Here is a 288,358-nt window from a genome sequence, read left to right as displayed (position 1 = left end):
TGCGTAGATGGTTGCCCTTACTTAGTGACTAGCCAAGATGAGGGAGGCCCAGGATATAAAGGCACAAGTGGACGCTACGTGTTAGAAATAAGCAGTGCTTAAAGAACGCATCCAGCCTTGGCTTGAGGAAGAATTCACGGTCACCGCCCAGATCGAGGGAAATCCAACACAGATGCAGGGCGTATATGCAATCAGGCAAGGAATTGAACCTAACAACGAAGCATCGGATATACATGCACAATGGGTACATCAGACAGTGGAGGAATGTGTGGCAGACATCCGCGAAGCACAAAAGTTGCTGGATGGACTCCGAGCAAAGATCACCACACCAGCCAAGTGACTCAGGATGAGTCATGATGATTGTGTTGGGGGCCTATTGGGCAGCGAATCACCCCATAGTGGATTTTTTGGGGCATGTAGCCCGAATTTTGGTGAAAATTAATGTAATACCCCGCGAAATGTGGGCGCGAAGTGCGAGAGTCTAGGGTTGTCCACCCTAAAATATTGTAATCTAATATAGAATGTGTTGGCCTACTCATGGTCTGCGGACCATGGGAATGTAAAAATAGAGCGAGGCTCTAAGTGTAAAGGTCAGTTTAGAGTTGATCTTAAGTGATATGGGTTTTTGAAAGTGATATTCGCTTTGAGCCTGTAAGTCTGAGTCTTGGGTTATAGGAATAGGAAGAGGTTCTGTAGCTGTGTGCGCAGAGGCCTAGTAGAGTCTGCAGCTGTATGCGCGGACCCCTGCAGCTGAGTGCACAGAGCAGAGTTTGGATTGTAAAGGAACAGAAGTTTAATAAAAGCTAAGTTGATTCTAAAATATTGTGCAACTATTCATAGATCTGTATGTTTATGTTTATGTTATATGTTTATGCATCTCCTTACAGTTTATGATTGCGCACACTTGTTATGAATTTTGAATGATTTATAAGAATATTGGGCCCACAAAATTAAGTTAATATCTACAATAATAATGCAGTAAGGATAAAGGATCTAGACTGCACCTCTTCGCACTCTTTACAGAGCTACACAAAGGTTAGACAACTATGCGGAGTAGGATCTATTCACAAACTTCCCAGACTTCATCAAGACATCCCTAGGGTGTGGAAACCTGGTTCCAATACCCTCCCATACTACCTCGGGTGAAACCTCAATCTGCGCACCACGGACTATTTCCAAAAGGGTCGGTAGTTTCAGGATTTGTTTTACTAAATCACTTCTGAACCTGGGTCAGGCCCCAACAAGCCAACACCTTGCTCACAAATCCTTTCCCTCAACAAGGATTTGTTGCTGCTCAAGCTCAGTAAAGTCAAGTAGCCCACCCTCCCCAGCATTTTGGTCATGGTGACTACCAGATCCTCATGATGAATTCTGACAAGGTCAATACCTCTGAGATCAACTTGCAAACTCAGTCGTGTTAATATGACAAGCCATGTTGGCTTGTGGGGGCCTGACCCAGGTTCAGAGGTGATTTAGCCAAACAAATCCCTGTACTACTAGCCCTTTCGGCAACAGTCCGCGGAGCGCAGACTGAGGTCTCACTTGAAGTAGTATGGGAGGGTGCTAGAACCAGGTTTCCACACCCTAGAGATGTCTGATGATTTTCGATGGTCCACAGTTTGACCCTACGTGCACCTTTCAGTACCTCGCAGCCGACGATGCTGCCTTCGCGCAACCCTACTCGGGGCCTGATCCGCATTATTACCCAATTCCTTACTATTAACCCAATATTTTTCAATCACTTAGCTTATCTGTATGTTTTTATTTATATTTAACAGTGCTCAACATTCATATAAGTGCGCGTGATACAGAAAACAATATAATTAAACAGGAAATAGCACAAGAACAGATACAAAAGATTTGGAATCAAACTTCTCTTTGCTATTCTTCTTCCTTGGTTACAGACTCGACTCCACCCTACGTACTCAATCGCAGGGGTCCGTGAACTCAGCTGCAAACTCTACTAGGCCTCTATGCACTCAACTGCAGAGCCTCTTCCTGCTACTATGACCCAAAGCACTTAGACCTTTACTCTATGTTTTCTATCTTCTAGACTCCATTCCTTGGCTACTTGTTTCTCTGCTACTTTACAACTTAGAGCCTCGCTCTATTTACAAAATCCCATGATTCAAGGACCATGGGTAGGCCGACACTACATTCAAAACTTAGGGCAGACAACCCTATGACTCTATCGTATAATTTGTGCTCCGCGCCCACAACTCGTGGAGTCTTTACAACAATAGTACTCAAAACTTGGTCTCTTAGCCCCAAAACATGTTGTGGGGGGATTCCATGCCCAATAGGCCCCCAACACAAACATCGTGACTCGTCCTCGAGTCACTCTGCCAGCACAGTGATCTTGGTGCCAAGTCCCTCCAGCTAGTCCCAAATGGCTTGAATGTCGGCAGTGCACTGAGCTGCTACCTGCTGAACCTACTGCATTCTTGCTTCTGAACCCTCTATTTTCGGCATGATGTGCTACAATCCATGGCTAGACGCATGCTTTTAGAACTACTTCCTTGTGGTGCGCCGCATCCACCTGCTCTTTTAAAGCCTTGGCTTGCTGCATCCTTGCAAGCCGCTGAGTAAGGACTACTGTCTGTGCCGTCCCTCTAATGTTGTCATATTGTAGCTGGAGTTCACGCTCCTCAGTCTCTAGCCGCTGGATGATGGGGTTCTCCTACAACGTAGTGAGGACCTCAATCGCCTGCTCCAACATGTTGGTATAGTCGTGGATTTCACCTAGAATCTCTTCCATCCCTACTGCAATAGCGCTGGCACACTGTTCTCTGACCTTCGGGGGAGTGGAAGGTTGCGCCTTCAGCCACAGCTCGACAATATGGAGATTCAGCTCCAGCTGCACTCTTGTTGTTTCCTCGTGTGCGTTACAGACTCCACTTGCCAAACAGTGGATCCGCACTTCTATTGGTAGGTCCACTGCAATAGAAAACTCTGGGATGCACAGAAAAGAATCATCAACTGTTTGCACCAACTGTCGATTCTGTGACACCAACTCGTCGCGCTGCAAGCTAAGATGTTCTATATTAATCTTCTGCTCATTCAGAACCTGGATCACACGGCTCTCTCTTGCGCGAAGTTCTACTGTTATCCCATCTTGTAGTTAATAAAGTGTGTCGCAGGGAAGGGAAACCAAGTTAAGGCCAATGCCTTTCATTGTATTAAGCGTCACCCGATCCATTTTTCTCTTTGAGACTGGCGCTCCCTCTGGAAAGGTTATCATCTTAGCCATCTTCGCGCGAGCATCTGTTCTACTGTTGACGTGCCTGCTGCGATGTGGGTAGACAAGGTACCCTTCTACGGGGGCCGCACTTGTAACTCCTGCAGCTGCGTCCTTAGGGCCCCCAACACAGTCTGCTGCTCCGTCATAAAGTCTTAGAGCGCTTCACTAGTGACATCGCGAAACATCTCGCCGATGTCATGGAGATCACCTTCAATTAAGGTGATTGGGTCAATGGCCAGCTTTGAGGCCTTGACCTTCTTTCTTGGAACGGATCTTTCTACGACGCGTGGCCATTTGAGCTATGTAGAGGCAGTCCCTGGGTCCACGCTCTCTTCTACAAGTTCTGTGTCCTCTACCTCCTGTCCTGCAGACACTACTTGGCCCTCCTCTACCTGCACTATTGTGGCCTCTGCTGTCTACGTTGCTGCTACTGCTTCGGAGGCCTTCTTCTGCTCTGTAGCTGCCTGTGCTGCTTCACGGGCTGCCCTTACCTCGCTTACCACTTTTTCGTTCCACCTTCTCTCGGCCAGGTTGGTGATGCGCAACTTGGCATCATCCTTCCTTTTCTGTGCTGCTGTCTTCTCCAACTCTGCCAAATCTAGGGCGTGCCACTCGGGAGGCCATGTATCTAACACCATAAAGATTGTGTCATCAATGGCTATGGATGGGAGCTTTGTCCACTGCTGTGGCAGATCCTTTCGCACCCTGATGTAGATATTTTCCATGTCCGCCTTGAAGTATGCAAAACTCTACAGACTATTGGGCACCGTGGGGGACAGGCATGGCCTCCTATTAATCCACATCCAGATGCTCACCTCCATGAGCACCCAGAAAATATTGGTACCACGAATTTGTTTCGCGTCCTTGGTGGCCTAGAGCGAAGCATACTTTGTGGTCTCTGGTAAGTCTCAGTCAATGCTTGGGAACTGGCTATCCTCCAATAGTTCTCCTGCTACCAGCAAGATGGATAAGAGCAACCACACGTAGTGGAAGGTCTTACCCTAGTCCTGGGCCTCCTGAAAGTTTAGCAAAAACTCTTCACAGAGGAACTCAGCCGAGTTGAACTGGACCCCCTCCGTACATATTTCGGCCAGCGCAGCCACCGATGCAACATTTTCTCATTACTTTACCAGCCAGGAGTTGGGTGGCTACGCACACCCCTTTATCCTTGATACTGGTGATAGCGTAACCCCTCTTTTTCTTCTCGAGCTTATATTTTGTCTTCATGGCCTCTGCAAGAGCCAAATCGCTACTTTTTCTTGCTATCGTCACGAGGTGCTTTCCCTTACAAGGAAGCTGAGAAATTCGGTGGATGAGATCTACCGTGATGGGAATAGGCTCCTCTAGTCATGAGTACCCGTCATGCACCAGGTAGAGCAACTGCCTCATGACAAAAATGGTGATGGGCATGTGGTGGAAATGTGTTATCCATAGCAGATGAAGCAACCCAGCCTTTTCCACACCGCACAACCATTTTCGCAACTCTAACGTTATCACCGGCCCCTGCATATTTTGTTTCATCAGGTTCGCCATTTCTAAGTGCGGGAACTTCTCGCTGTCCACGAGGTCCCAGTCTTAAAATTTTAGGGTGGGCACATGTCTTAGGAGCGAACCTTCAAAGGTAATTCCATCGGGGAGGAGCGGGGTCTGGAGTGCACTCTTTTTTGCATCCAAATCATTTGGTATTTTGGTTTTCCCTTTTCGCAGAGGGACATACTCGGGAAATTTTGCTATAGAGCACAATAGTTGGATGTCTTCCTCCATGTATTCTTCTTACCCTATGATGGCAACCAGAGCCTGCAAGTCCTCTTCCTCTTCGTCTATTTCAATGGTGACTTCCTTGCCATCTTATTCCATTGATAACTTACTGTGTCACAGATTCCTCAAGGACATGCGTACTAGTCCCATTGCCTGCTTATCTTTCTTCGGTCTCAGTGTCTAGGGTGATTTAGGGATTTTTGTCACAACCCCAGTGCCTTCGAGAACATCGTGGACCATGGGGGTCTGCGTGGCCTTGCCGATAGTTCCTTCTTCAATGCCCAACCCATCCTTAGTGGCCGTCATCATTTCTGCACTGTATGTGGTCTTTCACAAACTTAAGGGCTCTATTATCGCTCGGCTCTCAACACTCTGTGCTCTGTTCAACCACTCAAATCTCAATTGACCAAGTGTTGTCTGCTGGCTAGCCCTTGGAGTTTTATAGCACCTTTTGAATTCAAATTCGACCATTCCCCCCAATTTTGGGCCATCAATGCTTTCTTGGCGGCAGATTTTCCGAAATCTTGCCCATAACTCTTGTCTTAAATGCCCACCACCCACTCCATTTTGCCTCAAATCGGACATCCCGTCATGAACAGTGACACCAATGGTCACTTCCTAGCCCACCCGCGCAGTAGTGAATCCCTCCATGTGCAGGCATGAACCTTGTGACAGGCTGTTTCTGCGCACACTTGTTAGAGCACGCAGCTCCCAGGTAGAATAATTTATAGTCCCGTGCTCCATTTAGATGCCTAGAGTGCTAAGACTGTTCTTCCTACGGCTAGTCTGGTGGTCGCACCACCTGTGCGAGGCTCCATCTCATCCTCCAATATAGTCTGAGGAAAATCCTCATATGTTCTCGTGGCAATCGGTGCCGCCCGCTCTACTGTTTGTAGTGCGCTCCCCTGGTTACGATATGTTTTCCTAGCCATGGCATCAGACTAATTAATTCTTGGCGATAGTCTTCTACTTCATTACTATGATCATCTGCACCTTGCCTTTCCATCATTGGTTTATCGACAAGACATGCTACCTTGATCTAATTTTCCAGCCTCTTGACCTCTGCGTCCATCAAAATTATTTTCTTCCTTAGCCGTACTCGTTCCTTTACAAGTTCGTGAAGTCTAAGGTTCCCTTTCCAAATGCTTCCTGAAGTCTTATGTGTTCTACTTCACATAACTGTGTGATTGCTTCGTCCTGGACTTCGCGCACTGTCGCACCTACGAGTGCTATTATGTGTGGATTCATCTTTGCATGCTCCTCAGAGATTATAGTCCCTACTTCATTCCACTACTGTGGAATTTTTTTCGCGGTCAGGGTTTTACACATGGTCCTATAGGCCCATCGAACCACTGGTACGTGCAGGTCTGAGTCAATGAATCTCACATGGTGAACCCTGTTCAGCACTTCGCACACCCTGTTGAATGCTTCTCCATGGATAATCTTTGGTGCACTTTGCCTTTCCTGCCACTGCGTTTTGTTCCGATTCTCTATCTTGGGAGTGGTGTGCGCTTGGGCGGGTTGCATGTCATATGTCTGTACCCATCGGGAAAGGTGGGCACACAAGTTGTTTTGCTCCTCATAACCAGCTCTCATCCGTAGCTGGGGTTTTCCAAATCATAGGCACATCATCCTTCTGCATTCGTGCCAATCCTTGAAACTCTGTCGGTGCATACCCCACCATCTTGCGAGCATGGCGCGTAGTGCCCATTTCAGAGAATCAAAATGCTACTTTTCTGGTACTTCGTTCTCAAATTTATTTAGAAATTCATCCACTGCTATCAACTCATCATACCTAGGCAGATCCCTTATCTCCATTGTCACATAGCGTAGTGATCTTATCATCATGTTGCAATTGAGCATTGTTACTTAGTGCAACCGATTCTGCTATCGTTCTACTTCTTTGTTCGAATCCAAAATGCAGGAGCTTTCGCGCTCACACGAAATCCTACCATTTGTAGTCGAATCCACACAATCTTGTTCTCGCATGATTATCTTGTAGATGAAATCGAGATTTTCATCACTATCATCATTGCGCACCGGTTCAGTGTATCGTGCTCCTTCGGCCGGATCTAGCGGTACTACTATGCATAGTGACTTTTTCTCAAAAATTATTTTGCGCTTCTTCATATTTATAACTCCGTTCATATGAGTGGCCCAATCTATGCCTAGTAGCATGGGATATGGATTGCTATCATCGACAATCTCTATCACTTTGAAATCTGCCAGCGCGCTCACACCTTCAATATCCACCATTACCCCTTGCAATCTCCCCATGGGTAGGATCTTCTGCTGGTTCGCCATTTGCAATTGAATAGGAGACCATTGTAGTGTGGGTCTGCCCATGCATTCCCATGTTTGTTTCGGCAGTACATTCGCATCCAATCTGAGATCCAGAATTACCTGATCCATTTCATACTCTCTGATTTGTGCAGTCAATCTCATTTCCCTTCCTGTGTGCAATGCATGCTTTCCAAGTTTCCAGACCACGTGCGGTTCTCCTGACCCTGTGCACCTAGTGATAAGTTCCTGTAGTCCTTTTACAACCTTGCTGTCACGCAACAGTTTCATGCATGTCTCTAGAAAGGTAGTGAGCATTGAAGGATCCATCCCTGGTTCTAGTTGATCCTTACTACCTGAAGTGGAGGCCTCCATGAAGCTCTTCTTAGCTTCCATGAATGTCTCCTTCACTCGCTCCAAATCAAATTCAGGTTCCTTTGTAGGAGCCTTGCGAACCCACACACTTTCTTCTGACTGCTTACCTTTATCATCGCCAGTGGTGATACTGCTTCTGAGCACTATGTTTACATTCGGGTCTTCTTCGCGCGGCTCAGACCTCATCATTTGAAAATTCTGAGTTGGGGGAGGCTAGAGTACCCCTTTTTCGTGTAGCCTTGCTATCAAGGTAAGGCAGTATTCTCCCTCATTGTCCAACTGAGTAGAGTACAAACATGATGTTCTTGTTAGATTCATACAATCACGGGCATAGTGTCTAGGCCCTCCGCAATTGTAGCAAATTAGTTGTCCACGACCCCTTCCTGGTCCCATTCCACCTCGACCATCTCTGCGCCCCTGAAATCCAGCGTGTGCCATTCCTACATTTGGGTTGAGGGCTCGTGTTTTGGTTTGTACCATGTACGTAGGAGTCCGATTCATCATTAGTTCGTAGCTTCTGCAGGTATGTTCATCATGGCCTACCGACTTATAGAAATTACAAAACAATTTCTAGGACGTTTGCGTATACTTCTGCAGGTATGTTCATCATGGCCTACCGACTTATAGAAATTACAAAACAATTTCTAGGACGTTTGCGTATACTTCTGCAATAGATGACAATTATCCGTAGTGTGTTTTCCTCCTATCTAACAAATCGCACACCATAGTGTAGGCGTCGCGCTTGGTCCTACTTGTGCCTCAGGTCTTAATAGCATTGGCCCTCCTCCCGCCAAGTAATTCATGAATACTGGATAGTAGTCCTTGTCATGCCCCTAGCCTTTGCATTTTATGCACCATACCTCCTCACGCGCCTTTGGCCAACATGTCTTGTCCTGTTTCAAACTCTACATTTCCAGACACAAATTTTGCAGTTGCGCATGGATTTGTTGGACTCCCAGACCAGGATCTTGTATAGGGGTCTCATGTAATCTCATTTCCATCTCCAAAGATTCGGCCTGGGTGGAAAGTTTTTGTTGTGACAACGTCGTCCTTAAACGCGGTGTTAATGACGCTACAAACCATGCGCGGTGTTGTCCATCCGTCAAAGTCCTATTGGATTCGCGAATCATACTCTTTAGTCTCTGGTCCAGATCCCAGGGGGTCGCGCCCAGGAGCATCGCAATATCCTTAAACCCGATAATTGATTATGTCTCCGACTTTGGCCTACTAAATTCCCTATTCAGTGTGGCCTGGATTTCTGTGATTCCTACGTTTGGATGGTCATTAGAATGCTTAATGTACCATGTTAATGTGCGATCCTGCAACGCACTTACCAGCGTAGCCTTATTTATATTGTCATCCATGACTCCTTATGCTTCCCATACCACCCTTACCACAAACCAGAATTGGTCCGGATCTTCATTCCCTACTCCTCTGAATACCGGCAGTTTGATCACACTCACCATACTGAACTATGGTGGTGGTGGAGGTGGGGTGGGTGGAGATGGAGGTGAAGATGGTGAGATGGGTGGCGGTGTAGGTGGAGGTGGTAAGCGCGGAATTCGCTGCCTTATCAGACTGACCGCGCTTCTCAGAGAAACTTTTACGAGCTCTTCCTCGCTTTCCCGTGAGGGTGAAATTAAGGGACTAGTTTCTAATTCTTCACTACTTCCATTTTTGTAGATCTTCCCACTTCACATAGTCCCAAACATTAATTTATTCGCATAACCCGCTTTTCACACAATATCATCTTAATCCAAGTGTTCAAAGATTTAATATACTTACCTCATGGTCCTTTGAGGAAGCGTCGTTCCGCCTCACTGTAGTTGATGGTCATATCTACTGCGAACTCAGTGACAAATCCTCCTATAATTCGATCGAGCCAATGGTCCACAGCTCGCATGATCTTATCTTTTGATGCTTCTAATCTGCACACTAATTCTGGAGTCCACACGATCGGTTTATCGAGCTTGCACCTTCCCTGACTGTCTGCCAGCTTTGTGATCCACTCATATAACTTAGAAGGAAAGGATGCAAAGAAAATTTCATGGATTTCCGTATATAAGTAGTGCTCCAACCACTATTCCTTAGATATTCATGGATTCTTGTTTTTCTGTGCCGCGAGCTTGTGAATCTTCTTGTCCAACCACCCTTCAATTTCTTTCTTTTTTCGATTCCAGTGACACGACATCAGACATCCCTTATGCAGATCCCGGTCCCAGCAACGGAAACATTTGTTGGCTTGTGGGGGCCTGGCCCAGGTTCAGATGTGATTTAGCCAAACAAATCCTGGTACTACTGACCCTTTCGGCAACAGTCCACGGAGCGCAGACTGAGGTCTCACCTGAAGTAGTATGGGAGGGTGCTAGAACCAAGTTTCCGCACCCTAGAGATGTCTGATGATTTTCAGTGGTCTGCGGTTTGACCCTACGTGCACATCACTACGCGCACCTATCAGTACCTCACAACCTGCGATGCTGCCTTCGCACAACCCTACTCAGGGCTCGATCCGTGTTATTACCCAATTCCTTAATATTAACCCAATATTAGTCAATCACTTAGCTTATCTATATGTGTCTAGTCATATTTAACAGTGTTCAACATTCATATAAGTGCGCGCGATACAAAAAACAATATAATTAAACAAGAAATAGCATAAGAACAGATACACAAGATTTGGAATCAAAATTTTCTTTATTATTCTTCTTCCTTGGTTACAGACTCGACTCTGCCCTGTGCATTCAGCTAAAGGGGTCCGCGCACTCAGCTGCGGACTCTACTAGGCCTCTGCGCACTCAGCTACAGACTCTATTAGGCCTCTGCGCACTCAGCTGCTGAGCCTCTTCCTACTACTATGACCCAAAGCGCTTAGAGCTTTACTCTATGCTCGCTATCTTCTAGACTCCATTCCTTAGCTACATACATCTTCACTACTTTACAACTTAGATCCTAACTCTATTTATACAAACCTGTGGTCCGCGGACCATGGGTAGGCCAACACTACATTCAAAACTTAGGGTGGACAACCCTATGACTCTATCGTACAATTTGCACTCCGCGTCCGCAATTCATGGAGTCTTTACAACAATAGTACTCAAAAATTGGGCTTCGAGCCCCAAAACATGTTGTCGGGGGATTCCATGCCCAACAAGCCATCATCTTCGTCCACAACTAAGACCAAAACCAAAGAATCTACTGAGCCTCTTACGACACCAAATGGCCTGTTATAGATCCCTCAACCTACATTTGAGTCAATTCCCAAGATCCCCAAGGGACCATTACGTCGTAATGTGACTTCTAACCGAGTTGCCCATACATACAGTATAGTAAACTACTTGGCACAATCCCCTACTGCCAGGTTGACACTAGAAGCCCTCCGGTCATGCCCATATGAAAAGAAAGCTCTACTAACTACTTTGGGTATAGTAGATCCTTCAGATTATTGTTTGATTGTCTTTCCTATTGATAAGTCCGAACTTCCTCCATTACGTCCATCCCTTGCTTTCTAGATACTAGTCCAAGTCCATAATGCCATCATCTCTTGAAGCAATATTGATGAATGTGCATCCACCTGTGTGATGTCCGATGTCATTTGGAAGTAACTGAAGTCACTTGAATTATTCCATCCACCATCACTTTGCGTGCTTGGGACGTCACTCCTCCTAGCCTTTCAACATGTATCAGAATTGTCCAGCAACTCTTGTGGGCAAGACTGTTCATGTATACATTGAGGTTATTGATGACCCTCTAGATTACAACATTCTATTAGGTCGTAGTTACACATATGTCATTCAGCTGTTGCATCTGTAGTTTTATGCAAGATGTGCTCCCCCCATGAATGGAAGATCGTCATTATTGATCATTTGACATATTATGAGCTGTCATCCTTAACCTCCCCTGAGTCTATTATCTCATCGATGTTCGACAAGCAGTCTTCCACCTGTCTCACTGGTGTTTCACATGGAGTCTACAAAGATTCCACCATTTTGGGTGCTTTCCATGGTCCTCCCCCTCCCATCTCTGAGCCTAGCTCTTTGAGTGTTTTCATGTTACACGCATCATAGGCTACTCAAAAGAATTCTGGTACATCTGATCAACAACCAACTCCTCAGAACCCTGCGGTTACCATCTTAGGTGAGCCATCCGGATCCACCCCCCCAGGGCCTCCTCCTTTTGTGGGTGCCGCCCTTTGTTCTCACCAGTAACTATTCGTCCCGGTCTCAACCATCTCGGAGTTGTTCCACTGGGACATTACCCTGCAGGATAGATATCGTTCTTGTTTCCTCCTCTTGGAATCTTTTTTGTCCTTGTCATGACTTCATTGACTCTCCCTAATATCACTTTGGGGATCCCAATATGGTACATTGATCCCCTAGCGAGCACTCCACCTAGTCAGCTCAAACCATATTATGATTTGACCCCATTTCAACTGGTCCCTACGACCCTTGTCACTGCTCTAATTCCACCACAACCTCAACAAGAACCCACTCCTGTTGCAAAAGAATCTGGACAAGGGGTAAAATTCAAGAAGAAGGAACCTAAGGAGAAGGCTCCCCAAGCACCTCCAACCCTCAAAGCTCCAAATCTGAAACCTCCATGTGCTTTTTGTAATGTTGTTGGGTATGCCACCAATAACTATCCTAAACTTCCTCATCTCAAACCTTTAGTTCATGAAACGTTCCGTGAGTCTAATATACCTGAGGTCCAAGTTACCTTACAGGGACCAACCAAAAGACTTAAAAAATTGTGCACAAATCACCCTTGTGCCTTGTGTGATAATTATGGTCACTATTCCCAATTTTTCCCTTGCCTTGACGAATTTCATGATTTCCTTTAAGTGCTTTGCGAATACGAGGCCACTCGTAGAGAATCACTTACTCCTATACCTGTGGATTTTGGTACCATTAGTACAATAGAACAAGGGGATTTTGGTCCCACCATCATGATCCCTCCCCTCGATGTTGAAATGATAGATTCCACTGTCCATATCATTTACCTATTGTCACGTTTGAGTTCCTCACAAGAAAAAATTTCTGAGGTTTCTGCACATGCTTCTATCGAACCTCCTTCATCGGAAACTTGGGTCTCAACATTGGTATCTTTTCCATCTACTAGCTCATCGTCTACCATTTTAGATGATGCGTATGTGAGCCTTCTTTCTCAGGATGATGCACCAAGTACCTCCGCTGCAGCATGTAGTCAGTATTCCTTCTGTCCGCCCATCTCCCATTCCGATGAGATATCATGGAAGCTAGGTATACCCATGATTACCATTACACATAGGCAAGGGGGCATCTCTTCTCAAGGATTTTGATGGCCACCTCCTTCCTAATCCTCCCAATGCACTCTACCTCAAGAAATTTCAATCATAGCACATCCCATTGATTTGCGTGTCTTTATTTATATCATACAGTTAGGTAGGTTGCATCATCTCATCTGTTGTCTTTTGCACATTTCAGATGGATCCATCATCCACACTGTATATTGGTTATGCCGAGGGTGTGAGTCGCTTCTCCAGGAATCTATCCTCGACGGCCTGGGCCATTTTCACCCACTTGCATACGTTAGTCCATTCTAACATTGTGAGCAATGGATTTGCCACCAATAACCAGGCCGAATATGATGCAGTGATAGGTTTGTTAATCGATGCCCTTTCTCATCTCATCCTTTACCTTCATGTTAGTTTAGATTCCTTGCTACTTGTCATGCAATTGAATGGCGTGTATCATGTGCATAACCAAGTCCTATTTAGAAAATATATATGAGTTAAGTTGTTGGTACATGAGTTTGAAACCATTAGTTTCAGCCATGTTCTTAGAGCCCAAAATAACTTTGTAGATACCATTGCAAATAACATTCTACATTGGCATTTATATCATGTATACCACAGAACACAACCATAAACACAACACATGGCGAACCATCATTGTCATATAAAAGATGCATAATCCTATTATTTATCTCATAAAAAATAAATGTCTTTGGGGTCCACCACTCTAAATACATCTAGTACATCCATAGAATATTGGGTGCCACATAGTCCCCATGTTTGACTTAGTGGGTGAGGATGATTCTAGACGTTCTCTAGTAAGTTCATTCTTGTTTTCCTCTTCCCTTAATTCTTCACCAGGAACCATCGTTCCAAGAAGCATTAAGACCATCTTTAGACAAGTAAGGCCACTTTCCTAAAAGTCACAGATCTTGATTTCGATGGTCATTTTTTCCGCTATGATCTCCACAAGATTTAGGGCCTTCTCCTCCTCTCAAATTGGAAGGAAAAAACCCTTTTATAGGATAACCCACAATTTTTATGTTGCCCATTATGAACAAACTGTAGCTTAGTTTGACAAACCGTCAACACTGTTGGAAAGCTCTCATCGAGCACTCTAATGGGTATTTTGAGCTTTTGATGATTTAACACTTCACCGAAAGCGATTTTTCCAAGAAGGGTCACTTCGTCGCCTCTTAAAAACGAATTTCTTCATATGTGATGCTTGTACTTTGGGGACCACCTTCCCTTGGTGCTTTTCATCTCACGTGTCGATTTTCATCATGGGAAACCATCATTTTCTTATGTTTTCATGGTCCCCACTGGGCCAATTCTATGTGGTAGCATCATCGAGTCACCCTTGTTTAGAGCATCTGCAATGAGTAACCTTTCCATCCATGGAGTCTGTTTCATGTCCCATTGTATCATGTCACATTATTCCATCCATCTTTGCATACCATTCATCCCGTGTTGACCATTTTGGCCTTCAGTCATACTGTCCACCATCCCCTCCGGATTCGAGTCAGTCACTACCAGGTCAACCATGCACTTTATGCTCTGACAAGGGAAGTCTTCTGTTTGTCCCTCAATCCCATTTTCACCATTTTCCTTGATGTCAGTCCATAAGCCAGATTACTATTTTCCCTCGTGCCTTAGTTGAGGATCATCATTGCCTCACCTATGGCAGGTCCCATTCTATCGACATCAACACATCTATTCTAGAAGAACAGCCTAGAGGGAGGTGTATCTTGGTTCCAACATCCACTCTTGTTCGATGCCTCAAATCAAGCAAAGGGAATCATCATTGCCCTTTAACTTGGTTGTTTCATGCTCATGATTCATACACATGATGGTCCAGTGATGCAGTAGATTGTGCCAGTGATTCCCGGGTGTGTGTGAGATGTCCCAAACCTCATAAGGGGGTGGCCCTTTAGGTAGCCCCCCACATGCCCGAATGGCTTCCCTTTGTGCTACAGCCAGCCTCAAATGTAGTTCCATAGATTTGATGGGTCCGGTTCCTACCACTTGCAACACTCATGACATGGATATCTCCTTCAGATGATCCATTCAACTTGTAGAGCCCTTTCGTGTTTAGTAGGGCTTCTTTGGTTGTTCTACCCTCTCTCCCACCCACTTTTTTAGGGAAGGGCCATTATATCTCATGTACTCAGATGTTATTGTATTCAGTCCTAGCTCATGTTTTTTCCAGGCGCATTATGTATATGGGACACATTGTATTATTTTTTGGCTCATTTATGCCAACATGTCATGTACCATTCAACATGTATTTTATTGCTCAGTTTCATGTTTCTGGGCGCATCATTATTTTTGTACTAAGTTATCTTGGCGGGTATAGGTATGCCTCACCCACCTCACTGAGATTCGGTAACACCACATAAAAGGAGACTTACATTGGTCTCCCCCCCTCTTTCACTATCCTCTTTTTCTTCATCTCTATTGGTATCTCTTGCTCTCTCTGACTTCACTTCATTGTCTATTGATTGTGTCCTTTCAATGTACTACGGTCACACGTTTTGCTCCTAACACTCGCACATTGAGGGGGAATCTATTATCACAAAAAATTGATCATCTAGCCTTAATTTACTAGATCACACCATGTAGGGCCAATTTTACCATAGTAAAACTGCTTTCACTATGAGAAATTACTTCATATACCATATTTGTTAAGTCATTTATGATTAAACTCATGAAGAATAATTAAATAAATCATTATTTATTTAATTATCTTCTAGGAATAATTAATAAAACCATTGTTTAATTAATATTCCTTGTCACATTTGGCCCAATTGTGAGAAATAAAGAGATAAATCATTAATTATATTATGAATAATTAATTATTATTCCTTGTCACGTTTGACTGAATCCCTTAGGAATAATTAAATAAATCAATATTTGTTTATTATTTCTTAACCATATTTCGTGAGATGATAAATAAATCATTTATTTATTTATTATTTCTAAATAAAAGTTTAAATACATTTTCCCTCCGTACCAAATATAATAAAATATTCCAAATGGTTATTCCTAGAATGAGGTTAATCATATTTTATTATTGCTCATTATTCAAGGATAACCCAATATTTTGTTATAAATAGAAGAGTTTTCCATTCATTCTTCACTTTTGATTATTTCAATTCTGGCACTCACTATTGTAGCTCTAATTATTATCATTGTCGCACACTATCTTCTTTTTCATTTGAGTTCTCATTGAGCTCAAACACTCTGTTCGTTGGGTTTCACATATTATAGAGGAGAAAGACTCTACAAAAGCTGAAGACATTGAGGATAACCAAGAACCCATCCCATAGAGGGGGACTTGTAACATTATTTGTTCCGTTCATAGGTGTTGTTTAATAAAATATATTCTTTATATATCTCGTTTCCATTGGATTATTGGAGTTATTTGCACTTATTTTAGTATCCCATTATGTCGTTTAACTGTTTCTGTTGCATAGATGAGGGCTTTGACAGGTTTTGTTTCTATTGTTCGCTGCAAATCTACACTGTTTAACAATCATTTTTATCGTTAGAGTTGTTTATCATCGACAACCTAAAAGTAGTTTCTTTTTGTACACATTCAAGAAGAATTCTACATAACATAGACAACTTAAAGACATGATTTGAGGTGGTGTGGTAGGCATAGACAACTTAGTGACATGATTTTAGGTGTAATTTCTTCGGTTACTAAGTCTTGGAACTAGGGTATGAAGGGCTGCTGCCAGCTCCAATGGTAGAATCGTTTCAATTCTACAACAATAAGGTAGAGAGGAATGCACTTTTCAATCATTTGCATTCAAAATTTCCTATTTGATTTTGTTGCAGTAGACATAAGAGGTTTTAAATTCTTGGAAAGGGTGTTGCTTCTTTCTATTGATTCATCATTCGGGGGAGGAGTCAGTTTGAGGCCATGATTTTAAAAGTGCACTTTAACCTTTTGGCAATCTGCAATAGAAAATCATAATTTCTTGGCAAGTACATGACAATGTCTAGAGGTGGTTAAATGGTATGTGTTTGGGTGTTTTCAATAATTCCATGAAGAATTTTGATAAATAAAGAAGTATGGGAGAATGAGGACCCACTATGGGTTTTGTCATGTCTTTGTCGCTAAGCATAAGTGACGATGGTATCTTCACTCTTTTACATGGAGAAATCGAATATAGATATACGTCCTCGACTGTGGATACATGAATGGATAAAGTAGTGTGCTCGATTGCAAGTACCCAAAAAAAGAAAAGTGGCAAAGTTTATGTGGCATATGTTCATATATGTGTTTTGCATTTTGATCCAAAGGCTATTCTAATTTTTATCCCAAGTGTTTATCAATATAATGTTGTCAAAATTATTTTCATAGGTAGTAGGTACTATATATAGGTATTTTGCTATGTTAGAGATGTTGTTAAAGATACCATTTTCTAGTGTATCTTCCAATATTCTGATACACAACCCCTTTAACATTTCAAAGTGAAGCATTAGAATTTAGTATTATGTCTTTATCCAAAACAAGAAGCATTAGAATTTAGTATTATGTCTTTATCCAGAATAAGTCCCACATATAAAGAAGAATACAAGGTCCTCGTTCTTATGAATTCCAACCTAGTACCTAAATCTTGATGCCATATTTGATTGAAACAATTGCTCAGATAATTTTATTAAAAACCCAACAAATTAACCAATAAAAAAGGTCAATGGTTGAGAACAACCAGTTATCTATAGTTCTGGAATGAGTAAAATCAGTTATCTATAACTATTGCTAAATTTTCTTTGATAAGATATTTTTATTAAAAACTCAACAAATGAACCAATAAAAAAGGTCAACGGAACAAGTACAACTAGTCATCTACAACTTTTGGGAGTGTTTTGACAAGAAAACACTTCACAAGAAGAATATCTCTGCCTTTAATTTCAGATGAAAAATAGTTCCCTTCGCGTTAGCAATGCAAAGTTTCGAAATCCGGAGGAAATCGTAAGTTCGATCTGCGGTAACCTTCTGATGTCTATGCTATTCCGTGTGGATTTAAAAGTAGAGAAAATATGAATGCTATGTCGTCTATTTTGTGCGTTCGAGAGAAAATATCATGGACTTTCGTCTACGTTTGTCTCTTATGGTCATTTGGCTTTTATGAGAAGTAGAGAAAATATTAAAGGAGTGAGTAAATAACACGGACTTGGTCTACGTTTAGTATATTTGGGATTTATTAATAATAAAATGTCACCATAAAATTAATGCTTTAATGCTTCAATTTAAATGTCTGATATCAAACAAATGTTTTTTTAATACATTGAATTTTGGGATATCAAACAAAAGAAATGCTTTAATGCTTCATTTTAAATGTCGATATCAACCAAATCTATTATTTTTTGCAGCGGCATGAAGATCGACATGGATTACCCATTAGTATATATTAAAGGATATTTAAAATTTTGGAACCCACAAATCATACAAATTTCATAATTTTTATCATACACGAATCATACAAATTTTTCATAATTTTTATCTTTTTAATTTACTATAACCGACATTCTGACTGTCAATAAAAATATTTTGTAATTTTTCTTTTTAATTTATGAACCGCCGTTTGGTCACCATGACTTCATTTGGCCATGGCACATGTATTAATTGGAATGACAACTAGATTATATTCCAAAAAATCTGTCTACATTTGTTTCAGGTTTTGGAGCCCTAATGTGGTGGAGCAGCAAATATCAATGGTCTTAGACAACCCAAAACTAAGGTTGACTTTGTAAATGGGAAAATTTGATTTGTACTAGTTAAATAATCTTAAAAATAGATCATATATGCCAATACATAAGGCAGTGATATAATAGAGGAGATGTGAGATCATATCAAATTAAAATATAATATATATTATTGTTTTTTAATATATGGTATTGATAATTTATGGTATTAGTTCTTAGTATTATAACATAATTTATTTAGACTTTCAAAATCATTTATGGTAAAAAGTGTGTATGACAAAAAAGTAAGTTGATGTGTGCATTTTCATTTGTTAATTAACTTAGCATAGCTATATAAATTAAATAGCTGGTAAATACAAATAAACATCAATTCATTACAAGTATTGCATGGCTTTGTAGTCCATGACCTATAAATTTCGAAAAAAAATATATAATAATATTAATTATTTTTAAATATTATATATACGTTTATTACTAATACTAAATTTATTAAGATAGTAGATTAACATATAATCAATTGTTAATGCAGGCACAAGTTATAATTTATAAGAAATGTTATAATTTATGACTACTACACAAGTTATAATTTATAAGAAACATTATAAATCATCTAAAACGTCTAAATATTGAGCAATTCCCATGGATTGAATTCATGACATGCGATCAAGATGGACATGTAGCATAGGAATAGGAAAAATCCCATGCTCAACTACCACCCATTGCTAGTGTCAAACCTCTAAAAAGCCAACAGGCCACCATGATTTCCACTCCTCAACTACCACATTCCTCCCACATTGAATGTATGGAAACCAAGCAGTCGATGTAGTTGTGGTAGTTAGTTAAATTGACAAATGCATACTTATGTGTTGATCATTGCTGCACACGTGCAGATGAAGGTAAAAGTAAGTGTGGTAATTTACAAAAGGCTATTAGCACAGTGTCATGGGGGATGTTGTTAGCATAACATATTCGTTAATACCGCCAACATTTCATAGTTATGGAAGAGGTTATCATGAGACTCAGACAGTTGCCATTAAGGCTAAAATAATAAATCAAATTTTTTGTCCAATCAAGTGTTTTGGAAATTAATTTTTTTAATTATAATAAAAACTCTCTTATTTATTTCTAAAGTTTAATATTAGGTTTTGCATAAGTCAAAGCTATACTAATAGCAGTCAAACTGCTAATTGATTAGTAGAATCTTGCTTGGGCATTAACTAATATCAAAACACTTACTCCATGATACATCTCACATTGCCCAAATTTAAAATAATCATAAAAATTAACGAGATTATAACTTTATCATATATATAATATATATATATATATATATATATATATATATATATATATATATATATATATATATATATATATATATATATATTGTTAGGTCCTTATACTACTAGTGTAACCCCTTATTGTTATTAGTGCAACCCCCTTATTATATTGTTGTGCCCATGTAGTCCCTATATTATTATTATTGTGCCCCATAGAAGCCCACTATTGTTATTGTTGTTCCCTTACATTATTATTGTTATGCTGGCTCTTATTATATTATGATCCCTTACACTCCTATATATAAAAAAGAGGTCTTGTCATTTGTATCATCCAAGAATTATTCATTTGTGTAATGTAAAGAAGGTTTCCCCCTCAGAGGCTGATTTTCAAGTTGTTGATCTATCTTTTCTTGTATTTTGTGAGCTGGTTACATAACATTTGGTATGAGAGCTTTGGATTCTAGGGTTTCGCTACTCCAAATAGGTCATCGTGGAATTTTTACTATAACGTTTCCTCTACGAAATTTCATAAGCTAAAACAAAACCCATTTGAGCCGAAATCGTGACGAAGCTCGGGCCCGAATTTCAGATCTTGTTTCTCTATATTTTTGGAGATATGATCCAAGACATTTAGGGTTTTAGCACACTCCCAAATTACATTCCAAAGAAGTGACCTTGGGAAAATCGTCATAACTTTCTCTCTCAACATCAGATTGAAATTTCGTAAGAAGTTATAGAAAGAGGACAAACTTTACCTTTCTGTGTATTTTTTTTAGGTTTGAAGGTCGAAATAGTGACACGTGGCAGATCGTACAAGTTCGCTCTATTGAACAAGTCTATAATCAGGTCATCATAGGAGATTTGACATAAATATTTATTGAAGAATCTAATATTGATCAGACTAGTGGGGTTAGAAAGACGATTCAAAGGGCTACAACATGACAAAAATTTAGAACTTGAGGATATGAAATTACACGGTTACAATCATTTAAATATCGAACTCCTAAAAGCAAGAAAAATAATGACTCGAATCAAGAAAATAGAAACACCTAGTAAGCAAAATTGGATGGATGATTTGAAGAATGTGATCGAAGCTAAGATAAATAGTTTTATATGTTCCATGGAAGCTAATATCAGTGGTATGGAAGTAGATTTGAAGAAAGACATGGAAGATTTGAAGAAAGTCATGGAAGGTTTGAAGGAAGGTGGGAAAAAGCTTCTACAAGAAAGGTCTCCTAATGACGAAAAGGTAGTAGAGGAAACTCATGACGAGAAAAAAAAAATGTTAATCATGATTTCAAAGAATATAACATTGGATTGAAGACCCACCATATTCCAAAGTTCGATATGAGGAAGTTTGATGGCAAGGATCCCGTATCATGAATACTACAGATGGACAAATATTTTGATCTACATGATGTGCAACTGTTACAAAAGGTACATATTGCATCTTTATATTTAGAACCGAATCAATTTTTATGGTATAAAGGGCTTTGTTCTCGTAAACCACTTGTCACTTGGTCAATTTGCATGGAGGAAATGATAGCACATTATGAGGATACAAAGAGACACCTTCTTTAGCCAATTGATAAATCTCAAACAAAAGGGTTCAATGGAAGATCACATTGAGGAATTTCAAAAATTGAATATAAGGGTAAATGATATTCCAGAGAAGCAGAGGATTGATATATTCATAGGGACTTTAAAGGATAACATTCAACATGAGGTTTATCTTTGGGAACCTGATTCATTGGAGCAGACATTCACACTGGAAAGAAAAATTGAAAGAAAAATTATGGCAACAAGAAATCCTACCAATCACAATTATAAAGATGGAAGTGTTGTTGCTTCTAGCCTTCCACAACCTACAAGGCTGACACCACAACAATTTGAAGAGAAAGGAGAAAACGACCTTTATTACAATTTTGATCGAAAATAACACTAAAAGTCATAAGTGTTGTGAGAATAAATTATTTTACATTGATTGTGAAGAGGATGAAGAAAATGATCAAGAAAAGTCAAAAGAATAGGATATACACCAGGAACCAACTTGAGAGAAAGAAGAAATGTATATGAGAATATCTTGTAATGCATTGGTAGGAATTACCACTCATGTTGGTGTGGAGCTTGATTATCTTATGTATTCAAAGGTATCACCGCATTGGACCATAGTTTGTAATGGGGAGGCAACGCTCCCCGTAAAATGTATGCTGTGGGGGGTCCAGGGGGTGGGGGGAGGGGGGGTGCAGGGGGGAGGGGGCAACTGCGACCTTTGGGAGACCCGCCCCTGGCGAGGGGATCAGGGAAGCGCCCCCAAATCTAAAATAGATGTAAAATTGCCTTGTAAAATGTTGTAATTTCATAGTTAATCTGGGCCGTTCTTTAGGCGGAGATCTTACGGTAGAAGTTATGTTTAATTTAGGGTTTTTTGCCCTAGAACGCAACCCCTCGCTATATATGAGGGAATTGTATTGTTTCTATGTAGGTCCGTATTCTGAGGGAGAAAGAGAGAGGAGATTGAGTGAGAGAGAATAGGGAATTACAACGGATCTGCTGTAGGTTGTATCTCTTCGGTTTGCTGGATAATATAAAAGGGAAGACTCGTTGTTTCTCCGTGGACGTAGCCCAAATTGGGTGAACCATGTATATCTGGGTCTCTCTTGTTTTATGTGTTTTATGTTGATATTTCTACAATATATTTTATGTGTTCCATTTCTTTGTAATATATAATTTTCTAACAACTAGTATCAGAGCCGAAGGTCTATTTGGCTGATAAATTCGTAGGAGAAAAGGGTTCCTTGTTCCAGTGGGGGTAATGGTGAAAGATGGTAGGTTTAGGTTTGAAAAATTTAACGGCCAAAACTACCAAGTATGGAAGATGCAGATGGAAGATTATTTGTAATAGAGAGATCTGTACCAACCATTGAGCAAAAAGGAAAAGAAGCCGATGAGTATGACAGACACAAAATGGGATATTCTCGACAAAAAAGCACTTGGAACAATACTGTTGTGCCTAGCGGCATCGGTAGCATTTAATATTTTAAAGGAAACAACAAGAGAGGGTTTATTGTCGACATTGGCCAAACTATATGAAAAACCCTCAGCCTCAAATAAGGTATTTCTTATGAAGCATTTATTTAATATGAAGATGTCAGAAGGTGGATTTGTTGTTGATCATTTAAATGAATTTAATACAGTTACCAGTTAGTTAAGTTCTGTAGGAGTAACTTTTGATGATGAAGTTAGGGCTCTGTTATTTCTATGCTCATTGCCATAAAGTTGGAATGGTTTAGTTATGGCCATTAGTAATTCTGTCTCTGGATCTAGTACTTTAAATTTTGATGATGTTGTCGGTGCAATCCTTAGCGAGGAAATGCGACGGAAAAACTATGATGAGACATCGGGTAATGCTTTGACTGCAAAGACTAGGGGAAGAAAAATGGAAAGAGAAAAGAGCCCAGGATATCGCAGTAAGTCAAGGAAAGGCAGATCAAAGTCCAGATCGAGGATAGTGTGTTGGAAATGTGGGAAGAAAGGACACCTGAAGTAAGACTGCAAGTCTGAGAAGGGAAAAGAAGGAGACACGCAACAATAAAATAATCATGAAGTGAATGTAACAGGTGATGTGTTGCAAGATGATTTGATTCTTTCATTAGAAAATATTATTGATGCCTGGGTGGTAGATTCAGGGGCCTCATTCCATGTCACACTTGATAGGAAACATTTTCATGGTTATATTCAAGGAGATTTTGGAAAGGTTCAATTGGGTGATGATAAACTCTGTAAAATCATTGGAATGGGTACAGTTTTCATAAAACAATAGAATGGAAATCAATAGCTATTGAAGGAGGTAAGGCCTATTCTAGATCTGAAGAAAAATCTGATTTCAACAGGGCAGTTGGGAGGTGAACGTTGTGTAACAACTTGTATAGATAAAACCTGGAAGGTCATTAAAGGAGCCCTAGTAATAGCAAAAGGAGAAAAGGTTGGTACATTGTATTTATGCAATGGTATTTCTAATTCTGTTAATGTTTTAACCTCTACATGAGTAGATGCGACATTGTGGCATCATAGGCTTAGGCACATGAGTGAGAAGGTGATGCATATCCTTCACTCAAGAAATTTGTTGCTAGGTTTGAAGCATGTTGATTTAAAATTTTGTGAGAATTGTGTTTGTGGAAAACAGAAGAGAGTTAGATTCCTCAGAGTTTGGAAAGAAAAGAAGAGCAAAATATTAGAGCTTGTGCATACAGATGTATGGGGACCTATTCAGGTATCATCTCTCGGTGGCTCTCATTATTATGTTACTTTTATTTATGATGCAAAAAGAAAAACTTGGATTTATTGTATTTGAAACAAATCTAATGTATTTGATACTTTCAAGAAATGGAAAGCTTTGGTTGAAAATGAGACAGAAAAAAGGTTGAAGTGTCTCAGATCAAATAATGGAGGTGAATATTGTAGCAAAGAGTTTGATAGGTACTGTTCAGAGAATGGAATTCGCAGAGAGAAGACAGTTCCCTGAACACCACAAGAAAATGGTGTTTGAGAAAGGATGAACAGGACAATCATGGAGCATGTAAGGTGCATGAGGTTTCATGCAGTATTGCCTTTACAGTTTTGGGCAAATGCTGTAGATACTGTTGTTTATGTAATAAACAGAGGGCGTTCAAGTTCCTTGGATGGTGGTATTCCAGAGGAGGCATGGACAGGTAAAAAGGTAGACTACTCATTTTTAAAAACTTTTAGTTGTGAAGCCTTTGTCCACTAAAGAAAATAAAACAAAGCTTGAGGAAAAATCAAAGAAATGTACCTTTATTGGATATGGTGTTAATGATTTTGGTTATCGCTTTTATGATTATGAAAAAACAAAATCATTAGAAGTAGAGATGCCATATTCAATGAAAATGTTTTGTATAAGGATTAGCTACAGGAAAAGAAACAGGAAAAAGAAAACAGAGAATACATAGTGCTTGAAGTGATCACAGAAAAAGAGATGGTGCCTGAAAATCATAATGATCAACAGCTAGAACAACAACCACAACAACAATAAGCACCTCAAACACCTGAAAGTGGTGTTAGAAGATCCACTAGGATAAGTAGACCCCTTGAACGATACTCTCCTTCATTATATTATGTATTGGTCATTGATTCTGGTGAACCAGAATGTTATGAAGAAGAAGTGTAGGTAGAAACCAGGAAGAAGTGGGAGCAAGCCATGAAAGAAGAGATGGACTCCTTAGCACATAACTAGACTTGGGACTTAGTTAGGTTTCCTACAGGTAAAACAACATTGCAAAATAAATGGGTTTACAGGTTGAAGGAAGAAGATGGAGGTAGAAACCAGGAAGAAGTGGGAGCAAGCCATGAAAGAAGAGATGGACTCCTTAGCACATAACCAGACTTGGGACTTAGTCGGGTTGCCTGTAGGTAAAAAAACATTGCAGAATAAATGGGTTTACAGGTTGAAGGAAGAAGATGGAGTTAGAAAAAGGTATAAAGCTAGACTTGTGGTGAAAGGGTTTGTACAGAAAAGGGGTATAGAATTTGATGAGATATTTTATCCTGTTGTTAAAATGACTTCAATCAGAACTATTTTAAGTCTAGTAGCCGTTGAAGATTTGCATCTTGAGCAGTTAGATGTAAAGACAACCTTTCTCCATGGTGATTTGGAGGAAGAGATATATATGCAGTAGCCACAAGGATATGAGGTAAAAGGGAAGGAGAAACTAGTGTGTAGGTTGAAGAAGAGCTTGTATGGCTTAAAACAGGCTCCAAGGCAGTGGTATATAAAATTTGACAAGTTTATGTCTAAACAAGGTTATACTGGATGTCACTCTGATCATTATATTTATCTCAAAAGGAAAAATGATGGAAGCTATATTATATTGTTATTGTATGTAGATGACATGCTTGTTATAGGTTCTAACATGCATGAAATAAATGTGCTCAAAAGAAAATTGGCAAACTCATTTGCAATGAAGGATTTGGGTGCTGCAAAACAAATCCTTGGTATGAGAATAACTAGAGAGAGGAAGAATCACAAATTAACATTGTCTCAGAGTGAGTACATACAAAAGGTGTTGAAAAGGTTTAATATGCAGAATACAAAATGAGTTAGTATACCTTTGGCCAGCCATTTCAAACTAAGTAAGGAAATGTGTCCCAAGAGTCATGAGGAAATGGCTGATATGTCTAAAGTTCCATATGCATCAGTAGTTGGAAGATTAATGTATGCAATGGTCTACATAAGGCATGATATTGCACATGCAGTGGGAGTTGTAAGTAGGTACATGAACAATCCAGGAAGAGAACATTGGATGGCAGTGAAGTCGATTCGCGGATATTTGAGAGGTACCAAAAATCAGAATTATGCTTTGGTGGTTCAAACATTGCTCTACAGGGATATGTCGATGCAGATATGGCAGGTGATAGAGATAACAAGAGGAGAACCACAGGGTATGTGTTTACTGTAGGTGGAATAACTGTCAGTTGGGTCTCAAAACTGCAAAATGTTGCTACACTCTCAACAACAAAAGTAGAGTATTTTGCTGCTACAGAGGCTAATAAAGAAATGATTTGGTTACAAAGGTTTCTAGATGAATTGGGTAAGAAGCAGGAGTTGGGCAGCTTATACAGTGACAGCTAGAGTGCCATAGATCTTGCAAAGAACTCTACATTTCATTCCAAGACTAAACATATACAGCTCAAGTACCATTTCATACGGTCAACATTGGAAGATGGACAGTTGAAGTTGGAAAAGATACACACTAGCCAGAATCCTGCAGATATGTTAAAAAAAGTTATAACCAGGGAGAAACTAAGAGTCTGCTCAGTTTCAATTGGTCTTCAAGTATGATGAAGAAGATGAGAAACAACCAGGCTTAAAGTGTAGTCATTTTCCAACAAATGAAGCAGTGATGGAGTTGCTATAATCAGTCTCCAAGTGGGAGATTGTTGGATGTGGAGGCTGATTATCTTCTGTACTCAAAGGTATCACTGCATTGGACCCCAGTTTGTAATAGGGCGGCAATTCCTCCCGTAAAATGTACACTGTGGGTGGGTGGCTACGACCTTTGGGAGCCCCCCCAGGCGAGGGGATCGGGGGCAGTGCCCTCGAAGCTAAAAATATATGTAAAATTGCCTTGTAAAATGTTGTAATTTTGTAGTTAATCTGGTCCATTCATTAGGCAGAGATCTGACTATAGAAGTTATGTTTAATTTAGGGTTTTTTTCCCTATAAGGCAACCCATCGCTATATATGAGTGAATTGTATTGTGTCTATGTAGATTTGTATTCTGAGCGAGAAAGAGAGAGGAGATTGAGTGAGAGAGAAGAGAGAATTACAACAGATCTGTTGTAGGTTGTATCTCTTCGGTTTGCTAGATAACATAAAAGGGAGGACTTTTTGTTTTTTTGTGGACGTAGCCCAAATTGGGTGAACCATGTATATCCGTGTCTCTCTTGTTTTATGTGTTTATATTTCTACAATATATTTTATGTGTTCCATTACTTTGTAATATATAATTTTCTAACACCTCGAACTCTCAAGATAAAAGTACATATCAAGAATAAAAAGGATAACCTCACTTTCGCGCAGAATCAAATGATACAATATGCAGATCATCATCACAGTGAAAGAAGTTTTAATATAAATGACGATATTTTTACGAATATAACCATACAAACAAATGTCCCTCAAGAAAGATAAGAAGGATAATAAATTATCACCAAAGTACTATGGTCCTTACAAGGTGCTACAAAAGATTCGTATTATGGCATACAAATTGGAGCTTCCTGTATCTTCCTGAGTGCCCCTAGTTTTCCATGTTTCATGCTTAAAGAAGGTTATAGGTGATAATCTCCCAGTTCAAACAATATTGTCGGAGCTTGATGAGAAAGGAAAAATCATATTGGAACCTAAAGCAATCATGGAAATAAGAACCCGACAGCTACGAAATCGATCAATTTCAGAGTATGTCATCAAGTGGAAGAAATTAACCACTGAAGATTCCACATGGGAGGATGTGAATTTTATACAAAAGCATCCAGAACTACTCAAGCATTTAGGAAAACACTTTTTGAAGGAGATGGGCATGTTAGGTCCCTATACTACTAGTGTAACCCCTTATTGTTATTAGTGCAACCCCCTTATTATATTCTTGTGCCCATGTAGTCCACATATTGTTATTATTGTGCCCCATAGAAGCCCACTATTGTTATTGTTGTGCCCTTACATTATTACTGTTATGTAGGCTCTGATTATATTATGACCCCTTAGACTCCTATATATAGAAATTAGGTATTGTCATTTGTATCATCCAAGAATTATTCATTTGTGTAATGTAAAGGAGGTTGCCCCCTCGAAGAGGTTGATTTTCAAGTCGTTGATTTATCTTTTTTTCTATTTTTTGAGCTGGCCATATAACACACACGCACGCACACACACACACACACACACACACACACACACACACACACACATATTCTTACCATGAAGATTCACCCCACTTGTAAATAGATTTTGCTACAATATCATGGGCCAATACCATAGATTATCAATACCACATGTCCAATATATTGTGTTGATATGACATTTTATTTAATTAACTAACTAATTTGAGATAAAATAAATTAATTAAAAAGAACATAACTAACTTTGAGGTGAATCTTAACCCTTAAATTGCCAATACTACTATGAATATTTTGGCACATCCCATGGAGGTTAAGTCTCTACCATCCACGTAATAATTACTGATAATTAAACTAAAATTTTGGAAGGAAATCAAACTAATTAAAAAAATCATAAAAACCACCTAAAATATATATTTATTTCAAATTATTATTATTATTATTATTATTATAAATTAATTAGCAAGTTAAGCATATGCGCATTTAAAAAAATATGGAACAAGATTCTTAACTATGGAGATTTACCCCTACTTTATCATAGATATTCTTAATATGTAAGTATAATTCAATACAATACCATGACTTATCAATACCACATTCCCAAAAAAACATAACTCACTTCATATGGCACTTGTTCATATGACACACACTTTTTTTAATTAGCCAATCTAATTAAATTGAAAAAAAGGCATAACTACTTTGGAGATAAATAATACCTTTCATTTCTGTATACTAGTAAGAATATTCTAGAATATTTTGTGGAGGTAAAATGATTACCATCCACCTAATAATTATTTATAGTTAAAATAAAATTTTGAAATCCCTATTCCAAAACAGATATCTTATCGGCATAATAAAACTACTATTCCTTTCCCAATGATTTTTTCCATTGTGGTTTTCCAATTAAAACTAGTGCGTTGTGGTAATTTTATCTTTACTCTTTTTTTAATGTTAAGTTTATTTTGTACTTTGTTGTTTTTTTGTTTTTAACAATTGAATCAAAGCCAATGGATTATGACCTCTACGAGGGGGTGATGGTTGCAAACATTTACACATTGTATGTTGAGGTTGAAGGTGGCATAGAGAGGTGAGAGTGGGATTTGACTAGTGAATATTGCTTAAGATGAAATAAAGGTCTAGCACAGTGAGACGCAATCACAAAAAAAATATTTGGTGAATAAAGCACTGGTGTGAGTAGTTGTGCATATGTGAGAGAATTGAAACATAAGTGGAAGATAGTAATAACCAAATAAATAAATAATTTGAGATGAAATTTGTAAATTCCATGTATATGGGCATACAAATGTATGAATTGGTTATAAAAGTATTGGAATAAACCTAGATGATATGGGATAAGAGCATGAGGGATTTTCTGGTCAATTTTAAAGAAAGAAATGTTAAAGTCAACTTGACTTGGTGAAAGATTTAAAGTGGTTAGGTCCATAGTGGTGGTTTTGAAAACATGGTTTTGATGCCCTGTGGTATTAGAGCCCATAGATTACATATGATGAAGCCTTGGCTTGTTGTACTTGAGTTGATGGATTATATATGATGAAGTCTTTAAAATGCCTCGGAGTTCTTGTTAGGCCCCTATACTACTAGTCTAACCCCTTATTGTTATTAGTACAACCCCCTTATTATATTGTTGTACCCATGTAGTCCCGATATTGTTACTATTGTGCCCAATAGAAGCCCACTATTGTTATTATTGTGCCCTTAAATTATTATTGTTATGTCGGCTCTGATTATATTATGACCCCTTAGACTCCTATATATAGAAAGGAGGTATTGTCATTTGTATCATCGAAGAATTGTTCATTTGTGTAATGTAAAGGAGGTTGCCCCCTCGAAGAGGCTGAATTCTAAGGTGTTGATCTACCTTTTCTATCCTTTTGTGAGCTGGTTTCATAACATTTGGTATCAGAGCTGTGGATTCTAGGGTTTCGCTGCTCCAAATAGCTCATCGTGGAATTTTCGCTATAACGTTTTTTTCTGTGACGTTTCAGAAGCGAAAAAAGAAACTCATTTAAGACAAAATCACACTAAACCTTGGGTCTGAATTTCAGAACTTTTTGTGCAATATTTGTGGAGATATGATTTGAGGAAGTTAGCCTTTTTGCAGACTCCTGAATTACATTCCAAATAGGTGACCTTGGTAAAATAGTCATAACTTTTGTTTTGAGAATCAGATTGAAATTTCGTAAGAAGTTACAGAATGAGGACGGACTGTAGTTTCTTGTGTACATTTTTTAGATCCAAAGGTTGAAATAGTGACACGTGGCATGTCGTACAAGTTTGCTCTACTGAACTAGTCTATAATCAGGTCACCGTGGGAGATTTGGCATAACTCTTCCTTGGAGAATCCAATTTGGATCAGACTGGTGGCATTGGAAAGAGGACACAGAGGGCTACTGTAGGTCATGATTTTAGAACTAGAAGATCCGAAATTATAGAGTTACAATTTTTTCAATATTGAGCTCCTAAAATCAAGAAAAAGCGAGATGAGGAAGTTTGATGGCAAGGATCCGGTAAATTGGATACTACGGATGGAGAAATATTTTGATCTACATGGTGTACCACTGTTACAAAAGGTATGTATTGCATCTAATTATTTTGAACTGAATCAAGTTTTATGGTATAAAGGGCTTTGTTCTCGTAAACCACTTTTCACGTGGTCAATTTTCATGGAGGAAATTGTAGCACATTATGAGGATACAAAGAGAAACTCCTTCTTTAGCCAATTGAGAAATCTCAAACAAAAGGGTTCAATGGAAGAGCACATTGAAGACTTCCAAAAATTGAATAGAAGGGTAAATTATATTCCAAAAAAGCAAAGGATTGATGTCTTCATAGGGACTTTAAAGGATAACGTTCAACATGAGGTTCGTTTTTGGGAACCTGATTCATTGGAGGAGGCATTCGAGTTGGCAAGAAAAATTGAAAGCGAAATTATGAAAACAAGGAATCCTACCACTCATGACTATAATTATGGAAGTGTTTCTTCTCCTAGCCTTCCACAACTTACAAGGATTACACCACAACAATTGGAAGAAAAAAGAGATAAAGGGCTTTGTTACAATTGTGATAGAAAATCCACTAAAGGTCATAAGTGTGCTGAGAAGAAATTATTTTACATAGAGTATGAAGAGGAGGAAGAAAAGGATCAAGAAACATCAAAAGAAGAGGATATACTCCAGGACCCAGCCCCAGAGAAAGAAGAAATGAATCTGACCATATCTTGTAAAGCATTGGCAAGAATTACCACTCCTCAAACTCTCAAGATAGAAGGAAATATCAAGAAGAAAAAGGTTCAAGAAGTGAAATATCACATCAAGAAAGAAGAAATGAATCCAACCATATCTTGTAAAGCATTGGCCAGAATTACCACTCCTCAAACTATCCAGATAGAAGGACATATCAAGAAAAAAATGTTCAAGAAGAGAAAGATCACATCAAGCATCAAGAAATGAATCCGACCATATCTTGTAAAGCATTGGAAGAAATTACCACTCCTCAAACTCTCAAGATAGAAGGACATATCAAGAAGAAAAGGGTTCAAGCAGTGAAAGATCACATCAAGCATCAACAACAAGTTCTCCAACTTTTAAAGGATAACGCCACTTTGGTGAAAAATCGAATGAAACAACAGGTCATAGTGAAAAATGTTTTGATGTAGGTGATTGGGTATTTTTACTGCTACATCTCAAACAAGCTATTTATGAGAAGAAAATGTTGGCAATACTACATGCACTTAGGAAATGGTGACCTTACCGAATGGGAAGACACTTCAAGGTAAAAATGGATCATGATAGTCTTAAATACTTTTTAGAACAACTATTATCTTTGGAAGAACAGAAAAAATGGGTCACAAATATGCTGGGTTATGACTTTGACATCATCTATAGAAAAGGGAAGCAAAATTTTGTTGCAGATGCACTCTCAAGAAAGTATGAGGATGTTGAAGCATTGTTTTGTGCTATTTCTATTATCCAACCAGATTGGATAAACAAAGTAAGGGATGAATGGAAGAAGGACGAAGAAGTGTGGCCACTCATTCAAAATTTGCAAAAGGTCCCAATTCAATCAATATTGACAAAACTTGAAGAGGAAGGAAAAATCATATTGGAACCTGGAGCAGTCACAGAAACAAGAACCCGACAACTACGAAATCAATCAATTTCAGAGTATCTCATCAAGTGCAAGAACTTACTTGCTGAAGATTCCACATGGGAGGACAAGAATTTTATACAAAAGCATCAAGAACTACTCAAGTGTTGAGGACAACACTTTTTGAAGGAGAGGGGCATGTTAGGCCCCTATACTACTAGTCTAACCCCTTATTGTTATTAGTACAACCCCCTTATTATATTGTTGTACCCATGTAGTCCCGATATTGTTACTATTGTGCCCAATAGAAGCCCACTATTGTTATTATTGTGCCCTTACATTATTATTGTTATGTTGGCTTTGGTTATATTATGACCCCTTAGACTTCTATATATAGAAAGGAGGTATTGTCATTTGTATCATTGAAGAATTGTTCAATTGTGTAATGTAAAGGAGGTTGCCCCCTTAAAGAGGCTGAATTCTAAGGCGTTGATCTACCTTTTCTATCCTTTTGTGAGCTGGTTTCATAACAGTTCTCCATTGTAATGAGACTAGGATGAGGGAGAGCTCACTTTTCTAGACCAGTCTGGCTCTTGAGGATGGCTCACTTCGTTGGGCCAGGATGTCGGTCAATTTTTGTTTAAGTCAAGGCATGGTTATTTTTATGCCATAAGAAAATAATAGATCTATTTCTTGTTGGTTTTCACCAATTGGTGTCTTCCATAGTAAACCGTGGTGCACATGGTTTCTGTGCATTATTGTTGTGTATGAATTTTTATCATTATTTCTCTTGTATTAATGAAGGTTTATTTTCCACTTCCTCAATCCACAAACATAGATAGTGTTATCACTTTGTTTAGTCTGAAATTTTTTAGAAGCATTGACAACAGAGTATCATCGTGAGTTTGTAATAAACATAGTTAAAGAAATGACAATGGCAGTGTTAGCGTTATTGTAGTTTTGAAAATTTAAAATTGTGCTGACAACCAAAGTAGCAACACGAATTTCTAAAGATAATCAATTAAAATATGACAGCTAGAAATTTAGCGTGAAATGCAAAATTTGAAACTTTTTCATGACCAAATAAATTCCTTGATGGAATAGCATGTTTAAGATCAAGTGTTTCCTGATGGTGGAAGTACTTATATTACCATGAGTTAAAATTTGTGCATATTTAATCATTTGTATTGTTTTATTTGCCAAAGTAAAACAATTGTTATCCCTCATTATTGTAATAAAATCCCACTTCCATATCCATTGCCTGTGTTTCTGGGTAGTGGAAGTTATAACACAAGCTCATTAGTCAAAGGGAAAATGTGTCAAAGAATATTTGTTTTTACTTGACAAAAGCTTTGTTTTTTAGACTATTTTTCCTATACAACATAGTAATTTCGGGCACAATTTCCGAACAAATGAGAACTAATTTTTCAAAACCGAAAGAATTTTTTTCCTGGAACATATCCATTTAAAAAAAACCTCTCTCGGTTTTCTAATATATATCATTGTTTTGGAGTTTTGAAGGGATCCCTTGACCCCATTTTTCAGGAATTTGTGAGAGAAAATCTCATGGACAGTTGTTGACTTGGATGCCACCTCATCCAATTGGACTTGGTGGTCCTTATATCCAGCCATGACTACAACAAAAACATTATATTTAGATGTATATAGGATTAGGAAGTTTTGTATATGCATGTATTTGATAAAGTATGCTATTATTTTTAGATATTAGTAAGCCCGCGTATGTACGCGATTGTGACGAAGATAAGTAGTGTATATCTAGTTCACTAACTTTTTTAGTTAATTCATCATTAATTGAAATTGAACTAGTATATCAGTACTTGATTAAACATTAATTAAATAGTAACCACATGAAGCAAGAAAATAATAAGCCATTACAGACAAGTAATAAATGAATACTAAGATTTTTAGGTCGAAACCTAATATGGGAAAAAACCACCACTGTTGTCATCTTTGTCTTCTTCTTTTATTATAAAGATAAATTTCTTATGAACTTGTACTAGAGAAAACTCATACCAGTACACAAGCACCCACCTGTAGAAGGCTACAACCTTCTCTCTTTTTCCAGATTGTATTGGAAGGGAGCTACAACCCCCTTATCCTCTATTCTTTGTGGATCACTTTTCAGAATGTTTCAAACTGGAACCATTCCAAATATCAGACAACAATACTAAAACCAACATTGTACCAAGTCACTTAATCAATGAACCAACTATATCACCAAGTCAAACATAGAAATAAATTGTTCAAAAAAACTAGATCAATTTATATCATTGTATGCCTATTCATTAGAATACTAGACAACATATTGCTCATCACTGAAACTAGATTTTGTCACTAAAAACCATGTCAAAACACATGTCATATTATATACGCTACTGTTCTTACTCATACCTATGTATGTACGCGTTTCCCCTAAAGCATACTCACATACAAATCTCAAAATATTGATAGCTCAATCTATATCATTGTACCATTGAATCAATCACCCAAATAGATATTGAAGCCAACATAAATCACTGAACCAAATATAGATTATCACCTAGCAGCATCATCACAAGTCAATAATTTACTTCATAATCAATTCAGCCCAAACAATACTCTCAAACACAGATAATTATAAGAAACTTCATCAATAAACAAAAATAAACATAATAGAATATATCAACCATTATCATCAACTCATACTACAAAACTCTAGCAGATGTACGTGACCCTTATAAAACACCTATGCATATGCATGCGCCTTTCATACTTGACACCCACATATTGATTTTTCCATATTTCAAAATTTATATACGATTACCCAGAAGTAGATCTGCATATGTACACAATATTTCTAAAGAAAACCTGCGTACATATCTGTAATTACTGAGTCATACCTTTGCTGCACAACAAAACTTCAGTCAAACCGAAATCTCGGCATACACAGTAACAAACACACGTCATAACATTATCATCATAGATCAAACCATAAGAGGATTATATATTCATTTTAGATCTAATAGACCTGATCCCTCATCATACTCCTTATGCACACTTATTACAAATCAAAATAATTCATTAATAACCCATTACAATCCACTTAGCACTTTGATCTCCATTTCCTTATATAACTTAGGCCTTAGTTAATACCTTAGGCAAATTCCATAGTTATGTTAATGGTATTCTTTGATGGGATCAAATATTCATTGTTGCACTCATCACTATGGGCCAATACCATGGTAAAGATCCCAAGTATTTAGAATACTATGGTGTGGAAACTTTACGCGACTTTGCTTCACCATACCTGCGTATGTAAGTGCCCTTTTGTTCAAAGGGACCTGCATATAATTCTTAAAACATCACCTTTATCCTTCCTCTATCTCTGAACTAATATTTCTTTTTCTGATCTCTCTATCACATTTGTATTCGACACGTTGACGTCTTTACCAAGTAGGATCCAATCAAAGAAAACACATTAGTCACAATGCCAACAATCTCCCCCTTTGGAATTGATGGCAACCATTTTGGTTTTTTGTTACCACCACCTGTAGATGCATCTATAGACATACCAAGCTTCTCTCCCAAGTCACCAAGGATTCTCTAAACACCAAGTTCTCTCCTCCTTTCACATCAAGGAAAATGGCTTACCAATGTTGAAAGAAGGATTATCTCCCCCTTGTTGACATGAGCGGTGTAGATCTGATCCGTTGAGTATGAACGTTGAACGTTGACCATGCTTCCTCTGAGCATATACTAAAATTTATGAAGATAATAAAAGCAGTACATGACTCTATGATTCAACCATATATGACTTTTCATATCACCAATGACTCAAGATTACATCAATCACCCAACACAGTGGGGTTACATATTTGACTCAATATCAAATGCTTAAAATGGGATTACAATAGTCCAAACATGACTAAGTATTACAATGATTACATCATGGATATCTATGTGACTTTTACATCAAGAGACATTTATGACCAAAACAAATGACCTCAATAAGACCATGATAGTCATCAACAACTATCATACACCATATAGGATCTACACCATAAGAATTAGATGTGACAACAAAGACTTCAATAGCATATGTGTCTTTAGCAGCATCAGCCATGATATATACCTATCACGAACATCGTCATACCAGAATGCTAAATACATCATAATGCCAATGATTCACTATTAGAAGCCTAGCAAATGCTCCCCCTGAACTTGTGCCAATTGTGGATTGCTAGATCTTATAATGTTAACTCATCCATCAGTTAGGCCATTAAAGCATCTTTATCAATTAGTAATTTCATCAAAGAATTAATTTCATAGTGCAACAAATCATAAACCATAATAATACAATACCACTTCTAAGTATCATCTGAGCAATAATAGACTTTAACCGATCAACATCAGGACCAAAATTCCAAATAATAATTGTCTACAGCATATCAAAACCTTTCCCTGAATATGTCCTACTGTTTCTTCATCATAGAGAAACATACGTGACTGTCTAGATCAGAACTCACATACATACATGGTTTTCCTTCATAATATCTAGATACATAAAGTAAAATGTTGAATTTTTCATAACCACAGCTCCCCTGAGCCTGTACTATCTATACCTATTCACTGTTACTACATGAGATGTATTGTTAGTAATATAAGCAACATGAATATCAAAAAAATTCGGGGTCATAATCAAAACAACATATGTATTTCTCCCCCTGAATATGAAAGATCTGTCAGAATAATTAATGAAGTGATGAAGCAGAGACCACTCCTAGTTTGTGTCTAAGATATTCGAAAGAATCACATGGAAGAGACTTTGTAAATATATATGAAACTTATTCCTTTGAGGGAACATCCTCTTATTTGACCTTTTTTTCATGTACCTGTGCTCTCAAGAAGTAATATTTGATTGGAGTATGCTTGGTTTTTTAGTGCATGACAAGATTTTTAGAAATACTTGTGGCACTGGTATTATCGCATATAATGGGTATAGGTTGAGGAAAATTCATTTAAATATCCTACAATGTTTGCATCATACAAAGAGGTTGTGTACAACAATATTTAGCAACAACATATTTTTTCTCAATAGTAGATAAAGCAATAGAGATTTGTTTTTTCTGAACCATGATACCAAGCAGGGTCCCAAATAGAATTCTCCTCCACTAGTACTTTTTGGATCATCAATATTATCTGTGTTAGCATGAAGAGAAAAATATTCATTTTTGGGATACCATAGACCCTAATATTAGTTCCTTGCATGTACTAGAACATTCTCTTGACTACATGGAGATGAGATTCTTTAGGATTTGCTTGAAACCATCCAACAATTCCAACTATATACATTATGTCTAGTCTTGTGCCTGTAAGGTAGAGTAAGCTCGTGATCATAGATCTATATTCTGGTTGGTTTATTGAGGGAGCATCATCATGGGAGATTAGAGTACATCCTTTTACCATTTGTGTGCATACAACCTTGTAGTCTTCCATTCCATATTTCTTCAAAATCTACTTGAGGTACTTAGTTTGTGAGAGAAATATGACATTCTTTGCTTGATGTACTTGAAGACCAAGAAAGTATGTTAGTTCACCAAGTAAGGACATTTTAAATTCTTTCTACATGATTGAAGCGAATCTTTGACTCATATATTCTTCATTTATTCCAAATATGATGTCATCAACATAAACAACAACTATCAAAAGTTTACCATAATCCATATTTATATATAGATTGTTATCTACAGACCCCTTAGTGAAACCTTGTTATTGAAGATAGCTGTCAAGAACATAATACCATGCTCGAGGAGCGTGTTTTATCCCATATAATTCTTTCTTGATTTTGCAAACAAATTTTGTATCATTTCCTAAGATTAACCCTTTAGGTTGTTCAATATAAACTTCGTCTTCTAGGTCCCCATATTGAAATGTAGATTTAACATGCATATAATTTAAAATTATGAAAGCTTGAAAATACAAGGAACATTCTTATGGCTTCAAGTCTGGCTATGGGAGCGAAAGTTTCTTCAAATTCAATTCCTTATTGTTGAGCATAACATTTGCATACGAGTCTTTCTTTGTTTCTAATTAGTTCTCCATTTTCATTTAGTTTTTCTTTTTAATACCCATTTTGTCCCAATAACATTTTTATCATGAGGTCTTGGTACTAGTTCCCATGTATGGTTATTTTCTATTTGATCAAGTTCTTCATCCATTGCCTTAACCAAATTGTGGTCTTTTCTAGCTTGATTCACATTTTTAGGTTTAAATGTGGATAGTGAGGCTAGATAACTGGAAGTCCCAATAAGAGTTCTTCTAGTTTGTACTCTTACTTCCTTTGAACCTAGAATTTGAGATTTCGGATGATTTTTCTAAACGTACCTTGAAGGAATATTTTCTAATACTTTTGTTCTTTCGGATCCTTCTTCTAAAGCTTCATTGGTTCCCTCTCCTACATCCTTTTGGCTTGTCATAGGAATATATTCAACAATCTTTTGAAGTCTTTTATTGTAGCATTTATATCCTTTGCCTCTAAAGGAGTATCCAAGGAGAATTCCTTCATCATCTCTAACTTCAAACTTTCCAAGGTTATCATCATTATTATTTATGTAACATTTTCTTCCAAAGACTCTAAAGTGCTTGACAATTGGAGGCTTACCAAACCATAGTTCATGAGGTGTTTTATCACTGTTTAATCGAATATGAGATTTGTTGAGGAAATTCATGGTTGTATGTGCTACTTCCGCCCAGAAGGTATGAGGTGTTCTAGAATCATCAAGCAGGGCACATGCCATTTGTTTAATTTTTTTGTTCATTCTTTCGGTCACTTTGTTTTCTTTCGGAGTTTTACCTATAGAAAACTTCCTCTTGATGACATGTTGTTCACAAAAGTTGAAGAACTCATTTGATATGAATTTTCCTCCTCTATCAAATATAGGACATTGATTTTCAAATCTAACTCATTCTCTACTAGAGATTTGAAGACTTTAAATTTATCAAATGCTTCATCTTTATGTTTTAATAAGCCAATCCAACACATTCAAGTAAAATCATCAATCAATAATATGAAGTATTGTTCACCCCGAGGAGACTTCTTTCTCATAGGACCACGCAAGTCAGTATGAATAATTTCAAGTGGCTTACTTGAAGTACCTTATTTGGCATTAAAATTCACCCTTTTTTTTCTTACTGAATTGACATGATTTGCATATGGTACTTTCTGATATAGAGATGTTAGGCAAGTCACAAAATGCTCCCATTTTTCTTGACTTATGTAATTGATTGAAGCTTAAGTGTCCCAATATTTTGTGCCAGAGCCAACTTTCTTCTAATTTTTTTATGTAACAATGTTCTAGAACACCTTCCAAGACATAGACATTACCTCGAGTTCTTGTTCCCTTTATTACAACCTTACTTGTATCGGTATTTCATACTACACAATTCTTTAATATGAAAACAAGTTCATTCCCTTGGTCACACATATAACTAACAGTAAACAAATTATGTTTTAATCCATCAACAAACAAAACATTTCCATCGTTAACCTTTTCTTTGAGCGAAAAAGTTCCTTTTCCTTTGATAGCAGCAAGTGAATTGTTTCCAAATGTTACATTATTTTCTTTCATTATTTCATTAAAGGACATAAACTTATCTTTATCATCTACCATATACTTGGAGAATCCATTATTAATGTACCACCGATTTTCTTGATCTCCTACATACAAATCCAAACCACAACTTTCAAACTCTATGGTTTTCTTTTTTCCATACCATATATGTTGTTTCCTTTTGTTCATTCTGCAGAATTGGTCTCATTTTGTCTACATTCAGTCTCTATATGCCCAAAGGTATTGTAAAAGGAACACTATGTTTCATATTGAAGAGCTAAGAAGGTATTATAGGAGTATTTCTTTGATCCAATCTCATTATTTTGTTTTCTTGCTTCTCTAGTCATGATAGTTCTATAAGCAATGCACTGAGAAACCTTATGACCAAAATTGTGACAAGTGAAACATTATCGAGAAGAAATTTTCGGTGAACATCACATCATAATTCATTTGTCAACGCGTTTTGAACGAACAAGTATGGTTCATCGTCAGGACAAGTTGAAGAACCATACCATGGCAGCAGTTTAAATATAGAGAGCAGATCATCCAACGGCTATATTTGACCACGAAATGACTATATTTGACCACGAAATGACTATATTTGACCACGAAATGACTATATTTGACCAAGAAACGACTATATTTGACTAGGAAACTGAACTAGACCGAGGGACAGGGATAGGGAGAATCCATTAATTCAAAGGTTAGTTTTATTCAATTTATTACTATATTTGATTAATTTAATTGTTTATGAGAATAAAATAAATGCCGTCCAGCGTTTGAGACAGTGCTGGAACAACACAGAGTCAGACTGGCAGCATTGTTTCGAAAGGGGCAAGTGTTGTTGGACTGGATGGGAGCAGAGGGGTCCAGTGGGACCCCAACTTTTAAGCAGGCTTTCATGCAGAAGCAGCAACAGAAAATGAAAGAGGGAGTCCGAATAGATGGAATGAACAGCAAGATGCAGAACAACAAAAAAAACAAGGAAAAGACACCAATGATGCCTGACAAGACAGACATTCCCTCAGAAGTCAGGAACACAGAGAAGCAGAACCGAGTCAACACAAAAGACAAAACGGCCGCAAAGTCTCAACCCTCAGGAAACGAGGAGGAACAACCAGAAGAAGACAAAGAGCCAAAAAACAACAACGAGGATCAACCGGAGAAGGAAGGGGGAACTAGCGCGGACCCCAACAAGACCTCCGTGACTAGTAATGCCTGTAAGCCTAAGAAAAAAGACAACCTAAGGGTAATAATCACGGACCCTGAAATCCAGGCTTACAGGGAGCACATGGCTGAACATGTAATCATTTGTAAATTTATGGGAGTTTGGCCGTCTGAAAGGACTCTGTGCCAATGGATAAGATAGCAGTGGAAGCCGAAAAGGGATGTGCAGTTGCACCTGGGGGCTAAAGGATTTTTTACAGTAGTCTTCACAAATCTAGAAGATAAAGACAGAGTATTCGAAGGTGGCCCTTACTTCCTAGCAGCAGCAGGCTTGTATATGAGACCCTGGAAGCCAAACTTTGTCCCGGAAAAGGAGTCTTTCACTCAAGTCCCGGTCTGGATCAGATTATTCTCTCTCCCAATAGACTATTGGGGATTGAATGCCTTAAAGCAGATAGGTGATAAGCTGGGCACCTTTGTTAAGGCATCGGAGGCCACCATGCAGAAAAGATACACTTCATACGCTAGAATCTGCGTGGAACTGGATGTGTCCGGCGCATTACATGAAGGTTTATGGCTCGAGTACAGGGATGAGGAATACTTTCAAGCCTTAGACTATGAGCAAATACCGTTCAGGTGTCGTAAATGCCACGAGCATGGGCATCTGATAAGGGATTGTCCACTGAATAGAAAGGAGGTAGAAGATGAGAAAATACAAAACAACAAAGACAAGAACAACTTCACCAAACCAAAGAACATGCAGCGAGCCAATAGAAGAAGATCTAATAAAGGTAGTACAGAAAGAAACTACTTCAGTAACCCCTTTGAGATCCTAGATCTTGAGACTGATTCGGAGGACAAGCAAAACATACCTAATGTGGAGGCAGGGCAAGAAGAACAGGAAGAACCAGCAAGAAAAGGAACTGCGGAAGGAGAATTTAATAATGAGATCCACATGCAGGAAAGAACAGCCGACACGGAAGAAGAAACAGAAATGTTAACCAGTGAGGCGGGGAGTGAGGACCTGGAGCTGGAAGAAATCCTAGCTATGGAAGGAATGGACCTAACAGCGATTGTAGAAAGCTGGAGAGCAACAGGGATTGAAGCAGTACCGGAGGAAGAAATAAAAAAGGTCAATGATCTCTTCTTAGCACGGCAGAATGCAGAAATAGAAAAACAGAAGAGAAAGTTAGGCATATTCAAAGGAAGCAGCCCACATTATAAAGCACTCCTGGGAAAAACCTCCGGTTCAAGGCATAAACGCCGTAGAGGCCGCAAGTCAAGCGGAGAACAATTGCAGGAGATTGGTGAGATGCTGCTTAACGCAGGTAAAATAAAGCAGCTAAGTGATTTTCCGTCCTTCCAACCAATCGTTTAACTATGAAGATTGTATCATGGAACGCTAGGGGGATCAACAGCCAGACTAAACAAAGAATTCTGAAGCGGCAGATGCAGAAATACAACCCGGATATGTTGTTTCTACAAGAAACCAAATGTAACAGTGTCATCATAGACAGCCTACGAAACAAGGTGGGAAGGAGTTTTGAAGTCCTAGAGATCGATAGCCAGGGGCGAGAAGGAGGTTTAGCTACATTTTGGGACACAAGGAAGTACCAGATTCTAACAGCTGAGGCAAGCAAAAACTACATAGCACTGGAATTTCAACCAACAGGTAACTCTCAATCTTTCCTTTGCATCAATGTATATAGCCCTCAGAAATTAGAAGATAAGATAAGTTTCCTAGATTCGTTATCCAAACTTATAGAAAGGCACCCTGATGCTAATTACATTTTGGGGGGAGATTTCAATATGATCACATCCCTCCTGGAGAAAAAAGGAGGCCTCAGAAAACTAAACAGGGATGCGGAGGCATTCATTAGTTTCATTGACAATGCCAGAATGGTAGATGTATTCCCCAAAAGTTGCAAATTTACCTGGAACAACAGAAGGGGGGGTGAAAGACTAATAGCATCCAGACTGGATCGTTTCTTAGTATCGGAAAGCATAATTTTAGATGGTACAGCAGTTGAATCGGACATCCTCCCGAGTGGAGGGTCGGACCATTGGCCGATCTCACTAACTGTCGAGCTTCAGGGCACTCCCAGGAACAAACCCTTCAGGTTCAAAAAGTTCTGGATAGAACACCCCAGCTTTCTCTCCATGGTGGAAAAATGGTGGTCAGAACCTTTAGATGAAACAGGATCCAAAATGTTCAATCTTCAAAAGAAACTAAAAAACATCAAAATGAGGTTAAAAGATTGGAACAAAACAGTATTTGGAAATATCTTTCAGGAGAAGATCACCATCGAAAATAAGCTGGAACAAATTCAAAAAGATGGTGCGGCAGGTTGCAGAAATGAAGAGACCGTTGAACAAGAAAAAGAGCTCACCCAGCAATGGCACAACAGATGTAAGCAGGAAGAGTCCTTATGGAGGCATAAATCAAGAATTCTATGGTTGAAGGAAGGGGAGCAAAATACTAAGTTCTTCCATAGATCAGCCATGGATTACAGAAGTGCCAACAAAATCTTAGAATTAAAAAACAGTGAGGGAGAACTCCTTAGAAATCACAACGAGATATCTGCTTCACTATCGGATCACTTCAGCTTCATAGCGCAAGAACCAGGGATCAACAGAGAGGAAGCTATCAAAGAAATTACTAATGTCATACCTAAATCCATCACAGAGGATCAGAACTGGGCCCTAAGAAGAGCAATCACCATGGAAGAAGTGGAGGAGGCAGTAAGAAGTATGCCCAATGACAAAGCTCCAGGACCGGATGGTTTTACTATCAATTTCTATAAAGCATGCTGGCACATTGTAAAGCAAGACATATGGGAAATCGTGGAAGACTCAAGACGCTCCAAAACTATCCTAAAGTCTCTAAACTCCACCTTCATTGCTCTTATACCCAAAGTGGAGGAAGCTAACAAACCAGAGAAATTCAGGCCCATAGCCCTTTGTAATGTCATCTACAAGATCATCTCGAAGGTCATAGCCAATAGGCTAAAGTCGGTCCTCCCTGGCATAATTTCGCAGGAGCAATCGGGCTACGTTGAAGGAAGGCAAATTCTAGACAACATTCTGCTGGCACAGGAGATGATTCATTCACTTCACTCGCGAAAGGAGGCCGGAATGCTTATGCAATTAGATCTATCTAAAGCTTATGATAAAGTAAGTTGGAGGTACCTGGAAGCTGTTCTAGAGGCTTTTGGATTCAGTAGGCAATGGATCAAATGGGTTTTAGCCCTCATAAAATCACCTAGATATTCTATCCTTGTGAATGGTGCCCCATTTTCCCCCTTCAGCCCCTCAAGAGGCATCAGACAGGGTGATCCCCTGTCCCCTTTCTTGTTTGTTATTCTAATGGAAGGCCTAAGCAGAGTAATAGCCAAGAAAAAAGCAAAGGGTCAAATTAGAGGTCTGCAACCCATCAGATCCATTCCAGCCACAACTCATCAACAATTTGTGGATGACACCATGCTACATGGTATTCCTACAGTTAAAGAAGCTTTAGCTTACAGGGATATTCTCAATCTATTCAGCAGAGCTTCAGGAATGGAGATCAATTTCTCCAAGTCAACAATTTTTTTCTTCAATACTCATCAGGCTATCCAATCTCATCTGTCTCGGCTTCTGGGGTTTAAAATTAGATCCTTACCTTCGAGATATCTTGGTGCCCCTCTTACTCTCAAACCTTGGCAAAAGGCTCATTGGGAAAAAGTTTTGGCCAGCATGGAAAGGAAGTGCAAACATTGGACAAACATGACTCTAGATTTCGCAGGCAGACTTATACTTACCAAAGCTGTCCTGCAGGCCATCCCTCATTATCTGTTATCTATTCTTCCTGCTCCAAAAGGAATCTTAAATCAAATGAGAATCATCCAACGATCATTTCTGTGGAGTGGAAACAGTGAAAAGAAAAAATGGTCTTTGGTTGCTTGGCAGAAACTGTGTAAACCTAAGGACAGGGGGGGACTAAATTTGGTTGATCCCTCAGTGGTAAATAGAATCTGTGGAGCCAAAATATGGTGGAAATGGGTCACCGATACAAGCCTTCCTTGGGCCAATCATTGGAAGGAAAAGTATATGCCGAATGGAACCAATCTAGACCTCATAAGAATGCACGACGCTCCCAACGGTTTGCCAATATGGAACCATGCCAAAACAACAGAGGCATTGTTCAGGAACATAGTTTCTAGGAAATACGAAATGGTACTCAAGCACTTTTCTGGGAGAATGCTTGGCAGCAATCCCCCAAATTGGATACCCCACATCTATCACTCCTGAAGCAATATTATCAAAATGAGGGCAAATTCAGAGTCAATCAATACTAGAACCCAATCAGTGAAGACCTGGATTGGAGGGAATGGACGGTTTTTAACTCAAGCAACAACGAAAACATTCAGAACATCATTCAAGCTTTAAATCAGCAACTCCACAAAAGGAAAATTCGAATTGCTGAAGAGGATGACAAGCTTAGATGGGGCCCGACAGGCAACGGGGATTTCTCCCTGAAAGAAGCCAGGAGTATAATAGAGAGGGAAGAGCAGCCTGACATAGTACCCTGGTCCGATAAAGTATGGGACAGCCTTCAATGGCCGAAGATCAGAACCTTCTTATGGCTTCTTATGCAAAAGAAAACTCTAACATGGGAAAACCTCCTAAAAAAAGGGTTCAGGGGACCCTCAAGATGCCCTATGTGCATGGTTGCAGTGGAAACAATGAATCACCTTTTTAATTCTTGTGAGTGGGCTAACCAGCTTTGGCACTGGATGGAAGGAATTCTAGGTGCTTCTGATCGGGACAGAGACTCCATTCAGGGAACCATCATCAACTGGAGGAAAAACTTCTCTCGCATTCGAAGAGTTGAAAGCATATGGAAATGTGTCCCTGGTTTTATCGCTTGGACGATCTGGAAAGAGCGTAATCGAAGGATTTTTCAGGAGGAAATTAGAAACATAGAGTTTGCCAAAGACTCAATCACAATTAACATCAAACAGCTCATACAAACAAAATGCAAAGAAGTACCGAATGAAAAACCAACGGCTCAGGACTTACGCATCCTGAAGAGCTTTCACTTGGAGTCATCCAGCAATCCACCGATTGGGGGAAACAGGTCACAACCTTCATCGCAAATCCTTAGATGGCAATGCCCGCCGGAGGGAGGCCTAAAATTGAATTTCGACGGGGCTTCGAGGGGCAACCCAGGCACAGCAGGTATCAGAGGCGTAATTCACAATCAGGATGGGGAAATTGTTCACATTTACTGCAGGGCGCTGGGTGAAAGCACAAACAATGAAGCAGAGTTTGCTGCGCTCGAACACGGTTTGAAAATTCTAAGGACAATTCGACAAGGCAATGTTATCGTTGAAGGGGATTCATCCCTAGCTATCACGGCGACCAAACGATTACAAGCAGGAACAAAAGCCACCAAAGCCACCAAACATTGGAGGCTGGCTAAGGCGACTGAGAATATAGCGGAGTTGATTGCAGAAATGAGAGGCTTGGTATTCCAAACAGTTAGAAGAAAAGCGAACGGGTTGGCAGACCATTTGGCAAACCATGGTGCAGACAACCAGGACAAAATTTTGGACAGCTGTTGGCAGGAGGTGGACTGCCCAATCCTCAAAGGGACATGTGCACAGCTGGCAGAGAAGGATTTATTCCAAGCCGATCAAACCTAGCCGGCGACGGTTTTGGGTTAAGTAACCGGAATTTTGAAATCACCGGTTATGGCAGCAATTATAACCACGGTAATGGGATGATAGGACATTTTTGGCGGTGGATTTCCTGGCGGCGGCAGGCCAGCCAGAGGAATGATCATAACAGATCGCGCCACAAAGCACTCAGCATCAGCAGTATCAAAAATGAGACACCTGGGATGGTTCCGTATGGGGAAGCATCAACTACATTTATGGTGATCTCAAGTGGAGCGGGTTGGATCGAGGATTCGCACAAGGAGGCCAGACCTGCAGGCAATCGGGATAAATCAACCACCACTACGCACCATAGCAACATACCAAACGTACAGGACACTTGGCATAATTCCACATGGATCATCAGCAGCCACATTCGAACTAATTCGACCTGGAGCGGCTCGGCCTATGCGAACATCAACCAAATTTATTACAACAGTACTCCCTCCACCACCCGGATTAAGACAGGCCTCAGGAGGATTTACAAGCGAAAACATTATAAATCAGAGGGAAGACACCCTGCTTTCTCCACAGTGTGTCTTTCTATTGCTAAGCTCGCATCCTCTTTTGGCAATTGCATCAGTTGGGAGGAGTTCAGAAAGTTAGTTATGGACGCGGGGAGTTGCCGGTGCGCTGCTGCGAACCAAGACCTTCAAGATGCGAAAAGAGGGTATGAGACCCGAGCGGCAAGTAAGAATAAATGCAAGGTAGCCGAGCTGGAAGCCCAGGCTAGACAGGCGGAAGTTGGGCACACGGAGGAGGAGATCGCAGAAGAAGTGGACTGGATGAGGGATCCGGGCACTCCATCGAAGAGAGCCACGCAGTTTGTAGGAACAAAAGCTGAGAGCTGGCGCACCAAAACTCTTATTGCTAAAGCTCTGGAATCCATCGAGAAAGAGAAGCCACAAATCGTGAATGAAGTGAACCTAATGGAAGCACAAATGGCCAAAATAATCGACTACAATAGTTCACTGGACCGCCGAATCACTACTGTGCATGAAGCCGTTCAAACAGTCAACAGAAAGCTAACTCTGCTCATCAGGATCCTGAGGGACACGGTGAACCCAGCACCCTCGACTTCGCAGCAAGCCACAACTGAGGTGCAGGAGAACGAACCAATCGAGACCCTGCAAGCCAGAGTGGACAATCACGTTCGGGAGATTGGTCTGGACACCATCAGCCGTATGGGCAAGTTCATCTAGGGTCGTCCCTCTCACTGTTTCCTGTGTCTCTCTCCATGTTTCGGCCTCTGTCTATTACTGTTAATGTCATATACTGTAATGTTTCGATAGTGTCGAGTAATTAGGCGTCAGTTTTGTTCAAGCCACCCTGCGCGGTGTGCACTTAGCAGTTTATTTTTGAACTCTCTGAGCAGGTGATGTGTTTTGTTATCTAGTCTGTCACTGCGTCTCGATCTGCTTTCGCAGATTTTTTGTACTATATTTTGTGCTATAATATAAACATCTGATTTACACAAAAAAAAAGAGAATAAACTAATAATGGATTTATTATTAAAGCTATATATAAGAATACAAACTAATATTTATTAAATAAATTAAAATTGCTAATTAAAGGCTCACCTACTTAGTTAGAGTAAAATTATTCTAAAGTTATTAGTTCTTATTCATTCCTATTAAAGTTATAAAGGAAACAACATTCTTTAAATTCCGGAAGAAGATTCTACACACAGTACAAATCGCAGAAGCCTCAAAACAATAATCAAATATAGAAATAAATTTAATAAAAATAACCTTTGAATTAAATAATTTTCCCTATCCCTGTCCCTCGCTCCAGTTCAGTTTCCTGGTTAAATATAGTCGTTTCCTAGTCAAATATAGTCATTTCCTGGTCAAATATAGCCGTTGGATGATTTTCTCTCTCTATTTAAACTACTGCCATGGTCTGGTTCTTCAACTTGTCTTGACGATGAACCACACTTATTGGTTCAAAATGCGTGGACAAATGAATTATGATGTGATGTTCACTAAAACTTTCTTCTCAATACTCATATGGATCATAGAAGCCTCAACTCTACAAGTGAAACATTGACCATTCAAGTAAAAAATTATGGGAGTATAGTAAATTTTTGGGTAGTTTCTATTTTTATTATGGTACGAAGGATTTACCTAAGAGACATTTGATCCTTTATTCCTTTGTTAAGAGTTGAAACTTTGTTGACTGCTTTCATTTACTGCATTGAGATAACTTCTTGTACCTATTTCAGAAGATTTTGATGATTCTCCATTATATGAAAGAACTGTTTTTATTAGAGGAGAGTGTTGTACTCTGATGATTTCTTCTAGGGTCCCAAAACCTTTAGGAAATCTAAGATTTAGACCTTTTGTTTCTCAAGTTCCTTTCTTAGACTTCCTATTTCTAATTCTAATTTTCATTATGTCTCTCCATTTCTAGAATTTATTTCTTTAGAGCTTCCTCTGCTAATTTACCTTCTTCTAGACAAATTTTAATCTAAGTTATTTCTTCAATGAGATTATCCTTTTCTTCTAGGGCATCTAAAAACACATCATCAGACTCATCAATACAATTATTTTTAAATGCCATAAGTAATTGATATTCTTGATCAGACTCACCTTCTTTAGCATTTGAAAGATCATCACTATCTTCGTGTGTGTAGAAACTTTTCTTCTTTTCAAAACTTCTTCTAACATTCATTTTTGTAACATATTTCCTTTCTCATGGTTTTATCTTCAAGGGAATTTAGCAACACAATGACCAACTCTTGCACAAGAAAAACATTTGAAAGGAACCTTACCTCTAAATTTTCCAGTACCTAATTGGAGTTTCTTTACGAAATTTGTCTCTTCTTCATCTCATACATAACTTGATTCCTTGAGCTCCTCCTTTTCCTTTCCATTAGAAGTAGCTTTGAATGTAGCTTCTTTGATATCTCAGGGACCCCCTTTTCTCATTTCATAGGCTCATAAATCCCATGAAATTGTTCAATAGTAAGGTTCTCCAAATCCTGCATTTATGCAATGGAAGAAACTTTCAAATTGAATTTTTGGGTTATGGATCTTAATATTTTCTCAATCAATGATGATTATTTTATTTCGCCACCAAGATTTCTCATAGAATTCATGGTCTCATCTAACCTAAGAAATAAACTTTTAATGCTTTCATCATTATGCATTTTCAGAGTTTCATATTGAATTCTAAGTGTTTGATGTTTGCCATTTTTTACCTTGGCGTCACCTTCATAACTTTGGATGATCTTGTCCCATATAGCCTTTGTTGTATTCAGCAGCATGACTTTGAGAAATTCTTATTCTTCCAAGCTTTCTAACATAGTACTGACAACCTTTGTATTGGTCTTATATATTTTTTTTTTACTTCATCTGTGGGAATGGAGGATGGGTACGGATAGCCTCCTTCAACAATTCACCAAACATCTGCTCCAAGTGACTGTATGTAAGCTCGTGTTCTAACTTTCTAGAAAACCAGATTGGATCCATTGAACAAAGGTGGCTTGATAGATGATGATCCCTCTTGGTTGCTCATCTTGATGAATCTTCCTTCAAGCAATCAAGCTTCTTCTAAAGTACCTTCTCTCATACTAATTGTTAGGAAAAATATTGAGGGGGGGGTCCCAGGCGCTACTGAATTAGTGTTTTAAACTACTTAAACTTTTATTTTCTTATTCATATTTTTGCACGCAGTTTTTATGAAGTAAACTTGTGTATGTATGTGACTGCGATGAAGATAAGTAGCGTATATCCAGTTCACTAACCTTTTCAGTTAATTCATCATCAATTTAAATTGAACCTGTTAGATTCGGTCTTTACATCCCTCCATCAGAGATCATTTCTTTTATTGCATTTCATTTTTAGGTGTCTCATACAGTTCATTCATCCGCATTCTGTTAGGGGCATGCCACAATCTGACGGAAGGGCTTTGTCACTCATTCCCCTCATGTCTTGTGCCTGCTGGCTCAGGTCTTTCATCAAGGTCCATCAAAATCATTTTCCAATCAATAACAGTCAATGTTTGGTCTTTTGGGCAAAGAGTCATTTCAGTCATTAGGTCTAGGGTTTAGTGAATTCAGTCTTCAAAGTGTCCAATAATGCCAACAGGCCAGAGGGAGGTTCTAAACAAGTTTTTATTTCAAAAATTTCATCGTCATATTGCTGGACTATGACTTTTCTTCAAAACTCTGTTTTGAAGAAAATTCGACATTTCGTCTTTTGTAATATATTGCCATGTAAATTTCAAAATTTTCAGTTCTTGGATATTTCAGATGCAGCCCTGGTCATCCTTTGCCGACATCCAGGCCATCATCCCTGCAAAAAATTGACAAAAGTTTCATCATTCCAGCCAAAAATCAAAGAGGAAACAAAAAGAATAGAGTTGTATTAAAATGAAAAAGTGCCAAAACTAAAACATAAGAAAGTGGGTTTTTGAGAAACAAAAAATCAAACCCATCACTATATAAGATATTTTCATTGTTTGAAACACCCATTGGAATGCCAAGAGATCAATTGAAGTCGACTTGAGTTGGGAAAGAGAGAATTTTGTGTTTGAAAGCCAAGACTGTGTGTTGGAGTGCGCGCAGCGCATTGGAGGAAGGCGCGGCGCACATAGGCCGCGCGACGCATTGGGCCAATTTTTGCTGTGTAAAATTGCACTGTCACGGCGCATCCAGGAGGTGCGGCGCACTGGGTTTGTGCGCGGCGCACAGAGCCGACAGGCCAATTTTATATCACTGCTGTCATCAAAAATCAAACAACTCCATTTCTTCTGCTCCAAGTAAGTTTGAGAGTTCTTGCCATTGAAATTAGCTTGTGTTGGGTATTGTTTGGAGGGAAGATTTGAAAATTTAAAGTTTGAAAATATAAACCCTATATTTATATCAAAATCTGCTCCTTTGGGTTTTGGAATTGGTGTTTTGAAATTGTGATTTTGGTGCCAAGTCTCCTTTCCCACCTGTGATCCCTTCCCTTTCATAATTCTATCATTATAGTTAATCCCTTATGCCCTAACCTCCCAAACCACTCATATCCCTACTTCCCATTTTCCCTATCCTAAAATCCTATCATTCCCTATCATTTTCCCTCTCCCATATCATTTGCAAATTCCCAAACCCCACATCCCTAAACACAGTCAAGTGACTGTTTGCACATTTCAAATTTCACTTGACAAACTCCACCATCCACTTTTCCCACTGTCCCATATTCCTCACAGTCCCTCATTTCCCTGTGGCACATTTGGCATTGAAAACAAAACACCTATTTCTCATTTTCAAATCAAACACATACTTGACATACACCTTTGCAACACCATGACAGACACTGATTCATCATATGAGCAAGACAGTGATTCTACCACAGAGCTTCATGCACCGAGGAGGCCTCGTAAGGGTGGCAGACATGTCAGAGAAGAGCCCACCTCTTTGACTGAATTGCAAGCCTGCCCACTTGCCATGGCATGTTTCCAACAACAGTCATGTTTTTAGTATTGCGAAATGATTGCTCAGATTCAGCATCATCAGGAGTTGGCTCGGTTATTTGTTTTTCATTTGCATGATGGTCAGGTAACTCTTGCTGGTGTAAATTTCACCTTGACACCAGAGACCATTTCTCAAGAAACAGGAATACCGAATGTAGGTGAGGTGTGGAACAAAAGAATGCACGTGGACAGAGCATATTATGAACCATATATCAGGCCCAGCTATGTGAGTCAGCTCAGCAGGGTGTTCCCATTTCAGTTTTTGAAATAATCCTATGCGCCGTTGATGAGACTCATTATCAGATACTTCAGTTGTGAAGGCCGCTTCTCACGCCTCTATGCATACCATATCAGGTTATTGATGCATTTCACAAGAGTGAAGATGATGAACATTCCATATTTCATGTGCCGAAACATCGAGAGGATGACTACTCTTGTGCAGAAGAAGACTCCTGAACAATAGTACAATAGCATTTATCACTATGCGCTCATCAAGATCATTGTTGTGCATCAGCTTGGTTTGCAGGGTATCACATGGGAAGACTTCATTTCCCGTGAGTTCTTCACAGCTTCAGCAGCTCATCAGGAGGTTTTCCATCATACAGGTGAACCTTCATATCAACATGGAGGTCGGGAGGCAGAGACTACTAGTGTGCTGACATATGTCACCTATTAGAGAGGCACGAGGGGATTGTTTGCAGCAGCCCGACGAGTACTATCTCCACCTGGGGTGGAAGGGGTCTCGTTGCCGTCATCAGCAGCACAGGTACAGGTACAGGATAGAGGCAAGAAGCCTATGCAGGATGAGGGCCCTTCAGGAGGCCAAGACACTGATTTCATACTCATTGATGATGATGTGAGCTCTCCTAGCTCAAAGCTGAGGGAGATTATTCAGGAGCAGAAAGCTGAGATAGATGTATTGACTGACAAGTTGCAGAGAGCTCAATGGGTTATAAACTATTTGGAGCAGTGAAACAAACAACTGGAGGATCAGCATATAGCCATGGAGTTGCAAAACATTCGGCAAAATCGCCAAGCTGCCCGAAGGAGGAGGATAGAGTTCACTTCATTGGAGCAGGAGATAGCGGCTGATCGAGAGACTTGGCTCGAGAGGTCCAATATTCATCTTGAGAAGCTATTGGCGAGAGACAAGGACATGCTCAGTCACATGAAAAATCATTATTGGGCACGAAATCATGTTTGCAACGCAAGGATCAAAGTCCTGAAGGCACGACTAAGGAGAGCAATAAAACAACGCAAAAGGAATGATAGGATCTGAATCTTTGCCTAGGATTATTTGGTGGAGCATGATACTCAATGATGGACCTTCAGTCCAAATTTCAACAAATTTGGAGAAAAGTTTGTCAATTTTGAATTTTTTGGCTTCAAAACAGGTTTTTCCGCCCAACACGTAGTGCCACTTGGCGCGCGCTTATAATTGGGAGATCATCTGGAGGAAATCTTTGCATTTTTGGATTTTTCATCAAAATTTATGCATGCTCATGGATTAGCTAAGGATTTCATCAAGTTCTGGGTTGCCTAAAGGGTCAAAAACACCTAAAAATGACCTCTCTGCCACCTTTTGCACCCATAGGAAGCAGTCTTGGGAGATTGAAGTTTTGGAGGGGCAAATGACATCCAAATCCAGAAATTCCACTTGGGTTGGAAAGTAGACAGACAGGGATTTCCAACGAGCTATCTTGGGCTCAATTTGGACTTGGGAAGTGCCTCAAAATCAGCTCCAAAGTCGTGCTACGCATACAGATTTTGGGCGCGGCACATAGAGAATTTTGGCCTATTTTTCACTCAGCAGCTCAGAATTTCAGCCAGTTTTGACTAGTTTTACTTTTTGATGTTACTCTTGATCTACCTTGATGTAATTTCATGAACATGATGTAATTTTGGCACATATTTACTTGTTTTAGTATATTCATTCACTAAAAAGTGAAAAACAACTGAATGAATCAGTTTCCTAACATATAGAGGCAAGTTGTTTCATTGCCTATTTTTCAGTTCCTTGTTTACATATGGTTGAAACAGCTCCTAGAATGATGAGTACGACCCCTAGAGGCATGGGAAGGAGTTAAGCTTGTCTATATCATGTAATTTCTCAGTCATTTTCAGGGTTGGACACTTGGGATTGCTTGGCACTTCATTGTACATCTCATTTCTGCATTTTTGGCAAAGGAAAGACCAGGGTTTTGCAGCACTTGTTGGGATCCTTGTGGCTCTGTGTTTTGATGGTGTTTTTCTTCATGTAATTTTAAGTTCATTGATGTTTTATGTATGCCATTTCCCTTCTCTTTACTTCTGAAATTAAACAAATTGAGTGACAAAGGTAGAATTCATGAGCTTGTTGTGCTCTGCCTTAAACTTTGTTTAGTTTTACATGTTTTCATCTGTTTGGAGAGGATTCTTGTAGCCTCTTGCCCTCTTCAACTCCTCAGCGGTCTTTTCTATCCATTCATTTAATCTAAAGCATCAAAACTACTGCCTACCTTGCCCCAACCGGAACTCTGCAAAAATTTGGCCTCATCCCCGGACCCAAATTTGCCTTTCCCTTTTTTCCAACAAAACTCCCAAAAAATCAAATCAAAACCTTGCACTTCATACCTAGCCTAAAATTAGTTTGTATTTCAGTCATCTCAAGCCCCATCGATTATCTTTTGCTGAGATTGACCCGGAGAGAGCCCTCTCTTGTCCTCGTAGGGCTAGCTACGAGGCTGAGCGTGGTTTGATGTGGACCTAGAATCTTACCTTTTCAGCCTGAGGTAAATCTAGGCTCTAATAGAACTAATATATCAGTACTTCATTAAACATTAATTAAACAATAACCATGTGCAGTAAGAATAGAATAAGCCATCACACGCAAGTAACACATGAACACTAGGAAGTTTAGGTGGAAACCCAATGTGCGAAAAAACCATCACTACAACCTTCTCTCATTTTCCAGCTTCTACAGGAAGGGAGCTACAACCCCCTTACCCTCTATTCTTTGTGGATCACTTTTTAGAATGTTTCAAATTGGATCCATTCCAAATATTAGACAACAATACTGAAACTAGCATTGTACCAAGTCACTTAATCACTGAAACAACTGTATGATCAAGTCAAACATAGAAATAACTTGTTCAAACAACCAAACCAACTTATATCACTATATACCCATTCATCAGAATACCAGACCACATATTGTTCATCACTAAAACCAGATTTTGTCACTACAAACCCTGTCTAAACACATGTCAGAATATATGTGTTATTGTTATTAATCATACCTATTTATGTACATGTTTTCCCTCAAGCATACCCGCATACAAATCTCAAAATATTGATAGCTGAATCTGTATCATTGTACCACTAAATCAATCACCCAAACATATACTAAAGCCGACATAAATCACTGAACCAAATACAGATTATCACCTAGCAGCATCATCACAAGTCAATACTTTACTTCATAATCAATTCAACCCAAATAGTACTGTCAAACACAGATAATTATAAGAGACTTCATCGATAAAAGATAACAAACATAACCAAATAGATAAACCATTATCATCATATCATACTGCAAAACCCTAACAGATGTATGTGACCCTTAGAAAGAACTTCAACATATGTATAGGCCTTTCATACTTGACACCCGAGTACCGATCTGTCCATATTGCATAATTTATATACGATTACCCAGAAGTAGATCCGCGTATGTACGTGATCTTTCTAAAGAAAACCTGTGTACAAATCTTTAAGTACTAAGTCATACCTTCACTGCACAACATAACTTTAGTCAAACCCAAATCTTGGCATACATAGTAACAAACACACATCATACATTATCATCACAAATCAAACCATAAGTAGATTATGTAGTCATTTTAGATCTAATAGATCTGATCCCTCATCATACTCCTTGTGCACACTTATTCCAAATCAAATTAATTTATTAATAAACCATTACAACACACTTATCACTTTGATCTCCATCTCCTTATATAGCTTAGGCCTTAGCCAATAACTTAGGCCAATTTCGTAGTTAGGTCAATGGTATTCTTTGACGAGATCAAATATATGTTGTCGTGCTCATTACTATGGGCCAATACCATGATAAAGACCCATGGTATTAAGAATACTATGGTGTGGAAACTGTATGTGACTTTGCTTCACCCTACCCACATATGTACACGCCCTTTGTTCATAGGACCCGTGTATACTTCTTAAAACATCACCTTTATCCTTCCTCTGTCTCTAAACTGATATTTCTTTGTCTGATCTCTCCGTCACATATGTACTCATCATATTGAAATCTTTACCAAGTAGGTTTCCATCAAGGACAACATATTAGTCATAATTCCAACATTCACAACTGAAGCAAAAGGAACATTTATCATACAAGATGTGGTTTTTACAATTTTAGAGATCCTATAGTTGTTTATATGGAGGAATTTTTCAGACTAGGTTCACAATCATATTTTCACTGTGAAAACTAGTTCCACTATCATTTTTCATTGTTGTTATATTTTTCTAGTTTTTGTTTTGTTCAAACATAGTCAAGGAGATACATTATTCAAGCATGTACTTGATTGGCTATATTGCCATTTTTATGTCACTTGGTTTGACAATTATTTAGGAGGTTAAAGTAGGATTGTGCGCAATAAGCTTTTTGGGGGAAGCATTAATTTCAGTTTGGTTTTTCAGCAATGAGTTTTTCAATTTCAGTTTTCAGTTTTCAGTTTGCAGTAAGAAGCGTGTGGTTTTCAGTTACAAAATAAGTGCAAGTTGAAAGTTGTAGTTGTTGAGTTGGGATCAGCCTAATGGATCAGGCCAATAGTCTATGGGGTTCTTGTTGCCATCCTTGATAAACCATATCCCCATGAAGACAGTTGTTATCACATTGTTTAGTTTGAAAATTTTTAAAAGTGCTGACAATGAGAGTGTAAGCATGAATTTGTAATAAAAAAGGTTAAAGCGCTGACAAAGACCGTGTCAGCGTTATTGCAATTTTGAAAATTTAAAAGTTTGTTGACAACTAGAGTAGTAGCGTGAAATTTTGAAGATAATCAATTGAACTCCAACAACTAGAAAATTAACGGCAAATGAAAAATTCAAAACTTTTTAATGACCAAATAAATGTGTCAATGGAATAGCATGTTTAATCTCAAGGGTTTTTGTATGGTGGAAGTACTTATATTACCATGAGTTAAAATTTGTGCAGATTTATTCAGTTGTATTATTTCATCTGCCGAAGTAATTGTTATCCCACATTCTTGTAATCAAATCCCACTCCCATCTCTGTTGCTTGTTTTTCTGGACGGTTGAATTTATGACACAAGCTCAGTAGTGAAAGGGAAGATGTGTCAAATCATATTTTTTTTTTACTTAACAAAAACTCTATTTTTTAGATTATTTTTCCTCTACAACACAATACTTTTGGACACAATTTTCAAACAAATTAGAACTAATTTTCCAAAACTGGAAGAGGGTTTTGTCCACAACCGACCCATTTAAAAAGAACTCTCTCATTTTTCTAACATCTATCATGGTTTTGGAATTTCGAAGCAATCACTGGAACCTATTTTTCAGGATTTCTTTAGGGAAAAGCTCATGGACAATTGTTGACTTGGATGCCACCTCATCAAATTTGACTTGGTGATCCTTATCTCCAACCATGACTCCAACAATAGCATGATCTTTAGATTCATATAGGATTAGGAAGGTTTCTATATGTATGTATTTGAAGTACGTTACTATTTTTATATTTTGTAATTAAGTTTTGCTAGAAAAATGTTGTAAGTTATGGTGCATTTTATAAATATAGTTTCTGAAAAATGAAAGAGGGTTGGAACTTATTTTAAAGATAGTCTTTTTTATGTACTACGTGATCAAATTATAATAAAGCAGCCTGTGTGAGCAGTTTGTAGAAATTCTTGTGTTGGAATTCCAAATATGTTCGTTGGTTGAATATTTTCTTCAATGTTTGAATACTAAGTGGTTTGAAATTGGAATTCATATTGTTGTGCTCCATTTTCTTTATGTTTCAGATATTTAAATACTTGCTTTTCACATGTATATATCACACTGATTTCCTTTACTACCCTCTGACTTCCTAAAATTGTCAAAGTAATTGTCACTATCTCGCTTTTGTCATGTTTTCTCATTGAAATTGTCATTATATAAAGCTAATTGGGTCAAATTCCATGTCTGATGGTGAAATTTTCCTACAGTCCGACCAACCTTAGTTTTTCTTAAATAAATCTAGCCATAGGACTTACTGCAAACATTCTACCACTATGACCTTGGGTAGCTGAGTTTTAGGGAGAGATCCCTCTCGAGGTTGAAGGGCCAACTTTCAACCTCAAAGTGGTTTGAGGTTACCTTAGAGTTTTTTTCGTAGCCATGGTTTTCTCTAAGAGATAAAAAATCCTTTAAAATTAGTATATCCTCAATATGTGGTTTCTATAGGGTGAAATTGGCCCATTCAACTTATCCATGTCACTCATTGCAGTTGTCTCCACTAGCTCACACCAATAGAAACAAGAACATATGGCTCTAGATTGAAGGACATGATGGAAAATGAGTGGAAAAGGATGGACAACACGAAGAAGAAATGTTGCAATATTCATTACAAAAGATGTGACCACAAAACGAATTGATTATATTTTGTTAGCTAATGAAGGTGAACCTAAATGTTTTTAGGAGGCTTGTAATGTGAATATTAGCAAAACATGGAAGAAATAATACAGAAAGAAATGGAATCCCTATTTGAAAACAAAACTTGGGAGTTAGAAAAGTTTCCAAAAGGAAGAAATACCCTTCAAAATAAATGGGTATATTGGATTAAAAATGAGAGTAAAGAGAAGAAGGAAAGATACAAAGCAAGGTTGGTGGTGAAGGGATTTGTCTAGAAAGAAGGTATTAACTTTGCGTATTTTTTTTTAAGTTTTTAAGATGCCATCCATAAGAGTTGTTATTGGTATTTTTATTGCTTTAAATTTGAAATGTGAACAATAATATGTAAGGATATATTTCCTTCATTGATAATTTATGGAGGATATTTATATGAACCAACTGGAAGGATTCAAGGAAGGTAACGAGAGCCTATATTGTAGGTTAAAGAAGAGCCTCTATGAACAAACGCCCCACCAATGGTACAAGAAATTTGATTCATTTATGTTGGATCATGTTCTTACTGGACTAGAGGATAGTGATTGTGTCTACATCAGGAGCTATGACCAAGAAAAGTATAGTACAATATTGTTATATATGGATGATATCTTAATTGATAGATACGATAAGAACATGATCAATAGGTTGAAAAAGGATTTGGACAGTCAATTTGCAATGAAGGATTTGGTTTCATCACAACAAATATTGGGCATGAAGATCATATGTGGCAAAAGGAACAAAAGTTATGGTTGTCACAAGAGAACAATATTGAGAAGATGTTAAAAAAGTTCAACATAAAGGATGTCAAACTAGTTAGTATACTTTTAACATCTCCATTCAAACTCAATGTTGATTTGTGCCCTTGTGATGACAAGAAAAAATACTTATGCTTCAACAATTTCACAACTTTATGTATGCATGGTATGTACCCAACCAAATACTAAAGATTTTGTGGGATTAGTAAGAATATTCCTTACAAATCTAGACAAGAAACATTGGGAAGCAGTAAAGTCTATTTTAAGCAATCAAGGGTACTAGTAATTATTTTTTATATTTTGGTATTAATAATATTGATATATTTGAAGGTTACATAGATGCGAATATAGCTAGAGATGTGGACACAGGAAAATTTACCACTGGTTATTCATATACTTTTTTAGGTGCAACAATGTCTCATGTTTCTAGACTATAAAAAGTAGTATCCCTCTCCATAACAAAGGCATCATACATATCTTCCATAAAAGCCTCCAAACATATGTTGTGGATGCAATAATTCTTATGGGAGTTGGAAATAAAATAATATAAATATGTGTTTCATTTTGGTTGTTAGAGCATCATTCATTTAGCAACCCATCATATCTTCCTAATACAAATCACATCGATGTGAGATATCATTGGATTAGTCAAGTGATAAATGATAGGCTGCTATAGTTGGAGAAAATACATAGTGATATGTTAACAAAGTTTTTTCCAAGAGATAAGTAAAAGTTTTGTAGAACCTTTGTTGCGCTAATGCAAACATGATGAAAGACATCCTTGAAAAGGATTAGTAGCAAGAAGATATAAACAATAAAAAAAATATTCATTCAAATTTCTATTTGGTTTCAAGTAGAAGATTGTTAGTTTGAGACCAAGTCAAATTAAAATAAAATACATATATTATTTTGACTTCTTCATGCTTTTGGAATGCTACAAAAGAATTCAAATGAGTTGTTGTTGTTTGGGGTGCAGGGTACTCATAATCGATGGTATCGGACCATGATATCAGCCCATAGTATTATAACAAAGCCTATTTATAGGCTAGGAATCATCTATGGTAAAAAGGGTTTGTCAGAAAAATATGAGTGGATGTATGTACTTTCTTTAGTTGATTCAATAAAGCTACTAATAATTTCCCCATGGTTTTTTCCATTGCTGGGTTTTCCACGTAAAAGTGGTGTATTGCTATAATTTTATCTTTACTCCTTTTTATTTTTAAGTTTAAATTGTCCTCTACTATTTTATTTTTTAGTAAAAACAATTTTCTTCAGTGTTGAGATCTCATATTTCATAGTTTCCTTAAATTTCCACCATCACATCTTTCAAACAACACCTCTAACGTAACAACGTCAAGGGCATGCTTGAGGGTAAGCCTACGGAACCTAGAGCATGGTTACGATAAGTCGAGAAAACCTGTGATGATGGTGTTGTAAGGGAAGTAAGGTACAAGTACAAGGATGGAAATAGAATCGTTGAATAAACCATATATATGAAGGACATCCTAATAGACCAAGGGTTGCAATTGCAAGTTACCCCTGCATTCAAGTGAATGACTCCTCTTTTATATGGACTTAAACCAATTTTTATACAATCCAAGATTAAGAAAAAGCACGACAAAGGAAAAGATGGAGAAGGGACCAAATTAATGAAGAATTATCATTAAAGAGGGGATATAAAGAAGAAAATCCTATTTGTAACTTTTAATGAATAATATGGTGAAACATATAATAATGTAGACTAATTTCACGCATCTACATAGGAATGAGATATGGGGGCATATGAGTGAAACTAGGGATGCATATTTGTTGAGAGAATCATGGAAATATTGTGGAGAGACCATAGGATTTAGTTTGAGAGATATTAGTGGAGATACTTGAGGAAATAGTAAGAACTATATAATTGATTATGATATATTTGTTATGGTAACCAATAGTTATAAAAACTAACCATTTAATATGGGAGTGAATTAATTAATATAATTTTCCCTTAGGGAGGATTGGAGTATGCTCTGAGATCCCTCACTTAGTGTTAAGATTACATCATTCCGAGTTTGAAGGGTTAAATCGACTTCAACTAACCATTAATTGATGTTTTGATCAAAGCTAATACAATGAGAGATAGTATCCTTTCAAAATTTTGGTTACAATCGTACAATGTGTATTTCCTAAAATATTGTAAAAAGTAGTGAGGTTAGATATTTCATAGCTAGCTTAAATTTTGAACAACACATATTTCATAATAACAACAACCTGTTGCTTAGTTTAAATAAAAAATAAAGCAATGAGTGTTATATTATTCTAGTTATTAAATGTCAAATACTTTTATTTTGTTATTTTTGTTCCGTAGTTAATGCAAATTTGACTTCATCAAGCTACCATTGGTTTTTGAACTTTATACTTGTGATAACTTGTAGTATTGAGATAAATCAAGACAAATCTTTTTGAAATTAAATTTAATTTCTAAATATAATTTAAACATATTTTTATTTATATTTATTTAAAAATTTTAAATTAAAATTATCACTATCAATTATTGGAACTATATAATTTAAATATAACAACTATTTTGAGAACAATTTTATCCACTTTGATTAGATAAATTATTGAAAAATAAATTAAGGACTTTTGTTCACCCACTTCAAGGAGGATTACATTATCCGGAGCATGTTTGGGGTTTATCAATGGGACAACAAATGTTTTAAGCATATGTTCATCCAACAATATTATCTATTTCGAGATCTGAAACGTACACCATATCTATGACAAGACGAGGGCATATTTCAATTGTTTTTAGTTGGTTAAAGACTTCAATTAATGGAAAACAAAACCACAGGTTGTTTTTTAGTCAGTCTGTTTCCAAAGGCATAGATGCAAGTGACACAAACAGTTGACCCGAAGGTTTAATGATTTATGTTCTATGTCTATTGAGCTCGGCTCATTCCCATTTACAATTCATTCGTGCTATGTGGCTTCAGTTTTGGCGTGTTTTTCAAAGAAAATTTAAGAAGGGATTGAAGCATTCAAGAGGAATACAGACTCTGGTAAGTATGCCATTATATAACAAGAAGGCTAGTAAAATATTAAACTTAACTCTGGTCAGTATGCCATTATATAACAACAAGACTAGTAAAAACTTAAACTTAATTCATATGGCTTAAATGTCATAAACATTTCGCTTGTAATCAGTGCGAGTACTGCTATGACAGGTATCATAGCAAGGTATATTGCATTAATAAAATGAAATGATTATAAAATAAAATTATAATCAATTAAATAGAAGAGAAATAAAAAATAATAATAATAATAATAATAATAATAATTATTATTATTATTATTTTTGATAATGTTAACTTTAAATGATACTTTTTAATTTTAAGTCAAAAATAACTAATAGATATTCAAAAGACTTACACAATGCATAATACGCGCCTACACCAGATAATAACAAGTGCCACAGAATTGGTTGATGTCAAGGGATGTGCAGGGAAATGGGATGGTGTTTAATGCTACGCTTTGACAAAGCAAGACTAAACAATTTCTCTAACATTCACAAAATTGAAAACAAGATAATGTATATTGTTGAATTGAGGTTTCTCTGATCCATATTAAGTTTATGAGAGATTTTTCGGCATAAATCACAAGATATTTTATTTGTCCAAATGATACATTTCGAACCAACCAGTGTGGTTCATCAGGACAAGTTGAAAGAACAGATCATGCTTTGCATGTTAAATAGATAGAGCAGAACCTCCAATGACTATATTCCTTGACCAGGGAATGGCTATATTGACAAAGGCTAGATTTCACTGATTAGTTAGGACAAGATTAAAGATATATTAATTAAATAAGTTACCCTGATTAGTTAAATTCTTATTAAAGTAAATGTACCCTTTCTAGTAAAGATAATGCATAATTAATATAATCACGATAAATAATACAAAAAAGTGTTTGTCGTATTCATGATATGTCCGTTAGGTTACATGGAAAATAATTGTAAAGTACTGGCATGACAAATGCAATAATTTTTATCATTATTAATTTTTTTTAACCGTTAATTATTTTCTTTTGTTATTTTATTATTTTATTTTATTTCACCAAGTAATTAATTTATTTTTATTTGTTAATATCAGTTAATGAGATTTTTTTAGGTTTCTTGACGAAGCACAGTGGTTTCATTGACACAATGTCAGTTGATGGAACCTAATATCCCGAATTATAGACTGTTAGTTCATGGAAATTTTTCTGCCTGTTGATGAAGCGCAATAGTCAAATTGAAGAACCGTTAGTTAACGGAAATGTTTATGTCACTTGATGGGACCTCATACCCCGATTAAGACAATGTCAATCAACAGAATTTTTCAATGTTAGTTAACAGATATTGGGATTTCATGACTTCCTCCTACTCTTTTGTTGTTTCCTATATCGTGAATGCCATTTGGGAAAACTAGTTATCTAGTGGTGGATGTTGCACATCATTATTTTGTCCTTTAAACTTTTAAACTTTTACATTAGATATGGAATTAGGAATCTAACAGTGAATGAGACACATTAGTTTGATCGCAATGGTTTAACAATCAAAATATCAAACTGAACGATGTGAACAAATTTTGTGGCACCATTGATCCAAAATGTAACAAATAAGCAATAAATATAAAATATATTTGTTATCCATCAAAGATCAAATTGAACCATCTGCCTTGACATCTAAATTATTCCCTTCATGCTCAACTTCATCGAACTAAGAAAGTAATGTTAACAAAAAGCCACATATTTAAAAATGTGTCATATATCAGTAAATCTGCATGACACTTCATGGTATGCAACCAAAGGTTGTTATCGTTTGACATACGGTGGGAACCATTTTACATGGTTAAGTTTTTATTAAAATATTGGAGTTCTTTACGATTGGTCTAAGATGTCTTTCTGGATTAGTCTAAGATGCCTCTCTTCACACAATCATGGAACACATTTATTAAATTCTTTCCCACGGATTATTTTACTCAATATTCATCTTTGCAGTTGGGTGTTTCTTCATAAATTGGTTGATTTTAACATGTTTTATGAGTCTTCACATTGAGGACATGAACTTTATTGCAATTGTAATTTTTTCTTGGAAGGATGTTTTACAAACAATTGAGCTTATGCTTGTGATGGTATGGTATTTGTTTACAAGCTCATCCGACTTTTTAGGAGATTAAACATTCGAAGCTTGCAACTTATCTTTTAGATGTTACTATTCCATTTTTTCAATAATGGAATAGCCAAACTTGTAGGGCATAGATATAATAATGTTATAAATATATGGTTTTTGAATACCAGAGATTATGACTATTAATAATTTTTTATAATTGTAAACTTATTTGACTTACAAATATTTTCAAATTGACTTACCATGTAGCATTATTGCAACAAAATAGTAAATGATAAGTATATAATATGTAGAACTATAATTCCATTTAGATGTTATTGCAACTTCCTTTTTCCTTTTGTGCGCAAGCCTTTCCACTTCTACCTAAACATTCTATGAAAAATCAAATATGAACCTCTACACTTTATCAACGATACAATTTACCATAAATATAAAAAACTACTACATGACTAGAATGAGCGTCATTTCCTACAACAATGACTATTTCATTACAAGAATGAGTTGAATCCTATCAAAATATTTTGACCAAACCACCATTTTTTGCAACAATGAATCTTCAATTAGAAAGATTAGAGGAATCCTATCAGAATATTTTTTTCCAAACCACCCAATGCATTCATCTAAATTACTTAGAGGTTGTGAATATATACCCAAATTTCCAATTACTCTGGAAGACGTTATACATGGTGAGAGTTATTCCATAACTTGTGGTGAATTCGAATGATAGAATTTGTGTGTTGAGATGCAAATTGCTTTCCCAATTCACTCTGCAATTTCTATGCATCTACTACCACCCAATATTGGACCTTTTATCCATGACATGTTCACATCTTCTCTCCCACCAACATTGAATTAGTTGTGTCCTATTATTGTGAACCATATTCCTCCATTTTTCTGAGAACATGTACAAATTTTCATCAACAGGGACCTGCTAAAATATGCATGATTGAATAATCTAAAAGGAAATATTCTTAATTAAAACTCTGTATTGAGTGGTTACTCTATTATTGTTGAGGTAGTGTACTCTTTGTAGGTAATCTCAGTCAATGGAATTTTAGTTAATTGATGGTCTCATTGGGAAAAATAGACTAGGAACAATAAGTTAATGGTTAAGTCAATGGGTCAATTATTGTGTCAAAGAGTACTTACCTCAGTTAAGGTAAATAGACAATCAAGCAACGAAAAAACTCCAACAATCAATTAGAGTAGTTGAAGGTATCATAGTTGTGTGCATGCGCGTAGTCGACTTAGAATGCTGGTCAACTCGACCTTCATTAGTGGTCAAAAGGGAATTTACTATAGTTGGTAAATGTTTATGAATCCCAAAATTCTTGAGGCCATCGATATTTAGCCACCTATTTGATTCAAGATGCTTCAAATTAGGGTGATGTAAGGCTAAAGAGGGATGATGATGAAATGATATTCATGATCAATAAATATTGGGTGCAATATGAATGCATTAGTATTAGGTGTGAATAAATTCAACATTGAGTGTAATTGATTGTAATATTCAATTAAGAATATATGAGCAGTGGAGCTCAAAGGTTAGTTATTTTTCTTAGTTATATTTTTCCAAGATAAAAAAAAAAATTGTTGTGTAATTCTTTATGGTGTACCATTGTTTATTTTTTAATATTTAAGTGATTTCATAATCTTAGGTTTATGTTAATTGAGCTTCTATTCCTCTTTATATGTCTAGTTAACTTTGTATTTGGACTTTCTATATCTAGACTTTAAATCAAGTGTCTTAAGCCTAACGTTTGTAGCAACGCTTATTCTGTTATATGAAAGCTCATTTTGGTTGTAGAGGAGCCTCTATACTATTAATGGTTGAGGATATTTAACCTATATTTGTTAAAGAACATCATTCTTAATCAAGACCAAAGATAAGCCTATTTGAGTGGAAGTCTTATGATAGAAACATAGTTAAAGAAGGATGCCTAAAAGTATAATAATTGAGATTGAAATGTTTAATAACCAACATTTTAAGCTTTCAAAGCTTAAAATGGAGGATATCCTCATAGATCAATAATAGTGGATCATTGTGCATCTTGGAAAAAATCCAACTAGAATATTGATGAAGGATTGAGAGAAACTCGAAAGAAAAGAGAGAAGCACAATTTAACTTTATCTTGCAGATCTGGTGTCTTTAAATATCTTGAGGCAAGACACTACTAAGAAGTTGTGGGAGGGAAACTTATATCGATCAAAATAATTTGTTAATGAGTTGTTTCTTCAAAATAAAATTTACCTTTTGAGGAAAAGAGAGGATGATTTGGTCACAAAACACCTTCATATAGTTAATACTATGATAAATTAGTTATTAAGTATGTATAGCTCCATTACAGAGGAAGGAAAATGTATCATTTTATTGTGTTCTTTGCCAAACTCTTGGGATAGTGTAGTTCTCGCTATCGAGAGAAATATGACCACATTGACTCTTTATGATGTGGCGGAATCTCTATTATCATAGTGTTGTTGGGAAAAGTATCCAATACGGAATGACCCTATCCCACTCTAAGGAGTGATAGTACCTTAGCAACAAACAAGACAAAGCTATCTAAGTGTTCTTCTTTATGAGATGTAAAGAGAGGAGAAGGAGTTAACTAACCGATGTCTTCCGCTAGTTTGTTGATCCAATCTCACTCCTTGCTGCTTGCTCCCAGCTCCTTGCTCTTTCACTGGCCCAGCTACACCAAGTTCCTGCAAAATGGCAAGAGAGGGAAACTACAAGAAGCATACATTCATAACTAGTTTAAGGATTAGAATAAACTAAATATGCAAATACAACAAAACATCATTGAGATACATGCATATAGAAGAAACTCAAATGGCTTTATTGATGGAAGAAGTAAAGTTCAGGAAGTGATACAACCATAAGAGGCCCAATCCAGCATCACCTTCCCAGCAGAAAGGAATCTCCTCTTCACCTCCTTCAAAGCAAATCACCCAATAGCTCTAAACTCAAACCAACAACAATTCTTTGCATTCACAAAATTCCAGCCTCCAGATCTCATGGGGGAGAGATCCATATATAGATGTTTGGAGAGAGGATGAGTCAGCCTGAGATGTGACTAGTGTCCTCTCCCTCTTTCAGTTCTTGATTCCACTTGGAGGTTCTTGCTTCCACTTGGAGATTTGGAACCTCTTACTCATCACCAGTCGAATTCCCTGAGGCAAGTGTCATTTTGGAAGCTTCCTGGACTCTGACACCTTGAGAAATGAACTTGCCACTTGTCCCTTCTCGCTCAGCGCAGGTAGCCAGTGTTGCAGTTGACATTCAGCGCAGGTAGCCAGTGTTGGCTTTGACATTCAGCGCAGACAGCTAGTGTAGCCACTGAAATGATCCTGAATTGACTTGGTTTTGATCAGTTTTTGGTGGAGAACTTCTCTGAATTGCTGTGGTTTATTGGCGTTGTTCCTCTAGGGGTAGGAACAACATGTTTAGGGACTTTGGATCCCTTAGATTATGGACATTTTATGCTCAATGCTGTAAGGCACAAAAATGTCTATAACAGTTGCCCCCTAAAGTATGAGGCCGTTTATCGGGTGAAATGCTTTATCAGGAGGATCCGAAGTTCTTCCAATGCTGGGAGGTGACCTGTAATAAGATACATTACAATACATTATTTTTCATACTGCTTTCATGATCTAGCTGAGGCGGGCATTCCCATGCTCAACTTTATAAATTCATTCTTCTGTACATAGAACAGACAATCGTCTGATGGTAGACTGATAATTTTTGATGAAATTATCATCCTTTGAGTAGGATGATCATCTGCTGTACATGTCAATGTCTTTATTTCCTGAATATATATCGCAGCTCGGATGGATGAAACTAGATCCAGGGTCTTCAATCTCGTCCGATCTTCACTCTAAGTACAAGTCGATCCATGTGAGAATTTTTTGAAGTCGAACATGGAAAGACATCGCTTGATTACCAGTTAATGATGTAAACTGTTAACAAGCGCGAGAGGAATCACCGATAATGATGATGACCCTCAAGGTACTGCAGTACAATTCACGTGGTGTGAATAAAGGACTTGGCGTCGAACACCACGCAAAATCTTTCGGTCGAAGGTCATTGATGTATACCTGTCGCCGGAAGTGAGAAACTTGCCATTGAGGCATGCAAGCTTCAAAGTACCGAGGGGGGTGTCCCTAGATCAACTTCTTGGATAATGAGTTGATGTCGACAAGAAGCGATCTGTCAAAGGAGGGCCTTAATGAATCCCACATCAGTGACACGGAACGGAGCTAATGACTGTGATGGAGGTGAAAACGATCTGTGACATATGATTCAGGGTGGCGGTCATGAAAGGATGAAGGATAATGTATGGCAGTGGATGGGACACGGTTGACTCTTTCTGAACAACATCTCTTGAACATATGGCAACACTGATACGATGGATCGGTAGCATTACCCCAACTATGGATGGTATGGCGAGACCATGGTGATGTGACCGGTGAATGAAACAACCCAACCCGATGTGGTACGGAGGAAAAGTGTCATGTTCAAGAGCGACTTGCTACCATCAAAGCTTCTTTTGAGTTTCTCCCAATTTTTCCCCAGTCATTGCTGACCAGTACCTCTTTATTTTTGTCAAGCTTGAGGAGGATAACATATGCTTGTTCTATAACCTGCCCTTCGGGCAAGCCCATCGCTATGTTTTAACGAGCCTAGCGATAGGGAAACTCGTTCTCATCTAAAGACAAGTTTGTCGCTATTTAATGCATTTAACGAGTCTAGCGACAAAGACAACTCGGTCCTTTTCATTTTTAGAGAGTCTGAAAAGGTACATAAAGTTAACTCCAAAGGTCCTTTTTCGTCATCTAATCCCTTAAGTCCGAAAAAGTATAAAACAATACAGAAGGGATGAATGTTCGATAGTTTTAACGAGCCGAACTAAACAAGCGCTCGATCTTTTTGTGAAATAATCCCTCAGGTCCAAAAAGATTAAAATCTAGAGGAGGGATAGCTCTTCCGGTCGCTTTAACGAGCTGGAAGGCCAAAACTTGGCAAACTTTTCATATTTTACGAGTCAGATGAAAAGAGCTCAAAGAAGACTCGTATTTTGAGGAACGAGTGATAAACAGGGATAGCAGCAGATTCTAGGTACAGGTTGGAATTTTCCAATCACGACAGTGTCTCAAGGATGGCTAGGTGAAATCACTCTTCGCAGCTGTTCCTCAAAAAAGGTAAACAATCAAATGGAGGTGAACGATCGGCCAAATGAAAAGTGGAGGTGATGGTGCAAACACGACCAAGGCTTTTATGGCTGATGAATTTACGATCACAATGGTTATTTACCGGTTCATTTTTTCTGGATGAGCTTGAACTCTAGGGGGAAGCTTGCTCACAATTGCATTTATTTTTTTAACGAGCATGAACTCTGCTAAAACTGCTCGATGTGGGTTTATTTTTTAACGAGCTTGAACCCTGCGGTAACATTGCTCATGGCGGGTTTATTTTTTAACGAGCTTGAACCCTGCAGTAACACTACTCGTGATAAGTTTGCATGCCCCCAGCATAATAACGCAAATCAAGGTGCATGCCCCCCAAGCTTCATTGCATTCAACTTAGTGGTTGGAATGAAGGTTTACCTTTGAGAAAGGGGATTTGTTTCATTTTTTAATGAGGCCGACACAGTAAAAGAACTATCCTCATGACTCCTTGTTTCATTTTTTAACGAGGTCGACACGAGATAAGAACCGTCCTCCGTGCCCACTGTATTTACAGTATTTCTATTAGGGCGATGATCCATGCTGACAAAATGTTTAGGAATCTTCCGAATCCATTAGATATAGAAGATTTCATATTGTAGGTTTCCACTGTGGCTACTTCCGCCAGATTACTCGTAGGCGGTAGGGCAAAAGTACCCATTAAGGCAGGGTCTTTTAGGAGACCTACTCCAATATTTTGAAGCGAATGATTGCTTCCATGGATCGCTGGGGTGCTTCCCGTAACTTGTGAACTGTCGGGGAGGAAAGTTTGTTGGTCGACGACTGTAATTCCTCCTTGAAAGGGAAATGCAATCTTCCTGAAGTAGGTCGACACAACTGCGGCCATGGCATATATCCAGGGCCTTCCCAGTAGGATGTTGTAATCGAGGTTTCCATCGATTACTTCAACATCAACTTCTACTGTTTTGCCCCCCAGTTCAACTTGCAAGTTACTTTAAATCCCGTATGGAGTGTATGATCGTCCATCAAATGCTTTTAATGTCGTTGACGATCTAGACAAGGGTGGTGAGCCTAAATTTTTCCAGCAACTCATCGACATAATACATGTAGATGCCCCCTCATCAATAATTGTTCGATGAACAGTTTTGTTGAGGGCTTTCACTTGAATAAGGAAAGCTAGTTGAGCTGGTAATTGAGGGTCATATCCTTTATGATCAAAGGCCACAAGATTGGAATCCATTGGGCCAATCCCACCTATTGCTGATAATAAAGCTTGCTCTTGGGAGGGGCAATTTTGCGGTACCTCAAGTGTCGACATAGCGGACGACGACTGAGCCAGGTCCTCTATTATATTATAATTCCGTGCTATTTTTGCACGAGGATTAAATGTCGATTTGTGTACTACTCCCTTTGGCGACTTTATCATTGGCTCAGGAATGATGGGTGGCACAACTTTGGTCAAAGTTGTCGTTGAACTACTACGTTGTTCATTAGCCTTGTTATTCGACAGCTGTGGATTCCCGTAATCTTTATTCCTTGTCAAAGCATCATTCTGCTGCTTTGAGGTAGACAACATAAGCACTTGGGATCGAGAAGCATTTTGATTAGCAACCAGTTTGGTTTTCGGGTTTGGAAATGGATCAGTCAATACTGCTGAGGTTTTTGAACTCTTAAAGAGTTTCTTAACTTCAGGTATATGTGGACAATCTCTCGTCCAATGATCCTCATCGCATATATGACACCCCGCAGGGGGTTTCCTTTTTCTCCCTTTCTTTTTCTTCTTGCCCCCTGGTTGCTTCAGTTGTTCGCCCTTGTCGATCGACATGGCATCTACTTCTGAGGCAAGAAGTTTCTCATTTGCATTTTGACTAGAAATCTTACAGGCCTTGTTAGACGTAGCCTTTGTCGATTTCGCGTTTGTCGTGCCAATCATGCCATCGCCGGCGTGAGAGTCATTGTTTGATTTAGGAGGAGGAGGATTTGAGAATTCCGGTCTAGGGGCGTCAGGTATTTTATCGTAGAGCGTGTCCGACTGAGTATAGACCAAGTCCAGATATTGCGCACGAGCGATAACTTGCTCTTCCGTTACGACTCCCCCCTTTGCCACATCTTCCGTGATGGCTGGAAGTAATGACTTGATAAACCATTCAGCTAATAGCTGGTCAGGAACGTATGTTTTTACCATCCTACGACGACGTCGCCACTCATGTATATGATCAGATATGTGGGTGGCGGTCGTCTGTTTGAAGTTGGTAAGGAGTTCTGTTCCCGTTTCATACCTTATCGGTAATTGAAAATGGGTTAAAAAGGTTGTGGCTAAGGTACTGAAGTTGTCGAACGAAGCTCTAGGCAATTCAATGTACCATTTTGTCGCTGGGCCCATTAACGTCCTCTGAAAGAGGCAAAGTCTTATCGAATCATCATTCAGGGTGTTTGACGAACACCATAGATGGAATGTCATCACATGATTCGACGGATCTTCACCCGGATTTCCATTAAATTTAGGAATATCTGACGGAAGTTTATGCGGAATCGCTGGCCACCAAGGGGCATAAGCAATTGGATCATTCGTCAACTGGTTTAGATCTGGTAATTCTAGAGTTGCTACAAAGGGCAACCGTTGATTCAGGTTAGGCGAAGCATACCCAGGATAAGATGGGATCGCCTGAGCAATGGGTCTTTGCAAACCAGCATAATGCTGGCAACTTTGACAAGGTTGATGGGCATAACCATTATAGTATGGTTGCCCATTACTTACAAAGACTTGTTGCTCAGGTCCTTGATATGATTGCTGGAATGGCGCTTGTTGAGATTGAACCAGCTTTGGTTGTTGGACCATTTGCTGTTGACCAATACTGGATGATTGACCAAGATGAGCAGTCACAGTACTTGTTTGAGCCTGAGTCGCTCCAGATAAGGAGGTACTACCCTGAGATTGTGATTGAGTCGTTGAGACAAGAGGCTGTTGTATTGCAACCTGAGAAACTTGGGGTTGACATACAACAGGTGGGGCTTGTACTTGCGACGCATTCACTATAGCAGGTATGGTGGGAATATTCGACACAGGGTGTACTGGTTGCATTGAATATACAACCCCTGGTCGCTGAGGCATTATTGGTACCCAACCGCTGGATGTAATTCCAGTTTGACCTGAACTTTGTTGTAAACTCCCATATGGTTGTTCTCCGGGAGGGAACAATGAAAAGGCATACTGCCCTCCATATGGTGGAAATCCAGTACTTAAAGGGTAGATTGGCCTTTGAAGACACATTGGATCAATTTGTTGAGTTTCAACATAAGAAATACCAGATGATAATCCGGATGAAGAAATAGGAACTAACCATGTCGTCGTCCCTGATTGGACTCCGGCTTGTTGTTGATAACTTGCCGGGACAGATGGTATACCGGCGTACATTGTTGGAGTAGCAGCAAGAGGTTCTGCTGCTGCTGTGTCGGATGACACAGTCCTAGATATCGACGGTTGTTCAGACATATCTAGTCTATCCAAAAGATTTCTTAGTGATTCCACAAGAACTTGTGATGAAGGGAGACTAACTTTGAAGATCAATGAGGGAAAGGTGATGATTATTTCGTTTAAAATAAATTTTAACGATGCTTAGACACAACTTTCTTTTTCAATTTTAAAGAGTCGAGAAAAAGCTAAAGATGACTCTAGTCTCCTTCGATGTTTTAACGAGCCCGAAGTGACAAATGCTCGGATGGACTTTTTCTGTTATAGAGTCTGAAAAAGGCCAAAAGGAACTGCTCTGGAGTTCTAGGTAGAGGGTGTGCCAAACTTTTCGCAAAACTGCAGAATACTTTTTAGGGTACGGGCGGTCGATCTTCCTGAATGCTGTGTTCAGTGCATTGCGATCAGTAGGGCGGCCGACACGGCTTCCTATGGATAAAGGCTTTATTCCTATAGGGGTCTCCCAATATATACGCGACGGTACGTGGGAGCACAATCCGTACTGATACTTATCGCTTCACCGTGGAGGAATCACCCAACCACTCAACGGTAAGATATCAGGCTTAACGACGCCGGAACACGTCTCTAGCCTAGACCTCTATGTTGTGCGTTATGTTTCAATGCGTTGTTATGTTCATTCAATTTATTTTAGGTTGATCTTGTTTAGAAGTTTTCCTTTATGGATCACCACGAGATGTATGGTACAACTCCTAAATGCAGTCTAAAGATGATAAGCAAGCTTTTTCTATCTTTTCAACATATGAAAATCCTAACTACTGAGGGAAAAGAAAGACATCATCTTTTCTCACAGAGCATAGAGCACACAGTAATGCACTTTTTCCTAAATCAACATGCAAGCTGTCAAAATGCAAATGCACAATGCAGGTATTTCTTTTCTCTTTCTTAATATTGATGTTTATATAAAGAAGGCTGTTGTATAACTTTGAATTCGATTTCAAGTGAAAACACAAACAAGTTTTTTGTCCAAAATCAAAAGACACCTTAAGATTTACTTGTTTCGACACTAGAAATGCATAAATTCAAACCATATGACGAAAGTAAAAGCTCAATCAACTGTGAACAGTAAACAAACTTACTCCTAAGATCAAAACGACACTTATGACAGGTCTAGATCTAAGAGGCCACAGTAAGACTAGTTCACTTTCGTAATGGGAAACTGCAAATGATGTAAGAAATACACAAAGAACAAATACAGTTTCTTTACACAACCGAGGCGGAATAGAGGCAAAGAAAGGTGGTTTCAGATAGGTACATTGACTGATAACAAGCTGCAAAAACAGGGATGAAAACTGAGCAAAAGACACAGGGAACCACAACTGCACAAGGCAAAGACTGTTTCAGTGCAGGTCTAACACAGAGGTTTTGACATTCAGCATAGGTATCCTTCACGGGACCTGCGTTGAAATGCAGAACCTCTTCACTGGGTCTGCGCTGAAGCCAGAACGAGAATTGTTCCTGGGTTTTGAGCTACGGTTTGCAGTTAAAATCACAGTTTTTGGCCAAATCAAAGCTAGCAATCAAGTACAAACTAAGGGATGATTCAAAGGAGGATGAAGATCTATCACTAAGAGCTGTTAGAGCACTTGTGGATCAGCTCTTCAGATCATAAACATGCCCAGTGACTAGACTAGAGTAGCTGCTCTCTACTTTGCATTTAAAAAATCCAAATGCAGTTCGATTTGGTGCTCCCTGAGTTTATGAATTGAATAGCAAAAACACAAACAAACCAACAAGATACGATCCCCAGCGGAGTCGCCAATTTGTTGTTGGGAAAAGTATCCAATACGGAATGACCCTATCCCACTCTAAGGAGTGATAGTACCTCAGCAACAAACAAGACAAAGCTATCTAAGTGTTCTTCTTTATGAGATGTAAAGAGAGGAGAAGGAGTTAACTAACCGATGTCTTCCGCTAGTTTGTTGATCCAATCTCACTCCTTGCTGCTTGCTCCCAGCTCCTTGCTCTTTCACTGGCCCAGCTACACCAAGTTCCTGCAAAATGGCAAGAGAGGGAAACTACAAGAAGCATACATTCATAACTAGTTTAAGGATTAGAATAAACTAAATATGCAAATAAAACAAAACATCATTGAGATACATGCATATAGAAGAAACTCAAATGGATTTATTGATGGAAGAAGTAAAGTTCAGGAAGTGATACAACCATAAGAGGCCCAATCCAGCATCACCTTCCCAGCAGAAAGGAATCTCCTCTTCACCTTCTTCAAAGCAAATCACCCAATAGCTCTAAACTCAAACCAACAACAATTCTTTGCATTCACAAAATTCCAGCCTCCAGATCTCATGGGGGAGAGATCCATATATAGATGTTTGGAGAGAGGATGAGTCAGCCTGAGATGTGACTAGTGTCCTCTCCCTCTTTCAGTTCTTGATTCCACTTGGAGGTTCTTGCTTCCACTTGGAGATTTGGAACCTCTTACTCATCACCAGTCGAATTCCCTGAGGCAAGTGTCATTTTGGAAGCTTCCTAGACTCTGACACCTTGAGAAATGAACTTGCCACTTGTCCCTTCTCGCTCAACGCAGGTAGCCAGTGTTGCAGTTGACATTCAGCGCAGGTAGCCAGTGTTGGCTTTGACATTCAGCGCAGACAGCTAGTGTAGCCACTGAAATGATCCTGAATTGACTTGGTTTTGATCAGTTTTTGGTGGAGAACTTCTCTGAATTGCTGTGGTTTATTGGCCTTGTTCCTCTAGGGGTAGGAACAACATGTTTAGGGACTTTGGATCCCTTAGATTATGGACATTTTATGCTCAATGCTGTAAGGCACAAAAATGTCTATAACACATAGGATATGAGGTGAATAAACATGGAAGGATCAACCAAAGATGCTTTGTGAGTGAGAGGTTGATTAGTGGAAAGAGGTAAAGGTAAATTATCCAAAGGAAGATCTAGATCAAAATGAATATCTAAATATCTTGATGAATTGACAAAAATATATTGGAAATTCCATAACACATAACATTATGAAAGATATTGCAAGTCGAAGCTTAAAAAAAAGTTAGGTATCCGATGAGAAAACAATTTAAGGGATAATTTAAGGGAGAACAGATTTGGAAGAAGGAAGAGATGTGTACTTAGCTTCAATTTGTACACATTTAGATCACACGGCATGTTCAATCAATGAAGGAACATATTATCATATGACACACCATAGGGAGTGGCTCTACAAGTATGAGGAGTACGATAAAGGAGGTGTCTACCCAAGAGATGATTTTACAACCATGATAGTTGGTTGACGTTGAATTTAACTAGTGTGGAAGGATGGTTGGAGTAGAACATTGTTAGGAGTCTAAATTTTCCATGTTTGGATAGAAACATTATAGTTGTTATTAAAGGTGTGATGTATGTGTGAATATCGTATTCCAAAAGAATAATGGAAAATGGTTTATGGAGTGATAGTTGTTATAGACATTTTTGTGCCTTACAGCTCTAAGCATGAAATGTCCATAAACCAAGGGATCCAAAGTCCCTAAAAGTGTTGTTCCTGCCCCTAAAGGAACAAGGTCAGCAAACTACAGCTTCTCCCAAAAGTTCTCCACCAGAAACTGCTCAGAATCAGTCAAATCCGGATCATTTCAGTGGCTCCACTAGCCACCTGCGTTGCTTAGCACCCCAGTACACTAGCTAGGTGCATTGCAATGCACCTAAATGCACTACTAGGGTGTGCTGAGCGGGAAATGACAAATGGCAGTGCCATTCCGCGAGGTGTAAAGACAATGGAAGCTTCCAGAATCTTCCTCCATGACACTTGCCTCACTGAGTTCGACCAAGGTTGAGTAAGAGGCTCTCAGCCTCCAAGTGGAAACAAGAACCGACAGAGAAAGGACACTAGTCAGATGACAAGCTGACTCATCCTCTTTGCATACATCTATATATGGATCCCTCATCCCAGAGATCCAGAGGCTGGAATTTTGTACATTGTAGAGAATTGCTGCTGGTTTGAGATTGAGATCAGTGCATTGGGTGATTTATGCTTTGTTGGAGGTGAGGAAGGGATTCCTTTGCTAGGAGGTTGATGCTGGATCGGGACTCATTTGGTTGTATCTCCTCCTGGATCTTCTTGTTATATCAATAAAACTATTTGAGTTTCTCCTACATGCTTGTGTATCATTGATGTTTGTTGCATTAGTATGTTTAGCTTAAATCTGATCCTAAGCTATTTATGAATATGAATCCATGTCTTTGTGTAGTTTTCCTCTTCTGTGATCTTGCAGGAACTTGGTTAAGCTAGGCAAGTAAGAGAGCGGGTAGCTGAAAGCTGTCAAAGAGGAGAGAAACCGGATCAAAGGACTAGCGCAAGGCACAGGTTGGTTCATCTCATTTCTCTTCATTCATAATTCATAAAGAAGAATACAAAAGTAGTTTTCTCTGTTTGTTGCTAAGGCACTGTCACACCTTAGGTGGATAGGGTCGTCCTGAATTGGCACTTTTCCCCACAAAAAAATGGCGACTCCGTTGGGGAAATTGTCTAATTAGTTTATTTGTGCTTCTCTTACTGTTTGTTTCATAGACTTAGAAGTAGCAATTGAACTGCATTTGCCATTTTCAAATGCAAAGTAGACAACTGCTACTTCAATCCACTCACTGGATTTGTTTATGATTTGAACAATGGATTCACAAATGATCTGATTGCCCTTTGTGATAGCTCTTAGTCCTCCTTTAAATCATCCCTCTGATTGTACCTTACTGATTGCTTTTACTCGGCCAAAAACCATAGATTAAACTGCAAACCGTGACCCAGAACCCGGATAGAAGTCTCGTTTCTGCCCCAGCGCAGGCTCTGTGAAGAGATTCTGCATTTCAACGCAGGTCCCGAGTGGGCTACCTGCGCTGCAATTCAGTTTCTCTATGCAACAGGTGCGCTGATCAGCCCTTGCCTTGTGTAGCTGAGGTTCTTTGCTTCATTTTGTCTAGTTTTGTCTCTGTTTTTTGCAGCCTATGATCAGTGTGTGTACCTATCTGAAAGCTCCTTTTCTCTGCCTTAATTCCGCCTCCTTTGTACAAAAAGACTGTAGGTGTTTTTGTGTGTTTGTGGCATCATTTACAATTTTCCATTGCAAAAGTGAAATAGTCACACTGTCGTCCTTTGATTTAGATCTGTCGTAACTATCGATTTTGGTCTTAGGAGAAAGTTTATTTGCTGTTGACAGTCGATTATACTTTTACTTTTGCCTTTGGTTTGAATTTGTGTCTTTCTAGTGTCGAAACGAGTGTTTATTTCGAAAATCGTAAAGTGTCGTAATCTTCTCTACCTTTTGATTTCGAAAAGAAGCTTGTTTGTCTTTGTCATTTGAAAGCGAATTCAAATTTGTACATCAACTTTCTTTTTAGGCATCAATATTAAGAAAGTGAAAAACAAATACATGCACTTGTGCATTTGCATATTGATAGTTTTTATGGTTTGATTTAGGAAAAAGTGCATTTACAGTGTGCTCTTTGCTCTTTGAGAAAAGATTGTGTCTTTCTTTTCCCCTTGTAGCTAGGATTTTCATTGTCGAAAAGAGATAAAAGATTTGCTTATCATCTTTAGATTGCATTTAGGAATTACATCTACATCTCGTGGTGAACCCAAAAGGAAAAATTATAAGAAATATCAACATAAAATAAATTGAATGAATCTAACAACGCTTTGGAACTTAACGCACAACATAGAGGTCTAGGCTAGAGACGTGTTCCGGCGTCGTAAAACCTGGTAACTGTTGGCCTCACTGATGGTTGGGTGATTCCTCCACTGTGAGACGATAAGTGCCAGTACGGATTTGTGCTCCCACGTACCGTCGAGTATATATTGGGAGACCCCTATAGGCTTAAAACCTTTTATCCATAGGAAGCCGTGTCGGCCGCCCTACTGATCGCAATGCACCGAACACAGCATTCGGGAAGATTGACTGCCGTACCGTAAAACGTATTCTGCAGTTTTGTAATTAGTTTGGCACACCCTCTACCTAGATCTCCAGAGCAGTCCCTTTCGTTCCTTTTCAGACTCCTTAATGGAAAAGGTCCATTTGAGCACTTGTCACTTCAGGCTCATTAAAAATCGAAGGAGACTAGAGTCATATTTTGTTTTTTCTCGACTCTTTAAAATTGAAAAAACAAGTTGTGTCTAAAGCGTCTAAAAATTTATTTTAAACGAAATATTCATCACCCTTTTCCTACGTTGATCTTTAGGTTGAGAAAATGGAGTCTACCAACCAAGGAATTCCCCTTGGTGGAAATCCTAGTCCCTTCTCCTCTTGGGGAGATGTTGGTGCACCCCATATGGGCACATTGTCGCTTCCAGGACTGACAATCGGCTTGCCTGTCTGGCTCTTCTCAACCAATGTCGTTCAGAACACCACTATTCCTGAACAATCGAATCGGCAATTAGACGAATCCAGAGTTACCCACCAACCTTCTACTTCCTCTAATTCTTCTTCTCCTCCTTCCTCTTCGCTTGATGGGGCTGGCAAAGCCAAAAGCCAAGTTCCTAAGGAGAAGAAGGAAAAGAAGAAGAAAGAGAAGAAGAAGAAGGAGCCAAAAGCGAATGGGGGCAAACGAGTGTCGTCTAACGAAAATCCACACACTGCACCGACCAGGCCTAAATCGCCATGTGTCATATGCAAGGGAGACCACTTTCACAGAGATTGTCCTTGCATCCCCCGGATACTAAGGGACTGGTCTCCCCGTTTGCACAATCCGGTGTCGTCAACCTCTGATGATCATGTTGAATGCACACCGTCAACTAGCGAAAGTGAAGCCCCAGGACAAAAAGGGAGAGCTAGATCTCCCTGTAGACTATGCGAAGGCGATCACGCCATCCACCATTGTCCCTTCTTAGACGAAGCTAAAAGAGTTTTGGATGATCGTCCGGTTTCACCGTTACGACTTCCTCCTGGATATAAAAAACTCTTGCCGAGTCCTTCGTTAGTTGAGAATCCAGCTGGCCCGCTCAAGTGGTCGGCTGAAGCGCCTGTCATTGAAGATGAACCAGCTGAATCCATACCAGATGAAAGCCAAAAGGTCGAGGCGACAGTTGACCCGGTCTTGCCTTAAGAGGTTCTATCTTCGAATGATACCGTCACTGAAGAAAACAAGGATGACACCATCCAAATTCTCTTCATCAACACAGACTCCGACGAACAAGGGGGCAATCTACCCATTCCTTTACCGCAGGAAGGAAGTTCGTCAGAGCTATACCTGGCCGTCTATTCGGTCCCACCTCCAAGCAACCTAGTTGTCTCCTTCGACTGGAATCAACTAGGCAGACCCCGCTTACCACCAAGCATACCATTCAGAATTATCGTCCAAATATATAGAATGGTCATGGCTAGTACCATCATAGATGAGGGGGCTTCTGTGAGTATCCTTTCCTCTACTGCTTGGAAAGCGCTTGGTTCGCCATCACTTTTGCCTGAAATGAGAAATCTGACAGGATTTGATAAAGGAACCAGTCGACCTTTAGGGATCCTTCCCAATGTGCCCATAACATTGAGAGGGAAGACAGTTCAAATGAACGTAATGGTCGTTCAAGGACCCTTGGATTATAACCTACTCCTTGGACGAGACTATATTTATTGCATGGGAGCCATCATCTCCTCACTCTTTAGAGTAATGTGTTTTCCGCACGAGGGAAGAGTGGTCAAGCTCGTGGACCAGCTTTCATTTCCGGGATCACGCATAGCAAATAGTCATATACCATCCTTAAATGGTCTCTTCACGCAAGAAGTGTCTCAACCCACGGTCCATCCTCCCGATGAGCGCGAGTAATTCAGAGGGATATGACTGGAACCCAGGGGGCATGCGTCCTGGTCTGCTTCGGCAGGAAAACTTCGGGTATAGGGTAGGTTTCCGCGGGAGAATATGACTAGTCTGTACCCTGTCCATGATTGGAAGAGGGTTATTCTAGAATAAGATTCTCTTGTCAAAGTTATGTGAGTCGGCGGGCATCGTCACTCACCTTTGTTTATCTCGGTAGACATTGCCGAAGAAATGTTTTGTTTGCAACACGAATAGAACAATCTTTGGGTAACCTGTAAGAGGTAGGCATCTCTCGGTAAGACAAATGTTTTGGCGGAAGTGAAGTAGGGGTAACATTGAAATCGTATTTTATACCTGGGGGCATGCAAACCTTTTAGAGTGCAAGCAAGGGGCGGCTATTTATTTTTAAAATTTTTAGGTCCTCCCTTTAAACCTGTAGGCTAACCCTTTAAACTCGTAGGATTAGTCGTTTCCTAACTTGCATAAAGAAAGGATGTGGGGAAAAAATCTAAATGTTTCCGTTTTATATGAGACATTCTTATCATATGACTGGATAATCGAGCAGTTTTAGCACATAGTTCAAACTCGTTAAAAAATAAACATAAGATCGAGCAGTTTTAGCACATAGTTCAAGCTCGTTAAAAAATAAACATAAGACCGAGCAAGTGTTTCAATCCACATTTATGCTCATTAAAAAATGAACTATCCTCCGGTAAATAACCATAGTGAATGTACCATTATCAGCCATTAAAGCCTTGGTCGTGTTTGCACCATCACCTCCACTTTTCCATTGGCTGATCATTCACCTCCATTTGATTGTTTACCCATTTTGAGGAACAGCTGCGAAGAGTGATTTCACTAGCCATCCTTGTGACACTGCCGTGATTGGAAAATTCCAAACCTTACCTGGAATCAGCTGCTACCCATTTTATCACTCGTTCCTCAAAAGACGAGTCTTCTTTAAGCTCTTTTCATCTGACTCGTAAAATATGAAAAGATTGCCGAGTTTTGGCCTTCCAGCTCGTTAAAGCGACTGGAAGTGCTATCCCTCCTCTAGATTTTAATCTTTTTGGACCTAAGGGATTATTGCACAAAAAGATCGAGCGCTTGTTTTGTTTGGCTCGTTAAAACTATCGAAAATTCATCCCTTCTGTATTGTTTTATACCTTTTCGGGCTTAAGGGATTAGATGATGAAAAAGGAATTCCGGAGTTAACTTTACGTACCTTTTCAGACTCTCTAAAATTTAAAAGGACCGAGTTATCGTTGTCGTTAGACTCGTTAAAAACATTAATAGCGACAAACTTGTCTTTAGACAAGAACGAGTTTCACTATCGCTAGGCTCGTTAAAACATAGCGATGGGTTTGCCCGAAGGGCAAATTATAGAACAAGCATATGTTATCCTCCTCAAGATTGACAAAAATAAAGAGGTACTGGTCAGCAATGACTGGGGAAAAATTGGGAAAAACTCAAAGAATCTTTATTGGTAGCAAGTCTCTCTTGAACATGACACTTCCACTCCATAGCAGAATTGGGTTGGGTTGTTTCATTCACCGGTCACATCACCATGGTCACGCCATACCATCCACATTTGGGGTAAATGCTACCAATCCATAACATAAGTGTCGCCGATATGTTCAAGAGAAGTCATTTAGAGAAGTCACCTGTGTCCCATCCACTACCATACATTATACTTCATTCTTTCATGACCGCCACCCTAAACCGTATATCATTAGATCGTTTTCACCTCCATCAAAATCATTTGCTCCGTTCCGTGTCATTGATGTGGGATTAATTAAGGCCCTCCTTTGATGGATCACTTCTTGTCGACATCAGCTCATTATCCAAGAAGTTGATCTAGGAACACCCCTTCAGTACTTTGAAGCTTGCATGCCTCAATGGCAAGTTTCTCACTTCCGGCGACAGGTATACATCAATGACCTTCGACCGAAAGATTTTGCGTGGTGTTCGACGCCAAGTCCTTTATTCACACCACGTGAATTGTACTGTAGTACCTTGAGGGTCATCATCATTATCGGTGATTCCTCTCACGCTTGTTAACAGTTTACATCATTGACTGGTAATCAAGCGATGTCTTTCCATGTTCGACTTCAAAGCATTTCTCACATGGATCGACTTGTACTTCGAGTGAAGATCGGACGAGATTGAAGACCCCAGATCTAGTTTCATCCATCCGAGCTGCGATATATATTCAGGAATATAAAGACATTGAAATGTACAACATTGCAGCACAGATAATCATCCTACCAGAAAGGATGATGGCTCTATCAGAATCATCAGTCTACCATCAGACGATTGTCTGTCCTATGTACATGAAAATGAATTTATAAAGCTGAGCATGGGAATGCCCGCCTCAGCTAGATCATGAAAATAGTATGAAAATAATGTATTGTATTGTATCTTATTACAGGTCTCCTCCCAGCATTGAAAGAACTTCGGATCCTCCTAATAAAGCATTTCACCCGATAAACGGCCTCATACTTTAGGGGGCAACTGTTATAGACATTTTTGTGCCTTACAGCTCTAAGCATGAAATGTCCATAAACCAAGGGATCCAAAGTCCCTAAAAGTGTTGTTCCTGCCCCTAAAGGAACAAGGTCAGCAAACTACAGCTTCTCCCAAAAGTTCTCCACCAGAAACTGCTCAGAATCAGTCAAATCCGGATCATTTCAGTGGCTCCACTAGCCACCTGCGTTGCTTAGCACCCCAGTACACTAGCTAGGTGCATTGCAATGCACCTAAATGCACTACTAGGGTGTGCTGAGCGGGAAATGACAAATGGCAGTGCCATTCCGTGAGGTGTAAAGACAATGGAAGCTTCCAGAATCTTCCTCCATGACACTTGCCTCACTGAGTTCGACCAAGGTTGAGTAAGAGGCTCTCAGCCTCCAAGTGGAAACAAGAACCGACAGAGAAAGGACACTAGTCAGATGACAAGCTGACTCATCCTCTTTGCATACATCTATATATGGATCCCTCATCCCAGAGATCCAGAGGCTGGAATTTTGTACATTGTAGAGAATTGCTGCTGGTTTGAGATTGAGATCAGTGCATTGGGTGATTTATGCTTTGTTGGAGGTGAGGAAGGGATTCCTTTGCTAGGAGGTTGATGCTGGATCGGGACTCATTTGGTTGTATCTCCTCCTGGATCTTCTTGTTATATCAATAAAACTATTTGAGTTTCTCCTACATGCTTGTGTATCATTGATGTTTGTTGCATTAGTATGTTTAGCTTAAATCTGATCCTAAGCTATTTATGAATATGAATCCATGTCTTTGTGTAGTTTTCCTCTTCTGTGATCTTGCAGGAACTTGGTTAAGCTAGGCAAGTAAGAGAGCGGGTAGCTGAAAGCTGTCAAAGAGGAGAGAAACCGGATCAAAGGACTAGCGCAAGGCACAGGTTGGTTCATCTCATTTCTCTTCATTCATAATTCATAAAGAAGAATACAAAAGTAGTTTTCTCTGTTTGTTGCTAAGGCACTGTCACACCTTAGGTGGATAGGGTCGTCCTGAATAGGCACTTTTCCCCACAACAATAGTGTTGATGAGATGTGTTTATATTAGGACATTATACAATTTAACAGGTCGTACGAACCTAAGTGGATGAAATAGTGTATTTGTGTTGAAGGGAAAAGTTCCCAAGGACTAGGGTTGAGAGATCCAACCAAGTGAAATAAAAATACAACAAAGAGAACTCATACAATCATTCCAAGCACTTGAGTTCACAAAATTAGGGATTAGAAATGTACTTGGAGGTCCTATGTTTGACGTGGATCCCATATGGTCCAAACCCTCTATCTTCTTCCAAGATGTACACGCCTGCAAATAAATTATAGAGACACAAGTAGATCATTGAATTCAAAGTATATCTATATATATATATATATATATATATGAAAAATCATGATAAATATCATCACAAATAAAAATTCATAAAACAACAATGCAATTTGGAAGTACGACATAAGTCTCTTTGTTAACTGAAAGCAACAATAATAGGTGAAGCTACAACTTGATCCTAGCCAAAGGTACTGACTAAACCTTCCTCTGGATACATCTATCCTAAGCCATCAAATACTTCCTCTCTAATATATGAAATAAGATTATAGATAAGGAGGTTGAGCATCTTTTCAAGGAAGCAAGGGTTTCCTCAAGACTATAGTGCAAGAGGCATGGGAAAATTGTAGACCTTATCTAGGGAAATTTGGGCATCACTGTTATGAAACCAGCTCACAAAAAGATAGAAAAGATAGATCAATGACTTCAAAATTAGCCTCTTTGAGGGGGAAACCTCCTTTACTTTACACAAATGAAAAATTATTCCTTGATACAAATGACAAGACCTCTTTTCCATATATAGGAGTCTAAGGGGTCCCAATACAATCAGACCCTACATAGCAATAATATTGTAGGGGCACAACAATAACAATAGTGGGCTTCTATGGGGAATAATAATAACAACATGGGGATTATATAGGCACAATAATACAATACAGGGGTTGCACTAATAATAATAATGGGTTACACTAGTAGTATAAGGACCTAACATGCCCCTCTCCTTCCAAAAGTGTTGTCCTCAATGCTTGAGTAGTTTTGGATGCTTCTGTATAAAATTCTTATCCTCCCATGTCGAATCTTTAGCGAGTAAGTTGTTCCACTTGATTAGATACTCTAAAATTGATCGATTTCGTAGCTGTCAATTTCTTGTTTTTGTGATTGCCTTTGATTCCAATGTGATTTTTCCTTCCTCTTCAAGTTCTGGAAATATTGTTTGAACTGGGATCTTCTCACATATAACATTGTTTAAGCATGAAACCTGGAAAACTATGTGCACTCGGGAAGATGCATGAAGCTCCAATTTGTATGCCACAGTAAGAATCTTTTGTAACACCTTGTATGGACCATAATACTTTGGTGATAATTTTTTATCCTTCTTAGCTTGCTTGAGGGACATTTGTTTGTATGGTTGTAGTCATAGAAATACTGAGTCACCTACATCAAAAATTCTTTCGTTGCAATGTTGATTTTCCTATTGTTTCATTCTATTTTGCACCAAAGTGAGGTTATCCTTTAAGCGTTTGAAAACTTGTTGTTGATGCTTGATGTGATATTCCACTACTTCAACCTTGGAATTTTCTTTTAAAGATGATGTGATGGATGGTGGATGATATCCATAAAGTGCCATAAATTGGGTCATTTTTGCTGTAGTATGGAAGGAAGTGTTATACCACCATTCAGCTAGAGGCAACCACTTGACCCGTTGTGTTTGTTTATCAGATACAAAGCAATGAAGATATCCTTCCAAACATTTTTTCACTATCTCAGTTTTCCCATTAGTTTGAGGATGATAATATGAGCTATGAGGTAACTAAGGACCCAAATATTCCACCTCTTTTACTCCAAAGAGACATTTAAATATTTTTGCATATAATTGTTTCTCCTCCAATAGTTTGAGCACCCTGTGAACATGTTAGACATGATCCTTCCAAGAATTATTGTAGATTAGTATATCATCAAAAAATACTAACACAAATTTTCTAAGGTTGGGTTTGAAATTGGAATTCTTCAAATCTTGAAATGTAGAAGGTGCATTGGTAAGGCCAAAAAGGCATGACCAAAAATTCATAATTACCCTCATGAGTTCTAAATGTTGTTTTTGGAATGAATTCAGTCTTCATTCTAATTTGATGATATCCTGAATGAAGATCCAAATTGGTAAAGTAAAATTCTCCATGTAACTCATCCAATAATTCATTAATGACAGGAATGGAAAATTTATCTTCGATAGCATTCTTGTTGAGCTCCCTATAATCTAGACACATGCACCACGATCCATCCTTCTTGTGTACCAATACCACTGGAGTAGAGAAAGAACTTTGACTAGGTTGAATTATACCAACCTCTAGAATTTATATAACCATCTTTTCAATTTCACTCTTTTGGACATATGCATATCTATAAGGCTTGATGTTTGGGGGAACACTTCTTGGAATCAAATGAGTAGCATGATCATGATCACGAATAGGTGGGAGGCCTTTCTTGTAGTAGCTTTGTCACACCTTCCTTCAAACCTTCCATGTCTTTCTTCAAATATTCCATGCCTTTCTTCAAATATGCTTCCATACTATTATCAATCAGGCTTTCCCAGAAGTTGTAAGAAGGGGAAAGGAGGTGAGGTAACCACAAACCAATCTTTTAGATACAAATTCTAGCCAATCTGTATCCAGAGAGGGCTCTCTCTTTAAGTTTTAGCTTTGTTTTTTAAAGATATTAGGTTAGTTATGAAGTTTAGGAGTTTTGTTTGAGTTTGGGTGGTGAGATTCAATAGCAGAGGGGTAGGACTAGTTAGTTTAGACCATTGGGCTAATGGAGTTAAGGAATATGGCTTAACTGGATTCAGTTTCTTAACAAAGGATGGTTTTACAGAGTAAGATGGTCAAACAGAGAACCAATGAAGATTTGAAATAAGTGTAATGGTTTCAAAATGGGTGAAGAGCAGTTAAGAATCCTTCAACCTATTTGAAAAGGGAACTTGAATTGATTACTAATAAAGAGCAGTTAAGTATTATTTAAGTAATAATCAGAGTGAAAGAAATAGCAAACAGGAGCAATCAAGGTTTCACTATTTATTCTAAATCAGAAGAAAACATAGAGAATAATAACTTTTGAAGATAAAGTGCAATCAAGCATATTCCGAATTATTCATTTTTGTTTATTATTCAGATATGAAAATAGATGATATAAGAAACAAGGAAAAACTTTAAAACATAAGGAATAGATGACTTATTAATTCAGTGTTTGATTCTAGAAATCTATGGAAAGTCCTTTGCTTCAATTCTTTACCCAGCAAGCCATACGAAAATTTGATCCAATCAGCACTTTTATTCCAAAAAACCAATATTATAGCAATGTATATGAATCCACCCCCAATACTCCAATTGAGGGGGTATTTATACAAAATATTTTACAAAAAATATCTCCTAACAGAGTGAGATATATTCTAGTGATGAATAATCATATTTTACAAGAAAATAGAGACAAATAGTATTGAAGATAGGAGAAAAGTAAACTGATGTTATGCTGTTCCTTTTCTTGTTGAGTGTGCTGGAGGCAGGCCCTAGAATTTGGCTTGCTGCTATCTTTTATGGTAACTTCGTGCTGGCTATCCTGTTTTGACTGATACTCTTTATCTACTCTAATACACTTTGACCTGTTTGACCCCCATTCATCTTTTTTTATCTCACTATGCTAAATAGCCCCAAAATTTACATTTTACCAAAGATAAATTCACAAAATTTCTAACATGTCTTCCCACCATTTTTTCTCTGGCAATTTTTGCTTCTAAAGTTTCCTTAGAGTTTCATCAGTCTCTGTATATCTGAAAAAATTAGGCTGGATGGTGAATAGGTGCTTTACCTCATGCTCAATATAGAATAAGTTCTCCAAGCTGTCATAGAGAACTCGGCCTGTGGGGAGTGCTTTCACTCCTGATGCACTTGATGATGAGCTAGCTTGATTGCTAACATACTTATTAAGTTTGTCTACATAATCAATATGCTTCATTAATCTGTCATTAATGACCAAAGGACTTGGTAGCCCTTTACTCTGCAAAACTGTGAACTTCTCCATAAAAGAATTGATTTCCACTTGCATATCTTGGCATCTTCTCTCTAAGTTCTGCATCAAAGTTCTCTTGGTTAGAACCCTTTTGATTTCCAAAATGGTGTGTATCATGTCTGAGATGCCTAGTTCTTCCAGCTGTTCTTTATTTATGTTATTCAAAAAATGTATAAGCCAATTGGCTTTGTCTGGCATTTTTCCTAACAATGCTCTTGTTTGCTGAATTTCTCCCTGTGATGCTTTCACTAAATCAATCTGTTCATAGATTACTTGGATAGATGGCCACAGATCATTTACAGACTGAATGATGTTAGCCCAAAGGATTTTCTTGATCTCTGCTAGGGGCTTGTCAAAAGTGAGCTCTTGTTCTAATGTTTTTACTTTATTTTCTAAGGCTTTAATCTCCCTAGTTTTTTCCACAACACTTATTTTGGAGATGTCATAATTTCTCTCTGCCTTAGCCAATTGCTCTTTTACCTATTTCAATTCTGTAACTTGTAATCTCATATCTTCCATGGCTTTTATTAATTCTTCTGTGCTTAAATTAGCACTCCTGCTTGGTGTTGTTCCTACTGTTGATGTACCTACTGCAACTGTACCTATTACCACCTCTGCTGTAGCTGCTAAGATGTTTGGAGCTAAGGCTATCCCAAGTGTAGAAGGGACTGCTGTTGAGACTATGGGGATTACCTAAGGAGGCTGAGAGGTCGACTCTCCCTGCTTTTCCTTTAGAGTTTTTTCTAATGCCTGCTCTATATCATTCAATCTTTCATTAAGTTTCAAGAGCAGGTCCATCATCTCTTCTTCAGATTTCTGTTGTATAACTTTTGTAGTTTGTGGGTGCCTTGAAGGAGGTAGCTTTAGCTATTTCCTCAGGGCAGCAATGTCTTCTTCCTTCTTCTTGATTAATGCTTCAACTCCCTTCACATCTTTTGGATTATGTCCCAAACCAATGATGATTTCTTCTAATGATTTGATTCTATTATCCTTGGCCAGAGAAGATGATTTCTCCAAATGTAATTGAGCAGTTGTATTTTCCAAGGAATTTTGTAGTTTGTGGGCCAGCATTACTTTGTCAGCCAGTGTGGAATAGACCATTTCCCCAGTTTGTTTGTGAAGTTCAATCTGGTAAATAGGATGAATATCCTTGGCTAAGACCTCCAAATTTGTGCTCATGTAATCTACTGCTGATTGGGGTTATGTTGTGGCCACCAAAAACCCCCCTCCTTATTTAGTATTAGCAATAACACTAGGTAAGTGGGGACCCTTAGTAAAAAATTCAAAAAATCAATTAAGGCTCATGTATTTTACTCCTTAAGAAACATTGCATCGTGCAATGAATGATAGGACATTTCCTTATGAGTAAAAATGATAAACTGCGAGAATACGACGTGAACTCCATCGCATTGCATGCATTAATAAAAACTCACATTGGAAAACCTTAAAGAATCGCCGATATGCGATATCGCATATCGCACCTCACAAAATTACATGAAAGATACATAACAATTTAACGATTACAGTGATGAGCGATTTTGTGATTCTGCGATAGTGCAATCAAGCAACCTTGCGATAACACAACACAATGAAATTGCGATAATGCGATACTACGAAATGCGATGCTGCGATGCAGATCGCAGAAACATTCCATCACAAATTTTCCTGGATCAATATTCAAGAAAAGTTTTCCATAAACCAAGAACTGGATATGTGCTTTAATGATAATTAATGAATTATATGCCAGTTGTTAATGAAAGATGATTTTGTGTTGTTCGAAAAACCAATTTACGTCAAGTGGCATGTTTTTGCATATCCATAGCATTTAAAGCTTTCCTGTTGATTTTTATTATCATTACTCTCTCCTCACTTGTGAACTGCAAGAACGAAAAACAAAAGTTACACAAAGCAATGTGCAGGAAGCTATGAGGAAAAAGGGTAAAATTCCAATGTCTAAAGACAAAGAAAAGAGGCTCGCATGCAACAGAGCCACAGATTCACAGAACGTTGCTGAGCCATCCATTGCAGATCTTTCATTTATAACCATGGTCGAATAAGTATTGAATGATGCTGATATCGATAGGCAGTTTTATGCCCAAGGTCAAGAGCTCACGAAAGCATTATTTTCACAAAATTTTGAAGCTTTGTACCCAGTAAAGAAAAAGGCGCCAAAGGAAAAAAATGCATCAGAGAGGCCCAGATCAAAGAACGGAGGCAGTTTCCGATGCGCGATTAGCGTAATCGCGCATCACTGAGAAAATTGTTCAAAAAGAAAAGCCTCTAACTGCTCAGTCACTTGTAAACCTGGAAAATGCAAGAAAGAAATGGTAAAGAACAAACTGGAAACATAAATCTAAAGAAAAGGCAAAAGCAATTCAAGGGTTAACCAAGTTGAACTGAGGCTATTACTGGGCATACGCAGTAAATCCACATCGTCAGAGGATGACTCTCGAGTATATCATCGATTTTGCTAAAAAGATGGTGCCAGATCTTACCATTTCTGTTTGCTTAGCTCAACCAAAAGCGGAAGACAGTCAACCGACTCTCCCAGGCAAATACTGAATGCTTACAACATTAAGGAGCAAATGCAGAAATAGTTAGATATTAGATTTAAATTTTAGAAATAGTTTTTCTTGAAAAAAGGGCGGTCATTTAAGTCGTATCCTAAATCTGTGTAATTAAGTTATTTAATTAAATCTAATAAAATAAAACAACTCAAACTAGCCCAGTCCAAACAGATGAAACAAATCCATCTAAAACATTGATCATGTTAGATGAAATGGAGTACAATATTATAGAAGACATGAAAAAGACTAGGGCTAACATCACCCTTTACGAACTGAGCAATTTGAAGCATCAACAGAAGATAATGATGAAAGAATTACATGATGTGCCAGTTGCACCTTTGCCTGCTGCTGTACTTTCTCAAGCCTCCCATAACATGGGAAGACCTCCAACTAATGCGATCAATAAGATTGATCCAAATGACATCGCTCTAATTGGAGGAAGATCAAGATCTCACACTTCCCCGTTTCTCCTTATGAAATCTTCAATAAAGATGTGCACAATTGTTTGGTAGATTCTCGTGCTTCATTGAATATTTTACCCAAATCCATATGTGCCAAGTTAAATGTTCAATCACAGAAATCCGTTGTGCGCATAGTTCAGTTAGATCGATCTCAAGTCGAAGTGATTAGTGAACTAAATCAAGTAACCATAAGGTTGTCATCCAACCCAAAGGTATGTCAAGTTATTGACATTCTAGTTGCTGACATTCCTGAATTCTATGGATTAATTCTTAGCAGGGATTGGTCAGAAAAACTTCATGGATATTTCGCAACCGACTGGTCACACATGTGGCTACCCTACAACGGTAAACCAAATCAAATAAAAGTTGAACGAGAGTTACACTAGAAATACATAGTAACAGAGCTAGAGGGGGAAAATGAACCAGTAGCATATAACAACAGAATTATTGGAAATTACTCGGTAGATTCTTTCCTCAAAAATTTCAATGCTCATGCGTCACCCTATTTAGAACACTCTGTTTTGTCCCAAGTCGAAAATTTTTCTCGAACTGATAGTTCGAAATGTATCAATTTTTTAGATAAACCTGTAAATAAATCTTTGTTTTGGAAATTATTTTTTGATGGTTCTAAATCTAACGAAGGAGCAGGAGCAGGATGCATTCTGATTAGTCCAGAAGGAGATGAAATCATGCTTACATGTAGACTTGAATTTGATTGCACCAACAATACAACAGAATATGAGGCTTTGGTCCAAGGCTTGTACAAAGCAATTGGGTTAGACGTCAAGTATCTTCAAGTTTTTGGAGACTCTGAGATTGTGATTAGACAGGTACGTAACACTATACATTGCTTATTAGGTCATTTAAAACATTATCAATCCTTAGTTCAAGATCTGATTGAGCATTTCATAGCATTTAATATCTCTCAATCCCCAAACTCCAAAACGCAAGTGCAGACCTTTTGGCTAACGTAGCTTCTAAGCTTATTCCTTCAGAAGATTTTAGTCCAGATAGATTCTCAATAGAATTAATATTTAGACCATCCATTCCTGATAACATCACAAATTGGAGAGTATTCTATGATGATCGTGATATTGTAAATTTCCTCACATCTGAAGGATCCTACTCCAATTAAATAATCGATGAAGACCAACATGATCAACAATTGCAACAAGATAGCACTAACAATGCTATACCTAAGTCAGTGGTCAAGTTAGAAGACTTGTACGATTTGAAAGATTGGTTTAAGAGGTCTACCAATTCAAAACTCCAAATTCAACCTTGAACTACAAATTAGTAAACCTAGGAACCGATGCCAAACCACAAAACATTAATCTAGGCCTCGGCCTAACCCTTGAAGAAAAGCTAGTGTATATTCGTCCTTTGAGACAATATAAAAATGTTTTTGCCTAGAATTATGATGAGCTGAAAACATACGACACTTCCATTATCCAACATACTATTCCAATGATCGATAATGAAAAACCTGTCCAAAAAAAGTTGAGAAAGATCCACCCCAATTTAGAAAATCATATAAAAACTGAGCTCAATAAGTTATTGAAAGCCAGAATAATCTTTCCCATCAGACATTCCAAATGGGTCTCCAATATGGTACCTGTTAGAAAGAAAAACAGAGATATTAGGGTTTTCATTGACTTTCGAAACCTTAACAAAGCCTGTGAAAAAGATAATTTTCCTTTACCACCTATGGAACAGGTATTGCAGGAGTGGCAGGCTCATAATTAATGTCTTTCTTGGATGGATTTTTAGGATACAATCAAGTGTTGGTACATCCTGATGACCAATTGAAAACCACATTCAGAACTAAATGGGGCACATACGCATATCGAAAGATGCCATTTGGTTTGATTAATGCTGGTGCCACATTTCAGAGAGCCATGGACATCACATTCAAAGGTTTAGTCAATAAATCCGTAGTAATTTATTTGGATGATATAACAGTGTATTCAAAAAAGCGAAGTGACCATCTCAAAGACTTGAAACAAATATTTCAACGGTGTTTAAGGTATGAAATTTCACTTAACCCAAAGAAATCTTTTTTCGCACTAAGTGAAGGGAAACTTCTAGGATTCATAGTGTCAAAATCTGGTATTCACATCGATCCCAACAGAATCTAAGAAATTTCTGAAATATCCCTACCTCACAACAAAAAAGCCATGCAATCTTTCCTTGGTCAGATCAACTTTGTAAAGAGATTCGTTCCAGATTTTTCACGAATCGTGTCTCCTTTGCAAACCATGATTAAAAAAAAACTCAAATTTTAAATGGGGCCAAGATGAACATGAAGCATTCAACCTGATCGAACAAGCTATTATTAATGGTCCATCTTTAGCAACTCCGAATTTTTCAGAGCCTTTTATTTTATACACATTTGCCTCAGATAGATCTATGTTGCGATACTAACTCAAGAAAATCAAGAAAAAGCGGAAGCCCAAATTGCGTTTTTTAGTTCAAATTTACAGGGTGTGTAAAGGACTATGGACACCACATATCTCCACAATGGTATGATATTGTCCACTTTGGGCCTAAGCCCTCATGGATTTGTTTTTGGGCTTTACCCCAAAAGGCCTCATACCAATGGAGATATTTTTCCATCCTTATATACCCATGATCCTCCTCACTTCTCGTCAATGTGGGACTTTGGTCGTATACCCAACAATCCTCCCCTCGAACAAAGGACCATCAAGCCTCCCCTCAAACAATTATCCATCCGTCCACTCTCTACCAATCAGGATTCTCCGCTCTAATGCGTTAGAAGCACACGCCTTATATTGAACACCACCTGCCTCGAGAGCTTGCTCTATCCCAGGTCAACTCCTCTTCACTGTGTTGGGACCAGGACACGTCCATAAAGAATCCAGAGCACACCGCCTGTCTAACCGAGCTCATCCACAGATCCCATCGTGATATTACCGGGGTCCACCACCTTTGTTCAGCATTCTGAGGATTCATCCACTTGGCTAACTTTGGAACTTGGCTCTGATACCACTTGTAAAGGACTATGGACACCACATATCTCCACAATGGTATGATATTGTCCACTTTGGGCCTAAGCCCTCATGGATTTGTTTTTGGGCTTTACCCCAAAAGGCCTCATACCAATGGAGATATTTGTCCATCCTTATATACCCATGATCCTCCCCACTTCTTGTCAATGTGGGACTTTCGTCGTATACCCAACAGGGTCCTGAACTAAATTATTCAGACGTAGAGAAATAGGCTTATGCCATTTTCAAAGTGGTCAAACACTTCAGACCTTTCTTACTTAAAACTCAAACTAAGATTATAGTGTCATTTCCAGTGGTAAGGAACCTTCTAGTACAGAAGGATGTGGGTGAGAAAAGGGCCAATTGGGTTACTGCCTTATAGGAATATGACATCGAGATTAAACCAACAAACATTGTAAGAGGTCAAGGCTTCTGCAAAATGCTGGCTGGAGCATCGCAAATTTTTGAAATTCCATCTGAAGAGATACAAATGTGCGAGGTAAGCCTAAACGATGCAGAGTCATTATATGTTGATATCATTTATTATCTTAAGAACGAGTATACTCCTTCACACCTCGATCATACTAAGAAAAGAGCTCTTAGGTTGAAAGCCAAACAATATCAGCTCATAAATAATGTTCTTTTTAGGAAAATTTATGATTCTGTTCTTCTTAGGTGTCTTGAGAAAGCTGAAGCTGAAAAAGTTTTGCAGGAACTCCACGATGGGCCGGCAGGTAGACACTATGCTGGAGATGCTACTGCACATAAAATCTTATGCGCAGGATATTATTGGCCCACGTTATTTAAAGACTCGCACAGTTACGTGAGGAGATGTCAAGTCTGCCAAAATACTGCTGGAAGACAAAAGAAGCCATCTTTGCCACTACAGCCGGTAAACATCGAGAAACCTTTCAATCAGTGGGGATTGGACATAATAGGTGAGATCGTTCCTCACTCTTCTAAGCAGCATAGATACATCCTTACAACAACAGATTATTTTACTAAGTGGGTAGAAGTAGTTCCACTCAAGACGGCCAATTCTAAAAATATCACTGAGTTCATAGATCAATTTATAATCACCAGGTTTGGATTTCCATCCACTTTAATGTTTGATAATGCATCATACTTTTTTGGAAATGCAATGATTGAATTCACACTTAAAAGAGGATTCAAACTTAAATAGTTGGCCAATTACTACCCACAAGGCAATGGGTTATCTGAGTCAACAAATAAAAACCTAATCAGGATTATCAAAAGAACAATTGACCAAAATCATAAAAATTGGCACAAGGCTTTGATATATGCTTTATGGGTAGACCGAATAATGCAAAAAGCTTCTATCAACACTTCTGCTTTTTATTTAGTTTATGGGAAAGAAGTAGTTCTTCCGACTCACTTAGCAATTCCCTCTTTGTCTTTAGTTCAATACATTGATGAAGTACCCACTTCCTCCCTACAGCTGAGACAAATGGAAATAATTAAATTAGAAGAACAACGAGAATAGGCTAGGAAAATGCATGCTCATCATCAAGCACTAGTAAAATCCTCTTTTGATTCGAACATAATGACCAGAAAATATTTTCAGATGGGAGATTTAGTTTTAAAGTGGGACAAGGCTCATGAAGAAAAGGGAAAACATACAAAATTTCAAAGTATGTGGCTTGGTCCTTTTCAAATTGTAGAAGTCATAGGTCCATCAACGTTTGTGTTACAGGATTTAGTAGGTAAGAGGGATCCTTTGCCTGTTAATGGACAAATTCTCAAGAAATATTTTCCATAGAAGATTATTCTTCTATTTTTGTAGAATAATTGTTTTTCTTTTTCATAATAAAACCAGTTGTGAGTGGTTACATTAGGCATTTATGAAAAAGACACCAATCCTCTTTCAGATTTTGAACTTTTCACTTGTATAAATAGCAAATCTTTTGGAAAACTGATCTTTATTATTGATAGATACAATTAAAGACTCTAGCTTAGATATGATACTAGTTTCATCTTCAAAAAGTTTGATGAAAACAACCTTTAGTGAAGAAATTGTTTTATCTTAGTACAATGAAAGGTATCAATAACAAAATAAAGATTCTCTGTAGAACAACTGTTTCCAAAAACTCTATTATTGTCGTCCAGAGCTATCTTAAGGAAACAATGACTTCCTCCCTACTAAGGAAATCAAAACTTTCAAAGGAACAACCCAAGGATACACTTTATCTTGAAGAATAAGAGGTCTCATCATGAGCCGGCTTATCATAATCACAAATATTATAACTTGCTGACTTTGCCAATACTGTACACCACAATAGGGAAATGACTCAAGATTGTTGCAATCAAAAGACAAGGGGTCTCATCACGAGCCAGCTTGTTCAGCAAAGTTATAAATCAAGTGAATGACTGTGTCATAATTTCGCTACCAAACCAAGACATTGTTCTTTAAGAATAAAAAAGAAAATCAAAGCAATAAGTGTGGATATGGATTTTTCTTTGAAAGTTGTAGGCTACCTTAAGTGGGATACAAGATCAGTGCTGGGTAACAGGTAACCCTGTCAAGGCTATAAACGCCTGCTGGCAGCAGAGGTTCTACCTACGACAAATGAGCATATTTAAAACTGGTTTACAGAGGAGACTTTGTTTTATATTTACAAGACCAAGTAATGACTGATGTGAATACAAGGACTAGCCTGAGGAAGCAAATAATCAAAGTGGAAAATGGTTGAAACAAAATATCATGGACAGGTTAGAGATTAATGTACTTTATCTTTCCATAATAAAATTTAGTTTTCTGATTTTTTTTTTGTTTTGGAAGTTTATAAAATTCAATAGAAAAACAGAGATAACTAGTTCTTCCAAGTGAATCGCCAATTGTTGTGGCCACCAACAACCCCCCTCCTTATTTAGTATTAACAATAACACTAGGTAAGTGGGGACGCTTAGTAAAAAATTCAAAAAATCAATTAAGACTCATGTATTTTACTCCTTAAGAAACATCGCATCGCGCAAAGAATGATAGGACATTTCCTTATGAGTAAAAATGATAAATTGTGAGAATGCGACGCGAACTCCATCGCATCGCATGCATTAATAAAAACTCATATTGGAAAACCTTAAAGAATCATCGATATGCGATATCGCATATCGCACCTCGCAAAATAACATGAAAGATACATAATAATTTAACGATTACAGCGATCAGTGATTTTGTGATTCTGCGATACTGCGATAGCGCGATCAAGCAACCTTGCGATAACACAGCACAATGAAATTGCGATAATGCGATACTACGAAATGCGATGTAGATCGCAGAAACATTCCATCACAAATTTTCCTGGCTCAATATTCAAGAAAAGTTTTCCATAAACCAAGAACTGGATATGCGCTTTAATGATAATTAATGAATTATATGCCAGTTGTTAATGAAATATGATTTTGTGTTGTTCGAAAAGCCAGTTTACATTAAGTGGCATGTTTTTGCATATCTGTAGCATTTAAAGCTTTCCTGTCGATTTTTATTATCATTACTCTCTCCTCACTTGTGAACTACTGGAATGAAAAACAAAAGTTACACAAAGCAATGTGCAAGAAGATATGAGGAACAAGGGTAAAATTCCAATGTCTAAAGACAGAGAAAAGACGTCCGCATGCAACAAAGCCACAGATTCACAGAACGCTGCTGAGCCATCCATGACAGATCTTTCATTTATAGCCATGGTCGAATAAGTATTGAATGATGCTGATATCGATAGGTAGTTTGACGCCCAAGGTCAAGAGCTCACGAAAGCATTATTTTCACAAAATTTTGAAGCTTTGTACCCAGTAAAGAAAAATGCGTCAAAGGCAAAAAACACATTAGAGAGGCCTGGATCAAAGAACGGAGGCAGTTTCTGATGCACGATTAGCGCGATTAGCGTAATGTCGCATCGCTGAGAAAATTGTTCAAAAATCAAAGCCTCTAACTTCTCAATCACTTGTAAACCCAGAAAATGCAAGAAAGCAATGGTAAAGAACAAACTGGAAACATAAAGATAAAGAAAAGGCAGAAGCAATTCAAGGGTTAACCAAGTTGAACTGAGGCTATTACTGGGCATACGCAGTAAATCCACATCGTCAGAGGATGACTCTCAAGTATATCATCGATTTTGCTGAAAATATGGTGCCAGCTCTTACCATTTTTGTTTGCTTAGCTCAACAAAAAGCAGAATACAGTCAGCCGATTCTCCGAGGCAAATACTGAATGCTTACAACATTAAGGAGCAAATGCATAAATAGTTAGATATTAGATTTAATTTTTAGAAATAGTTTTTCTTAGAAAAAGGGCGGTCATTTAAACCATATCCTGAATCTGTGTAATTAAGTTATTTAATTAGTAGTATTTAAACCCTTCTCATGCATTTAGAGAAGGGTCCAGAAATTTATCAAAAACTTGTCCTCAAAACATGCACTTTTTCACCCTCCGAGGAGGTTTTGGTGAATGAATGGAACAGGATTTGTTGATGTTTGCATTTGATATCTGCTAGTGATGTTGCACTTTTGTACTCTTAGTGGATGTTAGAGCAAGGAGAGATAAATCATTGTCGCTTGAAACTTATGAGTAGGACTAGTCATAAATGGTACTTTTATCTCTTGACCACTTCTGCTTATATGTTAAAGTGATATACAGTTTTTATTTGTTTATGTATTATTGCGTGAATGCCTGAGTTATCATTTGGCACTTTTGTACGGTGATAACTATTTATTTATGCTTAATGTATGAATAGCTCATTATGCGATATGTTTTTCACAACTGTTTCATCTAACTTTTTATGCGAAGTGGTTCATCTTTATTGATTTCCTTTCTTATAATCGCTGAATGATCTTTATTACCAGTTGTTATTTGAAATCTCTTTAGATAGCATAATACAAGAATTACATCCTGGGTTAGTATAGATTTAGATGTGCTATTTATTAGATTACAATAGCATAGAATTAGATCAAAGTTTGAATTAGAATATCTTAAATAGGACCTGTTAGATTAGCAACATCAAATTCTACACACATACTCATAGATTGGGAAACTGGTCCCATTATCCCTAGTCGGACCCGCTATACCAAACGGATAAGGAGCTACCAACCAAGGTCTGGACCGGGTAGGTATCCCCCTTGTTGTCGACTTGATTTTCGGGGCTTCAACAGGTTACTGCACCTTCGGCTTGAAGTAACTCATTAACATTTTGCTTTCTTTAATGTCATAGGCTGACATTAATCTCTACTAGTTTGTGGGGGCCATTTTCAAATATTGATTGTAAATTTGAAGCCTTACAGGATCATTTTTGGCTTTTATCTCTGTAATGTCTTTTTAATATCCGAGGCCTATTTAGTTTGTGGTCTGGTGGATGATACGTCTACACTATGCTGTCTTTCTAGCTCCTGCCTTTTTGAGTTAGTGCATGTTCCTCCAAATGGGGAAGTTTGCTGGCTAGTTGCTCTTTTAGTTCCTAGAATATCTATAGTTTCCTCAATGATTTCCTCTTCTGAAAGACGATTCAGTCTTTGTCTCCTTGCTCCAGGTTGTTCTGTAGGTCCACTAATAGGTGTGGTGGTTTCTCTGTCTCTCTTTTTATTTCTTTCCTCATTTAAAGGAGTTTGTAATGCTGGATTTTTTGATGCTTTAGCTTGGGCTGGAGGAATTTGCACTTGACTCTGTTCTTTGGATATCCCAGACTGATCTGTCATTGTTGGCTGCTCTGTGGTCTCTATTTCTTTGCCTTTAGATGTTCCTGTAGCTGGTATGTTCTCTTCTTGTGGAGGCTATTGAGAAGTTCCAACAAAGGATGTACTAGTTGCTAATTTTTGAGGTAGCTTGAACGGTACTTGTCCAAAAGAGTCTAGGTCAAGGGTCTTTTCAAGATCTCTCATAGCATTTTCCATCTTTTCCTGCTCACTAATATCTTCTATTAGGGTCCCTTCTACCCATTCATCCAAGTTTGCAAAATTCTCAATCTCTGGGATCCTATGGTGGATATAGGGGGATAACCTGTTTTTTGTCCTTCTGTCACATATGAAACTGTTGGGGTCATATGGCACCCACCAAAAACTCTTTCTTAATCTAAGGTGGTCTTCTAAAATCTTTTCAGCTTCCTTCCATGCATCCCTAGAATTGATGACAAAAGGGCCTAGCTGGTTCTTTATTCTCAATTGAGCCTTCTTCTTGGCAGCACAAAAATGGACTAAATCTGCATTTATGATCTGTCTGAAATACTCTAGTGAAAATAATCTCATGGGAACATATTTAGGTAACTTGAAAATGCAAAGTTCACACCCATACATTCTGATTTCGATATGATTTTTGTACAGGTACCAGTCACCTATCCTGTACTGCTTAGAGAGTTGGAGAATCTTCTTCATGTCACCAGTGATCCTAGGAGGGGAAACTCCTATCAACAGAGTGGATGCTGGATGTACAAATAAGTCAATGAACTCATTATAAGTGTAAGGGGACTCATAGGTATTATGGAAGATTGAACTCCAAAAGATCACAGACCTTCGATTTTCTTTTGAGTCTAATTTTCTGATGGGGAAAGGAAAACTATTAGACTGATGATATAACAAAAGGTGGTATATAAAAGAGGTGTATTTGAAAACTCCTTCCCTATCCAAATTCATGAATTGATCATGGATCTTGTTGGCAATAAAAGTGGCATAGTCATATCTGACAACAGGGGGTTGTCCTGGAGTAAAGATTGATAATAAAGATAGGGTGATATCATCAACATATTTACTGGAGTTAAATCTTATGATCAGGGATATCATGTCAACAATGATTCTTCCAGTTTCAGTGAAAAAATTTTGCAGATAAGGAGGTGGACCTTTCGGCTAGTGCTTTGGTAGCATGAAGGTTTGAACAATGTGGCTTATCTCTGATTTGGATAATTGGGATGCTTTTTCAAGTAGATACCCCATGGAAAGAGGAGCAAGGGGCTGAGTGGAGTGGAACTGTATCATTTCATTGATGGATTTAGCAGTAATGGGAAAGAGAACAGTTTGGAATGGGGACATAATTTCTCTGTGGACAGGGTCATAGTTAGCATAGCATTGGTGAATGATGTCTGGGAAAACATGGACTAAGGGGAGGAAATACATGGGAAGGTTACATTCCCATAATCCAAAAACATCAGACTTGTTTAGATAGCTATCCTTGACTTGGCAGAAGGCTTGAAGATGGTTCTTATCACCAGATATATCTTTTATTTGAAAATCTTTGTCGGCCAGGGGTAGATAATCTAAGTCTTTATGGGGTGCATTCATGGGTGCGACATTCAGGGCTATAGGGGCTTCCATATTTGGTTCTTGTGTATTCAAACTGGAATTCAGGATTTCTATGGAAAAATAGACCAAACAGCAGGTTTGGGGTCTTTTTATGGCAATTACAAACTGTTCTTAACTTGAATTTGACCTTCTCTAGTAGAATTCTCAGTGGAAAACCAAAATTGTAGGGTTGCAGGGAAAACTAGATAAATACCTGTGTTAAAGAGGAAGACCGTACAATGGCAGGTTGATTGACAAGATGCGGAGCTCACGCTGTAGTCTTGTTGGTCGGGTGGCAGTTGAGAAACTGGAGCAGTGGAGTCAGACATTATTTTGCATGGGAGCACGGGACACAGTAGATTATAGTGAAAATGGCGTTTTATCGTTTTATTTAACGAAATTCAGGTTGTCGGGAATTTTTTTTGCATTTATTGGGTGGATGACGTAAGCGTGATGTGACACTCTATCGTTATGTGGGGGGTGGTAAGCGGTTTGCATCGCACCGCTTTTGAGGTTGGGCGGTTTTGGACCGGGGGCGAGCGAGCGTATAGAATTTGCGACGTGTGGTGGAGGTATGGGCGGAAAATCGCCTGGTGATCGCGAGTTAAAGCATGGTCACTAGGGGGGCACGATATCGGCGTTGACCATTGGATGAAAAGGGGATGACCGGACGGCTGACGGGCATTGGAAATGGCGGCTCTTTATGTGTGGCAGGCCTGATGTATTTATCAATGCTTTAATTATATCAGGGCCATTTCTATTGGTCGGGGTTTGTTTATTAATTAACCTAAAGGGTTAATTAATCCCATATAGCACGACAGGGAAAGGTTATTAATAAATTTCGAGTAAATTTATTAATCTCTGTTGACTATACATAGTGGTTATATACCACCAGGGAGGGATATATATAAAATGTCGGAGTTTCACATAGTTAAATAATAGGGGGAATGGGTTAATGTTCTTCGGGATTTATATAATAATAGTTAAAAGTTAATATGAAATAAAATGATAATGAGCGCTTAGTGAATGTTAGGAATTTACATTGAAACTTAGGCTAAATTGGGAAAATGGGTTTCCATGTAATATTATGCATTTTCCTAAGTAAAATGGGATTTTCACTCATGCAAACTTTATGAAATGGAAATGAATGATTGATGGATGATTTTGAGTACTTAGGCTTTTAGATCATTGGGCCGAGGGTCCGGTCCCTCCAGAAGTTAGAGAAATGCTCTGAGCCCCTTTGATTTTCAAAGACCTTAATACTTCAGTTGAAATTAGTGAAATCTTTTTAGGGAAAAATGTGAATGGAAGTTAGTTATTTACCATTGTCTTGCTTGAACTGCATCAAGTGTAATGTCTACCTTGCACTTGTGATAAAAGTAAAGATTAACACATTTAGATACATGATCCATCACAAGTAGCATTCTGCAATGCCATCTACCTACCATGCCTACTTTAGCCTGACTTTTTTTCTTCTTTATTAGGGTGCAATTAGACTGGCAAACCCTTATCAATCTTCTTTTTATTTTACATGGCAAGCCTACCTAAGTCTGTACTTATTACATCCAAGGGCTTAGATTAAACTATTGAGCTCCTTTTTATTTACTCTACCTATCTACTTATTTGCCAAGATTACACTGTTTGGTCAGATATTTATTCTCTATCTCTAAAACATGAAATTGAAATGTGAATAAGCCAAGTTTAAACATTTTTACTCTTCATTGATTGTTGCATAAGTTTAACAAGATGCACACAATTACTTATTACAGAAAATGAAATGGTAGTGGCATTTAGACTTGCACACTTTCCTGGTCTTTCTTTGTTTGGGGTTCATTTCTTTTACTTTTTTGACCATTTTTTTTTTTACCCTTTGATTTTTTCTTTTAGGGTATACCCTCTTTACATTTTTGTTAAATTTTTTGATTTTTTGACAAGAAAAGGTATGAATATATTACAGAGCTCATCAAGTCAATCATGAAATATGACACCTATTGGTATAGGAGCATAACACTGGCTCCACTTGGGGATGGCTTTTCCTGGTGAAAAGTCAAGAACAACAGGTCATATGGCCTTTTGGATGACTTTGATTGTTCTCTGAAATCTCCTTATGCTTGTTGCTTTATTGTATGTATGACATGAACCCTTTTGAAGCTTAGGGTCTTCTCTCCGGCTTCAACTTCAGCAAGTTACTATCCAATCCAAATCGTGACATTACCAAGGATATAGTATGTACATGATAGAATCAAAATACATTAAAGATTTGGATCAAAGTAATGTTTCAACATCTGACCATTAACTGGTCCTTCTTCTATTTCTGTACCATCCAAGTTCTTCAGAAAGTAGGTATTATTCCCTTGCAAGGCTTGGATAATAAAAGGTCCTTTCCATAGGATGTCAAACTTCCCATGTTTTCCTTTGTCCTCTCTCTTGGAATCCCATCTTAAAACTCTGTCTCCAAGGTAGAAATCTTCTGCCTTGGTTCTTTTATCAAAAATTTTCTTAAGTTTCTATTGTACTACTTGGGATCTTTGATACACTTCTTCTCTAGTCTGCTGCAAATGAATGGTCTGGTTAATTCTCCTTTGATTATCATTGGGCTCTACTTGAGCTTCCTGAAGTAGCTTCATTATAGGAACTCCTAAAGATGAAGGAAACACAGCCTCCATACCATAGACTAGTTCATAAGGACTAGTTCCAATAGATTTCTTTGTAGTGAGTCTGTCTGCCCATAGTGCATTAATAAGTTTCTTGTGCCAATTTTTCTTGTTTTCTTCCAATAATTTCTTAATGATATTAATTAGGCTTTTATTGGAAGACTCAAGTAAACCATTATCTTGAGGGTAATAGGCTGTAGAATGGCCTAAAGTGATATGGTATTTGTTACAGAAACTTATCATTTTCATGGATTTGAAGGTAGCAGCATTATCAATTATGATTTTTTCAAGGTAGTGAAATCTAGACAGTATGTTGGCTTCTAAGAATCCTACAATGACTATGTCATTGGCTTGTCTGGAGGGAATGGCTTCTATCCATTTGGTGAAATAGTCTGTGGCAGTTAGAATCCATTTATGTTGGCCAGAAGAGGGAGGGTGGATTTCTCTAATGAAGTCCAGACCCCATTGTTGGAAGGGCTTTTCAGTGGAAATTGGTCTCAAGGGTGAGGGTAACAGTTTCCTCTTGCCTTAAAAAATTTGACATTTGTGGCAAGTAGTGACAAATTTCTTTACATCAACGAACAAGGTTGGCCAATAAAATCTAGTCCTTAGGATTTTGTCTGGAGTTGATTTCCAGTAAAGGTGTCCACCACAGTCCCCTACATGAAATTATTTGAGAACCTTGTCAGCTTCTTCTTTGATTAAACAATTCAATAGAATACCTTCATGATTTTTCCAAAATAAAGCATTATCTAAAATACAAAATTTTGTAGCTTTCATCTTTAAAAACCTTTTCTTTGTTCTGGATAACCCTGGAGGAGCTTGCAGGTTTAATAGTACATATATTATATCAACATACCAATGTGAATCTAAGAAGGCCTCGCTGATTTGTGGAGTCGCCATCTCCTGTTCATTATCCAGTTCATTAATATCCAGGGCTTGGCAATTTGTTTCAGTCATGAGCTTTGCCAAACCTTGTCCTTTTATAAGCTTTGTGGGTTTTATTTCAATATCATACTCCAATATAGTAGCAATCCATTTACCTCGTTTGCCTTCAATTCCCTCTTGGGTCAGCATGTCTTTGACAACAACATTTGGTACATAGGCTATTACATGGGAGTACAATATGTAGACTCTAAAGTCTTTAATAGCTTTCACAAGTGAATAAGCTTGTTTTTCCATGATTTTGTACTTTAATGGTGCATCTCTAAGTGCTTTACTAAAAAAGGCTATGGGTTTCTCACATCCTTGATCATCTTTTTGTAGTAAAACAGCAGCAATGGTGTGTTCTGATGCAAATTAAAATATTATGAAGTCTCTATCAAACTTTGGACTTGTCAAGGCCGGTGTTTTAGTCAAAGCCATTTTAATTTCTTCAAATGCTTATTTGGCTTCTGCTGTCTATTTAACCTTTGAATCCTTTTTCAACATATTATTAAGAAATCTAATTAATTCAGCTAAGTTAGATATAAATATTCTTAAAAAGTTAATCTTTCCTAGGAAATCTTGAAGTTCTTTGACATTTCTAGGGTGGGGTATTTGCAGAGTATCTTCTATTATAGCAGGATCAATTCTGATTCCATCTTTGGAGATGATATGGCCTAAGTGTTTTCCTTCTTCTAGACCAAATAGGGACTTTTTAGGATTTAGAGAAATGCCATATTGTCTGCATTTTAAAAATACTTGTTTTAGATGATCTAAATGTTGTTGATCTGATTTGGAAAAAACAGTCAGGTCATCTAGATATATAACCAAGAAATCATGAATTTCTTTTGCAAAAGCTATATCCATTGCTTGTTGAAATGTTTACCCTGCATTCTTAAGTCCAAATGGCATTTTAACATACTTGAATGTTCCCCATGGTGTAGTAAAAACAGTTTTTTCCTGGTCATCAGGATGAACCAGGATCTGGTTGTAGCCTGAGAATCCATCCAAAAGTGAAATCCTAGAGGCACCTACTACCCTTTGTAAAATATGATCCATCTTAGGTAAAGGGTAATTTTCCTTCAAAGAAACCTTCTTTACATTCCTTAAATCAACACATAATCTGATTTCTCCAATTTTCTTCCTAGTAGGAACTAAATTAGACACCCACTCTGAAAGCCTGATAGGAACAATTATCCTTGCTTCATACATTCGTTTGATTTCCTTTTCAATTAAGGGAAGTAGTACAGAGTTAATCCTTTTGAGCTTTTGTTTGAATGGTTTTTTATTTTCCTTCAAATGGATTGTATGTTGGATTATAGAGGTATCATAGGATTTTAGGTCTTCATAGCTCCAGGCAAAAACATCTTAAAATTATTTCATTAATTCAACATATTTGAGTTTTTGATCAAGGGGCAAGGATTTGGATAATTTTACCATTTTCAGATTTTCTTCAGTTCCCAAGTTATAGTCTTCAATTTCAGCGTTTAGGGGTTCCATCTTGGGTTTCTTTGGAATATCATTAAAATCAAAGAGATCTTCTAAATGAGTTAATCCTTTAGGCAACTGATTATCTTTCAAATTAATAACTTCAGATTCTCCTTCAATAATTTCATCAATGTCCATTTCTTTAAGATCCTGCATTTCTCTATTGGTAAATTTTGTTGGGTGAAGCATTTGAGTTGCACTTTCTGCTGAAATGCCTATTTCTATTTGATTTATTTGATTAAACTCACTAACAGTATCTATATCTATATTAGTACTAGAAAATTCTTCCTCTAAGGTTAAGAAATTGTTAATCTGATTATCATTGTCAAACACTTGCCAGTTCTTTACATTGTCAGGTATGGCTGGCCTATGTCTAATCTCAGTTGTGAACTGATGATTGGGTTCAAATGGTAATTTACAGGTGTTGGCAAATGTTGCCAAACTATGAGCATGCAAATTATGTTTTCTTGGAATTTTGGCAAGCTGAGTTTCTAGAAATGTATTGAGAATCTCAATCACTGTTCCTCTATAAGATCTTAATCTGGGATCATTTGTGAGAAATTTCCCTTTTATCTGTTGAATGATTAAATCAGAATCTCCCAGGACTGATACCCTAATTGCCCCTAAACTTTTGACCAGTTTAAGACCTAGCAACAGAGCCTCATATTCAGCCATATTATTAGTGCATCTAAAGTTTAATCTATAGGCATGACCTTCAGCATGATCATTTTCAAGATTGTGCACCCAAATTCCTGCTCCTGCTCCTAATTTATTAACTGAACCATCAAATTCTAAGTACCAAAGGATCTCATGTTCATAGTTAGTATCAGGAGTCTCAGGGATTTGTTTAATAGGAAGATCTAGTTCTTTAGTTTCATCTGGTTTCTCTTGAGTATCTGATGTATCATTGTTCTCAGAAATTTCTTGAATTTGAACACTAGACTTTTCATTTGTAATTTCTTCTTGTTCAACTGCTAAAACTTTTACTTCAGTTGGAGGATCAATTTCAGCATTGTAGAGAATGAAAGAATCCATATCAGAGTGAATGGAGTAGATAGGGAAATTTTGAGGTTTCTCCTGACTACTTACCACATATTTCATTAAAGTTTCTCTGTACAGTTTCTTAGGTTGACCAAATACTGAAATAGTAGCATAAGACATGTCCAATTGTAGAGATCCTTGAAGCTTTGCACCCTAAGACCTGGACAATAACATGCCATACTTTGGTGGAATATCAGCGACTACTATGTTCATTAAAATGGTTTTGGCAGGGTATTGAACTAGTGTTAAACATAAGTCTTTGATCAATCCTAGATATCTAACCTTGCTAGAATCAAAAGAAAAAAGGTCTTTGTATGGCCTGGTAATGTCTAGATCTAGTTTCTCCATCACAAATTTAGGCATTAAGTTATGAGAAGCACCAAAATCAAACATGGCATTATGAAGTATTTTATCATGTATGTTCAGACTTACATAGAAAGGAGGAACCCCTCCATCTACTAATTTTCCATTTACCTCAGGGCCAAAAATCAATTCAGGCTGGTCATCAAAAACATTTACTGAATCTTCATTCACAGAAATTTGGAGTGATCTACTAATTTGACCTCTGTAGACATCATGTTTAGCTAACTCTAACAATGGAACAATTATTTTTAATTTGTCTACTTCAGTCTCAAGATTAAAAGGTTTTTTCGTTGGAGTTCTTGTGTTTCGGACAGTGGGATTCTCTTTTTCTGCTGTATTTTTTGTGTTTTTCTCCTTTTCAGGAGTGGAGTTATGGGCTGAAGTTGTTTCCAAATCGATTTTTGGAGGCTCTTCTATGTTTCCTTTGGGAGGAATAGAAGTGGAAGATTGTTTATTATGTGGTTGATTATCGGATACATCTTCAATAATTGGGTTATTTGGGTTAGGGTTTGTTCTGGAAAGAATATGTACAGGAGTAGTATTGATCTTACCTTTGTTGGGCTGTTTGGTATCTTTCTATTTGTTGGTTTCAGGGACATCTATTCTTCTGCTCCTCAGATTGTATTGCTTGTGGACTTCATAAATGGTTGTATCATATCCCTCCCTAAAGTCAAATGATTCACCTGACTGAGTTTGGAATTGTTTAAGCATGTGAGCTTCTTGATCCTCTTGGGTCAAGAAAACTTGTTGTTCATTGTTGAGTCCCATCAAATTAATTTGAGTGTCTTCTGTTGGTTCATCAAAAGTTGAGGCTTCAGCATAATTTTCCTGGAATGGGGGCCTAATGTTTTGGTCAGGCCCAGTCTTTCCAGTATTAGGGTTTTGGTTCTTCCTGAAATTTGGATTTCTTCCAGTATTGCTTAGTTGTCCATCTCAAGAGGATTTTATCTTGATTGTTTCTACTCTATCACCAAGCCTATGCATTCCTTTAATAATAGTATCTAATTTCTGTTCAAGGGTAGAAAGTTCCTCTTTAAAAGGTATCCTCCTTTCAGCTTTGGCTCTAGCTCATTTAGATATCAGGTTGACTTCAACACTGACAGCTATACTTTGCATCTCTTCCATGGTTCGAGGAGCTCTTTCCCTAAGTTGGTATGCCATATCTGAATCAAATCCATCAGGGAATTTGATCAAGGCCAAATCTGGAGGAGGTCTTAAATTTTGAGGAATAGCATTGTAAACATTATTGAACCTGGTACAGTAATCTTGGACAGTTTCTTGGGTGCCTCTTTTCAGGCTTTCATATTCTGATAAAATGTGGAGAGGATCTTTCTTCTTTTCCCATCTATTCAAGAATGTTTGATAAAGAGCTTGTAGGTCATTGATACTATTTGCAGGGAGGGCTCTAAACCATGTTCTAACCTCTCTAGTCAAACTTTGGACAAATACTCTCATTCTAACATCATCAACATCAACCTCATATATTTCAAAATAATCAGTCATTTTCTTAGTATGCTATTGAGCTGTGTAAGTGCCAGTGCCATCAAATGGGGTGATCTTACTCTGATAGTCTTGGGGCATAGCACCCAAGTTAGCAGGTAAGTTCAGGGGAGTGTATGGCTGGAGGAGTAGATGTAATAACTGGTGTGGTTGGGATAACAATGGGAATATGAGTTGTAGATGGAGGAGTAGAAGGGGTAGCTTGAGGTTGGGAAGTCTGAGGTGTTGATGATGGACTTGGAGAAGTAGTAGTGATCACAGAAAGGTTTGGTGTTCCTTCAGAGGTAAGCTCTGATTGAATGGAGTTATGTAAATGTCTGTCAAGGTGTGAAGTGACAACTTCAAGTTGCAAATTTCTAATAAAAATTGGATCATGAACTGTGCGGGATAACCCAAATTCTGAAAAGGTTACAAATAAAGAGGTTTCAAACCACTCATCAAAAGGTTCGTCCTCAAGGTAAATCCACTTCACAGGACAAGATCTTGATCTGTAGAGAGGCTAAGAGCTAGCAAAACTTTCTTGGCTCTCTTGTCTCCTAAGAATCCTAGGAATCAGATTATGATTTTCAAACACAGGTGGTAGATTTGTATCAGGATTAGATTTGGTGTAATGAATCCTTTCTGAAGTCAGGTTTCTAGGTGTATTTTTTGTTTTTCTCTAAATGGGTTTGACAATACAACTTCAACAATTTCTTTAAGAGGTTTCAAATGTGGGTTTTGAACTTTCTTAAAGACTTATTTGAAAAGAGGGACTGATCAAGTATTTGAAACCAAATGTCTAATCTATAAGCTAGACTGGAGATAGACTGAAGTAGCATTCATTTACTTCTGCAATTGCGAAGCAAAAGAATTTCAAAGGATACCTGGCTAACTTCATGCTTTGTCTGTAGCTTAGAAAGTAGACAATAGTAAAAAACAAATTATTCAGGTTCCCAGTGGAGTCGCCACTATGTTATCACTCAGGTTTTCCCAGAAGTTGTAAGAAGGGGAAAGGAGGCTGAGGTAACCACAAACCAATCTTTTAGATACAAATTCTACCCAATCTATATCCATATAGGGCTCTCTCTTTAAGTTTTAGCTTTGTTTTTAAAGATATTAGGCTAGTTATGAAGTTTAGGAGTTTTATTTGAGTTTGGGTGGTCAGATTCAATAGTAGAGGGGTAAGACTGTCTAGTTTAGGCCATTGGGCTAATGGAGTCAAGGAAGACAACTTTACTGGACTCAGTTTCATAACAAAGGATGGTTTTACAGAGCAATATGGTCAAATAGAGAATCAATGGAGATTTGAAATAAATGTATTGGTTTCAAAATGGGTGAAGAACAGTTAAGAATCCTTCAACCTATTTAAAAAGGGAACTTGAATTGATTACTAATAAAGAGAAGTTAAGTATTCTTTAAGTAATAATCAAAGTGAAAGAAATAGCAAACAGGAGCAATCAAGGTTTCATTGTTTATTCTAAATAAGAAGAAAACATAGAGAATAATAACTTTTGAAGACAGAGTGCAATCAAGCATATTCCGAATTATTCATTTTTGTTTATTATTCAGATATGAACATAGATGATATAAGAAATAAGGAAAAACTTTAAAACACAAGGAATAGATGACTTATTAATCCAGTGTTTGATTCCAGGAATCTATGGAAAGTCCTTTGCTTCAATTCTTTATCCAGCAAGCCATACGAAAATTTGATCCAATCAACACTTTTATTCCGAAAAACCAATATTACAACAATGTATATGAATCCACCCCCAATACTCCAATTGAGGGGTATTTATACAAAATATTTTACAAAAAATATCTCCTAACAGAGTGAGATATATTCTAGTGATGAATAATCATATTTTATAAGAAAATAGAGACAACTAGTCTCGAAGATAGGAGAAAAGTAAACTGATGTTGTGCTGTTCCTTTTCTTGCTGAGTGTGCTGGAGGCAGGCCCTAGAATTTGGCTTGCTATTGTCTTTTATAGTAACTTCATGCTGCCTATCCTATTTTGACTAATACTCTTTATCTGCTCTGATACACTTTGACCTATTTGATCCCCATTCATCTTTGTTTATCTCACTATGGTAAATAGCCCCAAAATTTACATTTTACCAAAGATAAATTTATAGAATTTATAACATGTCTTCCCACCATTTTGCCTCTGGCAATTTGTGCTTCTGAAGTTTCCTTAGAGTTTCTAGCATACTTATTCAGTTTGTCTACATAATCAATATACTTCATTAATCTGTCATTAATGACCAAAGGACTTGGTAGCCTTTTACTATGCAAAACTGTGAACTTCTCCATAAGAGAATTGATTTCCACTTGCATATCTTGGCATCTTCTCTCTAAGTTCTGCATCAAAGTTCTCTTGGTTAGAACCCTTTTGATTTCCAAAATGTTGTCTGTCCTGTCTGAGATGCCTAGTTCTTCCAGCTGTTCATTATTTATGTTATTCAAAAAATGTATAAGCTGATTGGCTTCTTCTGGCATTTTTCCTAACAATGCTCTTGTTTGCTGAATTGCTCCATGTGCTGCTTTCACTAAATCAATCTGTTCATAGATTACTTGGATAGATGGCCACAGATCATTTATAGACTGAATGATGTTAGCCCAAAGGATTTTCTTGATCTCTGCTAGGGGTTTGTCAAAAGTGAGCTCTTGTTCTAATGTTTTTACTTTGTTTTCTAAGGTTTTAATCTCCCTAGTTTTTTCCACAACACTTATTTTGGAGATATCATACTTTCTCTCTGCCTTAGCCAATTGCTCTTTTACCTGTTTCAATTATGTAACTTGTAATCTCATATCTTCCATGGCTTTTATTAATTCTTCTGTGCTTAAATTAGCACTGCTGCTTGGTGTTGTTCCTGCTATTGGTGTACCTACTGCAACTGTACCTGTTACCACCTCTGCTGTAGCTGCTGGGATGTTTGGAGCTAAGGTTGTCCCAAGTGTAGAGGGGATTGTTGTTGAGACTATGGGGATTACCTCATGAGGCTGAGAGGTTGACTCTCCCTGCTTTTCCTTTAGAGATTTTTCTAATGCCTTCTCTGTATCATTCAATCTTTCATTAAGTTTCAAGAGCAGGTCCATCATCTCTTCTTCAGATTTATGTTGTATAACTTCTGCAGTCTATGGGTGCCTTGAAGGAGGTAGCTTCAGCTGTTTCCTCAGGGCAACAATGTCTTCTTCCTTCTTCTTGATTAATGCTTCAACTCCCTTCACATATTTGGGATTATGTACCAATCCAATGATGATTTCTTCTAATGATTTGATTCTATTATCCTTGGCTAGAGAAGATGCTTTCTCCAAATGTAATTGAACAGTTGTATTGTCCAAGGAATTTTGTAGTTTGTGGGCTAGCATTGCTTTGTCAGCCAGTGTGGAATAGACCATTTCCCCAGTTTGTTTGTGAAGTTCAATCTGGTCCATAAGATGAATATCCTTGGCTAAGACCTCCAAATTTGTTCTGATGTAATCTGCTACTGACTAGGGTTGTTGCACCTTCGGCTTAAAGTAACTCATTAACATTTTTCTTTCTTTAATGTCATAAGCTGACATTAATCTCTGTTGGTTTGTGGGGGCCATTTTCAAATATTGATTGTAAATTTGAAGCCTTACAGGATCATTTCTGGCTTTTATCTTTGTAAATGTCTTCTTAATAACTGAGGCATGTTTACTTTGTGGTTTGGTGGATGATACTTCTACACTGTTGTTACGCAGTAATTTGTCACTGTCTCCCTGTCAGTCTACCTGCTGTGTCTGGGTTTCCAAATAATCAAGCCCATGCCCTCTGAATTGGCCAAATGACCCACTTTGCCAAAGTTTGTTTTATCAGCGCGACTGTTATTAAAATACCTGCGCTGACTGGCGGCTTATAGTGTATCTGATGCGCTGCCAGCGCGGAAGCACACGAGATTCCCGCGCTGGTCGAATTTCATGAACAACGCACGCTTTGCTTGTACTAAGCTGCGCTGACACAGACTTCTTTGTTATAGTCTTGCGACGTCAGCGCAACAGTCCAGTTATGTACCCGCGCTGATCCTATTTGGGCGAATTTGTTCTAACAGCCAACCTTCCAGATGCCTCCAGACCTGGTTGTTGGCCTTGTGAGTATCGCCCTCCCTTCTATGGCATGTTTGTTCGTCATTTGCCCCTTCTTCCTTGGAGTTGAGCTCATCCTCTTACCCTCTATGGAGGCTCCTCTTCTTATTTAAACCTCTACCTTTGCCATGAGCAGCTAGTTTTGGATTGTGTGGAGTTTATAGAGCTTGAACTGCTGCTAGTGTGCATTTTGATAGGTAGTTGGTGTGACAAGTGTGGATTGTTGTAAAGCTTGAGGAAGGTTGCATAGTGTGACTTGTGTGAGAGAGAGAGTTTGTCTTGGGAAATCCATCTCCAAAGGTGAATGCTTAAGAGACTTGCTGGCTGAACCCTCCTGAGAAGGATTCGACGTCAGAACATTTGGTTGTACTCTTCTCTGTATTTATCATTAATAATAGATGACTACTATTATGGTTCCATTCTCATTTGTCTCATGATGGTCAATGTGAATTACATCCTTTCTGACTGATGTATAGTTGCTTTTATTAGATTTCACGCTTGTATTTGTATCTCTCTTCGTGTGTGCAGGTATCCGTTCACCAGGACCGTGAAGGATTGTGACCAGCCGAAGCGAAGGAGCGAGGACTGGGCTTCTTCATCAAACATAAGCATTGGAACTCAAGTAGGTCTTCTTTGCCTCTCTTTTAATTGCAACTAGGAACCTGCGTGGTAGCATTGTGTGATTGTTACTAGACCTGTTGTGGGCTAGTAGGGATCGTCTCTGTCCGCAGAGAGGATTTACCTCCGTAAAAATTTGGCGACTCCGCTGGGGAGTCCAGCCTTCATCCCTCTTCATTCACTTGTTTTGAGTTTGTTTGATTGCTCTCTCTTTGAAGTTTGGGGATTAGTCTGCTGTTTTTCAAACTTTCTGGGTTAATCTGGGAAGTGTTTTAATTGTTTAAGAGACCCTTGCCCTGGTTTGGGAGCTTTTTGTTTGATTCTGTGTGTTTTTTAGCCTCAGCGCGTTTTTATTTAAAACAGTTGCGCTGGTATCGCTTGCCTGTTTCTTGAGTCTCGCGGTAATCGCGCTTTCTCATTGAACAGTCGCGACGGTTGAAATCGAACCAGCGCGGTAATCCCGTGTCCTTCCGCACTGACAGCGCATAGTTGCTACGTGTGGTTTCCTATCAGCACACAGTTGCTGAGCGCCACCCGCGCTGACACCTGAAAAATTGAATTTGTTCAATTTCTCCTCCTGGGCTTGTTGGTTTGGCTATCCCTTGTTCTTCTCACCTGGTCTATCACTTGTTTTTCATTGTTTGAATACTGAAGAACTTATTTCGGAGAGTCTTGTTGAGCAGACCTTGTTTTTGTGTCTCATGACCTGGTTTCACCATCCTGTTTTCACTGGATTGGCCTCATTTAGTTGCTTGTTCATAGAGATTTGTTCGTTGCTTGACTTTACTTTCGCGAGGACTTTCCTTTTGCTTGGTTCTTATTCCACCTTGTTAGACTTCAATCACCTAGCTTTTTCAAGTTTTTGTTTTCCTCTTGATTTGGAGAACTTTTCTAGGGTTTTGGGTTTTAGTTGTGATTTGCATTGAGTGATTTTTGATTTTGTTTGCTCAGTGTTGTTGTCTCTCAAAATTAATTTTAGAGTGCATAGCGCCATTGGAAAAGAAATCAAACTAGTGTCTTTTGCGTTCAAATAGTTAATTGGAAAAAGAGAATTTCATTGATTTATGTTCTCAAAAGAAAAAGTTTATTTCATTGCCATTAGCTGCATTAGGTTGCTTGTTTGTTGTATCCGTTTTGTTTGATTGAAAATTCTTAACCTTCTCATAGTTAGAATTCATCGAACGAAATGATGTCCTTTGGCATGCAGTTTGCATCTAGGAAATTGTGAGAGATCATACGGTAGGACCTGAAACCGAAACTTAACTCAAGATCAACCATAAAATGAACTGAATGAACATAAAAACGCATTGGAACATAATGCAAACATCTAGAGGTCTAGGCTAGAGACGTGTTCCGGCGTCTTTAAACATAGTCACTATTGTTTCACATTACGGTTGGGTGATTCCTCCTTCTGTGACTCGATAGTGGTCTAACACGGACTGTGCTCCCACGTACCGTCGCGTATATAGGGGAGACCCCATTAGGCTTTTATCCTTGATCCATAGGAAGCCGAGTCTGCCGCCTTTTGAACCGTAACGCACCGAACACAACATTCGGGAAGATTGATTGCAGTACGTAAAGTCCTTGGTTCTCATATGATTGCCAAGGTGTATAAGCGGTTTTACGGGTTGCTTGGTAAACCTTTTGCCTAGAAATCTCCAGAGTAGTCACTTTTGATCCTTTTCGGACTCCCTAAATGAAAAGGTTCCAGTGAGCGTCTTGTCACTTCGTGCTCATTAAATATTCGAAGTAGACTAGGGTCACCTTTTGTCCTTTTCTCGACTCTTAAAATATGAAAAGGTCAAGTTGTGTCTATGCGTCTTAAAATTCATTTGGCCACAATAACATTACCTGATTAGATCTTGTGTGCGATAGTTTTGAGTAGGGTTTTTATCGTTAGTTTCCTTTAGGTCTTGTTTGGGGTTTTGTCATCCTGGCTGACCCGTCAACTCCTGTTTCAAGTGATCAAGGTTCTCCATCTTCTTCCCCTCCTGAGGTACCAGTTGTAAGCGATACTCTTCTGATTCTCCTGAGTATCCAGCCTATCAACGTACGTGCCCCGGGTGACGAAGATTACGAAGAGGATTGGAACCCTATCTGGGAGCCTGACGAGGACGATTTTCCAGCCACCCCAAAAAGTGTCTCGTCTCCGATGTCGACTTCCCCCATGGATGAGACATCTTCTAGCACAAGCGAGACGCCTGTGGTGTCAAATGTTGACAATCCCATACCAGCTACTTCTCCACTCCCTCCACGGTATTTGTCTGTGAGGGATAGAATAGCTGCCAGAATGCCTTCTACGACTATATGGGATCCTAGTCTCATTTCCACCACGGGACCTTTTCTGTCGCAACCCCCCAACACACCCGTTACCTCAGTTCCCACGAATCCAACCGTTTGTGTAGTGTACTCGACTCCGGTCATTAGTGCCGTAACGGCGTCATCATCGAACTCTGGTGCTAGCCCTCCTCACGACCAAGTGAGTAGTGGCCAACCGGAACTTTCATCTAGAGTCATCGATCCTGCACAAAGTGCTCAGCCCTCTTCTGGTCCTGATCCAGGAGCAGGGCCTTATGATGCCCATGGGCAACCCATCGTGGACCCAGATTACCAAGGTCCACTCTTTTATTATGATTCTAACGGTCAGTACCTCGAGCACGTTCAATCTGCGCCTCTTCAACATTTCGTTGAAGTCTCGGTACCATTAAACATTGTTTATGATCCCGTTACTCACGTTTTTCATGGGGGCCAGGCTATTCCTGGACAGCCTCAAGGACCACCCAGTCTAGGCCAGCCACCTTATGTGCAAGCCCCTCAAGGGCAACCACTTTATGGCCAGTCTTACCCAGGACAATCTGGGGGCCCACAAGGACAACCCTACCCGGGACAACCTTCGGCCATGGGAGGTCCATCCTTTTCCTATCAGAGTCAACCTTCTGGTTATCTAGGGCAACCTCGTACCCAGCAAGGTTACCCTTCTGGACAACCAGGACAGCCTTACGTTCAGCAAGGCCAAGCTGGTTTCCAGCAGGGTTATCCCTCTGGACCTGCTGGGCAAACTTCCATTCCACAAGCTCAACCAGCAGTTCAGCAGGGATATCCCTCTGGGCAAGGGGGGCAACCCTACGTACAGCAGGGCCAACCCTCTGCTCAGTCTCCTGGTGCTCTAGGTGCTCCTTCTGTCCCACAGCCACAAATGTCCTTTAACACGCAGTTGCCATTTTTAGCGACGTTGGAACTTCCTGATGTGTCCAAACTGACAAATGATCCGATTTTTCATAATCCGTATTGGCCACCTGTTCCAACCAAAATACCTGGTGATTGCCCAAAGTTTGATGGTAAGGCAGGGGAAGATCCTCAAGCTCATGTAATGACTTATCACCTCTGGTGCTCATCGAACTCATGGCTTGATGATTCTATCTGGCTTCGCCTCTTTCAAAGAACTCTCACCGGTTCAGCCGCTAAATGGTACATCGAACTCAATCGCGGAACTTTTCAAGACTTCAATTCCTTGGCTATGGCATTTCTTACTCATTTCCAGTTACCCATTCAGTACGAGACTGGGACTCATCTTCTCACGTCTCTCAAGCAGACTACGGCAACGCATATCTCTGATCACATCCATGAATGGAGAAGGCGTCGTCGATTGATCAAGTTCTGGATACCTGATCAACTTCTCACCGATTGGTTCACGACTTCCTTTGTCCCCGCGATCGCGCGAGACATCGCTATGGGAGCCTGCGTAACTGAAGAGAAAGCTATTGCGCAAGCTCAGTACCTTGACTTGGTATACTCTCAGTCAGGTACTCTTTATGATATTTTGGCAGATGCCCCAAGGCCTGGACAGACCAAAAATCCACCAAAACCATCTGTTGATGGAGTCATTGGTTCTGTGAATTCGTCGTCAAAGAAACCCTCCGTGAACCCTGGGAAGCTAAAACAGAACGCTTCTAATGAAAATGCTCCTCAGGTCCAATCGAATTCTGGAAGTACCTCAGAGGTTAACGCCATTCAGTCCACCGCGGCGGACAAATCCTCGAAAGGGAAAGGGAAGGGGAAAGGAAAAGCTAAAAATGAGACTAAACAACCCAAGCAGGACTCTTCTAAAAATTCATCGGAAGATGGAGCTAAGCGGAAACCTAAGTATCATTGTCTCATCTGTGACGAGGATCACTACACCAAAGACTGCCCTAGGCGGTCCGAGGTTAGTCGGTTATTGAAAGGCGCTCCTGGACCTCCTACTGTGTTGAAAGAGCCTTTCCCTTCTCAACAGACTCAAATGGTGGCCGACCCATCTCAATCCTCTTCCTCGTTCGGTTCTCAAGTCTTTATGGTTGGCACGATCCCCATCCATATTTCCACTCGAGCGAAAGATTATCCTTCTCATGCCGGGAAAGAGCTGGAGGTTCCCTCCAGCGCTCCTCTATCCAGTTCTGGTCCTCTACATATCGAAAGACCCAGCACTGAGACGATCCCTCGACCCCCTCCCAATGGAGTACTCCGGAAGTCATCCTATAACCCTAATGCTCGTGCTGCTCAGCACTATAGCATTGTCGAGGACTTAGCTCAGGCTCCGTCCGCTATGTCCGCGTTAGAAGTCCTCCAGAGCTGCCCCTCACAGAGGAAGTCCCTGCTATCAGCCATTGGTGGCATCGACCCGACAGATGCAGATTTGATTACTTTCGATCTCGAGGGTTTTACCCAGAGACTGCCTCACCAAGTAGCTTTCCTTATACAGGTCATCATCAATAGCAAAACGATTCATCGTACAGTTATTGATGAAGGTGCCTCAAGCTGCATCATGTCTGTTGCTTGTTGGAAGGCTATTGGTTCTCCTGCTCTGAGTCAGTCTCCCACGACGTTAGAAGCCTTCGACGGAAGAGAATCTCGTCCTTATGGTATTCTCCAACGTTTGCCGATTTCTTTAGAAGGTAAGACGGTAGAAGTAGAGGTGGAAGTTGTCGACGCAAATCTTACTTACAACCTCCTCCTCGGTCGCAGCTGGACATACGCCATGCAGGCCGTGGCTTCCTCCTTGTTCCATGTCATCCGTTTCCCTCACCAAGGGAATATTGTCACGGTGGACCAGCTCTCTTTCTTCGCCTCTTCCTATGAAGGTAATGTGTCGTTTGTGGAGCATACCTCCAAGTCGTTAGAGAGTGTGGGAGCCGGACTTTTCAAAGATCCTGCTTTAATGGGAGTCTTTCCCCTCCCACCTCCAAATCTCGCCTCTATAAATATGATCTCTGTACGTTCTGATCCATGGGTCCTTCCTCCCCTGAATTAGGAAGACTCCTGGGGCGATATGATGCCGTTGAGTCCTGCCGAGCTCAACTACGTCGAGATTGTCGCTGCATCGGCTCCACTCCCTGAACCTGCTCTTCCGAGCAGTGTCCTCGATTCATATGGTCATGTTCCTTGGCTCGGAGAAGATGATACTTCGGACCCTTTGAAGGAAATTTTTCCCTCTGATGAAGCTATCATAGAGACTATGTCTCTTGAAGAGCCTCCTTGGTCAGATCACCACCATCGCTCTTCATTTCTCCCTCCTTACCAAGGCATAATCGCGTGTCTCGAGCGGTTTTCTCCATGTCTCCCATCTACGCCCCTGCAAACACCTATCCAGATCTATCAAGTATCTTCTGAGGGCAACATGGGAAATATTACGCAAACCCAGCCTATCGACATCTCTATCAAACCAGGGATCGTCGAGCATATCCATATCGGAGTCACTTGCACTCCTGAGGAAGTTCAACTTTACACTGATTTATTTCGTGAATTTCGTGACGTTTTTGCGTGGTCCTACGAAGAGATGCCCGGCATCGATCCCAGCATCGTAGTGCATGAGATACCTACGTATCCTGGGGACAAGCCTGTTCGTCAGTGCCTCCGCCCTGTGCACCCCCGAAAGGCCGCCGCAATCAAAGCAGAAGTTGAAAAGCTTCTCAAGGCCGGTTTTATCTACCCCATTCCACTGACGGATTGGGTCTCTAATATAGTCCCTGTGAACAAAAAGCAGGGTACTATCCGTGTTTGTGTCGATTACCGTGATATCAATAGAGCTTGTCCTAAAGATAACTTCCCTACGCCCTTCATCGATCAGCTTATTGATGACTGTGCGGGAAGCGAGATTTATTCGTTCATGGACGGTTTCTCTGGGTACAACCAGATCAATATTGCACCCACTGATCAACACAAGACGACTTTTATCTGTCCTTGGGGCACTTTTGCCTACAAGAAGCTACCTTTCGGTCTTAAAAATGCCGGCGCTACCTTCCAGCGTGCGATGTCATACGCTTTTCATGACATTCGAAACATCGTACAGCCCTACCTGGATGACCTACCGGCTCATTCAGCAAAGCGTCAGGACCACCCATCACATCTTCGCGCGGTTTTTCTCCGCTGTAGACACTACCGTATCAGGCTCAACCCTCATAAGTGTGTCTTCTGTGTGGAGTCTGGCCGACTTCTCGGGTTCATCATCTCCCGAGAGGGTATCCGTTTGGATCCTCTCAAAGTCGAAGCCATCTTGAATCTTCCTCCCCCTGCTTCTTTGCAGCAATTGCAGAGCTTGCAGGGAAAAGCCAATTTTCTTAGACGGTTCATCCCGAATTATGCCGAGGTGGCCAAGGGTTTCACACAGTTGTTGAAGCGAGACACACCCTTCCATTGGGATGCCATCGCTCAGGAGTCTTTCGAGCAACTCAAGCATCTTCTTGTCTCTGCTCCGTTGATAAGACCTCCGAACTACCATCGTGACTATACTCTTTATCTGGCTGCCGCCGATACCACCATCGGCATGGTTCTGGTGCAGGACGATGATGATGGCACCGAACACGTTATTTATTACCTTAGTCGCAACCTCTTGGATACGGAGACTCGTTATGCCTATGTTGAAAAGTTGGCATTGGCCGCCGTGTGCGCCGTCCAACGATTCCGTCACTATATCCTGCTGCGCACTACGATCGTGATTTCCGACTGCAACCCTATGACGTACATCTTGTTGCGTCAGCTACTGGGGGGCAAGTACTCGAAGTGGATTGTCATCCTCCAAGAGTTTGACTTGAAATTTACTGCTGCCAAGTCTAAGAAGTCTCTGGTCTTCGCTGAATTGCTGTGCTCTCTGCCATCCTCTTATGCACCCGCTGTTTCTGAAGAGCATATTCCGGATGAAACATTATTTTTTATCAGCACCCTCGACCCTTGGTATGGGGACATCATCGTGTATTTGCAGACGTCTTCCTTCCGTCCCAACGTGTCGAAAGACGCTCGACGAAGGATTCGTCACCAATCCCAACCCTATCGCATTGTTGGCGATACCCTATACCGCCTCGGCGCCGACTCTGTTCTCCGCCGATGCTTGACTCTAGAGGAAGCTGAGCGAGTGTTGAATGATTGCCACTCTGGTGCTTGTGGCGGTCATATGTCCGGGTATGCTACTGCTCAGAAGATCCTCTGTGCTGGTTATTTCTGGCCTTCTATATTTAAAGATTGTATCCTTGCCGTTCGCGCATGCCATGAGTGCCAGGTCTACCACCGGAAGATGCGTGCTCCCCCTGCACCACTGCACCCTGTAGTTACCGTAGGTCCATTTTCCAAATGGGGCATCGATTATACCTCTTGTAACCCTCGCTCGACCGGGGGGCATGGGTTCATCATCGTTGCCGTGGATTATTTCACTAAATGGGCCGAAGCGATGCCTACACTAACCGAAGATGGTCACACATCGGCGCAGTTTTTATTCAATCATGTCATTACTAGGTTCGGAGTCCCTCAAGCCATCGTCACTGATCACGGAAAACATTTTCGTAATCATATGATGACGGAATTGACAACCCAACTAGGCTTGTGTCAGGATAGTTTGACACCGTACTATCCCCAATCCAACGGTCAAGTGGAAGCCGTGAACAAAGTTTTGATCACGATGCTCCAACGCACCGTCAACACACACAAGTCTAATTGGCACCTAATGTTATTCCCTACTTTGTGGGCCTACTAGACCTCGGTGAAGGAAACCACCGGTTTCACCCCTTTTCAGTTGGTTTATGGACTGGAGGCCACCCTTCCTGTTGAGTGTGAGATTCCTTCATTGAAGTTAGCTGTCGAGTTGCTCCCCAACACCACTCCGGTGGAGGAATGGCTTCTGTATCTAGAACGGTTAGACGAGACCCGTTGTTTAGCTTCTCTGGCTATCGAAGCGCAGAAGAAGAGAGTCGAGGCTCACTTTGACCATAATATTCAACCTCGTTCCTTTGTTGAGGGAGATCTAGTACTGCTCTACGATCAAGCTAAGGATAAGCTGGGGGCAGGAAAACTCGAATCCATGTGGCTAGGTCCCTATATTGTGAAGAGAGTTTTACAGAAAGGGGCATATGAGCTGATTGACTATGAAGGAAACCCTCTTGGCAAGCCCCGCAATGGGCTTTATCTGAAGAAATATTATGCATGATATCATACACCTAGTTTGTACATACGTGTGTTTTAGTAGGTGTGTGATGCATGTGTGATTTCATTTTGCTTTGGTGTGAAGGCGTGCTTGCCTCTCATTGTGTTTTCTGCTTCTTGTGCAGATGTCTAGTGCACCTTATGTTGGTTTCGCTGATGGTGCTTCCCGTAGCACTTGCAATTTGTCGTCTGCAGCGTGGGCGATCTATGATCCTCACAGAGAGCTGTTAGATCTCCAAGGTGTGTGCCTGGGACGTACCACTAACAATGTGGCCGAGTACAGTGCTGTGATTGAACTATTAGCTGAGGCAATTGATCTCGACGTTCGTACATTGGTGGTGAACCTCGACTCCCAGCTTGTTGTCCATCAGCTCAACGGACGTTATTCCGTCAGAGACCAACGTATCCTAAGGTTGTATCTACGTGTAAGATTGTTAGAAAGAAATTTTGATTATATCACATATCAACACATTCCGAGACGATTAAACACGTTAACTGATGCATTGGCAAACCATGTGTTAGATAGGCATTTGCGAAACAGATAAACATTATACAAGAAGACATAGAAAGCATAATGAGACCATAGGCATATGTAAATAAATTTTCCAAGCATAGTTTGCATGCGTGCTGTGTGTGCTTTTAAGCTTGCATTTAAAAAATTAAAATACATGGGTCGTGTGTTGTGCAACTGATACATAAGATCACATTTGTATTAGACATTTTGCATAGCATATAAAACATCATCACATGTAAAAGATCCATCAAAAATGGTATATATATATATATATATATCGTGTGGCGCACTAGGCGCTCAAAAATAGAGTGTACATGTCTGAACATAAAGCCGCAAGTTCTCAGTACATCTGAGATGAGTGTCTCTCAAAATATAACAATGGAAATAAATCCTAGAAGACTACTGGGCTGGGTTATGCTCTCTGTAGCACACGCATGCCCGTGCCACCCGCCTTAGGAGGCGGTGCATCCTAGGTTCCACCCCCACGGTGTGGATCTGATGAGCTATGGGGACCTCCTCGACCCCCTGGTAATCCGGCACCCCATCTAGCAACCCCTCAAGGTTGCGAACAATCGTCTCCGTCGTGTCAACTCCTGGAGGAACTAGGGCCAGGGCTCCAGCTGCTTGCCCCTCTCTCCGAGCCTCTGGGGCTAGACCAATGGGTCTCACAGGTGCCACATCTGCACACAAAGACATTCATCAAGACATGTACATAAAAACCAAAAACATTAAAAAATACTGAAAAGAGATCAAGTGTCATACCTCCATCATCCCAATGCTCTCCCACGGGCAGTGGCATTTCGGATCGCCGCGGAAGTCCATACCGGCATAAGGCCAGTCCTCAATCAGAATGGCCTGTCGATCGAGCCACTCTCGAAAGTATACACCCCAAGCAACTGGGCGGCCACCGCCTCCATGTAGGAATTTACAGGGTAAGTTCCACAGAAGAATACCAAAAGGACACCGCTCACAACCAGATCTCAAATCAATACACCAGTATTTTTGACGTGGTTAAAACCCTCAGAGTGCAAGGAGGGAAACAGTCCACGGCCTGTCCCAACGTGGGTACAGACAATTTATTAATCAAAGAATGAAAATTTACATAAGCTTCTCTCATGCACGGATTACCCGAACAATGACCCTCCATGCGCTTTAAATAGAACTCATGGACCAATCGGGTGTCAAGCCACGGATCAAGTGTCGGTAATACCGAGGTGAGAGTGAACCGTCGGATCACTACATATCGTGACCGTCGGATTGTAAGTTACAAAATGTACAACGGTAAAGAAACACACTTTACCTAACTCTAACCTAACTCTATACTAGACCAAGTTGAACTTAACTATATCCTATGTGTCGGAATATCCTAACATCCCCCCTTAAGAACAACTTGGGATAGGATTGAAGGATTTACAAATATGACACAATAGGAGAAGGAAGGAGGCACTAGAGCCTATCCCCCCTTAGTGACAACTTCCTGAACTCCAAGCATATATCGAAGTTTAGTGAACTTCGCCTCTGTGAGAGCCTTTGTGAAGATGTCTGCAACCTGATCATCCGTTGGACAATATTGCACTTCAAGAACATGGTCAAGAATGAGCTTTCTGATGAAGTGCATGTGTAGTTCAATGTGTTTGCTGCGCTGATGCTGGACTGGATCTTTGCATAGCTGAATGGCACTTTGATTATCACACCAAAGTGTGGTTGGATGCTGCTGCTCAAAGCCAAACTCTGATAGGATCTGACGAAGCCACAAGGCTTCCTTACTAGCTTCCACGGCACCACGATACTCTGCTTCTGCTGACGAAAGAGAAATGGCAGCCTGTTTCTTACAAGCCCATGTAATAGGTCCTGAACCAAGAGTGAAGACATAACCGGCAGTAGACTTCCGATCATCAAGGTCACCAGCCCAATCAGAATCAGTGAAACCAACTAACAGAGGAGCTGCTTTGGCACTGTAATGAATCCCAAACTGTATTGTACCTCGAACATAACGAAGTATTCTTTTAGCTGCTTTCCAATGACTTTCACGGGGGTTTTGCATAAAACGAGCAACAAGGCCAACAACAAAGGAAAGATCAGGACGAGTATGGGTTAAATACAAGAGTTTTCCGACAAGTTGACGGTATAAGGTAGCATCAACTTCAGGAGAAGTACAAGAGACTGAAAGTTTGACTCCAGACTGAAAGGGAGAAGGGGCTGGCTTACAGTCTTCCATGTGAAAATGACGAAGAATATCACAAGCATACTTGGACTGGGAAAGGAAAATACCCTCTTGGGATTGCAAGACTTGAAGACCGAGAAAATAGTGTAAGTGTCCTAAGTCTGTCATTTCAAATTTCTTTTTAAGGGTGGACTTCACATGGTTTATAAGGTTGGGATCACTACCAGTAAGAATAAGATCATCAACATAAAGAACAAGGATGATGAGAGAGTTGCCCACTTTCTTGGTGTAGACAGTATTGTCAGAATGACACCTAGAAAAGCCAGATTCTAAAAGAAAGCTATCCATTTTGGCATACCAAGCTCGAGGAGCTTGCTTGAGGCCATAAAGGGATTTCTTAAGGCGACAAACTAGGCTGGAGTCTGTTTGTATGAAGCCAATGGGTTGTTCCATATAGATTTCTTCCTGCAAGTCCCCATGCAAGAAGGCAGATTTAACATCCATTTGATGTACTTCCCATTTTAAAGAGGCAGCAAGGGAAAGAACAAGGCGGATAGAGTTCATTTTGGCAACTGGAGAGAAGGTTTCAGTGTAGTCAATGCCTTCAACCTGTGAAAAGCCCTTAGCAACTAGACGAGCTTTATGTTTGTCAACTTTCCCATCTGGTCCATACTTGGTTCTGTAAACCCATTTGCATCTAACAAGTTTGCGTCCCTTTGGTAGAGGAACAAGATCCCATGTATCATTTGTCATCAATGAATGATATTCTTCATTCATAGCTGTTTCCCACTGTGGATGGCCTGAAGCTTCTGCAAAAGTGTCAGGATCATGATTCACTGGAGCTTGAGCCAGTAAAGAAGAGGCTCTTTCAAACTGAGAACGTGTACGTCGCTGATCTGTAGGATCACCGGCAAGATCACCTGCTGCATCCCGAGTAGCACGGACCCATCTTGGAAGTTGAGGATCCTGAGAAGGTGGGGAAGGATTATCATCCTCGCTTTCATCATCAGAAGAAGAAATGTTCTCAAAGATAGAAGAGATGGGAAGAGGTGGCACATCCGCCGGACTAGGCTCGCAGGCCGATTTATTTTCATCAAATTTTACATCTCTTCTAATGATAACATTTTTGGACTTAAATGGAATAAGTCTATAGCCTTTTACATTTTCAGAATATCCAACAAAAGTACATTTCTCACTCTTAGGTTCTAAGGCTTTATGCTTTTCATCTGGAATATGGGCCCATGCTTCACTTCCAAACACACGAAAGTGACTTACATCTGGTTTAATGGAACTCCAAGCTTCTTCTGGAGTGATATTCTCTAGAAGCTTAGTAGGAGTGCGATTGATTATATAATTTGCACAATTAATTGCTTCGGCCCAAAAACTAAGACTGAGTCCTTTAGATTGCAGCATACAATTAGCCATTTCCTTTAAAGTGCGATTTTTCCTTTCAGCTACACCATTTTGTTGTGGAGTGTATGGAACAATATGTTGCATTTGAATTCCATTTTCGGTGCAAAAGGTGATGAATGCATTTTTAACATATTCTCCACCATTATCAGTTCTTAGCTTAAGAATTTGATGTCCAGATTGTTTTTCAACGAATGCTTTGAAGGCCAAAAAGTGGTAAATACTTCGCTCTTGAGTTTTAAGAAGTATACCCAAGTGCGTCTAGAGAAATCATCAATGAAAGTTAAGAAGTACTTGCAGCCAGAGAAAGAAGCAACAGGAAGAGGACCACATAAATCACTGTGTACAAGCTGTAAAGGGGCTGAGGCGTGCCAAGAGGCACGTTTGTCAAAACTGTCCCGATGATGTTTTCCGAGTACACATCCGGAACAAACACCATCTTTGCAAGATACCATAGGAAGACCTGTCACCATGTTTTCTTTACATAGATGCTGAAGGGAGCGATAGTTTAAGTGACCATACCGCTCATGCCAAAGTTTGCTCACTTCATCATTATGAGCAACAAATACTGAGGGAAGATGGGATGACCCAAAGTTGTGAAACTTATACAACCTTTTGGAATCATCAGCAAGACCAGTAGCTAGAATCTGTTTAGGATCTTTTAGATCCTTGATTACAACATCATGAGGTGAAAATTCAACAATTTTACCTTCACCTGAATGAGTTATCTGATAGACAGATAGAAGGTTGCAGGATAAGTTTGGAACACATAATACATCATTGAACTGACCATTGTCTAGATGAACAGTTCCAGTCCCTACAACATTAAGAGATCTATCATCACCAACATATATATTTTTGGTGTTACAATCATTTAAAGAAGAAAACATGGCTTGGTTTTTGGCCATGTGACAAGAGGCTCCAGAATCAATGAGCCACTCATGAGAATGAGAAGAAGAAGAAGATACATTTAATGCATAACCAGACTGAGATGATTGACGATGACATGCAGAAAATGCCGTTCCGGAAGTTGAAGTTGAAGTAGGCTCCAGATGGATGTTATGTTTCTTCATTGCGGCTTCCAAGGCTTCCATCTTCTTAAAGCATTTAGATTCTAAGTGGCCATCTCGATTACAAAAGTTACAATGTCTATCAGTCTTCTTCCATTTGTTTTTATTGGGCTTATCATATTGCTGAAATGATCTTTCATCTTGAGGCTGAGTTGGTTTAGGACCATTCCTTTGAGGATAAGACTTCTTAGGATTCTTTGAATTTGGTTGCTGCTGGGCGGCTAACGCTTTTGTGGAAGAGTTTCCAAGATTAAGAAGACCAAGGTGTAAGAGTTTTTCTTGTTCTCTTATTAAGGAATCACAAAAGGAGTCAAAGGAAGGGGGCTTGTAGTCTTTGCCTTGACAAATGAAAGCTTCCCTGGTAGAATGGAAAGTGGAAACAAATACAGAGTAGGCTGGTCCTAACTTAGTAAGGATGGAATAAATAAGGTTACCATCATCTTTCTTAACTTTAACACCTTCCAAGAGATATCTAAGGTCTTGAATTTTGACAAGAAATCTTCAATGCAAGAAAAATTATTAGGATCCAAAGTAAGCAGCTCATTTTCAAGTTGATGGGATCTAATTTCATTTTTAATCCCAAAAACTTTAGCAAGTTTTTCTAATGCTTCATGAGGAGTTTCAATTTCTGCAATGTGGAATCTAAGATCAGGAGAAACAGACATTCCTATCAAGCCACGTGCTTGATCTTGTCGATTTTCCCATTTTTCGGCCTTGTCTTCATCTTTGGGTTTCTTCTCTTGGTCTGTGGCTATTCTGAAGAGACCTTTACTTCTAAGTAAATCTCCCATGTAGGCTACCCATTGGAAGTAGTTAGTGCTGTCAAGAATGACTTGGCATGGACTTTCCATTTTTGAAAAACAACTGAAGCTGAAGATGCTGAAAGTAAGTGGTCCAATGGATAGATCTCGAAAAAATAGGCGGTTTTAAAAAAAACGGCTCTGAAAAAGGCTTCCGGATGAAGAAGTTATGGCTTTTTGAAAAAAATTTGTTGACGTTGCCGGCAAAGTGCGCGAATGTGCGGGAATGAAAAAATCCGCCCCCACAAAATGGAGACTTGAACCCAAGACCTCTACTCTCTTAAAAGGTCTTTGAACCAATTGATCTATACAAAATATTGAGAGAGAGAGAGAGAGAGAGAGAGAGAGAGAGAGAGAGGGGGGGGGGGGCGGGGGGGGGGGGGGGGGGCCTCGATTTGCGTGCTTGCCTTGGGAGACTTTTTCCCTACAAAACACAAAACACAAAACCCAACACGAATATCCAAGAAAAACGAACCTTACGGCTCGAAGTTAGCTTTAGCCAAAAAACTAGAAATTTAAAAAAAAAATCTCAAAGTTAGCTTTTAGCCGAAAAACTAAATATTTTCCTCAATGTTTCTGATTTTCCGAGATCACACTAAGGTGCAGGGAAAAGAGCATACGCATGAGAAAAATCCTTTCTTTCTGTTTCTGATTTGCCCAGATCGCACAGAGTCGCAGGGCAAAGAGCATACGCAGAAATGAAAGGTATAGATCCGGGAAAAAAAAAGGCTAAATAAACCGAAACCGAAATAAGCAGAGAGAAAATGACAGTAAACTGCAAAAAAAACACTGTATACCTCCCGATCTGAAAAATGACGCAGCTAGGGCTACCGGAAACCTTTTCGCGTGAAACGAAAGGGGTTCCTCACTGAAACAGATGCTCCGAATGCAACAGAGCAGTCCTCTTGGCCCGAAAGCAGTCAGAAACAGCAGATCTAGGAAACGACAGCCGCATGCAGTTCTACCGGCTTCAGATTTGGATCACCAACGGACGCGGCCCTCAAATAGCTCTGATACCATGTAGGAATTTACAGGGTAAGTTCCACAGAAGAATACCAAAAGGACACCGCTCACAACCAGATCTCAAATCAATACACCAGTATTTTTGACGTGGTTAAAACCCTCAGAGTGCAAGGAGGGAAACAGTCCACGGCCTGTCCCAACGTGGGTACAGACATTTATTAATCAAAGAATGAAAATTTACATAAGCTTCTCTCATGCACGGATTACCCGAACAATGACCCTCCATGCGCTTTAAATAGAACTCATGGACCAATCGGGTGTCAAGCCACGGATCAAGTGTCGGTAATACCGAGGTGAGAGTGAACCGTCGGATCACTACATATCGTGACCGTCGGATTGTAAGTTACAAAATGTACAACGGTAAAGAAACACACTTTACCTAACTCTAACCTAACTCTATACTAGACCAAGTTGAACTTAACTATATCCTATGTGTCGGAATATCCTAACACTCCACGTGGCATGACCCGGGCCCATCGACTGGCCCTCGTCTCCCGGGGACCTCTAGGTGGATCCACGACCATGGTCTGTAGCTGCAAGGCCGGCACCCGCTCCAGCATGAGCGGTAGTAAGAGCGACCCATAAGCAAACTGCTTCGACTCTCCGCGTCGGCAGTTGCTTAGTTGCCTCTTCATGCTGGTTGTCACAGCTGCTGCCCAGTTGAAAATGGTGGGCTGTAGGCACTCAAGAGCAAGTAACAGTTGAGTCTTTGACGCCTCATGGTTGGCCAAAGACCCCGCTGCCCGCGTCACTAAGAAGAGTATGGTGCGAAGAGGCATGTTGCGCACTGTCGGAATACCAACTTTCCCGCTCCGTGTCTTGACAGCTTGTGGACACACTCTGGCCATAAGCTGATCAAGACTTTCACCGCTGGGCCGTTGCCCCTCCAGAATGGGCATCTGACCTCGGCGCGATAATCCAGTCAAGAAGTAGATGTCCGAGGAATCAAACTCAATATCTCAGCCTCGGATGGTGAATTTCCCATCCACTGGATTCCAAGCTCTAATTAAGAGCTCGAGAAGGTCAGGTTGCGCCCTCAGGCGCGGAGTCAGGAAGAACTTTAGGAATCCGCATGCCCACATTGCATTTCGGCATTCAGGAAGCTCATATGCAGCTATATCTTCATCATCATGAGATCTCTCTTGCCATACAAAAGCCATTTTGCCCTGCAAGACCATGAAAAAGCATCAGGATGATAATCAATGAATTTTGTACGTCCAATTTATTAAAAACAAAATTTCGCTGCGCCAGCGCGTCTGTTTTTAAAACAGACGCGCTGATAATGGCGTCCGTTGTTTTTTCACTGGGTCAGCGCGGAAGAACACGCGTTTTCCACGCTGACCCAAAAGGTGGTACGTGTTAATCTAATTCGATCAGCGCGGACCCGTGCTGAGCACCTGCACTGACCGAGAGCGCACCAACGCTCAAAGAATTTGCCCAAATGGCCAAATTCCACCATGGATTTGCAAACAAAGAGGCTTAAAATGAAACGCAGGAGAAGGAGAACCTACCTGGAAGAAGCTGTCGGGTGAATGGTGTCCGCACGGGCGCGAAATCGCTCCGTCAACTTTGCAGCTCCTCCACGTTCTTCACAACTCAAAATGGTAACAATGGTAAAAAATGACTTTTACCCCCCTATTTATGGTAAAAATTCATAATTAGCCATAGTTTCTTATCGATATGGGTTTTTGTCACATTTTTTCCATGGATTTAGCTCTAACATTGCTTAGTATGCTGTTATGCATGTTTTATTATGTTTTTTAAGCATGTCGAACGGATTTATGCGGGTAATTTTCTTGTGCAGGTCTCAGTAACTGGCGTGGTCATGACAATTTCATATACACTTGGTCCCAAAAATGTCGTCTTTAAGCTCTTTTCCGACGTAAATCAAGAAAAGATGGACGAGCTTCCTTCCAGCTTGTTAAAAGGAACGGGAGGCGGTCACTTTTAAAGCTCTTTTTTCGATCGTTTAACTTAAAAAGATTGCCGGGTGTTTGTCGTTTTGCACTCGTTACTGGCTCCAAAACGACGTACTTCCGACCCCTTTTTTACTTTTTCGGGTCGAAGTTACTATTTACGAAAAGTACTCCTCGATCGTAATGGTCGGGCAGTTCTTTCGAGTATTGTTTTATACTTTTTCGGGCTCGAGAGACACAACTCTACGAAAAAGGACCCCCCTGGAGTTTTCTTTTCCGCTGTCTTTTCAAACTCTCTAAACATGAAAAGACGACGAGTTCTTCCTTTTTCAGACTCGTTAAACCTTAATGACATCGGGCATTGTCATAATGACACTCTACAAGCATATGCTATCCCTGTCAATCTTGTCATCCAAAAATAATCGGGGTACCTGCTAGAAATGGTGGGGAAAATGGAACTGTAATAATTGTCGTGTCGGCAGTATGTCGCTCTTGAACATGGCACTAGTCTGCATTCGTGTCTGGGTGGGAATATTTCATATTGTTTCACATTAGCCTCCGTGGGTTTGGGTTACCCTGTTTTGACCTCTCATCTGCTCATTGCCTTGTCACCATGACCTTTGCCCATTTGATGTCAAATACTGCCAAATCCACTGTCGTGCCACCGATATGTTCAAGAGAAGTTGACCTCTGCACTTGTACAACCTTCGCTTATATCTCACACAAACTATTTTACCTCTGTCTCGTGTCGATGATGTGGGAAACATCATGGCCCACCTTCGATCAAGGTAACTTCCCGTCGACTTCAACTCATTATCCGGGAAGGCGACTTAGAGACTCCCTTCAGGTGCCTTGGAGCCTGCATGCCTCAATGGCAGGTTCTTCGTGTTCGACGTGAGGTTTACATCATTGGCCTCCGATCGAATGATTCCGTGGGTGTTCGACGCCAGCTCATTGATTCACACGCCGCGGATTGTACCTATAGTACCTTGAGGGCCATTGTCATTATTGGTGGTACCTCTCGCGTCTGTTAACAGTTTTCATCATTGACTGGTAATCAGACAATGTTCATGCATGTTCGAATTCAACTCATGTATTCACATGCTTGGACTTGTACTTTGTTCGGGTCGAGATGGAGCGCAAGACCCTGGATCCCTGTCTGTTATGGTCCAGGTTGCGTTTTTGTGGGTGATCATTACATGACTCATTGATGGATGGCTGCGCCCATACCTGAGTCTTCATGGATGGCTGCGACCATACCTTATTATCATCATGGTCTTCTTAGCTGGGTGGTTGCGTCCATACCACAGACCTTCTTCGCATGTCTTTTGGATGGCTGCGCCCATGCCTAGACTGCATGTACTTGATTATCAGAGATATTCGGTCCTTCCTGGTGGTGTTCCAGTTCAGCGGGTTTCGTAAAGCATTTCACCCCTCCCACTCTCTCGGGTCTCACGCTTTAGGGGGCAATCTGTTACGCAGTAATTTGTCTCTGTCTCCCTGTCAGTCTACCTACTGTGTCTGGGTTTCCAAATAATCAAGCCCATGCCCTCTGAATTGGCCAAATGACCCACTTTGCCAAAGTTTGTTTTATCAGCGCGACTGTTATTAAAATACCTGCGCTGACTGGCGGCTTATAGTGTATCTGATGCGCTGCCAGCGCGGAAGCACACGGGATTCCCGCGTTGGTCGAATTTCATGAACAGCGCAAGCTTTGCTTGTACTAAGCCGCGCTGACACAGACTTCTCTGTTATAGTCTTGCGACGTCAGCGCAACAGTCCAGTTATGTACCCGCGCTGATCCTGTTTGGGCGAATTTGTTCTAACAGCCAACCTTCCAGATGCCTCCAGACCTGGTTGTTGGCCTTGTGAATATCGCCCTCCCTTCTATGGCATGTTTGTTCGTCATTTGCCCCTTCTTCCTTGGAGTTGAGCTCATCCTCTTACCCTCTATGGAGGCTCCTCTTCTTATTTAAACCTCTACCTTTTCCATGAGCAGCTAGTTTTGGATTGTGTGGAGTTTATAGAGCTTGAACTGCTGCTAGTGTGCATTTTGATAGGTAGTTGGTGTGACAAGTGTGGATTGTTGTAAAGCTTGAGGAAGGTTGCATAGTGTGATTTGTGTGAGAGAGAGAGTTTGTCTTGGGAAATCCATCTCCAAAGGTGAATGCTTAAGAGACTTGCTGGCTGAACCCTCCTGAGAAGGATTCGACGTCAGAACATTTGGTTGTACTCTTCTCTGTATCTATCATTAATAATAGATGACTACTATTATGGTTCCATTCTCATTTGTCTCATGATGGTCAATGTGAATTACATCCTTTCTGACCAGCCGAAGCGAAGGAGCGAGGACTGGGCTTCTTCATCAAACATAAGCGTTGGAACTCAAGTAGGTCTTTTAATTGCAACTAGGAACCTGCGTGGTAGCATTGTGTGATTGTTACTAGACCCGTTGTGGGCTAGTAGGGATCGTCTCTGTCCGCAGAGAGGATTTACCTCCGTAACAACTGTGCTGTCTTTCTAGCTCCTACCTCTGTGAGCTAGTGCATGTTCCTCCCAATGGGGAAGTTTGCTAGCTGGTTGATCTTTCAGCTCTTAGACTATCTGTAGTTTCTTCAATGATTTCCTCTTTTGAAAGAGGATTCAATCTTTGTCTCTTTGCTCCAGGCTGTTCTGTAGGTCCACTGATAGGTGTGGTGGTTTCTCTATCTCCCTTTTTATTTATTTCCTCATTTAGAGGAGTTTGCAATGCTGGAATTTTTGTTGTTTTAGCTAGGGCTGGAGGAATTTGCACTTGACTCTGTTATTTGGAAATTCCAGGCTGATTTGTCATTGCTGGCTGCTCTGTGGTCTCTATTTCTTTTCCTTTATATGTTCTTGTAGCTGGTATGTTGGCTTCTTGTGGAGGCTGTTGAGAAGTTCCAACTGTTAGCTACCTATACCAATAGGTTTCATATTTCATGATTGGAAATGAAAAGGTCCAAATATGCTCTGCTTTGATGATGCAAAGATCACATATTTCCAAGAGAATCCAATCTGTGCTTATAGCTTGGCATGGACTCAAATTTTGATGAATGGTCCAACAATCCAATCTGGATCATGTCATGTTTTAAATTTTCAGTTGTAGAATAGAGAAAGGAGTCTGTCCAAACTGTTTAATCTTGGCAGACAAGTAGTTTAGGTAGAGAAAAAAGGCTCCCAACAGCTTAATCTCGGACCTTGGAAGAAATAAGGGTAGAAGTAGATAGAAAAACAAAAGAAAAGCCAAAGAAAAGAAAAGGCAAGTAAGGGTCTGCAAGTCCAAGTGCACCCTCCAAGAAGAAATAAAAAAAATGCTAGGCAAATAGATGGGTAGGCAGTTGGGGTTGCAGAGGGGCCATTTCTTATCAATTGCATGTGTGCTAACTTTGTTTACCAAAGCAAAATCAATGAATTGAGAAGGTGTCATTCCTCATCAAGTTGCAGCAAGCAGGAAGCATGTCTAACCTCCCTTCCTCCCCTCTCCATTTCATTACTAAAACTCCCTCATCAGCTGAGATTCAGGGAAGAGATTATGGTTTCATGGTGGTTCTTAATCTTTTTAAAAGCCACATTTCTTGTCTAAACTCTTTTCATTTTGATCTACTCCCTAAACTAAGTAAGTTTCAAATAAACTTAGTGATTTTCCCCTCATTCACTCTTTCATCCATATTAACTCTAACTTTACTATGTAAATCCCCTATGTTACCTTTCCCCTAATATTATTAACACCACGGTGTATAAACCCCAAATTTTGTATAAATATCCCTCCCCTTGGCATTATAGCCATATGTTCTCTAAAAAGGAATCAAAATGACATCTGGTCACTTTGATGAACCTATACCTCATCTCTCTCCCTTGTTTCAGGTCATTCCACTCATTAAACCTTCATTTGCAAAGAAAAACCCTATAAAAACCCTTCCTACCCATAACCCCTTTGAAATTATGAAAAACCCAAAAAACCCACTTTTGCCGCTTTAACCAAAGTTGGCGCATATATTTGATTTTTCGAAATATATTGAAAAACATTGAAAAATACCGTATCTAAACCTTTCCCGCTGAGCACGTGTCCCAAAAGAAATATTTGTTTATTCCTCCGCCCGCGTCCGTATCCACCGATCACATCGCCCTCCCGTCCACCGTCGGATCGAACCCGTGGGATCTGACGGCCCTCATTGATATCGGAGCGGCCCCCACGACAGACGATTAGCGCCCGAGAAAATGACGAAGGGATACGTCATTGCGCGGCCGCGCGTCACCCTCTCAGGTCTCTCGGAGCGGCCTCTGACAAAACCAGGGCCGTATCGTGACCGCTCCAAGAAACCGTAACCGCTATGGCACTTAACCGTAACCGCTATGGCACTTACCGCCCGGTTTGCTGGTCCCACGTCAGACCCACGTCATCGCCACCCTGCCATCGCATCAACACTTTTGTCCACCTCTGTGCTAGCGTGTCTGCCACCGCATCATCCCCATGGACCAATAGTAGCTCGCCACCTCACCCGATGACGTCATGCTGACGTCATCTGAGCTTGACCCCACCCTATGACGTCATGCTGACGTCATCCGAGAAAAAGCGCCAAATTGCCAAAAGGTCCATATTTTGGCCAAAAATCACGTTTTGCATACCTTTTGCTCATTCGCTATTGTTTCCGCTGCATGGTCTTTTACGTCCAAAACTGCGCCACCCCGCTGGAATCGACCTGAAGACCTCCAGAGCACCAATCCTGCCCACATTTACGACCACTGCTCGCTGTTTACCAGGTATTTCTCATCATTTATCCTCCATACGCCTGAATTGTCTGTAAATTACTCAGAAGGCTCAAAGGACACTAAAACTCATCATTTTACCGGCAAATTCCCTCTGCAAAGCCTCTATTCCCAACTGCAAGCTCGAAAACCACCAGCTGAGCCTTGATTTCCCGAGTTCTTATCAAAAACTGTAAACTGCTCGCGCAATCGTGAGACAGTTGGTCAATCCATTAAAAACCTGCCACAGAAGACAAAGTGAGACCAGACATTGGTCTTATTCATAATTCAAACAGTATTTCAATTGCTGTGTGCCCACTTCACCCTCTGGTCCCTGAAATTCACACTTTCATTGCAAGTAATCACCGCTGTGTTGTTCTGCCTACTTCAACCAGTTCACCTGCAAGTCAGAAGCTTAATAGACCATGGAAACTCCAATTGCACTGAACATCAAGCCTCTCAATGCCCCTCACAGGGAGTTAGAATGGAAAGCTCTGGGAGATATGGATTATCAAATGTTAGACTGGTTTCCATTAGGCTCTAAATATAATATTCAGATGCTAAATGAGTTGAAAGCCCAGCACCTTAGTGGAGCTGATATCCTAGGGATTTGGGACTCAAACTTGCCCATCTACAACCTCCCCCAGGTAAATCCTATGCCTGAATTGATCCACAGATGCCAGGAGTGCTATGATCCATGCCAAAGAGCTCTCCTCAGCCCTACAGGCTCAATTCTGTTCCATATCACCCCAGAGAGCATAAATGAGATGCTGCATTTCCACACTGCAAAACCATTGACCCCCCTCTACATGCAGAACTTGATAAAGAAGGGGACTAAGTTGTCAAATGACCAGATCATCAAAATCAACCAGCTGTTTGTACAATCAGGCTCTGAAACCATCAGAACTCCTCCTATTGGATATGCTTACTTAAATGAATTGGGCAGAATGCTAGTGGATTTGATCAGATATGTCCTAGGGTTCAAGGGAATGGAGGATGAGGATGAAATTATAATGGCAATGCTGTCTATATTCTCTCCTGGAAAGCCTCCAGCTGTACATTATGACTATGCCACATATATTGCAGATAGGATCCATGACCAGCTGATGAATTTGCAAAGGGAAAGACTGTTCAGATATACTTCATACATTTATCATTTATTCTTGTTTAATCAACCAGGCAGCTTCCTCATTCCCCTGAAACAAGTCAATGCCCAGGGGAATCCAAGGTCAGTTGTGTTTTGGACCTCTGTTTTTCATTGCACCTCTGTATCACCATACACATACTGTGAGTTCATAGACTTATTCATACATCCAGCTATGACATTATTTTATGGTGTTCCTCCTCCAAGGTTAACTGATGACATGAGGAGAATTCTCCATCTAAACAAAACCTACAGCATTGGTAATTGGTACCTTTACCAAGACCACATAGTCATCAGAGTATATGGTTGTGAGTTGAAGCCTTTTAGGCTGCCAAGGTATGTACCCATGAGGCTTTTTGCCCTAGAATACTTCAGGCAATTTGGGAATGCCGACTACCTCCACTTCCAAAGTAAGAACAAGAAGGCACAGTTGAAGGTAAGGAGCCAACTGGGCCCCTTCCTATATAACAAAAAAGAAGAGGGATGGAAAGAGGCAAATAGTATTCTAGAGGCTCTCAAACTGCAAACTAGTTTTGAGTGGATACCCTATGACCCTAATCATTTTGTTTCCCTCAGGAGGATAAGATACAAATTGGGTACCTATTCACATGTGAGGCAGCCTGAGATTGAGCAGTATGCCAATGCATTAAGCTGGGAAGAGGGCACCCTAGAAGAGGAAATCACTAGTGAAGAGCTGCTAGAAAGAGAGGCCAGAAATATTCAAAAGGAAACTGACTTAGAAACTTGTGGACAGGTCCCCTTTTCATATAAAAGACAACTTGGAGCAGCTGCCTCATCCTCAACAACACATCAGCAAGCTGCCGTGAATACTCCACAGACAGCCAACAAAGGCAAAGAAAAGCAGGTGGAACAGCCACCTCCTATGACTGAAGAGCAAATGGAAACCCTAGTACAGCAACAAGAAGAAATGGAGCAGCAGGGAGAAGGGCAACAACAAGAAGAACAGCAACAACAGGAAGAACAAAGGCAGGAACAGCCTGTCCAGCAAGAGCAAACAGTGGAAGCCCCTAAATCCACTAAACAAACTGTGCCTCCAAGGCAAGAAACTTCAGCTGAGGCATCAATCCTCCAAACTCCACAAAAGGAGGATACAAGCAGGAAAAGGGACAGAGAGACTCCCCTTACAACGTCAGCAAGTCATGGGGAGAAAAGACAGAGAATCAATCCCTTCTCAGAGGAAGAAATGCCAATAGGACAGTCTTTTGGTATGGTCCCACCCAGCAGGGAAGCATCAGCAAGTTCCTTTCAACAGGAACAGGATAGAGCAATGGGAGGAGAAGTAAGTTCCTCAAATCAGCAAAGAGAAGGTGGACCCAGCATTAAACAGCAGTTCATCGACATTAAGAGGAGAAATGAGCCCATCAAGATACAGCTGTATAACCATCTGTTAAACATGGCTCCCACCAATCAACAAAGACTCATGTCTGCATATGATGTGCAGGAAGGCAAAATGATCATGAGTCATTTTATGCCAACAGCACTGCAGCCCCAATCTGCCTCTGACTACTTGAGGACTAACCTGGAAGTCCTTGCCAAGGATATCCACCCAATAGATAAGATAGAACTGCATAAGCAAACGGGTGAGATGGTCTATGCTTCCTTGGCAGACCAAACATTGGATAACTACAGGCTACAAAATAGCCTTAACAATACAGCCTCTCAGCTAGAGTTGGAGAGAGCATCATCCCAGGCAAAGGACAACAGAATAAGGTCCTTAGAGGACATCATCATAGAGATGGGACATGATCCCAAAGATATCAAGGGCATACAAGAGATATTAAAATTGAGGGATGCAGACATGGCAGCCTTGAGGAGAAAGATCAAACTCCCAGCCACAATTCACCCTCAAACAGATGATGTTGCCCAGCAAAGACATGATCAACAGGCCACAACCTTGTTGATATCTCTATATAAGCAGCTAATCCAAACTCAGGAAAAGCTGGGAGAATCGGAGGCTGCAAAAACAGCACTACAGGCAGCCTTAAAACAAAGAGAAGAAGGGCAGACCTCTCAGCCTCCTCCTCAAATCATAAACCTTGAGGAAGCTGCCCCAACTACTGTTCCTCCCCCCAACAGACTGATCAAGCTGCACCACCTACTTCAGCACCTCCACCAACAGAGCAGGCCCCTAGATTGGACATGCAAAAGCTAAAAAATGAGATTCAAGCCCTGGAAGCTCAAATGGCAGAGCTGAATGAGACCAGGGATAAATTGGCCAAGGTGAATGACAGATATGATAAATCCAAGCAAGCGGTGGCAGAGAAGGGCAGGGAGGTGAAAGCCCTCAAAGACAGGATAAAAGAGCTAGAAAATGAGCTCAAATTAGATAAAGTTATAGCTGGGCTTAAGGCAATGCTATGGGCCAACATTGGCCAGTCTATTACTGACCAATGGCAGTATATAGAGACAATCCATGAGCAGCTAGAGCTCATCCAAAAGCACAAGCTGAAATTCACAAGTCAAGGGCTGCTCTAGGCAACATGCCTGAAGTTGCCACCAGGATGATCAATGTGCTGAATAATAGAAAAAGTACTCAGCTGGCAAACATGGGAATTCCCAATAGAACTGAGACCATTCAGTTGATCAAAAGGGTTCTCACATTGAGAAATTTGGTGCAGACATTGGAGAGAAGAACCCAGGACATGCAGACCGAGGTGAAAAGGTTCATGGATAAATTCTTGGTGCTGCAAAACAGAGGACTCCCTAGCTTACTGAACAGCGCAGGGAGACTGCTCATTCATGAGCAGTGTGCCAAAAGAGTGAATGCATTTGCCACAAACGAAATCAATGAGAAGCCCAGCAACTCAGAAGAAAAACAGGGCCTGCTACAGGACAGACTATCTACAACAAGGTAGAAAGTCTATTTTTTATAATGAATGAGATCAATCACCTGTTTGAGGTGGCTCCCAATTTTTACAAGTATACAGAGGCAGAGGAGACTATGGATGCAATTCTCAGGCATCAACTCCCTGCACAAGACTGGTGGACAAATACAATACAGAAAATTTTATAGACAGTGAGTCATCCACCAAATTTTGTTTTTAAAATATGAATTGTTATGTAAAGCACAGTTTAACAAAATCAGCATGCATTAAAGATCAGAGCTGAGCCAACTCAGCAGAAATTTCGGCCAACAAAGCAAAAGTAGGAAACCACAGGTGGCAGAGCCGAGAAAATACAGCGCAGCAAACTTAAAGGCACATTTTCCAGCATTAAAGCAAAGCGGTTCAACCGACTCACTGACCTCCAAGGGTCAAAATATCCTCTGACAGACTTAAAGAACAATTATGCTGCATTCAAAGCTGTAATAACTTCTTTTCTACTTTTTGTACGAAGTAATGAAGATATTTCTCTCTCAGATGACTCAATGCCTGAGATATTTTGTATAAACATTTCTATAAAATCCCCTTCGCATGAGTTTGCAAGGGTTGTTGTTGATTTCTCCTGAAGAAGTTCTTATGCTATAATCCTTTCAGAAGTTTAATAAAGAAAGTGATGGAATTTCTCAGATTTCTGAAGTGTTGAATGCGTTCTGGTGTCTGTTGAAAACTGTTGGATTCCTGTGTATTACACAATACAATAAGTCTCTGTAACTCTCTCTGTTATGTGTTTTTGATTTGTTAAAATCCACATATGTTTCTAATTTCTGAATATTTAGCAACAAGGAAAAAGAATAACTTTCAGGATTTATTCAAGAAATACCCTGAGTTCAATCTGTGTTGCTAATGAATGTTTTCTTCAGCTGTAATCTTGATAAGTGTAATTCTTAATTGCTGCACTTTCAGAATACATCTTTCACAGTGGCCTTTGTCTCAGGAATTCAAGTTTGCTCCTGTGCAACGTGTTTCACTTTCACCTCACCAGCTTAATAGAGAATTCTTAATTGCTTTCTGTTGGCTGACATGTTTCACCATTCAAGTTAAATTTGTTTGTCTGAGATACACAATCAGCCCTGCAGTTTGAACACCACCAATCCTGCATTTCAAAGCATTTCACAACTCCAGACTCCATTGCCCAATGATATACTCTAAACACTACATCTTAAGCCCTGAAAGAAATCCTTCAACCAAAACATAAACCAAAACCTAAGCATAATACCTAGCCTAAAAACACCATCATAACAGAGACAAATCATAAAGAGAGAGCCCTCTCTGATTACAGTTTGGCTAGAAACTGTGATCCAAAGATTGGTTAGTGGTTACCCCGGCCGTATTCCCTTGGGAGTCATAGGGAACAACCTGGGTGTTAACACCAACAGAGGATGTACTAGCTGCTGATTTTTGAGGCAGCTTGAATAGTATCTATCCAAAAGAGTCCAGGTCAAGGGTATTTTCAAGATCTCTCATACAATTTTCCATATTTTCCTGCTCACTAATATCTTCTATTAAGGTCCCTTCTACCCATTCATCCAAGTTTGCAAAATTCTCAATCTCTGGGACCCTATGGTGGATATAGGGGGATAACTTGTTTTTTGTTCTTCTGTCACATATGAAACTGTTGGGGTCATATGGCACGCACGAAAAACTATTTCTTAATCTAAAGTGGTCTTCTAAAATCTTTTCAGCTTCCTTCCATGCATCCCTAGAATTAATGACAAAAGGGCCTAGCTGGTTCTTAATTTTCAATTGAGCCTTCTTCTTGGCAGCACAAAAATGGACTAAATCTGCATTTATGATCTGTCTGAAATACTCTAGTGCAAATAATCTCATGGGAACATATTTAGGGAACTTGAAAGGGAAAAGTTCACACCCATACATTCTGATTTCTGTATGATTTTTGTATAGGTACTAGTCACCTATCCTATACTGCTTAGAGAGTTGGAGAATCTTCTTCATGTCACCAGTGATCCTAGGAAGGGAAACTCCTATCAACAGAGTGGATGCTGGATGTACAAATAAGTCAATGAACTCATTATAAGTGTAAGGGGACTCATAGGTATTATGGAAGATTGAACTCCAAAAGATCACAGACCTTCGATTTCCTTTTGAGTCTAATTTTCTGATGGAGAAAGGAAAACTATTCGACTAATGATATAACAAAAGGTGGTATATAAAAGAGGTGTATTTGAAAACTCCTTCCCTATCCAAATTCATGAATTGATCATGGATTTTGTTGGCAATAAAAGTGGCATAGTCATATCTAACAGCAGGGGGCTGTCCTGGAGTAAAGATTGATAATAAAACTAGGGTGATATCATCAACATATTCACTGGAGTTAAATCCCATGATCAAGGATATCATGTCAATAATGAATCTTCCAATTTCAGTGAAAAAAGTTTGCAGATAAGGAGGTGGACCTTTCGGCTGGTGCTTTGGTAGCATGAAGGTTTGAACAATACGACTTATCTCTGATTTGGATAATTGAGATGCTTTTTCAAGTAGATATCCCATGGAAAGAGGAGCAAGGGGTTGAGTGGAATGGAACTGTATCATTTCATTGATGGATTTAGCAGTAATGGGAAAAAGAACAGTTTGGAATGGGGACATAACTGCTCTGTGGACAGGGTCATAGTTAGAACAACATTGGTGAATGATGTCTGGGAAAACATGGACTAAGGGGAGGAAATACATGGGAAGGTTAGACTCCCATAATCCAAAAATATCAGACTTGTTTAGATAGCTGTCCCTGACTTGGCAGAAGGCCTGAAGATGGTTCTTATCACCAGATATATCTTTTATTTGAAAATCTTTGTCGGCCAGGGGTAGATAATCTAAGTCTTTATGGGGTGCATTAATGGGCGCAACATTTAGGGCTATAGGGGCTTACATACTTGGTTCTTGTGTATTCAAACTGGAATTTGGGATTTCTATGGAAAAATAGACCAAATAGTAGTTTTGGGGTCTTTTATGGCAATTACACACTGTTCTTGAATTGAATTTGACCTTCTCTAGTAGAATTCTCAGCGAAAAACTGAAATTGCAGGGTTGCAGGGCAAACTGGATAAATACCTATGTTAAAGAGGAAGACCATACAATGGAAAGTTAATTCACAGGCTGCGGAGCTCACGCTATAGTCTTGTTGGTCGGGTGGCGGTTGTGAAACTGGAGTAGTGGACTCGCATGTTATTTTGCCTGGAAGTAAGCGATGCAGTAGATTATAGTGAAAATGACGTTTTATCGTTTTATTTAACGAAATTCAGGTTGGCGGGACTTTTTTTTCATTTATTGGGTGGATGACATAAGTGTGAAGTGACGCTTTGTCGTTATGTGGAGGGTGGTAAGCACTTTGCATCGCACCACTTTTGAGGCTGGGTGGTTTTGGGCTGGGGGCGAGCGAGCGTACAGAATGTGCGATGCATGGTGGAGGTACGTGCAGAAAATTGCTTGGTGATCGTGAGTTAAAGCGTGGTCACTAGGGGGGCCACGATATCACCGTCGACCGTTGGATGAAAAGGGGATGATCGGATGGCTGACGGGTGTTGGAGATGGTGGTTCTTTATGTGTGGTGGCCTCGATGTATTTATCAATGCTTTAATTATATTGGGGCCATTTCTATTGGTCGGGGTTGGTTATTAATTAACCTAAAGGGTTAATTAATCCCATATAGCGCGTCGGGGTTGGTTGACTATACATAGTGGTTATATATAAAATGTTGGAGTTTCACATAGTTAAATAATATGGGGAATGGGTTAATGTTCTTCGGGATTTATATAATAATAGTTAAAAGTTAATATGAAATAAAATGATAATGAGCGATAAGTGAATGTTAGGAATTTACATTGAAATTTAGGCTAAAGTGGGAAAATGGGTTTCCATGTAATATTATGCATTTTCCTAAGTAAAATGGGATTTTCACTCATGCAAACTTTATGAAATGGAAATGAATGATTGATGGATGATTTTGAGTACTTAGGCTTCTAGATCATTGGGCTGAGGGTCTGGTCCCTCCAGAAGTTAGAGAAATGCTCTGAGCCCCTTTGATCTTCAAAGACCTTAATACTTCAGGGGAAATTAGTGAATCTTTTTAGGGAAAAATGTGAATGGAAGTTAGTCATTTACCATTGTCTTGCTTGAACTGCATCAAGTGTAATATCTTTCTTGCACTTGTGATAAAAGTAAAGATTAATACATTTAGAGACATGATCCATCACAAGTATCATTCTGCAACACCACCTACCTACCCTACCTACTTTAGCCTGACATTTTTTCTTCTTTATTAGGGTGCACTTAGACTAGCAAACCCTTATCAATCTTCTTTTTCTTTTACATGGAAATCCTATCTAAGTCTGCACTTATTACATCCAAGGGCTCAGATTAAACTATTGAGCTCCTTTTTATTTACTCTACCTATCTACTTATTTGCCAAGATTACACTGTTTGGTCAGATATTTATTCTCTATCTCTAAAACATGAAATTGAAAGATGAATAAGCCAAGTTTAAACAGTTTGACTCTTCATCAATTGTGGCATAAGTTTAACAAGCTGCACACAATTACTTATTACAGAAAATGAAATAGTAGTGGCATTTAGACTTGCACACTTTCCTAGTCTTTCTTTGTTTGGGGTTCATTTCTTTTACTTTTTTGACCATTTTACTCTTTTTTTCACCCTTTGATTTTTTCTTTTGGGGTATACCCTCTTTACATTTTTTTTTTTAAATTTTTTGGTTTTTTGACAATATGGAAAACCTTTGCAACAAGAAAAGGTATGAACATATTACAGAGTTCGTCAAGTCAATCATGAAATATGACACCTATTGGTATAGGAGCATAACACATACCAACGATATTAGCTTCCATGTCATAGATAAAACTATTTATCTTAGTTTCGATTGCATTCTTCCAATCATCCATCCAATTTTACTGAATAGGTGTTTCTATTTTCTTGATTCGAGTCATTCTTTTTCTTGCTTTTAAGATCTCAATATTGAATCTGTTGTATCTATGAAATTTCAGATCTCCAAGGTCTGATATTGTGACATGTGGTAGGCCTCTGCATCCTCTTTCTAATTCCACTAGCCTCATTGAAACTAGATTCTCCAAGAAATAGTTATGCCCAATCTCCCAAGATGACCCGATTATATAGTTTTTTGGTAGAGCGAACTTGTACGAAGTTCCACTTGTCACTATTTTGACCTTCAGACATGAAAAAGATATAAATAAAAGTATAGTCCATCCTCTTTGTTCAAATTTTTACAAAATTTCAGTTCAATGCTCAGAGAGAAAGTTATGATGATTTTCCCAAGGTCACCTATTTGGGATGTAATTCGGGAGCCTGCAAGAACCTTAAATGCTTGGACCGTATCTTTGAAAATATAGTGAAACAATATCTAAAATTCACGCCCAAACGTCATCAAGATTTCGGCTCAAATGGGTTTTTTCTCTAGCTTCTGAAATTTCGTAGGAAAAAAGTTAAAGCGAAAATCCTATGATGACCTGTTTGGAGCAGCGAAACCCTAGAATCCAAAGATCTGATGCCAAATGTTATGAAACTAGCTCACAAGAAGATAGAAAATATAGATCAAAGACTTAAAAATTAGCCTCTTCAAGGGGAAACCTCGTTTACATTACACAAATGAACAATTCTTCCATGATAGAAATGACAAGACCTCCTTTCTATATATAGGAGTCTAAGGGGTCCCAATACAGTTAGAGCCTACATAACAATAATATTGTAGGGGAACAACAATAATAATAGTGGGCTTCTATGGGGCATAATAATAACAACATGGGGACTATATGGGCACAATAATACAATAAGGGGGTTTCACTAATAAAAATAAGGGGTTACACTAGTAGTATAAGGAAAATTGTAGTTGTGTTGAAGGGAAAAGTTCACAAGGGCTAGGGTTGAGAGCCCCAACAAAGTAAAATAAAAATACAACAAAGATAAGTCATACAATCATTCCAAGCATTTGAGTTCACAAAATTAGGGATTAGAAACGTACTTTGAGGTCCTATGTTTGATGTGGATCAGTAGGCTCAAAATCTTCTATCTTCTTCCAAGATGTGTAGGCCTGCAAATAAATTATAGAGACACAGGTAGATCACTGAATTCCAAGTACAATTATATATATATATATATATATATATATATATATATATATATATGACAAATTGTTCTAAGTATTATCACAAATTAACATTCATAAAACAACAATTCAATTTGGAAGTAGGACACGAGTCTCTTTATTAACTGAAAGAAGCAACAATAGGTGAAGCTGCAACTTGATCCTAAACAAAGGTACTGGCTAAACCTTCCTCTAGATCCATCTATCCTAAGGGATCAAAGGCTTCCTCTCTAATATATGAAAGAAGATTCTAGATAAGGAGGTTGAGCATCTTTGCAAGGAAACAAGGGTTTCCTCAAGTCTACTAAGAGTGCAAGAGGCATGGAAAAATTGTAGACCTTATCTAGGGAAATTTGGGCATGATGGTGATACCTCTTGTTAGGAATGAAATAGCCTACCGAAGGGTTGCATTTATACCACCTCAAACCAATTAATTTTTTATAGGCCACATGCTCATGTAGGTGGGATTTCAGTAAAACCCATAAGCTTTGCATGAAATATATATATATATATATATATATATATATATATATATATATATATATATATATTCAAATTTTAATAAAGTGTACACATGTAATGTTTATAAGAACCACATATATATCCATTTTAATAATGAGTAGAGTTGCATATTTAGTTTTTGAAAAAAACTTTTTGAAATGAGTGCAGGTTTGCAAGGGAAATGAGATACCCCAACCATATAAAATCATCTAGCCCACAGGAGTGTTAAAAGATGCTATAACAGATGCCCCCTACTGTATGAGGTCATAAGGGGGAGTGATTCCCAAAATACATTAATTATAAAAGGAGGATTCATTTGAAAATATCAAGAGGAGATCACCAGATTCCATTCCATCAAATACCTATGGAAGGAGTAAGAAAGAGAACTCATATCAGAGGTGGGCATACACATGTTTAAAGATAGTAAAGCATGTCTACTAATCAAGTATAATGTAGATCAAAGATGTATACATAAGTGCAATAATGATCAGAAGAATACATAATGGAACAACAAATCATAGTTGAGAAAGAGCATAATGGAGTTATGTTTCAATATCATATAGGAGGATATTAGTATACAAAACATGTTGTATAATTTATCCCCAAAAAAGTACTAAAGTCATATAGATGGAGTAGTGGTACTGTACAAAATTGGGTGCCAACATATAATATGTTGCTGTCACACGGAATGAGTTGTCCTTGTGGACAAGACCGACCTCCCTAGTATCTAATGATATCTAGCGACAAACAAACCAATCAAATTCTATCTTTTACTAAATATGCAATTTATAAATACATGCAAACAAGTGTTTAGGCCTACCTTGGGTCCAGTGCAATTTTGTAGAAGCCTCGCTCCTTTGATCCAAATGAGCTCCTTTATGTAGAATCTATAGACACAAACAAGCACACACATTAAATAGCACCTGAAAAGCCAATATAATAAAGCATATCCATCATAATGATCAAGGAATTTATGAAACAAATCACATAAGACAATTTGTTGAGAAAAATGAGTTTGATTGTATTAAATTAAATCAAAGAAGAACTTTACAACCCATGCCTTGATGTTGTACAAGTTCCTCCCAGGGTCCAGCAAGAAGTTTCCTCTACTTTGACAAGTTCACTCACTTCCTAATGAAGCCAAAAGGTATGTAATCTCTCCTCTCAATCTTAACTAGGGAGTCTCAATTCCACCAGCATTTACCCTTAGAAATGTTCAGCTTTTAACCTCCCTAGAAACCAGCCCAATGCCTTAATTTATAGTGCAATGGAGGGAAGTTACTAGGTCCACCTTCAAAGGGATAAAGTCCTTCTTCAAAGGGATAACTCCTCTCATCAAGGGATTAGCTCCTTTAATATTGGGATGAATGAACCACCTAGGAGCGAACCATCCACGTCAAGAAACCTTCTAGAATCATCTAGAATCAACCACAAGTAAGTTTTTTGAAGTTAAACTTGCGCCCTTTGACTTTTACAGGGGTCCGAACCCACCCCTTTAGATACAGAGCAGACAAGTCCATAGGTAACACAAACATGGGGTGCGGGACCGCAGGCAGTAGTAGGAGAAAGTGCGGAACCAGAGATTTATTGATTTTTAAAGGACTTTCTCTCTTTTTAAAAGCTTGATATGAAGAACTGAGGTGTGAGACTTGCCAAGGAGGATAGTATGGATGATGATGGACCCATATTGACTACAAATAGTCATGGTGACAATATTTTGTGTAAGAGATTGCCCCCTAAAGTGCGAAGTCTGTAGTAGATAAGGGTTTCATATATCATCTAAGAAGAGTGAAGTACTTTATCATTTCGAGGATTATCTTGTGGAGAACCCGGTTGGAACCTATAAACATTCAATACAAAATATATATATGAGATCATATCATCGCTGAGGTAGGCATTCCCATACTCAGATCAAAACTAACTACTGCTCTGATTCAGGAACGATGTTGCAATACATCATATGCATAGACACATGTAGACACAGTATGGGTGCAGCCATCTGTTTATGAATAGTCTATAGTATAATGAATACAAAACTCCTCGCAGCCTGGATGGCGGAAACTAGATCCAGGGTCTTTATTTCTACTTCTCGAAACAGTACGATTCTATCCATGTGAATGAATGTGTTGAAGTTGAACATGGTAGAAACCACTTGATTACTAGTCCATGATGTAAACTGTTAACAAGTGTGAGAGAAACCACCATTAATGCCAATGGCTCTCAAAGTACTCACCACAATCCATGAGATGTGAATAGATGTGTTGATGTCGAACATGTCACAGAGTCCTTCGATTGAAGGTCAATGATGCAACCTGTCGTTGAAGGTGAGAAACCTGCCATTGAGGCATGCAGATTCCGAGGTACTGACGATTTCTAGATCATCTTTCTAGATAATGAGCTGAAGTCGATAGAAAGCGATTCGTCGTAGGCAAGCCCACAACACGAAATCATAGATCAAGGTTGAAGAAATATGTTGCAAGGAAAAACTCAGGGATGGTCAAGATGGATGACAGATATTTTGCATATGAATGGCTTATTTGCATGAACCTCTTGAACACATAACGACACAACAGATGGTTTGGTAACAATTGACCCAAACTTAATATCCAGAAACCGGTTGAAGACTTTCAAATGGTTTGATCAACTGTTAGGCAAAGGATTTCCCAACCCAGGTGAATGAAAAATGTCATGTTCAAGAGTGGTTACAAAGTTTTTTCTGAGACAAAGTATCACAAACAGGCTTATTTTTCTCTCTTTTCCCCCACCATTTCTGGCAAGTACCTCTTTATTTTTTGACAAGCTTGAGGAGGATAAAATTTGCTTGATTATAAGCTCATCCTTCGGATGAGTCCAACTTAGTTTAAATTCGAACCCTAAGAAGGAGTGGTCCGTTCCTATTTGTAATTGAACTGGCCCTTTACTGTTAAATTTTAATGAGTCCAGTATAGGAGAAACTCGGCATTTTTCAATTTTATGGAGTCTGAAAAAACTTAAGAAAACTCCATGGTTGTCCTTTTTCGTAAATTTGTGTCTCCCAAGCCCGAAAAGGTATAAAATAATACTTGAGAGAACCGCTTGATCATTATGACCAAGGAGTACTTTTCATAATTAGTGCCTTTGATCCGAAAAAGTAAAAAAAATGATCAAGGACACGTCGTTTTGTTACCGATATCGGATTTGAAACGACAAAAATCCGGCAATATTTTCGTGCTTTTACGGTCAAGAAAGGGCTGTAAGAGGACCATCTTCTTAGTTCCATTTTAACGAGTTTAAAAAGAAAAACTCAGCGATGTTTTCATGTTTTAGGAGTCAGAAAAGAGCTTAAAGGTGACTTTGATGTTTCATTTTTTTCGTAAGTTTTAATGAGTTCGAAAAAGGGATAAAAATGTACTCATATGGCCGACTTTCAATTTAATTTACGAGCATGAAAAGACGGAAAGAACTCAACATTTTTATTTTTTTTACGAGAATGAAGGATAGCAAAATAATATCGGTATTTTCATGAGTTTAACGAGCGTTGAAAATAACCGAAATTGACTCGAGATAGGTTTCATTTTTACAAAATCTTGAAACAAAGAAAAACCATGCTTCAGAGTAGTTTCATTTTTACACAAGCTTGAAACAGAGAGAAAACTGTGCTTGATGCCCCCTAAGTGTAACTGCTAGAGCGCATGCCCCCCTAGCTTCATTTCATTCAACTAAGTACACTGCTAGTAATTAATAGCTGGATGGAATGAAGGTTCATTTACGAGATCATATGAAAGACATGACCTACAACTGTAAGAAAATTATGCAAAAAACTAAAATAACTAACCTAAATATACAACTTAACATTTATGAGATCTTGTCAAATTCTCGACTCAATTAGAGGAGGATTGTTTCATTTTTTAACGAGATTGAGACAGGAAAAGAACTATGCTCGGATCCAGTTTCATGTTTACGCAAGCTTGAAACGAAAAACTATGCTTGTTATAAGTTCGCATGCCCCTAGCATAATGACACAAATCGAGGTACATGCCCCCCAAGCTTCATTGCATTCAACCAGGTGGATGAAATGAAGGCTTACTTTTGAAATCTTGGAAAGACTTATGGGAGCTGTTTCATTTTTTAATGAGGTTGACACAGGAAAAGAACTATCCTCAAACCCTTGTTTCATTTTTTAAAAGAGCTTGACACAAGATAAGGAACTATGCTCATGATTTCCAGTTTCATTTTTTAATGAGGTTGAGACGGGAACAAACTATCCTCAAACTCACTGATTCATTTTTTAAAGAGGTCGACACAGTAAAAAGAACTTTCCTCAAAATCCTACTCTCTACAATCTATCTATATAACCTACTATCTACCTGATTCATTTTTTAATGAGGTTGACTCAGCAACAGGAACTATCCTCTTGCCTGATTCATTTTTTAACGAGGTTGACTCAGTAACAGGAATTATCCTCTTACCTGATTCATTTTTTAACGAGGTTGACTCAGTAATAGGAACTATTCTCTGGCAAACTGATTCATTTTTTAACGAGGTTGACACAGGAAAAGAACTGTCCTCATACCTGATTCATTTTTTAACGAGGTTGACTCAGTAACAGGAACTATCCTCGAACCAACTGATTCATTTTTTAACGAGGTTGACACAGGAAAAGAACTATCCTCATACTCACTGATTCATTTTTTAACAAGGTTGGCACAGGAAAAGGAACTATCCTCGCACTCACTGATTCATTTTTTAACGAGGTGGACATAGTGAAAGGAACTTTCCTTGAACACCCTGTTTCATTTTTTAACGAGGTTGACGCAGGAACAAAACCATCCTCGCACTCACCGATTCATTTTTTAATGAGGTGGACACAGTAAAAGGAAATTTCCTCGAACACCGTGTTTCATTTTTTAACGAGGTTGACACAGGAACAAAACTATCCTTGCACTCACTGATTCATTTTTTAATGAGGTGGACACAGTAAAAGGAACTTTCCTCGAACACCCTGTTTCATTTTTTAACGAGGTTGACACAGGAAAAAAACTGTCCTTGCACTCATTGATCATGGCTTCCAACTGGAAGAAAGACATGTCAATGGACAACCTTGATCATGGCCTCCAAGAGGTCTTCATCAAAAGGAAGAATAGTTCTCTGGAAGGAACACATGTCAAGGGACTCGAAAGGGATAAGAACATCGCGTTCAAGTAATCCCATAGAGTTTTCCATGTCAATTACCGGATCTAAATCAAAGGAAGATGAGAAAACAATGAGAGGCTCACTTACATCGGTAACTGAAATCATGGGACCAGTTGCCACATAATTAACCCATGGCAGGGTAGATACCACTTTAGAATTAGGAACATTTAGGGGTGTCATATTATTGGTAGTTGAAACAAGACTAGGGAACGAAAGCTGGTCTACAGTCACAATATTTCCATTGTGAGGGAAAGACATCACGCGAAAGAGTGCCGATACGACAGCTTTCATTGCATAAACATTGTCTCGCCCAAGGAGTAAATTAAAATCCAAGGGACCTTGAACTACCATGAGATCAAGACAGACAGTTTTACCTTCCAAGGCAATAGAACAATTAGGAAGGATCCCTAAAGGTTCAATAATGGTTCTATTAAAAGCTTTCAGATTCTGCGTAATAGGCGCAAGCTGAGGGGAACCCAAAGCTTTCCAAGCAGTTGAGGATAAAATACTAACAGAAGCACCTTCATCTACCTGTGTGCGATGCATGTCCCTACCACCAACCTTGACAATGATTTGGAAAGGGATGGAGAAAGGAAGGCGAGGTTCTGTCAATCTATTCCAATCAAAGGAAAAGACCTTAGTACTTGGAGGGGGTTCTGTAGAAATAGGTGAAATGCCCCCCGGCATAGAAGAATCTGATGTAACAAGAAGAACCTGAGCGGTATGAAGTCACTCTCTAAAGGGAGAGTGGGATCAACTGAATGTGAAATTGAATCGATCAATTGATCAACTAATGGATCATTAACCTGAGTGATATGAGTTTCACTCTCCAATGGAAGAGTGGGATTGACTGTACTTGAAATTAGATCAATCACTCTGTCAATTGACGGTAGGTTGGGAGAAAGTTTACGGTAACCAGTTGGAAATTCTTGCTGTGGAACAGTAAGGTTTTCCAACAGTTTTGAGGCTTCATCCATGTGAGGGAAAATGTGAGTTTGATGACTCCCTTTGCATAACTTACAAGAAACCTAACTTTACCCTTTTTCCGAGGAACCTGACTATCACTGGTTGATGGATCAATGGAAAGTTGATGAGATTTTTCTGACCATACTTCCAAGACCTTTGAAATACCGGGACAATTGATAAGGAAGTGGTCACCCTTACAAAGCCTACAAGGGTATTTGGGTTTACGATGCATGTTGGAGGTTTCCTCAACACAACTAACACTTACACCATGGTTGGTTGGTTGAATTTTTTCTTATCTTGCTTCTTCTTCTTCTTCCCTTTCTTCTTCTTCTTAGCTACCTGGTTACTAGCATCAAGGCTTTTACCAAGTGAAGAGGAAGAAATGGAGGAAGAAAAATTAGGCGAAGAAGGTAAAGGGTCAACAGAAGGTTGGTGATGTTGAGATGGTGAACTCTGTTGAGGTGAAGCATTCGTTTGAGGTGGAACTATTGGAGTATTTGGGGCCAATGAAGTTGAAAATAATCATATTGGTAAATCTATTGTAAACCCAGGTAATGAAAAAGTAGCCATATAAGGAGGACCAACATTTCCAAAGTAAGGAAAAGTACTAGGATTCTCGTTAAGAGGGGTTCCTTAGTTGGTAAATTCCGAAACAGTTGCCATTATATTCAACTTCAGTGAATTTTATTAACAATTTAAAACTAAAATTAACAATTCACAATTCACACTGAACAATTAAAATTCGCAAATCACACCTATGGTCTCTAAAAGTAAAAACAAATAAATTAACACACGCTATCAAATTTAGGAGTCAAACCACACACAAACAGTAACTTCCCGTACTGAAAACACTAGTTGGTGATGAAATCCAACGTCGCAGAATTCAATACAGAAATGGCAGTTGGAACAGTTACCCCGATAACCTACTTAATGAATAGATTGGCACAAGTTCCTCCACTAAACCATCTCGAGTGAAGAGAACCCCCCAGAAAATCCAAGTGAGTCTAGCCGATGTCCGTTCCAGGTACAATGGGATCTTCCCTCCACCGTCACCTTAGGAAAGAATCCTATAGATTATGGTCACTATTGTTACCAACGGAAACAAATATACCTGGGGGAACAGTCTACAATCCGATACGCACGTAAGGGCAGAGTAACAAGCTCAATCCCCTTGAAGGCTTCTTGACATAATCCAAGGTTTACCAACAAGTGACCCCAGGCTCCTCGAAAATGGTTAATCCAAGGTTTACCGTTTTTAATACGTGAATATTTGGCGTCGTTCTCAATGAAGAAGGATTGATTCCCTCACTTGTTCGGACACGATCTCGTGCTTCTCCTTTAAGAGGAGCTTTCCCAGAGCATAGATGTAACAATTGGATTTAATCTCCTACCGCAAGATACAACTACTTGTTTGTTTTACTATCTTGGAGTGTTAACTAAAACCTATTCCAAGACACTAGCCTAAGTTAGATTGGTGGAAAGAGTCCTAAAAATGTAAAAATTACTAGATGAATTTTAATTAAGCACTGTGTTATTTAGGCTATTATTACTTAAAATGGTAAATGGATATGAAACCAATGGTGTTATGACCCAACCCAAAACTGAATGCAATCGAATATGATAATGTATTATGGATTTGAGACTTCTGCGATTTGTATTCTGTGTGGTTGTGTCTTCCGGATTCATCGCATCTGTTTTTTAAGTGCATCGACGTTTCGAACCAGCCTCTGTGGTTCATCATCAGGATGAGATTTATTGAAGAAGTCAGAGATGGGAATAGGTGAATAAATAGGTGAAGAAAAGGGAGCGTGCAGGACCGACAAGATTTAGATAAGAGAGGTTTATTCACTAGGTTTAGGTAAAATTTTTGATTTTTAATTAATTATTTAATTATTTTCTTACTGTTATCATTTATCTTTTTAATTATTTTAAAATGTGTTTTAAATCTTTATTGGCTATATTATTTTATTATATTTGTATGTTTATTTATATTTATTATGTTTTGACATAATTTGTTTTATTTATTAAACTAATTTTTGATTTAATGTATTAGGTTTTGTTGAAGCTTCAAGATATATGTATATGTATATTGATATATTCTATATTAATTTTTGATTTAATATATCTTTATATGTTAGGTTTTGATTTAATATATTGATTTGTTATATATTAAGTTTTGATTTATTATATATTGTTTTAATGTATTAAGATATATGTATATATATATATTGATTTATTGTATATTAAGTTTTGATTTTATATATTGATTTTAATATATGTTATGTCTCGTTTTATTGGTTTTATATGTTATGCTTTGTTTTAATGGATGTTGTTTTTAATCTAGGTTATGTTTAGTGATATTGTAAATTGATTTAATATATGTTATGTTTTGTTCTATTATATATTATGTTTTGTATGTTGATTTTAATGTGTATTGTGTTTTGTTTTATTATATTGTGAATATTGATTTTGCTTTAATATATATTATGTTTTGTTTTATTGTAATGTGATGTGTATTTATTGATTTAATGAGTGTTAAGATTTGTTATAATATTAAGTTAATATTGTATGGTATATAATTTATTGGTTGATTTAAAGTTGCCATGAGATATCTTTTTTGTTATGATGCTTATTATGATTTCTATATCATTATAGGTTAATTTAATATATTATGATATATATATCTATATTAAATTTAATATTGTAATGATGTACATATTATTTAAAATGTTTGGAATTTTATGGTGGAAATTAAATTGATTATATTGGGAATTAAATTAATTGGATAAGGTGAAGGGTATGCTGCAAAATGAAGGTAAGGGAAGAAGATCAGACATAGGGATGAAGAGGGGAGATGGAAACGGGGGACTAGGTAGTGGTGGAATCCTTTATTATTGTGGGAATCCAATTGTCGCTTATCTTCCAACCGTCATCGCGATTTAGGTTATCAGGATGTTTTCGTATTTCAATAGCTTCTCTGAATTTTCTATGGTGGTAATGCTCAATTCTAGCCATGACACGGGAGTCTTCGATGCAAATGTGGTGATTGGTTTTGCTTGAGTGTTCAGCTAAGGCAGAGGTTTTGGAGCGGTTATGGTTAATATCTGCAGCATGCTCTTGAATTCTTGTTAATATAGATCGACCGGTTTCCCCAATGTATGACTTTCCGCATGAACAAGGGACCAAGTAGACCCCTTTGTGGTGTTTAGGGTCAATAGGATCTTTCACTGATTTAAGGCATCTACTGATTGTTTTCAAAGGTTTGAATGTGGTTTTTATTTTGTTCTTTCTTAAGATGTGAGCGATTTTGTCTGTGATGCCTTGAATGTAAGGGAGGTGAACAGAACAAGCATAATCATCCCTATGATGTTTGTTCATGGGATTTTCAATTTTCTTGAAAGCCTTGATCACTTGGTGTCTCTTGTATCCATTCTTCTTGAAGACTTTTAAGAGATGGTTCTTTTCTTGCTCAAAATTGTCATGATCTGAGATACGCATGGCCCTTGTTGCTAAGGTGTTTAATACCCCGAGTTTCTGAGCTGGATGATGGTGAGAATTGGCGTGTAGGTAGTGTTCGGTGTGAGTTTCTTTGCGATAGACTTGGTGAGAAATGGTGCCATCCTGGTTCCTTTTGATGAGGATGTCAAGAAAGGGAAGACAACCATTTTCTTCCACTTCCATGGTGAACTTGATGAAATCTGATTGACTGTTAAGGTGTTCAAGAAATTCATTTAGTTTTTCCTTTCCATGAGGCCAAATGACATAAGTGTCGTCAACAAATCTTTTCCACAATTTGGGTTTTAGGGGGGCAGATTCAATGGCCTTAGTTTCAAAATGTTCCATGAATAAATTGGCAATGATGGGAGACAGGGGTGATCCCATGGCTACCCCACATGTTTGCTCATATATTTCATCTTTGAAGCTGAAAAAGGTGGATTTTAAACAGACTTCAACCAATTTAGCTGTGTTGGTGTCAGTAATTTTGTGTACAACCTCCATGGCTTCATTTATAGGAATGTTGGTATAAAGGGCTTTTACATCAAAGCTTACTAAGATGTCGTTTTGGTCTAGCTTTATGGGTTTGATTTCCTTAATGAAATGGTGGGAATCTTTAACAAAGGAGCTGGTATTCCCCACCAAGGGTTTGAGTTTTTTAGCTAGATGTTTTGCCAGGTGGTAAGTGGGGCCACCAATAGTGTTGACAATGGGTCTAATGGGTATCCCTTCTTTGTGAATTTTAGGGGCCCCATAAATCCTAGGGGTATAGGGATTGGTTTCAATAAGATTCTTCATGTTGTGTTCATTGCTAGCTTTCACCAAGGTGTTGACATTCCTGGAGATCTTCTTTATGGGATTTTTCTTCAATTTGATGTAGCAGCCGCTGTTGTTTAAATGATCAAGCATCTTCTCATTGTAGTCTTTCGTGTTCATTATAACTGTTGCACCCCCTTTGTCTGCTTTTAGGACCACGATGTCAGGGTTTTGGTTTAAAGTTATGATAATGTAATCGTTTCAATTCGATGAATTCTAACTAAAGTAAGGAGAGAGTTTCCATCCACTTCCAACAATGCAAAAAATTGATCACTAAGAGAAAATATAACAAATTCTCTAATGCACTAATTTCATCAAGAAAAACTAATGCAAATCAATTCCAAAATAATTTTATTTTTATTTTTGTGTGTTAAAAACAAGAATAAAAATATGTAAATTCAAATCAAAGAAAGCTGATCTAAATCTACGATTGATTTTTCAGAATGTAAACTATGCAATTGTAATCTATGCACAATTCACTTGAAAAGTATGCAAATGTAACCTATGCACATTTTTCATTCATATTCTGAAAATGAGAATTCTAATTATGCAAATGTGATATATGCAAGAGAATTCTCAAACACAAGATGATTCTAATGTAATCTAAGAACAATCAAGTGCAAGTCAAGCAAATTGGGTCAGAGTTCCAAAGATCAAAAAATAAAAACACTCAAAGGCGATTAACACTCATACACAATTTAGCCCCCCCGGCGAATGAGGGGGAATTTTTTTTTGCAAAAACAAAAGAAAAAAGATGCAAAATTGTGAAAATACTGAGACAAACCTCCAACTAATGACCAAAGGAAATCAAATTAATAATTTCTCAAAAAGGAGACTCAAAACACCCAATTGATAAAAGCTTACAACAAGAATGCCAATGGAATTATCTTAAGAAAAGTTTCTGACAAGTCACATGCAGGTCTGGGTAGGGGCTAAAAACATATAAACAAATCCTAAACTGATTGAAAGAGAAATTTTCAAAATTTTGACAGGGTATGCAGGCACTCAGTTTACACAGGTGCAGTCCCGCTCTGTGCACAAAGCAAAAGCGCGGATAAGTCCGCACTGTGCTGCAAGCAGTGGGTGCGGTCCTCTCCCAAAAGTATGAAAAATAAAAAATAATTCAAAATCTACTAGATCCATCCAATCCCACAATCATCAAGCCAAAAACTAGAAACAAAGACATAGTTTCTTAGGCAAAAATACAAACAAAGGAAAAATCAAACAAATCAGTTCCCCAGTGGAGTCACCATTTTGTCACACGGAATGAGTCGTCCTTGTGGACAAGACCGACCTCCCTAGTATCTAATGATATCTAGCGACAAACAAACCAATCAAATTCTATCTTTCACTAAATATGCAATTTATAAATACAGGCAAACAAGTGTTTAGGTCTACCTTGGCTCCAGTGCAAGTTTGTAGAAGCCTCGCTCCTTTGATCCAAATGAGCTCCTTTATGTAGAATCTGCAGACACAAACAAGCACACACATTAAATAGCACCTGAAAAGCCAATATAATAAAGCATATCCATCATAATGATCAAGGAATTTATGAAACAAATAACATAAGACAATTTGTTGAGAAAAATGAGTTTGATTGTATTAAATTAAACCAGAGAAGAACTTTACAACCTGTGCCTTGATGCTGTACAAGTTCGTCCCAGGGTCCAGCAAGAAGTTTCCTCTACTTTGACAAGTTCACTCACTTCCCAATGAAGCCAAAAGGTATGTAATCTCTCCTCTCAAGCTTAACTAGAGAGTATCAATTCCACCAGCATTTACAATTAGAAATGTTTAGCTTCTAACCTCCCTAGCAACCGGCCCAATGCCTTAATTTATAGTGCAATGGAGGGAAGTTACTAGGTCCACCTTCAAAGGGATAAGCTCCTTCTTCAAAGGGATAACTCCTCCCATCAACGGATTAGCTCCTTTAATATTGGGATGCATGAACCACTTAGGAGCGAACCATCCACGTCAAGAAACCTTCTAGAATCATCTAGAATCAACCACAAGTAAGCTTTTTGAAGTTAAACTTGCACCTTTTGACTTTTACAGGGGTCTGCACCCACCCCTTTAGATACAGAGTGGGCAGGTCCGCAGGTAACATGAACATGGGGTGCGGAACTGCAGGCAACAGTAGGAGAAGGTGTGGAACCGGAGATTTATTGATTTCTAAAGGACTTTTTCTCTTTTTTAAAGCTTGATATGAAGAGCTGAGGTGTGAGACTTGCCAAGGAGGATAGTATGGATGATGATGGACCCATACTGACTACAAATAGTCATGGTGACAATATTTTGTCTAACAGTTGCTAAAATAGTATGCAACATATAAGTGCGGACGTTGTTGGTGGGTAGTTGAAGAAACTTTCAAATGATATGAAATGTTGGCACAACCCGAGGTCTTCACCAACTGTAGATGGCACATTTCTACACTATGGGAATAAATGAGTTGAAGACAACCATGTGAGAAAGTGTTCGGTTACTATTCATTGATGTATACCATTAACAAATGTGTGACTACTCACCAATAATGATAATGAATGTCAAGGTATCCTAGTACAATCTAAAAACTATGAATAAAGGATTTGAAGTCAAACACCTGAAATAATCTATCATTCTGAGGACATTGATGTATTCCCACTATCAATAACGAAGGATTCTTCCACTGATGATTATAAACCCTAAGGTACTGATGAAATAACTCTAGATCTTGTTCCCAGAGAAATGAGTTGGATTTGATGGAAAAAGATTCATTGGAAGGAAGTCATTAGGGCATCTCAAATCAACTAGTACAAGTGTATCCCACAGGCCAATAGTTTGAAAGGACTTGGATGAATAAGAATTAAGTAACAACCATGAAGTACATTTCCAGCATGAACAAGATGAAATTAGCACAAGAAAGAAATCTTATAAACCAACTATTAATGAAAGCTAACGCAAAGGTGAGGAATCCACCAATAGGGTAAAATGGAAATGAAGGTATTGCACAAATCCCAATGTTTGATAATGTAAGTTGACATTGAACACAAGGGAAATAATCCAATAAAAGATCTATTATTTTGACCAATGTTGGGCACAAGGTCACCTATAAATGATGTAATTAAGGCTAGGGTGGAACTCTAGGCCTACTATCAGGGAAATTTGTCAAAGTCGATAAGTGAAAACCTGCCAATAAGAAGTCAATGAGGACTCTCTTTACTTATACGAGTAAATGGAAAAATAGTTTATCTTGTTGGGTGTGTGTTATATTCTTTCCATGATTAGTCCCATGCGTTGTATGTTATTTCATGCGCAACTAGGGTTGGGTGGGGGGGAGGGGGGTGGGAATCGCCCCCCTGCATGGGGTCCGGGGTAGTGCCCCGAGGTTTTTTTTTTTTATGCAGACCAAATAATAGTTTAGAGGACTAAAGGATGGAGGATGGACCCAAAGACGATGGGGAGACCTACCCATGGTTTTGTGCATGGGTTTTGCACATGGTTTTGGGAAAGATGGTTTTCTTCCCATGGGAATTTGTGGACTTGGTCAAGGGAACTATAGTTATGTTCTAATCTAGGGTTAGTGGATTGGGGTCTATGAATTCCTCAACATGTATATATATGTATTGTAACATTGAAAGAAATATAATAAAAATCAATCTGGTAGTGCCAGTTTTGGGATCTAGGGGAAAATATGTATGTATATTTGTTTTATGTTCTCGTAATTGTTTATTTTTCTATTTTTACAATTCATTTGTAGGTAATTTATGTATAGGGATAAAAGCTACATTTGGTATCATAGTTGTTTCACCTTCAAGGGGACATCTTTTATATTGAAGGGTTTTTCTCAGGCCTACAGTAGACTGTTCTCAGTGGGAGATCTGCAGCATCAATTCTTGTGATGAAAGAAGATGGAAAACAATGGAAAGATAGAGATCAAAAAATTCATTGGACAAAGTTTTGAGTTGTGGATGCTCAAGATGGAGGATCTATTGGTGGATAAATATCAGTGGATCATTATAGATATGAGTACTAAACCAATGACAATGTGTTGCCTTAGTGGGGCCCGACCCAAGTTCAGAAGTGATTTAGCCAAGCAAATATCGATACTATTGTCTCTTCGGCAACAGTCCACAGAGCGCGGACTGAGGTCTCACCCGAAGTAGTATGGGAGGGTGCTAGAACCAGTTTTCCACACATTGGGGATGTCTGATATGTGGTGATTGGTACGCGGTCTAACCTTCGCACTTGCTGTGCTACACATGCCTATGGGCATGCCGCGCCTTGTGCTACTATCTTCATGTGGTTCTAGCTGCAGCATGACTCATGTTATTTACCCAAGTCTTCCTTAAATAGTCCTCGTTCGCTGATTACTTAGATTAAATTCACATATAAGCATTCACACGAGTATACATCAAGTGCACACAGTAAATAAACAAAGTAAAAGTAATGAATAAAATCAACATAAGGATTCCAAAATAGATGCACTGAATCAGCTTCTCTTTATTATCTTCCAATCCCAAGTACAGACCCGACTCTGTGATATGATAATCACCCTACGAGTGACCTCAGTTTGAAGATTTATTAAACAATAGGTATTACAGACTCATGTGCTAGTGTGTGTGTTCTGTGTTATTGAAATAACAGATCGATCAGATTGCCAATACACAAAAATAAGTGGAAAGACATCAGAGAAATACAGTAAGCAACACAAAGACACAAGAATTTTTAATAAGGAGTTCACCCTATTCTCGAGGGCTACATCTCCAGCCCCGCTCTCAGTGGTGGCCTTGTTTTATTGTGTCTTTAAGCAGAGAATTAAAAATACAGGGACTCAACGCGAGTTCTCCTGAAACAGGTTTGCTTGGCAGGGTGGTTCTTGGATTCCCCAAGCCACTCGGAGTACACAGAAACTTGTTCTTCCTACCAGATTTGTGACCCTTGGTCTACAATGGAAAGAGCCAATTGTGATGCTCGATCTGGACAGATTCCTCTATGGGAAGGCTTGAATCTTCAAGCTCTCTGGTGCTCGATGCTGCCTGTGGTCAGCTTGGCCCTCTGTCTCCTCTGCTTGGCTTTACTGCTCTCTGTGTTCACTATCTCTCTTAGTTTCTTAGACTCCTCTCAATTCAGGTTTCCAATTGACTCTTCTATTCTCTCTGTCTCCCTCTCCGTCTCTATTCTGATTGTCTCTGTTCATGGCTTTAGTCATTCGATCCCTATGCCTGTTCGGTTCCTCTCCTGCCTGTGGTGATTCACCTTCTGTAGCTGCACTTGGAATTCCTTGTTCGGCATCAGCATGAACGCTCAGGCAGTGGCCATGTGTCTCCATCTACCTGGTGCCAACACGCTCTGTCGGTTCGTTTCTTCTGTTACGTCGTGTATGCGTTCTTTCTCCACTGTGGTGGTTAAATGGACTCCAAATCTTTTTAGAACTTGTCTTAATCCCCTGTTGATTCCAATTCCTCCATGAGGCACAATCTTAGCTGTTTGATCTGCGCTCCTCCAGATCCAATGTCATATGCACGTCATGCGCGGTTGACTTGCTCGACCGATAGCGCATGATCAACGGTGGTTTTTCTCTCACCTCCGCTGCCACTCGTCAATCGTTGAGTGGGATTGCTCCTCTCTCCTCCAAAACCTCTTACTATTTAAGGGTGCCCCAATCAATACCGCCAATTTTCCAGAGTGCGGGTCCCGCCTTTGTCCTTTAGCGCTTTTTTTGTTTCTCCACCCACGGTTCTCCGGCTCCCAATGCAATCGAGTGCTTAAGGCTCTTCCACTTTGGCCCTGTTTGCCCAATGATGCACGATTAGCGCTAATCACGCATCAAAATCGCCTCCTTTTCCCAATCTGGGGCTCCTAGGGGCTGCTTTGACCTCCTGCACAGTATCCATGGGCCTCGGTCAGCGTGCTTTGACCGAGGTCCTCGTCGTTCAACGTTGGCAGCCATTGCCACTGGTTCAAGGCGTCTTTGATTGTTGTTTTGGAATTTTCAAGGATTTGTTTAATTCGATACAGTCAAGGTTCTTGATAGTCTTTTGTGGATCCAATTTGGAACACGACCTTCTCACTAAAAAAGCTTTTGGACCACCAAAAGTTGGTTTTCTTCAAGCATCGACTAAGTGACTAAACTGCTGTCTCACTTGTCCAATATCAATCCACTTCGCACTACTCGGCTTCAAACCTTTAAGCCCAATCCCGAGGTATTCTACCTGTCCACTACGCATCGTCCTTACCTTCCTATCGAACACTATATCTTCCTGCAACTCATTAATATATTCAGCTAGCAGGTCGTCAACAGAAGGTAATTAACTCTACTCTTCAGGGTCCTCAATCATTGAAGGTTCAAACAACCTCAAACAGTCTGCATTTACGACTGAGTAGATGTGCATGTAAGCTGGAAGCTCAAGGCAGAAGGCATTTTCACCAACCTTCTCAAGTATCTTGAAGGGTCCATACCTGATAGGTTTTAGCTTTTTACCTTCACCTTGCATTCTGTCCTTGCTAATATATAGCAAGGCTTGGTCTCCAGCTTGAAAACTATGCTCCATCTGATGCTTATCATGCCTAGCCTTGTACTTGGCCTGGCTCTTTTCCAGTTTTTCTTGTACGACTTGGTGGATCTCATGGATCTGTTCAATGAACCTAGTTGCCTTGTCCACATCATTGTGTCAATCAACCATGTTATCTTTACCAAAGACAAAATCCAAAGGAGACCTCGGTACAAAACCAAAGCAGGTCTCAAAAGGAGATCTCTGTGTAGAAGAGTGTTTGGCTCTATTGTAAGCATGATGTACATAACAGAAGTGTTCATCCCAAAGCTTAGGGGGTTTGTTGCAATATCCTCTCAGTAACTGGATCACCGTCCTATTAACTACTTCTGTCTGGCCATCTGTTTGTCGACGAAAAGCTATGCTTTTCTTTAACTTGTTGTCCATTAGCTCCCATAGACTTGAAAAGAACTTCCCCAAAAATCGAGTGTCTCGATCAGATACAATAGAAATGGGTAATCCAAAATGAACCCATACATGTTCAAAGAATAATTTTGCAGTTTGTTCAGCTGTAATCTGTTTATTGCAGGGTATCAAAATACACATTTTGCTGAATCTATCCACAACAACATACAGATAATCATGACCTTCCCTAGATTTAGGCAGCCCTCCAACAAAATCCATGGAAATTCTTTCCCAAGTGTGATAAGGAGCTGGTAATGGAGTGTATAAGCCTATTTTTTTGTTGTTGGGCTTGCGTTTTGCACACATATCACACTCCTTTACATATCTCGAAACTGTTTCATTCATTTTCGGCCAATAGCATAACCTTTGTAGCTGTGCAACTTTTTTACTTACCCCAAAGTGACCTGATATCAGAGAAATGTGGGCTTCCCTAATTATCTTTACTCTCTCAGTTTGTGGAATGCAGATTTTCCCACAATGATATAAGAGTCAGTTCTTCACATGATAGTCCAATTCTTCTACTCTTTTTCCTTGACTCAAAGTTTCATATACATCTTGAAAATCCATGTCCTGAGCATACTGTTCTATGTAGCTTTCATGCAGCACATAATTATGCTTAAGTATGGTAGATGCATTTATAATGGGTCTCAATAACATATATGCAACCTTTTTATGTATGCCCTTTTTATATCTGATGACTAAATGAAACTATTGTAGAAAACCCATCCATCTGTAATGTCTTGATTATTGCAACTTAGTTTGGGAGTGTAGATATTGAAGTGGCTGATGATCACTGTGTATTACTGTTTCTTTGCCCGTGTAGATACTGAAGTGGCTGATGATCACTGTGTATTACTGTTTCTTTGCCCATTAAGTAATGTTTCCACTTTTTCACACTCTAAACTAGTGCATACAATTCTTTATCATAGGTAGGATAGTTAACTACTGCAGGATTAAAAGTCTCATAATGATAACATATGGGTTTACCATGTTGTGTCAACACTGCTCCCATGGCATAGTCACTAGCATCAGTTTGGATCTCAAATGGTCTTTGTAGATCTCGTAGTGCTAGTACAGGTGCTGTACTAATATTTTCTTTCAAGGTGTCAAAGGCTTTCTGCTATTTTCCTCTCCACTGGAACACCTTGTTCAATCCTATCAAAGCATGTAAGGGAGTTGCAATTAAGGAAAATTTTGAAATGAACTTCCTCCAATATTGTGCCACTCCTAAGAAGCTTCTCACTTCTATAGCAGACTGGGGTTTAGGCCAGTTTACAATCACTACAACTTTAGAGGGATCTATTTTCAATTTACCTCCCCCTACTATGTGACCCAAATAATTTAGAGAGGTTTTGCCAAATTCACATTTGGAGAGTTTAACATAAAGTTTTTCTCTTCTCAAAACATCTAATGTCTAATTAACATGCTTTAAATGTTCTTCCCACTTTGTACTAAAAATCAGAATGTCATCCAGATACACAATAACAAAATCATCAAGAAAAGGTTTGAGTACATCATTCATTAATCTCATGAAAGTAGCAGGAGAATTAGTTAGGCCAAAAGGCATAACCAGCCATTCATACAATCCCTGCTTTGTTTTGAAAGTAGTCTTCCATGCATATTTCTCTGCAACTATGACCTGATGGTATCCACTGTGCAAATCCAGCTTGGTGAAATAAACAACTTTCTTCAATTGATCTAAAAGATCATCTATGCGAGGAAGGGGATAACTATTTTTGATTGTTATATTATTTAGTGCTCGGTAGTCAATGCACATTCTCCACGAGCCATCTTTCTTTCTCACCAAGACGATGAGTGACCCACATGGTGATGTGCTAGGCCTAATGAACCCTTTCTCGAGCAACTCCTGCACCTGCTTCTTGATTTCAGCATTCTCTAAATCAGGCAACCTGTACATCCCAATGTTAGGCAAAGGAACATCTTGCTGCAAAATAATATCATGTACTATTCCCTTTTTGGGTGGCAGACCTTTAGGTTCTTGAAATAAGACATCATACTCTGAAACAATCTTTTCTATATCAGCTTCCTGATTAGCATTACAGCCCCCAAATACATTGATTTTATCAAATTTCTTTTCCTTTACAACCATTAGTAAGAACTGTTTGCATGAATTTATCATTCTTTTCATCTGTCCTAAGTTGATGAGAGTATAGTTATTCTTGAGCTTATGAACCCTTACAAAGTATTCAATTCCATATTTAAAAAGTAGATACTTGTTCTCAGCTCTATAGAAAATGGCTTTTCTATCATACAAGTAGGGACTTCCTAAAACAATTCCACATATATCTAAAGGAATTACATCTAACTCAACCTCATCTACAAATGCTGACCCAAAAGAAAACTTGAGTTGGCACTGTCTAGTCACTTGTAGTTGTGCTTTATCATTCAACCATCCTAATGGGTATGGCTTCTTATGAGGTGTAGTTGCTAATCCAAATTTCTTTACAATTGCTTCAGAAATAAGATTTACTTGTGAGCCACTATCAAACAAAGTATCAATCTTTTGATTTTTGGAAACAACTCGAATATGGAAAAGCTCATGTCTTTTTCTGTCATGTTCTTCATCAATAATAGATTGAGCAGAATTACAAGTAGATGCTTCAGAATTATTACGTTTTATACCTATGGCTGCAATGATTGTTTCATCTCTCGAGTCTGACCCCAAATCTTTCTGAATAGATACAACAGTCTTCTTATTCTTGCCCTCGGTCTTCTTAGGTCTCAGCTCTGGATGTAGAATCCAACAGTGCTCATCATCGTGCCTCTCCTTTTTATAGTGAGTGCATGAAGCTTTACCTTTTTGTGCAGTGTTAGCCTTCCTTTCTTTCCACTTCTGCTTCCTTTTCTCCTTGCTCTTGCTTACAGTGGGTTGGGATGGTCCCCCAACTTCTGGATTTCTATTCTTTCCTCTGGCTTCTAGATGAATAGCTTGTATAGATACCTCATCTATACTAGTGGGATTAAACATGAGGATGGTATGCCTCATGTAGCTGTGTAGACCACCAATGTACTTCAAAAAGTCTCTGGTGAGTCTAATGAGATACCCAACATCAATTCTCTCTTTCTGAACTCTTGAGTATACCCTTGTACACCTTGCCCTTTCAACTGCCGAAGAGTTTTCCAACTCATCATGGCTTGTTGTATGTAGACCAATGGATAGAACTGCTTTTTGATTGCAGCAAAAAATTCACTCCAGACAGAGATGGTCTTAGCATACTTCTTCATATCAGCTTGGGTTCTGCCTTCCCACCAAACCAAGGCAGTGCCTCCTAGGCGTAGGCTTACTAACTGAATCTTACTCTTGTCTGAGACTATGTTTTGTACCCTGCAATACACATCAATTTTTCTTATCCAATTGTCCAATTTTTCAGCATTTAGCTCCCCATCATATATAGGAAAATCAAAATTTACATCTAACTTAATCAAAGATTCTTTCTTATTATGGACAAGACTATTACGAGGTGTGAGAAAGCTTTCCTCATTCCCCTTTCCTTTGGAGTGGTCATGGAAATGAGACTCATCTTTTTCTTTATCTTGTTTAGAGCCTGATGAATCTTCATCCATATGCTTTCTAAAGTCCCTATACATTTATTCTACCATAGACTTTATAGCTAGGAAAATTTCTATGAATTGAGGGTCTGGCCCTATAGAACCTTCCTCTGACATTGTTTTCTGAGAATAGACTCTCCCAATTTTAGGATTAGTTTCCACCAACTCTCCTTCTCCTAACTTGAGCTTTGATCTAGTGAGCATTCACAGCTAAACCAACACAAGCTTGTCTAACCTTACGACCTAGAGCTCTGATACCACTTGATCTGATAATCACCGTACCTCGGTTTGAAGATTTATTAAACAAAAGGTATTACAGACTCATGTGCTGGTGTGTTTGTTGTATGTTATTGAAACAGCGGATCGATCAGATTGCCAATACACATAAATAAGTGGAAAGACAGCAGAGAAATACAGTAAGCAACACAAAGACACAAGAATTTTTAATAAGGAGTTCACCCTTTTCTTGAGGGCTACATCTCCGGTCCAGCTCTCAATGGTGGCCTAGTTTTTGTGTCTTTAAGCAGAGAATTACAAATACAGGGACTCAATGTGAGTTCTCCTCAAACAGGTTTGCTTGGTAGGGTGGTTCTTGGATTCCCCAAGCCACTCGGAGTACACAGAGTCTTGTTCTTCCTACCAGCTTTGTGACCCTTGGTCTATAGTGGAAAGAGCCGACTGTGATGTTCGATCCAGACAGATTCCTTTATGGGAAGGCTTGAACCTTCAAGCTCTCTGGTGCTCGATGCTGCCTGTGGTCAGCTCGGCCTTCTATCTCCTCTGCTTGGCTTTACTGCTCTTTGTGTTCACTGTCTCTCTTAGTTTCTTAGACTCCTCTCAATTTTGGTTTCCAATTAACTCTTCTCTTCTCTTTGTCTCCCACTCTGTCTCTGTTCCGATTGTCTCTGTTCATGGCTTTAGTCATTCGATCCCTATGCCTGTTCGGTTCCTCTCTCGCCTGCGGCGATTTACCTTCTATAGCTGCACTTGGAATTCCTTGTTTGGCATCAGCACAAACACTCAGGCAATGGCCACATGTCTCCATCTAACTGGTGCCAGCACGCTCCATCGGTTTGTTTCTTCTGTTACGTCGTGTATGCGGTCTTTCTCCATTGTGGCAGTCAAACAAAATCCAAATCTTTTTAGAACTAGGCTTAATCCCCTGTCGATTCTGCTTCCTCCATCGGGCACAATCTCAGCCATCCGATTTGGGCTCCTCCAGATCCAACATCATATGCACGTCAAGCACGATTGACTTGCTCGACCGATAGCGTGTGATCAACGGAGGTTTTTCTCTCACCTCCACTGCCATGCGTTGATTGCTGAGTGGGATTGCTATGCTCTCCTCCAAAATCTCTTACCATTCAAGGGCACCCTGATCAATACTACCGATTTTCTAGAGTGCGAGTCCTGCCTTTGTCCTTTAGTACTTTTTTTGTTTCTCCACCCGTGGTTCTCCGGATCCCAATGCGACCAAGTGCTTAAGGCTCTTCCACTTTGGCCCTGTTTTCCCAACGATGCGCGATTAGCGTTGCATCAAAATCACCTCTTTTCCTGATCCGGGGCTCCCAAGGGCTGCTTTGACCTCCTACGCAGTCTCCATGGGCCTCGTCAGTGCGCTTTGACCTAGGTCCTCGTCGTTCTACGTTGGCGGCCATTGCCACTGATTCAAGGCGTCTTTTATCGTTGTTTTGGAATTTTCAATGATTTTTTCAACTCGATACAGTCAAGGTTCTCGACAGTCTTTTGTGGATCCAATTTGGATCACTCCACCTTGCACACTCAGCTGCAGGGGTCTGCGCACTCAACTGCGGACTCTACTAGGCCTCTGTGCACTTAGCTACAAAGCCTCTTTCTACTACTATGACCCAGTACACTTCAGATTCCACGCTATCCTCTAACCATGCCTTCGTTATTCTATGTGTTCTCTACTTAGCTTCTTTCTACACTTAGAGCCTCACTCTATTTATATAATCCCATGGTCAGCAGACCATGGGTAGGCCGACACAACTTTACATTAAATTACAATATTTTAGGGAAAACATACCTATAACTCGATTGTACACTTCACACTCCACGCTCGCACTTCGTAGAGTTCTACACCATATTTAACCAAAACTTGGGCCATGAGCCCCAAAAATTGCTACGGGGGATCCCATGCCTAACAGGCCCTCAACACAATCATTGTGACTCTTCCTGAGTCACTCTGCTAGTGTGACAATCTTGGCATAGAGCCCCTCCAACTATGTCTATGCTGTGCAAAGGTTCACAGCGTACTGTTCTATTGTCTGTTGGATCTACTCTACTCTTTCTTCCAAATGCTCACTATCAGGGGTAGATCCGTGTCTTAAGGCATGCATCACCTTCATTTATGTGAGCTTTCCTTTGATATCGGTAGTGATGTGGAAGGCCTCGTCAATCCAAGGTTGTACATGCACTTTAAGTACTACCTCTTTCAGTCACACGACATCCACCTGTTCCTTTAATGCCTTCACCTATTGTAGCTTTGACAATCACTAGGTTAGGACAACTATCTGTGCCATTCCACGCACACTATCATACTACACTTGAAGCTTCCACACTTCTGTTTCTAGGCACTACATGGTGGGGTCCTGATATAAGGAAGTGAGGACTGCTAAGGATTCTTCCAACATCATAGTACAGTTCTGCACTGCCTCTCTTATTTTCTCCAGCCCTTTTTTCATAGTGCCAGCGCGCTATTCCCTAACTTCTGGGGGCGTGGATGACTGCGCCTTTAATCGCAGTTCGACAATCTGGAGGTTGAGGTCCAGATGTATCCTCATTACTTCCTCCTTGGCCTCGCGGAATGCACTAGCCAATATATGAATTCGCACTCCACCTAGTAGGTCGGTCGCAATTTCTAACTCTGGAGCGTGACGACATTCTTCCTCTACTATCTGCTCCAATTGTTGATTCTGTGCTAGTGCTTCATCACATTGTAGAATAAGTTTCTCAATTTTGATTCGTTGTTTGTTGAGAATTTGTACCGTGCGTCCTTCCCTAGCACAGAGTTCCGCTGTCTCTATGTTGTGTAGCTAGTATAATATATCCTGTGGAAGGGTAGCCAAGTTTAGGCCAAGTCCCTTGATCCGGCCCACCGGCACTTTGTCCTTCGTGCTGTCCACTGTCAGTGCTCCTTTTGGCAGTGCGATGGTGTTAGCCATTTTGGCCCACAGCAACTGCTTTGTTGTCGATGTACCTATTTCTAGGAAAACTAGTGTCTTTTCAATCTGCTAGTCCCACTAGGATTGGTAGCTATCCTAGAAACAAACAATCAAAGAAATTTGTGATTTCTTTTATGTATGATAGATAAGAGAGAAGCAAAGGGGCCAACCTGGATCTTTCGCTTGACTCCTTGCTTGATTTCTCTCCCCCTTGATATAGCTTGCAACTCATCTCTTACTTGTCCCGCTTAGAGAATACCTGTAGAAACAAAGTAACAAAACACCATCAGAGCATATCAATCTATTATATCATAAACAATGTAGAATAAAAAATACATTGAACATACAATGGCATTCACAAATAACACGATTCACAAGTACACGATTATATGGACGAAAACTCAAAGAACTTTATTAATAATAGAAGAGAGGATTACAACCCAACTATCTGATCTAGCATCATCCTCCCAGCATCAAAGCCCTCTTCACCTCATGAAAAGCAAGATCACCCAACAATACAATGTCCTCTATCAAAGACAAACTATCAACACTTCCTTACAAATTACAAAATTCTAGCCTCTAGATCTCTTAGATGAGGGATCCATTTATAGATGTCTGCAAGGGTGTGAGTCATCTTTGGGTTTTTGATTACTGTCATTCCACTTGTAGTTCTTGGTTCCACTTGGAGATTTCTTGGATCTCTTACTCATCCCTGGGCAAATTCAGAGATGCAAGTGTCATAGGAGAAGTTTCTAGAAGATTCCATGAGTATCCACTTAGAAAACTGTCTCAGAAATTTGTCCATTCTTGCGCGTCACACTCGACAGAAGGCCTCTTCAGTATGCATTGCACCTGGCTAGTGTAGGAGTCAGTATGCATCACACCTTGATAGTGGAGCAGTCAGTATGGTCCAATTTTGGCTAGTTCTGAGTGGATTTTCAGGTGGAACTTCTGGGGAATGATGTAATTAGTTGACTATGATCCTTTAGGGTATGAAACAAAACTTTTAGGGGTTAAATAGCCCTTGGTTTATCAACATATAATATTGGGGTTGTAGTGCCCAAATATGTCTATACCAGTCGTAAATCTTTAGATGTCGGGTGAAATGCTTTATCATGAGGATCTGAGGTATTCGAATTGGAAGGTGACCTGTATAAGATACAATAGAATACATCATCACAATATAATTTTCCATGATCTAGCTGAGGCAGGCATTCCCATGCTCAGCTTTATAAATTCATTTTCATGTACATAGAACAGATAATCGTCTATAGTTGTAGACTGGTGATTCTTTATATGTAGAGTCATCATCCCTTAGCTTGGATGATCATCTGTGCAGCTTTTGTGTACATTTGATGTCTTTTTATTCCTGAGTATATCGTAGCCCAGATGGATGAAATCAGATCTGGGGTCTTCAAACTCATTCAATATTCGCCCGATGTACAATTCGATCCATGTGAAAATATGTCCTGAAGTCGAACATGGAAAGAAATCGCCTGATTACTAGCCAATAATGTAAGATGTTAACAGGCACGAGAGGAATCATCGATAATGATAATGACCCTCAAAGTACTACAGTACAATTTACATGGTGTGAATATATGGTCCGATGTCGAACACCACGCAAAATCTCTCGGTCGAAGGCCATTGATGTAAACCTGCCGCCGGAAGTGAGAAACTTGCCATTGAGGCATGCAAGCTTCAAAGTACTGAAATGGTTGTTTCTAAGTCAACTTCTTGGATAATGAGCTGATGTCAACAAGAAGTGACCCATCGTAGGAGGGCCTTAATGTATCCCACATCAACGACATGAAACAAATTAAATGATTTTCTGGAGGTGAAAACGATTTGATGATACAAGGTTTAGGAATGGTGGTCATGAAAAATGAAGGGTGAAGGTATTGCAGTGGATGAGGCGTTAGTTGGATGGTGAATTATCTGAAAGACTTTTGTTGAACATATCAGCAACACTAAGATGGATTGGTAGTGTTAACCCCAAAACATGGATGGTACGGTGGACCAACGATGATATGATCGTTGAACAGAGTAACCCAACTCGATTCAATCATGGTGATGGAGTGAAAGTGTCATGCTCAAGAGCGACCTGCTACCAATTAAATTCTTTAAGTTTTCTTCCCTTTTTCCCTAGTCATTGCTGACTAGTACCTCTTTATTTTTGTCAAGCTTGAGGAGGATAATATATGCTTGATTTATAATTTTCCCTTTGGGAAAACCTGTTGATATGTTTTAATGATTTTAATGACAAAGATAACTTGGTCCTTTTCATGTGTAGAGTGTTTGAAAAGGGACGAAAAGGAAACTCCAGTGGTCCTTTTTCATAGCATAATCCCTTAAGTCTGAAAAGGTATAAAATAATACATAAGGGATGACTTTTTATCACTTTAGCGAGCCAAAAAAACAAGCGCTTGATCTTTTTGTGGGATAATCCATCAGGTCCAAAAAGATTAAAATGTGCAAGAGGGATGACACTTCCAATTACTTTAGCGAGCTAGAGAGGCCAATAGTTCAAAAATCTTTTCATGTTTAACGAGTCTAAAAAGAGTTTAAAGTGGATTTGTTTTTTGAGGAACGAGTGGTGTTTAGGGTAGAAACTGGTTCCGGGTAAGCTTGAAACTTATCAAAACATGGTGATGTGAAGAGGGTGGCTAATAGGACTACTCGTCACAACTGTTCCTCAAAAGGGTAAACAATCAAGTGGGAGCTTATAATTGGCCAAAAGAATGGAGGTGATGGCAGGAAAACAACCAAGGCTCAAAAGGTTGACATTATGGCAATCACAAAGGTTATTTACCAAAGGTGGGTTTATTTTTTAATGAGCTTGAACTCTGGGGGAACATATGCTCAGTGGTAGGTTTATTTTTTAACGAGCTTGAACTCTGGGGGAACATATGCTCAGTGGCAATTTTATCTTTTAACGAGCTTGAACCATGCCATAACATTGCTCCTTTCGTGGTCAAAATGTGTAATTCACTGTTTAGCATATCATATTCTTTCATCGATCGTTCAACCTGCTCAATCACTCCATCAAACTGATTAGAAATACATATATATGTACAAAAAATGAGTTAAAAGTAATCATAAAAGTAGTTTTACCTTTCATTTTCATCATTCTATTTCAAATTTGGGATTTAGAGATCTGGAGTGGTTTTCCCCCTCAAATTATACCAGTTGTTTTCGGGAGATCCCGTGGACTATTCTCTGTGCCGTCAAGACCAAGTAAGAGCTAACCCTGAGCTCTTCATTTTCATTCCATCCTTCTTTGATTTTGAGTATGTTTTTTTCACATTTCTGGGCCCTTGCAGTTTGAAGATTTCATTCCCCAATCATTACACCTTGCCAGTATCGAAAGGTGCGATTCATACTAAGCTGCCAACTGGCTAGTCAATATGCATCCCACCTTGCTCAAAGGTAGGGTGTGATGGGCGCAGAAGGGAATCTTTATACAATGATTTTTCACCAAATGTTTGCCTGTTTTTGCTCAAAATTGGATCCTAATTCAACTTTTTTCTGTGTTTTAGATATTTGTTGGATCAATATGGTCTTCATGTGGTGTGAACGTGAACATTAAGAAGATGACATGATTGCCTTACATGATTAGGGCACAGTTACTGCATTACGAAACTGTGGCTTGCTCAAATTCTTCCGTATATCTAGCATGAGGAAACAAATCAGTTTGTTGCAGTATTTTCTCGATGCTTGGGATCTGATCAACTAGGTATTCCAGATCAGAGGAAAATCTATTCCATTGACAGTCAAGGATATCTACTTTCTGACAGGGTTATCGAGGTGCGATGCTTCTCTTTCACTATCAAGATTTGCTCGTGGAGGCGAATCTGTGAGAGATTACATCTGCCAGTTCTGTAGAGATGGATCTCAACCCAACATAGATGGAAAGATCAATATCTGGGATGTCACTGATTGGTCTTTGAGGACCATTTTATTTACCTTTGCTAGATTGGATGATAGCGCGACTCTTCATTTGGCAAATAGATCTTACAGGCAGTACACCCTGGAATGCCTGGAACCGAAGGTGTTCAACTGGTGTGGAGCGATACTTCTAGTCATAAAAGAATAGCTCTCCAAGGTAAAGAATGGAAGATCCAAGAATTTTGGCTACGGTTCCATCTTGACAGCTATTTCCTTGGAGAGGATTCCACTGATGCGGCCACAGTACATTTCACTAGGATTGCCAACACCGAGGGAACCACGGATGCAGAGGTGGGTTGAGCTTATGGCTAGACATGCTGGTCAATAATAGATTTCCTTCTTTGATGCCTTCTTTGAGTGGTTCAACCGTCAGGGGATGGTCTTTACGGAGTATCCATACATTGGGATGGATTTCTGAGGTGACCCGGATTTGGCGTTACCAGATGGCGAGCAGTGGAGTGCTATGGGTAAAATGATTTGACCATATCTTTATTTATTAGTTTTATAATGTTTCTGTGTCTTTAAAAGTTATCAAGACTAATCCAACTCATGTACTTGTGTAGATAATGGGCCAGTGCGACCAGTGGCACGCTCAAGGGCTGCAGCTAACGTTCCAACAGGACAGGCTGTAGGGAGGGCCATCCTTTGTGATCTGGATGTAGTAGAGACCCTGGCAGTGTTGCAGGATCAGGTCGAGGGTCTCACTCTTGGTATTCAGGATGTGAGGACCGATGAGCTACCTCTGAGGTTACATCGCCATACTACTATCATGACGAGTGGATGGACTAGGATCTTGCATATGATCGCATAGGCGATGACATGTTACCACCAGCATCATTAGTTTAGGATGCTTTTCTGCATTCATTTTTGAGTTTCTTGGTCACATGACTGATTTTGTCTTGGACACGAAACATTCTATAGAAACTATAAACAGTTATATGCTTTTGATTTTCGGAGTTTTATTTTGGTTATGTGATCCAGATGAAAATGTTAATATGAAATTCTTTCTTTACAAATGCTGCAAATGTCAATCCAACACATAGCTTGCTAATGAATCGGTTAATGTGTTTAAGTTTCTGGAAATGTGGTGATATTGAATGGAATCAAACTGTCTTTCTAAAATCTTGACTCTTAGGAACATACAACAAATAGCTGGGTTCCAAACGGAATACATGCCAGTAAGCTGTAGGATCACGAGTTATAAGTCTAGCATGACAATGAGTTGGCGTATGCCACGCGAAATGGTATCAGAGAGAAGTTCAACAACGTGCTATACTCAGCGATGTTGTTCATTGATTGACCAATACATATCCCCCTTAAGCTCACTAACTCGCCGCTTGGAGCAAAAATGGCCCAGGCTGCAGAAGATAAGTTTCGTGTACTATGACTAGCTCCATCGGCATACCCAACAAATGGTTCCAAAATGCTGCCATCTGCAACAAAAGTGAAGCAGATTACCTAACCAAAATGACAACTCTAAAGGAAAACAAAAATGTAACAAAACAAAGAGGTCACTACAGTTAATTAAGCATAGCAACATTTAAGATACAACCTGTTTCGGGGTCACGACAGCACAATCCCATCATAATCCACTAGATCGTAAGCTCCTTTTGTCAATACTCATTTGAAAATGTAGGGGCCCATCCATAATGGTTCAAACTTACCTGCTCCCAATTTATCAGAGTCCTGATCGTAAAGCAAGACCAGGTCACCTTCTGAGAAGACACGAGGCATAACGTTTTTGTCAAATTATGCCTTGACATGTTTCTTATGAGCTTCGTTAGCTAGTGTGGTGTCATGACGGGTTTCATCCAAGTGGATTAGTTCCCAGAAATGAGCCTCTTCCTTCGAAGATTCGAGAAGTAGATCAGTGGCGAGCTTGAGAGACAAAATTTCGCACTGAATTGGTAAGACAGCTTCCGAACCATACACCAACTAGAAAGGCGTAAATCCAGTTGCATTTCTCATCGAAGTCCTATATGCCCACAGGGTTGAGTACAGGGTTAAATGCCAATTCTGTTTGTGGACTCCAATCATTCTCTACAACATGCGTTTAAGGACTTTGTTGATTGCCTCAACCTGTCCATTAGCTTGCAGATAATATGGAGTAGAACTATCGTGGGATAGTCCTAATTTGGCAATTAATTCAACCATCATGTGATTGCGAAAATACGATCCATGGTCTGTGACTATAGCCTGTGGAACACCAAATCTAGAGACTACATGATTAAAAAAGAAGAGCAACTGTTTCGCCGTTGTTGTTTAATGTAGGCATCGCCTCAGCCCATTTTGTAAAATAGTCAACAAAGACTATAATATACCCATGCTCCCTGGCCGAGGTGGTGTTACATGTCATGAAATCTATGGCCCATTTTGCGAATGGTCCAACAACAACTATTGGATGTAGTGGTGCAGGCGGTAATTTGTTTTGAGAAAAAAAATCTGACAAGCATGGCAACTTTTGATTGCAATTATGCAATATTTGAATATAGTGGGCCAGAAGTAACCAGCTCGTAAGATATTTTGTGCAGTAGTGTAACTAGATAGATGCCCCCCACATGCACCTGAATGGTAGTCACTCAGGGGTTTTTCAGCCTCCTCATGCGTGAGGCACCTTCATAGAATTGTATCAACTCCACGACGGTAAAGTGAATCACTGATGATCATGTAGTCTTTGGCTTGGTATCGAATACATTCCTGTTCAGAATGAGAGGTATTAGGCCTAAAGGTTTGTGTTTGGAGATAGATCAATATATCTCCATACCAAGGATCGCTTGACGATATAGGAAATAGAGTTTTGTCCATGATTGATGCTCTAGATGTTAAATCATTGGATGATGACGGGAGGTCATAAAGTAACTCCGTGAAGACAAGAGATTTCTTTGATTTGGATTTGGTGAATTCTAGATCAAACTCTTGTGAAATGGCTATCCATTTGGAATATTTGACCCCTAGTATTTGACGCGATAGAATGTAGGTCATAGGGTTGCAATCTTACAAGATGGTGGATTTGTGAAAGAGAATATAGTGTCGAAATATCTGTACTGCTTGAACAGCTACTAGGGCTAGCTTTTCAACATAAGAGTACCTGCTTTCTGTATCATTTAAGTTGCAACTTAAATAATACACAGGATGTTCTATTCCATTGTCTTCTTGTACTAAAACCATGGAGATGGTCGTATCTGTAGTGGTGAGATACATGTTAAAGTATTTTTGATAGACAAAAGCATACATTAATGATGCTTTTATTAGGGAACCTTTTAAAGAATTTAAGGAAGCTTGCGCAACCTGATCCCAGTTGAAGGGTACTTCTTTTTCAAAAGACGCTTATAACCTTTAGCAAGTTCGACGTAATTTGGAATGAACCTCCTTATAAGGTTTGCTTTCCCTTAGAGTTTTTGAATTTGAAGCAAATTTGAAGGTGGAAGCATGTTAAGGATTTCCTAAACCTTACATGGGTCGAGTCGAATTCCGTCCTTAAAAACTACAAAACCAAGTTATCGACCAGAACCAACACAAAACACACACTTTTGTAGATTGAATCGTATCTTGTACCATCAGCAACGTAGAAATATGGCTTCCAAATGCTGCAGATGATCAGTCCGCTTTCGCGAATGAGCCGGTAGATCATTGAGATATGGTTGAACGATGTGCTTGATGTCATGGAAGGCATAGTGCATTGCCCTCTGAAAGGTTGCCCCTCCGTTCTTCAAATCGAAAGGTATTTTACGGTATGTGAACGTGCCCCATGGACATATAAAACTAGTCTTTGACTGGTCCTTTGGGCGGATATTGATTTGGTTGTATCCAGAAAATCCATCCATGAATGAAAATATTTCGCATCTGGCACATTCATCAATTATCTGGTCGATGAAGGGTGTAGGGTAGTTGTCCTTTGGACACACTTGATTTACATCCCTATAATCAATGCACACTCTAATCGTTCCTTGCTTCTTCATTACAGGAACAATATTCGATAGCCAATCAGTGAAAGGAACGGGGTAAATGAAACCAGCATGCAAAATTTTTTCAACTGAATATGCTTTAATGGCAATGGCTTTCTTTGGGTGAACCAATTGAAGCCGTTTTCATATTGGTTTGAAATCTAGATATATCTTGATTTCATGTTCAACAATGCTTGAGTCAATGCCTAGCATTTATTCGTATGACCTGTTATCACCCCAAGAAACTCTCCTAGGTTATAGCTTGGAGATGGTCAGGAACATTACAGACTCAACTTAATGTTGGAAATGGATGAATGGAAGGAATGATGCTTGTTCAAGCTAGATAACCACTTCTACTTTGCTTGACTCCAGACATGCGTGAACACCCCCAGACTACAAGGCTTTAGACCACCAATTACTCACAGTTTAAGGATTGGGTGAATATGGATAATACTGACCACACCAGCAGATGCACATGACCATGTGATGGCTAGCTGCAACCAGCAAAGAAGTCTACAGATCTAATTCCCTAATGTACAGACAGGATGAAAGCACTCTAGCATTAGGTGAAAAGAAACCTGAATGAAACATTCACTGATACATGCAAGATTTTAACACAGAGGTAGGATGACAGCTCCTCTAATGCTAAACATCAAGAGTTCAGGAAAACTGCATATCAGGCACAACCTAGAACATAATAGAAATGGAAAGTGAGAAATTAACAACAAAAGAATCTTGTATTAGCTGAAAATGAAGACGAGACACTGCAAGTATCAAAGTAGTTACAATATCCACAAGTTGAACCTTACATCAAAACAACAACCATCAACCCTGATTACATTTGGTTTCTGGGTATATATAGAGTTTTATTACAAAGGCACTTAGCCATTCTAAGTATAGAGGGTCATGATTGACCACCAATCACTTTAACTGCCTGATGGAGATTCTGAGTGTGGTTGCTTGCTATAGCGGAGGAATTTGATCCTCTCTTGTGCTCTGCTATCCTCTTGGGCAGGTGGAGTGTCATATAGGATGAAATCCCATACTTGTTGAATGAAGTTATTTGCTCGAGCCTTGTCCTTCTTCCTCTTGGGCATACAATGTGTTGAATGCGGTAGTTGAGGAGGAAATGCACCAGGTATTGGTAGACGGTCGTCTTCATCCTTCAGGTGCACAGAATGGTCAGGGCAAGTGGACTGCATGGTGGATGTACGAGTAAGACGGAGGAAGGAAATCAGTCGTCGAATCAAGTGGATGGACGACGGAGATCACTTGGTGGGGACTATTGGGAAAGCGGGGGAGAATGAACATGGGCCGTTGGATCTCGGGTGGGAAAATCCAATAGTCATCAGGCGGAGGAGATGCGTAGGAGTTAACGGGCGGGAAAAGCGGTTTCGGATGTAGGTAGTATTTATCGCACCAGCATTGGGGGTTGGGTGGTAAAGGTACAAGGGCATGCGACACCACTCATAGGGTGATGTGTGGCAGCGAGGAAAGGACGAAACCAATTTTCATCATTGTTATAGACATTTTTGTGCCTAACAGCATTGAGCATGAAATGTCCATAATCTAAGGGATCGAAAGTCCCTAAACATGTTGTTCCTACCCCTAGAGGAACAAGGCTAACAAACCACAACAATTCACAGAAGTTCTCCACCAGAAATTGCTCAAAAACAAGTCAATTCAGGATCATGTCAATGGCTCCACTGGCTGTCTACGCTGAATGTCAAGTCCAACACTGGCTACCTACGCTGAATGTCAAAGCCAACACTGGCTACCTGCGCTAAGCGAGAGTGGACATGTGGCAAGCTCATTTCTCAAGGTGTCAAAACCCAGGAAGCTTCCAAAATGACACTTGCAAATCTCCAAGTGGAAGAAAGAACCTCCAAGTGGAATGAAGAACTGACAGAGGGAGAGGACACTAGTCAGATCTCAAGCTGACTCATCCTCTCTCCAAACATCTATATATGGATCTCTCCTCCATGAGATCCAGAGGCTGGAATTTTGTTATTGCAAAGAATTGTTGTTGGTTTGAGACTAGAACTATTGGGTGATTTGCTTTGAAGGAGGTGAAGAAGAGATTCCTTTTGCTGGGAAGGTGATGCTAGATTGGGCCTCACTTGGTTGTATCTCTTCCTGAACTTTACTTCTTCATCAATAAAACCATTTGAGTTTTTTCTATATGCATGTATATCAATGATGTTTTGTTGTATTTGCACATTTAGTTTATTCTAATCCTAAACTAGTTATGAATGTATGCTTTTTGTAGTTTCCCTCTCTTGTGATTTTGCAGGATCTTGGTGTAGCTGGGCCAATGAAGGAACAAGCAGTGGGAAACAAGCAGAAGGGAGTGAGATCGGATCTACAAACTAGTGGAAGACATCGGTTAGTTACATCCTTCTCTTCTATTTACATTTCGTAAAGAAGAATACTCAGATAGTTTTGTCTTGTTTGTTGCTGAGGCACTATCACTCCTTAAAGTGGGATAGGGGCATTCCGTATTGTATACTTTTCCCAACAACAAATATTTCGGCCAAACACCTCCCATTCAGAACAAAAACGAATTCGATACCAAGCAAAAGACTACATGATCGTCGGCGATACACTTTACCGTCGTGGTGTCGATACGGTTCTGAGAAGGTGCCTCACCCATGAGGAAGCCGAAAAAGCCCTGAATGAGTGTCATTCAGGAGCCTGTGGGGGGCATCAATCTGGATATGCTACAACACAAAAAATATTACGAGCAGGATACTTCTGGCCAACCATGTTCAAAGATTGCATAACCGCAGTCAAAAGTTTCCATGCTTGTCAGATTTTTGATAGCAAAACCAGAAGACCCCCCGCTCCGTTGCAGCCAATAGTAGCTGTGGGGCCTTTCGCCAAATGAGGCATCGATTTCATGACATGTAATCCCAGCTCGACCGGGGGGCATGGGTATATTATAGTCGCAGTCGACTATTTTACCAAATGGGCCGAGGCGATGCCTACATTAGATAATACTGGTGAAACAACTGCCCTATTCTTTTTCAATCATGTAGTCGCCAGATTCGGCGTACCGCAGGCTATAGTTACAGATCATGGATCGCATTTTCGCAATCACATGATGGTTGAATTAGCTGCCAAACTAGGGTTGTCTCACGACAGTTCTACCCCATATTATCCGCAAGCTAACGGGCAAGTTGAAGCAATCAACAAAGTCCTAAAGCGCATGCTGCAAAGGATGATTGGGGTTCAAAAAAGAAGATGGCACCTAATCCTGTACTCGGATTTGTGGGCCTACCGAACATCGGTAAGAAATGCAACTGGGTTCACACCGTTCCAACTGGTGTATGGCCTGGAAGCAGTCCTACCAATCCAGTGTGAAATCTCGTCTCTTAAACTCGCAATTGATCTCCTCCCCGGAACTTCAGAAGAAGAGGCTCGTTTCTTGGAATTAATCCAATTGGATGAAACCCGTCGTGATGCCGCATTGGCTAACGAAGCCCATAAGAAACGAGTCAAGGCTCAGTTCGACAAGAATGTCAAACCCCGTGTCTTCTCAGAAGGTGATTTGGCCTTGCTTTACGACCAAGAATCCGATAAACTGGAAGCTGGTAAATTTAAGTCTTTATGGATGGGCCCCTATATTGTTAAAAGGGTATTAGCAAAGGGAGCCTACGAGTTAATGGATTATGATGGAATTCCACTGGCGCAACCTCGTAACGGGTTGTACCTCAAGCGTTACTATGCCTAATAGTAACCTGTATGCTTTTGTTACATTTTTGTTTTCGCTAAAGTGTTTATTTTGGTTAAGTAATCCACTTTTTACATTTATTGCAGATGTCGAATCCATTGGAACTATGGGTTGGATATGCCGACGGAGCGATTCATAGTTCGCGGAACCTATCCTCTGCAGCATGGGCCATTTTTGATCCAAGCGGCGAGTTAGTGAGTTTCAGAGGGGTATGTATTGGTCAATCAACGAATAACATCGCTGAGTATAACGCGTTGATAGAACTACTCTCTGATGCCATCACCCATGGCATACGCCGACTAATCATCAGGCTAGATTCACAACTCGTAGTACTGCAACTCACTGGTATCTACTCTGTCCGAAATCCAGCTATTTATCGCAAGTTCCTAAGAGTTAAAATTTTGGAAAGAAAGTTTGATCTTATTCAATATCAACACATTTCCAGAAACTTAAACACATTAACCGACTCATTAGCAAACTATGTGTTAGATAGACATTTGCAAAATTGATAAAAAGAGAAACATCATCAATGTTTCACATATGGATCACATAAAAACCGAAATAAAACTCCGAAAATCAAAAATATACATGGCTGTTTACAGTTTACATATAACGTTCTGTAACCAAGACAAAATCGGTCATATGACCCAAAAACTCAAAAATGCTAGGGGGCACCCTAGCCTAGTGATGCTCATGATAGCAAGTCACGGCTTGTGCAATCATGCGCAAGAGACGGGACCATCGTCTGGGCACACCAGTAGTATGCCGCTGCAACTGTAAAGGTAACTCGTCAATCCGCACATCCAGAATGTCTAGAGTAAGGCCCTCAACCTGCTCCTGCACAGCTGCAAGGGTCTCGGCCACGTCAAGGTCATGAAGAATAACCCTCCCAGCAGTCTCCCCTGCTAGGGCAGCGACTGGCGCTCTCGGGCGAACTGCTGGATGAACAGGCCCAACATCTGCATGCACACATGAGTTTGATTAAAGTCTTGACAGAATAAAGCACAAGGACATTATAAATAAAAACAGTAAATAGTGATATGGTCGAAGATTTTACCAATAGCGCCCCATTGTTCGCCATCCGACAGTGCCAAATCCAGATCACCTCGGAAATCCATACCAACATATGGATACTCAGAAAAGACCATCTCCTCACGCTCGAACCACCTGAAGAAGGTATCAGTGAAAGAAATCTGAGATTGACCAGCATGCCTAGACATGTGATCAACCCATCTCTGCATGCGTGGCTCGGTAGGAGAACGCAAGTCGAGTGCAATATACTGAGGCTGCATCAGTGGTATCTTCTCCAAAGCAAAGGCGGTCAAAATAGAACCAAACCCAAAGTTATTCAGCTTTCCATCCTTTACCTTGGTCAACTGACTTTTCATCTGATTAAGTACTGCATCACACCAGTTGAATACTTTCGGTTGGAGGCACTCCAAGGCGTGCTGCACATAGGATCTATTGGCAACATGAAGAGATGCACTACCGGCCATCCTACCAATAGTATACAGAATGGACCTGAGAGACCTGTCAGTAATCTCATGGATAACGACCTTGCCGTCTCTGCTCGGCTGGGATCCTTCCCTGCAATACTGGCGGACATAATCTCTCATGGAGTCATTCCCTCGGGCCGAACCTGACAAAGAAATGGGGGCACCCCGCCTTGACAACCCAGTCAAGAAGTAAATGTCTACTATGGTCAAGGGGATGGATTTGCCCCTAATCTGGAATACTTGGTTGATAGGATCCCAAGCATCAAGCATATACTGCAGTAAGGAGATCTGTGCTCTCATGCTAGAGATACGGAAGAACTTCAGCAGGCCACAGTTCCGCAGCGCGTTCACCGTGACAGGGTCATGGAGGGCAATCATGTCCTCTTCTTCATGTTCTCGTTCTCGCCATGTAAGGGTCATTTTGCTCCAATAATCTCTGCAAAACAAACAAGAGAAAGAGTAAGATCCTGGATTTGATGAGAAACTGGCAAAATTTTCATCAAGAACTGTGCAACAAAAACTATTTTCTGCGCCCAATGCAATTAGCCAGTGTTCCACCTGCGTTGAAGGTCAAACTGCCCTTAGGCAACTTGACATTTAACGCAGGTTTCGAGTGAACCAGCTGCGCTGATGGCAGAACGCCCTAACAAAACCCCAGGTGCTCAAGGGAACAAGAAAACAGGCACAGAGTGGAGTAAGGAAACCATGAAAAGAAAGAGCTAGGGTCTAGCTCCTACCTGGTCCAGACGGCGCTGAGAATCGTCCACAGAATCTCCCAAAATCAGCCGGTGAAAATTGAAGGGGAAGAGGCACCTCCAAAGCTCCAACAAACCAAGTGCAAATGAAATGGTAAAATGAGAGGTAAAAGCGCTTTTTAATTGCTTTTTACGTAGTTCAAAGCGAAATATTAGAGTTTTAATCTCATTTTCAAAACAAATGTTATTCATTTCTAACTAGTTTGATGCAGCAATTGAGGATACAGTACTATCTTTGAAAAGGGCAAAGCTAGTTATGGTAAAAAATCAAAATTTGACCATACAATCGAGCAGTTTTAGCACACAGTTCATGCTCGTTAAAAAATAAATGCAAGATTCGAACAGTTTTAACGCAGACTTCATGCTTGTTAAAAAATAAACATAAGCAATGAGAAAATGTTTCCACCAGTGTTTAAGCTCATTTTAAAATAAAAAATGAACCACCACCCGGTAAATAACCACTGCGATCGTAAATTTATCAGCCATTAAAAGCCTTGGTCGTGTTTGCACCGTCACCTCCACTTTTCCATTGGCCGATCATTCACCTCCATTTGATTGTTTACCCATTTTGAGGAACAGCTGCGAAGAGTGATTTCACCTAGCCATCCTTGTGACACTGTCGTGATTGGAAAATTCCAACCTGTACCTGGAATCAGCTGCTAACCCTGTTTATCACTCGTTCCTCAAAAGACGAGTCTTCCTTGAGCTCTTTTCAACTGACTCGTAAAATATGAAAAGATTGCCGAGTTTTGGCCTTCCAGCTCGTTCAAGCGATCGGAAGAGCTATCCCTCCTCTAGATTTTAATCTTTTTGGACCTGAGGGATTATTGCACAAAACGATCGAGCGCTTGTTTTGTTCGGCTCGTTAAAACTATCGAAAACTCATCCCTTCTGTATTGTTTTATACTTTTTCGGACTTAAGGGATTAGATGACGAAAAAGGGACTTTGGAGTTATCTTTACGTACCTTTTCAGACTCTCTAAAATTGAAAAGGACCGAGTTGTCTTTGTCGCTAGACTCGTTAAAAGCATTAAATAGCGACAAACTTGTCTTTAGACGAGAATGAGTTTCACTATCTCTAGGCTCGTTAAAACATAGCGATGGGCTTGCCTGAAGGGCAGGTTATAGAACAAGCATATGTTATCCTCCTCAAGCTTGACAAAAATAAAGAGGTACTGGTCAGCAATAACTGGGGAAAAATTGGGAGAAACTCAAAGAAACTTTGATGGTAGCAAGTCACTCTTGAACATGGCACTTTTCCTCCGTACCACCATCGGGTTGGGTTGTTTCATTCACCGATCACATCACCATGGTCTCGCCATACCATCCATATTTGGGGTAATGCTACCGATCCATCGCATCAGTGTCGCCATATGTTCAAGAGAAGTCGTTCAGAAAGAGTCAATCGTGTCCCATCCACTGCCATACATTATCCTTCATCCGTTCATGACCGCCACCCTGAATCATATATCACCGATCGTTTTCACCTCCATCAAAATCATTAGCTCTGTTCCGTGTCACTGATGTGGGATACATTAAGGCCCTCCTTTGACGGATCGCTTCTTGTCGACATCAACTCGTTATCCAAGAAGTTGATCTAGGAACAACCCCTTCGGTACTTTGAAGCTTGCATGCCTCAATGGCAAGTTTCTCACTTCCGACGACAGGTATACATCAATGACCTTCGACCAGAAGATTTTGCGTGGTGTTCGACGCCAAGTCCTTTATTGACACCACGTGAATTGTACTGCAGTACCTTGAGGGTCATTATCATTATCGGTGATTCCTCTCGCGCTTGTTAACGGTTTACCTCATTGACCGGTAATCAAGCGATGTCTTTCCATGTTCGACTTCAGAACATTTCTCACATGGATCGACTTGTACTTAGAGTGAAGATCGAACGAGTTTGAAGACCCCGGATCTAGTTTCATCCATCCGGGCTGCGATATATATTTAGGAAAGATAAAGACATTTGACATGTACATCATTGCAGCAGATGATCATCCTACCCAAAGGATGATAATTTCATCAAAATTATCAGTCTACCATTAGACGATTGTCTGTTCTATGTACAGAAAAATGATTTTATAAAGCTGAGCATGGGAATGCCCGACTCGGCTAGATCATGAAAGCAGTATAAAAAATAATGTATTGTATTGTATCTTATTACAGGTCTCCTCCCAGCATTGGATGAACTTCGGATCCTCCTGATAAAGCATTTCACCCGATAAACGGCCTCATACTTTGGGGGCAACTGTTATAGACATTTTTGTGCCTAACAACATTGAGCATGAAATGTCCATAATCTAAGGGATCCAAAGTCCCTAAACATGTTGTTCCTACCCCTAGAGGAACAAGGCTAACAAACCACAGCAATTCACAGAAGTTCTCCACTAGAAACTGCTCAAAAACAAGTCAATTCAGGATCATGTCAATGGCTCCACTGGCTGTCTGCACTGAATGTCAAGTCCAACACTGGCTACCTGTGCTGAATGTCAAAGCCAACACTGGCTACCTGCGCTGAGCGAGAGTGGACATGTGGCAAGCTCATTTCTCAAGGTGTCAAAACCCAGGAAGCTTCCAAAATGACACTTGCCTCAGGGAGTTCAACTGGTGATGAGTAAGAGGTTCCAAATCTCCAAGTGGAAGCAAGAACCTCCAAGTGGAATGAAGAACTGACAGAGGGAGAGGACACTAGTCAGATCTCAAGCTGACTCATCCTCTCTCCAAACATCTATATATGGATCTCTCCTCCATGAGATCCAGAGGCTGGAATTTTGTTATTGCAAAGAATTGCTGTTGGTTTGAGACTAGAACTATTGGGTGATTTGCTTTGAAGGAGGTGAAGAAGAGATTCCTTTTGCTGGGAAGGTGATGATGGATTGGGCCTCACTTGGTTGTATCTCTTCCTGAACTTTACTTCTTCATCAATAAAACCATTTGAGTTTCTTCTATATGCATGTATATCAATGATGTTTTGTTGTATTTGCACATTTAGTTTATTCTAATCCTAAACTAGTTATGAATGTATGCTTTTTGTAGTTTCCCTCTCTTGTGATTTTGTAGGATCTTGGTGTAGCTGGGCCAGTGAAGGAACAAGCAGCGGGAAGCAAGCAGAAGGGAGTGAGATCGGATCTACAAACTAGCGGAAGACATCGGTTAGTTACATCCTTCTCTTCTATTTACATTTCGTAAAGAAGAATACTCAGATAGTTTTGTCTTGTTTGTTGCTGAGGCACTATCACTCCTTAGAGTGGGATAGGGGCATTCCGTATTGGATACTTTTCCCAACAACAATCATGTGTTATTATCCTAGCGGTTTGAAGGTGTGGGGAGAGTGACTGCTTTCCGATCACGGTGGGGACGATTGGACGGTAAGGGAACGGTTGCGTAAGTTGCTGCAATGGGAGCCATTAGATCGGGGTGGCAGAGATCAATGGATGCGAATAAAGGTGGTGATGAATTATGGGAGCACGGGGTCACGTGAATACAGACTTGCGGGGCTTAAGCTTTGCACTCGGGGCTTGGAGAAACAAGGGTTTATCCCGGGTTTTGGAGGAAAAACAGAGGTAGCAGGGTTATGAGAGTGTAAGCGGAGTGAAGGAGAAGGAGAAAGATGACTGGTGCGAGTCCTCTTTTGAGTATGAACAATACGGCCAAGCTTGCATTTGACCCTCAAAATTTCAAAATATGTAGCAGAGCTAACATGACCAAGCAAAGACATCTCTAAATTCGTGAAAGAGAGTGCAATATATTTCTAGTTCTGAAGGAGAACACGATTTTCAACCATGAATATTCTCTACAACATTAGGTTTGGTCGAGATATTGATGGTGATAGTTTCCTTAATATTGGACAGATTTCACTCGGAATTTACTGTATTTACAGTATTTGATAGAAAATCAAAAATTGAAGGATGATTAAGGTCGCTTGAATAATCTTCATTGTTATCTTGAAGGTGGGAATGATGGTGGTAATCTCCCCATGACGTCTCTACTATCATCATCGACTGAATGATTCCTTCATCTGTGGAATGTATACTAGACCAAGGATCAGTAGAGGTACCATATTCTAGAGACCTATCTATCCAAACACTCGCTAAGTGTTGATTTGGGTTTGCTGCCCAGGCCTAGAAAATTGATTGCTTCAAAGATTCAATGGGGCTTGGGAGCAACACCTCACAAGGATCCACACTTTCAAAATGTTCGGAGTTCTTCTTAATCTTTGATGATGTAGAGGATATCATATGACAAGTTTCCACTGTGGCCATTTCCGCCAGATTGCTTGGAGGCAGGAGGGCAAAAGTACCCATTAAGGAAGGGTCTTTTAGGAGACCTACTTCGATATTTTGAAGTGATTGGGAACTTCCATGGATCAATGGAATGCTTCCAGTAGCTTGTGAAATGTTGGGGAAAAAGGTCAGTTGGTCAACGATTGTAATTCCACCTTGGAAGGGAAATGCAATCTTTCTAAAATATGTAGACACAACAGCAGCCATAGCATAGATCCATGGCCTTCGCAACAAGATATTGTAGTCAAGGTTTCCATCAATGACTTCGATCTCAATTTCTACTGTATTTTCCCCCAGTTCTACTTGCAAGTTACTTAAAATCCCATACGGCGTGTCTATTCTTCCATCGAATGCTTTTAATGTCATTGATGATCGCGACAAGGGTGGTGAACCTAAAGTTTTCTAGCAACTCATTGACATAATGTAGGTAGATGCTCCCTCATCAATGATTGTTCGATGAACAATTTTATTGAGGGCTTTTACCTGTATAAGGAAAGTGAGTTGGGCTAGTAATTGAGGTTCGTATCCTTTATGGTTAAATGACATAAGATTGGAATCCATTGGATCAATCCCACCTATTGCTAATAACAAATCCTGCTTTTGGGAAGGGAAATTTTGTAGTACTTCAAGGGTCGACATAGCGGATGGGGATTGAGCTAGATCCTCCACTATATTATAATTTTGTGCTGCTTGAGCAAGAGGATTAAATGTCAATTTATGTACTACTCCCCTTGGTGGTTTTATAGTTAACTCAGGAATGATGGGCGGAACAACTTCTGGTGAAGTTGTCGTCGAACTACAAGGTTGATCTGTAGCCTTGTTGTTTGATGATTGTGGATTCCCATAATCTTTATTCCTTGTCGATATCAAAGCATCATTTTGTTGTTTCGAGATGGAAGCATGATCGACAACAACCAGATTAGTTTCTGGGTTTGGAAACGGATCCGTCAACACTGCTGAGATAGTTGAAGCTTTTAAAAATTTCATAACCTCAGCTCAATGTAGACAACTTTTTGTGAAATGGTCCTCAACACATATGAAACATGGTTGACGAGGTTTCTTTTGCCCAGTAGGGTTTTTAGAAGATTTTTTAGGAGGTGAATTATCCTATTTCTTATTATTTTTCCCTTTCTTCTTGCTCCCTAGTTGTTTTGGATTCTTGCCCTTGTTAGATGACATGGCATTAATCTTCGAGGCAAGAGGTTTGTCATTTGATTTTTGACTAGAAACTGTAAGGGCTTTACCAGATGGAGCCTTTGTAGTTTGAATGCTCGAGGTACCAATTACGCCATCGCCGGTGTGAGAGTCCCTGTTCGATTTAGGAGGAGGGGGGACAGAAAATTCTAGTTTGGGAGCATCAGGAATTTTGTCGTAGAGTGTGCCAGATTGTGTATAGATCAAGTCTAAATATTGGGCATGAGGAATGACTTGCTCTTTGGTGACAACTCCCCCTTTTGCCATGTCTTCAGTTATGGATGGTAATAAGGACTTGATAAACCACTCAGCTAAAAGTTGATCAAGAACATACGCCTTTACCATTCTTGAATGACGTGGCCACTAATGAATATGATCAGATATGTGAGTGGCTGTTGCCTACTTGAAGTTGGTAAGGAGCTCTATCCCCATTTCATAACTTATGGGTAACTAAAAGTGGGTTAAAAAAGTAGTGGCAACGGTGCTGAAGTTATTAAACGAAGCTCTAAGCAATTCAATATAACAATTCGTTGCCGGACCAGTTAGCGTTCTTTGAAAAAGGTGAAGCCTAATCGAATCATCATTTAGGGTGTTAGATGAACACCACAAATGAAAAGTCATTACGTGATTTGATAGATCTACACCTGGATTTCTATTAAATTTAGGAATATCGGAGGGAAGTTTATGAGGAATCGCTGGCCACCAAGGGGCATATGCAATCAGATCATTCGTCAACCGGTTCAAATATGGTAATTCTAGAGTTGCTACAAAAGGAAATTTTTGATTCAGGTTCAGTGAAGCATACCCAGGATAAGATGGGATTGCCTGAGCAGTTGGCCTTTTCATACCAGCATAATGTATCTGATGTTGGTAACTTTGATAGGGTTGATGGACATAACCATTATAGTATGGTTGTTGATAACCATTTTGAAAATGCAGTTTTCCATGACCTACAAAGCCTTTTTGCTCAGGTCCTCGGTAAGTTTGATGGAATTGCAGTTGTTGATACTGTACCAACCATGGTTGTTGGACCATTTTCTGTTGTTCAATACTGGATGATTGACCAAGATGCAGATTGATAATACCTGTTTAACCCTGAGCTGTTCTAGGTATCGAAGCACTAACTTGAGGTTGCGATTGAGCCATAGAGACAATAGGTTTTTGTATTTCAACCTGTGAGACTTGAGGTTGACATACAACGGCCAATTCTTGTACTTGCAACAGAGTCATAATAGAAGGTGTAGTGGAAATATTCGACACAGGTTGGATTGGTTGCATTGAATATACAACCCTTGGTTGCTGAGGCAATATTGGTACCCAACCATTGGATGGAATTCCAACTTGACCTGAATTTTGTTGTGAACTCTCACATGGTTGTTCTCCAAGAGGGAAAAATGAAAAGGCATACTACCCTCCATATGGAAGCAATCCAGTGCTCAATGGTTATATCGGTCTCTGAAGACTGGACGACCCAAATTGATACTAGCATGCAGGATCGATTTGCTGAGTTTCAACATAAGAAATGCCAGATAGGATTCCAGATGAAAAAATAGGAACATACCATGTCGTCGAAACAGTCCTTGAGTGGACTCCATCTAGTGATTGATAACTAGTTGGGACAGATGGTATACCAGCAAACATTGTAGAGATAATAGTAGGAAGTTCCGCTGCCACTGTATCAGATGACACAATCCTAAATTTTGATGGTTGCTCTAACATATTTAGTCTATCCAAAAGATATCCTAGCGATTCGACAAGAACTTGCGATGAATGATGATTAAAAGAACTAACTTCAAGGGTAGAAGGATATAAGTGGATCCCAGTTCCAAACTATAATGGGGTACTACATGGAAGATCCTCTACTATCTCTTCTATAGTAATCAGTCTAGGTGGAAGAGGTAGACCGTCAGGTCTGTAAAATATTTTTGGAGCCGAAGAAGGTATAGCTTCTGCAGTGACAGATATTGGAGGGGTGACACTTTCTGAATTTTGGATTTCAACTTCCAGATGTTCAGGTGAATGAACTTCAATCTCTGGATTAGCTCTCGCTTGAACTGTTTCAGGTATGGAAGTGTCTACCGTTACATTAGGATCAGTTCTAATTTCCTCTTGTAACTGCGGAACTTCTTTTGTAAAGGCAGAGGTACCAGAAATGATAGGAGTAACTATAGTCTCTGATTTTGTTGAAACACAAATCTCAAATAGACCAGGAGAATTGGACTAAGTTAAACGAGACAGTTTTTCCCGGAATGGTTTCGTTTCTAGAGCCAAAGATGGTTGATTCGCTAATCTCCGTGAATGATGGGGTTTTGATTGACTTTCTTCCACGATTGCGGATTACTTGATCAACTCAAAATTAAAGGGAAAATGTTGTTATTCTGAATTTAGTAAATTTTAATGATGCTTTGACTCAACTTTGCCTTTTCAATTTTTAAGAGTCGAGAAAAAGCTAAAGATGACTCTAGTCCCCTTCAATTTTTAATGAGCCTGAAGTGACAAGTGCTCAGATGGACCTTTTCTTTTAGGGAGTTGGAAAGGAATAAAAGTGACTACTCTAGAGATTTAGATAGAGGGATTACCAAACCAACCGCACAACTGCAATATACACCTTGGTGGTAAATTAAAGAGAAATTACCAAGGACTTATGTACGACAGTCAATCTTCCCGAATGCTATGTTCAATGCATTGCGATCGATAGGGAGGCAGACACGGCTTCCTATGGATAAAGGATATAAGCCTATTATGGTCTCCCAATATATACTCAACGGTACAAGAAGCACAAGTCCGTGCTAGCACTTGTCATATCAAAGAGGAGGAATAACCCAACCTTTGATGAAAATGATAGTTACTAGATTTTACGACACCGGAACACATCTCTAGCCTAGACATCTAGATGTGTTGCGTTAGGTTCCAAAGTGTTGTTAAGTTCATTGAGATTTATTTTAGAGTTGATCTTGTTTAGACGTTTGTCTTTTAAGGTTCACCATGTGATGTAGATGTAAAATTTCTAACTATGCAATCTAAAATGATAAACAATCGTTGTTTATTTTTAGCAATGAAAATCCTAGCTACTAAGGAAGGAAGATTACGATTCTTTCAACCAAAGAGCAAAGAGCACACACTAAATGCACTTTTTCTAAATCATTTTTTACACACAGTATAAATGCAAATGAAAATGCATGTATTTGTTTTTCATTCCCTTAATGTGAGGAATGCCAAAAAGGAAAACTAAGTATAGATCTGAACTATTTTCTTCAAAGCGACATTTCAACAATTTCTTTTCAAAATGGAAAGGAAGACTAAACAACACTTTTCAATTTCGAATAGAAAACACTTTCGACACTTCAAATAACAATAAATCAAATCAAATACAAAATGAAAAGTTCAATCGACTATCTAGAGGAGGAAGACATTACGACACTTCTCTTTCTTGACAAAAATGACAGTTCGATTTAAGTAAATTTTTGACAATAGATTGTAAATGATAGACAAATACACAAAAACATTTACTAATCTTTATCAATGGAGGCTGGACTATGTAAATCAAGGAGGCTTCAGTAATGAGATATTGTTCATAAATAGCAGATCAATAGTGCGATGACTGAGTTTTTATGAATGACTATGAGGCACAAGTATGAAACAACACTTTTACGGGTTAAAGAGTGCTTGGTTTATTGACATATAAGTTTGGGGTTGCAGTGCCCAAATATGTCTATAACAGTACCTGTGGCACCACAGGCGACTACCGTCCCCTCTTGTGGGGGCCACACCTGAAGTTGCTGCAGTTGTGCCCTAAAGGCCCCCAACACATTTTTCCGCTTCGTCATCGCTTCCTAGAGCATTTCCCTGGTGACCTCGTAAACTGTGTCATTGATGTCATAGAGGTCATCCTTTGTTAGTGTAATAGGTTCACTGTCTAGTTTGGAAGCCTTGGTCTTCTTCCATGGGCCTGCTTGTTCCGTACCACGCGATTGTTTCGGTTGTGTATATGTCATGCTTGGGTCTATGCCTTTCGTTGTGTCCTCTGTTCCCTGTCCTGTGGTCAAGTCCGAGCCTCCTTCTTCCTGCATCGTGGTGGTCCCTGTTGCCTGTGTTGTTGCTACCTATTCGGTGCCCTTGGTCTGCGTTGCAGTCGCCTTCACTGCCTCGCGGAAAGCCCTCACATCCTCGGCTAGTCCAAAATGGATCTTGGATAAAACTATAAGTCTAAAAGTCTTCATATAATAGGTAAAAGGTTCTAAATGGCACAAACCCTTTGTAAATCCAATTCAGGTAAGAATAAGGGTCAAAAGTGGAGGATCATAGAGATGGACGCTTTATACACAAATATTAATAAAGGCAACGGACCAATCAGCAGTGTGTTAAAGGGGCTATCACACACACACACACACACATATCGAGTAGCAATCATATAAAGGGTGGATTGTGCAGGACCGCAGCCCCGAGCGATTGCGATATGCGATCGCTGTGATATCGCATCAAGAAACACCATGGAATAGTGGTTGGACCCTGGGGCCGTTACAGTGTGATATGCTGATATTTTGATGAGAGATAAAGCGATTGCAATAAAGCGATATGGAAGCGGACCCAAAAAACTATATTCCACAGCCTAGGACCCTTATCATATCAATAAGACATATCAGATCAGAGCTTTGAAGGGAAAGAGGCCTGGCTAGAGGATTTGCGATATGCAATGTGTGATCGCATATCGACCATCGGATCAAGGAGCAGATCAACGGTTAGAAATAGATTGCTAATCACATTCCGGAGGTGAAAATCGGTGATCAGCAATCGGCGACAATCATTGCATTGGAACAAACCATGGGTCTTGAACGGACTTTGAGCCAATGCAACGTGCGATTGCGATATGTGATCAAGGCACGAACTCAATAGGATTATGGACACAATTGAATCCCCTTTGAAATCTTGCTTTGCATTCAAACATTGGATTTCTGTGTATTTCTATGTATTTGTCAAATTCATGGGTTTTGAGCATTTCATCATGTGATTTGCGATAAGTGATATTAAGATGGACCCAAAAGGTTTATAAAGCTAGCTTGATACTATTTGAGTTCTGGCTTAAAGGATCGTAGTGTGTTTTCACGAGTTTTGCCTGTGCATTTCCGTTATATTGCTATTTCCAGGATTAAGGCAAAAGAAAGGCTACCGGTTCCTTTTCACTTTAAAACTGCTCCTATTCTTAAAGTGTTTTGTGCCACGCTATTAGGGGGTATTGCGAAACAAGAATGTGTTATGGAAAACATAGAGAGCCACAGAGATGGAAAGGAATGATTCCTCGTGATTGAGGATAGGTGAACAGAAAGAAGTTGCAGAGCCAGAGAAGCTTAAGGGCAGCAGAGCCAGAGAATCTTAAGGGTGGCAGAGCTAGAGAAGCTTAAGGGTTGAGAGCCAGAGAGCCAGAAGGCACATAGAGGTAAAGAGTCATGCACAGAGGCAGCTTGGAGAAGCCCAGAGGTGTTTGGATGCTAAGGAATCTAAAGGGAAACCTCAGTATATGCCAGGAGGGTAGTCTGTAGAGTGAGGAAGGCTCGCACAGAGAAAAAGGCTTAGTGAATTCTCAAAGGGAAGCTCAGAGAGCCGCAGAGCCAAAGTGCATGATAGAGGCATAGCCACCACAGGTTGGAGGCAAAGCTGTACAACCAAAGAGCTCCAATGGACTTCTAAAGAGCCATGGAGCTGTAACGAAGTTCAGAACAGCAAAGAGATCAAAATGATCAATCTGTTGTTGGTGACTGTTGTACTAAAGGAAGAAGAAGGATTCCAGAGACAATATAGAATTCTGAGGGAGTCAGGGAGGCCAGAAGCTCAAGAAGTTCAAAGAACTGACTGAAGGAGTCAAGTCCAAAGAAGCCTAGATCTATCTGTAGAGCATGGATAGCAAGTGGGATAAGATGGCATTCTAAGCCCATGGGTTCAATTGTAAACCTATTGAGTTGAGTGTGGAGCTTGTAAAAGAAGTTAAGCCATAATCCCAAAGAGCCTAGTCGAGTTGACTAGAGCTTACGGAGACGTAGCCCAAGAGGTTTGGGTGAACTCCTAATTATATTTCAGTTATGTGTGTTGGTTATTATTTGCGTTATTTGTTCTTATATATTTTTATATCAGTTTAAGCAAATCAACTTCAAGCACTTAATATTTTAAAGGCAAACATAAGCATACACCTATTTCAAGTCCTTTAATTCCACAAACTATCAAACATAAGCATAGATCTTGGGAATAGATAAGCTTTGGAGTGGGATAGGTTCTTGTAAGCTTGACAAGAAGCCTTTAGTGCCCCATTTCTATATTAGGTGGTATCAGAGTTGGTTATCCCATAGCAGGTGGTATCATGATGCAAGTGATACCAGTATATGCTTGTTTGACTTGAAAGGTTTTCAAATAGTAGCAAGGATTTTTTTGTTTTATTGTTTGTAAACTGACTATTGCTTGAATTTGTAGAGGTGAAGGGAAAGCTACTGATAGCTAAGTCCAGGAGAGGACAAGAAGGAAGAAGGGTTGAAGGCATTCTTCTTATCCCAAATGACCTTAAAGGAATCCTTGAAGCACAAGAGGTTTGTTGCAAAAGTTTTCTTGAATAAGCTCTTTGTTAATCTTGTTTGATGTTCTTTTGTTCATTTTGATAAAGACAACTTGTACAAGTGAGTCCTCATTTTCTTCTTTCTTCACAAGATTCTTTGATGAAGACATGAAGCAAGACTTGTTCACCATGATGGATATGGTAAGATAAATGTATGAGGATGGAAGGAAGAGCATCATACTTATAGAGCAGTTGAATTCCATTAAGGAAGAGAAGTAGTTGCTTTCTAACAAATTGCAGGAAATGGAGAGGCAACTTCCTATTGCAAATTGAACTTAGAAAGGATGCATGAGTTGGAGACACAGCTCTTTGTTGCCAAAGAAGCCTTAGTCAAGTATCAGCTTAAAGAAGAGGTAAACAATTCATGTTTGTCTACAAATTCCTCTAAGAATATTTATGTTGGTTCTTTTGAAAAACATACTAGATGCATAGGTTCCAAGTTAATGTCTAAGATGGGCTATGAAGGAAAAGGCTTGGGAAAACATGCATAAGGTATTGTTAAGCCAATAATAGTTGAGGAAAGGCCTAAGTATTTGGGTCTTGGCTATGGACAAGCTTATGGAGAGAGTTACAAAATTGCCGTGAAGATCATTGAAACAACTCCAAGAAGGAGTTTCATTTCAGGTCCTCTACCTCAAGAGTGTAAAGATTGTATTATTAGGGAATGCAATAGTGTGAAGCATACTTTGCAGAAAGAAGGTGTATATTAGCATACACTTGAACTAGAGAGTTGTGGAAACTCTAAAACCATTGAAGAGGTTGATGGTGTTCCAAAGGGAGCTACTTCTTCATTCAATTCACCTTCTCATGAAGGCAATAAAGGTGAACGAGAAAGTTATAAATCTAGTTTTAACCATATTCCTTTTGATTATGTTCAGCATGATAAATTTCCACATAAGTATGGGAAAAGAATTGCATGTTACTTTTGTGGTTTGGATAACCATAATTTTTCTAGATGTTGGAAGAGAATGGTCACATGCAGGAAAATTTTGAAGGAAAATAAGCAAGAAGCCAAAGGTCCATTGGACAAGGAAAATCATGCTGTCAAGAAGATGCACATGTGTTGCACTTACTACGATAAGCAAGGACATATTGCTGCAAAATGTTGGACTTTGAATCCAATAATGCTTCCACAAAACTTGAAGAGGGTGGAAAGAGAAAATGGCAGGAATGGAAAGAAAGATTCCATGAATGATGTGTTTCAGGATGATTCACATGTTGATGTTGATGTGCAGACAAGGGAAGGACCTTTGAAATCGATTAGTAAGAAATGGTTAGAGTTCTTATCCAATTGAGATTGCATGTCTATTGATATAATGCATCTATTTGCATTTCTTTGTTAATGGACTGCAAGTTGTAGGTTTTTACCAAGAAGGTGAATGGAAAAAGTTGAGTAGGAGACTCACTTTATTGCTGCAAAATTATGTTCATTTCAGCTTCGAAAGTATAGTGTACTTAAGCGAAAGTTGAAGGATGAAATGCATGCATGAGAATGATGTGCATGAACACAGGGATGTTGATGATTTCCTTGTTTTTGAGCATATATGTGTGATTAACTTGAAGGGTTGATTGCTTTGTTTTGAAACATGCATGTAATGCAATATTGACTTGAGAAAAGTTGATTTGGTCTCCAAGATGGAGATGATGATGAAGTGTTTCATTTTTGAAAAAGAACTTTAGGATCAATTATTTATTTTTCTACATGCTTAACTTGAAGGGTAAATTGCCTTAAAGGCATGCTTTGTTGGCTTGTTATCTAGTCAATCATTTGTATGCAGATGTAAAGACATGGAGGTGTTCACAAAATGTGAAATATGCTTCTTTTGTTGAAGCAGGAGTTTAGGCCATCAGTTGTTGTCTGTAATCTTGTTGTTGTTAATAGTTGTTGTTGATAGTATGTCAAACATGTACAAATGAAAATTTTGTGAAGCAGATGTAACTTCACATTGGTTTGATCCACCTTGGATCAATGATCAAGGAAGAGAAGTTCAAACTACCTTCTGTGATCTTCTTAGCAGGAGTTCTATAGGAAGTCAAGGAGGAAGATAGTTCTTCCTAGGAAGACAAGCACATCCAGGAAGGAAGTGTTCAAAGGCTTTGGTTCAGAGGCACTATGCAAGGCAAGTGTATGGAGGCTAAAAGAAGAGGGTCAGATACTCTCATTTACTATTTACGTCAGATTATCATTCTTTTGGAGTCCAAAAGCTTTTTAGTGGGATGTTTTGATGTAAGGTTCAACTTTTGGAGACTGTAACTGCTTTGATACTTGCAGTGTCTCGTCTTCATTTTCAGCTAATACAAGCTTCTTTTGCTGTTAATTTCTCACCTTCCATTTCTATTATGTTCCAGGCTGTGCCTGATATGCTGTCTTCTTAAACTCTTGATTTTTGTCATTGGAGGAGATGTCATCCTATAATTTTGTGAAGCAGATGTAATTTCACATTGGTTTGATCCACCTTGGATCAATGATCAAGGAAGAGAAGTTCAAACTACCTTCTGTGATCTTCTCAGCAGGAGTTTTGTAGGAAGTCAAGGAGGAGGATAGCTCTTCCTAGGAGGACAATCACATCCAGGAAGGAAGTGTTCAAAGGCTTTGGTTCAGAGGCACTATGCAAGGCAAGTGTATGGAGGTTGAAAGAAGAGGGTTAGATACTCTCATTCACTATTTAGATCAGTATATTAGTCTTTTGGAGTCCAAAAGCTTTTTAGTGGGATGTTTTGATGTAAGGTTCAACTTTTGGAGACTGTAACTGCTTTGATACTTGCAACGTCTCATCTTCATTTTCAGCTAATACAAGATACTTTTGTTGTTAGTTGCTCACCTTCCATTTCTATTCTATTCCAGACTATGATTGATATGCTGTCTTCTTGAACTCTTGATGTTTGGCATTGGAGGAGCTGCCATCCTACCTCTATGTTAAAGTCTTGTATGAGTGTTAGCTTTGCTATATAACATCAATGTTCTAAAGGTTGGAAGAAAATTGGCCCCTGGTCGTGCTTGAAGAAGGCCTTTAATAGTTGCCCTCCCCTTCTCCTTTACTTCTTTCACCCCCCCCGTCCATCTCCATCTCTCATGCTTTGTGGTTAAAAATCATATAAAGCGCCCTCGCTCTTAAGCCCTAAGTACTAAAACCTATACCCCATATAACTGTGTGCCTTCACAAACTTCCACTACCGAGACCTCAATTGTTGCTCTCTGTCACCCTTGATCCAACGTTTCCTTGTCACATCCAATGAAATCTGCATGATTTGAACCACACCATCCAATCATCTCCGACGAGATCAGATGGCATCCTCTTCCCCCACAACCACAATGTAGCGGTGCGTTAACGTGTGATGGATGGAGGTTTTCGTCCTTTCTCCACTGCCATGCATCACCCTCTGAGTGGTATCATGCACCATTGTCCTTTTACCACTTTCCACCCTGAGGTGATGCGATCAATACTACCGACCGCCGAAACTTCTTTTCTAGCCCATTAACTCCCTCGTGTCTCCTCCTCCTGATGACCATTGGATCTGCCCACCCAAGATCCAATGGCCCTCGTTCATTCTGCCCTGCTTTCCTGATAATCCCCGCCATGCCATATCCACCATCCATCTGCTCAATAAGATGGCTAATCTTGTTCCTCCATCAAGTTCGTTCACTTTCTATGTAATTTGCGTCTCTTAGCTGCTCCATGCACCCGAAGGACGAAAATAACCAGTTTTTGGTACTGTTTGCCGCAGTTCTTCAACAACCACATTCAAGAGGCGACATGGCCTAGGAGGAAAAGGACAGAGCCCGAGCATGTGAACGCATTTAACAAGTTATGGAACTTCATCCCATACGATGCTCCACCTACCTGGGAAGGACAGTAGAGCACTTAAGAAGATTGGATTTGTTCACAGAAGTAGGCAAATTGCACGAGAGACTACATCAGGTAGTTATAGCGGTTGGTGGTCAATTATGATCTCCCCATACTTAGAATGGCCGAGTGCTTGTGTATTCAAACTCTATATATATCCAGAAATAAGATGTAATCAGGGTTGATGGTTGATGTTTTGATGTAAGGTTCAACTTCTGGAGATTGTAATTACTTTGATACTTGTAGTGTCTTGTCTTCATTTTCAGCTAATACAAGCTTATTTTGCTGTTATTTGATCACCTTCCATTTCTATTTTGTTATAGGATGTGCCTGATATGCTGTCTTCTTGAACTCTTGATGTTTGGCATTGGAGGAGCTGTCATCCTACCTCTATGTTAAAGTCTTGTATGTATCAGTGAATGAGTTATTCAAGGTTCTTTTCACCTAGTGACAGAGAGCTGTCATCCTGTCTGTACATTAGGGAATTAGATTTGCAGACCTCTTTACTAGTTGCAATCGGCCATCACAAGGTCTTGTGCATCTGCTGGTGTGGTAAATATTCTCCATATTCACCCAATCCTTAAATTGTGAGTAATTGGCGGTCTAAAGCCTTGTAGTCTGGGGGTGTTCACGCATGTTTGGAGTCAAGCGAAGTAGAAGTGGTTATCTGGCTTGAACAAGCATCATTCCTTCCATTCATCCATTTGCAACAATAAGTTGATTTTATAATGTTCCCTAGCATCTCCAAGCTACAACCTAGGAGTGTTTCTTGGGGTGATAACATTAATTGGCGCTATTGCCAGGGAGAGGACATTGAAGCTCAGCTTCCCTGGGAGAACGACACAGTTCCATCTTTGATGATAGAAAAAGTTTGGACACATTTCTGGTTGTAATCATCTATCTAGCGACTCTATTGGAGGACCAACCTAGCGGCGACTCCACATTACAATTCTGGCTCAGTTTGTGAGGCATACCCGAAGAAATCCTCAGAAATCACCAGCTGACCCAGTGCCTAACCCTAAGAAGATTGTAAAATAGAGGAAAACATCACAGAAAGGAGCATCAGGATCAGGTAAGCCTAAAAAATCCTAGGAATCTCTGCATGAAAGGCCGGTAGCTGAACATGCACAGTTTGATGATCTAGAGCCTAACATTGTTAGTGAAGAAATACCCTTAGAGATTCATAAAGCTCCTTGTTCATTTAATTCCCCTTTGGACCTTATTCCAAAGAAAATCTGCCATACAGTCCATCAGATTCCCATGTCCCAGTCATCTATTCCATCGCTTCCTATCATTCAATATGCCAGTATCCTTCCATCTATCCCAGCCATGGCAGGCCAACAAGCTCCCACGAAGATGAAAAGAATCATAGCTGCCAGGTATGGACCCCTGCTCTTGCCTATTCCTTTGAATGCCATGCCTACTGGAGAGTATCAGAAATATATGCCCAACTTCACTAGTACAAAGGGAGTAATAGTTGAAGAACACCTTGAGTCTTTTTATAGTTATGTTGATAACCTAGATATCAATGAAGATGATGTGTGGATGAGAGCTTGTCTAGAGCCTTGATGGAGAGGCTAGAAAGTGGTTCAGAGAATTGACCCCTAGGTCTATAGCAGACATTGAAGCCTTAGATGATGCATTTTTGAAGCATTAGGGGGATAAGAAATACCTACTATACTATCATACTGAGTTTGGTAACCTGAAGAGGGAAAATGGGGGAATCGTTGCCTGATTTTAATAAAAGATTCAATCGTATGTATGGTAAGATACCAGCTGAAGTAAAACCTACCTCCACCTCTGCCAAACTCACCTATGCAAATGCTTTTGACTTTGATTTCTGCTTGCTATTGAGAGAATGAAGGTGTGCTACTCTAGCTGAAATGCAAGATGCAGCACTAGAGGTGGAATCTAATATTATGGCTACAGAAAAGCTCAAAAGTCATGCTGATAGAAGGAGGCACAGAGGTGAGGCTTCTTATTCCTCTGTTTCCTCTTCAGAACCTAAGTTAGAAAAAATGAGTAGGATAATAGAGTCATTGGCTGCTGAAATATCTAAGCTGAAGATTGAGCAAAGCTCTGCGAGGGTAAGGCTTCCAAACACATTCGCTCCAAGAAATCCAAATCCATTTAGAAGAGAAAATGATCAATTGCAGATCATTCAGAGGGGTAAAGAAGGTAACAAAGACCAAAATTTTAAGGCTCCTCTTCAAACCATAGTCATGGAGGAGGAGCAGTTTGAAGAAGAGGATGAAATTCATTGCATGGAAGATAAAGGTAGTGCTGCCTTTTCGACATTGGCCACCTATGAAGAATCATTGTTGCAAGACCAAACTAGTCAAAGGTGGGACAAAGAGGCTATTCTACAAATTGATGAGCAACAAAGATACAATCTGAGGTCAAAAGCAAACAATGTCAAGGAGAATCCTGCCCAAAAAGCTGCTGTCCCAACAGAGCCATAGAATATCAGACAGAAAAGACGAGCAACTGACCCAGTCATCCTCAAAGCACCAGCTCAAGAGGTAAGTGGTTCTGACAAGTCCCCTTCCCAGTTTAGCTTTGAATCAAAAGTCCAGAAGTTAAAAATATCTGTGCCTCTGATAGAACTAGTAAAGAGTGAAGTTTTTAGAAAGCCTATCCATGATTCTCTTGAGCTGAAAGCCACACAAACCTCCACTGACTATGTCAGTTTGCAAGATGATAAGCCTGTAGTTGTGCTTAGCCCAATGACTGAACCTGCCGACGATAATTCTCAATCATTTTATGTCTCCTTGACCATTCATGATAAAATCCTCCATAATTGCCTGCTAGACACAGGGGCCAGCCACAATTTGATGCCGAAGGCTGTCATGGAAGAGTTAGGCCTTGATATCACCAAACCATATCATTATTTATTCTCCTTTGATTTAAGAAAGGTGAAATGTCTAGGATTGATCAAAGATTTAGCTATTACACTAACTCAGCTACCCATGAAGACTATGGTGATGGACATCATGGTAGCAGATGTCCCTCCTAAGTTTGGCATGCTGCTGTCCAGAGGGTGGATAAAGAGACTAGGTGGGACATTACAAAATGATTTATCTTATGCCATTATCCCAGTTTTTGGAGGGGAAAGCAGGAGATTGTACAGAGAAGCACAACTGGCCTACATCATCAGTGATGAGAAGAATTCTTCTAATCATCCCATTTATGCTGTGGAAACTGATTTTGGAGCATGTATCCTCCAAATAGAGGAATCATAGAAGGCCTTATTATAGCTAAAGAAACCAATAGTTGAAGCCAAGGGAGAGCAAGGAAGTTAGGTCTAGTAGATGTTCTTTGATGGAGCATGTTCTAGGGAGATTGTAGGAGCAGGGGTGGTGCTGATATCTCCAAAACAAGAAAGCACACGTCTGTCTTTTAAGTTGGCTTTCCAAGTCACCAACAATATAACAGAGTATGAGGCTCTGATATTGGGTCTTAACGCAGGAAAAGACAAAGGAATCAGAGACATAGAGGTGTTTGGAGATGTTGATCTTATCATTCAGCAAGTAAACAGAACATTTCAAGCAAAGCACCCAATGCTGAATGCATACAAAGATGAGGTATGGAGACTTAAAGGTTCTTTCGATAGTTTTTGTATCTCATACATCCTTAGAGCCAAAAAGCAGCTCGCTTTTTAATACATATATCCCTAACAGTTCTAGCATAAATAGGAACATCTCTTAATGCTTGCAATAATGGAATTTTGACATATAAATTCTGCAGTTCTCCTAAAAGATTAAAAGCAGGTGGCTCAAGTGTTTTGGTAAGAGTCAGACGTTCAGGAAAGGGTGGCTCTGCTGTTTGAACAACCTTATTAGAAGATGACTCTGTTGTTTCAGTATTGTTGTTAGATGACTTTCCTTTTGCAGTTTCTTCTTTATCAGAATTAGTAATGTCATCAATGATGGGTTCAACGATTCTCCCAGAATGCAGATGGATATCATTACATTGCATAGGGGAGGCAGATTGGTCTTGAATATTAATTACTTGCAGAGCTTTATTGTTATTTGGGTTAGGGTTAGGTTGCACAGGCAACTGGGGTCTGATTGTTTGGTTATTTGATGGAGCATTGGCTGGAAAGGACAGGGATTGTTGGTGTTGAGGGAATGGAATCTGCTGGGTTGCCCAATTTGGATTCCATTGATTGAAATAAGATTGTTGTGGAGCCCAAGGATTCCATATGGTAGTATAAGCAAAAGGAGGATTTGGTTGCTGCATGGGTGGGAAATGCATTGGACTGAAGGGTGGGTATTGCATTTGATTCATGGGTGGGTAATTTGTTTGAAAAGGGGAATGATTATTCCAATGATTAAATGTTGCGTTAGGATTCATACCTTGTCTTGGTTGCTATTGTGTCCTCTGTGTCATTAGGTACACTGCTTCAGCCTCTTCTTCAGTTGACTGCAGTGCTGCTTTTATTCCTGGCAGAGAAGGACATTGTTGGGTCTCATGGTCCTTTTCACAGATAGTGCAAACTGGTATCTTATGCAGTGGGCATTCTCTGAGTGGGTGTTTTTCTCTGCACTTAGAACATAAAATAGCCAGGGCAGCTTCTGCTTTTGCCTGATTCTTTTTAACCTGCAGAGCATCAATTTGTGAAGCAAAAGAGCTTAACATTTCAGTTTTAAATTCTTGAAGAAAATCACCTATTTCAGCCCGTGTTGCTCCTCCGCTTGCTGACTTCTGGACCCTTGAGTATACGCTGTCTCTACTTTTTGGTCTGCTTGCTACTCCTCTTGAGCATCTCATACAGAGGTTGACAATCTCATCAAATGGTTCTTTGGAAATATCTCCTTTTCCAAGCATGTTTAGCATGTCCAAGCAGTCATCTCGCACCCCTTTTAGAAGTATTGTCTTCAAAATGTCTTTACTCATAGTAGGATGATCATATCGCTGTAGATTGTATTGCAGTGTTTCCACAAAATCCTCCGGATTCTCGTCCTCCTTCTGAACCATTTTAAACAGTTCTTCTTTCCTTTCTCTTGTTCGACAGTAATCTTGATACTTGGCCAGAAAACTTTCTTTCATTTGATCCCAAGTAGTGATTACCTGAGCTCCTAAGCTCATAAACCACCTTAACGCATTCCCCTTTAATGTTGCTGGAAATAGTTTTAATTTCTGAGTAGGGTTTATATAATCATAACTCCTACAAAGTATGTCAAACTCAAAGAGGAATTCATCAGTGTCTTCAGAGGATAACCCATGAAAGTTGGGTAACGCTGAGAGTGGAATGTTCTTCATCGAGGTTGCTCCTCTTGGGAGCTTCCCAATAGGAAACTCCAGGGTAGAGAGAGAGTTTCCCCCCTTCCTTCTGCTCTGTTGTCTTCCATTGGTCTCCTCCCTGAATCACTTGCCCGATCTTCAGTATCTTCTGTTTCTTCGGGTTCCTCAACCGGTTCCTCAATGTGCTCTGGTGTTTCCAGCTTCCTTTCAGGTCCTAGTACTTCCTCCATCTGTCGATCTATTTGGGAGGAATACTGGATCTGAGGCCTCCGGGAACTTGTCCTCTGTGATGTCTCGGCCTTTGAAATAATTTCGTCGATGAAGGTCTTTCTTCCTCCTCCCCCTTTGCCACGTGTGAAATTAGGTTTCCTGCGTCCTCTCATGCACCTGTTATTCTTAAAACAAAATCATTAATGCTTTTAAAATCTCTAGTCACCTTCCCCGGCAGTGGCGCCAAAATGTTGGCTGCTCTTATTGTTTACTGATTAAACAGTCGAGTACCACATTAAATTGTTAACCCGGGAAAGTCCTTTTATTTCAAAGGTGACCTCGTACTGTATGTACTTAATTCTAAAAACATTAAAGGTTGTAGTATATGCAAATCTACTTTCTGCTAAATCCTTACTCAGTGTTACAACAGTTACAATACATTTCAGTAATGAAATAAGAATAGTAATTAACTAAAACAATAATTCTGCAAAAAGAAATAATGGTTGTCTTGTAACAGAGGACCAGGACCCTAACCTCAGAGTAAAGATGTTTAGCACCTGCCTCTGTATTCAATTTGCCAATACACACTGCAATTCCTAATCACCGGTGAATCACTCTTCCACAGTGTCAAGCGATTAACAAAACAGAGTATCAGCAAACAAGAAAAATATCAGAGGTAATGCTACAGAACTCAAACACACTCACACTAACAGAAAGAAATGGGTGAATCTTGTGAAGAAGGTGGGCCCTGTCCTTCTCATAAGATTCCCCAGGTCACAGATACTAAATTAAAATGCTCAGAAGAGTACTTTATTCATCTGCCAAAATGTTGAATTACAATAAGGATTCAGACTTGTTCTCTTGATACAAATTTTTCCCGTTCACCCTGTTCTCCCCCCTTCAACGTAGATGTCTCCTCTTTATAGAGGAGACATCTATTACAATAGATTGTTATGATTCATTCAGTTTGACCCCCTTTTGTTCAAAATAAGAAATCCATTCCTGCTACATCATGCCGTTACAACAGTGTGACTGTGTATTCCTTCTTAGGTCTCTTGCTGTTACAAAGCTGGTAACCGAACCTCAACCGTCTCCTTGGAATCCTCGTACTATCCTTTGCTGCTTCACCATTGTTGCTGATTTAGTAAACTCGTGTTGTTCCTGGTGTTTCAGCAACTGTAACTGTGTTTTACCATTTCTGGATAGTTGTTGATCGTGCTGTGTCAGCATCTACAAAATAGAGTTCTGCCGATCTTCAGATGGTTGCTGCTTCCGCTTGCTGTTTCTGGTGTTCCAGCTGTTGCAAAGTGAGGTTTTACCCGCTTTAGATAGTTGTTGTTTCTGGTGTTGCAGCAACTGCGTAGTTGTTTTTTCTGGTGTTGCAGCAACTGCGTAGTTGTTGTTTCTGGTGTTGCAGCAACTGTGAATTATAATTCTACAGACTTTAAACAGTTCAACGGTTACTCAGAAACTTAGTCAACTCTCCAAAGATTAATTATAAAGATAACATGAATATGTGATGAATGATTAAACATATAGTAATGAGGAGAGTTATTTCATACCTTGGAATAATTAGGTCAATATGTTAGCAAGGCTTTCAACTTATGGGCTGAAGAGGGTAATATTATGGCAAAAATACAAGGTCAAAAGTGGTCAATATGGAGTCCTAACAGGTATGTCTACTAGCATGTTTATCCCTCCCATACCTCCCAGACTAGTTTATGAAGTTTAGATGAAATATAGACCATCTTTGCTTGATAATGTCCATCACTGGAAAGCTTTTGAAGATGATGATGAAGTGAATAGGTTCCTGCAAGTCATTGATGAGTTTTCTGAAATGAAAATCGATCAAGAAAATGAAGCCTTGGAAGAAAATCCCCAGTTTCAGCTTAGAAACAGAATTGGTAAAGATAGCATTGTCCAAATGCCCAACAATCAGATACCTAAGGGTCTAGTTCCTTTAGAAAGGTTGTTTGACCAGAATGATGTGCCATATAAGGCTGCCCAAAAAGAAGACCAATCTGCAGTCTGTAAGCATAACATAGGGAGTCTAGATCAGCCAAGATACATAGATATGTCCACCCATCCATCTGCTGCCCAAAGTTCTGAGTATTGCAATTTAATAAAGCAATTTGCTGATGTCATCGCCTGGGAATATAGTGACCTGAAAACATATGACAAAAAGATCATCCAGCATAAAATCCCTTTAGAGAAAGACACCATCCCTTTCAAACAGAAGCTGAGACCAATAAACCCTTTGCTCCTTCCTCTGATTGAAAAGGAAATCAAGAAATTACTAGTTGCCAAAATCATAGTCCCTCTCAGATATTGAAAATGGGTAGCCAACTTAGTAGTGGTGAGGAAGAAAAGTGGAGAAATTAGACTGTGTTGATTTCAGAAACTTGAACAAATGCTCTAAGAAATACAATTATCCTCTACTTAATATGGAGCATTTGCTGCAGAAGGTCTCAGGGGCCAAGGTGATGTCTTTCCTGGATGAATTTTCAGTGTTTAATCAGGTTGCTGTGCATCTAGATGATCAAGAGAAGACTACATTCACCACTCCTTGGGGCACCTTTATGTATTCCAAGATGCCTTTTGGGCTGATGAATGTTGGAGCCACCTTTCAGAGAGCTATGGATATAGCATTTGTGGGAGAGAAGGATAAGTTTGCCCTTATCTACCTAGATGATATAACAGTGTACTCCAGAAGCCATCAAGACCATTTGCAACATTTGAAGAAAGTGTTTATGAAGTGTAGAAGGTTTGGGATTTCAGTCAATCCTCAAAAATCATATTTTGCTTTAGAAGAAGGAAAGTTATTGGGACATGTTGTTTCTACCGCAGGTGTCAAAATTGATCTAGAAAGAGTAAGAGCAATACAGACCTCATCTGTCCCGAGATCAAAGAAAGATGTCCAGTCCTTTTTGGGCAAGATAAATTTTGTAAGGAGGCATATCCCAAATTTTGCAAAACTTGTGAAGCATATTACCTCCATGTTGAGAAAGGGGTCAGAGATCAGATGGATTGATGCAGCAAGAAGATTCTTTGAGTCCATTAAGAAAGCCATTATGGAAGCCCCTACTTTAATCAGCCCAGATTACAGCAAGGTGTTCGATATATTTTCATTTGCCTCTGATGACACCCTTGCAGTAGTTCTATTGGAAGTAGATGGAGAAGGCTTAGATCATCCAGTGGCATTTTTCAGCAAAACCTTAATGGATGCTGAGCTGGGTTATGATATCATTGAGAAACAAGCATATGCTCTCATCAAGTCTTTGAAAGCATTCAGAATTTACATTCTGCATTCCAAGATAATTGCATATGTGCCCTCTGCTTCAATAAAATATGTCCTAACACAACATGATGTTGATGGAAGAAGGGCTAAATGGATTTCAAAGCTTATTGAATTTAACATAGAACTGAATCCCACCAAGCTAGTCAAAGGTCAGGGCCTTACCAGATTAATGGCTGAAGAAAATTGCAGAACGCTGGACATAAATCTCATAAGCACAATTGTAGAGAATGGTCAGACAGAAGAGGAAATAGCTGAATAGGAAAAAAATCAGTCATTGGCAGAAAATATAGCTTCTTGTGAATGGTACTCTGCAATAGCCCACTTCTTGCTGAAGCTAGAAATCCCTCCAGGCTTTAGTTCAAGTCAAGCCAGAACTGTTAAGCTCAAAGCAACTAGATATAACATCCATGAAAATCTGCACTACTAAAGGGACCCCTCTAGGATGCTTTTGAGGTGTCTAGACAAAGAACAATCCATTGAAGTCATGTAGCAATTTCATTCCAGCATGTGTGGAGGACACCACTATTAGAAAACTGCAACCCACAAGATCCTTAGAGCTGTGTACTATTGGCCCACCTTATTTTCTAATGTCTTTTCATTTGTTAAGTCTTATGAAAGGTGCCAAAGATTTGAAGGGAAACAACAAGTGAAGTCCCTACCCCTAAAACCTATACATGCTAGTGGCCCTTTTCAGCAGTGGGGCTTGGATTTCATTGGAGAAATAAATCCAAATTCCAGTGGCCAGCACAGATGGATCTTAGTAGCCACAGATTACTTCACTAAGTGGATTGAAGCAATCCCTACCAGGAGGGCTGATCATCAGGTGGTCATGAGGTTCTTGACAGAGAATATCTTCACCAGATTTGGATGTCCACATAAAATAATCACAGATAATGCATCAGCCTTCAGGTCAAAATAATTGGCAAACATGTGTGACTCAATGGGTATTAAGCTAGTTCATTCCACCTCTTATTACCCTCAAGGAAATAGTCTAGCAGAATCTTCCGACAAAAGCTTGATAAAGATACTTAAAAAGTTGTTGGAAGACAACAAAAGGAATTGGGACTCTAAACTCAAGTATGGACTGTGGGCTGACAGAGTAACCACCAAGAAATCCATAGGGAATTCCCCTTTCAAGCTGGTATATGGCACTGAGGTTGTATTCCCAATTCAGTTAACCCACCTTATGGAAAAGTTCTTGCAAGAAGAGTACAATGAGGAAGAATACATGGCAAAAAGGATCACTGATTTAGCAAAGATACAAAAAATCAGAGAACAACTGGTTGAAAAGTTTACAGCACATCAAAAGAAGATCAAGGAAGCCTTTGACAAAAGGACAAAAGCAGATAGTTCTCAGGTTAGAGATCTGGTTCTAAAGTGGGATGCACTGAAGGAGAAGAAAGGAAACCATGGGAAGTTTGATGCTTTCTGGACAGGGTTGTTTATCATTTCTTAGATCCAGGGGACAATACCTTCATACTACAAAGCATGGGAGGGGAGACAGTTTTTGATGGCCCAGTTAATGGGCAGTTTTTGAAAATTTATGTTGCCTAAGGTATTATGGCCTTAAGGTTGTAAATATGTTATTTTATCAGTTTTTAGTGTAAGCTCAGTTAGACTCCAGAGTAGTCAGTTTTGTTCCTTTTCGGACTCCCTAAAAGAAAAGGTCCATCTGAGCACTTGTCCCTTCAGGCTCATTAAACCTCGAAAGAGATAGAGTCACCTTTTCGTCCTTTTCTCAACTCTTGAAACATGAAAAGGTCAATTTTTGTTCCTGCGTCATAAAATTTACTACCAACGAAATATTCCTAGTAATAGTTCGAGTTCTTGGTTGTGATAAGAGTGTTTCTCAGGCTCGTTCCCAATGGCAACAGTCCCCAAGTCTACCGGCCAAGGTCTTCCCCCAGATGGAAATCCTGGTCCATTTCTGCCTTTTGGAAATGCCGGTGCTCCGTATATGGCAACACTGTCTTTGCCTGGGTTAACCATCGGTTTGCCCGATTGGTTATTTTCAACCTCGGTGGTCCCCAATGTCATGACTCCTGTTCCACCGTCTATTTCGTCCGAACCATGACATGTTGATTCCAAGGACTCCCCAATGTCATGACTCCTGTTACACTAAAATTTGTCACCATGACTATTTACAGTTAGTATGGCTCCATCAACTGTCATACTATCCTCCTTGGCAAGTCTTATACCTCTGCTCCTCATGTCAAACTCCAAGAAAGAGAGAAAGTCCTTAAAAAGTCAATTAACTCTGGTTACGCAGTTTTTCTTACCCTTACCTGCGTGTACGCACCTAAAGTTCACAATACCTGCGTACTTGTATGCTCTATCTGTAAAGGGGTAGGTGCGTACTCCTGTAAAGGTCAAAAGGCGCGAGTTTTACTTCAAAAAAGTTACTTGTGGTCGATTCTAGAGCATTCTAGAAGATGGTTTGACGTGTATTGAGCGCCTCCAGATGGTTCATGTATCCCAAAGAAAGAGGAACTTATCCCATGAAGAGGGGAGCTATCCCATTGAAAGAGGGGCTTATCCCATTCATGGTGGACCAGATTAACTTCCTCCAAAGCATTATAAATACAGGCATTGGGCCAGAGGGAGGGGAGGTTGAAAGCTGAACATTCCTAAGGGTAGATGCTGCTGAAATTAGGACTCCCTTATAGAGCTTGAGAGGAGAGATACCAATCCTTTCTTAGCTTCATTTGGAAGTGGGTGAGCTGATCAAAGTAAAGGAGAACTCTTGCTGGACCCTGGAAGGGACCTACACAACACCAAGGCACTGGTTGCAATGGTTTCTTTTGTTTCCTATTAATAGAATTAAGTTCATTTTTCTCAACAAGTTGTTATATATAATTTGTTTCATATACTCCTTGGTATTTATGATGAATATGTTTTATTTTATGAGTTATTCAGGTGCTATGTAATCGTTTGCTTGTTAGTGAATGCAGGTTTCAAAGAGAAGGAGGAGCTCATCTGGATCGGAGAGGCTAGACTGCTACAAACAGCATTGGACTAAAGGTATGCTTTAAACACCTGGTTGCTTGTATTTTAAATGCATGTTTAGGGAAAGATAGTGCTTGATTGTTTTGTTTGTCACTAGAAAGCCTTAGCTTCTAGGGAGGCCGGTTTTGTCCGCAAAATTGACTCTTTCCGCATGACAAAATGGCGACCATACTGGGGAATCCATGGATTTGATTGATTTCTCTTTTGATTGATACTTTGATTTGAGAAAAGTCGATTTCTTTCTGGTTTTTGGCTGATTGACTGTGAATTTGGGTGGAAAAGCTTAGGGTTAAGTTAGTTTTTATTTTTCTTAGTTTTGAGAGCAGTACGCACCCTCTGAGTTAAGCACAGTGCGTACCTGTACGCACTGCAGCTTTGTGCATAGAGCATGGCCGCACCTGTGGAAACAGGTTGCCTGCGTACCCTGTCAAAAGTTGAGAAAATTCCAATTTTTTCCTTTTTACCTCTTAGTTTTTGTTTATACTTTGTTTTTTGCTACCCAGATCCACTGGTTATCTGTCAGAGGTCTTCATCTAAGCTTGTTTCGTTAGCATCAAGAGTTTTAGTGAAATTCATAGAAGTTCTAGCCCTAGGTTTGATTTTTGCATTGGTCTTGTAGTGACTTTGGCTTTAGAAGTTGTAAAAACCTTGGATATCCTTGGTCTTTTCAGTCTTCTTAGGAGTCGGACCTTTCGTAGAATCAACCTTTGTGAGAAACCTACCTTTGTGTTGTCTCTTTGCGGAATTTCGAGAAAGCTTGTTGGTTAAGCTGTGAATTTCATTTTTAAGAAAAAGAACAAAAGATTTTGATTTTTGTTTTTGACTGGTTTATGATTCTGCATGAACTAGTCCTTGGTTGAATTGTAACTGAGTAAAACATCCTGGAATTATATTTTGTAGTCTTTTATCTCATTAGATTTGCTTTTAGGTAAATTTCTCTTAGATTTGCTTTTAGGTAAAGTTGATTTGATTGTTATAGATTTCTTAAAATTGATTTTTGGTTAAGTAGTTTTATATGCTTTGTCAAAATAGAAAAAATACAAAAAACCTCTTTTGGGAAAAAGTTTGTTTTAGTAGCATTTGAAGTCTTTGAAAAGAAAAAGAAATTTTCGTGAAATAATTAGTGGTCATGTGTTGTATGCTTTAGAAAAGATAAAGAGTTTGTTTCTTTGATTTTCATTGCCAAGAAAGTTGTCTTTATAAAATTTGCATTCTCCAACTCTCTTAGCTAGGGAATTCATTGAAAAGGAAAGATAGCTTAAATCATCCTAGGTGCATCTTTTTAGTGGATTTGAGTCGAGTCTACACACCATCAGTTTCATCTCCACTACCTTTTGTCCTAAAGAAAAGCCATAAAATTAACGCTTAAAGTAAAATTAACTTAGTAACTTTTTATTTACTAGGGCTCTGAAACACCAATATAGATCAGGCTAGTGTCTTGGAGTAGGAGAGTAATTAACTCTCCAAGACAGCAAAACCAAACAAGTAGCTCATCTTGTGATAGAATAAATCCAACTGTTACATTTATGCTCTGGGAAAGCTCCTCTTAAAGGAGAAGCACGAGACCGTGTCCAAACGAGTGAGGGGATCAATCCTCCTTCATTGGGAAAGACGCCAGATATGCACGTACTACAAACGGTAAACCTCGGATTGACCATTGTCGAGGAGCCTGGGGTCACTTGTCGGTAAACCTTGGATTATTGTCAAGGAGCCGGCAAGGGGATTGAGCTTGTTACTCTGCCCTTGCGTGCGTATCGGGTCGTAGACTGTTCCCCCAGGTATATTTGTTGCTGTTGGTGACCTTAGTGACCATTATCTTTAGGGCTCTACCCAAGGTGACGGTGGAAGGAAGATCCCACTGTACCTGGAGCAGACGTCGGCTAGACTCACTTGGATTTTCTGGGGGGTTCACTTCACTCGATACGGTTAAAGTGGAGGAACTTGGTCCAGTCTATTCATTAAGCAGGTTGCTGGGGTAACTGTTCCACCCGCCACTTCTGTACTGAATTCTGCGATGTTGGGCTTCATCACCAACTAGTGTTTTCGGTCCGGAAGGCTACTGTTTGTGTATGGTTTGACGCCCTAGATTCTTTAGGCGTGTGATTCGAATTTGTTTGGTTCTTTAGAGACTTTAGGCGGTTTGCTTTGAGATTTTACTTTGTTTGCGTGTGCAGTAGTTAAAGTTTTTTAACTGTGGCTGAATTACCGAGGCAGTCCCGTAGACTTCGGGGCCAGTCTCCTGAGATTGTAACCGTGGCTGATTTGTTGAGGAAGTCCCGTAGACTTCGGGGGCAACCTCCTGAAGACGTCCCGGGTCATTACGAAGGTTTGAAAGTCCTTGTAACTCCTAGTGGCAGTAAAGTAGGTTCACCTGAAGAAGGAGAGTCTTCGTTGGTAGTTCATCTTGATTACCAAAGTCTAGAAATAGGTTATAATCCTGAATCTATTGCAGTTTCTGAGCTTGCTGGTAGTTTTTCATCTACTAGTGATATAGGCGAAGAACCTGAGATATCTGAACCTGTTACTCCAACTTCTAGTGCTCCTGATTCACCTAGGGTAGAAAGAGTCAGCACCGAAAATCTTCCTTCTGGTTTGATAGCTATTGAAGAACTTGCTCCAGAAGAAGAAATAGGTGTCCCTATCCCTGAAAATCAACCTGTTATTGATCTAAGGGAGCGTGAATCCATTTTTTACAGTCCTCCTAGAAGTACTACTTGGTATCATTCGTTAACTAATTATTTGGACAACTCAGGGTTAAGTTTTTCTCCACCTCGTGCTCCTTATCCACCTGGAGGTATTTATACTCCTGTAAATATGTCGGGTCAGTCGTCCATGTTTACTCAATCACCTGAATCTTTTTTGTACGGTGGTCCTTCTGTTCCCTCTGGGTATCAGTCTCTTTCTGGTACTTTTGCGGGAGCATCTCCTCAACCCATTAAACATGGGTTATTAACTGGAAACAATGCTAATAAACCATTGGGCGTAGGGGATGTTTATATGATGTCAGGTTCAATTCCCGGTTCTCAACCTCAAGGTGGCCAGTTACCGCCTGGGGGGTAGCCTCAATTAACGCCTGGGGGTCAACCTCAAGGTACACAAATTGTGTCTGGGGGGCAACCTCAAGGACAGTATGTACCCGTGGTACAGTATGTTCCTCAAGGTCAACCCCAGCCTCAATATGTACCCCAAGGTCAACCTCAGTATCAATTTATGCCTCAAGGTCAACCCCAGTATCAGTACATGCCTCAAGGGTATCTACCCCAAGGTCAGTACTCGAGTCAAGGTTACCAACCAGCTCAAGGTCAATCTTATGTTCAAGGTATGGGAAATGTACCTTTCAATTATCAATCCTACCCTCAATCTGGTTATGGATCTCAATATCCTCAACCTGTTATGGGTCAATACCCCGGAATGAACGTAGTGTGGGATCCATCACAAGTTCAACAGGTGTTGCAGCCAAGTGTACAGTTGTCATCTCAAACTGGACAACCCTTAGTTTCTGGTTCACCCCAGCAACCAGTCCAGTCTAATATTCAAACTTCTGTACCTTCGGTAGTTACACAGTCACCCATTGCACCTAGTACTCCATCTCAAACGATTGCTGCAACTACCGCAACATCTGTTCAATCTACCCCACTTACTTCTGGAGTATCGACAACACTGGTTTCTACTGTCTCTGTAACTACTCCTTAGACATCTTTACCATTGTCTGGATCTACGATTCAAACTATGGTTCAGATGCCTATAGGACAACCTGGTTTAAGTACGGTTGTCACTAGTCAACCACAATTCACTTATCAACCGTACCAGGGACAGTACCAATTCGGTCCTACTGTCCAACAACCAGTTTACCAGTATCAACCGTATCCTGGGTACACTTATCAACAACCTCAACAACCCCAGTACGGTCTGGTTAATCCTGGTTTTCCGAGAGGATACAATATCCCGAACGCGATTCCTATTCCAAGTTATCCCGGATATCCTCCTCCTGGGGCTGGTCTAGTGACCCAGAGTTTTAGGGATCCTAATCGGCAGTTACCGTTTATCGCAACTTTGGATTTACCAGACTTGTCGCGCCTAACGAACGATCCAATAAATTATCTTCCGTTTTGGCCGGCAATGCCAAATAAGTTGCCCAGTGACATACCCAAGTTCGAAGGTAAGTCTGGAGAGGACCCATCGAATCATGTGATGACTTACCACCTCTGGTGTGCCTCTAATTCCATCTCGGATGATTCGATCCACTTACGTCTTTTCCAGCGTACGCTCATTGGTCTCGCGGCCAAGTGGTATATTGAGTTACCACGGGCCTCTTTTTATAATTTTAGCTAGTTAACTACCTCATTCTTAACTCATTTTCAGTTGCCGGTCAGATATGATAATGGCACGGAGTTACTAACTTCATTAAAACAATCGACGTCCACTTATATTTCCGATCACATTCATGAATGGATACGTCGAAGGCAGTTAGTGAAAGTTTTTATCCCGGACCAAATCTTAGCTGAATGGTTTGTTAAATCATTGTTACCGAAGATTACTGAAGACGTAGCTAAGGCCAGAGTAGTTACTGAGGAGCAAGTGATTTCTCAAGCGCAATACCTTGACTTAGTTTATACTCAGTCGGGTACGTTACATGAAAAGATCCCAGATCTTCCTAAGTCAAATCAAATCGCTACTACTCCTTCGGGGTCTCATGCCGCTGACGGTATGATTGGTACGGTGAACACTAAAAGTAAGAAGAAATCCTCAAAGAATTCTTCTCGGATTATAACCTTACCAGACTCCCCGACAGGAGAATCTTCTCCTGAAGTTTCCGCTGATATTCACGCTGTAGAGTCATCTACGGCTAAATCAAAATCTGGTGGGAAAGAGAAAGGTAAGAAGAAGAATAAAGCAGAAAAAACTTCAAAGGAGAAAACTGAAAAGTCGGAAACCAATGACGAAAAGCGCAAACCTCGTTATCCTTGTCTAATTTGTGAAGAGGATCATTTTATTTGCCCTCATCGGGCAGAGGTTGTGAAAATTGTCAAAGGTTCCCCAACTCCTGCTGTTTTCAAAGATCCATTTCCAAAGTAGGAGAGTAAGATGATAGGTTCTTCCTCGAGTGCCAGTGAAGAACCCATATTGATGATGTCTCATGTAAGGATTGCGACTCGATCTCAAGATTATGGTAGTAAAAGTGCTGTTGATGGCAAAGAAGCAGAATCTTCTCATTCTAATCCATCAACCTCAGCTCCTGGATCCGATCCACTACAGATCGAGAAACCTAACCCGGACTTAGTAATCAAACCTCCCGCCAAGGGTATACTTCGAAAGTCTGCTTTCAATCCACATGCGAGAGCGGCCCAGAATTATAACATTGTTGAGGACTTAGCTGTTTCACCCTCCGCAATGTCGGCTTTGGAAGTGCTGCAATCATGCCCAACACAACGCAAATTACTTTTGTCGGCTATAGGAGCTGTTGATGTTCAGGACCCGAACCTAATAATCTTTGATCTAGAAAATAGTACACCGCGTTTGCCTCATCAGATGGCTTTCCAGATTCCAGTGATAGTCAAAAACAAACCTATTCATCGGACTGTAATTGATGAGGGAGCTTCCACAAGTATTATGTCGATACAGTGTTGGAGATCGCTTGGTTCTCCTTCACTAAACCAATCCCCGACAATTCTTAAGGCCTTTGATGGCCGTGGGTTTCATCCGTTTGGCATTCTACAGGATTTGCCTATAAGGGTTGAAGGAAAAACCGTTAGTCTAGATGTGGAGGTGGTTGATGCCCCTCTAGACTACAACCTTCTCTTGGGTCGAAGTTGGTCTTACGCTATGACAGCGGTCGTTTCATCGGTCTTTTGAGTTATAAAGTTTCCACGTAATGGTAAGATCGTAACAATAGACCAGCTGGCTTACTTTTCATCCGACCCAGCCTCTTTAGAGAGTATTCAGCATGTCGGTAAAACGACTATCCCTTATAAGGATGTTGGAGTAGGATTAGTTAAAGATTCTGGTTTACTGGGAACTTTTCCTTTTCCTCCAATCAACGCATTGTCTTCATTTGCATCCATTCATATTATTACATCAGACACCATTATTTATGACGATCCTTGGATTGTCCCTTCTGACTCGAGATAGACTCATTTGGTGATGCTATGTCTTTGAGTCCATATGAAATTGCCTATGAAGCCGTGCAGTCTTTTGCCGACCCGCGTTCAACCCAAATCGACCAAATGAATGTGGTCCGTGAGGAATCACTTTTCACTTCAACCTCAGAGTTAATAGTGTTTCCCGAAGTTGTGTCATCTGACGAGCAACTTCGTGAAGTCCTGTGTGTAGATGATTTACCATGGGAAGATCTCCATCACAGATCTTCGTTTTTACCTGAGGATGATCGTTTTGAGAATGATTTCTCATCAATCTTTACAGCTGAATATGTCAAAGAAGCTCAGAATCCAACGAAACATCCTGATTCAGAGCTGAATTTGGGAAACATCTCACGCACTGTTCCCATTGACATTTCAGTCAAGCCCGGAATTGTTGAGCACATTCATATAGGTGCCTCGTGTTCAGATGATGAAATTCAGACATACAAGGCCCTATTTCAAGAATTCCGCGACGTGTTTGCCTGGTCCTATGAGGAAATGCCAGGAATTGATCCCGAGATTGTTGTCCATGAGATCAAGACTTACCCGGACGCTAAACTCGTCCGGAAACGTTTGCGTCAGATTCACCCACGAAAAGCGGCTGCAATTAAAGCAGAAGTCGAGAAGCTGTTGAAAGCAGGGTTCATTTATCCGATCCCGTTAACGGATTGGGTATCGAATATTGTTCCGGTTAACAAAAAACAGGGAACAATAAGAATATGCATCGACTATAGGGATATTAATCGAGCTTGTCCGAAGGACAACTACCCTACACCCTATATCGATCAAATAATTGATGATTGTGCCGGCAGTGAAATATTTTCCTTTATGGACGGTTTTTCCGGTTACAATCAAATCAATATTCTACCTGTCGATCAACCAAAAATGGCTTTCATTTGTCCATGGGGGACATTTGCTTATTGTAAATTACCTTTTGGGCTTAAGAATGCTGGAGCCACTTTCCAAAGGGCGATGTCTTATGCATTTCATGACATCAAACACATTGTGAAACCGTATCTCGATGATTTTCCTGCTCATTCATTACATCGAGCTGATCACCTTATCCACTTACGCGCAATCTTTATGAGGTGTAGGCATTATCGGATTCGGTTGAACCCACACAAATGTGTCTTCTGCATAGAAGTGGGACGATTGCTGGGATTTGTAGTTTCAAAAGCCGGCATTCGCGTTGATCCCTCGAAGGTTGAAGCTATCATCAAATTGCCTCCTCCTTCGAGTCTTCGCCAACTCCAAAGTTTGCAGGGGAAAGCAAACTTTTTACAACGATTCATTCCTAACTACGCCGAGGTTACAAAGGGTTTCACCCGGTTGTTGAAACAGAGCACTCAATTTTCTTTGGATGAGATACCTCAGAAATCTTTTGATGCACTCAATCACGCGTTGACCCATGCACCATTGCTGCATCCTCCCAACTACAACCAGGATTACTTTTTGTACCTTGCCGCCTCCCATTCCACCATTGGAATGGTCTTAGTTCAAGAAGACGAATTCGGCACGGAACATGTGATATATTACCTTAGTCGGACGTTAAATCCCACTGAGCTAAAATGTTCACATGTGGAGAAATTGGCACTGGCAGCCGTTCAAGCTGTCCAGCGTTTTCGTCACTACATTCTACTCCGTAAAACTACAGTCATTTCGGATTGCAACCCTATGATCTAAATTTTGACTAAACAATTGCTAGGGGGCAAGTACTCTAAATGGATTGTCATCCTGCAATAGTTCGACTTGGAATTTGAGAAATCTAAGTCTAAGAAATCTTTAGTCTTTGCAGAGTTAATGTGTGATTTCCCGCGTGCTGACACGGAAACTGTGGCAGAGGAGCCCATTGTGGACGAATCTTTGTTTCTCATCAGCACTTTAGATCCATGGTATGGGGATATAATCGTCTATATCTAGACCCAATCCTTTCGGCCCGAAGTTTCAAAGTCGGAACGTCGGAAAATTCGATTCCAGTCCCAACAGTACAAAATTATTGGAGATACTCTTTATCACCGTGGGGCGGACTTGGTTTTTTGACGTTGCTTAACACATGAGGAAGCTGAAAGGGTTCTGAATGACTGTCACTCTGGAGCGTGTGGCGGTCATATGTCTGGGTATGCCACAGCCCAAAAGATATTGTGCGCTGGCTACTTCTGGCTGTCCTTGTTTAAAGACTGTATTACTGCGGTCCGGAAATGCCACAACTGTCAAGTGTTTGATCGTAAGATGCGCGCTCCACCTGCTCCTCTCCACCCTATAATTGACGTTGGTCCTTTTGCTAAATGGGGTATCGATTTTATTACATGTAACCCTCACTCGGCCGGGGGGCATGCGTATATCATCCTTGCGGTAGATTATTTTACTAAGTGGGCCGAGGCGATGCCTACATTTGAGGCAGACGGCAAGACAGCTGCAATTTTCGTATTCAATCACATTATTGCTAGGTTTGGTGTCCCACAAGCGATAATCACTGACCATGGGCGCCATTTTCGAAACATTATGATGACAGAACTTACAGGCCAGCTTGGTTTGCGTCACGATAGCTCAACTCCTTATTATCCACAAGCGAATGGTCTGGTTGAGTCCATCAACAAAGTTTTAGTTATCATGATCTGACGAATCATCGGTATTCATCGGTCGAATTGGCACAACATGTTATTTTCAGCGCTTTGGGCGTACCGAACCTCAGTGAAAACATCAACAGGGTTCACTCCTTTCCAACTAGTTTATGGTTTGGAAGTTGTGCTGCCCATTGAATGCGAAATCCCGTCACTGCAAATGGCCATCGAATTACTTCCAGCTACTTCCGAAGAGGAGAAGCGTTTATTATACTTAGCTCAATTAGATGAGACTCGACGTGATGCTGCATTAGCGATCGAGACTCACGCAAAATGTATGAAAGCTCAGTATGATCGAAATGTGACCCCTCGAAATTTTTCGGAAGGAGACCTAGTGTTATTATATGATCAAGCTAATGACAAATTAGGTGCTGGAAAATTCGTTCCTATGTGGCATGGGCCCTGCATTGTCAATTGAAAGCTAGCAAAAGGGGCCTATGAGCTGGTAGACTTTGACGGGGACTCTTTAGGTAAACCCAGAAATGGACTTTACTTAAAGAGGTATTATGCTTAAATGATGGGTATGGAGATTTTAGTTAGGTTAGGTTTTTGTTTCTAGCTGGTGTGTTTGTTAGTTTAGACAGTGTGCTTAGCCTAGAGAGTGTGTTTTTTCGTCGTTATTCTAGCTTATCTTGGTTTTACTCTTGATATTGCAGATGTCGATGCCTCTCCAAACACACATTGGATTTGCTGATGGTGCTTGTTGTAGTACACGAAATATCTCTTCCGCAGCTTGGGTTATCTATTCGCCCTCTGACGAGTTAGTTTCTATGCATGGGGTGAGCCTCGGTCAAACAACAAACAACATTGCAGAATACAGTGCAGTGATTGAATTATTGTCTGAATCTATTTCATTTGGGATTCGGAGTTTGATAGTGAGGTTAGATTCTGAACTCGTTGTATTACAGCTTAATAGAGTCTATGCCATTAGAAATCCAGTGTTATTAAGATTATTTTTGAGAGTGCGTCTCTTGGAACGTGAATTTTATTACATTGAATATCAGCATATTCCAAGGTCTTTAAATACATTAGCAGATGCAATTGCTTCTTGAATTTTAAATAGACATTTGCAATAATCATACATGTAAATTTAAAAACATTTCATCACACATGTACAACAGATAAGCCGGTAATAATGATATATATATAGATAGGAGTGTGTCAAAAAATACTTCGTCTTCGATCATAGGTTGAAAAACACCTTATGATTGGCAAAAATGATAAGTACAAAAAGCAAAATGTCACGTGTGTCTACAAAGCGACCATCTAATCACTGGTGATTCTCTCTATACGATAGCACTGCATGTGCTACCCTACACAAGAACCTCCTAAAAGGTCCTGGGACTGCGACTACATAGCGCTGAAGCCTGATAGGAATATCGTCTATAGTAGTCTCTGGTATATCTGCCGTAAGACGCTCTAGGTCTTGTTCCAACTCAGCCAAGGTCTCTGCGGCCGCGTCCTGTGGGGCCGACGCCGGTGCAACTGGTAGTCTCCTCTCGAAAGGCCGGAGATTGGCTGGACGCCATGGGCCTACATATGCATTTTGAAAATTATTATTGTCAGTTTTGAGACGATATAAAAACAAAAAAAAATAAAAAATTTAAAAACTTGTGAAAAATGAAGTACCTGTGTCATCCCATTGTTCTCCCGGTGGAAGAACCATGTCCGGATCTCCACGAAAATCAACTCCGGCATAAGGAAAGTCCTGTATCGAAAAGACCTGGTCCTCTAACCAGTGAAAGTACTCCAGAGTAAATCGGACAACCCCCGCTCCCTCATCAGGATGACGGGCCATCACCGCAACCCATCGCATCAACTTGGGCTCTCGAGGAAGCCCAGCCTCAACAGTGAGATGCTGCGGGATCAACATCGGAACCCTCTCTAAAGAAAAACTCACAACTAAAGGCCCATAACCAAAATTCTTTAGTTGCTCGTTTTTTTTCTCTAGTCAGTTGGCCCTTTAAATTGGCCAACACAGCATCACACCAGTTGAAAATGGTACCTTGATAGCAATCAATCGCCATCCGCATTTGGGATCCAGTAGCAATGTGTAAAGCGGCAGCCCCGCAAAGTCTGGTAAATGTAAAAGCAATCACCATAAGTTCAGGTCGGGATATAGTTTTGATCTCTATCCCCTTCTCCTGAGTTTGAGTGTTACACCACTCTTGTCGGAGACTAGCGATGGACTAGCCACCCGGCCTAGTCCCGAACAGAGTCAAGTGTTCACCTCTCTTGGGAAAACCAGTGAGGAAGTAGATATCTGAGGGCTCTATCTTGAGCTGGTGCCCTCCAATATAAAAACACTGGTCTTGGACGTTCCATCTCTCTACCAGCCACTCTAGAAAGCGCACTTGGGCCCTCATGCCAGGTATGGCCCAGTATTTGTAAAGGCCGCATGCCTTCAAAGCATCAATGGAAGGTTGATGATTAATGGCAGACAAATCAACATCTTCGTGCTCTCTCTCGCGCCAATCAAGCATGGTGAGCAATCTACACACCATAAAACATTTGTTAGAGTCCATAAAATCAAAAAAATTTGGTCCAATTTGGAGAGTTTGGGGTTTGTAAACCCTTTCCGCAGAGTACGCACCCTGCCTTTAGAAACAGAGCATCTGTACGCGAGTTCTCTTAAGGCAAGGTGCGTACGCCCAACATTTTCCCAACTGAGAAAATGTCGGGGTACGCGGGTCCCTAATGTGGCACCTGCGTACCCCAAAAGGCGGATCTTGAAACCCAAAAGCTTCCAAAAAATGAAATCTAGGGCCTAAAAACAAATTCTAAATGGATGAAAATGAAGAAGAGGATGTTGTAAAATACTTGAAAGAGACGGCGTTCGATTTCGACGGTCGGATTCTCCGCAATGTCCACGGGAAGTTTCTTGCCAAAAGCCCTTTTTCTCTCCTCAATAGTAAAATGGTAAAAATGAATTGGTAAAAGCCCCTTTTATAGGTTTTTTGGGTAAATAAATGTTAAATTTGTTTATTTTTCACCATGAAAAGATATTTTTCAAAGTATTTTTATCTATCTTTAAACAGGTATGAGTAATGTGTTGGCTTTTGTGCAGGATAAAGGATTTTCAGGGAAAATTGTCATTTTTTACAAACAAAAAACATCAGAGTCATCTTTAAGCCCTTTTCTGACTCCTAAAACATGAAAAGATTGCCGAGCATTTCTTTTACACTCGTTATAACGGAATTAAAAAACGGTCCTCTTATGGCCCTTTTCTGACCGTAAAAACACGAAAAGATTGCCGGATTTTTGTCGTTTCAAATTCGATATTGGAAATAAAACGACGTGTCCTTGATCGCTTTTTACTTTTCAGGTCAAAGACACTAATCATGAAAGTACTCCTTGGTCATAAAAGATCAAGCGATTCTCTCAAGTATTATTTTATACTTTTTCAGGCTTGGGAGACACAAATTTACGAAAAAGGTCAACCCTGGAGTCTTCTTAAGTTTTTTCAGACTCTCTAAAATTGAAAAATGCCGAGTTTCTCCTATACTAGACTCGTTAAAATTTCACAGTAAAGGACCTGTTCGATTACAAAAAGGAACGGACCACTCCTTCTTAGGGTTCGAATCTAAAGTAAGTTGGACTCATCTGAAGGATGAGCTTATAATCAAGCATATGTTATCCTCCTCAAGCTTGTAAAAAATAAAGAGGTACTTGCCAGAAATGGTGGGGCAAAAGAGAGAAAAATGAGCCTATTTGTTATCCTTTGTCTCAGAGAAACCTTATCACCACTCTTGAACACGACACTTTTCATTCACCTGGGTTGGAAAATCCTTTGCCTAATAGTTGACCAAACCACATTGAAAATTTTCAGCCGGTTCTGGGTATTAACTTTGGGTCAATCGTCACCAAGCCATCTGTCGTGTCGTTACGTGTTCAAGAGGTCACTGCAAATAAATCATTCATCTGCAAAATACCTGTCATCCATCTTGACCATCCCTGAGTCAGTCCTTACAGCTACATTTCTTCAACTTGATCTATGATTTTGTGTTGTGGGCTTGCCTGCAATGGATCGCTTTCTATCAACATCAGCACATTATCTAGAAAGATGACTTAGAAATCGTCAGTACCTTGAAATCTGCATGCATCAATGGCAGGTTTCTCACCTTTGAAGACAGTTTACATCATTGACTTTCAATCAAAGGATTCCGTGACATGTTCGACATCAACACATCTATTCACATCTCATGGATTGTACTGAGTACTTTGAGAACCATTGACATCACTGGTGGTCTCTCTCACACTTGTTAATAGTTTACATCATTGACTGGTAATCAAGTGGTTTCTACCATGTTCGACATCAACTCATTTATTCGCATGGATAGAATCGTACTATTTCGGGAAGTAGAAATGAAGACCCTGGATCTAGTTTCCACCATCCAGGCTGCGAGGAGTTTTGTATTCATTATACAGTAGACTAATCATAAACAAATGTCTGCGTCCATACTGTGTCTACATGAGTTTATGATTATGATGTACTGCGAAATCATTCCTGTATCAGAGCAGTAGTTAGTTTCTTAGTTAAAGTTTTCAATCTGAGTATGGGAATGCCTACCTCAGCGATGCTATGAGCTTATATATGTATTTTGTGTTGAATATTTGCAAGTTCCGACTGGGCTCTCCACAAGATAATCCTTGAAATGATAAAGTACTTCACCCTTCCTAGATGATATGAAACCCTAATCTACTACAGGCTTCGCACTTTAGAGGGCAATCTGTTACACTAAAATTTGTCGCCATGACTATTTACAGTTAGTATGGCTCCATCAACTATCATACTATCCTTCTTAGCAAGTCATATACCTCTGCTCCTCATGTCAAACTCCAAGAAAGAGAGAAAGTCCTTAAAAAGACAATTAACTCTGGTTACGAAGTTTTTCTTACCCTTACCTGCGTGTACACACCTAAAGTTCACAATACCCGCGTACTTGTATGTTCTGTCTATAAAGGGGTAGGTGTGTACTCCTGTAAAGGTCAAAAGGCGTGAGTTTTACTTCAAAAAAATTACTTGTGGTCGATTCTAGTGCATTCTAGAAGATGGTTTGACGTGTATTGAGCGCCTCCAGATGGTTCATGTATCCCAAAGAAAGAGAAACTTATCCCATGAAGAGGGGAGCTATCCCATTGAAAGAGGGGCTTATCCCATTCATGGTGGACCAGATTAACTTCCTCCAAAGCATTATAAATACAGGCATTGGGCCAGAGGGAGGGGAGGTTGAAAGCTGAACATTCCTAAGGGTAGATGCTGCTGAAATTAGGACTCCCTTATAGAGCTTGAGAGGAGAGATACCAATCCTTTCTTAGCTTCATTTGGAAGTGGGTGAGATGATCAAAGTAAAGGAGAACTCTTGCTGGACCCTGGGAGGGACCTGCACAACACCAAGGCACTGGTTGTAATGGTTTCTTTTGTTTCCTATTAATACAATTAAGTTCATTTTTCTCAACAAGTTGTTATATATAATTTGTTTCATATACTCCTTGGTCTTTATGATGAATATGTTTTATTTTATGAGTTATTCAGGTGCTATGTAATCATTTTCTTGTTAGTGAATGTAGGTTTCAAAGAGAAGGAGGAGCTCAGCTGGATCGGAGAGGCTAGACTGCTACAAACAGCATTGGACTAAAGGTATGCTTTAAACACCTAGTTGCTTGTATTTTAAATGCATGTTTTGGGAAAGATAGTGCTTGATTGTTTTGTTTGTCACTAGAAAGCCTTAGCTTCTAGGGAGGTCGGTTTTGTCCGCAAAATTGACTCTTTCCGCATGACAGCAACAGTCCCCAAGTCTACCGGCCAAGGTCTTCCCCCAGATGGAAATCCTCGTCCATTTCTGCCTTTTGGAAATGCCGGTGCTCCGTATATGGCAACACTGTCTTTGCCTGGGTTAACCATCGGTTTGCCCGATTGGTTATTTTCAACCTCGGTGGTCCCCAATGTCATGACTCCTGTTCCACCGTCTATTTCGTCCGAACCATGACATGTTGATTCCAAGGCTGAGCCTGTGCTTTCTTCCCCTGTTTCTCCGCCTTCCTCTCCTCCTTCGCTTGGTGAAAGTTTCACATCTAGTAACCACGAGACTAAGAGGAAGAAGATGATGAAGAAGAAGAAATCATCATTGATTGTCTATGGTAGCTAGTCACTCTTGAACATCGACACTTTTGCTTCTTGTTGGGTTGGGATATCCATATATCGTCATTTGGCCTTCCACAGGTTTGGGTTATCATTCCATCTGATCCATGTTGTCCCCATTAAGCCACTGATCCCTTCGTACCTGAATGATGCCACCCTCCTGAGTCATGTCGCCGACATGTTCAAGAGTATAATCCTTCTGTAGTTTACATCCTTGCCTCCTTCTCTGATACTCTGTGTCACCATCTACCGCTTGTTCCTTGTCTCGTGTTGTTGATGGGGGAAACATTATGGCCCTCTTGCGACAGGTCGACTCTTGTCGACATCAGCTCATTATCCAGGAGATTGATCTAGAGATCCCTTTTGGTACCTTAGAGCTTGCATGCCTCAATGGCATGTTCTTCATGCCTGACGGTCGGCTTACATCATTGGTCGTCGATTAGGTGATTCCAAGAGTGTTCGACTTCAACTCATTCTTCACACTTCGTGGATTGTACTGGACAGTACCTTGAGAACCATTGGCATTATTGGTGGTTTCTCTCGTTCTTGTTAATAGTTCACATCATCGAATAGTAATCAAGCGATTTTCTATCATGCTCGACTTCAGCACCTCTATTCGAATGTTAGAAATTGTATTATGATCGGTTGGGTTTAAGACCCAAAACGCAGATTACACATGTTTGGGCTGCGTGGATTGGTTCATGATCACATGACTCATTGATGGATGGCTGCGACCATACCTGAGCCTTCCTGGATGGTTGCGACCATACCTTTGTTATTATCATGGTCTTATTAGCTGGATGGCTACATCCATACCACAGACCTAGTTCTTATGTCTTTTGGATGGCTGTGTCCATGCCTAGACTACATGTATTTCATTATCATGATATCAATTGTACTTGCGCCTGCAGGTTCTTCCCGATGGTGTTCCAGCTCAGTTAGTTTCATAAAGCATTTCACCCCTTCCACTCTCTCGGGCTTTATACTTTAGGGGGCATCTGTTACACAGTAATTTGTCACTGCTGTCACTCCCAATCCTTCTACTATGTCATGTGTCCAAGTCAAAAATGCTCATACTCAACAAATTCTCTCTTATGCTGCCAATTGACCCACTTTTCCTAAGTTATCTGCCTCATCCCGACTATGGACTTAATATGCATGCTGAAGGGTGCTCATAAACAGTCCAGCCACGCTTCCAGCATTGAAGTACATCTATTTCCCGTGAGGGTTCGATTTCATGCCCCATCGTGTGGCTATTTGATATCTTTAGCGACAGTCTGACTGGCTACATTAATTACTAGCGATGTCAGCGCTAAGGATCTATTATATACCGGCGATGATCCAGATTGGGCGAATTTGTTCCAACAGTCGGTGTTCTCGATGACTCCAAACCTGGTTGTTGGCATAGTTTGTGTCACCCTTCCTTCTCTAGCATGTAAGTTCCATCAATTGTGCTACCTTCCTTGGGGATAAGCTCTCTCTTCCACCTTTCATGGAGACTCCTTCTCCTATTTAAACACTCACCTTTGCTATGATCAGCTGGTTGGTAAATTCTTGGATTGAGCAGTGTTGTTAGTGCTTTTGATTTTGATAGATAGCAGGTGTGGGTGTGACAAGTGTGAGAGTGTTGATAGCTTGTGGAAGGTTGTGAAGTGCCCTTGACTTTATGTAAAACTTAGGAGTGAGAGAGAGATTTTGTATGTTGGAAGATCCATCTTCAAAGAGTGAATGCTTGAAGAACATGCTGGCTGGATCCCTTTGAGAAGGCTTCCGACGTCAAGACTTTGGTTGTAATATTGCTCTTATTTCATTATTAATACAATCAATGATGTTTTCTTATGCCTTGTATGTAATTTACTTGATAGCTCATGACTTCTTGACTTTGTGAGTAAATAGATCATTATTTTTTTCCGATTACGTGCTTTGTTGTATTTCCTTTGCATTGTTTCAGGTTGATCACTCATTGAGGAGAAGGAAGTGAAAGCTGGAGCAGTGCAATGGAACTCCATTGACCACTGGTTGAGGTAGGCCTCCAACTATGACTGTTTAAGGAAAGCTATTGTTGATCTGTCCTTATTTGTGGCTAGACCCACTCTAGGGCTAGAGGGGTTACCTTTGTCCACAGAGGGAACACTTTCCTGCATCATAGGTTACCCTCCTCTTCTGCTTTACTTCTTTCACCCCCCCCCCCCACCATCTCCATTTCTCATGCTTTTTGGTTAAAACTCATATAAAGCACCCTCGCTCTTAAGCCCTGAGTGCTAAAACCTATACCCCATATAACTGCGTGCCTTCACAAACTCCCACTATCGTGACCTCAACTGTTGCTCTTCATCACCATCGATCCAACATTTCCCTATCACATCCAATGGAATCCGTGTGATTTGAACCCTGCCTTACGACACCCCCGATCCAATGTTTCCCTATCACATCCAACGAAATCCGCGTGATTTGAATCCCGCTGTCCGATCATCTCAAATGAGATGGGACGACATCCACTTCCCCTGCAACCACAATGTAGTGGTGCATTAACGTGCGATGGAGGGCAGTTTTTGTCCTTTCCCCACTGCCATGCATCATCCTCTGAGTGGTATCGTGCGCCATTGTCCTTTTACCACTTTCCACCCTGAGGTGGTGCGATCGATACTGCCCACCACCGAAACCGATTTTCAGCCCATTAACTCCCGTGCGTCTCCTCCTCTCGATGACCATTGGATCTGCCCACCCAAGATCCAATTGCCCTCGTTCATTCCATCCTACTTTCTCCATAGTCCCCGCTAAGCCATATCCTCCATCCATCTGCTCAATCTGACGACCAATCTTGTTCCTCCATCTAGTTTGTTTGCTTTCTATGTAATCTGTGTCTCTTAGCTGCTTCGTGCACCTGAAGGATGAAAACAACCATTTTTCGGTACTAATTGATGTAGTTCTTCAACAACCACATTCAAGAGGCAACATGGCTAAGGAGGAAAGGGATAGTTCTCGAGCAGGTGAACACATTTAACAAGTTATGGAACTTCATCCCATATGACACTCCACCTACCCGAGAAGGACAGCAGAGCACTTGAGAAGATCGGATTTGTTCACTGAAATAGGCAAATTGCACTAGAGACTACATTAGGCAATTATAGTGGTGGGCGGTCAATTATGACCTCCGCATACTTAGAATGGTCGAGTGCTTGTGTATTCAAATTCTATATATACCCAGAAACAAGATGTAATTAGGGTTGATGGTTGATGTTTTGATGTAAGGTTTAACTTCTAGAGACTGTAACTGCTTTGATACTTGCAGCGTCTCGTCTTCATTTTCAGCTAATACAAGCTTATTTTGTTGTTAATTTCTCACCTTCCATTTCTATTCTGTTCTAGGCTGTGACTGATATGCTGTCTTCTTGAACTCTTGATGTTTGGCATTGGGGTAGCTGTCGTCCTACCTCTATGTTAAAGTCTTGTATGTATTAGTGAATGAGTTATTCAGGTTTATTTTCACCTAATGATAGAGAGCTGTGATCCTGTCTGTACATTAGGGAATTAGATTTGCAGATCTCTTTACTGGTTGCAGCCGGCCATCATAAGGTCTTGTGCATCTGCTGATGTAGTCAATATTCTCCATATTCACCCAATCCTTAAACTGTGAGTAATTGGTGGTCTAAAGCCTTGTAGTCTGGGGGTGTTCACACATGTCTGGAGTCAAGCGAAGTAGAAGTGGTTATATAGCTTGAACAAGCAACATTCCTTCCATTCATCCATTAGCAATAATAAGTTGAATTTGTAATGTTCTCGAGCATCTCTGAGCTACAACCTAGGAGAGTTTCTTGGGGTGATAAAAACTTCACATTGGTTTGATCCACCTTGGATCAATGATCAAGGAAGAGAAGTTCAAACTACCTTCTATGATCTTCTCAGCAGGAGTTCTGCAGGAAGTCAAGGAGGAAGACAGTTCTTCCCAGGAGGACAAGCACATCCAAGAAGGTAGTGTTCAAAGGCTTTGGTTCATAGGCACTATGCAAGGCAAGTGTATGGAGGATGAAAGAAGAGGGTTAGATATTCTCATTTACTATTTAGATCAGTATATCAGTCTTTTGGAGTCCAAAAGCTTTTTAGTGGGAACACGTGATCCATGATGGATCTTGGATAAACCTCTAAGTCTAAAAGACATCATATAAGGGGTAAAAGGTGCTAAATGGCACAAAACCTTTGTAAATCCAAATCGAGTAAACATAAGGGTCGAAAGTGGAGGATCACAGAGATGGACGATTTCTATGCAAACCTTAATAAAGGTAACAGACCAATCAACAGTGCGTTAAAGGGGCTATCACACACACACACACACACACACACACACACACACACACACACACACACACACACACACACACATATATATATATATATATATATATATATCTCACATCACAATCATATAAAGGGCGGAGTGTGTAGGTCCACAGCCCTGAGCGATTGTGATATGCGATCGTTGCGATATCACATTACGAAACACCATGGAACAGTGGTTGGACCCCGAGGCCGTTACAAGTGCAATATGTTGACATTGTGATGAGCAATAAAGTGATTGTGATAGAGTGATATGGAAGGCGACCTGAAAAAATATATTCCATAGCTTATAACCCTTATCGGATCTGTAAGACATATTCAATCAGAGCTTTGAAGGGAAAGAGGCTTGGCTGGAGGATTTGCGATATGTGATGTGCGATCGCATATCGACTATCAGATCGATGAGTAGATCAATGGTCAGGAATAGATCGCTAATCACATTTCGGAGGTGCAAATTGGCAATCAGCGATCGGCGACAGTGATCGCATCGGAACAAACCATGGGTGTTGAATGCACTTCAGGCCAATGTGATGTGTGATTGTTATATGCAATCATAACATGGACCTGATAGGATTATGGACGCGATTGAATCCCATTTGAAATCTAGCTTTTCATTCAAACATTGGATTTCTGTGTATTTCCATGTATTTGTCAAATTTATGGGTTTTGAGCATTTCGTCGTGCCACTTGTGATAAGTGATATTAGGACGGACCCGAAAGGTTTATAGAGACGACTTGATATTATTTGAGTTTTGGCTTAAAGTCTTGTAATGTGTTTTCACAAGTTTTGCCTGTGTATTTCCATTATATTGCTATTTCCAGGATTAAGGCAGAAGAAAGGCTACCAGTTCCTTTTCACTTGAAAACTACTCCTAGTCTTAAAGCGTTTTGTGCCACACTATCAAGGGGCATTGTGGAACAATAATGATTTATGGAAAATGCAGAGATCCATAGAGACAGAATGGAATGATTCCTCATGATTGAGGACAGGTGAATAGAGAGAAGCCACAGAGCGAGAGAAGCTTAAGGGCTGAGAGCCAAAGAGCTAGAAGGCACACAGAGAATGAGAGTAATGTGCAGAGGATGCTCGGAGAAGCCAAGAGCTATTTGAACACTGAGGAATCCAAAGGGAAAGCTCAATATATGCCAAGAGGGCAGTCTGCGGAGTGAGGAAGGCTCACGCAGTGAAAAAGGCTCAGTGAATGCTCAAAGGTAAGCTCAGAGAGCCACAGATCTAGAGTGCATGACATAGGCATAGCCACCAAAGGTTCGAGGCAAAGCTGCAGAGCCAGAGAGCTCTAATGGACTTATAAAGAGTCATGGAGTTGTAATGAAGTTCAGAACAACAAAGAGATCGAAATGATCAAGCTGTTGCTAGTGACTGTTGTACTGAAGAGAGAAGAAGGATTCAAGAGACAATATAGAATTCTGAGGGAGTCAGAGAGGCCATAAGCTTAAGAAGCTCAGAGCACTGACTAAAGGAGTCGTGTATAGAGAAGCTTAGATTTGTCTGTAGAGTATATATAGCCAGTAGGATAAGATGACATTCTAAGCCCATGGGTTCAGTTGTAAACCTATGGAGTTGAGCATGGAACTTTTAAAAGAAGTTAAGCCATAATCCCAAAGAGCCTAGTCGAGTTGACTAGAGCTCATGGAGACATAGCCCAAGAGATTTGGGTGAACTCCTAATTATATTGTTGTTACATGTGTTGGTTATTATTTGCATTATTTGTTGTTATATGTTTTTATATCAGTTTAAGAAAATCAACTTAAAGCACTTAATAGTTTAAAGGCAAACACAAGCATACACTTATTTCAAGTCCTTTAATTCTGCTAATTATCAATCATAAGCATAGATCTTGGGAATATATAAGCTATGGAGTGGGAGAGGTTCTTGTAAGCTTGACAAGAAGCCTATAGTGCCCTATTTCTAGATCATCGACCAACTGCTCGTTGCACTTCTATTGAGCCAGCAGCTTAGTGGCCTCCCTCTATTTTTGTACTGTTGTCTTATCATGTGCTACCAGATCTGGGGTGTTCCACTTGGGTGGCCATGAGTCAAGCACAACGACAACGGCATCATCAGTCGTGATGAATGGCAGTTTGGTCCAGTTCTATGCCAGATCTTTGCGTGCCTCAATATACACATTGTGCATATCCGCCTTGAATTCTGCAAAGCTCCATAGACTTTTGTACACTATGGGGGATAGGCACGGCCTTCTGTTAATCAACATCTGGATGCTCGCCTCCATGAGCACCCATAATATCTTGGTCTCGCGGATCCATGTGGCATCCTTTGTAGCCTAGAGTGATGCATATTTTGCGGCCTTTGGCAAGTCTTGTTCAAGAGGAGGGAACTGACTATCCTCAGGCAGTTCCCATGACACTAGTACGATGGACAAGAGAAACCATGTGTAGTGGAAGGTCTTGCCCTGCTCCTGGACTTCCTTGCAAATGTTGAGGAATTCTTCATAGAGGAAGGCAACCTAGTTGAATTGGACTCCTTGTACACATTGTTTGGCTAGCACGATGACCGTCACTGGTGCCTCGTTGTCATGATATTTTCTCATCACCTTCTGGACCAATAGTTGGGTGGTCATGTGAACCCCTATGTTTAGAATTCTACTAATTACATAACCACTCTTCTTCTTTTCCAACTTGTATTTCTTCTTCCTGGCCTATGCGAGTGCCAAGTCTCCACTTTTGCCAGCTATTTACATGGGGTCCCTTCCCTCATAGGGAAGCTAAGAAATCCTATGAATAAGCTCCGCTGTGATGGGAATGGGCTCCTCTAGCCATAGGTACCCATCGTGTACGAGGAAAAGCAGCTACCTGATGACAAAGATTGTAATCGGTGTGTAGTGAAAATGCAGAATCCACAGTAGGTGGAGTAGCTTGGCCTTCTCCACACCACACAACCATTTCTACAGTTCTAGCATTGTAATAGACCCTTCCTTGCTCTGCTTCATGAAGTTTTCAGTCTATAAATGTGGGAACTTTTCATCGTCTGCAAGGTCCCAATCTTCAAATTTCATTGTGGGCATGTGGCCTAGCACTGAGACTTTAAACAGTATTCCATTTGGGAGGAGTGGGGTCTGGAGTGCACTCTTATCCACATTCAAATCCTTGGGTACTTTTGCTTTCCCTTTCCTTGGAAGGATATACTTGGGTAGTTTTGCTGCAACGTGCACCGACTGGATGTCTTCTCCCATTTCTTCGTCTTCCTCTATCTCCTTTATGAAAGTCTGGAGGTCCTCCTCCTCATCATCTGTCTCAAGATTAATAGTCTTGCCCTTTTCTTCCATAGAAAGTTTACCAAATCGTGGGTTTCGCGGGGACATGCGGACTAGTCCTGCTACCTGTGCATCTGTCTTGGGCCTTGGTGTCCAGGGAGATTTTGGAATTTATAGTGCATCCCCCACCTGCAGCATAGGGCTTTGTGCGGCTTCGCCGGTGGTACTTTCAAAAAAATCCACACCTCCCCTGGTAGTTGTCATCACATTCAAGCTGTTTGTAGTTGTTCACAACTTTGGAGGCTCAAACAGGTCCACTTGGTGCTAAACAATGTGGGTTTTCTGTAACATCTCAACTCTCAAACAAGAAAGTGTGGTCTCGTGGCTAGGCTTGGTAGTTTTATAGCATCTTTCAAATTTGAATTTGACTGTTCCCCCCATTTCTGAGTCATTAATGCATTGTTGGCAGCAGATTGTCCCAAATCTAGTTCTGACTTCGTGTCTTAATTCCTTGCTGCCCACTCGTCTTTGTCTTAAATTGAACATCTTGTCATGAACAGTGACACCAACGGTCACTTCCCAACTTACCCGTGAGGCAGCGTAGCCCCCTCCGCGTGGGCACAACCCTTGTGACATGCTGATCCTATGCGAAACCTCCTGATCATGTAGCTCCCTCATAGCCTCTTTTATAGTCCTGCACTCTCTTTCAATTGTTTGGAGCGCTGAGACTGTGCTCCCTACGGATAGTCAGGTGGTCGCACCACTTGTGCGAGGCTTCAATTCACCTCTTAGCCTAGTCCATGGGCTCTCCTCAATTATCCTTGTGATAGTCAACACCTCACGTTCTTCCTTATGTGGTGCGCTCCCCTGGTTACTTTGTTTGGTAAGGTGCGGTCATAGCCATGGTAGCAGAGTCACAAATGCTTGGCGAAAAAATTCTAATGCAGTAGTATGGTTGCCGATTCTTGGTTTATCAATGCAACATGCTTGCACAATTTTTTTTTCTCATTTTTTGATCTCCACGTCCCTTAACATGAATTTCTTCCACAGTTGTACTTGATCTTCTTCGCGTTTGTGAAGTTTAAGGTTCCCTCACTGAATGGCTTCCTAAATCCAACTGTCCCAACTATGGGAGCTATTGTGTGAGGATTCCATTCCTCCATAATTATGGCATGCTCAGGTTTTTGAACATGGCCTTATAAGCCCATTGAACAGCTGGCACACGCAAATCCCAATCACTTTGTCTCGCTTGGTGAACCCTTTTCAGGACTCTACATATCTTACTGAAGGCTTCCACATGGAATGTTTGTGGTGTGCATCGCCTTTCCTGCTACTGCATCCTATTCTGATTTTCAATTCTAAGTTTTCGATGTGCTTGTGTGGGTTGCACAACACAGGTTTCTAACCATCGAGATAGGTGGGCGCGCAAGTTGCTCCATTCTTGTTGGCCGACTCTTTTTTGAGGCTGGGGGCTTCCAAACCTAGGTGTATCATCCTTCTAAATCCGCACCAGTCCTCAAAATTTCTTTGACGTGTACCCCACCATCATGCAGGTGTTTTGCGCAGTGCCCATTTCTATGCATTGAACTACTGTTGTTCCAGTACTGCGCTTTCAAATTTGCTCAAGAATTCATCCACCACTATCAATCCATCATATGTCGGTAGCTCTCTTGTCTCTGTTGTTCCGCAATGCAGTGATCTAACCATCATGTTGCAATTTAGCATTGTCACTTTGTGCAACCAATTCTGTTAGTGCTCTACTTCTTCATCTGAATCGGAAGTGCAGGAGCTTTCACGCTCCCATGAGATCCTAACATCTGTAGTCCGATTCACCCAATCCTGGTCTCACACAGTTATCTTGTAAATACAATTGAGATCATCATCTCTATCATAATCACACATTGGTTTAGTGTAGTGTGCTCCTTCGGCAAGGTCTAGTTGGACTACTACGCATAGTGAATTTTTCTCAAAGATCATTTTACGCTTCTTCAGATTGATGACTCCATTCATATCAGTGGCCCAGTCTATTCCTAACAACGCGAGATAGGGATTGCTGTCATCGACAATCTCTATTATTTCAAAATATGCCTGCACGCTCCCGCCTTCAATATCCAATGTTACCCCTTGCAACCTCCCCATGGGAAAAATATTCTATTGGTTTTCAATTCATAATTGAATAGGGGACCCTTGTAACGTGGGCCTACCCATGCGTTCCAATGCTTGCTTTGGTAATACATTCGTGTCAGAACCCAGATCTAGGATAACCTGATCCATTTCATATTCCCAATCTATGCAATCAACCTCATTTCCCTTCTAGTGTGTAATGCATGCTTCCAAAAATTCCAGATGACACACGGTTCCCCTAACCCCACACACCTGGTGATTAGTTCCTATAGTCCTCTAACTGCCTTGTTGTCGTGCAACAATTTTATGCATGTCTCTAGAAAGGTAGTGAGCATTGAAGGATCCATTCCTGGCTCTGGTTAATCCTTACTACCTAAAGTGGAGGCCTCTGCAAAGCTCTTCTTAGCTTCCATGAATTTCTCCTTTGCACATTCTAAGTCAAAACTCGGGTTCCTTCATAGGGTCCTTACGAATCCATGTATTTTCCTCTGGTTGTTTCCCCATATCTTCTCCCTTGGCTATACCGCTTCTAAGCATCATGTTTACATTTGGGTCCTCTTCGCACAACTCAGACCTCATCATTTAAATATTCTAAGTCGGGGGAGGCTGGAATACCCCTTTTTCGTGCATCTTTGTGATCAATGTAGGACAATCTATTATTTCATGATCAAAATAAGCACAATATGAATAGGATATCCTCTTCAGGTTGGTACAATCATGGGCATAGTGCCCTGGCCCTCCACAATTGTAAAAAATTAATTGTGTGCTGCCCCTTCTTGGTCCCATTCCACCTCATCCCCAACCTCGCTGTTGAAATCTAGCATGCGCCATCCCCGCAACTGGGTCGAGGGCTCGCGTTTCGGTCTACATCCTATAGGATGGGGTGTGATCCATCATTAGTTCATAACTGTGGCAAGTGCATTCATTGTGGCCTACCGACCTATAGAAATTACAAAACAATTGCTGGGGTGTCTATATATACTTCCACAACAAAAGACAATTGTCTATCATCTTTTTCCCTCCTATCTAACAGATCGCGCACCATAAAGTGGGTGCCGCACTCAGCCTTGCCTGTGCCTCTGGTCTTAGCAGCATTCGCTATCCTCCTGTAAAGTATTTCGCGAACACTAGACAGTGATCCTTGTCATGGCCCTGGCCTTTGAATTTTATGCACCATACGTCCTCGCGTGCCCTGGCATGGTGACCCATCCTGCTGCAAACTTTGAATTTCCAAACACAGATTCTATAGTTGCGTGTGGATTTGTTGAACTCCCAACCCAGGGTCTTGTATCAGAGTTTCATCTAATCTCATCGCCATTTCCAATGCTTCGATCTAAGTGGAATTTTTCTGTTGTGACAGTGCCACCCTCAAGTGCAGTGCTAGAGATGCTACAAACCATGCGTGATGTTATCCATCTGTCAATGTCATATTAGCTTTGTGGATTGTACTCTTCAGCTGTTGATCCAAATTCTAGGGAGTCTTTCCTAGGAGCATCACGATCTCTTTAAACTCGATGATTAATTGTGTTTATGACTTTGTGTCAGGCGGAAAGAGTCGATTGTGCGGACACAACCAACCTCCCTAGGAGCCTAAGACTCTCTAGTGACAAACAAGACAAACAAGAGCAATCCTTCTCTAAACATGCATTTACTATATGGGAAATCAAGTGTTTAGATCCTACCTGTAATCCAACGCTGTTGTAGCAGTCCAGCTCCTCTGATCCGGATGAGCTCCTCCTTCACTTTGAAACCTGCATACACTAACAATCAAACGATTAAATAGCACTTGATAATCTGATAGAATAAAACATATTTAACACATAGACCAAGGAGTACATGAAATAACTCATAAATAACAAGTTATTGAGAAGAATGGACTCATTTGCATTAATAGGTAACAAAAGGAACAAATACAACCTGAGCCTTGGTGTTGTGCAAGTCCCTCCCAGGGTCCATCAAGAGTTCTCCTTTACTTTGACAAAGCTCACCCACTTCCAAATAGAACAAGCAAAGATGGCAATCTCTCCTCACAAGCTTCTAAATGGGAGTCCTAATTCCTGCAGCATTTACCCTTAGAAATGTATAGCTTCTAACCTCTCCTCCTTCTGGCCCAATGCCTGTATTTATAGTGCTCAAGAGGAAGTTAATCAGGTCCACCATCAATGGGATAATCCCCTCTTTGGAAGGAGTGCATGAACCATCTGGAGGCGCTCAATACACGTCGAACAACCTTCTAGAATGCTCTAGAAATGACCACAAGTAACTTTTTAAAGATGAAACTTGCGCATTTTGACCTTTACAGGGGGACGCACCTGCCCCTTTACATACAGAGCGTCCAAAGACGCAGTTTTTGTGAACATTGGGAGCGTCCCCGCAGGTAAGGTTGAGAGAACCTGCGTCCCCAGAGATAAATACATTTATAAAAGACTTTCTCTCTTTTTGGAGTTTGACATGGAGAGCAGAGGCATAAGACTTGCCTAAGAGGGTAGCATGACTGTTGATTGAGTCATACTAACTGTAAATAATCATGGTGACATTTTTTAGTGTAACAGATTGCCCCCTAAAGTGCGAAGCTTGTAATAGATTAGGGTTTGTATTATCTAGGAAGGGTGAAGCGCTTTATCATTTCAAGGATTATCTCGTGGAGAGCCTGGTCAGAACCTGCAATTTTCAACACAAAATACATGTATAAGATTATATCATCACTGAGGTAGGCATTCCCATACTCAGATTAAAACTTTAACTAACAGACTAACTACTCTGATCCAGGAATGATCTTGCAATACATCATAATCATAGACTTTTGTAGACACAGTATGGGCGCAGCCATCTGTTTATGATTAGTCTACTTAGATAATGAATACAAAACTCCTCGCAGCTTGGATGGTGGAAACTAGATCCAGGGTCTTCATTTCTACTTCCCGAATTGGTACGATTCTAGCCATGCGAATAAATGAGTTGATGTCGAACATGGTAGAAACCACTTGATTACCAGTCGATGATGTAAACTGTTAACAAGAGTGAGAGAGACCACCAGTAATGTCAATGGTTCTCAAAGTACCCAGTACAATCCATGAGATGTGAATGCATGAGTTGATGTCGAACATTTCACGAAATCCTTCGATCGAAAGTCAATGATGTAAATGGACGTCAAAGGCGAGAAACCTGCCATTGATGCATGCAGACTTCAAGGTACTAACGATTTCTAAGTCATCTCTCTAGATAATGTGCTGATGTCGATAGAAAGCGACCCGTTGCGGGCAAGCCCACAACACGAAATCATTGTTCAAGTTGAAGAAATGTTGCTGTAAGGACTGACTCAGGGATGGTCAAATGGATGACAAGTATTTTGCAGATGAAAGTTTTGCTTGCAGACCTCTTGAACACATAACGACACGACAGATGGCTTGGTGATGAATAACTCAAAGTTAATCCCCGGAACCCGGCTGAAGACTTTCAAAGTGGTTTGATCAACTGTGAGGTAAAAGATTTCCCAACCCAGGTGAATGAAAAGTGTCGTGTTCAAGAGTGGTAATAAAGTTTCTTCTGAGATAAAAGGTAACAAACAGGTTCATTCTTCTCTCTTTTCCCCCACCATTTCTGGCAAGTACCTCTTTATTTTTAACAAGCTTGAGGAGGATAACATATGCTTGATTATAAGCTCATCCTTCGGATGAGTCCAACCTAGTTTTGATTCGAACCCTAGGAAGGAGTGGTTCGTTCCTGTTTGTAATTGAACAGGTCCTTTACTGTGAAATGTTTAACGAGCCCAGTATAGGACAAACTCGGTGTTTTTCAATTTTAGGGAGTCTGAAAAACTTAAGAAGACTCCAAGTTGAACTTTTTCGTAGATTTGTGTCCCTCAAGCCCGAAAAAGTATAAAATAATACCTGGGGGAACCGCTTGATCTTGCGACCAAGGAGTACTTTCATAATTAGTGCCACTGACCTAAAAAGTAAAAAGCGATCAAGGACACGTCATTTTATTTCCGTATCGAGTTTGAAACGACAAAAACCCGGCAATCTTTTCTTGATTTTACGGTCAGAAAAGAGCTATAAGGGGACCGTCTTTTAATTCCGTTTTAACGAGTGTAAAAGAAACGCTCGGCAATCTTTTCATTTTTTAGGAGTCAGAAAAGGGCTTAAAAGATGACTCTGATATTTTGGTTCGTGAAAAATGACAATTTTCCCTCTAAATCCCTTTGTCCTGCACAAAAGCAACACATTACTCATACCTGTTTAAGATAGGAAAAAATACATCGAAAAATATCCTTTCATGGTGAAAAATGAACAAATTCATCCAAAAAACCTATAAAAAGACTTTTTACCATGTCATTTTTACCGTTTTACTATTGAGGTTGAAAAAAGGGCTTTTGGCAAGAAACTTTCCGTGGTCGCTGCGGAAAATCCGACCGTCAGAATCGAACGCCGTCTCTTCCAGGTATTTTACAACATCCTACTCTTCAATTTCATCCAATTAAAATTGCATTTTAGGTTTTAGTTTTGATTTTTGGGGGGTTTCAGGTTTCAAAATGCGCTCTGCGGTGGACGCAGGTGCCCTTCGGGTGACCTGCGTCCCCCGACTTTTTCCTATACAGGAAAAAGGTCGGGGGACGCAGCCCACCTTCAGGCCAGCTGCGTCCGGACGCCCTGTGTTCTAAACGCGGGGTGCGTCCTCCGTAAAACGCGGACTTTGAAAACCCAAACTCCAAAATCAACCATTCAAATTTCCAAAAATTAATTCTAATGCCTATTTATTCGTGTGTAGGCCACTTACCATGCTGGATTGGAGAGAAAGAGAGCATGAGGAGGTTGATGAAGCTGCAATTGAACATCAACCTTCCCTTGATGCCCTAAAAGCATGCGGGTTATATAAATACTGGGCCATACCTGGCATGAGGGCTCAGGTAAGATTCTTGGAATGGCTGGTTGAGAGATGGAATGTTCAAGAGCAATGCTTTTACATTGGAGGGCACCAGCTCGAGATAGAGCCCTCTGACATATACTTTCTCACAGGCTTGCTGAATAGAGGTGAGCAACTCAATCTAGCCGGGACTAGGCCGGGTGGCCAATCCCTTGCTAGTCTCCGGGAAGATTGGTGCACACCCAATTCACACCATGCGAAAGGCGTGGAAATCAAACACATCTCTCTGCGTGAACTCAAAGTTATAGCTTTCACGGTTACCAGAATTTGCGGCGTAGCCGCTTTACATATTGCTTCCGGGTCCCAAATGCGGATGGCAATTGACTGTTACCAAGGCACCATTTTCAACTGGTGTGATGCTGTGTCAGCTAATATGAAAAGCCAACTAACTAGGGCAAAGAACGGACGACTGAAGACCTTTGGATATGGGCCTCTAGTCGTGAGCTTTGCCTTAGAGAGAGTTCTGATGCTGATCCCTCAGCAACTCACTGTTGATATCTTGGGTCCTCGGGAGCCAAAGCTGATACGATGGGTTACGGTGATGGCCCGACATCCTGACGAGGGCGCGGCGATTGTTCGATTCTCTGATATTTATTTTCACTGGTTAGAGGACCAGGTTTTTTCGATCCAGGACTTTCCGTATGCCGGAGTAGATTTTCGACATGATCCGGACATGGTTCTTCCACAGGGAGAACAATGGGATGACAGAGGTACTTTATTTTTCACAAATTTTCAAATTATGTATTTTTTTTTTTGTTTTTTATATATATCGTCTCAAAACTGACAGTAAAAGTTTTTAAAATGCAGATGTTGGTCCACAGCGCCCAGCCAACCTCCGGCCTTTTGAGAGGAGACATCTAGCTGCACCGGTACCGGTCCCACAGGACGCGGCTGCAGAGTCACTAGCTGAGTTGGAGCAGGATCTAGAGCGTCTGAAGGCGGATATGCCTGAGACTACCATAGATGATATTCCTATCAGACTTCAGCGCTATGTAGTCGCAGTCCATGGACCGTTTAGGAGATTTTTGTGTAAGGTAGCCCGTGCAGTGGTGTCATATAGGGAGCACCACCAGTGATTGACTAGTCACTTTTGTAGACACATATGACATTTTTGGCTTTTTGTACTTATCATTTTTGCAGATCATAAGGTGTTTTTCAACCTATGATCGAAGACGATGTATATTTTTTGACACACTCCTATCTATATATAGATCACTATTACCGGCTTATCTTGTTTAACATATGTGATGAAATGTTTTTTTTTTTAAATTTACTTGCATGATTATTGTAAATGTCTGTCCAACATTCGAGAAGCAATTGCATCTGCTAATGTATTTAAAGACCTTGGAATATGCTGATATTCAATGTAATCAAATTCACGTTCCAAGAGACGCACTCTCAAAAACAACCTTAATAACACAGGATTTCTAATGGCATAAACTCTATTAAGCTGTAATACAACAAGTTCAGAATCTAACCTCACTATCAAACGTCGAATTCCAAATGAAATAGATTCGGATAATAATTCAACCACTGCACTGTATTCTGCAATGTTGTTCGTTGTTTGACCGAGGCTTACCCCATGCATAGAAACTAACTCGTCAGAGGGCGAATAGATAACCCAAGCTGCGGAAGAGATATTCCGTGTACTACGACAAGCACCATCAGCAAATCCAATGTATGTTTGGAGAGGCGTCGACATCTGCAATATCAAGAGTAAAACCAAGATAAGCCAGAATAACGACGAAAAACACACTCTCTAAGCTAAGCACACTGACTAAACTAACAAACACGCTAGCTAGAAAGAAAATCTAACCTATCTAAAAATTTCTCCATACCCACCATTTAAGCATAATACCTCTTTAGGTAAAGTCCATTTCTGGGTTTACCCAAAGAGTCCCCATCAAAATCAACCAGCTCATAAGCCCCTTTTGCTAGCTTTCGCTTTACAATGTAGGGTCCATGCCACATAGGAAGGAATTTTCCAGCACCTAGCTTATCGTTAGCTTGATCATATAAAAGCACTAGGTCTCCCTCCGAAAAACTTCGAGGGGTCACATTTCTATCATACTGAGCTTTCGTTCGCTTCGCGTGAGTCTCGATTGCCAATGTAGTGTCACGTCGAGTCTCATCTAATTTAGCTAAGTACAATAAACATTTCTCCTCTTCGGAAGTAGCTGGGAGTAATTCGACAGCCATTTGAAGTGATGGGATTTCGCATTCAATGGGTAACACAACTTCCAAGCCATAAACTAGCTGGAAAGGAGTGAACCCTGTTGAAGTTTTCACTGAGGTTCGGTATGCCCATAGCGCTGAAAATAACATGTTGTGCCAATTTGACCGATGAATACCAATGGTTCGTCGGATCATGATAACTAGAACTTTGTTGATAGATTCAACCAAACCGTTGGATTGCGAATAATAAGGAGTAGAGCTATCGTGGCGCAAACCAAGCTGGCTTGTAAGCTCAGTCATCATGATGTTTCGAAAATGGCTCCCATGGTCAGTAATGATTGCTTTTGGGACACCAAACCTAGTTATAATATGATTGAATATGAAAACTGCAGCTGTTTTGTCGCTTGCATCGAATGTAGGCATCGCCTCGGCCCATTTAGTAAAATAATCAACCGCGAGGATGATATACGCATGCCCCCCGGCTGAGTGAGGGTTACAAGTAATGAAGTCGATACCCCATTTGGCAAATGGACCAACGACAATTATAGGGTGGAGAGGAGCAGGTGGTGCGCGCATCTTGCGATCAAACACTTGACAGTTGTGGCACTTCCGGACTGCAATGATACAATCTTTAAACATAGACGGCCAGAAATAGCCAGCGCGCAACACCTTCTGAGCTGTGGCATACCCAGACATATGACCGCCACATGCTCCAGAGTGACAATCATTCAAAACCCTCTCAGCCTCTTCGTGAGTTAAACAACGTCGAAAAACTAAGTCTGCCCCCCGGCGATAAAGTGTATCTCCAATAATTTTGTATTGCTGGGATTGAAACCGAATTTTTCGACGTTCCGCCTTGGAAGCTTCAGGCCGAAAGGTTTGGGTTTGGAGATAGATGATTATATCCCCATACCACGGATCTACAGTACTGATAAGAAACAAAGATTCGTCCGCAATGGACTCCTCTGCCACAGTCTCTGTGTCAGCACGCGGGAAATCACACATCAATTCCGCAAAAACTAAGGATTTCTTAGACTTGGACTTTTCGAACTCCAAGTCGAACTCTTGCAGGATAACGATCCATTTAGAGTACTTGCCCCCTAGCAGTTGTTTTGTCAAAATATAAATCATAGGGTTGCAATCCGAAATAACTGTAGTTTTACGGAGAAGAATGTAGTGACGAAAACGCTGGACAGCTTGAACGGCTGCCAGGGCCAATTTCTCCACATGCGAATATTTTAACTCAGTGGGATTTAAGGTCCTACTAAGATAATATATCACATGTTCCGCTCCGAATTCATCTTCTTGAACTAACACCATTCCAATGGTGGAATGTGAAGCTGCGAGGTATAAGAAGTAGTCCTGGTTGTAGTTGGGAGGATGCAACAACGGTGCATGGGTCAACGCGTGTTTAAGTGCATCAAAAGATTGTTGGGCAATCTCGTCCCAAAAGAATTGTGCGTTCTGTTTCAACAATCGTGTAAAACCTTTAGTGACCTCGGCGTAGTTTGGGATGAATCGGCGTAAAAAGTTCGCTTTCCCTTGCAAACTTTGGAGTTGGCGCAAACTCGAAGGAGGAGGCAATTTGATGATAGCTTCGACCTTCGAGGGATCGACGCGAATGCCAGTTTTTGAAACAACAAATCCCAGCAATCGACCTGTTTCTATACAGAAAACACACTTGTGGGGATTCAACCGAATTCGATAATGCCTACACCTCATAAAGATTGCTCGTAGGTGGACAAGGTGATCAGCTCGATGTAAAGAATGAGCAGGAAAATCATCGAGGTACGGTTGCACAATGTGCTTGATGTCATGAAATGCGTAAGACATCGCCCGTTGAAAAGTGGCCCCGGCATTCTTAAGCCCAAAAGGTAATTTGCAATAAGCAAATGTCCCCCATGGACAAATGAATTCCGTTTTTGGTTGGTCGGCAGGTAGAATATTGATTTGATTATAACCCGAAAAACCATCCATAAAGGAAAACATTTCACTTCCGGCACAATCATCAATAATTTGATCGATATAAGGCGTAGGATAGTTGTCTTTTGGACAAGCCCGATTTATATCCCTATAGTCGATACAGATTCTTATTGTTCCTTGTTTCTTGTTGACTGGAACAATATTCGATACCCAATCCGTTAACGGGATCGGATAAATGAAACCTGCTTTCAACAGCTTTTCGACTTCTGCTTTAATCGCAGCCGCTTTTCGAGGGTGAATCTGACGCAACCGTTGCCGGACAGGTTTAGCATCCGGGTAGGTCTTTATTTCATGAACAACAATGGCAGGATCGATTCCCGGCATTTCCTCGTAAGACCAGGCAAACACATCGCGGAATTCTTGGAATAGGGCCTTGTAAGTTTGGATTTCATCTTCTGTACATGCGGCACCTATATGAATGTTCTCCTCAATTCCGGGCTTCACTGAAATATCAATGGGAATAGTACGAGAAATATTCCCTAAATTCAACTCTGAATCAGAATGTTTCGTTGGATCCTGAGCGTCTTTGACATATTCAGCGGTAAAGATAGATGAAAAATCATTTTCAAATGCATCATCCTTAGGTAAAAATGAAGATCTGTGATGGATATCTTCCCATGGTAGATCGTCTACACTTAGGATTTCGCGAAGTTGCTCGTCAGATGACACGACTTCGGGAAACGCTATCCGTTCTAAGGTTGAGGTGAAAAGTGATTCTTCACTGACCACATTCATTTGGTCGATTTGGGTTGAACGCGAGTCGGTAAAAGACATGACGGCTTCATAAGCAATTTCATATGGACTCAAAGGCATAGCATCACCGAATGAGTCTATCTCAGATTCAGATGGGACAATCCAAGGATCATCATAAATAATGTTTTCTGATGTAATCATATGAATTGTTGCAAATGAAGGGTCTGCGTTGATTGGAGGGAAAGGAAAAGTTCCCAGTAAACCGGAATCTTTAACTAAACCTACGCCAACGTCCCTATAAGGGATTGTCGTCTTACCGACATGCTGGATACTCTCTGAAGAGGCTGGGTCGGATGAAAAGTATGTCAGCTGATCAATAGTCACGATCTTACCGTTATATGGAAACTTAATTACTCTGAAGACCGATGAAACGACCGCTGTCATAGCATATGACCAACTTCGACCCAAAAGAAGGTTGTAGTCTAGAGGGGCATCAACCACTTCCACATCCAGACTAACGGTTTTACCTTCTACCCCTATAGGCAATTCCTGTAGAATACCAAACGGACGGAACCCACGGCCATCAAAGGCCTTAAGGATGGTGGGGGATTGGTTCAACGAAGGAGAACCAAGCGATCTCCAACATTGAATCGACATAATACACATAGAGGCTCCCTCATCAATCACAGTCCGATGAATAGGCCTGTTTTTGACTATCACTGGAATTTGGAAAGCCATTTGATGGGGAGACGCGGTGTACTATTTTCTAGATCGAAGATTATCAGGTTCGGGTCCTGAACATCAACAGCTCCGATAGCCGACAAAAGTAATTTTCGTTGTGCTGGGCATGATTGCAGCACTTCTAACGCCGACATTGCTGAGGGTGAAACAGCTAAGTCCTCAACAATGTTGTAATTCTGGGCTGCTCTCGCATGTGGATTGAAAGCAGACCTTCGAAGTACACCCTTGGCGGGCGGTTTAATTACTAAGTCCGGGTTAGGTTTTTCGATCTGTAGTGGATCGGAACCAGGAGCTGAGGTTGATGGGTTAGAATGAGAAGATTCTGCTTCTTTACCATCAACAGGAGCCTTACTACCATAATCTTGCGATCGAGTCGCAATCCTCACATGAGACATCATCAAAATGGGTTCTTCACTGGCATTCGAAGAAGAACCTATCATCTTATTCTCCTGCTCCGGAAATGGATTTTTTAACACAGCAGGAGTGGGAGAACCTTTGACTATTTTCACAACCTCGGCCCGATGAGGGCAATCTCTCGTAAAATGATCCTCTTCACAAATAAGACAAGGATATCGAGGTTTGCGCTTTTCGTCATTGGTTTCCGATTTTTCCGTTTTCTCCTTTGGAGCCTTGTCTGCTTTAGCCTTCTTCTTTCCTTTCTTCTTTCCACCGTTTTTTGATTTGGCCGTAGATGACTCTACAGCGTGAATATCGGCGGTAAGTTCAGGAGAAGACTCTCCTGTCGGAGAATCAGGCAAAGTGATAATTGGAGTAGTTGAAGCCTTGGAAGACTTCTTCTTGCTCTTTGTATTCACGATACCAATCATACCATCAGCGGCATGAGATCCCGAAGGAGCAGCAGCGATTTGATTCGACTTTGGAAGATCTGGAATCTTCTCGTGTAACGTACCCGACTGAGTGTAAACTAAGTCAAGGTATTGCGCCTGAGCAATGACTTGCTCCTCAGTAACTACTCCGGCCTTAGCTACATCTTCAGTAATCTTCGGTAATAATGATTTAACAAACCATTCAGCTAAGATTTGGTCCGGGATAAAAACTTTCACTAGCCTTCTTCGACGTCTCCACTCATGAATGTGATCAGAAATATACGTGGACGTCGATTGTTTTAGTGAAGTTAATAACTCCGTGCCGTTATCGTATCTGACCGGCAACTGAAAGTGAGTTAAGAACGAGGTAGCTAACTGGCTAAAATTGTAAAAAGAGGCCCGTGGCAACTCAATGTACCACTTGGCCGCGAGACCAATGAGTGTACGCTGGAAAAGACGTAAGCGGATCGAATCATCCGAGATAGAATTTGAAGCACACCAGAGGTGGTAAGTCATCACGTGATTGGACGGATCCTCTCCAGACTTACCTTCGAACTTGGGTATATCACTGGGCAACTTATTTGGCATTGGCGGGCAGAACTGAAGATATTGAATTGGATCATTCGTTAGGCGCGTCAAGTCTGGTAAATCCAAAGTTGCGATAAACGGTAACTGCCGGTTAGGATCTCTAAAACTCTGGGTCACAAGACCAGTCCCAGGAGGAGGATATCCAGGATAACTAGGAACAGGAATCGCATTAGGGATATTATATCCTCCTGGAAAACCAGGATTAATCGGACCGTACTGGGGTTGTTGAGGTTGTTGATAAGTGTACCCAGGATACGGTTGATACTGGTAAACCGGCTGTTGGACAGCTTACCCATGTTGGTACTGTCCCTGGTACGGAGGTTGAACAAATAGAGGTTGAGTAGTAACAACCGTACTTATACCAGGCTGACCTACAGGCATCTGGACCGTGGTTTGAATCGTAGATCCAGACAACGGTAAAGATGTCTGAGGAGTGGTTACAGAGACAGTAGAAACTGGAGCCGTCGATACTCCAGAAGTAAGTGTGGAAGATGTAGCGGTAGTTGCAGCAGCCGTTTGAGATGGAGTACTAGGTGCGATTGGCGGCTGAGTAACTACCGAAGTTACAGAAGTTTGAACATTTGACTGGATAGGTTGTGGTTGCTGGGGTGGACCAGAAACTACGGGTTGTCCAGCTTGAGGAACCAATTGTATACTTGGCTACAACACCTGTTGACCCTGTGATGGATCCCACACTAACATTCCAGGGTACTGACCCGTAACAGGTTGAGGATACTGAGATCCATAACCAGATTGAGGATAGGATTGATAATTGGAAGGTGCAGTTCCCATACTTGGGACATATGACTGACCTTGAGGCGGTTGATAACCTTGACTCGAGTATTGACCTTGAGGCGGTTGATAACCTTGACTCGAGTATTGACCTTGAGGTTGATAACCTTGAGGTAAATACTGATACTGGGGTTGACCTTGACCTTGAGGTTGGTACCCTTGAGGTTGATAACCTTGGGGTTGATACCCTTGAGGTTGCCATCCTTGAGGTTGCCATCCTTGAGGTTGATATTGATACTGAGGTTGACCTTGGGGTACATATTGAGGCTGGGGTTGACCTTGAGGCACGTATTGCACCATAGGTACATACTGACTTTGAGGTTGCCCCCCAGACATGATTTGTGTACCTTGAGGTTGCCCCCCAGGCGTTAACTGCGGCTGCCCCCCAGGCAGTAATTGGCCACCTTGAGGTTGGGAAACGGGAACTAAACCTGACATCATGTAAATGTCTCCTACACCCAATGGTATATTACCACTGTTTCCAGCTAATAACCCATGATCAACGGGTTGAGGAGATGCCCCCGCAAAGGTACCAGAAAGTGATTGATACCCAGTGGGAACAGAAGGACCGCCGTGTAAGAAAGATTCAGGACTTTGAGTAAACACGGACGACTGACCAGACATATTTACAGGAGTATAAATACCTCCTGGTGGAAAAGGAGTACGAGGTGTAGAAAAACCTACCCCTGAGTTGTCTAAAAAATTGGTTAACGCAAGGTACCAAGAAGTACTTCTAGGAGGACTGTAAAAGATGGATTCACGCTCCCTTAGATCAATAGTAAGTTGACCTTTAAGGTTAGAGACACCTATTTCCTCCTCTGGAGCAAGTTCTTCTATAGCAATCAAACCAGTAGGAAGATTTTCGGTGATAATTCTTTCTATTCTCGGTGAATCTGGAACACTAGAAGTTGGAGTAACAGGTTCAGATATTTCAGGTTCTTCACCTGTATCACTAGTAGACGAAAAACTACCAACAAGCTCAGAAACTGTAACAGCTTCGGGATTATAACCTGTCTCTAAACTTTGGTAATCTGGATGGACTACCAAGGAAGATTCTCCTTCTTCAGGTGAACCTACTCTACTGCCACTAGGAGGAGTTACAAGGACCTTCAACCCTTCGTACTGACCCGGAAAGTCTTCAGGAGATTCACCTCGCGATTTACGGAGTTTTCTTAACAAATCTATTCCGGTAACAATCTCAGGAGACTTGCCTCGAAGTCTACGGGACTGTCTCGGTAATTCCGCCACAGCTAAAAACTTTTAACTACCACACACGAAAACAAAGTAAAATTTCAAATCAAACCACCTAAAGTCTCTAAAGAACCAAACAAATTTGAATCACACGCCTAAAGAATCTAGGGCGTCAAACCAAGCACAAACAGTAGCCTTCCAGACCGAAAGCGCTAGTTGGTGATGAAATCCAACCTCGCCGGATTCAGTACAGAAGTGGCGGGTGGAACAGTTACCCCGGCAACCTGCTTAATGAATAGACTGGACCAAGTTCCTCCACTTTAACCGTCTCGAGTGAAGTGAACCCCCCAGAAAATCCAAGTGAGTCTAGCCGACGTCTGCTCCAGGTACAGTGGGATCTTCCCTCCACCGTCACCTTGGTAGAATCCTAAAGATAATGGTCACTAAGGTTACCAACCGCAACAAATGCACCTGGGGGAACAGTCTAAACTCCGACAGCACGCAAGGGCAGAGTATCAAGCTCAATCCCCTTGTCGGCTCCTTGACAATAATCCAAGGTTTACCGACAAGTGACCCCTGGCTCCTCGACAATGGTTAATCTGAGGTTTACCGTTTGTAATACGTGCGTGTCTGGCGTCGTTCCCAACGAGGGGGGATTGATCCCCTCACTGGTTCGGACACGAGCTCGTGCTTCTCCTTTAAGAGGAGCTTTCCCAGAGTACAAATGAGACAATTGGATTTAATCTATCACAAGATAAGCTACTTGTTTGGTTTTGTTGTCTTGGAGAGTTAATTACTCACCTACTCCAAGACACTAGCCTAATCTAAATTGGTGTTTCAGAGCCCTAGTAAATAAAAGTTACTACGTCGATTTTACTTTAAGCGTTAATTTTATGGTTTTTCTTAAAGACAAAAGGTAGCGGAAGCGAAACCAATGGTGTGTAGACTCGACTCAAACCACTACAAAGATGCACCTAAGATGATTTACGCTACTTTTCCTTTTTCAATGAAATTCTTAACTAAGAGAGTTGAGAGAATGCAAATTTTAAAGAAAACAACTTTCTTAATAAAGACAATCAAAGAAACAATTCTCTTTATCTTTTCAAGCATACAAACATGACCACTCCTTACGTGCACGAAAAACTCTTTTTCTTTCAAAACTCTTCAAAGCTACTTGAAACAAAACTTTTCAAAGGAGATATTTTTGTATTTTCTCTTTTTAATAAAGCATATAAATCTATTGTAACGAAAATCAATCTTAAAAGCTATAAAAACTATGAAAACTTGACTCACAAGAAAATCAAAAAGGAAATTACTCTAAGCAAACCTAACAAGGCAAAAGCTCACAAAGATGATTCTAGGTTGTTTTACTTGACCAAAATCAAATCAAGGACCAGCTAATGCAGAATCAAAAGACTAGTCAAAACAAAATTCAAATCTTTTTGTTCTTTTTGTAAAATGGAATTCAAGACTTAATCAACAAGCACTTCGAAATTTGCCAAAGAGACAACTCAATGGTAAGTTGCTCACACAGGTAGACTTTATGACAGGTCTGACTTCTAAGAATGTTGACAAAACCAGAGAGATCTAAGGCTTGACAACTTCTACCGCCAAAGTCACTACAAGACCTACTCAAAAATCAAACCCTAGGGCTTAAACTTCTATGAAATCCACTAAAACACTCAATGCTATCGAAACAAGTTCAGGTGAAGATCTTTGACAAGAGACTAATGAATCTGGGCAGTAAAAACTAAGAAAAAACAAAATCTAAGAGAAAAAATGCAAAAAAAGGGAATTTTCTCAAATTTTAGCAGGGGACGCAGGCAACCCGTTAGAACAGGTGCGGGCCCGCTCTGTGTACACAGTGACAGTGCGTCCAGGGACACACTGTGCAATGCTCAGAGGGTGCGTCCTACTGGAAAATTCAAGAAAAACTAAAAGGAATCTAACTCTAAGCTAAGCCACCCAAAAACAAAGTCACAGAGCCAAAAACCAGAAAAATAAACCAATTTTCTCAGAGCAAAGTTCATACAAAGGAAAAAACTTTCACATTAATGGAGTCCCCAGCGGAGTCGCCAATTTGTCAGGCGGAAAGAGTCGATTGTGCGGACACAACCAACCTCCCTAGGAGCCTAAGACTCTCTAGTGACAAACAAGACAAACAAGAGCAATCCTTCTCTAAACATGCATTTACTATATGGGAAATCAAGTGTTTAGATCCTACCTGTAATCCAACGCTGTTGTAGCAGTCCAACTCCTCTGATCCGGATGAGCTCCTCCTTCACTTTGAAACCTGCATACACTAACAATCAAACGATTAAATAGCACTTGATAATCTCATAGAATAAAACATATTTAACACATAGACCAAGGAGTACATGAAATAACTCATAAATAACAAGTTATTGAGAAGAATGGACTCATTTGCATTAATAGGTAACAAAAGGAACAAATACAACCTGAGCCTTGGTGTTGTGCAAGTCCCTCCTAGGGTCCATCAAGAGTTCTCCTTTACTTTGACAAAGCTCACCCACTTCCAAATAGAACAAGCAAAGATGGCAATCTCTCCTCACAAGCTTCTAAATGGGAGTCCTAATTCCTGCAGCATTTACCCTTAGAAATGTATAGCTTCTAACCTCTCCTCCTTCTGGCCCAATGCCTGTATTTATAGTGCTCAAGAGGAAGTTAATCAGGTCCACCATCAATGGGATAATCCCCTCTTTGGAAGGAGTGCATGAACCATCTGGAGGCGCTCAATACACGTCGAACAACCTTCTAGAATGCTCTAGAAATGACCACACGTAACTTTTTAAAGATGAAACTTGCGCATTTTGACCTTTACAGGGGGACGCACCTGCCCCTTTACATACAGAGCGTCCAAAGACGCAGTTTTTGTGAACATTGGGAGCGTCCCCGCAGGTAAGGTTGAGAGAACCTGCGTCCCCAGAGATAAATACATTTATAAAAGACTTTCTCTCTTTTTGGAGTTTGACATGGAGAGCAGAGGCATAAGACTTGCCTAAGAGGGTAGCATGACTGTTGATTGAGCCATACTAACTGTAAATAGTCATGGTGACATTTTTTAGTGTAACACTTTGGCCTGCAAAATTCCCTATTCAGTGCATTCTGGATCTCTGTTATGCCTGCGTTTGGGTGGTCGTTAGAGTGCTTGATATACCATGTCAATGTGTGATCTTGTAGCACACTCACCAATGTAGCCTTCTTAATATTGTCATCTATGACACCCTGTGCTTCCCATACTGCTATTACCACGAACCAGAATTGGTCTGGATCCTCATTCCCTACTCCTTTGAACATTGGTAGTTTGATCATGCTCGCCATACTGAACTGTGGAGGTGGTGGAGGTGGAGTGGGTGGAGATGGAGGTGAGGGAGGTGAAGCGAGTGGCAATGTGGGTGGAGGTAGTAACGCGAAATTTGCTGCCTTATCAAAATGACTATGCTTCTCGTAGAAACCTTTGCGAGCTTGTCCTTGTTCTCTCGTGAGGGTGAAATTAAGGGATTGTTTTCTAATTCTTGGCTACTTCTGCTTCTGTAGATCTTTCTGCAATGCGTAGTCCAAAACACTAATTTATTCACATAACTCGCTTTTCACATAACAACATCTTAATCTAGTTGTTCAAAGATTTAATATACTTACCTTGCAGTCCCTTGAGAAAACATTGCTTTGCCTTGCTGTAACTGACGGTTGTGTCCACTGCGAACTCAATGATAAACCCTAGCTATCGGCTAACCTCGTGATCCACTCATGCAGCTCAGACGGAAAGGATGCAAAGAAAATCTTGTGGATTTCCATATACACATAGTGTTGGCTTGTTGGGGCCTGACCCAGGTTAGGAAGTGTTTTCAGTGAAACAAATCCTGCACTGCTGGCCCTTTTGGCAACAGTCCACGAAGTGGAGATTGAAGTCTTACCTGAGGTAGTAGGGGAGGGTGCTGGAACCAGGTTTTCACACCATAGGGATGTCTTGATGAAAACTTCGAAGGATCACGAACCAATCTGTGCCTTCACGCTACTATGTACGGCTATCTTTCCTTCACGTAGATCCATGATGGACACTTCCTAGATTCCTAATATTATATGTTTTAAGTATAGATATGATCTAATTCTTAAGATCTTTAAGCAAACACTTAACATTAATAACCAGTGTGCGCAATCATATATATGCATAAATTCAGAACATAAGCAAACAAATAGATTCGTGATAAAACACACAACGATTCAAAAACCCTTGTCTATATTTATTTCCTGTTTAGTACAACCAGATCCGCCCTGCACACTCAGCTATAGGGGTTTGCGCACATAGTTGTGGACTCTACCAGGCCTCTGCGCACATAGGTGTAGAGCCTTTATCTATCTAGTAACACCCTTGACATGGACTTATGGACACAGAGAATATTGCGTTCATAAACCCATAACATTCAAGATCAAAACCAAAAACTGACTTCTAACCATACGGACCATGGGCAGGCCAACTCACTTTCTATTTTCTTACATTATTTTTAGGTGGAAAACCCTTTCACTTGACTCATTAAAATTTGCACTTCGCGCACTTTGTGGAACCTTTTACCATACTTTTACCCATGGAATTTAAGCCCCAAAACTGTTACGTGGGGGATGTGCTTCCCAACGTGCCCCCAACTCAATCATCGTGACTTGTCCCGAGTCACTCCACTGGTGCGGAAATCTTCATGCGAAGGTCATCCAACAACTTCTACACTTCGCTTACACTCACAATAAATTCTTTTTCCATCTGCTGCACATATTGTACGCGAGCCACCGAGGCATCCATATCAGTTTCATTTGCTTGTCCGGGTTCATGTATTGCCTACATGTGTGGTAACTTTCCCTCGATGTTGGTGGAGACCGCAAGTGCCTCATCAAGCCAAGGCTAGATGCATTCTTTAAGCACTGCGTCCTTCTACCCAGCGGCATCAACTTGTGCCTTGAGAACTTGGGCCTCCCTCATCTTGGCTAGTTGCTATGTAATATCCACCATTTACATGGTCCTCCTGACATTATCATAGGCTTGTTGTAACTCCCGTGATTCTGTCTCTACCTGCTGCAGCGTTAGGTCTTCCTGAAGGGATGTGATCATAAGGAGGGACTGATCCAACAATCTCGAGCAATCTTGGACAGCACGTTCTATCACTTCCAATCCTGATTGAATTTTGCAGTAGCACTGCTCTTGAGCTTCCGGGGTTGTAATAGGCCGTGTCTTCATCCTTAGCTCCGCAATTTGTTAATTCAATTCCCATTGAGTTGTTGCAGCCTCCTCTTGGCCCATATGGAATCCTGTGGCCATATGATGAATCTTGTCGGCTATTGCGAGTTCCACTGGCACAACCAACTCTGGTACACTTCTACAGGCCTCCGCCACAACCTATTCCAATTCATTGTTGTGTGCGACCAAGTTATTGTGTTGTAGATTGACCTGCTCCAAATTTTCCTTGTGCCCCATCAAGATTTGGAGGGCATGGCCTTCCTGGGCATGGAGATCAGCGGCAATCCCATCTTGTAGTTGGTATAGGGTTTCTCTAGGAAGGGCAGCTAAATTCAACCCCCAACTTCGCATGTCACCTTTGGCCTCTACTAGAATAGTGCCTACTGGCAATACTAAGGTGTTCTTTGTGGAGGCACGTACCATCTGCTTTGCTGCAAGTGTCTCTGCCGTGAAGGTCATAATCATCTCTCCTAGCGGTCGCACTCATAATGCCTGTAACCGCATACTAAGCTCGCCCAACATATTTGTCTACTCTATCATCAGCTCCTCCAAGGCACCTTTAGTGACATCATGTGCCAGTTCGCTGCTATCAAGAAACTCTTTCTCCAACATCTTTGTTGTCTTTGTCTTTTTACATATATGTGGCAGCTCCTGGATGCGCGGCCTCTTGATTTGGGTCGATTTTGTGGTAAGGTTTGTGCATTCCTATGTCTTTGCCTCCCTCTACATGTCCTACTCTGTGGACATTTCCTGATTGATCCTGATTTCTTCCGCAGTGGTGGTTGCTTTTGCTTTCTCGGTCACCTCCTCCTGCAAGGCTGCTTTCTGTTCCTGGTGCGCCTTTTCTGCTATTTTTGTGCCTCACAGCTTGATTTTCTTCTTCTACTATTGTGCTGCAATCTTTTCTAGTTCAGCCATGTCCGGGGTGTGCCACTTCGGAGGCCATGCTGCCATTACCTCATAAATTTCATCGTCTGTTACAATGAACAGGAGCTTTACCCATGTTAGACTTGGATCCTTTCATGCTCGGATATATAGGTTACGCAGTCCGCCTTGAACTCAGCCCTGCTGTGCAAACTGTTGTATATAGTCCAGGATAATTGCGGTCTACAAGAAACCCATGTCTGGATACTTGCCTTCATGAATATCCAAAATACCTTGATCTCACAAATCCTCGTGGCATCTTTCGTAGCCTAGAGCATGTTATACCACATCACTTTAGGGAGTTTTGTCTCAATGTTGGGAAACTAGCTACCTTCAGTAGTTCTCCTACAACCAGAAGGATTGATAGTAGCAACCATGTATAATGGAAAGTATTACCTTTCTCTTGGCTTCCCTGTAATTCGTCAAAAATTCATCACAAAGAAATTGTGCCCAGTTGAACTGAACCCCTTCTGCACACTACTCCGCGAGCACAATGACAGGGGTTGGCACCTCATCTACATGGCATTTCCTCAGGAGCTTATTGGCTAGTAAATAGATGGCAACTCACACTCCTTGATCTTTGATGGTTGCTATTACATACCTGTGCTTCTGCTTTTCCAGCTTATATTTAGCCTTCATTGCTTCTGTGAGGCCCACGTCGCTACTTGTTCCGGCTATGTCTGCAGGGTCATTCCCTTCAGTAGACTGTGACCCAGACAACTGATTGGGCCTGCGTGTAGTCCATTGTTCACGCAGCTCTCCGGCAGACTTGTTTATAGTCCTATGCCCCCTTTCAGCTGCTTGGAGCGTTGAGACTATGCTTTCCATAGATAGTCTGGTGGTGGAACCCCACGTGCGAGACTTCCACTTCCCTCCTAGCCCACTGTGGCCACCCTTCATGTGTCTTTGTATTCGGTAGCACATCGCGTTCTTCATTCTTTTGTTTAGCATGGTGTTGTAGCAGCCATGATAGCAGAGTTGCAACTTGTTCTAATTCCACCGGAGGGCCAGCCAGGCCTGGTCCCATTAGTTCCATACGGTCGATGTTCAGTTTACTGATTTCTTCATACAATATCATGCTCTTCCTCCTCAGCCATGCCCATTATTCATCAAGTTCACGAATTTTCAAGTTTGCACACTGAATGGTGTCCTGTAGCTGCCGAATTCCTTTACCCTAGTTATCGCAACTTGTGGGGGCTGCAATCTGGGCAGATTCTGTTGTCCTCCTGGTCAATGATATGATCACCTTTGCACTTTTGCTTATGGTCCTAAATGCCCATCTAACCCTTGGTACACACAGATTGTTCACGCTCCTAGTTATTTTTCTGATGGCTTTGTCGCGAACAGTTGGCAGAATGCGTCACTGTGGAAAATTCTGAATTTTGATTCTTAGTCGGTTAGGCGGTTGCATAACACACACCTACATCCTACGCCATCGATGGATGATCAACCCGCTTTGTCCTCCAAACTGTTCGTGCACTTGCCTTCTACATTTGCGCCAGTTCCTCCTAGTCTTTAGATGTGTACTCCAACTGTGTGCAGTTGTTCCGCACAACACCCTTGTTTGCACATCCTACCGCTTTTGTTCCAGTATTGCCTTTTCACAATGCTCTAGAGGTTCCTCCACATTTGTTGCATCTGCCTCTCTGGGAAATTCCCTTGCTTTTGTTGTTATGTGGCAGAGAGATCTAACCATCATATTACAATTTAGCGTTGTTACCTCACGCAATTGGTTCTGCAATCGCTCAATTTCTTCATCAGAGTCTAACGTGTAGGAACTATCATGTTCCCATGAGATTCTCCCGTCCGTTGTCAGATTCACTCGATCCTGATCTTGCACTATGATTTGGTAGACGCAGTCCAGTTCATCGTTATTGTCCTCATCATGCACAGGCTCAATGTATCACGCTCCTTCAGCTGGGTCTAGTGAGACCACTACGCGTAGAGACTTTTTCTCCAATATATTTTTTTGTCTCTTTAGGTTGATGGCTGCATTCATATCCATGGCCCTATCTATCCATAACAATGTGGGGTATAGGTTACTATCGTCCACAATTTCTATTACCTCAAAATCCGTTTCTGTGCTCACGCCTTCGATATCTACTGTAACTCCTTGCAATCTCCCCATGGGAAAGATCTTCTGTTGGTTCACCATCCATAATTGAATAGGAGACCATTGTAGTGTGGGCCTGTCCATGCGTTCCCATGTCTATTTAGGTAGCACATTCGCATCTAATCCCAAGTCCAAAATGACTTGATCTATCTCATAGTCACCAATCTGGTGCACAAAACATGCTTGCCTAGTTTTCGGACCATACATAGTTCACCTGACCTTGCGCACCTGGTTATCAACTCTTGTAATCCCTTAATTGCTTTATTGTCCCGTAGTAGCTTCATGAATGTCTCTGAAAAGGTAGTTAGCATAGAAGGATCCATTTCTAGCTCATTTTTTTACTTGCTACCTGAAGTAGAGGCCTCCAAAAAGCTCTTCTTAGTTTCCATAAATGTCTCCTTCATGTGTTCCAAATCAAACTCAAGTTTCTTTGTAGGGGCCCTGCGAAACCATGTATCCTCCTTAGGTCACTTCCCCTTATCCTCTCCTGTAGTTGCACCACTTTTGAGCACCATGTTCACATTAGGGTGCTCTTTGCATGGTTCAGCCTTCATCATTTGGACATTCTGAGTGGGAGTAGACTGAAGTACCCATTTTTCATGCATTTGTGTGATTAGTGTGGGGAAATCTACAGTTTCATGATCAAACTAGTAACAGTACGGGCAACATGTTCCGGTCAGGTTCATATAGTCACGTGCGTAGTGCCCAGGTCCTCCACAATTGTAGCAGATTAACTATCCACGTCCTCATCTAGGTCCCATTCCTACTCTTCCTTGTCATTGTGCCTTAGTCTGCATCCTATAGGTAGATGTTTGGTCCATCAAAAATTCATAATTCCGACAGTCTCGTTCATTGTGGCCCACCGATATGTAAAAATTGCAAAATAGTTGATGGGGGGTCTGTGTAAAATTCTGTAATAGATGACAGTTGTCTATTGCATTCTTTCCTCCCACCTAACAGATCGCGCACCAGAGTGCGGGTGCCGCACTTAGCCCCACCTGTGCCTCTAGTCTCAATGACATTAGTCCTGCCAAATTGTTCACGAATATCGAACAATGATCCTTATCGTGCCCTTGGCCCTTATGTTTGATGCACCAAACCTCTTCACTCGCTACTAGTCGGGGTACCTTATCTTGTTTTAAACTTTGCATCTCCAAGCATAGGTTTTGTAGTTGTGCATGGATTTTTTGAAAAGTTCCCAACCCAGGATCCTATATTGGAGTTTCATGCAACCTCATCACTATCTCTAATGCTTTAGCCTCGGTCGATATGTTTTGCTATGATAGCATCATCTGCTTATGTGGTGTAAAAGATGCCACAAACCACGTGTGGTGCTGCACATCCGTCAGTGTCATGTTAGACTCATAAATCATACTCTTCAGTCTCTGATCCAGATCCCAAGGGGTTTCACCTGGCAACATCACAATTTATTTGAACCAAATGATCGACTGCGTCTTCGATTTCAGCCGGCTAAATTCTTTGTTCAATGCATCTTGGATCGTTGCTATTCCTACATTTGGGTGATTGCTAGAGTACTTTATATACCACGTCAACGCGTGATTCTGTAGTGTGCTTACCAAAGTAGCATTTTTGATGTTATCATCTATAACACCTTGGGCTTCCCATACTACCTTTACCACAAACCAAAACTGATCTGGTTCCTCATTTCCTATGCCTCTAAATATAGGCAACTTGATCGCACTCGCCATTCCAAGCCTTGGTGGTGGCTGAGGTGGTGTGGCTGAATATGGGATTGATGTAGGCAAAGTGGGTGATGGCGTGGATGGCAGTGGTACTAGTGGAATGCGCGGCTGTATCAACTGGACTGCACTTCTTGGAGAGAACCTAGCGAGCTCCTCCTCGTTTCCTCGCAGCAGTGAGATCAGGGGACTGTTCTCTATTCCTTTGATCCCTTGATAGCCTCTTCCACTCCATGTTACCCCAGACATCAATGGATTCGCATAACCCATTTTTCACATAACAGTATTTTAATCCAGGTATTCAATGATTTGATGTACTTACCCCAAGGTCCCTTGAGAAAACATCACTCTGCTTCACTGTAGCTCACAATTGTGTTTATCGCGAACTCAGTGATAAACCATCCTATTATCCGATCCAACCAGTGATCTATTGCCCGTGCGATTTTATCTTCAGATGCCTCTAGTCTACACACCAACATTGGAGTCCATACGATGGGCTATTCCAGTCTACATCTTCCCTAACTATAAGCTAGCGTTGAGATCCACTCATACAGTTCTGTCGAGAAGGACACGAAGAAGATCTCGTGGACTTCCATGTATATGTAGCGATCCAGCCACCTCTCCTTAGATATCTGTGGATTTTTGTTTTCTTGTGCCACGAACTCATGAAGCTTCGGATCCAACCAATCTTCAAGTTCTTTCTTCATAGGGTTCCAGTGTTCCGACATCAGACAACCCTTATGAAAATCCAAGTCCTGGCAATGGAACCATTTTTTGGCTTGTTGGGGCTTGACCCAGGTTCGGAAGTGTTTTTAGCCAAACAAATCCTGCACTACCGGCCCTTTCAGCAAAATTCTATGGAGTAGGGACTGAAGTCTCACCCGAGGTAGTAGGGGACGGTGCTGGAACCAGGTTTCCACACCCTAGGGATGTCTTGATGAGAACTTTGAAGGATCGTGAATTGATCTGTGCCTTCATGCTGCTCTGCGTGCCTGTCTATCCTTCACGTAGATCTGTGACAGGTGCTTCCTAGATTCCTATTATTATATGTGTTTAGTATATATCCAATCTAATTATTAAGGCCTTTAAGCAAACATTTAATAGTAATAACCAGTGTGCGCAATCATACATATGCATAAATTCAGAACATAAGCAAACAGATAGCTTCGTGATAAAACACACAATGATTAAAAAACCCTTGTCTTTATTGATCTCTTGTTTAGTACAACTAGATCCACCCTGTGAACTTAGCTGCAGGGGTCCACGCACATAGCTGCGGACTCTACCAGGCCTCTGCGCACACAGCTGTAGAGCCTCTATCTATCTACCAACACCCTCGACTTGGACTTACGGACGCAGAGATTATTGCCTTCATAAACCCATAAAATTAAAGATCAAAACAAAAAAATGACTTCTAACCATAGAGCCTTGCTCTATTTATACATTCCCATGGTCTGCGGACCATGGGCAGGCCCACTCACTTTCTATTTTCTTACATTATTTTTGGGTGGACAACCCTTTGACTTGACTCATTACAATTCACACTTTGCGTACTTCGCAGAACCTTTTACCATACTTTTACCCAAAATTGTGGACTTTAAGCCCCAAAACTGTTACGCGGGGGATCCGCTGCCCAACACATAGCGATCCAACCACTTTTCCTTAGATACTTATGGAGTTCTGTTTTACTGTGTCGTGAACTCGTGAATCTTCCTGTCCAACCACTCTTCAATTTCATTCTTTGTTGGGTTCCAATGGCATGACATCAGATATCCCTTATGCAGATCTTGGTCCTGACAAAAGAACCATTTTTTGGCTTAGTGGAGCTTGACCCAGGTTTGGAAGTGGTTTAGCCAAGAAAATCCCATACTACTGGCCCTTTTGGCAAGAGACCGTGGAGCGCGGATTAAGGTCTCACCTGAAGTAGTATGGGAGGGTGCTAGAAACAGGTTTCTATATGTTGGGGATGTCTCATATGTGGTGATTGGTAGGCGGTCCAACCTTCGTACTTGCTGCGCTACACACGCCTGCAGGCACCCCGTGCCCTGTGCTACTACCTTCAAGCGGTTCCAGCCACAATGTGACTCGTGTTATTTACCCAAATCTTCCTTAATTATTCTATGTTCGCTGATTACTTAGATTAAATTCACATATAAGCATTCATATGAGTATAGATCAAGTGCACGCAGTAAATAAACAACATAAAATTAGTGAATAACATCAACATAAGGATTGCAAAATATATGCACAAAATAAAGTTCTCTTTACTATCTTTCAATCCCAAGTACAAACCCGACTCCACCCTATGCACTCAATAGTAGGGGTCCGCACACTCAACTGCGAACTCTACTAGGCCTCTCCACACTCAGTTCCAGAGCCTATTTCTACTACTATGACCCAATACACTTCAGATTCCACTCTATACTCTAACCATGCCTTCGTTGTTCTATCTATTCTTTACTTAGCTTCTTTCCACACTTAGAGCCTCGCTCTATTTATACAATCCCATGATCTGTAGACCATGGGTAGGCCGACACAACTTTACATTAATTTACAATATTTTAGGGCGGATAGCCCTATGACTCAATTTTACACTTCGTGCTTTGCGCCCACACTTCATGGAGTTTTACACCATCTTTGACCAAAACTTGGGCTTTGAGCCCCAAAACCTGCTGCAGGGGATCCCATGCCCAACACAATGTCAGCAGAAGACTGGGTAAAATTGGATCAGAAGGCAAAGAGAACAATACAATTATGTATCCTAGATTTAGTATTGTTGAATGTATCAGGGGAAGCTATGAAGAAGGATTTGTGGCTCAAGATAGGGACTTTGTACCAATCTAGGTCTCTGGTGAACAAACGATTCCTGCGGAAAAAGTTGTATAACCTGAGGATGAAGGATGGAGAATCGATGACAATGCATTTGGACTCCTTTACTACTTTGGTAAGAAAGTTCTTATCTATTTCAAATGAAGAGAAGTGCATCATTTTACTATGTTACTTACCAGATTCATATGATAGTCTGTTTATTGCAATAGGTAGTAATACAACTACCTTGAAGTTTGATTAAATAGTCTCATCCTTGTTATTAGTGGAGATAAGACAGAAAAATATGGAGAGATAGAATGGAGATTCCTTGTCTATACGAGGATTGTCCCAGAATAGAAATAAAAATAAGTCCTAAAGTGGGACATCTAAATCTAGAGGGAGATCTAAATCTCCAAGAAAACCTGTAAAGGTGTGCAAGAAATGCGGAAAGGAATGACAAGGACTATAGATATACAGCTCCTAAGAAAGGAAAGTGAGGTGATGATGAATCTGTATAGGTGAAAACAACCTCAGATGAATTTGGGGATGTGTACTTGGATTCTTCTTCAAGTACATGTGTAGATGATGAATCATGGTTGATTGACTCAGGTGCATCCTTTCACCACTACCCATAGGGAGTGGTTTTGTGAGTAAGAGAAATATGATGGTGGTGATTTCTTCTTACGGGGTGAAAATGTTATCACTCTGTAATGTCCCTAGGTTGTGGAGAGAAACCCATAGGTAACCACAAAACCACTTGCAAAGATGGGAACTAGCCCTTCGAGCTTCATAGAGGAATCTCTCTTTTTTATTTAGATTTATTTTTAAATATATTAGGCTAGTTATTGTGTTCTGGGAATGGTTTTCCAAATATTTGGTTAAAAATTGGAGGGAAATACCATTGGGCATGGAGTTGTGAGCCTTTGGATGATTAAATACAAAAATGGCACGACATCAAACATCCCTTATGCAGATCCTAGTCCTGACAACAGAACCATTTTTTGGCTTAGTGGAGCCTGACCCAGGTTCGGAAGTGATTTAGCCAAGAAAATCCCATACTACTGGCCCTTTTGGCAAGAGTCCATGGAGCGTGGACTAAGTATCACCTGAAGTAGTATGGGAGGGTGATAGAAATAGGTTTTTGCATGCTGGGGATGTCTGATATGTGGTGATTGGTAGGCGGTCCAACCTTCGCACTTGCTGCACTACATGCGCTTGCAGGCACCCTGCACCCTATGCTACTACCTTCACGCGGTTCCAACCACAGTGTGACTCGTGTTATTTACCCAAATCTTCCTTAATTAGTCTCTGTTCCTTGATTACTTAGATTAAATTCACATATAAGCATTCATATGAGTATACATCAGGTGCACGCAGTAAATAAACAAAGTAAAATTAATGAATAACATCAACATAAGGATTCCAAAATATATGCACAAAATAAACTTCTATTTACTATCTTTCAATCCCAGGTACAGACCCGACTCCGCCCTACACACTCAACAGTAGGGATCAGCACACTCAACTACGAACTCTACTAGGCCTCTGCACACTCAATTGTAGAGCCTATTTCTACTACTATGACCCAGTACACTTCAGATTCCACTCTATACTCTAACCATGCCTTCGTTGTTCTATCTATTCTTTACTTAGCTTCTTTCCACACTTAGAGCCTTGCTCTATTTATATAATCCCATGGTCTATAGACCATGGGTAGGCCGACACAACTTTACATTTATTTACAATATTTTAGGGCGGATAGCCTTATGACTCAATTGTACACTTCGTGCTCTGCGCCCACACTTCATGGAGTTTTACACCATATTTGACCAAAACTTGGGCTTTGAGCCCCAAAACCTGCTACACGGGATCCCATGCCCAACACAATGTAAGAAAAAGATTGCGTAAAGTTGGTTCAGAAGGAAAAGAGAACAATACAATTGTGTATCCTAGATTTAGTATTGTTGAATGTATCAGGGGAAGCTATGAAGAAGGATTTGTGGCTCAAGATAGGGACTTTGTACCAATCTAGGTCTCTGGCGAACAAACGATTCCTGCGGAAAAAGTTGTATAACCTGAGGATGAAGGATGGAGAATCGATGACAATGCATTTGGACTCCTTTACTACTTTGGTAAGAGAGTTCTTATCTATTTCAAATGAAGAGAAGTGCATCATTTTACTATTTTCTTTACCAGATTCATATGATAGTCTGGTTATTGCAATAGGTAGCAATACAACTACCTTGAAGTTTGATGAAATAGTCTCATCCTTGTTATTAGTGGAGATAAGACAGAAAAATATGGAGAGCTAGAATGGAGATTCCTTGTCTATACGAGGATTGTCCCAGAATAGAAATAAAAATAAGTCCTAAAGTGGGACATCTAAATCTAGAGGGAGATCTAAATCTCCAAGAAAACCTGTAAAGCTGTGCAAGAAATGCGGAAAGGAATGACATTACAAAAAGGACTATAGATATAAAGCTCCTAAGGAAGGAAAGTGATGTGATGATAAATCTGTATAGGTGAAAACAACCTCAGATGAATTTGGGGTTGTGTACTTGGATACTTCTTCAAGTACATGTGTAGATCATGAATCATGGTTGATTGACTCAGGTGCATCCTTTCACTTCACTACCCATAGGGAGTGGTTCTGTGAGTAAGAGAAATATGATGGTGGTGATTTCTTCTTAGGGGATGACAATGTTATCACTCCATAATGTCCCTAGGTTGTGGAGAGAAACCCAGAGGTAACCACAAAACCACTTGCAAAGATGGGAACTAGCCCTTCGAGCTTCATAGAGGAATCTCTCTTTTTTATTTAGATTTATTTTTAAATATATTAGGTTAGTTATTGTGTTCTGAGAATGGTTTTCCAAATATTTGGTTAAAAATTGGAGGGAAATACCATTGGGCATGGAGTCGTGAGCCTTTGGATGATTAAATACAAAAATGACAGAGTAGCTGTAACAGGGCAAGATAGACAAGATTTCGGATCTTTAAACGTATTTGGTGGAGTGAATAAGCTGAATATGATTTAGGTTCAATTAAATATTGAATGTGCTAGGATGAATTCTATACTTAACATTAGAATAAAAGCATTGATATTTTTTACAAGCCAGAGCAAAGTGTATTTAAACAAATTCATCCCTTTATCTTCTTGAAAAAATAGAGACAAAAAACATATGGAAAACTAAGAAAATAACAATTTCATATGAGAAGAAACATCATCAATTGCTTGACACAAGAATCCTGGAATGAAATCTCTGTATTATTGATATTGATCACTTTATAACATGCACAACTTACATCAAAATGTCTTCTTCTTCAAACAAGTTCCAACCCTCTCTAAGTCTTATTTCAAAGTACTTATAGAAACTCTTACATCTTAGATCGGACTTCAAAAATAAAATATATTTACAAAATAATATCTATTAAAGACAAGGACATTTCATATATAGAAGAAGAGAATAAGGAAAGTCTAGTAGAAATTTGTTGCACTGTTGAGGCTTTGAAGGAATCTCATGCTGACTGTGCCGGTTTTATGCAAATGTTGTTTCTTTGCTACCAAAATTTCAGGGCTTCAGTTATCTGTTACTCGATCAATTCTAGCAACCGGTCTGAACTTTCTTCACTTGGGATAAAAAATTTTACCATGTTTCTAAACCTTTCATCCACTGTGATGTAAATGTCAAAAGTTGGCTTGTTGAAAAAAACCATGGTGAATCTCATGTTGAATATTCAAGTCAAACTGTAGGCCTTATATAAATACTTATCCAATAATAACTCTCTTGGCCTTTAGAAAATTTGAAGCATCGACAACTATGTTACACAACTTCTCCTGGTAGTTTTCTAATGGAATCGATTTGCCATTAGAATTCCTTAGAGATGGTAGACCCTTTTCCTGCAGTAGTGTGAATTTTCTATTAAATATTCTGACTTGTAACTCGAGGTCTTTACATTTTTTCTCCATATGTATCAACAAATTATTTTTTCTTAAAAATCTCTTAACCTCCACGACTGTTGCTTTCATGTCTCAAATATTTAGGTCCTCCAATTCATCCTTGTTCTTGGAGTTTAACAACTTGATAATCTTTTGTGCCTCTTCTGATTTGTTCTCAAAATATGCTTTAGCATTATGTATTGTTGTCTTAGATATTTGCATGAGTTCCTCCTCCTCAAAATTGATTTGAATTGAAGACAACATATCTGTTATATTGGAATTTATATTCTTCCAAATGTTGTTTTTGGCCTCGGCCAACATCTGAATGAAAAAATATTGGTCCTCATATTTCTAAATTTTCTGAATGAGCTTGTAGTTCTTCTTCATTTATGTAAAATATGAATTATAAGTTTTAATTTATTCTCTTCCATACGAGTCAATGCTGCTGATAAATTCTCTTTCTATGCTTGAAGTGACGATAATTCTTGCGAAGCTTTAGAAAACTCTTCTCTAGAATCTGAAGATGTTTCCTTCACTGAAGTCTCTACCACTGTACCTGTGCCTGACGTAGAAGTAGTTGCTACTTCTTCCCACTATTATTTTTCTTTTAACACTGCTTCCATGTCCTACTCCATCTTTTGTATAAGTGCATTCTACTCAATAGCTATTGTAAACAATTTTTCCTTTTCCATTTCTATGTTGGTAACTTCTTTAGCTTGAGGATGTTTTGTGGATGTAGCTTTAGTTTCTTTGTTAAATCTTGAATATCTGCCTCTTTGTTCTTTATGAGATCTTCTGTTACCTTGACATCAATGGGGTCATGTCCAATTTTTACTATGAAATCTTCTAGAGATTTGATCCTGTTGTCTTTATTAAATGAGGACATATTCTCAATATTCAACTGGGAATGCACATTGTTAAAACATGACTGTAGTTTGGAAGCAACCACGGAGGAACCGGTAAGTGTTGAAAATTGATTTGATTGATTTCATGTATCTTCCTGGTGTTAGCTACCTATACCAATAGGTTTCATATTTCATGATTGGCTATGAAAAGGACCAAATATGCTCTACTTTGATGATTCAAAGATCACATATTTCCAAGAGAATCCAATCTGTGTTTATAGCTTGGTATGGACTCAAATTTTGATGGATGGTCCAACAGTCTAATCTGGACCATGTCATGTTTTAAATTTTCAGTTGTAGAATAGAGAAAGGAGTCTGTCCAAACTGTTTAATCTTGGCAGACAAGTAGTTTAGGTAGAGAAAAAAGGCTCCCAATAGCTTAATCTGGGACCTCGGAAGAAATAAGGGTAGAAGTAGATAGAAAAACAAAAGAAAAGCCAAAGAAAAGAAAAGGCAAGTAAGGGTCTGCAAGTCCAAATGCACCCTCCAAGAAGAAATAAAAAATGCTAGGCAAATAGATGGGTAGGCAGTTGGGGTTGCAGAGGGGCCATTTCTTATCAGTTGCATGTGTGCTAACTTTGTTTACCAAAGCAAAATCAATGAATTGAGAAGGTGTCATTCTTCATCAAGTTGCAGCAAGCAGGAAGCATGTCTAACCTCCCTTCCTCCCCTCTCCATTTCATTACTAACACTCCCTCATCGGCTGAGATTCATGGAAGAGATTATGGTTTCATGGTGGTTCTTAATCTTTTTAGAAGCCACATTTCTTGTCTAAACTCTTTTCATTTTGATCTACTCCCTAAACTAAGTAAGTTTCAAATAAACTTAGTGATTTCCCCCTCATTCACTCTTTCATCCATATTAACTCTAACTTTACTATGTAAATCCCCTATGTTACCTTTCCCCTAATATTATTAACACCACGGTGTATAAACCCCAAATTTTGTATAAATATCCCTCCCCTTGGCATTATAGCCATATGTTCTCTAAAAAGGAATCAAAATGACATCTGGTCACTTTGATGAACCTATACCTCATCTCTCTCCCTTTCTTCAAGTCATTCCACTCATTAAACCTTCATTTGCAAAGAAAAACCCTATAAAAAACCCCTCCTACCTATAACCCCTTTGAAATTATGAAAAACCCAAAAAACCCACTTTTGCCGCTTAACCAAAGTTGGCGCATATATTTGATTTTTCGAAATATATTGAAAAAACATTGAAAAATACCGTATCTAAACCTTCCCCGCTGAGCACGTGTCCCAAAAGAAATATTTGTTTATTCCTTCGCCCGCGTCCGTATCCACCGATCACATCGCCCTCCCATCCACCGTCGGATCGGACTCGTGGGATCCGACGGCCCTCATTGATATCGGAGCGGCCCCCACGACAGACGATTAGCGCCCGAGAAAATGACGAAGGGATACGTCATTGCGCGGCCACGCGTCACCCTCTCTGGTCTCTCTGAGCGGCCCCTGACAAAACCAGGGTCGTATCGTAACCGCTCCGAGAAACCATAACCGCTATGGCACTTAACCGTAACCGCTATGGCACTTACCGCCCGGTTCGCTGGTCCCACGTCAGACCCACGTCATTGCCACCCTGCCATCGCATCAGCATCTTTGTCCGCCATCGCGCCAACGTGTCTGCCACCGCATCATCCCTGTGGACCAATCCTAGCTCGCCACGTCACCTGATGACGTCATGCTGACGTCATCCGGCCCTGACCCCACTTATGACGTCATGCTGACGTCATCATAAAAACGCGCCAAAATTTCCAAAAATCAATATTATAGCCAAAATTTCGCGTTTTTTGCACTTTTCTACAAAAAACGACTATTGCTCCTGCATGCAATTTCCACGTCCAACCGCGCACCTTTGCTGAAACCAACTCGGAGACGTCCAGCGTGCCATTCCCACAGTCATCTGTGACCATTGCTCGCTCTTTACCAGGTATTCTCCATTAAAAACCTTCATGTGCGTACTCTGCCTGTGAATTCTATCGAAAGAGCTTAAGCGACATAAAACTCTCAAAATTCACCGGTGAAATTTTGGTGCCTGGCCCCCATTTACCACTGCAAGCTCGAAAACCACCAGCTGAGCCCTGATTTCCCGAGTTCTTATCAAAAACAGTAAACTGCTCGCGCAATCGTGAGACAGTTGGTCAATCCATTAAAAAACCTGCCACAGAAGACAAAGTGAGACCAGACATTGGTCTTATTCATAATTCAAACAGTATTTCAATTGCTGTGTGCCCACTTCACCCTCTGGTCCCTGAAATTCACACTTTCATTGCAAGTAATCACCGTTGTGTTGTTCTGCCTACTTCAACCAGTTCACCTACAAGTCAGAAGCTTAATAGACCATGGAAACTCCAATTGCACTGAACATCAAGCCTCTCAATGCCCCTCACAGGGAGTTAGAATGGAAAGCTCTGGGAGATATGGATTATCAAATGTTAGACTGGTTTCCATTAGGCTCTAAATATAATATTCAGATGCTAAATGAGTTGAAAGCCCAACACCTTAGTGGAGCTGATATCCTAGGGATTTGGGACTCAAACTTGCCCATCTACAACCTCCCCCAGGTAAATCCTATGCCTGAATTGATCCACAGATGCCAGGAGTGCTATGATCCATGCCAAAGAGCTGTCCTCAGCCCTACAGGCTCAATTCTGTTCCATATCACCCCAGAGAGCATAAATGAGATGTTGCATTTCCACACTGCAAAACCATTGACCCCCCTCTACATGCAGAACTTGATAAAGAAGGGGAATAAGTTGTCAAATGACCAGATCATCAAAATCAACCAGCTGTTTGTACAATCAGGCTCTGAAACCATCAGAACTTCTCCTATTGGATATGCTTACTTAAATGAATTGGGCCGAATGCTAGTGGATTTGATCAGCTATGTCCTAGGGTTCAAGGGAATGGAGGATGTGGATGAAATTATAATGGCAATGCTGTCTATATTCTCTCCTGGAAAGCCTCCAGCTGTACATTATGACTATGCCACATATATTGCAGATAGGATCCATGACCAGCTGATGAATTTGCAAAGGGAAAGACTGTTCAGATATACTTCCTACATTTATCATCTATTCTTGTTTAATCAACCAGGCAGCTTCCTCATTCCCCTGAAACAAGTTAATGCCCAGGGGAATCCAAGGTCAGTTGTGTTTTGGACCTCTGTTTTTCATTGCACCTCTGTATCACCATACACATACTGTGAGTTCATAGACTTATTCATACATCCAGCTATGACATTATTGTATGGTGTTCCTCCTCCAAGGTTAACTGATGACATGAGGAGAATTCTCCATCTAAACAAAACCTACAGCATTGGTAATTGGTACCTTTACCGAGACCACACAGTCATCAGAGTATATGGCTGTGAGTTGAAGCCTTTTAGGCTGCCAAGGTATGTCCCCATGAGGCTTTTTGCCCTCGAATAATTCAGGCAATTTGGGAATGCCGACTACCTCCACTTCCAAAGTAAGAACAAGAAGGCACAGTTGAAGGTAAGGAGCCAGCTGGGCCCCTTCCTATATAACAAAAAAGAAGAGGGATGGAAAGAGGCAAATAGTATCCTAGAGGCTCTCAAACTGCAAACTAGTTTTGAGTGGATACCCTATGACCCTAATCATTTTGTTTCCCTTAGGAGGATAAGATACAAATTGGGTACCTATTCACATGTGAAGCAGCCTGAGATTGAGCAGTATGCCAATGCATTAAGCTGGGAAGAGGGCACCCTAGAAGAGGAAATAACTAGTGAAGAGCTACTAGAAAGAGAGGCCATAAATATTCAAAAGGAAACTGACTCAGAAACTTGTGGACAGGTCCCCCTCTCATATAAAAGACAACTTGGAGTAGCTGCCTCATCCTCAACAACACATCAGCAAGCTGCCGTGAATACTCCACAGACAGCCAACAAAGGCAAAGAAAAGCAGGTGGAACAGCCACCTCCTATGACTGAAGAGCAAATGGAAACCCTAGTGCAGCAACAAGAAGAAATGGAGCAGCAGAGAGAAGGGCAGTAGCAAGATGAACAGCAACAACAGGGACAACAAAGGCAGGAACAGCCTGTCCAGCAAGAGCAAACAATGGAAGCCCCTAAATCCACTGAACAAACTGTGCCTCCAAGGCAAGAAACTTCAGCTGAGGCATCAATCCTCAAAACTCCACAAAAGGAGGATACAAGCAGGAAAAGGGACAGAGAGACTCCCCTTACAACGTCAGCAAGTCATGGGGAGAAAAGACAGAGAATCAATCCCTTCTCAGAGGAAGAAATGCCAATAGGACAGTCTTTTGGTATGGTCCCACCCAGCGGGGAAGCATCAGCAAGTTCCTTTCAACAGGAACAGGATAGAGCAATGGGAGGAGAAGTAAGTTCCTCAAATCAGCAAAGAGAAGGTGGACCCAGCATTAAACAGCAGTTCATCGACATTAAGAGGAGAAGTGAGCCCATCAAGATACAGCTGTATAACCATCTGTTAAACATGGCTCCCACCAATCAACAAAGACTCATGTCTGCATATGATGTGCAGGAAGGCAAAATGATCATGAGTCATTTTATGCCAACAGCAGTGCAGCCCCAATCTGCCTCTGACTACTTGAGGACTAACCTGGAAGTCCTTGCCAAGGATATCCACCCAATGGATAAGATAGAACTACATAAGCAAACGGGTGAGATGGTCTATGCTTCCTTGGCAGACCAAACATTGGATAACTACAGGCTACAAAATAGCCTTAACAATACAGCCTCTCAGCTAGAGTTGGAGAGAGCATCATCCCAGGCAAAGGACAACAGAATAAGGTCCTTAGAGGACATCATCATAGATATGGGGCATGATCCCAAAGATATCAAGGGCATACAAGAGATATTAAAATTGAGGGATGCAGACATGGCAGCCTTGAGGAGAAAGATCAAACTCCCAGCCACAATTCACCCTCAAACAGATGATGTTGCCCAGCAAAGACATGATCAACAGGCCACAACCTTGTTGATATCTCTGTATAAGCAGCTAATCCAAACTCAGGAAAAGCTGGGAGAATCGGAGGCTGCAAAAACAGCACTACAGGCAGCCTTAAAACAAAGAGAAGAAGGGCAGACCTCTCAGCCTCCTCCTCAAATCATAAACCTTGAGGAAGCTGCCCCAACTACTGTTCCTCCCTCCCAACAGACTGATCAAGCTGCACCACCTACTTCAACACCTCCACCAACAGAGCAGGCCCCTAGCTTGGACATGCAAAAGCTAAAAAATGAGATTCAAGCCCTGGAAGCTCAAATGGCAGAGCTGAATGAGACCAGGGATAAATTGGCCAAGGTGAATGACAGATATGATAAATCCAAGCAAGTGGTGGCAGAGAAGGGCAGGGAGGTGAAAGCCCTCAAAGACATGATAAAAGAGCTAGAAAATGAGCTCAAATTAGATAAAGTTATAGCTAGGCTTAAGGCAATGCTATGGGCCAACATTGGCCAGTCTATTACTGACCAATGGCAGTATATAGAGACAATCCATGAGAAGCTAGAGCTCATCCCAAAAGCACAAGCTGAAATTCACAAGTCAAGGGCTGCTCTAGGCAACATGCCTGAAGTTGCCACCAGGATGATCAATGTGCTGAATAATACAACAAGTACTCAGCTGGCAAACATGGGAATTCCTAATAGAACTGAGACCATTCAGTTGATCAAAAGGGTTCTCACATTGAGAAATTTGGTGCAGACATTGGAGAGAAGAACCCAGGACATGCAGACCGAGGTGAAAAGGTTCATGGATAAATTCTTGGTGCTGCAAAACAGAGGACTCCCTAGCTTACTGAACAGCGCAGGGAGACTGCTCATTCATGTGCAGTATGCCAAAAGAGTGAATGCATTTTCCACAAACGAAATCAATGAGAAGCCCAGCAACTCAGAAGAAACAGGGCCTGCTACAGGACAGACTATCTACAACAAGGTAGAAAGTCTATTTTTTATAATGAATGAGATCAATCACCTGTTTGAGGTGGCTCCCAATTTTTACAAGTATACAGAGGCAGAGGAGACTATGGATGCAATTCTCAGGCATCAACTCCCTACACAAGACTGGTGGACAAATACAATACAGAAAATTTTATAGACAGTGAGTCATTCACCAAATTTTGTTTTTAAAATATGAATTGTTATGTAAAGCACAGTTTAACAAAATCAGCATGCATTAAAGATTAGAGCTGAGCCAACTCAGCAGAAATTTCGGCCAACGAAGCAAAAGTAGGAAACCACAGGTGGCAGAGCCGAGAAAATACAGCGCAACAAACTTAAAGGCACATTTTCCAGCATTAAAGCAAAGCGGTTCAACCGACTCACTGACCTCCAAGGGTCAAAATATCCTCTGACAGACTTAAAGAGCAGTTATGCTGCATTCAAAGCTGTAATAACTTCTTTTCTACTTTCTGTACGAAGTAATGAAGATATTTCTCTCTCAGATGACTCAATGCCTGAGATATTTTGTATAAGCATTCCTATAAAATCCCCTTCGCATGAGTTTGCAAGGGTTGTTGTTGATTTCTCCTGAAGAAGTTCTTATGCTGTAATCCTTTCAGAAGTTTAATAAAGAAAGTGATGGAATTTCTCGGATTTCTGAAGTGTTGAATGCGTTCTGGTGTCTGTTGAAAACTGCTGGATTCCTGTGTATTACACAATACAATAAGTCTCTGTAACTCTCTCTGTTATGTGTTTTTGATTTGTTAAAATCCATATATGTTTCTAATTTTTGAATATTTAGCAACAAGGAAAAAGAATAACTTTCAGGATTTATTCAAGAAATACCCTGAGTTCAATCTGTGTTGTTAATGAATGTTTTCTTCAGCTGTAATCTTGATAAGTGTAATTCTTAATTGCTGCACTTTCAGAATACATCTTTCACAGTGGCCTTTGTCTCAGGAATTCAAGTTTGCTCCTGTGCAACGTGTTTCACTTTCACCTCACCAGCTTAATAGGGAATTCTTAATTGCTTTCTGTTGGCTGACATGCTTCACCATTCAAGTTAAATTTGTTTGTCTGAGATACACAATCGGCCCTGTAGTTTGAACACCACCAATCCTGCATTTCAAAGCATTTCACAACTCCAGACTCCATTGCCCAACGATATATTACTCTCTAAACACTACATCTTAAGCCCTCAAAGAAATCCTTCAACCAAAACATAAACCAAAACCTGAGCATAATACCTAGCCTAAAACACCATCATAACAGAGACAAATCATAAAGAGAGAGCCCTCTCTGATTACAGTTTGGCTAGAAACTGTGATCCAAAGATTGGTTAGTGGTTACCCCGGCCGAATTCCCTTGGGAGTCATAGGGAACAACCTGGGTGTTAACACCTGGTATAAATTGAGGAAATTGAGGATTTATATTATTCAACAATCCTGGATGCTAACATTAAAGTTTCCATGAAGGCCATTCAGAACTGTCCTTTCTCCGTGTTGAATTCAGAGAAATTTGTGTTGTGTTTTAGCTGTCTACTTCCAAAATTATAAGTAAGTTGAAGTCTTTAAAGTTTCATTTTTCAACTTTATCTCCTTGCATCTTGAAAATATGCTCTGCTAAGTTGAAGTTTGAGAACTAGAAGATATTAGAGACTAGACCATTGTTTCTACAATAGATGACTGAGTTGTTTCCTCTACTTGAGGAAAAGGATTATAGGATTTCCTTTCAAAACCATTGTGGCCTACTGATGTGTATCTCTTTCTTCTAGAGATTCATCTTGGATAGTAATCACCGGAGGATCAACCTAACGGTCTTACTTTTGAGTAGATCTTGGGTCCTTATTTTTCCTGTTAAAAACAATAAATTCTACACCTTGTGTTTTAGAATCAGTAGGATACATGTCCTCTCTCTCCTTTTTGGCCTCCTTCTCCTTAGGAATAAGTTTTTTCATGGATGATTGACTAAGCAATCATTCTTCAGCTTCTTGTAAAGTGCCCTATGTCCATTCCTCCTGGTTATCATATTTCTCAATTTCGGGCCTTGGTGTATGTGCATAAGAAGTAATTTTCTATTTCTATTTGAGTTTTGAAATGATGCCCAGAGGGTCATAAGACCAAGTGAAACTAGGCTTGAACTTCATTTGACTTAAAATAGTTTCCACCTCCTTTACTGTAGCTCTGGTGTTGATAATATAAGGACCTATATGAGCCTTCAGCTTGAAATGTTATTTCTTTTTGTAGGAGACAAAGTGTAACTCGTCCATATTTAGCATTTGTCTTGTGTATTCTAATGCCAATATTTTCACTAGTACAAACACTGCTAAGAAAACATAATGAGGTATGTATAAATTTATCAACAAAATCAGTGTAAGTATAATCCTCTCAATTATTTCTAACTAGAGAAGTCTAGTGAGTTACTCACATAGGATTTTGTTGGCTTGTTAGGGCTTGACCCAGGTTTAGAGTTAATTAGCCAAAAAAAATCCCTATACTATTGGCTGTTTCGGCAACAGTCTGTGGAGCGCGGACTAAGGTCTCACCCGAAGCAGTATGGGGGGATGCTGGAACCATGTTTTCGCACCCTTGAGATGTCTGAGGGGTGGATTTAGTCCAATTGTGAATACCTTCGCATAGGTTATTTTGCACACTTTCCTAACTTGTGAGGCCTTCGCACCCTTGTTATATTTGTCTTCGCGCAACCCTAACCAGGGGCTGCGGGCTTTCATGCTGCTAGAGTAGTCATTTGCACTATTTCCCCAAGTCACACCACTGATATTACTTATCTTCTTATAATAGTTAGTTATCTTCGCATAAACAGATACCTTATATTATATTCACTTATTCAACACATTCATATAAGTTTGCACAACAAATAAATAGTGTACTTGCAATTCATACCCAATATACTTCAATGCATTAGATAGGAAAAGATACAAAGAAATATTGTGAAACATCTCTTTATTAATGCTTCAATCGGTTATAGACTCAACCTGCCATGCACACTCAGCTGCAGAGGTCTGCACACTCAGCTGTAGAGGCTTCTCCTACTCTACGACCCATAGACACGACTCTACTCTTAGACTCAATTCTTCCTTATTTGATCATCCATGGATTGATTCCTCTATGATTATCTATTTACACTTAGATCCTTTCTCTATTTATATAATCCCATGGTCCGCAGACCATGGGTAGATCTCTCAAACCAATATTACATTAAAAAAATAAGGGCGAACAACCCTCTGACTCATTTACCATCTTCGTTCTTTGCGCCCATAAATTATGGAGTATTTACATCGGAATTAGTAAAAACATGGACTTTAAGACCGAAAACTTGCCTTGGGGGGATCCCATGCACAACAAGCCCCCAACACAAACATCATGACTCACCCTTGAGTCACTCTTTTGGTGCGGAGATCCTTGTGTGGAGACCCCCCAACTCTGCGTGGATTGCTGCAAGGTCAGCAACGCACAGAGCAACTACTTGTAATATCTCCTATATGCGTTGTTCCTATACCGCGATGTTGGAACTACTCCCCTATATTTATTTCAGCATCCCCTACATCTGTGCGAGCTTTCCTTCAATTGTTTCAGTGATTACGAAGGCCTCGTCGATCCAAGGCTGAACACACGCCTTCAAAATCACTTCTCTATGTTGCATTGTGTCTACTTGCTCCTTAAGTGCTTTGGCCTGTTGCATTTGTGTGAGCCATTGTGTGAGGACCACTGTCTACGTGACCCCTTTGATGTTTTCATACTACTGCTGTAGCTCACACGCCTCTATTTCTAAGCCCTGTATGTTTGGGTCCTCCTGCTGATTGGTGAGGACCTCGAACGATTCTTCCAACATTTTGGTGCAGTCCCTCACTGCACTGCTGATCTCCTCCATCCCCAATGTAATGGAATTAGCGCGTTGTTCCCTTACCTCTGGAGGATTTGAAGGCTACGCCTTCAACCATAGCTCTGCTATCTGAAGGTTCAACTCCAGCTGAACCTTGGTCATTTCTTCTCGCTCCTCACACACCCCTACTGTTAATCTCTGGATGCACGCCTCTCTTGGTGCTTATGCTACGATGGCCAGCTCAGGGACCATCTGTTAGGATTCTTCAATTACATGTTCCATCTGCCTATTCTAAGACACAAACTCATTGCCTTGCAAGCTCAACTACTCCATTTTGATCCTCTGTTTACTCAGCACCTGCAGCGCGCGACCCTCCCTAGCCTGCAATTCTGTGGTAATCCCATCCTGTAGAACATAGAGCATCTCCCGAGGGAGAACAACCATGTTTATCCTTATTCTTTCAATGTACTAATCGTAGGCCTGTTGGCCTCATTTGCTGTAACTAGTGCCCCTTCTGGCAGCACTATTGTGTTGGTCGTACGAGTGCACAACATTTCCTTAGTTGCGGCTGTTCCTACTGCGAGGCTGGTCGAGAGAGTACCAGCTTGAGGAGTGTGCATTTGTAACTACTGAATTTGTGCTTGTAGGGCCCCCAACACAATATGATTCTCCTCCACAAAGTTTTAGAGGGCCTCTGTGGTGATGTCACGCATGGTCTCAGTAAGGGTGATCGGGTCAATAGGAATCTTAGATGCTTTTACTTTCTTGCATGACCCCATCTGCTCTCTCGGGCACTGGCGCTTCAATTGTGTTGACTTTGTTTGTGGGTCCATGCCACCCTCCTCTATCTCTGTTTCCATCTCTTGCTCCTGCTCAACCAAAGGTGACTTCCAGCCCTCGTGCTTTGTTGTTGTTGCCTTCTGTACTTCTACTTCTATCTAGGTAACATCCCAATCACTTTGCTGTGCATTATATACCTTGTACAGTGGTTCACACACTTCGTTAAAGGCTTCTATGTGGGTAACCTTCTGTACACTCGTTCATTCCACACTTCATCATCCCAATTGGAGGGACCATTCAAGCAATTGCCTCGCCAACACATGCTGATTGACTATGTTCCTGAACACGAAGTCCATGTGCATCCGCGCAGGTTGTTTACCATATGCCTATACCCACCTAGACAGATGCACACATGGATCATCCTGTCCATCATTCTTGTCTGTTAGACACATTTGAGGCTTCCCAAAATGCATGCATATCATTCTCCTACATTCACATGAGTCCTCAAAGCTTCCTTGGTGCATACCCCACCACGTCGTGGGCATAGCATGTAGTATCCATTTCAAAGCCTTGAAACGTTTTTGTTCTAGATCCTCTCTTTCAAATATGTTCAAGGAAACATCTACCTCACTTGACCCATCATAAGTAGGTAGATCCCTTACTTCCGTCGATACACAGCGCAACAATCTTGTAATCATGTTGCAGTTCAGTGTGGTTAACTTGTGTAATTGGTTCTTCCATCGCTCTATCTCTTCATCTGAATCCCATATACAAGACCTTTTGCACTCCCATGAGATTCATCCATCCGTGGTGGGATTTACCCAGCCTTGCTCTTGCGTTGTTATGATATAGATGCAGTCCAAGTCGTCGGCGCTTTCATAGTCGTGCACTAGCTTAGTGTAGCATGATCCCTGAACAAGGTCCAAAGGTATGACTACACGTAGAGACATTTTCTCAAAAATCATTTTGTGCTTCTTTAGATTTTTCACCCCATTCATGTCAGTGGCCCAATCAATTCCTAATAGTGTGGGGTAGGGATTGCTGTCATCAACAATCTCTATCAATTCAAAGTTTTCTAGCACACTTGCCCCTTCAATATCCACGATGATTCCCTGCAATCTCCCCATGGGTATTATATTTTTCTGTTTTTCTATTCACAGCTGAATAGGAGACCATTGCAGCATAGGCCTTCCCATGTGCTTCCATGTCTGCTTTGGAAGAATGTTCACATCTAACCCTAGGTCCAGAATTAGTTGGTTTATCTCATATTCTCCAAACTACACAGTCAACCTCATTTCTCTTCCCATCCTTGTCGCATGCTTCCCAATCTTCCAGACTCGCATGGATCTCCTGGTGTGGTCCCAACACATCTATTAATGAGTTCCTACAATCCCTTCATAGCTTTACTGTCATGCATTAGCTTCATGCATGTTTCTAGGAATGTCATGAGCATCGATGGGTCCTTTTTTGGCTTCATTCTGTCTTTACTTCCTGAAATGGAGGCATCAACAAAGCTCTTCCTAGATTCCATGAAGGTTTCCTTAGCATGCTCTAAACCAAACTATAGTTCTTTCATAGGAGCCTTGCGAACCCAAGTACTATCTTCAGGCTGGTGTCCTTTATCATCTCCTATCGTTATTCCACTTTGGAGCATATTATTCACATTAGGTTCTTCCTCGCATGGCTCGTACCTCATCATCTGCAGGTTGTGAGTTGGGGGAGGTTGGAGCACTCCCTTGTCGTGCAACCTAGCTATTAATGTGGGACAATCCTCCTTCTCATGATCAAACAAGGTAGAATACAGACATGATGGATGCGTTGGATTCATACAATCATGGGTGTAATGTCCTGGTCCCCTACAATTGTAACATATCAGCTGTCTGCAACCTCTTCTAGGTCCTCCTCCACCTCGGCCTCATTCGCGCCCCTGATATATGGTTCGCACCACTCCTGTGTTTTGATCAAGGGGCCATGTTTCAGCCTGAACGCTATATGTGGGAGTCCTATCCATCATCAGCTCATAGCTTGTACACTCATCATGTCCCATTGATACATAGAAATTACAGAATAACTATTGTGAATTTTGTGTGTAGTTATGCAACAAATGGTTGTTGTTAGTAGCATGCTTTCCTCCTATTTGACAAATCGTGCACCACAAAGTAGGCACCGCACTAGTCCTGCTTGTGCCTCTAGTCATAACGGCATCATTCCTCCTCTTGTGAGGTAGTTTGAGAACATTGGTTAGTGGATCTTATCATGACACTAACTCTTACATTTAACACACCATACCTCTTCGAGAACTTTCGGGTGGGCTGTCCTGTCCTGTTTCAGACTCTGCATCTCAAGGCATAAGTTTATCAACTACGTGTGGATCTACTGAACTCCCAGGTTAGGATCCTGTATCGGGGTCTCATGCAGCCTCGTTGTGATCTCCAAGGCCTCTGCCTGAGTTGTTAACCTCTGTTGTGACAAAGTGTTCCTTAAATGTGGCGTTAGCGATGCTACAAACCATTCGTGGTTCTATCCATCCATCAAAGTCATATTAGCTTCACGAATTGTGCAATTCAGTCTCTGACCCAACTCCCAAGGGGTCTCGCCTAGTAGCACTGTGATTTCCTTGAACCCAATGTGTAATGTCCCTTAATAATAAATAATAAATAATAAAAATATTAAATATTAAATATTAAATAATAAACAATAACTAATAATGAATAAATAAAAAAATACATAATAATGAAATAATAAATTAATTACATGCTTTAAATAAATATAAATAAAATAAATAAAACAAGAAAAATAGTAAAAATTAATAAAACTATCAGAAAGTAAAAATAAAAGAATAAAACAAGAAAGTAGTAAGTTGCATGTTGACACATGGAGTGTGTGCATGTGGTTCCCCTTCTAATGTTTGGTCTATTTAATAGATGGTGAGGAAGATGAGAGGCATTCCATCATTCCAAGATTCTATCATTCATTCTCTTGGGAGAATATTGTTCTAAGGCAGAGGAGTCACTGGCAGTAGTACGTTGATTGAGGGCTCAGGGGTGGCTAGTTGTAGCAAGACCCTGCACAATTGAGCTTATGGTTGGTTGGAGAGACGTCCCCAAAACCTTGTTGCAGTTAGAAGACTTCAACCGAAATCACAGGTAAGGGTGCTACCCATAGCTTTCAACTTAAAGTTAATTAGTGATAATTGCATGTTTAATATAAATTTCTTGGTTAATTACATGTTTATTTTAGGCTATTACATATGGTATCAGAGCTTAGGTTCAACCCTTAGGGCCTATGGGCATCTTAAAAAAAAAAAATTGGGATTTTTTTAACTCGACTTGTTTTGAAAGTCACAAGATCGTTACTTCCGGGAGGCCACATGTCTTTTATGGTTATTACATTCCTCTTTTCTGGGTATTTTTACCTTTTGCTGAGCTATGGTTTTGTTGAGATGGATGTTTCATAATTATCAGATTATCTCAAATTTTTAAAGAAGGTAATGCTTGTTCTATTTTTAGCCTAATTGTATTTTTTCAGGAAAGTGTGTGTGTGTATAAAAGGATTATATCTGCCGAGAAACAACATAGGAAGAAACGACTTACTTTGTAGTTTAATTTGTATTTGTCAAGTTACTTGATTAGGCCATATTTTTTTTAATCAAACTAATGGGACAACAAGGGTTTTAGAGTATTCAAGTTTATTTTGTGAAACTGTCCCGTCCTTTCAAAGTTGCAGGGTTTTCTAGCATTCACTTAGTAGGCCACAAGAAATTTTGGGCCGCTCCTTTAAAGTTTGCATTTAATACACTAACCCTTGTATTTTTCCAGAGATCATAGTTGTATTTGCAGGGGTTTACATCTTGGAAATTTCCAAGGAGTTACAAATTGAAGCATTGATTTGAAAAGTGATTTTTTTTTAAGCAATGCCGAAAGGGTTTTGGACCTTTTCTGTCCTAACTGAGAGCCTGAAAGAATTCATCCTCTTCTTTGGTGTGAAATCCCTCTGCTAGCTTGGATGTCTTGGGTTGGGGTTTAAAATTTAAAGAAGATTTTGCATAAAATTCAAATTTAATTTCTTGCACAGAATTTAGCAGTCTCTTGATGAATTTCTCGTCCAGAATCTAGAATTCTATTTATTAATGCTTTTTTACCTCATTCCCTCTATTTCAATTTTTTTTTGGTTGATTGTTGTTGGTATTCGATTGCTGTCCATGACTACTACTTTTTGCCTATATAACAATAGTCTCCTTATTGTTTCTAATTCTATTGGATAAGGCTCTGTTTCAGCTAACATAATATCATATGGAGTGCAATTTTTTTTAATCCTCAGGAACCCTATTCTCATTTGCTGATTCTACTCTCTCTAGCTGAGACCATCTATTCTTCATTGTAGTGGGGCCCATACTTGATAACCGTAAAGGAGTATGTGTATGGTTAGTGCTTGGAGTAATGTGCATAGCATGTTCTAGTTCCATATCTCCATGGCTCTACATCTCGTCTAAAATAAGAGGGCTCCTCTCCAATCCCTTGGAGCCTTTTCCTTGTGCACATATCCCAACTTATAGAATTCCAAAGTAAGATATTGCTATTGGGGTCAGTGGGGCTGGAACCCCTGACCATGCAAACCAAATTTTCACACTCACCATTAAGCCAACAACTCATGGTTCATTCATGCTCCTAGTTATCTCATGAGTCTGATTGATTCAAGTATCTGTGGAGTCGTTTGTCACTTCTTCAGCTCTGTTTCAGTAATTGTCAACTTGTCATTTGAAACGTGGATTTCGAGCGAACTATAATCGTTTGCAAGACACTTGGGAATAACTAATGCACATCTAAGGGATACATTTTTAAGTTCTAACCATCTCATTCACACACTACTGGCACAATTGCTTCAACATTTGAAATCATCTTGAACAGTTCAACAAATTGAATGTTGGGATAAATTCCGGAAATTAAAATCTTCGTAGTTTACTTGAATGCTGATCGAAATTCCTAGTAGATCGAAATTTATCGTTGGTTAAATTTTATTTATAGCTGAATTATTTATTCAAAGGAGTGTCTATTTAATACACAATATACATATTTGTTATCATCAGACCTGTTGGGTTTTGGGATCCAGGGGAAAATCTCTGTGCATATGTGTTTTATGTGTTATGTTCTCGCATTGTTAATTTTCTTTGTTTAAGAATTCGTATGCAGGTAATTTCTGTACAGGGTTAAAGCCTACATTTGGTATCAGCGCTGTTTTGGCTTCAAGGGGATGCCTTTGTTGCTGAGGGGTTTCGCTCGGGCTTGTGGTAGACCCTGTTCAGTGGGAGATCTGCGAGATCGATTCTGGTGGTGAAAGAAGATGGCGAGCAGTGGAAAGATCGAGATTGAGAAGTTCAATGGTCAGAGTTTTGAGTTGTGGAAACTCAAGATGGAGGATCTGTTGGTGGATAAAGATCAGTGGATCGCAGTAGATCCCGGTACTAAACCAACGGGAGTGACCAATGAAGAATGGAAGAAGTTGGATCGGAAGGCAAAGAGCACAATACGATTGTGTGTCTCAGATTCAGTATTGCTGAATGTATCAGGGGAAGCTACGACAAAGGCTTTGTGGGTCAAGTTAGGGACTTTGTACCAATCTAAGTCTCTGGTGAATAAACTGTTCCTGCAGAAAAAGCTGTATAACCTGAGGATGAAAGATGGAGACTCGGTGACAGAGCATCTGAATGCGTTTAATACTGTGGTAAGTCAGTTATCATCTGTTGATATTAAAATTTCAGATGAAGATAAGTGCATCAGTCTGTTGTGTTCTCTACCAGATTCGTGGGATAGTCTGGTTATTGCAGTAGGTAGCAATGCAACTGCTTTGCAGTTTGATGAAATAGTCTCAGCCTTGTTGACGGAGGAGATGAGACGGAAAAATATGGACAACCAGAATGGTGATGCCTTGTCTGTACGAGGACAGTCCCATAATAGAAAAAAAAAAAAGTCATCGAGTGGGAGATCTAAATCTAGAGGGAGATCTAAATCTAGAGGGAGATCTAAATCTCCAGGAAAACCTACAAAGGTGGTGTGCTGGAAATGCGGAAAGGAAGGGCACTTCAAAAGGGATTATAAATCTAAAGCACCTGATAAAGGAAAGGGATCTGATGATGCTCCTTCTGCAAAGGCAAAAACGACCTCAGATGAAGGTGGGGATGTGTACTTGGCTTCTTCAAGTACACATGTAGATCATGAGGCATGGTTGATTGACTCAGGTGCATCCTTTAACTTCACTCCCCATAGAGAGTGGTTCTGCGAGTATGAGAAATACGATGGTGGTGATGTCTTCTTAGGAGAAGATAGGAAGGCTAGAATCGTTGGTCGCGGAAAAGTAAAGTTGAAGTTGCATGGTGGAAGGGTTAGAACACTTCCGGGTGTTCTGCATATTCCTGCGTTGGCCAGAATTCTGATTTTTGTAAGCAAGTTGGATGATGCAGGTGTAAAGACAGTGTTCGAAAAAGATACCTGCAAGATGGTTCGAGGAGCATTGATATTAATGCGGGGAGTTCGGATTAGAACTCTGTACAAGCTGCAAGGTAGCACTGTTTTTGATGGGTGCAATAGTTCTATGGTTCATGAAAATGGAGTAGAGAATCTAGTGGTCTCTGGAGAGAAGACCATGTTGTGGCATCAAAGGCTTGGACATATTGGAGAGAAGGGCCTTCGAATACTTCATGGTAAAGGTATGAATAATAGCTCTCTGGATTTTGATTTCTGTGAAAATTGTGTATATGGGAATCAGAATCGGGTGAGTTTCCCCTCTGGTGGTAAGAGGACGAAACAGATATTAGAGCTTGTGCACAGTGATGTGTTTGGACCTGTGAAGGTTCCATCACTGGGTAAGTCTGTGTACTATGTATCATTCATAGATGACTTCTCAAGGAATACATGGATATGTTTCCTTAAGAAGAAATCTAAAGTCTTTGACAGGTTTAAAGAATTTAAGGCTCTGGTGGAAAATCAGACAGAGAAGAAGATAAAGGTGGAGAATTTTGCAGCAAGGAATTTGAAGAATTCAGTAAGAAGTGTGGTATAGCACGGCAGAAGACTACTCCATATACACCTCAGCAAAATGGAGTCGCAGAAAGAATGAACAAGACGTTGATGGAAAGGGCAAGAAGCATGCTCAGTGGTGCTGGGTTAGGACAGGAATTCTGGGCAGAGGCGGTGGATACTGCATGTTACCTAATCAATAGATCACCTTCATCAGCGTTGGAGGATAAGACTCCACAAGAAGTATGGACTGGTAAGAAACCCTCTCTTTCACATCTGAGGGTATTTGGATGTGATGCATATGTACATGTTCCAAAGGAGAAACGAACCAAGTTGGATAATAAATCTGAAAAGTGCATATTTATTGGGTATAAGGATGGTTTAAAGGGTTATAAGCTTTGGAACCTAGTCACACGGAAGGTTGTGTACAGTCGAGATGTGGTTTTCAGAGAGGTGAAAGATGTTATTAAACATGAAGTCCAACCAAAGGAACCTGTGAAGATAGAGTTTGAACTAAAGGAGGAAGAATCAGACTCTGCAGCAGAGGAGGAATCAGAAGATGAAGAGCCACAAACTCTGGCTGTGAGAAGATCAGTTTGAGAAAGAAGGTAGCCAAAAAGGTATAGTCCATCTGCTTTCTCTTAAAAATTTTCTTTGTCTGTTACTGGTGATGATCCCAGAACTGTGAAGGAAGCAGTGGATTCAGAGGATGGAAAACTCTGGAAAGAGGCCATGGTTGATGAAATGGCATCTTTGCACAAAAATGAGGCTTGGGATCTGGTGGAGTTGCCGGCTCAAAGGAAACCCATTGGCAGCAAATGTGTGTTCAAGAAGAAGACAAATGCAGAAGGAAAGGTGGAGAAATACAAAGCTCGGTTGGTAGCAAAAAGTTATTTCCAGGTGTCGGGAATTGATTTTGGTGATATTTTTTCTCTTGTTGCCAACTTCTATTAGATTAATTTTATCTGTTGCTGCTGCTTTTGATTTTGAGGTAGAATAGATGGATGTGAAGACAACATTTCTTCATGGGGATTTGGAAGAGGAAATCTAGATGAAGCAACCTAAAGGCTTTGCGGTGAAGGGTAAGAAAGAACTGGTATGCAAGTTAAATAAGTCTTTGTA

This window comes from Pinus tabuliformis, chromosome 8, assembly GCF_031772625.1.
Source record: "Pinus tabuliformis cultivar Carrire ecotype Pingquan chromosome 8, CPIR1, whole genome shotgun sequence".
NCBI classification, from domain to species: Eukaryota; Viridiplantae; Streptophyta; class Pinopsida; order Pinales; family Pinaceae; genus Pinus; species Pinus tabuliformis.
The sequence above is the reverse complement of the archived record's forward strand: the minus strand, read 5'-3'. Positions refer to the sequence as shown.